Source organism: Trachypithecus francoisi, unplaced genomic scaffold (genome assembly GCF_009764315.1).
Source record: "Trachypithecus francoisi isolate TF-2019V2 unplaced genomic scaffold, Tfra_2.0 Lachesis_group15, whole genome shotgun sequence".
NCBI lineage: Eukaryota > Metazoa > Chordata > Mammalia > Primates > Cercopithecidae > Trachypithecus > Trachypithecus francoisi.
This window is the reverse complement of record NW_022681460.1, coordinates 63,820,472-64,108,829: the sequence shown is the minus strand read 5'-3', so window position 1 is coordinate 64,108,829 and position 288,358 is coordinate 63,820,472. Positions and strand designations below refer to the sequence as shown.

At 43.8% G+C, this 288,358-nt stretch overlaps 3 protein-coding genes, 2 non-coding genes and 3 pseudogenes across 11 annotated transcripts; 3 read left to right on the top strand and 5 right to left on the bottom strand.

The window, feature by feature from the left end:
* Positions 1–3,759: 3,759 nt before the first annotated feature.
* LOC117097383 lies at positions 3,760–35,262 on the bottom strand (annotated as a pseudogene). The gene is made up of 2 exons (XR_004442932.1): positions 34,934–35,262; positions 3,760–6,396 (listed from the first exon to the last, which is right to left on the bottom strand). The product of XR_004442932.1 is annotated as a eukaryotic translation initiation factor 4B-like (transcript).
* A 30,369-nt stretch (positions 35,263–65,631) lies between these two features.
* Positions 65,632–65,735, top strand: LOC117098137. The gene has a single exon (XR_004443197.1). It is a non-coding gene; the product is annotated as a U6 spliceosomal RNA (small nuclear RNA).
* Positions 65,736–97,181: 31,446 nt separating this feature from the next.
* LOC117098040 lies at positions 97,182–97,632 on the bottom strand (annotated as a pseudogene).
* Positions 97,633–112,680: 15,048 nt separating this feature from the next.
* AKAP12 (A-kinase anchoring protein 12) lies at positions 112,681–236,732 on the top strand. 4 transcript variants are annotated; one of them, XM_033235060.1, is made up of 4 exons: positions 112,681–113,181; positions 180,289–180,445; positions 226,788–231,829; positions 233,906–236,732. In XM_033235060.1, the coding sequence occupies exons 1-3, from the start codon at positions 113,020–113,022 to the stop codon at positions 231,815–231,817; spliced, it is 5,349 nt and encodes a 1,782-aa protein (XP_033090951.1). In that variant the 5' UTR covers positions 112,681–113,019; the 3' UTR covers positions 231,818–231,829; positions 233,906–236,732. The 4 variants fall into 4 exon arrangements, with proteins under 4 accessions (XP_033090951.1, XP_033090953.1, XP_033090952.1 ...); XM_033235062.1 differs by lacking the exons at positions 112,681–113,181; positions 180,289–180,445 and adding an exon at positions 200,640–202,938; XM_033235061.1 differs by lacking the exons at positions 112,681–113,181; positions 180,289–180,445 and adding an exon at positions 218,373–218,649.
* On the bottom strand, positions 154,207–154,308 carry LOC117098130. The gene has a single exon (XR_004443190.1). It is a non-coding gene; the product is annotated as a U6 spliceosomal RNA (small nuclear RNA).
* On the bottom strand, positions 225,111–225,195 carry LOC117098198 (annotated as a pseudogene).
* A 13,395-nt stretch (positions 236,733–250,127) lies between the features above and the next one.
* On the bottom strand, positions 250,128–282,136 carry ZBTB2 (zinc finger and BTB domain containing 2). 3 transcript variants are annotated; one of them, XM_033235057.1, is made up of 3 exons: positions 281,904–282,136; positions 262,775–262,959; positions 250,128–252,905 (listed from the first exon to the last, which is right to left on the bottom strand). In XM_033235057.1, the coding sequence occupies exons 2-3, from the start codon at positions 262,945–262,947 to the stop codon at positions 251,534–251,536; spliced, it is 1,545 nt and encodes a 514-aa protein (XP_033090948.1). In that variant the 5' UTR covers positions 262,948–262,959; positions 281,904–282,136; the 3' UTR covers positions 250,128–251,533. The 3 variants fall into 3 exon arrangements, with proteins under 3 accessions (XP_033090948.1, XP_033090949.1, XP_033090950.1); XM_033235058.1 differs by lacking the exon at positions 281,904–282,136 and adding an exon at positions 281,372–281,497; XM_033235059.1 differs by lacking the exon at positions 281,904–282,136 and adding an exon at positions 270,418–270,918.
* LOC117097382 (translation initiation factor IF-2-like) lies at positions 280,982–284,565 on the top strand. The gene has a single exon (XM_033235246.1). The coding sequence runs from the start codon at positions 280,982–280,984 to the stop codon at positions 282,095–282,097; it is 1,116 nt and encodes a 371-aa protein (XP_033091137.1). The 3' UTR covers positions 282,098–284,565.
* Positions 284,566–288,358: the final 3,793 nt, after the last annotated feature.

Sequence of the window (288,358 nt, the reverse complement as noted above, 5' to 3'; positions counted from 1 at the left end):
CACAAGACTTTCTCCTCTTCTCTCTGGGTCTGTGTTTTCTTCTCTTCTCTCTCTTATAAGGACTCTTGTCATTGGATTTATGACCCACCACATAACTCAGGATGATCTCAGCTTAAGATCTTTATCTTAACTACATCTGCAAAGATCGTTTTTCCAAAGAACATCACCTTAAAGGCTCCAGGGATTAAGGCAAGGCATGTCTTTGCGGGGGGCACCATGTAACCCATTGCAATGTGCTTCAGGCTAGAAAGAGTGGTCTTCAAATTGGTACACACATACATACATACGTGAGCAGGGGACATTCTTACCAAGTACAATATTATGTGACACCCCAATATATAAAGTGGATAAGTGGAGCTGTTTGGCTGAGGTGGAGGGCAGGGAGAGCAGCATCACTCAATCAAGGACACACTGGATTGCAGGGCACACAAGGACTCCAAGTCTTAGATGTCTTTCGAAGGAGGTCAGAGGGAGGGCCACATTGTACTTGCTGTCCTTGGGAGAATGCCCCATACCCTTCCTCTCTGGCTCTGCGCCTTGGCCCACACAGGCCCTGTTTGTTTGCCACCACGGGGAGAATCAGGCACCCAGAGAAGTTCTACACATGATAAGAAGGACTTGGGCGAGAATCACACGGAGGTCCTGACTTACAGTTTTTTTGAAAAGCAAATCATTCGCATATCTCAGCAAAAGTCCTCAAAGGACATTCCTGAGTTTCAGTGGGAGGAAAAATGAGTTGTTTTCTGAGCCCTCTCAGCGCCTTTCTGGACTGGTGAATGTTACAATATGCTGTGTTGCTACAACTTTATCTACAAACTGGGCCTGAGCCACCGACACAGACTGTTCCTGCACTCACAAATGACTGTGTATTCCAGAAGTTCATTTGTAGGTGAGTTGTTTGCATCTCAGAAAGCCTTTTCCCTCTGTGGGGGGCTAGAGATCTCAATGCTTATTGATTCTTACAGACAACAAGACAGAGCTCTTGTAGCTTGCTGGCCTCCACCGTGGGCCTCGCAGAGCCCCCAGACTCGGAGCCCTGGGCAACACTGGGCTTGAAAGCAGGGCTAGAAGGGAAAGGCAAAATGGGACAGAGGGTCTCCCAGGCACTCAGCAGTCATGGGCATTGCTGAGGGGGCACCAAGGACAAGAGGGTTGAGGGGCAAGACGGTCACCATGGGGGTGGCTGCAGAAGGCCAGAGCAATCTGTATGTCAGGTAACTTGGTTGGGCAGGCCTACCTGTATTGTTGGTATCTGGCTAATAAGGATTCGGAGGCTGTGAAAGGGAAAGGGTTTTGCTGTAATCGTTTCCTAGGGCTGCTAGGAAAACCAAGTACCACCAACTGAGTGGCTTAAAGCAACAGAAATGTATTCTCTTGCATTTCTGGAGGCTGCAAGTCTGAGATCAAGGTGTCAGCAGAGCTGTGAGCTCTCTCTCGCCTTCTGGTTGTTGCCAGCATTCCTTGGTGTTCCTGGCCTGTGGCTGCATGACGACTTTCTCTGCCTGCAGTGCTCCATGGCCACCTCCCCTTCTGCACGCCTGTGTCTCCACTTGGCCTTTTCCCTGTCCATGTGTCTCTTCTCATAAGGACACCGGTCTTACTGGATCCTCATGATCCCATCGTAATGTGATTACATCTGCAAAGCACCTATTTTTTTTTTTTTTTTTTTGAGACGGAGTCTCGCTCTGCCGCCCAGGCTGGAGTGCAGTGGCCGGATCTCAGCTCACTGCAAGCTCCGCCTCCCGGGTTCACGCCATTCTCCTGCCTCAGCCTCCCGAGTAGCTGGGACTACAGGCGCCCACCACGTCGCCCGGCTAGTTTTTTGTATTTTTAGTAGAGACGGGGTTTCACCATGTTAGCCAGTATGGTCTCGATCTCCTGACCTCGTGATCCGCCCGTCTCGGCCTCCCAAAGTGCTGGGATTACAGGCTTGAGCCACCGCGCCCGGCCTGCAAAGCACCTATTTTCAAATAAAGTTACATTTACAGGTACTAGGGGTTAGGACTTCAACCTATTCTTTTTGGGGGAAACAATTTAACCCATAACAGAGGCATATAATCTGTCACCCCACCTAAAATAAAAATACGATCTATAATGGCCATGATGTGTAGCCACAGAGCCTCTGCTAAATACTGCCAGTGACAGACGGGGGATCCATTCCAGTTTTAGATAGCCCCAATCACGAGCGGTAGAAAAAAATTCCTTTTTTTTTTTTTTTAAGATCAGATTTATTTGGAGAAAATAAAAAATCCACAACCCAAAGGATGGGATTTTATATCAAGACATCTCCCAGGTAATAAGTCTACAGATTACAAATCATTTTTGGAGACGGAGTCTCGCTCTGTTGCCCGGGCTGGAGTGCAGTGACCGGATCTCAGCTCATCGCAAGCTCCACCTCCCGGGTTTATATGCCATTCTCCTGCCTCAGCCTCCCGAGTAGCTGGGACTACAGGCGCCCGCCACCTCGCCCGGCTAGTTTTTTGTATTTTTTAGTAGAGACGGGGTTTCACTATGTTAGCCAGGATGGTCTCGATCTCCTGGCCTCGTGATCCACCCGTCTTGGCCTCCCAAAGTGCTGGGATTACAGGCCTGAGCCACCGCGCCCGGCTACAAATCATTTTCATACAAGATATTTTTGTACAAATTTTACATGTATTCAGGAGTGGGACATTAATCCATCCCCGTTTCCATTTTAACAGGGGGGACAAAGTAGGGGAGAGGGAAAAACAGTTTTGGATATAACTATTTGGAAGGAGAGTAGACATGAAGAGGGCAAACCCTAGCTTTTCATTATCTACAATCAATGGGTTTTTTTGTTTTAAAAAAACAAAAACAAAAACAAAAAACCTTTCAATCTTTAACACTCTTTAAAAGCCCACTTCTTAGCTACTGGCCAATCCACACCAATTATTTAAACTCACTCGGTACACACCTTTGTCCACTGGGTAAATTATATTCACTATGCCCACTGCTGCAGCACGCATAAGCCAACACCCCTGCATGGCTGAACAGGGCCTAATCTAGGACTGATGGGAGACCAAGATCTTGCGAACGAAGATCAAGGTGTGGTTTCTCTGCTAATACTGTCTACCAAGCTGATCCCTACAAAAATGCACATATAAGCAGGCAAGTTTAGCTACTGTGTTGCAAGAGAAACCAGGACCTTTTCAAATAGTTCTCTCCATTACCATTTGTTCTCTCAAGGGAAGCTTAAAAAAAAAAAGAGAAAGAAAGAAAAACAACACATTGGTCTGGTCACCTCATAAATCCAACAAGCATTGGTGTGGCATTTCAGTGGAGAAGGAAACTTGCAGGGAGAAAACCCATCAAGGTTGTAAGAAAGGCTCCCAATTGAACTGTCCCTGTCCCTACTTATCCACCTTTATCCACCATCCAAGACCATCCATTATTCTAGAGCACTCTGCTCTATAAAAGGAGTCAAAGCATCAGGAGCAGGCAAGGAGTGAGAACCAAAACACATGAAGAAACTGATTTGCTTGAGAAAAGCAGCGATTCTTCCTTTCATAGCTCTCCATGGCTGACAGAAAAAATGCCCAAAACATCATCTATGTGACTTAGAGACTGCTTTTTGGGAGGTTAAGAGTAGCATGAAGAACTTAAGATGACAGTAAGAGTCTAAATTTTTAGTTTCAAGGTTTCAACAGAACGTGGATATATTCAAACTTGCAGAAAGGACAGTGTTTAGAAAGGGTAAAACCAGGACACAGAAAACACTGAGAATTGCCACGACCCCCAAGTGCTTCCGGCTCCAGGAAATAACCATTCATGTGTTTGCTGGAGGTCACACAATGTTCCCCTATTACCTGGTGCAAAATGACTCATCACTTCCCAAAAGCTTCTTTTTCAAACCATGATTTTCCCGTTTATTTTGGTCCAATGTAGTCCTATTCTTTATGGCCTGTAGACTCACTCCCAACTACCCCTCTGCGGGGTTAAAAAAAAGGAATTCCCCCTAGGCTGACCCCCAAAACTCAGAATTAAATAAGAGGAGGGGTTGGCAGCCTCCTGGACACTAAAACAACTTGAGGCTAAATCTACCTTTCCAAGAGTGGAAAATTTATTCAGATAATGTTTGAGAATTCATATATGCCACAATAGGATAAAAACTAAAAGGTAGAAATCTCACACTTTTCCTTCTACCTCCCTCCCCTACTGCCCAACCAGATTGCAGACTTTATATCACTGTCATTACCATTTCTGCTAAATGGCCGCCCCTAGGCACTAATCACATGGCAACTGCATGGTGACATAACGCACCACAACTCTTCCTCTAAAAAGCTGTAGTCTCTTTCTCTCTGGCTATATTGGCGATTCTCCAGTTACTTCAATACTTTAAAGGCTGCAGCAGCATGCAAAAGAATTTCACTTATTGTTTTTTAAAAAAGGTAAGAAAGGTCTTAAGGAGATGGTGAGTTTTATTTTGTCTTGTCTGGATAGAGGTTTGATTTGCTCTCGAATGTTCCAGGGTGGAGAAAAACTAGGAGAAAGCACAGGATGTAGAGGTCTATTCGGTGTAATCTTCTCCCTCGTTTTCATCTTCACCATCAACAGAGACAGCAGCATACTTGCTTGCAGAACAGAACTTGGAAGCTGGATTTTCCTCAGGTTTCTTTGGCTCAGGTGCAGATCTGGAGTCTTGATCCTTTTTGCCATCTTTCCTATCTGACTCTTTCCAGCGGTTTTTGTTCCCTGCATCTCCTGGACCACAGCTAGAGTTCCCAGTTTGGCCTTTTGGGACATTCATCCCATCTACTTTATTTTCATTTTTCCTTGCTGGTCCTTCCTCAGATGGTTGAGCTGGAACTACTTTTCCCCCACCACTTGCAGGGGATTGCTGCTCTGTGTCTGAGCTCTGAGATGGAGCAGGACGGTTAGAACTTCGCTTCACCCAAGCATGCTCCTTTGGTGGAGGGACTGGCATTACCTTTAGGGGCTGATCAGGTTTGAGAGGTTTGGAAGTTGGAGAGTGACAATCTTCCTCCTTATTGAGTGTTTCATTTTCTAGAGACTTCTCACTCTCTCTCCTTCGTGCATTTCTGCCAGATGTGGCGGAGGTCCCGGTCTGCGATGACTCACTTCCTGTCCTCGACCGTTCCGTTCCTGAGTTTCTTCACTTCGCCAGCTTGGGTGTCTCTCCCGAGGCCGTCGTTCTGGTTTTGGCTCATCCAGCTGACGCTACAACTTCTCTTGTTTCTTCTGCAGCGGTTCTTCTATTTCTCTTTCTCTAGCAGCTGTGTCAACGGGCTTTGCCCCTCCAAAGATAGAAGCAGCTGGACTGCACTGGGAGGTACTAGCAGAGGAATCATCTTCCTTAGGAGTACTTGGAGGCCTTAGATTCAGTTTGGGTCTTTGGCGGGGGGACCTCTATCATCATGCCTATAATCATCCCGAGAGTAATCATCTCATCTCTGGAGCTCCACGACTCATCATCCTGTCTGTTGTATCGGTCTTCATAGCGGTCCCCGCTTCCTCTGTAGTCATCATCCCTGCAATACCCACGGCCGAATGCTCTTCCGCCACTGCCTATCCGGGAATCACAGCCTCCATCAGAGTCTCTGCTGCCTCGGTCATCACAGCGACCCCGGCCACCGTATCAATCCATATCCCGGCGTGGGCCATCCCGATCCCCATCCCGATCCCCATTGCCATACCGGTCTGAATCGTAACCATCTCGACACTTGTCTCCAAAGCTATCATCACCTCTTCTGGGCGAGTAGTCATCAAAGCTGTCTGTGGCAGAACAAGCCCTCCAGTCTGTATCTGTTTTGTCAGAATCCCGATTTCCATCACGGCCAAAAGAATGATCATCCCTGTCTTTATCCTGTGCTTGATCAGCAACGTCCACTCGAATTCTCCTGTTACCTAGAGACTCTTCACTGAGACTCAGGGCACTGAGCAGGAAATCCAGGTCCTCAAATGCAGCATAAGCCAAACCTTTCAACCTCTCTGGATTGCTGGGTTCACGTGGGAAACGCACTGCACTGATATTTAGTCCTCTAAAGAATTCCTTAACTGACTCTTCTATAACATCATAGGGAGGTTCCCCAGGAAAGCAGTGCTGGGTGGCGATTTGGGAAGACGGCTCCGGTCGATACTGGGTTCCCGAGCAGCCCGTGGAGCAGTGGGAAGGATGGAACGATCAGTTGGAGGCGCTCTGCACGCATCGTCCTCATTACTGTGCCGAGTTGTTGAAATTCTCCTTCCAGATCATCCGTTTCATCAGCCCGGCTGACTGGTTTGGAAACATAGGTGCTTCCTCCACCAGCACTCCCATCCTCAGCCAGAAAGTCTGTTAGGGAGATAGTCTTCCCCTTCTTGTTCTTCTTTTTTCTGAGGCGCCATGTTGGGAGAGGGAAAGAGAACGCTACCTCATTCCTAAAATGGCCCAAAATACTCTTTTCCAGACTTTCACCTTATTGAACTGAATTTTCCCTCATTGAACTACATAGAATAAATCCAATCACTCTTGACAAAATCTTTTCAAATGCTTGAAGCCCTCCCAGTCAGCCTCCAAATATTTTTTTATTTTCTTTTTATTTTTTTACTTTTTATTTTTTTGAGATGGAGTCTCGCTCTGTCACCCAGGCTGGAGTGCAGTGGCACAATCTCAGCTCACTGCAAGCTCCCCCTCCTGGGTTCACGCTGTTCTCCTGCCTCAGCTTCCCCAGTAGCTGGGACTACAGGTGCCCACCACCACGTCCGGCTAATGTTTTGTATTTTTAGTAGAGACGGAGTTTCACCGTGTTGGCCAGGATGGTCTTGATCTCCTGATCTCGTGATCCGCCCGCCTCAGCCTCCTGAAGTGCTAGGATTACAGGCGTAAGCCACCACACCTGGCCCAAATATTTTCTTAAAGCTAAAAATTCTCCAGATCTTTATATGATACAAGATGTTCTGCTTTGTTTTGTTTTATTGTTTTGTTTGAGACAGAGTCTCACTCTGTTGCCCAGGCTGGAGTGCAGTGGCACAATCTCAGCTCACTGCAACCTCCGCCTCCCAGGCTCAAGCGATTCTCGTGCCTCAGCCACTGGAGTAGCTGGGATTACAAGCGGGCGCCAACCCACTTAGCTAATTTTTGTATTTCTAGTAGAGAAAGGGTTTTGCTATGCTGGCCAGGCTGATCTCGAACTCCTAGCCTCAAGTGATCTGCCTGCCTTGGCCTCCCAAAGTGCTGGGATTACAGGCATGAGCCACTATGCCCCAGCATGGTTTTAAGACCTCTCAGGATCCTAGTCACTGAACTCTGGACATGGTCAATGGTCTAGGCCCATCCTAAGAAGAGGCTTCCATGACTGAAAGCCTTCAATGTAGATATGATCCCATGGATGAAGGAATCAATGGGTGTATTTATTTCTAGGATTTGAGCATTACACTGCTACAGAAACCTAACCTTGTATTGAGATTTCTGTTTTGGTTTAGTTACACTTTGGGTTTATCTGCTTGCTTGTTTTGCAGAGGGTCATAGAGTTTAGTGGCAAAGCTGGGCTATTGACTCAGATTACGTTTGCGTCAGTTAAAATCTCTGAGCTTTTTCATAATTCCTCTTAAATCACATCTTCAGCTCATTACTTGTGCTGTTTCTTTTTGAACCTCCTGCATGTTGGTTCCTATTAAATTTCATCTTACTGCTCTTTGTACGTCATTGTAACAGCACATTCCACCTCTTGCAAATGTTGGCATGTCATTCCTTCATTAGCCATCCAACCCAGTTCTGGTCATCTGCTTCCAGCAGGAAAAGACAAGGAGGAAAGAGAACCAATATTTAGAACATTTATTAAGACACCAGTAAGCTAGATAGTTGTTTCTAACTTTTTAATTGATATCAATACACATACAGAAAAGTGCACAAAAAAACATACAATTCAATAAATTCTCGCAAAGCAGATGCTTGTGTAGCCACCCATGTCAGGAAAGAGAACATTAGGCTGGGAATGTTTTAATAAGCATTTTTCTCTTTAAATCCTCAAGCCTACTTGGTAATTATTATTAAACCTGGTTTATAAGATGATAAAACAGATTCAGAAAGATTAAGTGGCTTGCCTTGCCGACTTCCACAGCTGGGAGTTGTAAAGCACAGAATGGGCCCCACGCAGTGGCTCATTCCTGCAATCCCAGCACTTTGGGAGGCCAAGGCGGGTGGAGCACTTGAGGTCAGGAGTTCGAGACCAGCCTGGCCAATATGGTGAAACCCCATCTTTATTAAAAATACAAAAAATATCTGGGCGTGGTGACACCCACCCGGTAGTCCCACGTACTTGGGAGGTTGAGGCAGGAGAATCACTTGAACCAAGGAGGCAGAGACTGCAGTGAGCTGAGATTGCACCACTGCACTCCAGCCTGGGTGATGCAGCAAGACCCTGTCTCAAAAAAAAATCTAATGTACCCCATAAAAATATACAACTATTATGTATCCACAAAAATCAAAAAAAAAAAAGAAAGAAAGAAGGAACCCAACATTTGCCTATAAGAACAGAAACTGCACTTCCACAAGTCAACAAACAAAAAAAGCCAATGTAGTCCTATTATCCCCATGCTTAGCACTATCTGAAATGTCCTCTCCCTCCCTCCCATCCTTACTTTTTTTCTGATCAACTCCTCTTCATCCCCACTTCAGCATTCCTTCCTCTGTGAAGCTTTAGGAGACTTTCTCAGGTTGAGCTAATCAGTTCCTCTTTTGTAACCTTCTGGTACTTCTTATTCTTCTAGTTAGAGCAGTGGTCTCATGAATAGACTCCACTTTCCTAGGTTATCTCCCTCATGAAAGAGTTGTCTTGAGGGGAGGAGTATGGTTTATTCATCTTTGTACTTCCACTGGTTAACAAAGTACCTGGAAAAAAAATAGGCATTCAATGTGTGTGCTGTGGTATTGTTGAACGCGGTAGAGGACGGCTGAGAGAATGCAGAGCTTGAGTGCAGAAGCGGGGCTGCAGGTGCTGGGGGCTGAACTAGGGCAGCAGTAGTGGGGATGGAGATGCTTAGGACAGCTGGTCCTAAATCCTGGTCATTATTAAATCACCTTAGGAGGCTGGGGAGGACTTTAAAATGCAGACGCTCAGGCCACTTCCAGATGTACTGACTGACTCAGTCTCTAAGGAAGGGGACTCCAAATCTGAATTCATTCAGAAGTCCTTTAGCAGGGCCGGGTGCAGTGGCTCACACCTGTAATCCCAGCATTTTGGGAGACTGCGCATGTGGATCATCTGAGGTCAAGAGTTCGAGACCAGCTTGCCCAACATGGTGAAACCCCATCTCTACAAAAAATACAAAAATTAGCCAGGCGTGGTGGCAGGTGCCTGTAATCCCAGCTGCTCGGAAGGCTGAGGCAGGAGAATTGCTTGAACCCAGGAGGTGGAGGTTGCAGTGAGCCAAGGTGACAGCACTGCACTCCAGCCATCTCCAAAAAAAAAAAAAAAAAAAAAGAAGTCCTCCTTTAGGGGATTCAGATACTCACCCAAGTTTGGGAACCACTGACGTAGGTAGTGTCCTGAGTCATACTTGGAGGACACATGGAAGGCAGGGAAAGGTGGGAAAAGAAAGAGGAGTCTGGGTCCTCGGTTTGCCCAGCGTGGATGATGATGATGGCATTGACGGAGCGAGTGCTGGAGGAGGCTCGGGGTGAAGTTGTTCTGCATGAGCTGAGCGTGCGGTGTCTGCACATTTCCAGATGAAGATGATCTTTTGGCAGCTGGGAGCCAAGCTTCGGACTCAGGAGAGCAATCTGTCACTTACGACCTTGAGAATTTGCCATTTTGCTAGGAAAAAGGTCATCTTCCCATACTCACTCTGTTCTCTAGTTTAGCAGAAAGAGGTAAAAATTACTTTTACTTTCTAACTGATTAAGCCTGACAATCGATAGTGATAATCCAGAAATAGGTACATTTAATTCACTTATGACAGTCCTAGAGTTTGCATTGTTACCTGTTTCTCATAGTTAAACAAATACTTTAAAAGAAATTAAAAGAAGGATATTTTTGATAAAATATGCAAGAAGGATATTTTTGAGAAAATATGCACTTTAAAAACGGTCATGTTTAAACTCCAGTGGATGTTAATAATTGACTTGAAAGTCTGTTTTTACAAAGAAATCCTGGACTCATAAACGGATATTTGACCCCCCATACCATAAAAGGGCAAAAACATGTCTGCAGAAACATCTGACCTAATCAATTTTCAAATTAATCTAAAATTACTATTTGAATTCAAATGTAGTAAATGTCATGGGTCCTTTCTCTGGGGCACAGACATAAACCTGATCTACTAAATGACATAAAATAGAGGACAGAGCAATTTCTTTGGTGAGTATAAATAAGCATTGGAGCCCATCTGGATAATTTACATAAAAATTGGATTTTCGCTCTTGAATTATCTTTTTATAGTGGACATCTCTCATATTGTCTTCTCAGCCTCCTGTTCCCCTTGTCTTCCCCTGTGAGGCTCCTGCAGAAACTGCCTTTTTTAAAAATTTGTTTATATTCAGGACACAGCCTCACTCTGTCGCCCAGGCTGGAGTGCAGTGACGCCATCTCAGCTCACTGCAGCCTCCACCTCCTGGGTTCAAGTGATTCTCCTGCTTCAGCCTCCCGAGTAGCTGGGATTACAGGTATGCACCACCGTGCCTGGCTATTTTTGTATTTTTAGTAGAGACACGGTTCCACAATATGTTGTCCAGGCTGGTCTCAAACTCCTGACCTCAAGTGATCCGCCCACCTCAGCCTCCCAAAGTCTTGGGATTACAAGCGTGAGCCACTGTGCCTGGTCAGAAACTGGCCTGTTTTTATGGTGCTCCATTCCTCTGGTGGAAGTTCACTGGCCCAAGATCAAGCTCACGTATCCCCATGGGCCACCAGCTCTCTCCCCCAGGGCGTCTGCCTTTGGGATCCAGCCTTGAAGGCAATCCTTTTCTAGAACTAGGAACTCCCAGGATAAAACTTGGGAACTGACGACGTTACCTACCATTGAAAGAAATCCTTTCAACAGAGAATGAAGCCCAAAGAAGAGAATGGGAAACATCCTGACCTTTGTTCTAGTAGCTTCGGAAGTCAAGCTGGAAGGAGGATCTCTTATAGTCGGATTGGTTCATTCTTCTTTATGTTCTGTGATCCAAGAACTTCTTTTAGCTTACTCTAGAGAAAAATGGGTTTCCAGTCTCCTGAAATCAAGACTGCCAAGAGTAATAATGTACCATTTCATACAGATTGACTCTCCAACTCAACCTCTGAGATCCTAACTTTCCTTAAAACCAAAAGAAAACAAATGAGCAGAACAAGGGATAGAAAGTATCTTAGAAACTATTAGTCTCTATTACAGGTTGGATTGTGTCCCCTCCCCACAAGAGATATATTAAAGTTCTGGCCCTGGCACAGTGGCTCACGCCTGTAATCCCAGCACTTTGGGAGCCCGAGGTGGGCAGATCACTTGAGTTTGGGAGTTCAAGACCACCCTGGCCAACATGGCGAAACCCTGTCTCTTCTAAAAACACAAAAATTAGCTGGGCATGGTGGTGCACACTTGTAATCTCAGCTACTCGGGAGTCTGAGGCAGGAGAATCGCTTGAACCCTGGAGGCGGAGGTTGCAGTGAGCCGTGATCATACCACTGCACTCCAGCCTGGGTGACAGAGTGAGACTCCACCTCAAAAAAAAAAAAAAAAAGAAGAACAAAAGAGACACAGAGACAGGGAAACGAGAGAAGACGGCCACATGGTGACAGGTGCAGAGTGGAGTGATACAGCTACAAGCCAAAAAACATCAAGGATTGCTAGAAAACACCAGAAACTAGAAGAGGCAAGGAAAGGTTTTTCCCTACAGGTTTCAGAGGGAACATGGGCAAAACCTTGACTTCAGTCTTCTGACCTCCAGAGCTCTGAGACAATATGTTTGTGTTATTTTAAGCCACCCAGTTTGGCATACAGTATTTGGTAGCCCTCGCAAACTAATAGTTTCTAAGATACTTTCTATCCCTACGTTGTTCTGCTTTGCTGCTCTTATGTGGTTGAGAAGGAGCCAAAGGTACCAAGTTCTTTTCCTTGTGAAGTTCAGATGGATGCCCAGATGAATGGGGCAAGAGGGATGAGGGAGGGGATTACAGACTGTGGGATTATAGACTTTTAGCATAAGGCTTTGATTCCAACAGTTGTCAAATTGAGGTTACACACTGAGTCTTGGTTAGGGGGGCACTTCAGACAGTCCCTGACATACAGCAGACCCTCAAAAAAGGTTGCTTTTCTGGATATATTACATTAATACAAAGAAGAGCTGAAGAAATACATTCAAAAGCTGTTTGATGTGAGCTCAACTGCTGACTCCATCCCCCAGCCCAGTTCCATGCTGCTTCTGTCCACTCCTTTATTTTTTTGGATTTTTGCCAAAGTTCCAGGATGTAAAGGCCCCCTCTTCAAGGAACATTTATTTGGAATGTCTTGCTACACTCGAAAACACAAATCTCTCTTGGTTTGTACCTTGTTGTCTTAACCAGAGCAAAATCCAGTTGGTAAACAAACCAAAAAAAAAACCAAAACCTATTTTGGCCTCCACAGCTGCCACCCCTTACCTCCATCTCTCACACATTTTCTAGTATGTAAACAACTTGTGACTGTGAGGACGAGTAGATTTTCACAGGGATAGAAACTGAGAGTACAGCCATTCATCGCTCTGTGGACAAATCTTCAAATCCATGCCTTTTCACTCACTGGAATGTAAGAAGTTAACGGTATTTTCACAGGATAAATCTGGATGTTTCCATAAATCTTAAGTTGTTCATGCTAACCACGAGTGTGTCCATTAGTAATACATGAGATCTCCAAAAGATTTAGGAGAGACATTGGTGAAGGTGTTTATTTTTATTTATTATTATTTTAAATTAAATTAAATTTTCATAGAGTCTTGCTGTGTTGCCCAGGCTGGTCCTGTTGTTTCCTTTTCCCTTTCTTTCCTTCCTTCCTTCCTTCCTTCCTTCCTTCCTTCCTTCCTTCCCTCCTTCCTTCCTTCCTTCTTCCCTTCCTTCTTTCCTTCCTTTTCTTTCTTTCAACAGTCTCACTATGTTGCCCAGGCTGGAGTGCAGCGACACCATCAGGGCTCACTGCAGCCTCTACCTCTGCAGGATCAGGCGATCCTCCTGCCTCAGCCTCCCAAATAGCTGGGATACGTAGATTTGGAGTGGGTATCCATTTCAGGTAGGAGGAAGAACAGTATTAGCAAAGGCAGAGACAAGAAAGCACCATGCATTTTGGAGATAATAGAATCAAGCTTTTCGGAGTGGAAGGGATTTTAACACATTGGTTAGTCCAGTGATTTTTCATATCACGTTAAATTGCAGAACTCTAAAAGATGATTTAGAGACAATGTACAAAGCAGACAAAAGTGGAGCTGATCTGAGTAGATTGGGGTGGATCTAGTGGGACCCAGCCATGATGATATGAGAGACCCATGTGTAACCTTCATAAGAGAAATGTAAACTGAAGTCAAGATAAGGTTTGGTTAACAAATACAGATAGGAGGAGAATTGAATAAATAGAGACATTCATGTCCCTGGGTGGAGAAGTGTCCATTGTTACCTAATTAATGTATACCTTTACTGCTATTCCAACTCAAACCCTCATGGAAGTTTTGTAGAACTTAATCTTTTTTTCAGAAAGAAGACTCTAGAATTAGGAGAATTACTCTAACATTTAACAGTATATTGTAAAACTGTAGTAATTTGCATTCTATATATTTATCACATAATACTATAATACTTTCTAATACATAATAAAGAACAGTGTGATAATGGGTATACAAGGCTTATCCAAAGATAAGCCTTATTATACAACAAAATTAAATACATAAGAAAAAGCCATTACAAAATCAAAGGGAAAGATAAAGAAAAATGGAGTTTTCTTTGGGAATAATATATACGTCATCTGGATAAAACTCCTATTGTTATTCACTACAAACCTATACCAAAATAAGTTCCAGATGATTTAAGGTTTTAATATATTTTAAAATATAAAAAAGAATAAAATAAATTAAATAGGTAGTAAACATCTAGATAGAAAAATGACATTCTATACTAAGAAACACTTGAAATCAAAAGATGAACAGATTTGAATAGATACAATGTTAAATTGCTCTAAGTAAAAAATAAAAATAAAATCAATAACCAAAAATAAGGCACCAATAGGCTGAAAAGTGCAAAAACAAACACTATACAAACTTAATAACCTTTTTGTATGATTTCATAAAGTAAGGAACATCACCAAGACCTTCCCCACAAAATGAGTAGACAACCCACCAAATAAAATTTGCAAACACATATATGGAAAGATGATTAAACGTATTTGCAGGCAAAGAAATGCAGACTTTGGCCGGGTGCAGTGACTCACGTCTGTAATCCCAACACTCTGGGAGGATGAGATGGGTGGATTGCTTCAGCCCAGGAGTTTGAGAATAGCCTGGCAACACGGTGAAACCCTGTCTCTACCAAAAATACAAAAAAGTTATCCAGGGATGGTGGCGCACACCTGTAGTCCCAGCTACTTGGGAGGCTGAGGCAGGAGGATCACTTGAGCCTGGGGGGTTGAGGCTGCAGTGAGCCGAGATGGCACCTGCACTCCAGCCTGGGCAACAGAACGAGAACTTGTCTCAAAAAAAAAAAAAAAAAAAGGAAAGGAAATATATAGGCTTTGATTTTTTTTGTCATTCTAGCCAATTAACCTTTTCTAAAGAAATTATTGCCGGGCGCGGTGGCTCAAGCCTGTAATCCTAGCACTTTGGGAGGCCCAGACGGGCGGATCACGAGGTCAGGAGATCGAGACCATCCTGACTAACACGGTGAAACCCCGTCTCTACTAAAAACTACAAAAAACTAGCCGGGCGAGGTGGCGGCGCCTGTAGTCCCAGCTACTCGGGAGGCTGAGGCAGGAGAATGGCGTGAACCCGGGAGGCGGAGCTTGCAGTGAGCTGAGATCCGGCCACAGCACTCCAGTCTGGGTGACAGCGCGAGACTCCGTCTCAAAAAAAAAAAAAAAAAAAAAAGAAATTATTATGAAATTCCAACTAGCCTAAAAGTAAAAGTTTTTTTTTTCTTTTTTGAGACAGTCTCATTCTGTTGCCCAGGCTGGAATGCAGTGGTGCAATCTTGGCTCAATGCAACCTCCACTTCCTGGGTTCATGATGCAATTCTCCTGCCTTAGCCTCCTGAGTAGCTGGGATTACATGCGTGTGCCACCACACCAGGCTAATTTTTGTGTTTTTAGTAGAGACAGGGTTTCACCATGTTGGCCAGGCTAGTCTTGAACTCCTGACCTCGGGCGATCCAGCTGCCTCCCCATCCCAAAGTGCCAGGATTACAGGCATGAGCCACTGTGCCCCATCTAAAATAGTATTTTTAAGCGTCTATCCTTAAAATAATTCAAAAAAGTGAGAAAAGTTAGATGTACAAAGCCATTCAGAGCAGTATTATTTATAACATCAAAAAGCTAATATGCAAACAAATGAATAAATTAAGCCACAATGGAAGATTGGTTAAGTAAAATGGAATATACTAACTTGATAGCAGATTATGCATTCATTTAAAATTTTTAATGCAAAAACTGTGCAAAATGATTTTATGTTGAGTAGAGGCAACAGCAAACCTGTGTTACCCCTACTGTATCCCCAGTGCTTAGCACAGCACCTTGTCCCCAGTAGCGAACCAATATGATTTGTTAAGTGAATGAAAACTGCACACACATGGTATGACTCTGGACCATGTAAAACCTACTTACAGAGAAAAGAATGAAAAGAAATAACAATAATGGTAGAAGTGTAGAAGCTATACTCCTACTTTACATTTCTTTTCATTTTTTGAAAAAAAAAATAAGAGGCAATGCCCAAAATATTATACAGGGAGTACTTATAATTGTTCATCAAACTTTAACTGGGTGTCCTGTATTGTTATTTGCTAAGTCTAGAAAACCTACTAAACATCAGATTTCAAATCCTTATAGTTAATGTTTGCTTGTTTTATATAGACATATGTTTTTGAGACAGGATCTGGCTCTATGACCCAGGCTGGAGGGCAGTGGCACAAACGCAGCCCACTGCAGCCTCCCCTCCTGGGCTCAAGTGATCCTTCTGCCTCAGTCTCCCAAGTAGCTGGGACTGCAGATGTATGCCACCATGCCTAATTAATTTTGAAATTTTTTGTAGAGGTAGGGAGTAGCGCTTTGTTGCCCCGGCTGGTCTTGAACTCCTCAGCTCAAGTGATCTTCTCGCCTTAGCCTCCCAAAGTGCTGGGATTACAGGTGTCAGCCACTGGGCTCAGCCCCTAACAGTTAATTTTTGAAGTTTATTGAACCAATCAGTTTCCTTGATGCATGTTATTTTTTTCTTCCTCATATATAATTGTGTGTATTTTTTCTGTATAGAAAAAGTGTAAACAAAGAGAAAAACTGCACTAAATCCCGCTACCAAAGATAACTACCATTTATATTTTAAGACATTCCCTACATATATGCATATAAGATTTATATATGTAGTTTTACACACATATGAAATCATACCATAGATGCTTTCTTATAATCGTGTTTTTTGCTATTTATGTTTTCCTTGACTGCCAATTTCACTGCCTGTTCAGAGGTCTGACTTCCATAAAAATCCCATTTACTTACCATTCCCGGGGGCCAGCAGTACATGGGCCACATATGCAGATGATTAACTGGTAGTTTGTTGTTTTTCTGGCAAATCACATAGCACAGGCTTACAGAGGGGCCTCCCTTGAGAGCACAAGCCCAGAACCTGTTATCTAAGCCCTCCAGAGTCTTGAAAAAGAGACACAATTTTGTGAGGAATATGTTCATGTGAATTGGTACTTACTAGGCTTTATTTCATCTCATACCAATTTTGTTCCAGAAACTTCCTAGAAAGCTATGAAAATATGAGACAACGACCATGGATAATACGATATCTGGGAGAGGTACTGATTACACAATGCAGTCTTTTTTTTTTTTTTTTGAGACGGAGTGTCACTCTGTCACCCAGGCTGGGGTGCAGTGGTGCAATGTTGGCTCACTGCAAGCTCCACCTGTCAGGTACAAACAATTCTCCTACCTCAGCCTCCTGAGTAGCTGGGCTTACAGGTGCACACCACCATGCCTGGGTAATTTTTGTATTTTTTGTGGAGATGGTATTTCACCACGTTGGTTAGGCTGGTCTCAAATTCCTGAGCTCAAGTGATCCACCCACCTTAGCCTCCCAAAGTGCTGGGATTACAGGCATGAGCCACCAGGTACATGAGCCACCTGGCCCATGCAATGCAATCTTAGCGGCTGAATTCAACATTTATTGAGCAGCTACTATAGGCCAGACACAGGGTTAAGCACACAAAGAATAGGAAGACCAAGAAAATGTACCCCAGCCAGAGGAAGCTTCAACTTACTCAACATAATATGAAATAGACATTCATCTATGATTCTACCATTCAGAAATACTATTATTAACATCGATCCAGATATAATAATTATAATGCCTAGCACTTACAGAGTTTTTCTTTTTTCTTTCTTTCTTTTTTTTTTTTTTTTTTAATAGAGACAGCCTCTCACTAGGTTGCCCAGGCTGGTCTCGAAGTCCTGGGCTCAAATAATCCTCCCACCTCGGCCTCTCAAAGTGCTGGGATTACAGGCGTGAGCCACCACATTCAGCCTGCAGCTCTGATTTTATACAGACTTTAAGAGTTTTAATAGTCACTTATGAAATCCTCAAAATATTATTGCAATATACAATTTGTATTTCTATTGCATGGATGGAGAAACTGAGGCAAAGAAAGAGTATTTAACTTGCCTTAAATTGCACAGCTACAATGTGGTAGGGCCTCAATTCAAAACCAATGTCTCTCCATAGATGAGACAGAGAGAGCGAGAGAGAGAGAGAAGAGAAGAGAGATGACATTGCTTTGGAAACCAGATTTTGAAACAAATTGCATACAACACTTACTATGTGTCAATTACTGTCCTGAGTATTTTAAATAGTATGATTTATTTTATCCATAAAGTTAGCATGTACTACTTATTTCATCCAGACAACTTAGTGACCACAAGTGACTTTAAGAACCTTAACAAGGGCTAGACTGCCACAACAACTGGGGTTGCCTTGCATTTCATTAGAGCTTCTCTACATTAGGGGGTTCTGCCTCACCTGAAAATCAAGATCCTTTAGGTGAAACTTTTCAAGTCTGCTTTCCCAGCCTTGACTTTCATGGTCACACCTGAAGTTGTTTATCTCTGGACCCATCTCCTGGAAGGTTTAGGCATGATTGATAAATGCCCATGCACAGGTGAGCAACAGCCCCGGATTGTTAGCTGTATAATTGCATCCATACACCTGAAAAATGTGAGCAATTTCGCTCCGAGCTCTAAGGTGGTCATATGAGCAGATTTTCAAGTGATGTGTGGGAAACTGAGAACACAATTGTCAGCCTCGGAGCAATGAGCACCACCCAAAGGGAGGTAGTCCTGGGAGGTGGCGCTGTGCAGACCTCCAGGACCCAGCGGTATCAGCTGCCTTGAGCGAGTGAAGCTCCATGGTGAGTGTGCCAGAGAACAGCTTTCATTTCCTCTCATCCATCCCTTTCTCTTGGGTAAAATGAACCGTAAGGTTTCTATTCACTTTAGTGTATACATTTTAAATATACCCTATAAAACCACAGGCGGCATGAATTCAAGATGCCCACATCATCGTAATTCTGCATACAAGCTGTGTTTTATGATTTGGATCCAGTCTTTTTAGGATTTTTCAATAGGACCAGACTCCAGACTGCAGGGAAATGAAAAGAAGGATAATGATATGAAGTTTCACGTCACTGCTCAGTTTCCAACACTGTTGTCCTGTAGTCACCAAGCGGGTGCATTCTTTGTGTGCAGTGAAGTGAGTGGATGGGTCAGGCTGAGCAACGCCCAGGTAGGAGGGATGCTTGGCCTTCCTGTGCTCCTCCTACTGGCTCTAGGTGTCCTCTGTGGGTTGTGATTGGTCATGTGAGCAAGCGAGCACATGGGCCTGTGTACATTTCTGCATTTCCGGGCTAGCCCTGCCTTGCAGTGCCAGAGAAACATGTGCTTCAGTAGGGTCAGATTGGTCATGCATCTGTGCTCAGCTTGAATGAGTGGCCTCCCTGAAGAATTCCAGCTTGCAGAGGCACTTTCAAAATGCAGTGAGCTCAGGTTCCAGGAGCTGTTACGGCAGTTTTTGTCTTGACACTCCTTTCCCCTGAACTCCACTTTGGGAAGAAGGAAAGAAGCCACCATGGGCCAGGCGGGCGACAGAGCAAGCCCTAGCCAGATCGCAGGACATCAGAGGCCTGCTCCTTCACTCCAAAGTGGGCTTCATTTACTCCTTTTCAAGCAACAGGACAGTCTGTTCAATGTAGGGGAGCCTTTAAGACGTGGGGGCGGGGAGGGGTCATATTTTTGGCCTCACTCCTGCTCTGCGGCCTTTCTCATGAATGCAGACCAATGTGCATGAATGTGGCCAGGACACAGGCTTTTCGCTCAGAACGCTCACATGAAATGTTAAGGATCTCTTGTTCCCTGTAACTTTAGACGAGGTTTCAAAACACAGAATCCATGCTGGAAGCACCAGGCCAGCAGCGGGTGGTGGGCTGTCTTCGGAGCAGATGGAACAAAGGATTGGGTTCCCAAGTTCCTATGGTAAGACAAAAGGGCAAGATGTCAACCCAGGACCACCCAAGGAAAATTAAATACAGATCCACTTTTGATGGTTTATGTTAACAGAGGGGAGATGGGGTTTTGATCTTGGGAAAAACAAACATCACAAACTCTACCATAATCACTGTTTCTCACACCCTACAGTAGAGTAGCAAGAACTGCTAGGTAGCCACAAACACACAAGTGGGGTGGGAGCTTCTGTTTCTTCTGTTGTTCAGTGTGCCTTCCATGGGCTAGAGAGCACTGGGCAATGTCAAGAAAAGGCGCCCTGGGTTTCCCAGCCAGCCACTGAGAAAGAGAAAAAAACGAGTCGTCCAGCAGTCAACTCCCCTTTCTCAACTCCATATCTGGGATCAGAGGCCCTCCTGGCTCAGCCCTGGATCGGGGGAGACCACCCACCCACACGTCCCTCTCAGCCACAGCAGTGCCCATCACACTGGAGCTCCTACGCAGCCTGGGATTACAGGTGGAATAAACATTGCCAACTCTATTCTCAACCCAAATCTTTTTCTAGCTTTTTTAAAAAATGCATTATGAGGCTGGGCACGGTGGCCCACGCCTGTAATCCCAGCACTTTGAGAGGCCGAGGCGGGCGGATCACCTGAGGTCAGGACCAGCCTGGCCAATATGGTGAAACCCCATCTCTACTAAAAATACAAAAAAATTAGCTGGGCATGGGGGTGGTCACCTGTAATCTCAGCTACTCAGGGGGCTGAGACAGGAGAATCACTTGAACCCGGGAGACAGAGGTTGCAGTGAGCCGAGATGAAATCATTGCACTCCAGCCTGGGTGACAGAGCAAAACTCGATCTCAAAAAAAAAAAAAAAAAAAAAGGAAAAGAAAAGACAAAAACCGTTAGTGAAAAATTTCAAGCATACTCAGAAGCAGAGAACATTCTACAAGGAACCCGAGATTCAGCAGTTACCAAGATTTGCCACACTTCTTCATCTATCCCAATTTTCCTCTTTCTTTACAGCAAATTTCAGATATCATGTCATTTTAGCCCCTCATCCTTCGGGATGCATCTCTAAAAATATGGACATTTTCTTACAGAATTTCAATGTCATTGTCACTCCTAAAAAATTAACAGTAATCCCTTGATATTGTCTATATCACAGTCCATATCAGATTTCCTGTATTTCATAAAATTGTCTTTATTAGTTAAGTTTCGTTAGTAGCCAAGAAAGATCTGCACATTTCATGTAGTTGTGATGCCTCTAGGTTCACCTTTCCTGCCCTACTCCTTGAATCAGCCATTTCTCTAAGAGTCCTTGGTTTCTTTTATTGGAAAATGGTGTTAGAAACTGAGTCACTGTGCCCGGCTGATTCATTTTTATAATCCCAGCACTTTGGGAGGCCGAGGGAGACGGATCACCTGAGGTCAGGAGTTCGAGACCAGCCTGGCCAATATAGCAAAACCTCGTCTCTAGTAAAAACACAAAAAATTAGACAGACGTGGTGGCAGGTGCCTGTACTTGGAAGCCTGAGGTGAGATAATTGCTTGAACCTGGGAGACAGAGGTTGCAGTGAGCCGAGATCGCGCCATTACTCTCCAACCTGGGCAACAGAGAGAGACTGTCTTTTTTTTTTTTTTTTTTTTTTTTTTTTCTGAGGCGGAGTCTCGCTCTGTCGCCCGGACTGGAGTGCAGTGGCCGGATCTCAGCTCACTGCAAGCTCCGCCTCCCGGGTTTACGCCATTCTCCTGCCTCAGCCTCCCGAGTAGCTGGGACTACAGGCGCCCGCCACCTCGCCCGGCTAGTTTTTGTATTTTTAGTAGAGACGGGGTTTCACTGTGTTAGCCAGGATGGTCTCGATCTCCTGACCTCGTGATCCGCCCGTCTCGGCCTCCCAAAGTGCTGGGATTACAGGCTTGAGCCACCGCGCCCGGCCGAGAGACTGTCTTAAAAAAAAAAAAAAAAAGAAAAAGAAAAGAAAGGGGGGCGGAGCAAGATGGCCGAATAGGAGCAGCTCCAGTCTCCAATTCCCAGCGCGAGCGACACAGAAGACCAGTGATTTCTGCGTTTTCAACTGAGGTACTGGGGTCATCTCGCTAGGGAGTGCCGGACAATCGGTGCTGGTCAGCTGCTGCAGCCTGACCAGCGTGAGCTGAAGCAGGGTGAGGCATCGCCTCACCTGGAAGCGCAAGGGGGAAAGGAATCCCTTTTTCCTAGCCAGGGGAACTGAGACACACAACACCTGGAAAATCGGGTAACTCCCACCCCAATACTGCGCTTTAAGGAAACAGGCACACCAGGAGAATATATCCCACACCTGGCCGGGAGGGTCCCACGCCCACGGAGCCTCCCTCACTGCTAACACAGCCGTCTGCGGCGATCTATCCGCAAGGCAGCAGCGAGGCTGGGGGAGGGGCGCCCGCCATTGCTGAGGCTTAAGTAGGTAAACAAAGCCGCTGGGAAGCTCGAACTGGGTGGAGCTCACAGCAGCTCAAGGAAGCCTGCCTGTCTCTGTAGACTCTACCGCTGCGGACAGCGCACAGCTGCAGTCCATTAGGGGAAAGAGCGGGGGCGGTGCAGACGCGAACGACTCTGTCTGACAGCTTTGGGGAGAGCCGTGGATCTCCTAACGCGGAGGTTGAGATCCGAGAACGGACAGACTGCCTGCTCAGGTGGTCCCTGACCCCTGAGTAGCCTAGCTGGGAGACATCCCCCACTAGGGGCAGTCTGACACCCCACACCTCACAGGGTGGCGTCACCCCTGAGAGGAAACTTCCAAAGAAAGAATCAGACAGGTACACTCACTGTTCAGCAATATTCTATCTTCGGCAACCTCTGCTGCTGATACCCAGGCAAACAGGGTCTGGAGTGGACGTCAAGCAATCTCCAACAGACCAACAGACAGTCCTTCTGACTGTCAGACGGAAAACTATCAAACAGGAAGGACACCTATACCAAAACCCCATCCGTACGTCAACATCATCAAAGTCCAGAGACAGATAAAACCACAAAGATGGGGAAGAAGCAGGGCAGAAAAGCTGGAAATTCAAAAAATAAGAGCGCATCTCCCCCTGCAAAGGAGCGCAGCCCATCACCAGCAACGGATCAAAGCTGGTCAGAGAATGACTTTGACGAGATGAGAGAAGAAGGCTTCAGTCCATCAAACCTCTCAGAGCTAAAGGAGGAATTACATACCCAGCGCAAAGAAACTAAAAATCTTGAAAAAAAAGTGGAAGAATTGACAGCTAGACTAATTAATGCAGAGAAGATCATAAACGAAATGACAGAGATGAAAACCATGACACGAGAAATACGTGACAAATGCACAAGCTTCAGTAACCGACTCGATCAACTGGAAGAAAGAGTATCAGCGATTGAGGATCAAATGAATGAAATGAAGCGAGAAGAGAAACCAAAAGAAAAAAGAAGAAAAAGAAATGAACAAAGCCTGCAAGAAGTATGGGATTATGTAAAAAGACCAAATCTACGTCTGATTGGGGTGCCGAAAGTGAGGGGGAAAATGGAACCAAGTTGGAAAACACTCTTCAGGATATCATCCAGGAGAACTTCCCCAACCTAGTAGGGCAGGCCAACATTCAAATTCAGGAAATACAGAGAACGCCACAAAGATACTCCTCCAGAAGAGCAACTCCAAGACACATAATTGCCAGATTCACCAAAGTTGAAATGAAAGAAAAAATCTTAAGGGCAGCCAGAGAGAAAGGTCGGGTTACCCACAAAGGGAAGCCCATCAGAATAACAGCAGATCTCTCGGCAGAAACTCTACAAGCCAGAAGAGAGTGGGGGCCAATATTCAACGTTCTTAAAGAAAAGAATTTTCAACCCAGAATTTCATATCCAGCCAAACTAAGCTTCATCAGTGAAGGAGAAATAAAATCCTTTACAGATAAGCAAATGCTTAGAGATTTTGTCACCACCAGGCCTGCCTTACAAGAGACCCTGAAGGAAGCCCTAAACATGGAAAGGAACAAGCGGTACCAGCCATTGCAAAAACATGCCAAAATGTAAAGACCATCGAGGCTAGGAAGAAACTGCATCAACTAACGAGCAAAATAACCGGTTAATATCATAATGACAGGATCAAGTTCACACATAACAATATTAACCTTAAATGTCAATGGACTAAATGCTCCAATTAAAAGACACAGACTGGCAAACTGGATCAAGAGTCAAGACCCATCAGTCTGCTGTATTCAGGAGACCCATCTCACATGCAGAGACATACATAGGCTCAAAATAAAGGGATGGAGGAAGATCTACCAAGCAAATGGAGAACAAAAAAAGCAGGGGTTGCAATCCTAGTCTCTGATAAAACAGACTTTAAACCATCAAAGATCAAAAGAGACAAAGAAGGCCATTACATAATGGTAAAGGGATCAATTCAACAGGAAGAGCTAACTCTCCTAAATATATATGCACCCAATACAGGAGCACCCAGATTCATAAAGCAAGTCCTTAGAGACCTACAAAGAGACTTAGACTCCCATACAATAATAATGGGAGACTTCAACACTCCACTGTCAACATTAGACAGATCAACGAGACAGAAAGTTAACAAGGATATCCAGGAATTGAACTCATCTCTGCACCAAGCGGACCTAATAGACATCTATAGAACACTCCACCCCAAATCAACAGAATATACATTCTTCTCAGCACCACATCGCACTTATTCCAAAATTGACCACATAATTGGAAGTAAAGCACTCCTCAGCAAATGTACAAGAACAGAAATTATAACAAACTGTCTCTCAGACCACAGTGCAATCAAACTAGAACTCAGGACTAAGAAACTCAATCAAAACCGCTCAACTACATGGAAACTGAACAACCTGCTCCTGAATGACTACTGGGTACATAACGAAATGAAAGCAGAAATAAAGATGTTCTTTGAAACCAATGAGAACAAAGATACAACATACCAGAATCTCTGGGACACATTTAAAGCAGTGTGTAGAGGGAAATTTATAGCACTAACTGCCCACAAGAGAAAGCAGGAGAGATCTAAAATGGACACTCTAACATCACAATTAAAAGAACTAGAGAGGCAAGAGCAAACACATTCAAAAGCTAGCAGAAGGCAAGAAATAACTAAGATCAGAGCAGAACTGAAGGAGATAGAGACACAAAAAACCCTCCAAAAAATCAATGAATCCAGGAGTTGGTTTTTTGAAAAGATCAACAAAATTGACAGACCGCTAGCTAGACTAATAAAGAAGAAAAGAGAGAGGAATCAAATAGACGCAATAAAAAATGATAAAGGGGATATCACCACCGACCCCACAGAAATACAAACAACCATCAGAGAATACTATAAATGCCTCTACGCAAATCAACTAGAAAATCTAGAAGAAATGGATAATTTCCTGGACACTTACACTCTCCCAAGACTAAACCAGGAAGAAGTTGAATCCCTGAATAGACCAATAGCAGGCTCTGAAATTGAGGCAACAATTAATAGCCTACCCACCAAAAAAAGTCCAGGACCAGATGGATTCACAGCTGAATTCTACCAGAGGTACAAGGAGGAGCTGGTACCATTCCTTCTGAAACTATTTCAATCAATAGAAAAAGAGGGAATCCTCCCTAACTCTTTTTATGAGGCCAACATCATCCTGATACCAAAGCCTGGCAGAGACACAACAAAAAGAGAGAATTTTAGACCAATATCCCTGATGAACATCGATGCAAAAATCCTCAATAAAATACTGGCAAACCGGATTCAGCAGCACATCAAAAAGCTTATCCACCATGATCAAGTGGGCTTCATCCCTGGGATGCAAGGCTGGTTCAACATTCGCAAATCAATAAACGTAATCCAGCATATAAACAGAACCAAAGACAAGAACCACATGATTATCTCAAGAGATGCAGAAAAGGCTTTTGACAAAATTCAACAGCCCTTTATGCTAAAAACGCTCAATAAATTTGGTATTAATGGAACGTACCTCAAAATAATAAGAGCTATTTATGACAAACCCACAGCTAATATCATACTGAATGGGCAAAAACTGGAAAAATTCCCTTTGAAAACTGGCACAAGACAGGGATGCCCTCTCTCACCACTCCTATTCAACATAGTGTTGGAAGTTCTGGCTAGGGCAATCAGGCAAGAGAAAGAAATCAAGGGTATCCAGTTAGGAAAAGAAGAAGTCAAATTGTCCCTGTTTGCAGATGACATGATTGTATATTTAGAAAACCCCATTGTCTCAGCCCAAAATCTCCTTAAGCTGATAAGCAACTTCAGCAAAGTCTCAGGATACAAAATTAATGTGCAAAAATCACAAGCATTCTTATACACCAGTAACAGACAAGCAGAGAGCCAAATCAGGAATCAACTTCCATTCACAATTGCTTCAAAGAGAATCAAATACCTAGGAATCCAGCTTACAAGGGATGTAAAGGACCTCTTCAAGGAGAACTACAAACCACTGCTCAGTGAAATCAAAGAGGACACAAACAAATGGAAGAACATACCATGCTCATGGATAGGAAGAATCAATATCGTGAAAATGGCCATACTGCCCAAGGTTATTTATAGATTCAATGCCATCCCCATCAAGCTACCAATGAGTTTCTTCACAGAATTGGAAAAAACGGCTTTAAAGTTCATATGGAACCAAAAAAGAGCCCGCATTGCCAAGACAATCCTAAGTCAAAAGGACAAAGCTGGAGGCGTCACGCTACCTGACTTCAAACTATACTACAAGGCTACAGTAACCAAAACAGCATGGTACTGGTACCACAACAGAGATATAGACCAATGGAACAGAACAGAGTCCTCAGAAATAATACCACACATCTACAGCCATCTGATCTTTGACAAACCTGAGAGAAACAAGAAATGGGGAAAGGATTCCCTATTTAATAAATGGTGCTGGGAAAATTGGCTAGCCATAAGTAGAAAGCTGAAACTGGATCCTTTCCTTACCCCTTATACGAAGATTAATTCAAGATGGATTAGAGACTTAAATGTTAGACCTAATACCATAAAAACCCTAGAAGAAAATCTAGGTAGTACCATTCAGGACATAGGCATGGGCAAGGACTTCATGTCTAAAACACCAAAAGCAACGGCAGCAAAAGCAAAAATTGACACATGGGATCTAATTAAACTAAAGAGCTTTTGCACAGCTAAAGAAACTACCATCAGAGTGAACAGGCAACCTACAGAATGGGAAAAAATTTTTGCAACCTACTCATCTGACAAAGGGCTAATATCCAGAATCTACCAAGAACTCAAACAAATATACAAGAAAAAAACAAACAACCCCATCAAAAAGTGGGGAAAGGATATGAACAGACATTTCTCAAAAGAAGACATCCATACAGCCAACAGACACATGAAAAAATGCTCATCATCACTGGCCATCAGAGAAATGCAAATCAAAACCACAATGAGATACCATCTCACACCAGTTAGAATGGCAATCATTAAGAAGTCAGGAAACAACAGGTGTTGGAGAGGATGTGGAGAAATAGGAACACTTTTACACTGTTGGTGGGATTGTAAACTAGTTCAACCATTATGGCAAACAGTATGGCGATTCCTCAAGGATCTAGAACTAGATGTACCATATGACCCAGCCATCCCACTACTGGGTATATACCCAAAGGATTATAAATTACTCTACTACAAAGATACATGCACACGTATGTTTATTGCGGCACTATTCACAATAGCAAAGACTTGGAATCAACCCAATGTCCATCTGTGACAGACTGGGTTAAGAAAATGTGGCACATATACACCATGGAATACTATGCAGCCATCAAAAAGGATGAGTTTGCGTCCTTTGTAGGGACATGGATGCAGCTGGAAACCATCATTCTTAGCAAACTATCACAAGAAGAGAAAACCAAACACCGCATGTTCTCACTCATAGGTGGGAACTGAACAATGAGATCACTTGGACTCGGGAAGGGGAACATCACACACTGGGGCCTATCATGGGGAGGGGGGAGGAGGGAGGGATTGCATTGGGGAGTTATACATGATATAAACGCCATGCACATGTACCCTAGAACTTAAAGTATAATAAAAAAAAAAAAAAAAGAAAGAAAGAAACTAAGATCTAGGCCTGTTGCTATTGCTCAGTTATTGGGGTGCTTGTTGCTATTGGGGTGTTATTGCCTCTAAGCCTTTCAGCTGAGAGAGCAAGGAAATATATGTCCATATATTATATTTGCCTATGTATATCTATATATCTAAAAATAGTTCTATATGTACCATCTGTATCAGTATTAAGCTAAGCATGAGTCATACTGATGTCTCCAATGCTAATTCAGTGCCATCTGGATCATTCTAACACCCTCCCTTGCTTACCTGTAACCTCCCACTCCAACAGTGAGAAAACTGGCTTCCAACATCCATATTTACCCTTGACTTCTTCTTCTTCTTCTTTTTTTTTTTTTAAGATGGAGTATCGCTCTGTCTCCCAGGCTAGAGTGCAGTGGTGTGATATATAGCTCACTATAGCCTCCAACTCCTGAGCTCAGGCGATCCTCCCACCTCAGTCTCCCAAGTAGCTGAGACTACTACTACAAACCATCAAGCCCAGCGAATTTTTATTTTTTGTAGAGATGAAGTTTTTTTTTGTTGCCCAGCCTCCTTGACATCTTTTTAACCTACGTCCACCCTCCAGAAAAAATCACTACAAAATCCATTCTAAGTTATTTAAAACAGAAAAGGAATTTATTAAGTGATTTTTTTTTGGCGGGAGGGGGGCGGTGGAGTCTCACTTTGTTGCCCAGGCTGGAGTGCAGTGGCGTGGTCTTGGCTCACTGCAATCTCCACCTCCTGAGTTCAAGAGATTCTCCTGCCTCAGACTCCCGAATAGCTGGGACTACAGGTGTCCACCACCAAGTCCGGCGAATTTTTTTTTTTTTTTTTTGAATTTTTAGTAGACATGGGTTTCACCATGTTGGTCAGGCTGGTCTCGATCTTCTGACTTCAGGTGATTCACACACCTTGGCCTCCCAAAATGCTGGGATTACAGGCATGAGCCACTGCCTGTATATTTTTAAATATACTACCAAAATTTCCATGGGAGTCCAAGAATCAGGTGTGGGGCTTTGCAGCTAGCGCCACTCCAGACCAACTGTGCACAAATGTGGCAGGCCACATGTTTTTCATTCAGAATGCTCAGATGAAATGCCATGCCAGGCCCGGGCTCTGCCAGTGTGTGGTGCCAGAATCTCCACCACTGCTGCCCCAAAGCCAGGCACCCACACCACCACCCTCTCACAGGAGCTGTTTCCTTGCACTACTTTCCTTCTAAACAATGTCTCAGTTGGGCTCTCACTGGCAGAGCCTGTGTCAAAGACTAAGCCCTAACCCCAAGGGAAAGTGAGCTTCCTGCTTCCTCCAAGGGAAGTCAAGATTCATAGGGCATGAAATTCCCCAAAGAGAGAAAAGCTGTCCAAAAGATGTTGGGTGGCTATTTTAAAAATTATGTAGCCAGAGGGTTGGGCACGGTGGCTCATGCCTATAATCCCAGCACTTTGGGAGACTGAGGTGGGCAGATCACCTGAGGTCAGGAGTTCTAGACCAGACTGGTCAACATGGTGAAACCCCGTGTCTACTGAAAATACAAAAATTTGCTGGGCATGGTAGTGCATGCCTGTAATCCCAGCTACTTGGGAGGCTGAGGTAGGAGAATCACTTGAACCCAGGAGGTGGAGGTTGCAGTGAACTGAGATTGTGCCACTGTACTCCAGCCTGTGTGACAGAGCAAGACTCCGTCTCAAAAATAAGTAAATAAATAAGTAATAAAAATAAAAATTACAGAGTAGGATTTTGTGTCAACCAAAATCATTCCTAACTAAGAATCTGCACGGGAATCACCAAGCCCAGAGGGTAGTCTTCAGGCTTTATCCTATTGGCCTCATTGTGCTATCTATGGGTGAGCCCAGGGTTCCTGCAGGTAAGTTGTTGGAAGTCTCACCCCTGACTGCTGCTACAATTCTCTCTCCTTCCCTCTTACTTTGCAGGTAATTGTTTCTCAGCCTCTCATGGGCCCTTCTTCCTATACACATTTTATGTATTTTTTTCAATTATTTATTAATTGAATAGGTAATATACACATGGTAAGAAATAAAAGGTAAAAAGGGGCGTATAGTAAAAGTTAAGACTATCTTCCTTACTATCCATGTTATTTCCCTCTCCAAAGACTGTCTGTTAGTTTCCTATATTTTCTTCCAGAGATATTCTATGTATATATAATCAAAAATATTCAGCTGGGCGCGGTGGCTTATGCCTGTAATCCCAGCACTTTGGGAGGTCGAGGCGGGCGGATCACATGGTCAGGAGATTGAGACCATCCTGGCCAACATGGTGAAACCCCGTCTCTACTAAAAATACAAAAATCAGCTGGGCATGGTGGCATGTGCCTGTAATCCCAGCTACTCAGGAGGCTGAGGTAGGAGAATCACTTGAACCAGGGAGTCAGCGGTTGCAGTGAGCCAAGACTGTACCACTGCACTCCAGCCTGGCAACAGAGCAAGACTCCATCTCAAAACAAACAAACAAACAAAATTCATAAATTTTTCCATCCAACTTCCGGGATGAAGGTGTATCATGCTTTACACCTTCAGCCTGCATTTTGCTTCTTTTATTTAATTATATATCCTGGAGATGGTTTAATAGCAAAGCATGTAGAACAGCTTAGTTTTTGTAAAGACTGCCTTGTATTCCATTGTATTATTAATTATTCATTAAACTAGTCCTATATTAATGGATGACTATTTCAAATCTTTTACTTATTACAAACAAAGCTGCAATGAAGAAACTTGTATATCTATAATCTTGTATATGTGCCAGCATATCTGCAGGAAAATTCGCAGAAATAACATTTCTGGGGCAAGGGGTATGTACATTGCAAATTTTGATGAATACCATCAATGACTTTGCATAAATGCGCTAATGTCTATTCCCACCAACAAAACATGTGAGAGTGTCTCTTCCCTAACCTCTTGCCAACACGGTCGTTACCAGATTTTTTTTTTACCTTTGCCAATCTAATAGGTAACCCATGCGACCTCATTTTAGTTTTGCGCCTTTGTATGTCTTGTGTTATAAATCAGGTAAAGCATCGTGTTAGGCCAGGCACAGTGGCTCACGCCTGTAATCCCAGCACTTTGGGAGGCCGAGGCAGGTGGATCACTTGCAGTCAGGAGTTCGAGACCAGCCTGGCCAACATGGTGAAACCCCATCTCTACTAAAAATACAAAAATTAGCTGGGTGTGGTGGCGTGTGCCTGTAACCCCAGCTACTCGGGAGGCTGAGGCAGGAGAATCACTTGAACCCAGGAGGCAGAGGTTGCAGTGAGCCAAGATCACACCACTGCACTCTAGCCTGGGCAACAGAGCAAGTCTTTGTCTCAAAAAACATAAATAAAAAGCATCATTTTACCTGACTTAAGTCACGGAAGAGGAAATACACTGGTTTTCCTCTTCTGTGGCTTGTCTCTTTGTATCCTTTGCCACCTTTTCACTGGGAAGTTAGTAATTTATATTGATTTATAAGAATTCCTTATAAATTAAGGAGATTGTGCTAGGTGAAGATCTGGAAAAAGGGCCTTCCAGGGAGGGAAACAGCCAGCACAAACCCAGGACCAAGCAAAATGTGTCCTGGGAAAAGAAAGACCCATGATGTAGCACACCGGGAGAAGCCAAATGACGTCACAGGGTGGAGGCCACGTCACACTGTATCTGATCACCCCGCGATGTTTTCCTAACTGCAATGGGAAGCCGCTAGAGAGTTTTAAGCAGAATCCGCTGAGGAGAATTTGGATCTGGCCACCTGCATGAAGGGTGGTAACATTTATCAAGATGGGGAAGATGAAGAAAAGGATGATTATGATGGTAAAGCCTAGGGAGGGATAAAAAGTTCTACTTTCGATGTTTTAACCTGGAGAGGCCTGGCTATCCGCCTTGGAGAGTCCAGCAGACTGGTGGATTTCTGAGTTTAGCGTTCAAGAGAAAGGTCAGTGCTACAGATAAAATTTGGAGTCATCAGCATCTGAATAGCATTTACAGCCTTGAGGCAGGGTGAAATTACCAAGGGCGAAAGTACTGAGACGAAGGGACTTCAACCTTTAGAACGCAGGAGGAGGCACCAGCGAAGGAGGCAATGAGATAGGAGTAAAGCCAGGAGAGAGTGGTGCCCATGGAGCCAAGAAAAGGCCGTGCTTCTAGAGGAAGGTGTCAGCCACTGAACGCCATAATGAAACCAAGTTGATGAGGATTGACCAGTGACTTAGGCAAATGGGGATCAGTGGTAACCTTGACGATGGTAATTTCAGTTCTCTGGTGGAGATGGAAGCCAAAGGGCAGTGAGTTGAGGATGGAGTTGAGTAGAAACAGCACAGATAATTGTCAAGAACTCTTGCCATGCAGAAGAGCAAGGGCAAAGGATTGGGACAGTTGCTACAGGGTAATGTGGGCTCAGGGCTTTTTGGGTTTTGTTTGGTTGGTTTCTTTTTTTCTTTCTTTCTCTTTTTTGAGACAAAGTCTCGCTCTGTTACCCAGGCTGGAATGCATTGGCACAATCTCAGCTTACTGCAACCTCTGCTGCCCAAGTTCAAGCAATTCTCCTGCCTCAGCCTCCCAAGTAGCTGGAATTACAGGCACCTGCCTCCATGCCTGGCTAACCTTTGTACTTTTAATAGAGACTGGGTTTTGCCATGTTGGCCGGGATGGTCTTGAACTCCTAACCTCGGGTGATCCGCCTGCCTTGGCCTGTTGGTTGACCCAAAGTGCTGGGATTACAGGCATGAGCCACCACACCCAGGCGGTTGGTTGTTTTTAATTATGGATACTCATGGGTCTATTGATCAGAATGACCCAGTGGAGATGGAAAAATTGATGACACCAGAGACAGGAAGGAAATTGCTGGAATGAAGTCCTCTAATCACTTTGCAACCTCTTTCAGGAATGTTAAGCGCAGCCTCCTCTGAAGTAAGAAGTGAGTGAGTAGGGTGTGGAGTGGCCTGGAGTCCTAATGGCACCCTGAAAGCTGAATGTGATGAATGTGGAGTGGTGAAGGAAGGTGGCAGGAGAAGCAGCAAGATAAAAGGAAGAGAAACTAGCATATACTGGGCAGTAACCTTGTGCCAGGCAGACATAGGAACTTTGAAGTACCTTTGGAAGAATGGTTTGAATATTTATATCCTTTGTTTTGGATTTTCATTGTGGTAAACTATACATAACCTAAAATTTCAGAGTGGGAGACAATCTTCACAATCTATACATCTGACACAGGACTTACATCCAGAATCTGCAACGAACTCAAACAAATTAGTAAGAAAAAAATGAACAATCCCATCAAAAAGTGGGTTAAGGACATGAATAGACAATTCTCAAAAGAAGATATACATGTAATCCCAGCACTTTGGGAGGCCGAGACGGGCGGATCACGAGGTCAGGAGATCGAGACCATCCTGGCTAACACTGTGAAACCCCGTCTCTACTAAAAAAATACAAAAAACTAGCCGGGCGAGGTGGCGGGCGCCTGTAGTCCCAGCTACTCGGGAGGCTGAGGCAGGAGAATGGCGTGAACCCGGGAGGCGGAGCTTGCAGTGAGCTGAGATCCGGCCACTGCACTCCAGCCCGGGCGACAGAGCGAGACTCCGTCTCAAAAAAAAAAAAAAAAAAAAAAAAAAAAAAAAAAAAGAAGATATACAAATGGCCAACAAGCGTGTGGAAAAATGCTCAACATCACTAGTGATCAGTGGAATGCAAATCAAAACCACAATGCGATACCACTTTACTCCTATAAGAATGGCCATAATCAAAAAATCAAAAAATAATAGATATTGGCGTGGATGCAGTGAAAAGGCAACACTTCTTCACTGCTGGTAGGAATGTAAACTAGTACAACCACTCTGGAAAACAGTGTGGAGATTTCTTGAAGAACTAAAAGTAGAACTACCATTTGATTCAGCAATCCCACTACTGGGTATCTACCCAGAGGAAAAGAAGTCATTACACGAAAAAGATACTTTCACACGCATGCTTATAGCAGCACAATTCACCATTGCACAAATGTGGAACCAACCCAAATCCCTGTTAATCAATGAGCGGATAAAGAAACTGTGGTATATACGTTCGATGTAATACTACTCAGCCATAAAAAGGAATGGATTAATGGCATTCACAGCAACCTGGATGAGATTGGAAACTATTATTCCAAGTGAAGTAACTCAGGAATGGAAAACCAAACATCGTATGTTCTCACTCATAAGTGGAAGCTAAGCTGTGAGGATGCAAAGGCATAAGAATGACACAGTAGACTTTGGGGACTCAGGAGGAAAGGATGGGAAGCGGGTGAGGGATAAAACACTACAAATTGGGTTCAGTGTATACTGCTCGGGTGATGGGCGCACCAGAATCTCACAAATCACCACTGAAGAACTTATTCACATAACCAAATAGACCTGTGGAATTCCCCAAAAACTTGTGGAAATAAAAAATTAAAGAAAAAACAAAATAAAGTGGAGAAGTATAAAATAAAATTTAAAATCCCTAAAATTTACCATTTTTACCATTTTTAGGTACACAACTCAGTGGCAGTAAACCACAGTGTTGTACAACCGTCACCACTATCCACCTCCAGAACTTTATCATCCCAAACTGAAACCGCATCCATTAAACAATATTCCGCTTTCCCCTCCTCCTAGCCCCGACTAAGCTCTTCTGCTTTCTGCCACTATGACTTTGCCTATTATAGGTACCTCATGTAAGTGAAGTTATATAATATTTATCCTTTTGTGCCTGGCTTCTTTCACTTAGCATAATATTTTCAAGGTTCATCCATGTTGCAGCTTATATCAGAATTTAATTCCCTTTTATTATGGCTGAATAATATCCCACTATCTGTATAGACCACACTTGGTTTATGCATTCCCCTGTTGAGGAACGCTTGGGTGTTTCTGCCTTTGGCTATTGTGAATGATGCTGCTATGAACATGGCTGTTTGAGTACCTGTTTGAGTCCTTGTTTTCAATTATTTGCAGCATGTATCTAGAAGTGGCACCCTTTTTTTTTTTTTTTTTTTTTTTTTTGGTTAATGCTCACAGCAGCCCTCAGACAGCTGCTCTTCAGGCTGGGACCCCTTCTTTATTCCTTTAGTGGGAGGCCGTATGCTGCCAGCTCCCAACACAATTCCTCAAACTGGATTCCCCTTCTTTATTCCCAACATAGTTCCTCAAACTGGATATTGTCCATTGGTTTTGCTCTCAAATAGATTGAGGTTCCTCACCAGTCTCTGGTCCTCAGCCTCTTAGTTCTATGGCTCTTTTGTTTGCAGAAGAGAGTCCCATCACAGGCTCTGGTGGGGAAGGTAGGCCACACCTCTTGGTCCCATGGCTGACTGTAGTGAGAAAGGGGTAAGCGTGAGGGGGCTGCCTTATTGGTATAAGGTGCTTGGTTATAGACGCCGCATGTATATGTCTGTAGGTAGACTTCTGCCTTGGTTTTTGGATCCTTTTGAGTTGCAAAAGAACTTTCTCTCCTGAAGTCACGCTGCTTCTGGAAAGAGCTAAAACCTGACTTTTCCAGGTAGAAAACAGTCATCTGAAAGCAAGTCATGATAACGTCATCACTTGAATATTTTGGATGTGCTAAAACATAACACTTTAAACACTAGAAGATAGATTATCATGATAGTAGATTGGGCTAGGAAAGTTACTTATAGAAAACAAGTAAAACAATAGAACTGCAACGATTTTTAACAGCTAAGATTTCCTGTAAACCACTATAGTCACTGGATAGCCTCTCCCTTAAGATATACAATTATCTTGTGATCCAAAAATAGCTGGTGTCAGCATTGTTTCAGCAAAGTTTCCCTTAAAATATAATTTTGCTTTCCTTTTATTATGTTGTGATCTGCACTATTCTATAGAACCTCCTTCTCTTTACAAAGACATTCCTGGAATAAAAACCAATTTCGTGGCCCATGGGGGAGAAAAAAAAAGTAAGTTCTTAGTGAATATTTCTGGCTCCTTTCTGGATTGCAACAAGCCAGCGAGTACCTCAACAGAAATCCTGTTGGTGGGTGGGGCAAGGGTCAGAATTGGGGACTTGAATTACACAATGATAGAGTAGCCAGGATTATAGCTTTTTTTTTTAGACAGGGTCTCGCTCTGTCACCCAGGCTGGAGTGCAATAGCACAGTCTCAGCCTACTGCAACCTCTGCCTTCTGGGTTCAAGCAAACCAGGATCATAGCTCTCGCACTGCCATGCGTAGATAACTGCGGCACACTTGTCCGTGATTTATGTACAAGTCATTATTTTTTGGATGGTGGGGTGCATTTTTCTTATTTTCTCTATCTTCTTTCTTTCTTTCCTTCTTTCTTTCTTTTTTCTTTCTCTCTTTCTTTATTTCCTTCTTTCTCTTTCTGTCTTCTTTCTCTCTTTCTTTCCTTCTTTCTCTCTCCTTCCTTCTTCCCTCCCTCCCTTCCTTTCTTTCTTTGATGGGGTCTCCCTATGCTGCCCTGGCTAGTCTTGAGCTCCTGGGCTCAAGTGATCCTCCCTCCTCAGTCTCAGCCTCCCAAGTATCTGGGATTACAGACACAAACAACCGCTCCTTGTTGTCTTTCTTCCTTCCTTTCCTTCCCTTCCCCTCCACTGCCTTCCACTCCCCTCCCCTCCCCTTCCCTTCCCTTCCCTTCCCTTCCCTTCCCTTCCCTTCCCTTCCCTTCCCTTCTTTCCTTTTTGAGATGGAGTCTTGATCTGTCGCCCAGGCTGGAGTGTAGTGGCATGATCTTGGCTCACTGCAACCTCTGCCTCCCAGGTTCAAGCGATTCTGCTGTCTCAGCCTTCCGAGTAGCTTTTCAATTTGGTCTTATCAACTTTAAACTGATCTCAAATGTGTCTTACTTCCCTAATACAGTTTTCATATCTGTTCCTTAGTCATTAATACATAAGATATTTTTGGGGAGGTTGAGGTAAGTGGATCACCTGAGGTCAGAAAGTTTGAGACTAGCCTGGCCAACATGGTGAAACCCGGTCTCTACTAAAAATACAAAAATTAGCTGGGCATGGTGGCGGGCGCCTGTAGTCTCAGCTACTCAGGAGGCTGAGGCAGGAGAATCTCTTGAACCCTGGAAGCGGAGGTTGCAGTGAGCCAAGATTGTGCCACTGCACTCCAGCCTAGGCAACAGAGCGAGACTCTGTCTAAAAAAAAAAAAAAAAAAAAGATATTTTTCCTAGAGCTTTTGGTTTGTTTTGTGCTTCTTGGCTTGGTTTCCGGTGACTCTTCTTTGACTCTGTCTAGATCTTTTTCCACTTCAGAGTTTTGTTGTTGTTTCAAGATTTCCCAATTCTCTTTCTGGAGCACATTATTGCAGCTATTTGCTTTTTTCCCCCATTCCTTTTAGATATGTATCTTCATTTTAGTTTTCAGATTATATTTTCTTGAACTTACATGAAAAAAGTATTTCTTCAAAATATAGTTAAATAAAGAATAAATCAATGTTTAGATGACTACTGACCTATTACCTATTTTCAATTTTCAATCCTCTGGAGAACCAGTGGTAAAGATTATATTTGTGAAATTCCTTATGCCACACACTTGTTTGGATCCTTTTATGTGAAAAAATCTTTTTTCTATTCCATTTAGATTCCTTATATGGTATAAATCAAAATTATGAAAGCTTTTAAAAATAATGTTTATTTAATTGTTAATTCTGGCCCAGTGCAGTGGCTCATATCTGTAATCCCAGCACTTTGGGAGGCCAAGGTGGGAGGATCATTTGAGGCCAGGAGTTCCAGACCAACTTGGACAACACAGCAAGACACTGTCTCTATTTTAAAAAATTGTTAATTCTAAAAATATGTTCTTTGCTATTTAAGTCAGGAATAAGATGAGAATATTATCTGTCACATTACTCCTGAATATCCTTCTGGAATCCTGACCAATAAAATCAGACCAGGAAAACAAAGACACGCAAGTATTAGGAAGGAAGGAACAAAAAAGCAATTTAAAGATGATATGTTTGACTACCTAGAAAATCCAAGAGAAGTATTCTATTTTAAAAAGACATGCTTAAGGGGAAAACATCAAAAACACAGAACATCAATAAGAAAAAAATACAAATCATCTATAATTCTTCTAGTTAGAGGAAACCATTGTTAAAAATGAACAATTTGGAGCCAGTCATGGTGGCATGCACTTGTAATTCTAGCAACTCAGGAGGCTGAGACAGGAGGATCTCTTGAGGCCAGGAGTTCAAGACCAGCCTGGGCAACATAGTGAGAACCCCCCCCCGCCCCATCTCTTAAAAATTTTTAAAGCAAAAAAATGACAATTTGGTCTATATCTTTTGTTATGTTTTTGCACATATGTGTATGTGTTTATGTGTTTCTACATACATTTATTCCAAACATCTTATATCTAATTATATGGCTGTTGACTGTTACATAAAATGTAAAGTGATTCTACAGAGGGACTTCCTGTATTACTGTGACAGAAATTGAGTCCCTGCTGTGAGAAAGGTGATAGAGAAAGAGCATTTCACCTGGGTCAGAGGACAGAGGACAGGGACCCAAGTCTGACCATAAAAAGTTCCAAAACACAAAAATGTTTTAAAACTTATTTGGTAGCAAACCTTAACCTAAAATGATGTAAGGCTATTCAGCCTTTATTTACCCCAATTAGGATGAATATTCATATCGTATGAAAATATGTTACTGCATTACATTACGGGGATCTTCCAGAGGACCCCTGAGTTTCGGTTTTTGTTTTTTTTTTAGACGAAGTTTCATTCACTCTTGTCACCCAGGCTGGAGTGCAATGGCGCCCTTTCAGCTCACTGCAATCTCTGCCTTCCAGGTTCAAGCAATTCTCCTGCCTCAGCCTCCCAAGTAGCTGGGATTACAGGCGCCCGCCACCATGCTGAGCTAATTTTTATATTTTTAGTAGAGACGGGGTTTCACCATGTTGGCCAGGATGGTCTCGAACTCTTGACCTCAGGTGATCCACCCACCTCGGCCTCCAAAAATGCTTGATTACAGGTGTGAGCCACCGTGCCCGGCCACCCTTCATAGTTTTATGCTCTGTGTTACCTTTCAAAAATCCAAAATATTATGAATTCTGAAGTCATCCCCAAAGCTTTGGGCAAGAGATTATGTGTCTGTAATATACTGAGCAGTAGCCAGAAATGCCAAAAATATAGAAATACGTGTGCTACAGTCCAGGAACTCACAACCAAAGTTGAAATGGCAAGATATGTACGCAGGAAAAGCTTTAAACCTTTCAAATAGACCATTAAGCAAATACGCATATAGTCTTAGTCTATGTTGACGTGAAGGGCTCTTAGAGCACTGCCTATGAATGCTTACTTAATATGTGAGTGCCCCAAATTGTACAGAATCATGTTTGATGGATAGAGTCCTGACCTAAAAAACAGAAGAGGTGTGCCTGACCAGAGGGGAGGAAAAGATTCCTTTTTTTTTTTTTTTTTTTTGAGGCGGAGTCTGGCTCTCTCGCCTAGGCTGGAGTGCAGTGGCGCTATCTCAGCTCACCGCAACCTCCGCCTCCCGGATTCAAGCGAGTTTCCTCCCTCAGCCTCCCAAGTAGCTGGGACTACAGGTGGGCGCCATCCCACCCGGCTAATTTTTGTAGTTTTAGTAGAGACAGGGTTTCACCATGTTGGCCATGATGATCACGAGGAAAAGATTATTTATCATCCCTGTGTATTAGAGTCTTCTTAGTGGCAAGCATCAGAAACCTGACTTCAAATGAACGAAGCCAAAAAGGAAACTCTTGGCTCCTGCTTGGATGAAGCCCCCGTGTTGACCACCACCACCCCCTCAGTTCCACTTTCCTCTCTGTTATTTCTTTCTCCGGCAGGCGCTTTCCACATCGTGGGAATGATGGCCACTGCTGGTGTTCAGTCTCCAGTCTCTGCAGACTGCAATCCCAGGAGGGAAAAAGAAAGATCGTCCTGTATCCATCTCAGTGTCTCAGAATGACCTAGCCTGGCCTTGCTGGCGTCTTGGCCCCTCCGCTGGTCTGATGACTGCACCTTGAGGGGGTGGGGGACGCTGACCTTGGTGGGAGGGGATGCAGGACTTTGTAACTGACAGCCATGCTCTAGTCACAGGGAAAGGAGATGGGTGATTCCAAAACCAAAGGGTGCTGGTACAAATGAAGAAAAAAAAAAGAGGGGCCTCTTTGCAGAAGTGGTCACAGGGTGAGAGCAGAGGATGACGAAAGTTGAAAGGACCTCAGTAGCTCTTTGGTCACAGTGCTGACGTTCCTGCATATGCAAGAGGCATGGCATTCACAGGAGAGCAGTGACATAAGAAAGAGCTTTGGAAGTGCCTTGTGCTAAATTAGATGAATCTTAAGAAGATGCTTAAAGGAAAGACGAGAAGTGCATTGGTAGGAGGAATGGAAGAGAGTATTATAGGTAGGAGTGTAGCATTTATCTGCTTAAATGATTTTGCTCCTGGCTGAGTCTAAATAAGAATATTCTTGTCAGTAGTTTTTTTTTTTTTTTTTTTTTTTTCTCCTATGCATGAGAAATTTCTGACTCCCTTCTGCATTGAGACAAACTTGTGAGGACAGGCTCATGTTTGATGGATGGAGCCCTGACCTAAAATACAGAAGAGGTGTGCTTGACAAGAGAAAAAAAGAGATCATTTATAATCCCTATGCGTTAGATTTTTCCAGTTGCAAGCACTGGCAACCTGACTTAATACGAATTTAACAAAATTTATGCTGGGCGCGGTGGCTCACGCCTATAATCCCAGCACTTTGGGAGGCTGAGGCTGGTGGATCACCTGAGGTCAGGAGTTCAAGACCAACCTGGCCAGCATAGTGAAACCCCATCTCAACTAAAAATACAAAAATTAGCCCAGCATGGTAGTGCAAGCCTGTAATCCTGGCTACTCACGAGGCTGACGCAGAATTATCACTGGAACCCAGGAGGCAGAGGTTGCAGTGAACTGAGATCATGCCATTGCACTCCAGCCTGGGCAACAGAGCGAGACCCTGTTGCAAATAATAATAATAATAATAAATTTGTTGGCTCTTTTGGAGAAATGTTAAGGAGCAGCAGACAACAATTTTCTGACTAGGGGCTGGTCCTACTATAATTCTGATATTATATATCGGAGCCTCCTACATTCAAGCTGCAATAACTTTCTAAACAGCTTGCTGAAAGTCACCCAGGGAATTATTTGTTGATGTTCCAGAAGAGGGAGATACAAAGGCAAAGGGACTGTTCCCGGAATTTTTCCCGAGTAATTAAGTTACAGTTGCTATTTGCAAGTCACTGCAAAGGAAATCTTCCAATAGATGCTACTTATTCAGCCATGTGTGCAAAACTAGATATTTCTTACATTAACATTGTAATTATATTTGGCATCATTTTTTGTTTTGCTCTAGATAGACAAAGATTAAGTCTTAAGTGCACAAGTCAGAGAAAGAGAAGACACATTTCTGATGCCTTGGAGTAGTTCTGATCTGCTGAATTAGACACACACAAAGCCTGCCATAGACCAACCCCCAATCCATTATCACAGACTGAAGACCAAAGAGAGGAATAAATGAAACCCATAATGTGCTGAGCATTTTCCACAAATCATCTTTGGAATTCTCACAGTGCAAGGAAGATACCATTATCCCTATCTTACAAGATAAAGAAAGTAAATCTCAGAGAGCTTTTAGTCACTTTTCCAGGACCAGCCGGCTCTTAAGATATAAAGCCAGGATTCTAGAACTGAATCGTCTGATTTCAAAGCCTGAGCAAGGAGGAAGTGGTGCAGGCCTGTAGTCCCAGCTACTAACGAGGCCGAGATGGGAGGATCCCTTAACCCCAGGAGTTTGAGTCTAGCCTGGGCAACATAGCAAGAACCAATCTCAAGAAAAAAATTAACAAAGCAAGACTGTGAGCCCAGCTTCCTATTGGGTGGTATCTTTGGGGGATAATTAAGCTGTGTAACATGTAGCTTTTGATTTCCTTTTACAACTTCTCTCCTTAACACCTGTAGATTTATTATCATCAAAATACAGTGTAGGCTGCACACAGCGGCTCATGCCTGTAATCCCAGGACTTTGGGAGGCCGAGGCGGGTGGATCACCTGAGGTCAGGAGTTCGAGACCAGCCCGACCAACATGGTGAAACCCTGTCTCTACCAAAAATACAAAAATCAGTCAGGCATGGTGGCAGGCGCCTGTAATCCCAGCTACTCAGGAGGCTGAGGCATGAGAATCACTTGAACCGGGGAGGCGGAGATTGCAGTGAGCCAAGATCATGCCATTGCACTCCAGCCTGGGTGACAGAGCAAGACTCAGTCTCAAAAAAAAAAAAAAAAAAGAAAAACATACAATGTAGGCCGGGCGCGGTGGCTCAAGCCTGTAATCCCAGCACTTTGGGAGGCCGAGACGGGCGGATCACGAGGTCAGGAGATCGAGACCATCCTGGCTAACACGGTGAAACCCCGTCTCTACTAAAAAAATACAAAAAACTAGCCGGGCGAGGTGGCGGGCGCCTGTAGTCCCAGCTACTCGGGAGGCTGAGGCGAGAGAATGGCGTAAACCCGGGAGGTGGAGCTTGCAGTGAGCTGAGATCCGGCCACTGCACTCCAGCCTGGGAGACAGAGCGAGACTCCGTCTCAAAAAAAAAAAAAAAAACATACAATGTAAAAAGCACAATCCAAGGAGCTGAAAATGCAAGAGAGAACTGCCTACAACCTTTGTTTGCCAGGAATTCACAAACTACTGGGAGAGAGAACCCAAATATGAAACAATAAACAAACTATGAGTGGAGGTGGACTGAGCAACCAGGGCCAGAAGCTGCTAGTGAAGCCCCAGTGCCCGTTTCCCTTCTTCAGTCTCCTCCTGCCTCCTGCCACTAGATAAGACTGTAGCCATGTGGAACAGAGACTATACTTATGGCAGCCTTTATGGCAGTTTCATGTAAATAAATTCTGTCTAGTGGGGTGAAAGCAGAAAGGACAAGTGCAGTTTCTGACGGCAGTCTTGAAGGAAAAGAACAATCCATTCCTCTTCCCTGCCTGTTAGAGCCTTGGCAGCCATCTTGAATCAGGAGGTGAGTTTGGAAGTGGAAGTCCCTCGTGGCGGAACTACCTATGGGGGAAGCCCGCGGATCTGACTCTGAGGGGTTCAGCCTCTACCCTGGACTGGCCACCTCCATTCTTTTATGTGAAAGAGAAGTAAACTTCAATCTAACTTAAACCATTGTTACTTTGGGTTTTTGTCATTGTAAGCAAGTTTAATCCTAATTACTAAAAAGGTACAGTTCTATAAGCACTCACCACCTCCCCCAAATCCTACTAGGTGACCTTCATTCAGCAAGTGACTTAACCTTTCCCAGGGTGGCTGAGAGAACCCAATGAGATCAACCCATGAGAGACCAGGAAAAAGTGCACGGGGCTTTGAGTTGGCCTGTGTGATGCGGTGTGACTGGGGGAAACAAAGGAAGAAACCTAATACCCAGGACTCATCAATTCACAATTTCCTGAACTGCTTTGGGGTCAGCATGTGCAGAATAATTTCTAAAACTGTGTAGCCTGTAGCCTCAGGGAGGCTGAGGTGGGAGGATCACCTGAGCCCAGGAGGTCGAGGCTGCAGTAAGCCGTGATCATGCCACTGTACTCCAGCCTGGACGACAGGGTGAGACCCTGTCTCAAAAAAATATATATATATTTATTTAATTAATTAAATAAAACCACGTAGCACAGACGTGAAGTTCTTTGTAGATTCTGAGCTGACAAAGTTCATGTGCTAGAGTAAGTGATTAAAGGTTGGATGAAAGAGATGAAGTATGAGTGGGGTGGTAAGAAATGAATCCGATTTGGTGTGCAAGTCATGACTCCTAACTACATGGAAACTCAACCCTGTTTGGAAAAAAAAAGAAAAAAAGTGGGTGGGGAGGAGGTTGGTGGTTGAATCATGTAATTAAAAAGGCAAGAAGTAAGCTCAGGGAAGGCTGGATGGAGACCAAATGATGTCATTAGGATGTGGTCTCAGCTCTGCTTTCCTGAGTTCATTGCATTTTCATAAGATAAGCAGTGGTGTCTGGCAGCTGTGGATTTACATCCTATCAGCTCAGCAACCCAGGTGGAAAATACCTTCTTCCTTAGGGCTGCAGAGAAATCCTCAACCTACCTTAGTACCTGTGCCTCTGATTCTGTAGACCTGGGTCATATTCCCACCCCTGGAGTGGATGGTGGCAGAAGAATGTAGCCTCAGCCCCATCCAAACTGCAAGGATTAAGAGTTCCAAAAGGGTGGTTTCCAAAAGGAAAAGTGAGGCGCTCTTGGCAGGAGAAGGGGAGTTGATGCTGGGAGGAGTGTTATTCGAGTGTTATGGCAGAGAAGAGAAAAGGCAAAGATAGAAAGTCTAGAATGAATGGAATAGCATGAGCTGAATGGAAGAGAAAACTCAAGTAGGCAAGACAAGTGCTGGCAAGGGACCCTCTTCCTTTATATTATTTTTTTCTCTCTGTTTTTTCTTTTTTTTTTTTGAGATGAAGTCTCACTCTGTCACCCAAGCTGGAGTGCAGTGGTGCGATCTCGGCTCACTGCAACTTCTGCCTCCCCAGTTCTAGCGATTCTCCTGCCTCAACCTCCCGAGTAGCTAGGATTACCACATGGTGGGAGTAGCCACCATGCCCGGCTAATTTTTGTATTTTTAGTAGAGACGTGGTTTCATCATGTTGGCCAGGCTGGTCTCGAACTCCTGACCTCAGATGATCCACCTGCCTCAGCCTCCCAGAGTGCTGAGATGACAAGCCTGAGCCCAACCAGGGGACCTCCTCCTTTTTTGCTGTACTAGTTTGCTTGGACTGTCATAACAAAATAAGTGGTATCAACAACAGAAATTATCCTGGAGACTGGAATTCTGGAGTTCCAAGTTTCCTCTGAGGCTCTTCTCCTCGGCTTGCAGATGATGGCCTCCCTCCTGCTGCCCTGCTCTGCTCATGTGTTCCCGGTGTCATTTCCTCTTTTTTATAAGGACACGAGTCACATTGGATTAGGGCCCACCCATAGGACCGTATTCAATCTTGATTACCTCTACAAAGGCCCTATCTCTAACTATAGTAACAGTCTGAGGCACTGGGGATTAGGACTTCAACATGTGAATTGGGTGGGGGACCCAATTCAGCCCATGCCACTCACTGTCGTCCAAAGGGCAGTAATGGGGATTTCTTATACATTCATAAAAACACAGTAGTTATAGCTGGATGGTGTGAGCAGCCAGTTCTCAGCAAATCTTCCTTATGATCCTTGTCAAAAGACACAATTACAACAAATTTCGTTTAAAGATCTCTAGTGGCTTTATTTGCAATTCGAGAATCATGCAACACTTCATTCTATAAAATAGAATGAGTGCTCTGATGAGCTGAGCAGAGAAGGGTGGATTTATAGGCATAAAAAGTGCTGAAGAAAGCAGAAACAAGGAACAAAAAGCAGATTGGTCATTTCAAAGTTATTTCCCTTGTAAGGTGGGGACAGAACAACAGAAAAATTACTGCCTGGGTATGATTGGTTTACTTCAGATTAAAGGTTAAAAGAGGGGGCATTCATTATCATGCCGATTGAAGATAGAAACTGGCCTGTTTGGGAGGGAGATTGCTGGCTCTCTCTCTCTCCTGATTTCTCAGATCAGGTTAATAGTTTTAGTTTGGTGACTGGGAACCTCAGCATTTTGATCTTTAGTCTGGTCTGGTGGAGGCTTTTGCAGGAGCTTAGTCCAAAACAATGGCCTCCGATAATTTTTGTTTTTGGAGACAGAGTCTTGCTCTGTTGCCCAAGCTGGAATGCAGTGGCAGGATCTGGACTCACTGCAACCTCCGCCTCCTGGTTTCAAGTGATTCTCCTGCCTCAGGCTCCCAAGAGCTGGGATTACAGGCGCATGCCACCACACACAGCTAACTTCTGTGTTTTTAGTAGAGACGGAGTTTCACCATGTTGGCCAGGCTGGTCTCAAACTTCCGACCTCAGGTGATCCACCCGCCTCAGCCTCCCAAAGTGCTGGGATTAGAGGAGTGAGCCACTGCGCCAGGCCTGCTAATTTTTATATAACACTCTAAATCAGTGAAACCTGCCCTCATGAAAATTGAATCTGTCCTCTAGAGAAACTAGCTTCCAGAATCCTCAGCCCACTGGAATGGCAGTGCATAGCCAAAACCAAGCAAATAAACAAAATGAAGAATTGCAACCAAGGAACCCACAAATCAAAGGTGCAGTTACACAAAGGCTCTGCAACTTGTCGGTTATCTATGGGAAGGCCAGTGACACTCCAAGTAGCCAGCATTACTGGGCAAAGCTAAGATATGTAGGGTCAGGATGGGATGGAAAGTACATTGCCTAATGCAGTATTCTGTTCATAGCAGACACACAGGAAGCAGTGGCTAGATGAATTTATCAAAAATGAGCAGAAGGAAGAATAAAGAATCTCTGTGGTATTGGTGAGTTGTTTGTTCTGACAATAGACATAGAGTAAAAAACTCCTGACATCCAGGTCAGGGAGATGAGAGTAGAGAGGCAAAGGTCACTGCCCTTTGATTCAGAAGCACTTGAAGGCCTAAGTATGAGATAAGTTACCTCCAGAATGTGTGTGTGAAAAGGAGGGGAGGTAAGAGGAGGGGCAAGCAACCTGTTACGTTCCTGGATCACCTAACCAAAAATAGAGATGCTCCCAAACCTCAGCACTAGAGACACCCCCACCCCCAGCACTGGAGACACCCCCCACCCCCAGCACTTTGGGAGGCCGAGACGGGAGGATTGTTTGAACCTAGGAGTTCAAGATCAGCCTGGGCAACATGGTGAGATCCTGTCTCTATAAAAAAAAATTTTTTTTAATGAGCCAGGCAGGGTGGCACGTACCTGTAGTCCCAACTACTTGGGAGGCTAAAGAGGACTGCTTGAGTCTTGGAATTCCAGGCAGCATTGAGCTATGATCATGCCCCTGCACTCTAGCCTGAGCAGCAAAGTGAGACTCTGTCTCTAAGAAAAAAGAGAGATTCCCTCCAGCCCCCACCAGCCTCATCGTATGTCATCTACCATCTATCCACTCTATTTCCTAGCATTTATCAATATATGAAATTATCGTATATAATTGTTTAATTACTTTAATAGCCCACCTCCAGACTATAAGCTCTACGAAGGGGCCTTCAGGTGGTTCCTCACTGTGTCTCAGTACCCAGAACAGGACCTACCTAGCACATACTCAGTGCCCAGAAACATTGTTTAATGAATAAAAGAGCAAAGGATATCAGAGATTTCTGTAATAAAATAAAGGTAACTATGTGTTGGGAACAGGCCCCCCAAAATCTGGCCATAAACTGGCCCCAAAACTGGCCATAAACAAAATCTCTGCAGCACTGTGACATGTTCCTGATGGCCATGACAGCCCACGCTGGAAGGCTGTGGGTTTACCGGAATGAGGGCAAGGAACACCTGGCCCGTCCAGGGCGGGAAGACCGCTTGAAGGCATTCTTAAGCCACAAGCGATAGCATGAATGGTCTGTGCCTTAAGGACATGCTCCTACTGCAGATAACTAGCCAAACCCATCCCTTTATTTCATTTCCCATAAGGAATACTTTTAGTTAATCTATAATCTATAGAAACAATGCTTATCAATGGCTTGCTGTCAATACATATGTGGGTCAATCTCTGTTCAAGGCTCTCAGCTCTGAAGGCTGTGAGACCACTGATTTCCCACTTCACACCTCTATATTTCTGTGTGTGTGTCTTTAATCCTCTAGCACCACTGGGTTAGGGTCTCCCTGACTGAGCTGGTCTCAGCAACCATGCCCAAGTAGTTAATCATTCTGGGGGAGCCTGGGGATCCTGAATGCTTCACTCCCTGAAAATTATGTATGGTCAGTGTATACATTTTGGTTAGAAAATCTGTGATGACATCATGAAAAATCAGCATTGCTTTCCTGTTCCTTTTGCAGTACTAATAGTAAAAACACGATCTCCTAGGTACTTTATTGAACTTTTATGAATGTATGTATGTATTTTGCTATGTTGCCCAGGCTGGCCTTGAGCTCCTAGGCTCAAGGGATTCTGCTCCCAAGTAGTTGGGACTCCCAAGTAGTTGGGACTACAGGCACACACAACTGCCCCTGGCCTAAACTTTTAGTGAATTTATCTATTAACTATGTCTTCTTTTCTGTAATCTGATGCTTTTGACATCTGGGGCCTTGCTGACCCTGGAGGGGTCAATTCCTAGAGATACTAAACAACTCAGCCGTGAGCATATTTCTCAAATGTAAACCAAAAACTCTAGAGCTCAAACCTAACCACCTCCTTTACGGAGCCCTCATACTCTAGGCCACCACCCACCTGCCTTCCTCACCCCAGGGCTGGGTACCAGACAGCTAGGGTCAGCCCATGTGCTCCATAGCTCACAGAATTTACTCACACTGGCCAATCCTAAACTGCCTACTCTGCCTCATCTGTTTCTTCCTTTGGAAACCACAATAAAGGCTCTTGCCACCCACAGTTTCTATCATCACTCCCCCACTCCCCCAGCCCCCTACCTGTAGCCTTCTGACCAACCCTGGCACTTCCCTCTGTGGCCCCCAATGGCACGGTGTGCCCATTTCTCTTGGGAACTGTGAGTATCAAACTATCTTTTCAATGGCAGTCATCTCATGATCCATTGGTCTTACTATACCTAAGATTTTCTATTACTACATTGTATTTTAACAATAATATACCAATTAAGACCAGGCTTGGTGGCTCACGCCTGTAATCCCAGCACTTTGGGAGGCTGAGGTGGGCAGATTACCTGAGGTCAGGAGTTCAAGACCAGCCTGGCCAACATGGTGAAACCCATCTCTATTAAAAATACAAAATATGAGCCAGGTGTGGTGGCCCACGCTTGTAGTCCCAGCTACTGTGGAGGCTGAGGTGGGAGAATTGCTTAAACAAGGAGGTAGAAGTTGCAGTGAGCAATCATGGCACTGCACTGCAGCCTGGGTGACAGAGTGAGACTTCATCTCAAAAACAAACAAAAAAACAAAGCACAAACAATATGCCAATCATTACATGTTCAATTGTAAATAACAGAAAACCCAATTCAAACTGCCTTAAGCCATAAAGGAGACAGGATGTGGGTTGAGAGTTGGGGCAGCCTCCAGTGTTCGTTTATTTCAGTCTCTGGTGATGTCTTCAAGGTCCTACTCTCCATCTCTCATCTGGGTTCTGGAAGAGCAGATTGATCCTTTACTCCCAGGCCCACATGCGTCTCCTTCCAAGCCTAGGGAGAGAGACCAGGGCTCCTCTGGAAGTTGTCTCAGAAGAATGGTCAGCTTCATTCCCGAGAGCTCCTGCAAGTACCTTTGCAAAATTGGAGTATGTGCTCATCCCTGGCTAAGAAAAGAATTATGTTGATGAATTTGGGCCTGAGCCAAATGACTTCCCTGGAATCACAAGGGCAGCCAGTCAAATTTCCAGGAAGCTCGCGAGCTGAGAGGGGGAGTCGTGGACACCAAGACAAGAGAAGGGAAAACTCATGCTCAGTGACACCATGATGTCCAATGCAATCATATAATAGCAGAGAAGAACAGAACATAAGAAACGGCACAAGACAATAATCTGTGTTGAGGAAGGCGGTGGTACCACATAGTTGCTCTAGGTACCATATTTGCAAGTAAAATTCTCTATTTATTTATTTATTTTATTTTATTTTTTGAGATGGAGTCTCTCTCCATTGCCTGGGCTGGAGTGCAGTGGCACGATCTCTGCTCACTGCAAGCTCTGCCTCCCAAGTTCATGCCATTCTCATGCCTCAGCCTCCCGAGTAGCTGGGACTACACATGCCCGCCACCACGCCCGGCTAATTTTTTGTATTTTTAGTAGAGACAGGATTTCACCGTGTTAGCCAGGATGGTCTCAATCTCCTGACTTCGTGATCTGCCTGCCTCGTCCTCCCAAAGTGCTGGGATTACAGGCATGAGCCACTGTGCCCGGCCAAATTCTCTATCTTTAGTGGCTTTTACTAGAATTAGAAGGAAACAGCTTCACTTCTTCTGAGATATGATTCTAATTCTGAGATGGTCATAGGAAAAAAAGTCATTAAATTTATATTTTATTTCTATCTTACATTTGCCTGTCTGGTCTTTGAGGGTTGTAAACCTGATGGGAAAGAGGTCATATATTTTAATAGCATGTTGGCATTTAAAATGCCAAGAAGTGAAAAAAAATCAGGATTCCATTTAGCCTGAGAATTTTAATGCATGTTCATTGCTTTTCTTCAATAATTCCTCTCATTTCACACATACACAAAGATATGATCTCCCCCCCCGCAACCCCTGCCACCATCAGACATACATATTTAGTCCTGGGAGAGAAATGTGGCATCAAATCAGAAGCAGTTTTTCTCTAAAGAACCAGAGTAGAGAGCTTAATTTAATTAGTGTCCAGTCTGGAAGGAATGAAAACAGCATAGCATCTGTAATGCAGAAAGGTTATTTGCGACCTGCTTCTTGAAAAGATGTCTGCTTGATTTGTATCATTCTGCTGCCCTCAACAATAGAGATTTGCTCTCCTCTCTGCAACAGACATATTTCCAATCACCAGGCTCTTGAGGATTTATGCTCTCTTCCTGATTTAAACAGCGACTCCCAAAAGGCAGTCTACATTTCAGCATCAGAGGACGTAGGCTTCCTTAGACATTCTGCAAGCATGTATTACATTTATCACCAAATTAGAGGTAATTGTGAGCACAGGAGAAAAATGATCAAATTCACAAATTATGCTGCTAATTTACCCAACTACAATTATGTTGAATATATGTATTTTGCCTTGATTTTGGCATTTGGTGGAAGTAATACATGCTATGAAAACAAGACTAGCAAACGATATTTCATTTGTTACTTCTAATAAAAACAGAATGAGAAAATGGATAGGAAAGCACTTTGTAAATCCTAAAGCACTATGTAGAAGTGAGTTACTCTCAGTGATTGCATTGTTTGCTAAGCTTTACTTAAAGGAGAAAAGGATGCCTAGAGAACTGCGTAAGTGAGCTCATTTTCTTCCTTTACTGACATTCTAAATGCATTAGAATAATCTGTTTTTTCTACATATTTTAACGTGTTCAGATGGGAAGTCTCACCCTGGTGAATATTTTCACAGTTTAAAAAGCTGTCTGTTCCCAACTCAGTTTTTTTTAATGGGCAAAAGATTTGAACAAGGACTTCACAAAAATGGTCATATAAATGGCAAATAACATTAAAAAGTGCTCATGATTAATCACCAAGGAAATGCAAATTCAATCCACATTTATTGACCATTACATGCCGAACCGAATGGCTAACATTGGCAAAAGCTGCCAATACTGGGGATCAGGCTGGGCACGGTGGCTCATGGCTGTAATCCCAGCACTTTGGGAGGTTGAGGCGGGCAGACCACTTGAGGCAGAAGTTTGAGACCAGCCTGGGTAACATGGTCAAACCCCATCTTTACTGAAAATACAAAACTTAGCTGGTCATGGTAGTGTGTGCCTCTAATCCCAGCTACTCGGGTGGGTGAGGCACAAGAATCAGTTGAACCCGGGAGGCAGAGGCTGCAGGGAGCCAAGGTCATGCCACTGCACTCTGGCAACAGAGCAAGACTGGGCAACAGAGCAAGACTCTGTCTACAAAAAGCAAAAAAAAAACAAACAAACAATACTGGGAATTGGCAAGGATGTGGATAAACTGGACTCTCCCACAGTGCCAGTGAGAGTGTAAATTGGCCCACTATAAAAACTGTTGGCAGTATCGATTACACTGCTTGAATTCATGCACGCCCTATGACCCAACCCTCCCAGGTATACACCTGTGGCAGGCACAATGCAGTGAACCCTCTGTATTCATGGCTTCTGCATCCTCAGATTCAACCAAACTCAATCGAAAATACAGTCACAGCATCACTTAATGATCATTAGGCAATTTCATCATCCCGTGAGCACTGTGGAGTTTACTTACACAAACCTGGCTGGTACAGCCTACTACACACCTAGAATATGCGGTATAGCCTGTTGCCCATAGGCAACAAATCTGCACAGCATGTGACTGCACTGAATACAGTAGGCAATTGTAACGCAATGGTATTTGTGTATCTAAAACTATCTAAACATAGAAAGGTACAGTAAAAATACATTTTATAAGCTTATAGGGTCACCATATATATGCAGTACATTGTTAACCAAAAAGATATGTTCGTCACATGACTATATTGGAAAAAAATAAATTAAAAATAACAATACAACAATAAAAGTAATATAAAATTTAAAATACAGTATAACAACTTTTTTTCTTTTTTTTTTTTTGAGATGGAGTCTCACTCTGTCACCCAGGCTGGAGTGCAGTGGCACGATCTCAGCTCACTGCAACCTCTGTCTCCCGGGTTCGAGAGATTCTTCTGCCTCAGCCTCCCCAGTAGCAGGGATTACAGGTGTGCACCACTACATCTGGCTAATTTTTTTGTATTATTAGTAGAGACGGAGTTTCACCATGTTGGCCAGGCTGGTCTCGAACGCCTGACCTCAAGTGATCCATCCACCTTGGCCCCCCAAAATGCTGGGAACACAGGTGTGAGTCACCATGGCCAGCCAAAATACAAAATAACTATTTACATAGTGTTCACATTGTATTTGATATTATAAGTAATCTAGGAATGATTTAAAGTATATGGGAGGGCCAGACACAGTGACTCATGCCTGTAATCCCAGCACTTTGAGAAACTGAGGCAGGCAGATCACTTGAGGTCAGGAGTTCATGACCAGCCTGGCCAACATGGCAAAGCCTTGTCTCTACTAAAAGTACAAAAATTAGCTGGGTGTTGTGGCAGGCACCTGTAATCGCAGTCACATCCGCCTCCCAGGCTCAAGTGATTGTCCTGCCTCAGACTCCCAAATATTTGGGATTACAGGCACACACCACCACGCCCAGTTAATTTTTTTGTATTTTTAGTAGAGACGGCGTTTCACCCTGTTGGCCAGATCAGTCTTGAACTCCTGACCTCAGGTGATCCCCCCACCTCAGCCTCCCAAGGTGCTGGGATTACAGGCACAAGCTACCACACCCGGCCTCTGTTTTCTTTTAAGTATAAAAATAATTTTAAAAATTTAAAAAGAAGCTCTCTGTTTTTATTATTAAACTTTAAAAATTTCAAACTAAAGCCACTTTATATTAATAATAGTGATTTTTTTTTTTTTTTTTTTAATGGAGTCTTGCTCTGTCGCCCAGGCTGGAGTGCAGTGGCCCAACTTGGCGCACTGCAACCTCTGCCTCCCAGGTTCCACTGCAACCTCTGCCTCCTGGGTACCACTGCGATCTCTGCCCCCCAGATTCAAGCAATTCTCCTGCCTCAGCCTCCCAAGTAGCTGGGATTACAGGCGCCTACCACCACGCACGGCTAATTTTTGTATTTTTAGTAGAGACGGGGTTTCACCATGTTGGCCAGGCTGGTCTCAGAAACTCCTTACCTCAAGTGATCCGCCCACCTTGACCTCCCAAAGTGCTGGGATTATAGACATGAGCCACCTCACCTGGCCTAATAAGTGATTTTTAAAATTTTGCTTTTACTGTTTAGCTACCCTCTGATTTTTCTTTTCTTTTCTTTCCTTTTTTCTTTTTTTTTCTTTTTTTTTTTTTGACAGGGTCTCACTTTGTCAACCAGACTGGAGTACAATGGTGCAATCTCAGCTTACTGCAGCCTTGACCGCCTGAGTTCAAGCAATTTTCCTGCCTCGGCCTCTTGAGTAGCTGGGGCTACAGGCACGCATGCCACCGTGCCCAGCTAATTTTTGTATTTTTTGTAGAGACGTGGTTTTGCCGTGTTGCCAAGGCTGGTCTCGAGCTCCTGGACTCAAGTGATCCACCTGCCTCTGCCTCCCAAAGTGCTGGGATTATGGGTGTGAGCCACTGCACCCAACCCTGATTTTTCATCACAGAATGTTCCCCCTTAGGCCAGAATAGAAACATCTAGTGAAAGACTACCAAACATCATGGTACATTTTAATAAATTTAAACGTATACCCTTTCACAGACTCTACTTTTGAATTTTATTTATTATTATTATTTATTTTGAGACAGAGTTTCGCTCTGTTGCCCAGGCTAGAGTGCAGTAATGCGATCTTGGCTCACTCTAGCCTTGACCTCCTGGACTCAGATGATCCTCCCACCTCAGCCTCCCAAGTAGCTGGGACTACAGGTGCACACCACCACACCTGGCTAATTTTTTGTATTTTTTATAAGAGATGGAGTTTCACCATGTTGCCCCAGCTGGTCTGGAACTCTTGGGCTCAAGGGTTAAATTTTATTTATTATTTACTTATTTATTTAACGACTATCAGATTCTTCTCCCCAAACGTAACTAATTGCATTTTCTTCTGTTTCCTTTTCTATAATTATAATTATAGAAAATATATTAAATATATTTTAATATATATTAAAATATATTAAATGTATTTTATATTTAATATATTAAAATATATATGTGAGATATATTAAATATATTTTAATATATTAAAATATGTATGTAAATATATTAAAAAATATATTTTATTAAAGAAACTATATTTAAAAATATATATGTAAAAAACAGGGCCGGGCGCAGTGGCCCACACCTATAATCCCAGCCCTTTGGGAGGCCAAGGCAGGCAGATCACTTGAGGTCAGGAGTTCGAGGTCAGCCTGGTCAACCTGTTAAAAACCCGTCTCTACTAAAGATACAGAAATTAGCCAGACGTGGTGGCATGTACCTGTAATACCAGCTGCTTGGGAGGCTGAGGCAGGAGAATCACTTGAACCCAAGAGGCAGAGGTTGCAGTAAGCTAAGATCACGCCACTGCACCCCAGCCTGAGTGACAGACTGAGAATCTGTCTCAAAAAAGCAATTGAGTGGATGTAAAACTGTCCCTCATTTAATTAGTTCCTCTATTGACAGACTTTTGGGTTGTTGCCAGCCCTTTGCTATTATAAACAATGCTGCAATAAATGTCCTTAAATATCCATTATTTTGCACAATCACACGTTTTCAGTAAATTTACTTCAATAAATATTGATTTAAAGGTCAACGGTAGATGCTAACATTTGTTTCCATTTTTAAGACAGACCATCTACTGAGAAGAATACACTTGTTAATGAATGTATTCCTCCAATAGATACTTCAGTGCCTAACTCCGGTTAGACAAGGCTGAATATGGGGGAAAAAAGTCATATACCTGTAAAAGATTTTTGAAATGATGTTTTCGTTTTTTAGGGCTGCCGTAACAAAGTACCACAAATGAGGTGGCTTAAAACAACAGAAATTTATGGTCTCAAAATTCTTTAAACTAGAGAGGAGAGGACAGGTAGACAGGACAAAGGGGTGTCACAGATGCTGGGGTGGGTGGTGCAGGGAGTTTCAAAGAGGAGAATAATCACATATAGTACAAAAGGTAAGTGGGATGCAAGGTTAATAGGGGCCACTGGATTTGGTAATGAGAAGGTTTTTGTTGACCTTAGCAGCCAGATTGCAGTGGATGGAGGAAAGAATGGGAAGTTAGTAAGTAGGGTGATATTATCCGAAAGGAAAATAACTCCATCTTCTAACTTAATAATACGTTTGAGGTTGATAAATCACGGTGCTGACCTCTTTTCCCTCCTCCTGTTAGGGGATGTCTGGGACCTCGTTTAGTGCTTGCTTCTGGAGGGAACTGACCTTCCAGGTCTGTCTGACATGCACATCACTGACGTTGACCTCAGCCCTTGTCCTTCCGGGGTTCACATGCTACCCATGGCTCAGATTCTACCTCAAAGGGCATCTCTTCTCGAAAGTCTTCCCCACTCTCCCCAGCTCCAAGTCATCTTTTTGTCCTCTGAATCTCTACAATATTTATTTCCACATCTCTTAAAGTATACTTAACTTTAAACATTTATTCCTTTTATTATAATTATTAGTGCTTTTCATCTTTTCTTCTCAACTAGACTAAGAGCTCCAGATAGGATTCATGGATGATTCACCTTGATATTCCCAAAGATATCACATTTCTTCACATTTGCACTGGATATTAACATCAAATGCACGCTGACTATTCCATAAATATTTATTAAGTAAATTAATAAAGGGAGATAGCTGGACCCAACAAGATAACATCAAATAGAGTCCAACAGGCCAGGCACCATGGCTGATGCCTGTAGTCCCAGCACTTTGGGAGGCTGAGATGGGTGGATCCCTTGAGGTCAGGAGTTCAAGACCAGCCTGGCCAACATGGTGAAACCTGTTTCTACTAAAAATACACCAATTAGCTGGACATGGTGGCGGACCTCTGCAATCCCAGCTACTTGGGAGGCTGAGGCAAGAGAATCACTTGACTCCAGGAGGTGGAAGTTGCAGTGAGCCGAGATCACTCCAGCCTGAGCAACAGAATGAGGCTCTGTCTCAAAAAAAAAAAAAAACAAAAAAAAACTAGAGTCCAACAACCTCACACAATGTGCATATCTTTAGGTTAAATGCTCTTTGTAGTTAAAAACAGCAATTTTTGAAGTCAGCAGAAGCAAACAATTAGATACCAAACATCTAATCCAATCTAAAGTATCCAAAATCCAGGAAGTAACACAGATATTAACCAAGGGTGAAATTGCTGTAGTAAACCACAGTAATAGGGAGCCAGGTTGCATAGGAGAGATGGGTTTGGAAGGGCACAGGCCGAGACGTAGCCTATTAACTTTCTGTGATTTTGAGGAAGTACGCTTGCCTCTCAAAGCCAGTCCTCACGTCACTACTCTGAAGACAGTAATTCCCCTATGATTGTTATGGGGTGTATATATATATATGCTATATACAGGGTACCTGAAACAGAAGAAGCCCTGAATAAAAAATAACTTTTAACTGTTATAGCAATGAGATGAAATAGTATGCAAACATTAAAATGATTACTCTGAAGACCATGTAGCAACACGTCTTGTTATATATCAGTAAATATATTTTACTGATTCATTATTGTTAGTATATAATTTAAGATATTTGGCTGGGCAAGGTGGCCTTTGGAAGGTCAAGGTGTGTGGGTTGCTTTGAGCTCAGGAGTTCAAGACCAGCCTGGGCAACATGGTGAAACCCTATCTCTACAAAAAATACAAAAAAGTAGTCAAGTGTGGTAGTGCATGCCTGTAGTCGCAGCTACTCAGGAGGCTGAGGCAGGAGAACCACTTGAGCCCAGGAGGTCAAAGCTGCAGTGAGCCGAGATCATGCCACTGCACTACAGCCTGGGTGACAAAGTGAGACCTTGTCTGCAAAAAAAAGAAAAAAGCTAACATACCAAATCTAATAAAATTATAAATGTGTTACATATTAATAATATACCATTAAATAAGAGAAAGCAGAATAAAAATTATATAAAACTGCTAGTTATACAACAATATAAGAAATTATGTGTACTTGTTAACAAGATCAAAAGGCAATCTAGCTGGGCAAGGTGGCTCAAGCCTATAATCCCAGCACTTTGGGAGACCGAGGCAGGTGGATCACTTGAGCCCAGAAGTTCAAGACTAGCCTGGCCAACATGGTGAAACTCTGTCTCTATTAAAAATATAAAAATTAGTCAGGCATGGTGGCATGTGCCTGTAATCGTAGCTACTCAGGAGGCTGAGGCACGAGAAACACTTGAACTCAGGAGGCAGAAGTTGCAGTGAGCCGTGATTGTGCCACTGCACTTCAGTCTGGGCAGCAGAGCAAGACCCTATCTTAAAAAAAAAAAAGAGAGATTGAAGGCATTATAAAAATAAGAATATAGTTATTCATTACTACAGATGCCTCAGAAAGAAAAAGGATTGATCGTAAGTTATAACGAACTAGTATGAACAAATTGGATGCCAACAAATTGGATAGTCTAGAAGAAATTGGTAAATCCTAGAAGCATGTATATGACCTATCAAAACTGAAACAGGAAAAAATAGCCTAAACTGACAATTCACAAATGAGACTAAATCAGTAATCAAAAACCTTCCAACAGGCTGGGTGCAGTGGCTCATGCCTGTATTCCCAGCAATCTGGGAGGCTGAGGCAGGCAGATTGCTTGAGTTCAGGAGTTCAAGACTAGTCTGGGTAACATAGCAAAACCCCATCCCTACTAAAAACACAAAAAAGTAGCTGGGCATGGTGTGCGCCTGTAGTCCCAGCTACTCCGGAGGCTGAGGTGGGAGAATCACCTGAGCCTGGTAGGTTGAGGCTACAATGAGCTGAGATCATGCCACTGCACTCCTGGGCATGATTAGGTGACAGAGTGAGACCCTGTGTGAAAAACAAAAAATCTTTCAACAGAGAAAAGCCCAGGACCAGATGGCTTCACAGGTGAATCCTAACATTCAAAAAAAAAATTACTATCAATCCTTCTTAAACTCTTCCAAAAAATAAAAGAGGGACAACCTCCAAACCCATTTTATGAGGTCCACATCACCTTAACATCAAAGACAAAGAATAACACTAAGAAGAAAACCACAGGCCAATATATCTGGTGAACAGAGATGCAAAACTCCTCAAAAAAATACTAGCAAACTGAATTCAACAGCACATTAAAAGTATCATACACCGCAACCAAGGGAGATTTATCCCTAGGATGCAAGGATGGTTCAACATATGCAAGTCAATGTGATATACCACATTAACAGATTGAAATATAAAAACTACATGATCAACTATAAAAATTACTGCATCATTTCAACAGATGCAGAAAAAACATTAGACAAAATTCAACATCCATTCATGATAAAAGCTCTTAAAGAAATAAGTATAGGGCCGGGCGCGGTGGCTCAAGCCTGTAATCCCAGCACTTTGGGAGGCCGAGACGGGCGGATCACGAGGTCAGGAGATCGAGACCATCCTGGCTAGCATGGTGAAACCCCGTCTCTACTAAAAATACAAAAAACTAGCCGGGCGAGGTGGCGGGCGCCTGTAGTCCCAGCTACTCGGGAGGCTGAGGCAGGAGAATGGCGTGAACCCGGGAGGCGGAGCTTGCAGTGAGCCGAGATTGCGCCACTGCACTCCAGTCTGGGCGACAGAGCGAGACTCCGCCTCAAAAAAAAAAAAAAAAAAAAAAAAGAAATAAGTATAGAGGGGACATACTTCAGCATAATAAAGATCACATATGTATTCCATGAACAGTTCACAAAAGTAAAAAAAAAAACCATATGTGAAAGGCCATAGCTAACATCATAATCAATAGGGAGAAACTGAAAGGTTTATCTCTAATATCTGATCTTAGCTACAAATGCCCACTAACATCACTTCTATTCAACATAGTACTAGAAATCCTAACCAGGCCGGGCACGGTGGCTCAAGCCTGTAATCCCAGCACTTTGGGAGGCTGAGGCGGGCAGATCACGAGGTCAGGAGATTGAGACCATCCTGGCTAACACGGTGAAACCCCGTCTCTACTAAAAAAATACAAAAAACTAGCCAGGCGCGGTGGTGGGCGCCTGTAGTCCCAGCTACTCGGGAGGCTGAGGCAGGAGAATGGCGTGAACCCGGGAGGTGGAGCTTGCAGTTAGCTGAGATCCGGCCACTGCACTCCAGCCCGGGCCACAGAGCGAGACTCCGTCTCAAAAAAAAAACAAAAAACAAAAAAAAACAAAAAACGAAATCCTAACCAGAACAATTAGACAAGAAAGAGAAATAAAAGGCACTGAAATCAGAAAAGAAGAGGTATAATTACCTCTGTCTGCAGACCAGCCTGGGCAACATAGCTCCCCCCATCTCTACAGTAAAAAAAGTTTTTAATTAACTAGGCATGGTGGTGTGTGCCTAAAGTCCTAGCTTTTGGGGAGGCTGAAGCAGGAGGATCACTTAAGCACAGGAGTTAAGATGTTGCAGTGAGCTATGGTCATGCCACTGCACTCTAGCCTGGGCAACAGAGCAAGACTCTCAAGAAAAAAAAAAGAAAATGAGGGGCGTGTGTGTATGTGCATATATATATATATATGTAATATTCAATGGACTACTATTTAGCCTTAAAAAAAGAAGGAAATTCTGCAACATGGGTGAACCTGAAGGACATTATGCTAAGTAAAATAAGCCAAACCACAGAAAGACAAATAATGCATGATCTCACATATGTAGATTTAAAAATAGTTGAACTCACAGAAGCACAGAGTAGAATGGTGGTTGACAGGAGTTGGGGGATGGGGGAATTGGGGAGATGCTGGTCAAAGGGTACAGAGTTTCCATTATGCAGGATAAATTAATTCTGTGTATCTAACATACAGCATGGTGACTATAGTTAACACTGCACTGTATGCTTGAAATTTGCTGAGAGTAGATCTTGTCTTCTCACTACACACACATATGCCTACACATACAGGGGTAACTATGTGAAGTCATGGATATGTTAACTAGCTTGATGTGATGATCATTTCACAATGTACATGCATATCAAACCATCAAGTTACACCTGTTAATTATATACAATTTCCATTTGTCAATTATACTCCACTAAGTTTTTTTTTTTTTTCCTTTAAAGTAGAGACAGGGGTTTCATTGTTTTGCCCAGGTTGGTTTCCAACTCCTAGGCTCAAGGAATTCTCCCACCTTGGCCTCCCAAAGCGCTGGGATTACAGGTGAGAGCCACCATGACTGGCTCTTTTACAAAGCTTTATTGGCAGGACGAGGTGGCTCATGCCTGTGATCCCAACTGCTCAGAAGGCTGAGGTGGGAGGATTGCTTGAGGCCAAGAGTTTGACACAAGCCTGAGCAACATCACAAGACCTGTCTCTAAAAAAATTTGTAAAAATATTTAGCTCGTTGTGGTGCATGCCTGTAGTCCCAACTACAGGAAAGATCCCTTGTAGGGAGAAGGATCCCTTGCACCCAGGAGTTCCAGCTGCAGTAAACTATGATCCCACCACTGTACTCCAGCCTGGGCAACTGAGCAAGACCCTGTCTCTAAAACAAACAAACAAACAAACAAGCTTTTAAAAAAAGAATACAGTTGTTTAATGTTGAATCAGTTAGGACTCTTTGTTACTGTTATGGTGGAAAAGAATCTGAACTTGAACTAACTTGGGCCAAAAATGGAATTTATTTGCTCCCAGATCCTAGGGAAGGATTGAGCAATACAGCTATAGAACGGCAGGAATCCAGCTGGCCCACGGAACAACTGGGACCAGGCGTTTCAACATCTTCAGGAGCCTCTTCCATCTCCAGATCTTGCTGTTGGCCTCATTCCTATTCACCACAATAAGATTTGTCTACAGGAAGAAAACAGGCCTCCCCAGTGCACAGTTTCCAACTTCTGCCCCCAAAGAGGGAATCCCTATGTTCCCTCTTCTCAAACAAGGGTGCTCCTCAGTGAATGTGCGCTGCTGCACCCATATTAATTGTTTTTCAGCCAATGTCTGTCCTCATTGGCAGGTACCCGGACCTCCCTGATTGTTGCAGACATTGATAATCACCCCTGGAATCAGGTTCAAATATCCCAGAGAAGAGGATCGTTGGTATTACTTTTCTCTAATCAGCCCTAGGCAGGGCCAGGCCGTTTCAGAGCACAGCTGCTCCCACAGGAATCGCCAGGTCAAAGGTACAGAAAGAGTGATTCCCAGAAGGAGGGTTGGTACTGGGCAGACCAAAAAAAGACATGCTGGCTGGGCACAGTGGCTCACGGCTGTCATCCCAGCATTTTGGGAGGCTGAGGTGGGAGGATCACCTGAAGCCAGGCACTTGAGACCAGCCAGAGCAACAAAGTGAGGCCTCCATCTCCACACACACACACACACACACACACACACAAATATATATATGTGTGTGTGTGTATATATATAGTCTGGGCATGGTGGTACATACCTGTAGTGCCAGCTACTTGGGAGGCTGAGATGAGAGGATTGTTTGAGCCCAGGAGGTCAAGAATGTAGTGGGCCCTGATACTGCCACTGTACTCCAGCCTGGGCCACAGAGTGGGACCCTGAAAAGAGAGAAAGAGAGAGAGAGAGAGAGAGAGAGAAGGAAAGGAAGAAAGAAAGAGGGAAAGAAAAGAAAAGAAAGAGAAGGAAGGAAGGAAGGAAGGAAGAAAGGAAGGAGAAAGAAAGAAAGAAAAAGAAAGAAAGAGAAAGAAGAAAGAAAGAAAGAAGGAAAGAAGGAAAGAAAGAAAGGAGGGAGGGAGGGAGGGAAGGAAGGAAGGAAGGAAGGGAGTCTACTATAAGTGTACTTGTAGTTTTTATTTTCCAAAATTTTAAATTTCCAAAATTTAAAAATTACTATAACTTTTAAAAGGAAAAAAATAATTTTAGGTACCAAAAGCCCCATCTTTCTTAGTTTTACTTCTACTCTGTCTTAGAATGCCATCAGCATCTCTGTCCCACCTACGAATAAACATGGTCACACTGTGTTAGAAATTCTCTAAGAAACAGGGGGCTATTGATAGCCAGCTTAGTGTTACCTTTCGCCTACCCTGGTTAAGCAACAAAATAAGTCACTCATTTGATGTTACAACAGGTTCCTGTTTGATGTATCCAGTTTCCTCTAAAATTTTCAGCATTTGGGTTAAATTTTATTCAGAGTGATAGCCACACTTAATCTCCCCAAGGCACTAACCAGAAGAAAATCAGGCCCTAACTTTGCTATCCAGGCCCATCCAGACATCCTAATCTTTTCCCTCAGCATATGTAGAGAATTCAAAAATTAACTTGCATACAAATGCAGATAATCTATTTCCAGGTTCTGTCTAAAGCCTTTTAGTAAGATCTTCCAAATTCTTACTTTTGAATATCCCCTAGCAATGAAAGATAACTTGACTGCTGAGATATCATTCACAGAAGAGATGAGAAAAATGATTAATTTCTGAGCATGTTCAATTTCATATACCCTTGAGCTCATAATTGAGTGGTTGATTTCTAGTTCTTCCAGGTACAATCACACCACAGAGAAATGGTTTTAAAGGTGAAGTTTTAGTGAGGGACTAATAAATTTTTCAGGCCAGCTCTCAAGACTTTCTCAATTTTCTACATACTATTAAAGAACAATACACGCCCAGTGATTAGAATGCATGCTAGTGCCCCTGGGCATAGAAACATCTGGATAACAAAATGGAGTCTGCCTTAAGTGTCCAAACAGCAAGCTAACAAAAATGAAAACAGCAAGCAGATAAACAGAACAATCCGGGGGTAGCAGCCATGATCCAGATTAATCCATTACCATTAGAGTACACATCACAGAAACTTCCAGAGGGTGTTCAGGGCACATGTTCCATGAGAAATGCTTGATCCCTTTGTGGCTTGCTTCTTTCCTTAGTGTTTGCAGTGGGACTGTATGCCCTGGTTATGGGCCTTTTCAAAAACGCAGCAGAAAAGCTCTCTGCCAGGCCATGTGCACAGCACAGTAGAGAAAACACCCTATTGCAGATTGCTAGTTTAAATGAAGGCTACCCAAATAAACTAGCAAACTAAGATGCAAAAGTTAGAAGTATGCCCAATCCAACCTGCTAAAGAAGTAGGACCATAAATGTCATAAAGAACTGTAGGCTGGGCGCGGTGGCTCAAGCCTGTAATCCCAGCACTTTGGGAGGCCGAGACGGGCGGATCACAAGGTCAGGAGATCGAGACCATCCTGGCTAACATGGTGAAACCCCGTCTCTACTAAAAATACAAAAAAAACTAGCTGGGCGAGGTGGCGGGCGCCTGTAGTCCCAGCTACTCGGGAGGCTGAGGCAGGAGAATGGCGTCAATCCGGGAGGCGGAGCTTGCAGTGAGCTGAGATGCGGCCACTGCACTCCAGCCCGGGCGACAGAGCGAGACTCCCGTCTCAAAAAAAAAAAAAAAAAAAAGAATTGTAGGCTAGGATCGTTTTATAAAAATTAATTTTAAAGGCTGAATGTGGTGGCTCATGCTTGTAATCTCAGCACTTCGGGAGGCCAAGGTGGGTGGATCACTTGAGGTCAGGAGTTCAAGACCAACCTGGCCAACACGGTGAAACCCCTGCTTCTACTGATAACACAAAAACTAGCCGGGTGTGATGGTGCATACCTGTAATTCCAGCAACTCAGAAGCTGAGGCAGGAGAATTGCCTGAACCCGGGAAGTGGAGGTTGCAGTGAGCCAAGATCATGCCACTGCACTCCACCCTGGGTGACAGAGTGAGACTCTGTCTCAAACACACACACGCACACACACACACACACAATTAATTTAAAATTTTGTGCACAGGTGCAGGCATGATGGCTCATGCCTATAATCCCAGCACTTTTGAGGCCAAGGCAGGAGGATCACTTGAGGCCAGAAGTTTGAGACCAGCCTGAACAACATAGTAAGATCCCATGTCTCTACAAAAACATTCATAAAAATTAGCTGGTTATAATGTCACGCATCTTTAATCTTAGCTACTCGGGTGGCTGAGGCGGGATGATTGCTTGAGCCCAGGAGTTTGTGGTTGCAGTGAGCTATGATCATGCCACTGCACTCCAGCCTGTGTGACAGAGCAAGACCCTGTCTGAAAAAAAAAAAAAAAAAAAATATATATATATATATATGCATAGGCAGCTAATTCTAGAGTTTATAACTTTCTTCAATACTGCTTTTTTTTTTTTTTTAAATATCACAATGGCATCTGTCCAATTCGCCACAGGGAAAAGTGTCATGGTCTTTCATCAGATGAAAGGCGCACTCTGGATTTCAGTCAACATGATAGAACACTGTACCCCTCCAGATTCACGCCCTAAGTGTTTGGGAATTAAAGTCTCCCAATCTTTTTCTTCTTATTAAATCACAAGGGCCCCACTGACATGGTGATTAGCAGTTCTGGCCCGGAAAAAAAATAAATAAATAAAGAATTCTAGCACAGCTGCAAGAAAACAAACAAAAAGAACAGCTGGGAAGACCTGGTCTATTTTTGCTTTGCATTTAGTTGGCAAAACAAAATTCCCTTCTGGAAGAATTCCCACCAGTTTATTCCACCACATTTATCATCTCCCTTTTTCTATTTCTTTTTATTCATTTTTTTTTCTTTCCTTAATACTACTGTCTTTTTCTTCACCGGGTATTTCCTTATTTTTTCATTCATTTAACAAATATACATTGCACGCCTAGTATAGGTGAGATACTTTGCCAGGCACTGTAGGACGTATAAAGATAAGTTAAACATGAGTTCTGACATCCAAAACTTTATTATCCTAATAGACAATGTGACTGGTACGTAAATAAGTCAAATCAAAAGTAAAAAGTGGCCGGGCGCCATGGCTCATGCCTGTAATCCCAGAACTTTGGGAGGCCGAGGCAGGCAGATCACTTGAGGTCAGAAGTTCGAGGCCAGCCTGGCCAACATGGTGAAACCTCGTCTCTTCTAAAAATACAAAAATTAGCCAGGCATGGTGGCAGGTGCCTATAATACCAGCTACTTGGGAGACTGAAGCACAAGAATCGCTGGAACCCAGAAGGCGGAGGTTGCCGTGAGCCAAGATCGCGCCACTGCATTCCAGCCTGGGTGACAGAGCAAGTCTCCGTCCCAATAAAAAATTTAAAAAAGTAAAAGGTAGATGATAAGAGATAAAATAAATATAAAGTGACATAGAAACTCAGGAGAGCGATTCATTCCAGTTTGAGGGCTCAGTGAAAGTCCGTAGAGAGGCGCCTGAATAAACAGCATTCTGGGCAGAAAACAAAACAGAACAAACAAACAAACAAAAACCAGCATGAGCAAAGGCAATAATCTCTAAAAAACACAGAGCGATTGAATTTGACTAGAGCATCAGTCCTCAAGATGTGGTCCTGGACCATTAGCTCCAGCATCATTTGATATCTTATTACATATGTAAATCCTTAAACCCCACCCCAGGTCTACTGAATCAAAGATCTGTGGTAGGACCCAGCAATTTATGATGTAACAAGCCTTCCAAGAGATTCTGGTGTGTATTCAAGTTTGAGACTCACTGAATCAAGGTATAGGATACCCAGGGTGGGAAATCTGCTTGAAAAATAAGATTGGAATAAACAAAAGAAAATCAACTTTAAAAGGATGGTTGGGTGCCACCTTTGACAGCATATACACTAAAGTTAGAATGACACAGAGATCAGCATGGCCTCTGCAAAAGGATGAGATGCAATTTTGTGAAGCATTCTAATATTTTTTAAAAGGAAGGTGGAAAAAATAGACAAATAGGACTACATAAAACTTAAAAACCTATGTGTGTCAAAGAACATAAGCAACAAAGTAAAAAGGGAACCTGCAGGATGGATTGAAATAGCAGCAAGTCATATCTGAAAAGGGGTTAATGTGCAGAATGTATAAAGAACTCCTACAACTCAACAAAAATATCCCCAATTTTTAAAAGGACAAAGGACTTGAATAGACATCATAGACATCTCTAAAGATGATATACAAGGCCAGGCATGATGGCTCACGCCTGTAATCCCAGTACTTTGGGAAGCTGAATCAGGTGGATGACTTGAGATCAGGAGTTCGAGACCAGCCTGGCCAACATGGTGAAAACCCACCTCTACTAAAAATACAAAAATTAGCCAGGCATGGTGGCACATGCCTGTAGTCCCAGCTACTTGGGAGACTGAGGTAGGAGAATTGCTTGAATCCAGGAAGTGGAGGTCGCAGTGGGCCCATATTGCACCACTGCACTCCAGCCTAGGTGACAGAGTGAGACCCTGTCTCAAAAAAAAAAAGAAAAAAAAAAAAAAAGATACACAAATAGCCAACAAGCATATAGAAAGATGCTCAATATCACTAGTCACCAGGGAAATGCAAATCAAAACCTCAATGAGATATCACCTCACACTCATTAGGACAAATACTATTAAAAACAAATTAAAAACCCCAGAAAATAACAAGGCCAGGACGTAGAGAAATCAGCATCCTTGCACACTGTTGGTGGGATTATAAAATGTTGCAACCTCTATGGAAAACAGTAGGCAGTTTCTCAAAAAATTAAAAATAGCACTATTATGATTCAGCAATTCCACTTCTGGGTATACATCCAAAAGAATGGAAAGAGGAAGAGTCTCAAAAAGATATTTGCATACCCATGTTCACAGCAGCATTTATTCATGGTAGCCAAGAGGTGAAAGCAATCCAAGCATCTACCAAAGGATGACTGGATAAACAAAATGTGGTCTATGCATACAATGGAATATTATTCAGCCTTAGAAAGGAAGAAGATCCGGCTGGGTGCGGTAGGTAACTCATGTCTATAATCTCAGCACTTTGGAGGCCAAGGTGGGTGGACCACCTGAGGTCGGGAGTTCAAGACCAGCCTGACCAACATGGAAAAACCCCATCTCTACTAAAAATACAAAATTAGCCAGGCATGGTGGCACATGCCTGTAATCCCAGCTAACTTGGGAGGCTGAGGCAGGAGAATCACTTGAACCCGGGAGGCGGAGGTTGCGGTTAGCCAAGATCGCGCCATTGCACTCTAGCCTGGGCAACAATAGCAAAACTCTGTCTCAAAAAATAAATAAATAAATAAACAAAAAATAAAAAATAAAAGGAAGGAAGGAAGGAAAAAAATCCTGTTACATGCTACAACATGATGACCTTTGAGAATATTATGCTAAGTGGAATAAGCCAATCACAAAAAGATGAATACTGTATGATTACACTAATATGAGGTAGTCGTCAAATTTATAGAAACAAAAAGTAGAATGGTGGTTACCAAAGGATGAGGCAGGGGAAAGGGGCAGTTATTATTGAATGGGTATAGAGTCTCGAATTTGCAAGATGAAAAAGACTGGGAGATCTGTTTCACAACAATGTGAATATACTTAACAATATTAAAATGCACACTTAAAAATGGCTAAGATGGTACATTTTATGTTATGTGCTTTTTTAGTATCAGTTTTTTTAAAACAGGAAGGTGGACTAATTGAGGGCTTGAAATTCTAATACCTTTTCCTTCCATCAGTCAATTAAGAGTCTATTAATCCTTTATTTTATTACATTTGATCTTGAGCTCTTATTTGTTGGAAGTATTTTTTTTTTACTTTTGCTTTTGTTTTTACTATTACTTCAATCTCTTTGTGATAGGTCTCTTCAGATTTTCTATTTCTTCTTGGATCAGTTTAGATAGTTTGCGTCTCTTTAGAAATCTGTGTATTTCATATCCGCTGTCTGATTTATTGGCATACAATTGTTCAAAATATCCCCTCACAATTTTTGTTATTTCTGTAGGGTCGGGAGTCATGTGCCCTCTTTCAGTCCTAATTTTAGTAATCAAGTCTTCTTTTTTTTCTTGGTTAGTTTAGCTAATATTTTGTCAATTTTGTTGGTCTTTCCAAAGATTAACATTTTGTTTGGTTGATTTTCTCTCTTGTTTTTCTATTCTGTATTTCACTTATTTCCATTAGAGTCCTTATTATATCCTTCCTTCTGCTTGCTTTTTGGTTTAGTTTTCCCTTCCTTTCCAGTGTCTTAAGGTGAAAGTTTAGATTATTGATTTTAGATCTTTCTTCTTCATTAATATTGGCATTTCAGCTATAAATTTCCCTCTAAGCGGTGGGTTAGCTGCATCCCGTAAGTCTGGGTATGCTGTGTTTTTATTTTCACTCATCTCAAACTATTTTCTAATTTCTCTAATTACTGAGATTCAGCCATTTTTCTTGAATACATACTTCCTGAATTCCTGCCAGCATTTGAATAATTTCCAGAGTCCTAAAAAAGTTGATTCTTCCCAATTTTGCCAGTTTTCTCGTTATTTTCATAAAGGAGAAATTTTTCAGAGGTCCTTTCTCTGATATTTTTGCTAACATCTTCCTTCTTTTTTCCTTCCTTCCTTCCTTCCTTCCTTCCTTCCTTCCCTCCCTCCCTCCCTCTCTCTCTTTCTTTCTTCCTTCCTTTCTCTCTCTGAAACAGAATCTCGCTCTGTCACCCAGGCTGGAGTGCAGCGGCGTGATCTCGGCTCACTGCAACGTCCGCCTCCAGGTTCAAGCGATTCTCCTGCCTCAACCTCCTGAGTAGCTGGGATTACAGGCGCCTGCCACAACACCTGGCTAACTTTTGTATTTTTAGTAGAGACAGGCTTTCATCATGTTGGCCAGGCTGGTCTCAAACTTCTGACCTCAAGTGAGGAGTTCACTTGGCCTCCCACCTTGGCCTCCTAAAGTGCAGGGATTACAGGTGTGAGCCACTGCAGCTGGCCAGACATCATTTTTTCTTGCATTTCAAACCTGGCTGGGAGCTTTCCTCATTCAGCTCAGTGGTATCCCCATGGCCTGGGACAAGGTCTCTGGCCTCTTTTCTCTGAACTTCACTGTCCTAGTCATCTGGGACTGCCATAACAAAATACTATAGACTGGGTGGATCATACAACAGACATTTAGTTCTCACAGTTCTGGCAGTTGGGAAGTTGACCTCACTGAGGAACTAAATAGGCAGCCACCCTGATCTTGGACTTCTTACATCATTAATTCAAATGCAAAGGGATTTACTCTGAGGGAAACTGATGAACATTTTTCTTGGCTTTATGCTGGGGGTGGTACTAGGAGATTTCACCCCATGAGGTCACTCTCAGTTCCTCTCTCCTCCTCTCTGTTACCTTTCACCCAGTCCCTGAGATAAGGCAGGTTTGGAACCCACCGAGATGATTCCATCATTCCCTGCGCTTAGTCTGAAGCAATTCAAGACCATGGTTCCTGCTGATCGAGTGGCAAGAACATTGGCTTTACAGCCAAACGTAAATTGGCCTAAACTCAGCTGTGCCACTCACTACCTAGGTCCCTGGCAAGTCCCTTACCATCCTTGAGCCTCAGTTTACTTTTCTGTAAAATGGGGGTAATACTATTCACTTTAGGGAGTTCCTAAAAAGATTAAATGAAGTAATGTATGCATTTGAAGTGCCCAAGAGACTGCCAAACTTCTAGATGGGGCTTGATAATAATTATGCCTCAGTATTAGGCAGTAAGGGTGATTTACATAACCTTGTCAATAATCTTTTCCTTTATTAAATAAATAGTTCTCTCTGAGAGTTATTTTTTTATTTTTTATTTTTTTTGAGATGGAGTTTTTATCTTGCTGCCCAGGCTAGAGGGCAATGGCACAATTTCGGCTCACTGCAACCTCCGCCTCCTGGGTTCAAGCGATTCTCCTGCCTCAGCCTCCAGAGTAGCTAGGATTACAAGCATGTGCCACCATACCCAGCTAATTTTGTATTTTTATTAGAGACAAGGTTTCTCCATGTTGGTCAAGCTGGTCTTGAACTCCCAACCTCAGGTGATCTGCCCGCCTTGGCCTCCCAAAGTGCTGGGATTACAGGCGCCAGCCACTGCGCCAGGCCCTGGAAGTTATGTCTTATATTTAATCTCAATTCCAGATTGTATTTATTTTTTATTTTATTTATTTACTTTTTGCTGAGATGGAGTCTTGCTCTGTCACCCAGGCTGGAGTGCAATGGCATGATCTCAGCTCATTGCAATCTCTGCCTCTTGGGTTCAAGTGATTCTCCTGCCTTAGCCTCCCGAGAAGCTGGGATTACAGGTGCATACCACCATGCCCAGCTAATTTTTTTTGTATTTTTAGTAGAGACAACGTTTTGTTGGCCAGGCTGGTATCAAACTCCTGACCTCAGGTGATCCGCCCACCTCGGCCTCCCAAAGTGCTGGGTTTACAGGTGTGAGCCACTGCATCCCAGATTGTATTTAACGCCTTTCCTTCAGTCTTAGCTGGAAAAATAGAAAAGAAAAAGGAAAAGAAATGGCTGCTAACGCTGCTACCAGAACCCTTCCCAGCCTGTTTTAAAGCTATCCCTTGGTTGCCTTATCATTAATCTAGATGTCTTTGCTCAGCTCACTCTGCTCTCCGTCTCTTTACTCCTCCTTTGGAAATCCTTTGCCCACTTTCGTGCTGCTCTTTCTTCCATCTCTTCCTATGTGTATTAACTGATGTATTTTGCAGGTCAGTGGACTGTAAAGGTCAAAGTCTGTGTCTCTGAGACTTGGATTCAGCTGTCAGCCCCCAGCCTCTTAGACAATTCAAGACAGGGTTAAAGTTGCACTCAGAGACAATGAGGCTGCCAGAGAAACAAAAGCTGGATTTGACAGGCAACTGAGACAGCTGGAGATGACAAAAACAATCTCCTTAGACTGATTTTTCCTGAGGTCAAAAGACAGGGGTGGGGGGTAGAGCAAGGAGTGTTCAAGAATAACTGTAAACATGAGACTTGCACACACATAACACACGGGTCAGAAAATGCTGGGCCTTTTTCATTAATTTTCACAAAAGATTCCCTCAGACTTTTCAGTCTCTTTTTTAAGTAACAGAAGCATGCCCTAAATCCCATTCATTCATTTTCCTGTATTTGTTTATTTTTCATTATCTCCCCTACCCGATTTATTAGGCACTTAATTGTCATATTCCCTTTTGTTACTGGTTCCTTTGCCATTTTTCTGACTGGTCACTCTTATCCTCATTACAGATCTTTCAAGGCCATTTATTTGATATAATGAAAAGAATGAAGTTTGGAATCTGATGGTTCAGCCACTAGGAGTTGCACAACCTTCAACAAGTGACAATTTGTCTAGGCCTATTTCACAATGAACTCCCAGAGCTGTTAGAGCTCTGAAGCACAACCAACCTTTACTTAGCAAGGCCTGCTCTTGGAGTTGGTGTTATGGTTTGAGTTTGGCCCTCCCCAAATTTATATTCCTAAAATTTCTAACCCCCAATGTGGAATGTGGTGGCATTTGGAGATGGGCATTTGTGAGGTGTTAATAATTAGGTTTAGACGCAGACGTGAAGGTGGAGCACTCATGATGGGATTAGTGCCCTTATAAGAAGAGACACAAGACAGCTCGGTCTCTCTCTCCCCCTCCTCTTCTCCATGTGAAGAAACAAAGGGATGGGGCCATCTGCAAGCCAAAAGAGAATCTTCTCCAGGAACCAAATAGGCCAGCACCTTGGTCTTGGACTTCCCAGCCCCTAGAATTGTGAGAAATAAATGACTGTAGTTTAAACCACCCAGCCTGTGGTATTTTTCCATGGGAGCCCCAGCTGACTAAGAAAACAGATTTTCAGGAATAAGGATGAGCTTGATTTTCCTCATGGCCAATGGCTGGCACTTGTGAGGATGAGAACTTGCACTCTATGTCTGTGGTGAAAATAGAGGTAGGTAGCACTGGGTGTTGTGGCTTACACCTGTAATTCCAGCTCTTCTGGAGGCCAAGTTAGGAGGATTGCTTGAGCCTGGGAGTTTGAGTTCAGCCTGGGCAACATAGCGAGACCTTGTTTCAAAAGAAGAAAAATAGAGGTAGATAAGTTTCACTGTCCCAGGATCTACCATCAAACCTCTAGACAATCTAGGGTTTTACCCCAATCAGAATCATCGGGGGAGTCGTTTTTTGTTTTGTTTTTTAGCCTTTTTTTTTTTTTTTGAGATGGAGTTTCACTCTTGTGGCCCAGGCTAGAGTGTAGTGGCGCGATCTCAGCTCACTGCAGCCTTCGCCTCTCAGGTTCAAGTGATTCTCCTGCCTCAGCCTCCTGAGTAGCTGGGATTACAGGTGCCTGCCACCAGGCCCAGCTAATTTTTTGTATTTTTTTAGTAGAGATGGGGTTTCACCGTGTTGGGGAGCCTGGTCTTGAACTGCTGACCTCAGGTGATCTACTCATCTCGGCCTCTCAAAGTGTTGGGATTACAGGCATGAGCCACCACGCCCTGATTTTTGGCTTTCATCATACTACCTCACATCCAGAGAGTCTATGATTTAGGCCTGTGGTCTCTCCATGAAGTGGGAGGAGTGAGAAGGGGGCCCTGAAATTGATTGGCTGCATGCACTCTGCCAGGTACTCTCTGTGTCAGGCATTCTTCACACACATCATTCTGTCTGTTCATTCTCACAGTAATCCCATCAAGACGATGATAACAGCTCCATTTTAGAAAGGAAGAACCAGGTTTCAGCCGTCCTGCCCAAGCTTCCACAGTCACAAGGTGGAGCTAGGATTAGAACAATAACAAAATAAGTTAGCATACTCTTGGAGGAAAAGAAAAAAAAAACGCAACAGCTAATGTTTCTCTGCTGGGCTTAACGCCTTGTATCTTTTATCTCATGGAATCCTTTCAACAATCTTTTGTAGATTGGCTTTTTTTTTTTTTGAGACAGAGCCTTGTTCTGTCACCCAGGCTGGTGTGCAGTGGCACGATCTCAGCTCACTGCAACCTCCACCTCCCGGGTTCAAGCAATCTTCCTGCCTCAGTCTATCAAGTAGCTGGAACCACAGGCACCTGCCACCATGCCTGGCTAATTTTTTTTGTATTTTTAGTGGAGACGGGGTTTTGTCATATTGGCCAGGCTGGTCTTGAACTCCTGACCTCAGGTGATCCACCTGCCTCAGCCTCCCAAAGTGCTGAGATTACAGGCCTGAGCCACCGCGCCTGGCCTAGATTGTCTTTTATATCCCCACTTCACACATGATAAAACAGAAATGAAAACGTAGAGACATTAAGCAATCCATCCAAGGTCACACAGCAGTAGAGTCGGATCTGTCTGGCAGTAAAGGCTGTGATCTTGGCCACAGTATGACACTCCCTCATCCTTCCCCTCACAAAGTCCACACCCACTGTACATATGTGCCACCCCTGTGACTCAGGTGTTCCTGTCACTTGCAATTTCTCTCTTTCCCTTTCAAGTAATCTTGTTTTGTTTGTTTATTTTTTGTTTTGAGACGAAGTCTTGCTCTGTCATCCAGACTGGAGTACAGTGGTGTGATCTCGGCTCACTGCAACCTCTGCCTCCAGGTTCAAGTCATTCTCCTGTCTCAGCCTTCCCAGTAGCTGGGACTATAGACAGTTGTCACCATGCCCCACTAATTTTTGTATTTTTTGTAGAAACGGGGTTTCGCCATGTTGGCCAAGTTGGTCTCAAACTCCTGACATCAAGTGATCGACCCACCTGGGCCTCCCAAAGTGCTGGGATTACAGGCGTGGGCCACCATGCCCAACCCTTTCAACTAATTTTATGAGACACACCCAACCTGACAAGGAAGATCCAGGCAAACCTCACTAATGCACATTGCTCATCTCTGACAACACAACCCAGCCAACGTCACTGATGGAGAGAGAATCTCTTCCATAAATTAGAGCACAAAGTTGTTGAATCATAGTTAATTTATCTAAGAATAAACATTTCTGTTGGTTTCCGAACATTTTGATTTAGAAATTACACAGATTTAAAGGAAGCATTTATAGTCACTGCAATCACGCAGTGAATGTCAGATGCAGGTCCTAGTTATGAAGTACATTTGAAAGAAAGAAAGCTTTATCCGGTTTGAATTCGAGAAGCTTTAAAAAAAAAATGCACAGCTAAGATAATCAGTAAAAAGAGGAGTTAGGATTTTTGAATACAAGGAAAGCCAGTTTCAACCTCATTTTATCCTCTGCCTGTCCCCCCATTAATTATGGTAATGTTTTGCCAAGTCACCACAAGCTTTTGCTTGAATTGACCAGCCATATTTTATTATGTCCAGAACACACACTAACAGAGACTGCAGAACAAATGGTAAAAATCAAGAGATAAAGGGAGGAAGGACAGCTCTGTATTACAGGTAGAAGGGTCTCTTCACTTCTGCAGACTGAGTTGGGAGAAACTGTGACTAGGAATAGCTACATGGCGGAGATTGGTCATATGAGCCCACAGGCACTGGCAGCTGAGGTGGCTGCTGTCTGTTTAAGTTGCTTTCCGGTGGCTGACACTTAATTGTAATTGAGACAGAGTTCAGGTTTATTTTCTGCTCTTTCCCCGCATCCTGCTCTTGTTCTCGATAAGCTTTTCCCCTGTCCTGGTGCTCACTGCACCCTCCATTTCCCAAGGAGCCCAGCTAGCCCTGACCATCTGATTAAGTGTTCTATGTAGACGCGAGTCCTTGCTTCTGCTGGGTGCCTCTCTGTGTCAGCAGCAAATCAGCTTGCAGACTAGGGGTAGTGTTTCTGGAGGATCAGGTGAGGATACCTGGACTCTGCATAGTTGGAAGCTATTCATGAGGTAATGGTACCTCTTGTTTCCATACGCAGCTTTATAGCAACAATCCCTTGGTTTCTCCCATTGGAAATCAGCTACAGATATGAGCCATGTAAGAATATAAGTACTGTAGGTCGGGTGAGGTGGCTCACACCTGTAATCCTAGCACGTTGGGAAGCCAAGGCGGGCAGATCACTTGAGGTCAGGAGATCGAGACCAGCTTGGCCAACATGATGAAATCCTGTCTCTACTAAAAATATAAAAATTAGCTGGGCATGGTGGTGTACACCTGTAGTCCCAGCTACTTGGAAGGCTGAGGCAGGAGGATCACTTGAGCTGGGGAGGCAGAGGTTGCAGTGAGCCGAGATCACGCCACTGCACTGCAGCCTGGGAGACAGAGCAAGACTCTGTCTCAAAAAAAAAAAAAAAGAAAGAAAGAAAGAAAGAAAAAGAATGTAAGCATTGGATGTCCTGGCCAGAGCAATAAGGCAAGATAAAAAAATAAAAGGTGTCCAAATTAGAAAAGAGAAAGTCAAATACGTTGTAGGATACAAAATTGATATACAAAATTGATGTACAAAATCAGTAGCATTTCTATGCACCAATAATGAACTAGCTGAGACAGACATCACGAAAGCAATCCTATTTGTAGTAGCTATAAAAAAAGAATAAAACACTCAGGAATATACATTCAACAAAGGAAGTGAAAGAGCTCTACAAAGAAAACTACAAAACACTGATGAGAGAAACCAAAGAGGACACATATAAATGGACTGACATCCCATGCTCATAAGCTGGAAGAAATAATATGATTAAAATTATCATATTGGCCAGGCATAGTGGCTCATGCCTGTAATCCCAGCACTTTGGGAGGCCAAGGCAGGTGGATCACTTGAGGTCAGGAGTTCAAGACCAGCCTAGACAAACACAGTGAAAACCCCATCTCTACTAAAAACACAAAATTTAGCTAGGCGTGGCGGCATGTGCCTGTAATCCCAGCTACTTGGGAGGCTGAGGCACAAGAATCACTTGAACCAGAGAGGCAGAGGCTGCAGTGAGCCGAGATAGCACCACTGTACCCTAGCCTGAAAAACAGAGTGAGACTATCAAAAAAAAAAAAAAAAAGACCATATTGCCCACAGCAATCTAAGATTCAATGCAATCCCTATCAAAATACCAACATCACTTTTCACAGAATTAGAAAAAAAAAATCATAAAATTCCTGTGGAACCAAAAAAGATCCTGAATAGCCAATGCAATTCTGAGAAAAAAAGAACAAAGCTGGAGGTATCACACTAGCTGACTTCAAAATATATTACAAGGCTATAGTAAACAAAACAGCATGGTATTAGTATAAAAGCAGACACATAGACTGATGGAACAGAATACAGAATACAGAAATAAATACAAGTATTTATAGCCAACTGATTTTCAATAAAAGTGCCAAGAAGATATATTGGGGAAAGGACACTGTCTTCAATAAATGGTGCTGAGGAATGAAAGTGGACCCTATCTCTCACCATATACAAAAATCAACTCAAGATGGATTGAAGACTTAAATATAAGACCCAGAACTAATAGAATAAAACATAGGGAAAATACTTTAAGACATTAGTCTAGGCAGATTTTATGGCTAAGGTCTCAAAAGAACAAAAAACGGAAACAAAAATAGACAAATACAACTATATTAAATGAAAAAGCTTCTGCACAACAAAGGAAACAATAGAGTGAAGAGACAACCTGTTGAATGGGAGAAATTATTTGCAAACACTCATCCTACAAGGGATTAACATCCTGAACACACAAGGAACTCAAATGAGTCAACAATAAAATGTTTAAAAGTCCTGGCTGGGCACGGTGGCTCATGCCTGTAATCCCAGCACTTTGGGAGTCCAAAGTGGGCAGATCATGAGGTCAGGAGTTCAAGACCAGTGTGGCCAAAGTGGCTAAACACTGTCTCTACTAAAAATACAAAAATTAGCCAGGTGTGGTGGTGGTTGCCTGTAATCCCAGCTACTCAGAAGGCTGAGGCAGGAGAATTGCTTGAACCCAGGAGGTGGAGTTGCAGTGAGCCGAGATTGTGCTATTGCACTCCAGCCTGGGCAACAAGAGCAAGACTCCATCTCAAAAAAAAGAAAAGGTCCCATTAAAAAGTGGGCAAATGGTCAGGCATGAGGGCTCATTCCTATAATCCTAGCACTTTGGGAGGCTGAGGTGAATAGATTGCTTGAGTCTAGAAGTTCAAGACCAGCCTGGGCAACATGGTGAAACTCTGTGTCTACTAAAAACACAACAAATTAACCGGGCATGGTGGCACATGCTTGTAATCCCAGCTACTCAGAGGACTGAAGTGGGAGGATCACTTGAGCTCAGGAGATCAAGACTGTAGTGAGCCCTGATAGTGCCACTGTACTCCAGCCTGGATAACAGAGTAAGACCTTGTTTAAAAAAAAAAAAAATGGGCAAATTACAAGATATTTCTCAAAAGAGAACAAAATGGCCAATAGGTACATGAAGAAATGCTCATTATCACTAATCATCAGAGAAATGTAAATCAAAGCCACAATGAGATAATCACATTACCCCAGTTAGAATGGCTATTACTGAGACCACTTTTGCAAAGATTATGACAGTGAGAGAATATAGCATGGCTGACTCTACCTTGCTTCTAGTCTTGCAGGCTGGCTGTCCTTGCTCATTCCTGGTCATAGGCCAAGCTAACCATAGGAGGAATTTAGTTTACATTTAACTTTGAAGCAAAGATGATAATAGTCCCCCCTTAAAACTAACACCCTCTTTGCTCAGGGGCCAAAAATCACCTTTGTAAAACTAATGAAAGTCCATGAGATTAGGATTAAAGGAGGGGCCTGAATTCTGCTAAAATGTAGACATAGTTTCTACAATTGCTTACTGTTGAGCAGCCATGTGGCCAGAGGTTACAAAATTTGTGAACTCCCCCAAATACTTCTACAGGTAACATAATTATTATAGAACCTAAGATTGGTCTTTTAAGATGTTTTTCAGACTTTGGTGTTCTGGCAACCGACTGACCCAACCTGGACCCGTGACTCATGACTCAATCAGTACTGCAGCCCCACCCAGAAGCAGACTCAGTACTGGACAATTTTCCACACCCCTAGGACTTCATCCTCAACCAATCAGCAGTGCCCATTCCCTAGGTCTTTGCCCACCAAATTATTCATTAAAACTCTAGCCTCTGAGTTCTCAGGGAAACCAATGTGAGTGATAACCCGAGTTCTTCCGTGTGACTGACCTTGCGTTAATTAAAGTCTTACTTTACTGTAACACCACAGTCTTGGCGAATTGGTTTTGTCTGTGCAGTGGACACAGGAAGAATCTGTCAGGGAATCACGTTATTAAAAAGACCAAAAATAACAGATGCTGATGAGGATGCTGAGAAAAAGAAACTCTGTACACAGTTGGTGGGAATGTAAAGTTGTATAACCATTATGGAAAACAGTATACAGATTTCCTCAGAAGCTAAAAACAAAACCACTATTCAATCCAGCAATCCCATTACTGAATATTTTACCCAAAGGAAAAGAAATTGATATATCAAAGGGATACCTGTGCTTGCATGTTTACTGAAGCACTATTCACAATAGCAGAGATATGAAATCAACCTAAGTCTCCATCAATGGATGAACAGATAAAGGAAATTTGGTACATATACACAATGAAATACTATTGGTTCATGAAAAAGAATAAAATCATATCATTTGTGGCTGGGCTCGGTGGCTCACGCCTGTAATCCCAGCACTTTGGGAGGCTGAGGAGGGCAGATCACTTGAGGTCAGGAGTTCGAGACTAGCCTGGGCAACACAGTGAAACCCCATCTCTACTAAAAATACAAAAAAATTAGCCAGGCATGGTGGTGTGCGCCTGTAATCCCAGCTACTTACCCAGCTATTCAGGAGGCTGAGGCAGGGGAATTGCTTGAACCTGGGAGGTGGAGGTTGCAGTGAGCGGCGACTGTGCCACTACACTCCAGCCTGGGCAACAGAGTGAGGCTTCGTCTCAAAAAAAAAAAAAAGAAATCATATCATTTGCAGTAACATGGATGGAACTGGATGTCATTATGCTAAGTAATATAAGCCAGGCATAGAAAGACACAAATTGCATGTTCTCACTCATACGTCAGCGCTAAAAACCTTGTTCTAGTGGATAAAACAGAGTAGAACGATAGATACCAGACTCTGGGAAGGGTATGTGGGTGGAAAAGGGTAGATGAAGAGAGGCTGGTTAATGGGTACAAACATACAGTTAGATAAAAGAAGTAAGTTATAATGGTCAATAGCAGACGATGGTAACTATAGTTAGCAACAATATATTGTATATTTCAAAGTACCTAGAAGAGAGAACTTAAAGTGTTACCAACATACAGAAATAATAAATTACTCTTCAGCATCCACTTCCCAAAAACAGAAAAAATAAATGATCGTCATGGGGTAATGGATACCCCAAATACCCTGACTTGATCGTTACACATTCTGTGTGTGTAACAAATACTCACATGTACCCCATAAATATGTAAAATACTATAAAAGAAAAAAAGAATATAATTATTGACTTCAAGATCCTATTTTGGGGCTGAGTAATGTGGCTCATGCCTGTAATCCCAGCACTTTGGAGGTCGAGGCAGGAGGATCGTTTGTGTCCAGGAGTTTGAGACCAGACTGGGCAACACAGTGAAACCTCATCTCTATAAAGAATTTAAAAATTAGCTAGGTGTAGTGGCACACACCTGTGGTCCCAGCTGCTCAGGAGGCTGAGGTGAGAGGATCACTTGAGCCCAGGAGGTCAAGGTTGCAGTGAGCTATGATGGTGCCACTGCATTCCAGCCTGGGCAACAGAGAGACCCTGTTTCAAAAAAAAAAAAAAAAAAAATCCTATTTGGGTCTTTCTTGCTGCTATTAACTTAAAAACCCAAAGTATAGCTTACTCATGCTTCCTGTTTTGCCTAAACTCCTAAGGAGAGCCTCAGGTTGGAGCATGCGCAAGTGAAGAATCTAGAACAAAATGCTTTTCTGCAACTACCCCAAGGAGATGCGATACTAACGTTAGCTTTGGGTGTTTCAGTGTAACCTGTCCCTGGCAAACATTTCTTATGGCTTCTGCTGTTACGTTGGGTACCCTTCCTTCTTGTCTTTTGGGGTTAGATATGTTCCTCCTGAGGAAATTGTTAGCTATTTCTTTAGGCTTTTAACTTTCTTTCTTTCTCTCTTTCTTTCTTTCTCTTTCTTTCTTTCTTTCTTTCTTTCTTTCTTTCTTTCTTTCTTTCTTTTCTTCCTTCCTTCCTTCCTTCCTTCCTTCCTTCCTTCCTCCTTCCTTCCTTCCTTCCTTTCATTCGTTCTCTCTCTCTCTCTCTTTCTTTCTTCTTCTTCTTCTTTTTTCTTTTTTTTTTTTCTGAGACAGGATCTTGCTCTGTCGCCTAGGCTGGAGTGCAGTGGCTCAATCTCAGCTCACTGCAACCTCTGCCTCCCGTTCAAGTGATTCTCCTGCCTCAGCCTCCTGAGTAGCTGGGATTACAGGTGCGTGCCACCACACCTGGCTAATTTTTTTATTTTTAGCAGAGATGGGGTTTCACCATATTTGCCTGGCTGGTCTTGAACTCTTGGTCTCAGGTGATCCACCTGCTTCGGCCTCCCAAAGTGCTGGGATTACAGGCATGAGCCACTGCTTGGCCTTTTACATTCTTTCTTGATGATCAACTGAGTGGACTTGAAAGTCAAATTACCTAATTTGACTTTAAGATACCAGATTGCTAAACCAGTTCTTCCAAAAGCAGAGAGTACAGACTGATCCAGATGGCCAGCCCTGGGAGGGTGGGGAGCAGCCACAGCTCCCCTGAGCCCACCCCCAGCAGGTCTTCCAGGGTGGCTTGGGACTGGCCTCACCACCAGGAAAGGGGTAAGTCTGCAGACCCGTATCCTGGTCAAGACTCAACAGGCTACAAAAGAGCTTCCCAACCAGCTCCCAGAACCCAAGGACGGGGGGCTCAGATGCCTCCCAGGAGGAAAGGAACCCGGGAACTGGACCAGTTTAGGAACAAAAGCAGCTGCCCCCTGGGTTTCTCTTTCCTCCTTCTGAGAAGTCATCTCTGTTTCTCTCTACTGTGTCTACTTTACTCTTCTTTCTATGCAAACTGGATGCTTTCATTGCTGCTGAAAGTATGCTGGAAAAAAAAAGGTGAAATTCCAGGCACAGATGATATCCTTCTAGGCAAGGACTTGGCGTCCCTGAATTCAGCTGTGTTTCCTGAAACCAAAGAGTGTAGGGTGAGGAAGAGCTTTGTAGGCAGAACAAATGGCATGCGCAGAGGTATGGAGGTGGGAGAGGTGTGGGCAGATTCAAGGGCTTCCACATTGGAGTGAAGAAGGGAGAGGAAGGTAGATGCAGATCCTGGAGGGCAGGAGTTGGGATTTTACTCTGAATGTAATGGGAGGGGGCAGAGGGGTCTACTGAAGAATTTGGAGTGAGAAATTGACATGACCTGATTTGCATTGTAGGAGGATGACGGGAGAAATTCAGCAGTCTCTCAGGATTAGAGGCAGCCAAGAGGTCCCTAGGGTTTTAAGCAGATACAAACGTCAGGAGCAAGCATGCACAGAAACAGTCATACATGCTGTTGTATGAGCGAGACCGGTGAAATCCTAGCTCTCTAGCCTTTTGGAGCAAAGATGGCTCACAGAAAAGACCCAATCCATGGCAAATATGACAACGCTCTGAGGACAGGATGCCAGCAAGCCTTCTCTAACAAAAGTCCTTCATGAAATATGACTGAGAGAAGGTGGGAATAGAGGGGACACACTACCGGATTTCTAGAATTTCTATATGAAGGAATCACTCTGAAGGTGTTGGGCTACTGAGTTCATCTGTGCACACATTTGTACAAGAGTGTAAGTGCTTGTGCAGCTTTCTAGCAGGCACTGTCTTTATCACTTCATCTGCCAATTGAAAATGATCTTTGCACTCCAGCCTAGGTGACAATGAGATCCCCACTCTTAAAAAATTGGGTTAGCTGTGGCAGTTCATGCCTGTAATCCTAGCAATTTGGGAGGCTGAGGCAGGGGAGGATCACTTGAAGCCAGGAGTTGAAGGCTAGCCTGGCAACAAAGTGAGACCCTATTTTTTCTTTTTTGAGACAGAGTCTCGCTCTGTAGCCCAGGCTGGAGTGCAGTGGCCGGATCTCAGCTCACTGCAAGCTCCGCCTCCCGGGTTTACGCCATTCTCCTGCCTCAGCCTCCCGAGTAGCCGGGACTACAGGCGCCCGCCACCTCACCTGGCTAGTTTTTTTTTGTATTTTTTAGTAGAGACGGGGTTTCACCGGGTTAGCCAGGATGGTCTCGATCTCCTGACCTCGTGATCCGCCCGTCTCGGCCTCCCAAAGTGCTGGGATTACAGGCTTGAGCCACCGCGCCCAGCCCCTATTTTTTCAATCAATCAATCAAATAAGAAGAAAATGATCTTTGACAGCTGAACCCAACCTCTCTCCCCCACCGCAAGGCCCCATTGCAGTGGTCCCTGTACAAAAAAACATATATATATATATATATTATATATATATATACACACATATATATATGAAAAGGATCTTTAACACCTTTCTGCTGATCAGTGAATTCTCTAGTACAGATTTTTCTTTTTTTTTTTTGGAGATAGAGTCTTGCTCTGTCCCCCAGGCTGGACTGCAGTGATGCGATCTTGGCTTAGTGCAACCTCCACCTCCTGGGTTCAAGCAATTCTCCTGTCTCAGCCCCCTGAGTAGCTGGGACTACAGGCGCATGCCACCACGCCCAGCTAATTTTTGTGTTTTCAGTAGAGACAAGGCTTCACCACATTGGTCAGACTGGTCTCAAACTCCTGACCTCAGGTGATCCACCTGCCTCAGCCTTCCAAAGTGCTGGAATTACAGGTGCAAGCCACTGTGCCCAGCCCCTCTAGTACCGATTAAATGAGGTATCTGAAGTACCTTCTGTGGGTGGAGTTTTGATTAGGGCCTGGGTTTTGTTGTTGTTGTTTTTGTTGTTATTGTTTTGTTGTTCTGTTTTTTGAGACAGAGTCTCTCTCTGTCACCCAGGCTGGAGTGCAATGGCGTGATCTCGGCTCACTGCAGCCTCTGCCTCCCGGGTTCAAGTGATTCTTGTGCCTCATCCTCCTGAATAGCTGAGACTACAGGTGCACGCCACCACACCCGGCTAATTTTTGCATTTTTAGTAGAAACAAGATTTTGCTGTGTTGCCCAGGCTGGTCTTGAACTCCTGACCTCAAGTGATCTGCCCACCTCGGCCTCCCAAAGTGCTGGAATTACAGGTGTAAGCCGCCGCACCTGGCCTTCACTCTTTTTTTTTAATTGTGGTAAATATACAAATAAAATTCACCATTTTAATCATTTTAAGTGTACAATTCAGTCATATTAAGTACATGAAGATTATTGTGTAATCATCAGCACTGCCATCCATCTTCAGAACTTTTTCATCTTTCCAAAGTAAATCTCTACCTATAAAACACAAACGCCCCGTTATCCCCTCCTCCCAAACCCTGGGAAACACCAGTCCACTTCCTGTCTCTATGAATTTGACTATTCTAAGTACCTCATATAAATAGAATCATGCAATATTGTCCTCTTGTGTCTGGCTTATTTCACTTAGCATGCTTTCAAGCTTCATCTAGGCTGTAACCTGTATCAGAATTGTATTCTTTGTAAAGGCTGAAAAACATCAGTATCAGGGTCTTGGAAATGTTAACCAACAGCTCCTAGAGTGTAGATTAAAGTTAACCTGCACAAACACATATGTGTCACATTGGGCATCTGTGCTGTAATGTAAACTAGGACAATATAATAAGGGGGAGATTGTAAGGGCCTAATGATAACAGTCTGTAGTGGTGACAATGGTGGGAGGGAAACAAGTATCAAAAGCTCTCAGGAGACAGAATGAATCAGGTTTCATTACCGGATGAGGGAGATGTGGAATTTGGCATGACTTGAAGTTTTCTGGCTTGATGAACCAGCATGATGTGAAATACAAGGAAAAAAATAGGTTTATAGGAAAAGGAGGTGAATGCATTTTGATGTTCTTGTTGATGTGCGCTGAGGCAATTGGATAGTGTGTTCTGGATCACAGAAAAGAGACTGGGCTAAGGTACACTTTGGGGCATTCTCGGCAAGTAAGTGGCTACTGGAAGTTTCCAGATTTTGCCACTGTGGCAAATAAAGATTATTTCGAACTGAAGGTATTTGAGAATAGATTTTTTTCCAAACTCCTTTACTTGCCTAAAAGCAGAGCCTCCCAAAAGAGGTCATAAATTCCCTGTGCTGGAGCAGAGAAGGGATGTCAGCACCACACCCAGACAGACATTGTTGCAAAATGATCACATCTTACATCTAGTCTTCTAAGGGCCGTTTATCTTTCCTAAGAGACATAGACTTTTCTATAAGTATCCCTAACCCTCCTCCCTCCTTCTATTAAGGGGATACATAAGCCCCCAATTCTTTTTTTTTTTTTCGAGACAGAGTCTTGCTCTGTCGCCTAGGCTGGAGTACAGTGGTGTGATCTCGGCTCACTGCAACCTCTGCCTCCTGGGTTCAAGTGATTCTCCTGCCTCAGCCTCCCGAGTAGCTGGGATTACAGGTACATGCCACCATGCCCAGTTAATTTTTTGTATTTTTAGTAGAAACAGGGTTTCACCATGTTAGGTGAAACCAGACTGGTCTCGATCTCCTGACGTCAGGTGATCCACCCGCGTCAGCCTCCCAAAGTGCTGGGATTACAGGCATGAGCCACTGCGCCCGGCCGACTCCCCCCAATTCTAGTAGCCTCCTTGAGTCACATTTTTCTGGGCACTCCCATACATACATGAATAAAAATCTGTCTTTTCTCTTGCAGATCCGTGTTTTGTTTGTTTAACTCACAGACCTCAATAAAAGTAAGGTAAATAAATAAAGGGTAAAAGAAAATTTTTTCCTTTCAAACACTGCTAAAGTTGTAAAAGGGGCTGAGTTCACTTAAGAAGGAGACAGATGGCCAGGCATGGTGGCTCACACCTGTAATCCCAGCACTTTGGGATTGGTCGAGGTGGGCAGATCACTTGAGGTCAGGAGTTCGAGACCAGCCTGGACAACATGGTGAAACCCTGTCTCTACAAAAATACAAAAAATTAACTGGGCATGGTGGTACACACCTGTAATCCCAGCTACTTGGGGGAGGCTGCAGCAGGAGAATCACTTGAGCCCGTGAGCCGAGATTGCGCCACTGCGCTCCAACCTGTGTGACAGAGCAAGACTCAAATAAATAAATAAATAAATAAATGGAGATAGAGAATGAGAGAGAGCAGAAGGCCTAGGATGGGGCTTTGAGGAAGAGCCACATTCACAAAAGATCAAAAATAAGTCTGCAAAAGAGTCCAAAGGTCAGTGGCCTAGAGAGAGACAAAACTGGGAAGCAGAGATTTCCCAAGCATCAAGTGCTGCGGGGTATGAACAAAGATAGAGGCAGAGACACGCCGTCCGTAGGTGGCAACCGGGACAAACAGACAGCAGCCTGCTGGAGTGGCAGGCACAGACACCATGTGGCAGAGCACTGGGGAATGAGGCAGAGGTGAAAACTTAGTGCTGTGTAGACTGTTCTTCCAAGGATCTGAATTGTAAAAGAAAAGCAATCTCTTTGGTCACTGAGCAAAGTCTTGCCATTAATTTTTTTTTTAAATTTTTGTTGTGGTAACAAAATGTATAATACAGAATTTATCATCTTAAACCATTTCTAAGCATATAGGTCAGTTGTGTCAAGTACATTCACATTGTTGTGCAACCAAACTCTAGAACTTTTCTTTTTTTAAATTAAAAATAAAATAAATAAATAAAGAAGGAGTTTCACCATGTTGCACAGGCTGGTCTCAAACTCCTGAGCTCAAACAATTCACCCACCTCGGCCTCCCAAAGAGCTGAGATTACAGGCATGCGCCACCGCACCTGGTCCGGAACTTTTTTATCTTGCAAAATCAAAACTCTACACCTATTAAACAACCCCTCATTTCTCTAAGCCCCTGGCAACCATCAGTCTGTTTCTATGAATTTGACTACTCTAGACACTTTATGTAAGTGGAATCACTGTACACTATATTTTGCGTGTGTTACTGTCTTACTTCACTTAACATAATGTCCTCAGGGTTGTAGCAGGTTTCAGAATTTTTTTCCATTTTAAGACTGAATAATAATTCATTGTCTGCATCTACCACATTTTGTCATTTTGTCCATCCATCCATCCACCCACCCATCCATCCATTCATCCGTCCATCCATCCATCCATTCATCCATCCATCCATCCTTCCATCCATCCATCCATCCGTCCATCTACCCATCCACCCATCAGTCCCTTCATCCATCCATCCATTCATCCATCCATTCATCCATCCATCCATCCATCCGTCCGTCTGTCCATCCGTCCATCCATCCATCCGTCCATCCATTCCTCCATCCGTGGACACTTGGGTTACTTCCATCTCTTGGCTATTGTGAATAATGCTTCTATGAACATGGGTATCCAGATCTTGCTTTCAATTCTTTCGGATATATACCCAGAAGTGAAATTGCTGCATCATATGATAATTCTATTTTTATTTTTTTGCCCTACTGTTTTCCATAGTGGATAAACCATTTTATTAGGTTGATGCAAAAGTAATTGCAGTTTTTGTGTTGTTGAAATGTGCACTTTGATATTAGAAAACATTCTTAAATAAATGCAGTTATATTATACATCATTTTAATGTGCATTTCTCACTTTGTTTTTTTGCTAATGACTTATTACTTGTTATTTATATTATATTTATTTTAGACTATGGAAATGATATTAGACAATTGGCCAGACACGGTGACTTACACCTGTAATCGCACCACTTTGGAAAGCTGAGGTGAGTGGATTACTTGAGATCAGGAGTTCAAGACCAGCCTGGCCAACACGGCAAAACTCCGTCTCTACTAAAAATACAAAAATTAGCCAGGCATGGTGGCAGGCACCTGTAGTCCCAACTACCTGGGAGGCTGAGGCAGGACAATCACTTGACCCTGGGAGGCAGAGGTTGTAGTGAGCTGAGATCACACCACTGCACTCCAGCCTGGGCAACAGAGTAAGACTCCATCTAAAAAAAAAAAAAGATGTTAGATAAAAAGCAAATTTGAGTTCAAAATAGGTCATAAACAGCAGAGGCAGCTTGCACCATCAATAATGCATTTGGCCCAGGAACTGCTAATGAACATACAGTGCAGTGACGCTTCAAGAAGTTTTTCAAAGGAGATGAGAATCTTGAAGATGAGGAGGGTAGTGGACAGCCATCAGCAGCTGACAACGACCAATTGAGAGCAATCATCAAAGCTGATCCTCTTACAACTCACGAGAAGTTGCCGAGGAACTCACCGTCGACCATTCTATGGTCGTTCTGCATTTGAAGCAAATTGGAAAGGTGAAAAAGCTCCACAAGCGGGTGCCTCATGAGCTGAGCGAAAGTTTTAAAAAAAATCGTCATTTTGAAATGTCATCTTCTTTTATTCTACACAACAACAACGAACCATTTCTCAATCAGATTGTGACGTGAGATGAAAGTGGATTTTATACAACAACCGAGAAGAAACTCCAAAACACCTTCCAAAGTCAAACTTTCACCAAAAACAAGGTCATGGTCACTGTTTGGTGATCTGCTGCTGGTCTGATCCACTACAGCTTTCTGAATCCTGACGAAACCATTACATCTGCGAAGTATGCTTAGCAAATCAATGAGATACACCAAAAACTGCAACGCCTGCAGCCAGCATTGGTCAACAGAAAGGGCCCAGTTCTTCTCCACAACAACACAGGACTTCACATCGCACAACCAATGCTTCAAAAGTGGAAAGAATTGGGCTACAAAGTTTTACCTCATCCGTCATATTCACCTGGCCTCTCACCAATTGACTACCAAGCATCTTGACAACTTGTTGCAAGGAAAACGCTTCCACAACCAGTGGGGTGCAGAAAATGCTTTCCAAGAGTTCGTTGAATCCCAAAGCACAGATTTTTATGCTACAGGAATAAACAAACTTATTTCTTGTTGGTAAAAATGTGTTGATTGTAATGGTTCCTATTTTGATTAATAAAGATATGTCTGGGCCTAGTTATAATGATTTAAAATTCATGAGCTATACTCACAATTACTTTTGTGCAATCCCACCAACAGTGCACAAGAGTTCAAATTTCTCCACATCCTCACCAATGTTTTTTTTCTGTTGTTTTGAAAGTAGCCATCCTAGTGGTTGTGAGGTAAGATGAGTCATTTGAATATCATTTATATTTATTGAAGAAATGTCTATTCAAGTCCTTTGCCCTTTTACATTGGGTCATTTGACTTTTTTGTTGTTGAGTTGTAGGCGTTCTTTATGTATTCTGGATAGTAACTCCTCTTCAGATATATGATTTGTACATATTTTCTGCTACTCCATAGGTTACCTTTTCAGTCTTTTGATTGTGCCTTTTAATGCAAAGAAATTTGTATGTTTTTTGGTTTTTTTTTTGAGACAAAGTCTCACCCTGTTGCCGAGGATGGAGTGCAGTGGTGCACTCTCGGCCCACTGCAACCTCTGCCTCCCGGGTTCAACCAATTCTCCTGCTTCAACCTCCTGTGTAGCTGGGTCCGCAGGCATGTGCCACCACACCTGGCTAATTTTTGTACTTTTAGTAGAGATGGGGTTTCGCCATGTTGCCTAGGCTGGTCTCAAACTCCTGACCTCAGGTGATCCACACGCCTCTGCGTCCCAAAGTGCTGAGGTTACAGGCGTAAGCCACCATGCCCAGCCAGTTTATAGTTTTGGTGCTGTCTGATTTACCCATTTTTACCATTGTTACCTATGCTTTTGGTATCATATCTGGGAAACACTTGCCAAATCCAATATCAGCTTTTCCCCTGTTTCCGTTTAAGAGTTTAATAGTTCTAAGTTTTATATTTAGTTCTTTGATCCATTTTAGGTTACTTTTCATGTATGGTATAAAGTAAGGACTCAATTTGATTTGTTTGCATATGGAAATACAGTTTTTCCAACACCATTTTTTGGAAGGCTGTTCTTTCTTCATTGAACGGTTTTGGCATCTTTGTCAAAAGCCATTTAGCTAGGTGAGGTGGCACACATATGTAGTCCTCACTACTCAGGAGGCAGAGGTAGGAGAATTGCTTGAGGCCAGGAATTCAAGACCATCAAGACCCCATCTCAAAAAAATAAGAAGAATTTAAACATATCATTTGGCCATACATGCATGGGTCTATTTCTGAGTTCTCTATTCTATTCTACTGTCTTTATGCATACCATATTCTTTTGATTACTGTGGTTTTATAGCAAGTTTTGAAATCAAGAAGTGTGACACCTCCAACTTTGTTCTTTTTCAAGATTATTTTAGCCATTCAGGGTCCCTTGAGAGTTTATATAAATTTGGGGATAGATTTTTCTGCCATTGGGATTTTGGTAGGGATTGCATTGAATCTATTTGTGTATTTTTTTTTTTTTTTTTGAGATGGAGTCTTGCTCTGTTGCCCAGGCTGGAGTGCAATGGCGCCATCTTGGCTCACTGCAAACTCTGCCTCCCAGGTTCAAGCGATTCTCCTGCCTCAGCCTCCCAAGTAGCTGGATTACAGGTGCCTGCCACCACATCCAGCTAATTTTTGTATTTTTAGTAGAGACAGGGTTTCACTATGTTGGCCAGACTGGTCTCGAACTCCTGACCTCAGGTGATGCGTCTACCTCAGCCTAACAAAGTGCTGGGATTACAGGTGTAAGCCACTATGCCCAGCCTATTTGTGTAGTATTGATGTTTTAACAATATTATGTCTTTCAATCCACGAACATGAGAAGTCTCTTCATTGATTTGTGTCTTCTTTCATTTATTTCAGTAATGTTTTCAATGCACAAGATTTTTGCCTCATTGGTTAAGTAAATTCTGAAATATTTAATTCTTTTTCATGATAATTTTTCTGTTAATTTCCTATTCGGATTGCTGTTAGCATATAAAAATGCAACTAATTTTTGTATGACTTTATATCCTACAACTTTGCTAAACACATTCATTCTAACTGTGTATGTGTGTTTGTGTGTGTGTAATTATTAGGGTTTGCTGCATATAAGCCCAGATGATCTGTGAACACTTCCTTTCCAATTTGGATGCCTCTGTTTATTTTTAAACCTAAAATAGAGGGGGCGGAGCAAGATGGCCGAATAGGAGCAGCTCCAGTCTCCAACTCCCAGCGCGAGCGACACAGAAGACCGGTGATTTCTGCGTTTTCAACTGAGGTACTGGGGTCATCTCGCTAGGGAGTGCCGGACAATCGGTGCTAGTCAGCTGCTGCAGCCTGACCAGCGTGAGCTGAAGCAGGGCGAGGCATCGCCTCACCTGGAAGCTCAAGGGGGAAGGAAATCCCTTTTTCCTAGCCAGGGGAACTGAGACACACAACACCTGGAAAATCGGGTAACTCCCACCCCAATACTGCGCTTTAAGGAAACAGGCACACCAGGAGAATATATCCCACACCTGGCCGGGAGGGTCCCACGCCCACGGAGCCTCCCTCACTGCTAACACAGCCGTCTGCGGCGATCTATCCGCAAGGCAGCAGCGAGGCTGGGGGAGGGGCGCCCGCCATTGCTGAGGCTTAAGTAGGTAAACAAAGCCGCTGGGAAGCTCGAACTGGGTGGAGCTCACAGCAGCTCAAGGAAGCCTGCCTGTCTCTGTAGACTCTACCTCTGCGGACAGCGCACAGCTGCAGTCCATTAGGGGAAAGAGCGGGGGCGGTGCAGACGCGAACGACTCTGTCTGACAGCTTTGGGGAGAGCCGTGGATCTCCTAACGCGGAGGTTGAGATCCGAGAACGGACAGACTGCCTGCTCAGGTGGGTCCCTGACCCCTGAGTAGCCTAGCTGGGAGACATCCCCCACTAGGGGCAGTCTGACACCCCACACCTCACAGGGAGGCGTCACCCCTGAGAGGAAACTTCCAAAGGAAGAATCAGACAGGTACACTCGCTGTTCAGCAATATTCTATCTTCGGCAACCTCTGCTGCTGATACCCAGGCAAACAGGGTCTGGAGTGGACCTCAAGCAATCTCCAACAGACCAACAGACAGTCCTTCTGACTGTCAGACGGAAAACTATCAAACAGGAAGGACACCTATACCAAAACCCCATCAGTACGTCACCATCATCAAAGTCCAGAGACAGATAAAACCACAAAGATGGGGAAGAAGCAGGGCAGAAAAGCTGGAAATTCAAAAAATAAGAGCGCATCTCCCCCTGCAAAGGAGCGCAGCCCATCGCCAGCAACGGATCAAAGCTGGTCAGAGAATGACTTTGACGAGATGAGAGAAGAAGGCTTCAGTCCATCAAACCTCTCAGAGCTAAAGGAGGAATTACGTACCCAGCGCAAAGAAACTAAAAATCTTGAAAAAAAAGTGGAAGAATTGACAGCTAGATTAATCAATGCAGAGAAGATCATAAACGAAATGACAGAGATGAAAACCATGACACGAGAAATACGTGACAAATGCACAAGCTTCAGTAACCGACTCGATCAACTGGAAGAAAGAGTATCAGCGATTGAGGATCAAATGAATGAAATGAAGCGAGAAGAGAAACCAAAAGAAAAAAGAAGAAAAAGAAATGAACAAAGCCTGCAAGAAGTATGGGATTATGTAAAAAGACCAAATCTACGTCTGATTGGGGTGCCTGAAAGTGAGGGGGAAAATGGAACCAAGTTGGAAAACACTCTTCAGGATATCATCCAGGAGAACTTCCCCAACCTAGTAGGGCAGGCCAACATTCAAATTCAGGAAATACAGAGAACGCCACAAAGATACTCCTCCAGAAGAGCAACTCCAAGACACATAATTGCCAGATTCACCAAAGTTGAAATGAAGGAAAAAATCTTAAGGGCAGCCAGAGAGAAAGGTCGGGTTACCCACAAAGGGAAGCCCATCAGAATAACAGCAGACCTCTCGGCAGAAACTCTACAAGCCAGAAGAGAGTGGGGGCCAATATTCAACGTTCTTAAAGAAAAGAATTTTCACCCAGAATTTCATATCCAGCCAAACTAAGCTTCATCAGTGAAGGAGAAATAAAATCCTTTACAGATAAGCAAATGCTTAGAGATTTTGTCACCACCAGGCCTGCCTTACAAGAGACCCTGAAGGAAGCCCTAAACATGGAAAGGAACAACGGTACCAGCCATTGCAAAAACATGCCAAAATGTAAAGACCATCGAGGCTAGGAAGAAACTGCATCAACTAACGAGCAAAATAACCAGTTAATATCATAATGACAGGATCAAGTTCACACATAACAATATTAACCTTAAATGTCAATGGACTAAATGCTCCAATTAAAAGACACAGACTGGCAAACTGGATCAAGAGTCAAGACCCATCAGTCTGCTGTATTCAGGAGACCCATCTCACATGCAGAGACATACATAGGCTCAAAATAAAGGGATGGAGGAAGATCTACCAAGCAAATGGAGAACAAAAAAAAGCAGGGGTTGCAATCCTAGTCTCTGATAAAACAGACTTTAAACCATCAAAGATCAAAAGAGACAAAGAAGGCCATTACATCATGGTAAAGGGATCAATTCAACAGGAAGAGCTAACTCTCCTAAATATATATGCACCCAATACAGGAGCACCCAGATTCATAAAGCAAGTCCTTAGAGACTTACAAAGAGACTTAGACTCCCATACAATAATAATGGGAGACTTCAACACTCCACTGTCAACATTAGACAGATCAACGAGACAGAAAGTTAACAAGGATATCCAGGAATTGAACTCATCTCTGCACCAAGCGGACCTAATAGACATCTATAGAACTCTCCACCCCAAATCAACAGAATATACATTCTTCTCAGCACCACATCGCACTTATTCCAAAATTGACCACATAATTGGAAGTAAAGCACTCCTCAGCAAATGTACAAGAACAGAAATTATAACAAACTGTCTCTCAGACCACAGTGCAATCAAACTAGAACTCAGGACTAAGAAACTCAATCAAACCGCTCAACTACATGGAAACTGAACAACCTGCTCCTGAATGACTACTGGGTACATAACGAAATGAAAGCAGAAATAAAGATGTTCTTTGAAACAATGAGAACAAAGATACAACATACCAGAATCTCTGGGACACATTTAAAGCAGTGTGTAGAGGGAAATTTATAGCACTAAATGCCCACAAGAGAAAGCAGGAGAGATCTAAAATTGACACTCTAACATCACAATTAAAAGAACTAGAGAGGCAAGAGCAAACACATTCAAAAGCTAGCAGAAGGCAAGAAATAACTAAGATCAGAGCAGAACTGAAGGAGATAGAGACATAAAAAACCCTCCAAAAAATCAATGAATCCAGGAGTTGGTTTTTTGAAAAGATCAACAAAATTGACAGACCGCTAGCTAGACTAATAAAGAAGAAAAGAGAGAGAATCAAATAGACGCAATAAAAAATGATAAAGGGGATATCACCACCGACCCCACAGAAATACAAACAACCATCAGAGAATACTATAAATGCCTCTACGCAAATCAACTAGAAAATCTAGAAGAAATGGATAATTTCCTGGACACTTACACTCTCCAAGACTCAACCAGGAAGAAGTTGAATCCCTGAATAGACCAATAGCAGGCTCTGAAATTGAGGCAACAATTAATAGCCTACCCACCAAAAAAAGTCCAGGACCAGATGGATTCACAGCTGAATTCTACCAGAGGTACAAGGAGGAGCTGGTACCATTCCTTCTGAAACTATTCCAATCAATAGAAAAAGAGGGAATCCTCCCTAACTCATTTTATGAGGCCAACATCATCCTGATACCAAAGCCTGGCAGAGACACAACAAAAAAAGAGAATTTTAGACCAATATCCCTGATGAACATCGATGCAAAAATCCTCAATAAAATACTGGCAAACCGGATTCAGCAGCACATCAAAAAGCTTATCCACCATGATCAAGTGGGCTTCATCCCTGGGATGCAAGGCTGGTTCAACATTCGCAAATCAATAAACGTAATCCAGCATATAAACAGAACCAAAGACAAGAACCACATGATTATCTCAATAGATGCAGAAAAGGCTTTTGACAAAATTCAACAGCCCTTATGCTAAAAACGCTCAATAAATTGGTATTGATGGAACGTACCTCAAAATAATAAGAGCTATTTATGACAAACCCACAGCTAATATCATACTGAATGGGCAAAAACTGGAAAAATTCCCTTTGAAAACTGGCACAAGACAGGGATGCCCTCTCTCACCACTCCTATTCAACATAGTGTTGGAAGTTCTGGCTAGGGCAATCAGGCAAGAGAAAGAAATCAAGGGTATCCAGTTAGGAAAAGAAGAAGTCAAATTGTCCCTGTTTGCAGATGACATGATTGTATATTTAGAAAACCCCATTGTCTCAGCCCAAAATCTCCTTAAGCTGATAAGCAACTTCAGCAAAGTCTCAGGATACAAAATTAATGTGCAAAAATCACAAGCATTCTTATACACCAGTAACAGACAAGCAGAGAGCCAAATCAGGAATCAACTTCCATTCACAATTGCTTCAAAGAGAATCAAATACCTAGGAATCCAGCTTACAAGGGATGTAAAGGACCTCTTCAAGGAGAACTACAAACCACTGCTCAGTGAAATCAAAGAGGACACAAACAAATGGAAGAACATACCATGCTCATGGATAGGAAGAATCAATATCGTGAAAATGGCCATACTGCCCAAGGTGATTTATAGATTCAATGCCATCCCCATCAAGCTACCAATGACTTTCTTCACAGAATTGGAAAAAACGGCTTTAAAGTTCATATGGAACCAAAAAAGAGCCCGCATTGCCAAGACAATCCTAAGTCAAAAGGACAAAGCTGGAGGCGTCACGCTACCTGACTTCAAACTATACTACAAGGCTACAGTAACCAAAACAGCATGGTACTGGTACCACAACAGAGATATAGACCAATGGAACAGAACAGAGTCCTCAGAAATAATACCACACATCTACAGCCATCTGATCTTTGACAAACCTGAGAGAAACAAGAAATGGGGAAAGGATTCCCTATTTAATAAATGGTGCTGGGAAAATTGGCTAGCCATAAGTAGAAAGCTGAAACTGGATCCTTTCCTTACCCCTTATACGAAAATTAATTCAAGATGGATTAGAGACTTAAATGTTAGACCTAATACCATAAAAACCCTAGAAGAAAATCTAGGTAGTACCATTCAGGACATAGGCATGGGCAAGGACTTCATGTCTAAAACACCAAAAGCAACGGCAGCAAAAGCAAAAATTGACACATGGGATCTAATTAAACTAAAGAGCTTTTGCACAGCTAAAGAAACTACCATCAGAGTGAACAGGCAACCTACAGAATGGGAAAAAATTTTTGCAACCTACTCATCTGACAAAGGGCTAATATCCAGAATCTACAAAGAACTCAAACAAATTTACAAGAAAAAAACAAACAACCCCATCAAAAAGTGGGGAAAGGATATGAACAGACATTTCTCAAAAGAAGACATTCATACAGCCAACAGACACATGAAAAAATGCTCATCATCACTGGCCATCAGAGAAATGCAAATCAAAACCACAATGAGATACCATCTCACACCAGTTAGAATGGCAATCATTAAGAAGTCAGGAAACAACAGGTGTTGGAGAGGATGTGGAGAAATAGGAACACTTTTACACTGTTGGTGGGATTGTAAACTAGTTCAACCATTATGGAAAACAGTATGGCGATTCCTCAGGATCTAGAACTAGATGTACCATATGACCCAGCCATCCCACTACTGGGTATATACCCAAAGGATTATAAATTACTCTACTACAAAGATACATGCACACGTATGTTTATTGCGGCACTATTCACAATAGCAAAGACTTGGAATCAACCCAAATGTCCATCTGTGACAGACTGGATTAAGAAAATGTGGCACATATACACCATGGAATACTATGCAGCCATCAAAAAGGATGAGTTTGCGTCCTTTGTAGGGACATGGATGCAGCTGGAAACCATCATTCTTAGCAAACTATCACAAGAAGAGAAAACCAAACACCGCATGTTCTCACTCATAGGTGGGAACTGAACAATGAGATCACATGGACTCGGGAAGGGGAACATCACACACTGGGGCCTATCATGGGGAGGGGGGAGGAGGGAGGGATTGCATTGGGAGTTATACATGATATAACGTCATGCACATGTACCCTAGAACTTAAAGTATAATAAAAAATAAAAATAAAAAAAATAAAAAAAAAAAAAAACAAACAAACAAAGCAAAAAAAAAACTACAATGAGATACCCCTACCTACTCTATGAGAATGGTTAAAATTTAAAAGACTGACAATGTCAGTATTTGAGATCACCAATGTATACACTGTCAAAACTCACTGAATCTTTTAAATGTATGCAATTTATACTATGCAAATTAAATCTAAAATTAATTTAAAAAAAAAAAAAAAAAAAAAAAACCTAAAATAGATTTCAATATTTCTATTTTAAAAAAGTCAATAGAGGAAGTGATTAAAGATGGGGGTGGGTGAGACTACCATGGAACCCATATACTGGCATTAGCTAGTATTCAAGTAGCAGCTTCTGTTACCTCCATCCACCAGGATGCTCCAATAAAGATACAGCAGTTACCTGTATGGTTGAGTTGGAGAATTAATGAGATCCCAATGGAACAGAAAGACAGGAAATGCTCTGTTTGGGGGTAAAAAGTTGGAAAACCCAAAGTGATTCTTTTCTAGTGTATTAACAGTTCCTACCTGCAGAGATGGTACCTGGACACACAGACAGAGGCACAAACCTCCTGGAGTGGATGAGAAATCTGCATGATGGGCATGCGTTGCACAGAAGACAACATGACCAACGACCTCTTCATCACAGCTGTCTACTGTAGAGGGCACAAAAATGAAATGGTGGACAAAAATACAAGGCCCAACATTACAAACTAAACAATGGTTTCATATGAGAGATCTACTATTTAATTATGATATGAGAAAAAAAGAGGACCACATATTATTAAAGATCAAAGTATCAGCAGAGGTCACATTCTACAGACATTGTGTCTTTGCTAAATTGGAGCTGAATATGATTAAAATCTCACATTTAAAAGTGGAAGTGTTTTAAAGCATTTCCTTCCTTCCTTCCTTCCTTCTTTTTGAGACAGAGTCTTGTTGTCACCCAGGCTAGAGTGCAGTGCCATGGTCTCAGCTCACTGCAGCTTCTGCCTCCTGGGTTCAAGCAATTATCCTGCCTCAGCCTCCAAAGTAGCTGAGACTACAGGTGTGCACCACCAAGTCTGGCTAATTTCTGTATTTTTAGTAAAGAACAGGGTTTCACCATGTTGACCAAGCTGATCTCAAGCTCCTGACCTCAGGTGATCCACCCGCCTTGGCCTCCCAAAGTGCTGGGATTACAGGCGTGAGCCACTGTGCCTGGCCAAAGCATTTACTTCAGTGAAATGATGGGGCCTCAGAAGTTCGAAAAATGTGTGGCCCCTCAAATTCATTTTTTTGTGTGTATATGAGCCAAAGATTTATTTCCTCATTTCTTGCATTTGAAGTACTCTTCGATGACATCCTTGGCCTGAGACTCCTTGCCATAGTCCTTAACTACTATACAACTGCAACCGACCACTTTACAGGGTTTGGTTTCCCTTCTCTGTCAATTTAAAGAGGCCTACCCATTCCCCTAGTTTCTTGTTGTCATTAACCTTAATTCGGTTGATTTGGTGTTCAGGGCAAAGGGCCTCCACGACTTGGCATACATAGGCTCATCACAGTTGGGTGCAAGCACACAAAGATGGGCTTGGCACTTGTCTAAGGCTTCAGCAGCTTCGCGAACTCCACGTGCGAGGCCATCGTGGATGAGGGCGGTCTTCAGCACCTCTTGTAAAGCAGTATTAATGTCCCTTACACCTCCAGCAGCAATGCCTTCCTCGGCCATGGTGGTGGGTTACAGGTGAAGCCGTATCTTGAACACACCCAAGCCTCCGCCTCCGCACAACTCGGCGGCGGCTGGGAAAGAGCCTCAAATTCCTAGCATGTTAAAAATTTCTGCCTAGATCTGAAAGACTTACTCTTACCATTGTCAAGCCAACCTATTGTGTCTTTTACAAATATTGACTTTAACAATGTTGACTTTAGTTACTGCATTGACTTTAGTTACTGCTTCGACGTTCCATCTAAGTGGAATTAACTGGAAACTTCTCTTCGGCCTCCCTTGCAAAGTCATTCTTTCCACAATTGGGTTATTTACCTTTCTCTGTTTCTGATGCAAAAGTCTCTTGGGCCTCTAGGGAAACATCTTTCAGATCCAACAACTATTCTTTTTTTTTTTTTTTTTTTTTTTTTTGACAGAGTTTTACTCTTGTCACCCCAGATTGGAGTTCAATGGTGCGGTCTTGATTCACTCCAACTCCGCCTCCCAGGTTCAAGTGATTCTCCTGCCTCAGCCTCCCAAGTAGCTGGGATTACAGGGGCCCGCCACTATGCCTGGCTAATTTTTGTAGTTTTAGTAGAGATGGGGTTTCACCATGTTGGCCAGGCTGGTCTCGAACTCCTGACCTCAGGTAATCCACCTACCTCCGCCTCCCACAGTGCTGGGATTACAGGCATCAACCACTGTGCCAAGCCAAAGACTGTCCTATATTAAACTTTGACATTTAAATGTACATATAATTTGCCACTCCAAAAAGTAACTTGACATTTTCATTCAGAACTATTAGGTCTGAAGGTAGGTAATGTTTTAGTGTCATTGTGTAAAATTCTGGAGCCTCTCAGCCCCAAGCATGAAAAAAAGGCCATTGTACCCACAGTTCAATTTCAGTTGTTTTTGGTTGAGTACCTCTTTTTTTTTTTATTTGTAGATGAGATGATTATAGCTGATTCTGCCTCTGTGGTCACTCTGTTCTCCTCGTAGCACTGTCTTCGTTGTGAAATTGTTCTGTAACTCTGCCTGCCGTTTAATGAACTCATTTCCTACTCATACACCTGCCTCTGAGAGCTCCATGCTGATCCTATTCGGAAACCTAGTGGTGCAGCAGCCTCGCAGAATAGGGCTTCAGCCAAACTGGGACATGAGAAACACCAAGGCCTCAGCTCAGATAGGAGCAGTAACCACTGAGAATTTGTATTTGCTAAAGTCAAGAAGAATCTACCACAGTCCTCTTTATAAAACATCTGAAAATCTCTAGACTTGCAAATTTACATGTAATTTATTCGTCCTTTAAACACAAACACAAAGCATTTTTTTTAAAACACCAAAACCCCCAAATACTTATTATTTCACATTTTGTGAAGATCAGGAACCCAGAAATGGCTTAGCTGGTCCTGACTCAGGGACTCTCACCAGATTGCATTTAAGCTGTTGACCAGGGGCTGTCATCTCAAGGCTCATTAGACACTGGACTTTACTTCCAAGTTCACTGTCCTAGTTGTTGCTAGGTATTGGTTCTCAACTCGCTGGGGCAGGAGGCTTCAGCCTCTTACCACACAGCCCTCTCCACTGGGTGGCTTACAAGATGGCAGCCTGCTTTCCTCAGACTGAGAGATGAGATGGAGGATCCAAGGTGGTAGCCCAAGTCTTTAACCTCAAAAGTGATACCAGGGTTGGGAACACAGTCCGACCCTGGCAAAATATGACACATGGCATTTACTTCATAGCACTAACGCTCAAAGTTGTGGATTAATAGGAAGAATATGCTATAAATGAGTAAATATAAAAATACTGGGGCCAGGTACTGTGGCTCACACCTGTAATTCCAGCACTTTAGGAGGCCAAGGCGAGTGGATCACCTGAGGTCAGGAGTTCAAGACCTGCCTGGCCAAAATGGTGATACCCCATATCTACTAAAAATACAAAAAGTGGCCGGGTGTGGTGGTAGTCACCTGTAATCCCAGGTACTTGGGAGGCTGAAGCATGAGAATCACTTGAACCCAGGAGGCAGAGGTTGCAGTGAGCCGAGATTGCGCCATTGCAGAGCGAGACTCCGCCTCAAAAAAGAAAGTATATATATGTATTTTTTTGGTAGAGATGGATTTTTGCCATGTTGCCCAGGCTGGTCTCGAACTCCTGAGCTCCTCAGCCTCCCAAAGTTCTAGGATTACAGGCATGAGCCACTGCACCCGGCCTGTACTAGACTTTTACATGACTGGCAGCACAGTAGGTGTGTTTACACCAGCATCACCGCAGACACGTGAGTAATGTGTGACAATGGCTCCTACATCACCAGGCAATAGGAATTTCTCAGCTCCATTATAATCTTATGGGACCACCATCATATATGTGGCCCTTCATTGACCTATCTTACCCAGTACAGACTGTACTCAAATTAGTAATTAAAATAGAATGAGATGAAACACATATAGATGGAAGTTACCTGTTTTCATTTCCACCTCAAGAGTTCTCTGAGAGCCTGCTGGTTGCGCATGGCCCTATGTGCAGCACCTTTGTCGTGACTTAGAATTGTTGCTTATGGAAAATTCTGGAGAATCTCAGTCTCAGAGTTCTTGCGTTCATGGGAAATCATGATAGGCTTGGAGTTCAACCAGAAGAGAGAATCTGAATTAAGGGGGTTTTAATGATCATACCCAATTATTATTTTCAAGATAAATAGTTCTCCTCATTTTCCAGGTCCTAAGGACAGATTAATGGGTTGTAATTCCTGTTTTCTTCAATTTGTCCTCTAGAAAATAGGTTCCCCAAGTGGCTAAGGCTGTCGTGTTAATTGATCTCATCTCTTGTTCATCAGCTGTTGATTTACAGACAACACTCTCACTTTGAATTGGTGGAAGCTTTTGATTCCACAGTGACCAGTGAGATAGATCACATTGTTTAATGCTGGGTTTTCATTGTTGTTGTTATTGTTTTTGTTTGTTTGTTTGTTTTTGCTGTGTTTTTTTATAAGACAGAGTCTCCTTCTGTTAACCAGGCTGGAGTGCAGTGGTGCTATCATGGCTCACTGCAGCCTCAACCTCTCAGGCTCAAGGGATCCTCCCACATCAGCCTCCCCAGTAGCTGGAACTGCAGATGTGGACCACTACTTTCGGCTTTTTTTTTTTTGTAGAGACAGGGTTTCATTGTGCTGTCAGAGGTGTTCGAATCAGAGCAACTCCAATTTAAATAGGAGCTGGGTAAAATAAGGCTGAGCTCTAATGGGCTGCATTCCCAGGAGGTTAGGCATTCTAAGTCACAGGATGAGACAGGCGGTTGGCACAAGGTACAAGTCACAAAGACCTTCCTAATAAAACAGGTTGTGGTAAAGAAGCTGGTCAAAACCAAGATGGTGATGAAAGTGACCTCTGGTCATCCTCACTGCTCATTATATGTTAATTATAATTCATTAGCATGCTAATAGACACTCCCACCAGCACCATGACAGCTTACAAATGCCAGGGCAAAGTCAGGAAGCTACCCTATACGTCTAAAAGGGGAGGGACCCTCAGTTCCTGGAATTGCCCAAATCTTTCCCAGAAAAACGCATGAATAATCCACTCCTTGTTAAGCAGATAATCAAGAAATAACGTAGCCAATGGGAGCCCATGCTGCTGCTCTGTCTGTAGAGTAGCCTTTCTTTTATTCCTTTACTTTCCTAATACACTTGCTTTCACTTTCCGATATGGACTCACCCCAAATTCTTTCTTGTGCAAGGTCCAAGAATCCTCTCTTGGAGTCTGGATCTGGACCCCTCTCAGTAACTATGCTGTTCAGGCTGGTCTTGAACTCCAGGGCTCAAGCAATCTTCCTGCCTCAGCCATGGAGTAGCTAGGACTACTACAGGCGTGTACCACCCTATTTGGCTTAAATTACATGGATTAGTTTTCCTATCTTGCCCCACCAAAACAAACAAAACAAAAAAGACAATGCACTGGTTTAAAATACGTCCAGGCCGGGGCGTGAGGCGGGCGGATCACGAGGTCAGGAGATTGAGACCATGCTGGCTAACACGGTGAAACCCTGTCTCTACTAAAAATAACAAAAAATTTGCCGGGCGTGGTTGCAGGCGCCTGTAGTCCCAGCTACTCAGGAGGATGAGGCAGGAGAATGGCCTGAACCCAGGAGGCGGAGCTTGCAGTGAGCCGATATCGCGCCACTGCACTCCAGCCTGGGTGACAGAGAGAGACTCCGTCTCAAAATAAATAAATAAAAATAAATAAAATACATCCAATTTATCAAGAGAGTAACTTCATTGTTCTTGGGACCTGTCCCAGGCAAGCCCCTCCTGCTCTCTAACACCCTCACCCCTACCCCACAAAGGGATGAATAACTGTGCCAGTTTCCCCAAGGGTCTAGGCGTTCCGGGACACAATACTTAGGTTGCTAGAGGCTCCAGGAAGACCAAGGAAGCCCTGGGGCAAGTTTCCCCACAGCAAACTGCTGGGAATCTCCATTATCCCAAGATTCCCAGCCTCCAGAGGAACGGCGGGGAATGGATGAGAAGGGAGCAGGAGCGGGTGTCTGGAAAGGGTGGGAAAATCAGCAGCTCCCATGACGAATATATGACAAATAAGTAGTATATGGGCAGTGGCTGAAACGTTTGCAGCTTTAAGAAAGAACTCAAATGAGAGCCAAGCCCAAACATTTTTACCTGCTCCAAACAATTTCCAGAATCCCAACTATGGTTTGGGTGGGAGGGAAGAGACTCCCACTTAATTATCTACATGGTTTTAAGGTTTTGGATGACAATATACTTAAAGAAACTTGCTCTAGGCCGAGCTCAGTGGCTCAGGCCTATAACCCCATCACTTTGCAAGGCCCAAGGCGGGCAGATCCCTTAAGCCCAGGAGTTCGAGACCAGCCTGGGCAACATGGCAAACTCCATCTCTACAAAAAATTAGCTGGGCATGCGGATCACGAGGTCAGGAGATTGAAACCACTGCACTCTAGCCTGGGTGACAGAGCAAGACTCTGTCTCTAAAATAAAGAAATAAAGGAAGTTGCTCTTGCAACTTGTGCTGAGAAAAACAGTGTTAGAACGGGGGGAAATTATTCTTCAACTTAATTGCTAGTTTTTTCAAATAAAGCCCATCTCATAGATCTCAAAGAAACCATGAAGCTAGGAACGAATGGTGAATCAGCTCTTTCAGCCGGTTCTTATCATTAGTGGAGAAAGTCCACAGTGTCTTCCTCCCTAGACTGGAGAATGAGATATTTAAAGCCCTTAAATCTCTGAAAGTCTGGAGGAGAAATATACAGAAACATTTTATATCCTCTTACCTCTTCTCCCTGACACCAGATTTAGGCATACCGTTACATAGGACAGGGGCCAAGATGGAATTCTCTGCATATCTCCAAAGTGTCTAGAAACCATTTTACTTGAATACAATGAAGTGTTGGAGATCGAAATTCCTCCCATATGGACATATTTGGGGCTAGGACTAGCTCCACTGCACTCGAGTCTCATTCTGCTCAACAGTCAGCTTCTGGGTCGGGTGCAGTGGCTCATGCCTGTAATCTCAGCACTTTGGGAGGCCAAGGCAGGCATGGTATGGTGGCACGGGCCTGTAGTCCCAGCTACTGGGGAGGCTGAGGCAGGAGGGTCCGTTGAGTCCGGGAGGTTGAGGCTGCAGTGAGCCATAAATGTGCCACTGCACTCTAGCCTGGGTGACAGAGCAAGACTCTGTCTCTAAGATAAAGAAGTAAAGGAAGTTGCTCTTGTAACTTGTACTGAGAAAAACAGTGTTAGAACGGGGGGAAATTATTCTTCAACTTAATTGCTATTTTTTTTCAAAGCAAGCCCATCTCATAGATCTCAAAGGATCTCATAGAGGTCAGGAGTTCGAGACCAGCCAGGCCAACATGGTAAAACCCCGTCGCTACTAAAAATACAAAAATTAGCTGGGCTTGGTGGCATGTACCTGTAATTCTAGCTGCTCAGGTGGCTGAGGCAGGAGAATTACCTGAACCTGGGAGGCAGAGGTTGCATTGAGCCAAGATCACACCACTGCACTCCAGACTGGGCTAGAGTCAGGCACCATCTCAAAAAAAAAAAAAAAAAATCAGCTTCTGGACAGATATGGTGGCTTATGCCTCTAAACCCTGAGCTTTGAGAGGCTGAGGTGGGAGGACTGCTTGAGGCCAGGAGTTTGAGACCAGCCTGGGCAACATAGGGAGACCCTGTCTCTACAAAAATGAAAAAAATTAGCTAGGTGTGATGGTGCACTCCTGTAGTCTCATCTACTCAGGAGGCTGAGTGGGGAGGATCACTTGAGCCTAGGAAGTCAAGGTTGCAATGAGCTGTGATCACACTACTGTACTCCAGCCTGGGTGAAACCCAGTGAGACCTTGCCTCTAAAAAAGAAAAAGAAGAAAAAAATAGCTTCTAATGTTGGTGAACACTATGTGCTGAGAGCTTTAATCATTATTGAAGCTTTTTAAAAATATAATTATAGAATGCTTATATTAGGAGGCTGAGGCAGGAGGATTGCTTGAGCCCAGGAGTTCAAGACCAGCCTGGGCTACATAGTGAGACCCTATCTCTAAACAGAAAAAAAGTTTACTTATGTGTTAATCTTGGAGAGTGTCTTGCTGTATTACCTTGAGTGTTGCAAATGTTTACAGGAAAGTAAATATATAATAGTTGTTATTAAATACAGTCCATAGGAATGATACGGATTTTCTAAATTCAGCAAGTATGAACCATGCTCAATTTTGTTCAAATTGAAATTAAATTTACTGTAGAAAATGAACATTTAAAACCCCAAAGTCATCCCTTTTTTCTTTTATTTTCTTTGTGTGCATGTATTTTGTTTTTTGTTTGTTTGTTTTTGTTTTTGAGATAGAGTCTCGCTCTTGTTGCCCAGGCTGAAGTGCAGTGGCATGGTGTGATCTCAGCTCACTGCAACCTCCACCTCTGGCTTCAAGTGATTCTCCTGCCCCAGTCTCCCAAGTAGCTGGAACTACAGGTGTGTGCCACCACACTCGGCTAATTTTTGTATTTTTAGTAGAAATGGGGTTTCACCATATTGGTCAGGCTGGTCTCGAACTCCTGACCTCTGGTGATCCACCCGCCTCAGCCTCCCAAAGTGCTGGGATTACAGGCGTGAGCCACGCACCTGGCCCTTTTTTCCTTTATCTGACTCTGAACACATCTTCATGATCCATTAGATCCCAACACGCACTTTACAAACTAGATCTAGGCTACACATTGGTGAGGACAGAAACAGAGAGGTGAGAGACTCTTGCAGGAGCATTTGGAAATGATATTAGCCAGGAAGATTATAGGTGTGTCCAGTACTTCTTCATTGGCAAGATGAAGCCGAGGAGTGAAAGGAGCTTTGTACAAAGCACTGCAGAGTCAGGAAGTCTATTGTTTCTGTATTTTATCAAGTCTGATTGTTTCAGAGTTAACACGCTTACAAGCAAAACAAAATACCAACCTATTAATATTGTGTTGATCTCTATCTTGGCTTATTTTAATATTAAAAGGGTATTTCAAAGATACTGGAAAGTAAAGGAGGCTGTAAGTTTAACATAAACAGGTACCTTGGACCTTTATTTTAGCCCATCTGAAAATACATATTTTATCTTTTTTAAAATTATCATTTTGAGTTAATTGTGGATTACCATGCAGTTGTGAGAAATAATACAGAGAGATCCTGTATACCCGTCACCTGGTTTTCCCCAATAGTAACATCTTGCAAAAATATAGTACAATATCACAACCAAGATATTGACATTGATACAGTGAGGGAACAGAACATTCCCACCCCATAAAAATCCCTCTCCCTCTACCCTTCTTTAACCCTTAGCTACTACTGACCTCTTCATTTCTGTAATTTTGCCATTTAAAGTCTGTCATATAAATGGGATCATTTGTATGTAACCTTTGAGGATTGGCAGGTTTCTTTCCACAGAATTCTCTGGCGATTCATGCAGGTTTTGTTGCATGTATTAATACTTTGTTTCTTTTTATTGTTGACTAGTATTTCACGGTATGGGCAGACCAGTTTGTTTAACCAACATGTTGAAGAGCATCTAGGTTTTCCATTTTGGGGCTATTTCAAGTAAAGCTGGTATAAACATTAATGTACAAGTTGTTACATGAAGCTCCAGGAGTGTACTTGTAAGGCTATATGGCATGGTAGTTGTATGTTTCTTGTCTTTTTTGTTTTTTTGGCTTGTTTAGTTTTTTAAGAAACTGCTGGCTAGGCATGGTGGCTCACGCCTGTAATCCCAGCACTTTGGGAGGCCGATGCAGGCAGATCACTTAAGGTTAGGAGTTCAAGACCAGACTGGCCAACATGGTGAAACCCTGTCTCTAGTAAAAATACAAAAATTAGCTGGGCATGATACGTGCCTGTAATCCCAGCTGCTTGGGAGGCTGAGGCACGAGAATCACTTGAACCCAGGAGGTGGAGGTTGCAGTGAGCCGAGATTGCGCCACCATACTCCAGCCTGGTCGATAGAGCGAGACTCAGGTTAAAAAAAAAAAAAAAAAGAAGCTGCTACTGTCTTCCAGAGTGACTATGCCATATTACATTCCCACCAGCAATGTATGAGTGATCCAGTTTCTCTGCAGCCTCATCAGCATTTGGCGTTGTCACTATTTCTTTCATTTTAGACACCCTAAGACATCATTGTGTAGTGATATCTCACTGTGGTTTTAATTTGCTTTTCCCAAATTGCACACAATTTCGTTTATTTGTCACCTGTGGATCCTCTTTGATAAAATGTTGCTTCGTCTTTTACCTGTGTTCTCACTGATTTTTTGTTTGTTTACTTGTTTTTTTACTGCTGAGTTTTAAGAATTCTTTCTATATTTAGATACTAGTCCCTTGTGGGATATGTGGTTTGCAAACATTTTCTCCCAATCTGTAGCTTTTCTTCTCATCTTCTCAACAGGGTCTTATGTAGGACAAAAGTTTTAAATTTTGGTGAAGCCCAATTTCTAGTTTTTCCTCTTATGGATCATGCTTTTTGTATCAAGTCTAAGAACTATCCTGCTTAGCCTTAGCTCCCTAAGATTTTCTCCTGTCTTTTCTAAAAGTTTTACAGTTTTATGTTTTACATGTAAGTCTGTGATTCATTTTTAGTTAATTATTTTGTCAGGTGTGTGACATAAGTCAAAGTTAATTTTTTGCCTATGAATGTCCAATTTCTTCAGCACCATCTGTTGAAAGGCTGTCGTCCACCATTGAATTACTTTTGCACCTTTGTCTTTTTAAAAAATACATTTACTTACTTATTTATTTATTTATTTACTAATGACATCTCCATGTGAATACTTTCGAGCCTTTGTCAAAAATCATTTGGGCATATGTACATAGGTTTATTGCTATTGTTATGATTTTAAAAGCATTTAGCAAGCTAACTTAAAGGAATACAAAATAAACATTAGATCAGGTTATCCACCTTTCCTTTGTGTATTGCTAGTTGAGATGTTTGTCAATTCACAGCCTATTTTTTTTTTTTTTTGAGACAGAGTCTTGCTCTGTCGCCCAGGCTGGAGTGCAGTGGCGCGATCTTGGCTCACTGCAACCTCCATCTCCCAGGTTCAAGTGATTCTCCCACCTCCTGCCTCAGCTTCCCGAGTAGCTGGGATTACAGGCACACGCCACCACGCTTGGCTAATTTTCATATACTTTTTAAGTAGAGATGGGGTGTCACCATGTTGGCCAGGCTGGTCTTAAACTCCAGACCTCAGGTGATCCACCTGCCTCGGCCTCCCAAAGTGCTGGGATTATAGGCGTGAGCCACCATGCCCGGCCACAAAGGGATTTAAGTTGGTAGAGGAACATAAAATCTGCAGTTCACATCGTATAATAATACATTGTATAATAGCTTTGTTTTGAGTAAGCAATGTTGACTTATTGAAGCAAAGTTTTCAACTTTGAAAAGTCCTCTACATTTTGTCTGGCACTCAACTCAGTGAAAGTTATTGAATTAATATGTGAAAATATGCATTTTTAAATGTTGGATACGTATAGGGTCCTTTGTAGAAGGGACTTGAAATTGTGAGGATTACAGCCATTTGATCTACTCTGGAAAGTAGATACCTTCCACATACCTTCTGGTATCTTCTAACAATGCATCCTGAGAAATTCTTTCTCCATATTGGACACATCATTTACTCTATCTTGGTTCCAGTCCCTCCTTTGTTACTTTAGAGTAATCCTGAATTTGAGTCAGGCGCCAATCTTAAACCTTGGTAAATGAAACTGAGATCTAAATAGCTGGCTTTATACTTAACTCCAAAGCAATAAATTGCTTAAGAGCTACAAGGATAGCGTTTGCCTATATATATATATATATATATATATATGTGATGTATAACTACAAATGACTGAGCTTTAAACTTCATCTGTAAATTGAACATTTTCTGTAGCTTCCATATGAATTTTAATTATTAAGTACTCATGAATTGAATAAAACTGATAATTCTTCTAGTTTATAATTAGCAAATTATAATTAACGCTCTAAAATAATCCATCTCAAATCCTCACATAGAAAGCAAAATTCAAATAATTTACTCACAGTTTCTTCCATAGAATTCTCAAGAGGATAATAACATTAGTATTGGTTATTTGTTTATTTTCCAGGACATGTAAATGTTAATATTTTTATCTGTAAAAAGTAAAATAATATTTTAAGAGACGTTGATATTCCAGTACTCTCTATTCTGCTTGAAACAGCTCTGTGATAAGGGAGTATTAAGAATAACAAATTCACACAAGCACAAGATAGGAGAGCGGGAATCAAGTTCTTAGATGACTGGATATCTCTGTGGGAACAATTGGTTCAGCAAGAAGTAGGCTTTTTATCCAGGGAAAACAAAGAAATCATAATTAAGAGAGAAGCAGTTTCAAAGGTGAAGGTGAGGAGTTGCCAGTGTCAGCGAAGGCTCTGTAACTAGAGAGTGAATCTTTAGGGTAGAGTTAACGGTAAATTTTAAACTGTTTTAATAATTATAATTATTTTTGCACTTTGAAGAGGATGTCTGAACTCAGTTGTAAAATGTTTGACATTTGTGAATTCTTTTAATGTTATATTTGAAAATGTTTTGGTGCATGCACAAAGTGCTCAACTATGACTCCACATTTTATTGTTAAATCTCATGTGACCCATCTTTCTGGAGAAGTATGTGTGCGAAGTACAGGTTCAGCCTGCTACACAGGCAGCGTGTATTTGTTTTTGAGAAATCTCAAACTGTTTTTATGAGAGAATTAACCCTCTCGGGGAAACAGCTCTACCAACGACTACCCCATGGGAGAGGATGTGTGGGGACACCTGCATCCTGCTATTTGGAGAAAAATTGAGCTGCTAGTGAGACAATGAACCAACAGCCTTGGACTGAGAAGTGAAAAATAGAGAGCACCTGCCTCCCCTCCACACCGATGCCAATCCAAGCAATTCTGAAGGCATCTTGGAAGCCCTAGAAAAGAAAACCTCAGTGACTCAATTTAGAACCTTGGAAAGTAGAACGGTAACTTTGTGCTTGGCATGTAATAGGCACTCGATAAGCATTTATTGAAAGAAACAAAGAAAGAATGAGAGAGAGAAAGAGAGAGAGAAAGAAAGAGAAAGACAGAGAGAGAGAAAGAAAGAAAGAGAAAGAGAGAGAGAAAGGAAGGAAGGAAGGAAGGAAAGAAAGAAAGAAAGAAAGAAAGAAAGAAAGAAAGAAAGAAAGAAAGAAAGAAAGAAAGAAAGAAAGAAGAAGAAAGAACTTTGTAACATTCGGAAGCACTAAGTGGCATACCAAAAGGTTGGGCTATTTCATTGCTAGAGACAATTAATTACATAACCACTTTTCTTTCTTTCTTTCTTTCTTTCTTTTTTTTTTTTTGAGAGAGGGTCTCATTATGTCATCCAGGCTGCAGTCTGGAACTCCTGGGCTCAAGTGATCCTCTCGCCTCAGCCTCCCAAGTAGCCGGGACTAAAGGCATGCACCACCACTCCTGGCTAAATTTTTTTATTTTTTGTAGAGATGGGAGTTTCACTGTGTTACCCAGGCTGGTCTTGAACCCCTGTTGTCAAGCAATCCTTCCACTTCAACCTCCCAAAGTACTGGGATTACAGGTGTGAGCCACCAGGCCTGACCATAATCACTTTTGTAAACAACCAAAAAAACAAAGAGTAACTCCCTAGTCTCTAAGTAAGATGGAAGGGATTTTCAGAAACCAAAGATAGTTACGTATGTGCTTGTGTGAATTTGTTATTCTTAATTCTCCCTTATCACAGAGCTGTTTCAGGCAGAATAGAGAGTACTAGAATGTGCACATCTCCTAAAATATGATTTTACTTTTTTTTTTAGATGGAGTCTCTGTTGCTAGGCCGGGGTTCAGTGGCGTGATCTTGGCTCACTGCAACCTCTGCTTCCCGGGTTTGAGTGATTCTCCTGCCTCAGCCTGCTGAGTAGCTGGGACTACAGGCACGTGCCACCACACCTGGCTAATTTTTGTACTTTTAGTAGAGATGGGATTTCACCATGTTGGCCAGGATGATCTCAATCTCTTGACCTCGGGATCTACCTGCCTCGGCCTCCCAAAGTGCTGGAATTACAGGCGTGAGCCACCACGCCTAGTCCTATGATTTTACTTTTTACAAATAAGAATATGAACATTTACATGGCCTGGAAAATAAACAAAAAGCAAGTAATTGCTAATCTAAGCAGATGCTGATGTATTCCTCAGCATGTAGGTTGTACACTGTTGGCTTGACCTTGCAATCCTTTCTGAAAATTTGAAGGCTAGTAGATGTGAAAACCTTTGCTAAGAATTTCCCAAGAACCAAGTAAATGTAATCTCACACAATGTGAAAATGTTGACAGTATTTGTGCTACTTACTGATACATTTTCAAACGTGCTGACATTAATCATTCTCAAATAGGTTTTTTTTCTTCTTCTTTTTTGGTTTTTGAGACAGAGTCTCTCTATGTCACCCAGGCTGGAGTGCAATGGCACGATCTCGGCTCACTGCAAACTCCACCTCCCGGGTTCAAGCAATTCTCATGTCTTAGCCTCCTGAGTAGCTGGGATTAAGGCGCATGCCACCATGCCTGGCTAATTTTTGTACTTTTAGTAGAGATGAGGCTTCACCATGTTGCCCAGGTTGGTTTTGAACTCCTGTCCTCAGGTGATCCACCCAACTGGGCCTCCAAAAGTGCTGGGATTACAGGCGTGAGCCACCGTGCCCATCCTCAAGTAGGTTTCAACAGTGCTTTTTGCTCTTAAAATCCTAAGTGAGGTCCAAATGCCACGTTTCACTAGCACTCCTGAGAGGAGAGAACACAGTTGATTAGAGGAGTGCCATGCGGTGGTGAAGTGTGGAACTGAAGGCAGATGCCAGTTGGACTCCCCGCTCTTCCATCTCCCGGGTGTGAAACCTCAAGCACACAATTTAATTTCTCTGGACCTACTCCTCCCCCACCTGCCAATGGTAAAATGAGAATAATACTGCCTATCCCACGGTGTTACTATGCAAAGTGCATTGAACAGTGCCTGACACAGAATAAGAATTCTAATGTTTCCTAAATAGTCAAAATGTAAGTCAAAATGGGGGGACTGTGTATAAATTCCTAAAACTCAGCATTTTGCAAATATACTGTTTCTTCAGGGATAAACTCCAGGGAAATTGGCCTTTTTTACATAAAAGTAATTAATTCAGAAAACAGGCCCAGCATGGTGATTCACGCCTATAATCCCAGTACTTTGAGAGGCCAAGGCAGGAGGATCACTTGAGCCCAGTTTTTCAAGACCAGCCTGGGCAACACAGCAAGACCTTGTCTCAAAAAAGAAAAAAAAAATTAATTCAGGAAACAAATTTGATGGTGAGTAACTAACCTATGGTTCCTAGGGTACCATTCGATTCATGCAATTTATTAGGCATGAAACATCCTAGTGCTGCACTACCGCTTACACCAACTTTCTACAAAATTGTACTAAATCTGAGTATGAGATATTTATCTGGAATTTAGTGTGAGGATTCCGAAAGTTTCTTCTTTTCCTCTTTTTTTTTTTTTTAAACAGAGTCTTGCTCTGTCGACTAGGATGGAGTGCAGTGGCACAATCATAGCTGACTGCAGCCTCGAATTCCTGGGCTGAAGTCATCCTTCCACCCCAGCCTCCTGAGTAGCTAGAACTACAGGTACACCACTGCGCCTGGCTAATTTTTTAATTTTTTTGTAGAGACAAGGTCTCGCTGTATTAACCAGGATGGTTTCTTCATTGCTAATGGAGATTCCAAGTATTTGTGAAAACTGGGGCGCTCGGTTGTCAGTTACAACTGGAATAAATTTTTTTTTCAGCCCCAAAGCCTTAATGCTTTGCTCCAAGCAATCCAGCTACAAATTTGATTTAGTTCAAATACTTATTGATTGGCTGCCATGTTCATATAATAAATATTACATTCAAGGGTCGGAAAGGAAAGGATGCAAGCCACTTGAACTGATATTATTTCAAGTCTTCATCTTTTGAGAAAGGCTGGTGGCAAAGGAACAGATCTATGCTGTCATGTCTCAGCATCGCCCAGAGGTGGCCTGGATGCGTAACCTCCAGCACAGACCCTCAAAGAAGGACAGGCACATTTCCGGTAACAGCCTCTTTTCCCCCGTTCCCCGGGGAGAGGGGGGCGGCTAGCACTGCTGATGGCATCGCCTGACATCACTTGTTCCGGAGGATAGGAGAGCGTGGGCCTGCGTGGCCCACCTCATCCGTGGCCTGACTGCGTTAACCTCTCGGTTCCCTGCTCTTGCCACGTGAGGTGCCCAAATATGGTCGGACTCAGGAGGAGTCAGGGAGCGCTTGCCTTTCTCCTGCTAATGGGGAGGAGGCTGGAACAAATGTTTGGAGTTAAACACAATCTGCAGGAAAGCAAATGGGGACTCGGGCTCGCTCCTGGGCGAGCTGAAAGTCGGCTGCAGCAGAAGCTCCTGCCTTGGGTGATCCATCATTTAATAAACCCCAGAGAATCCAGTGTCCCCGGAAGGCTTTTTGCTCCCCTGCTCTCTTGCCTTCTGAGGCCCTGGGTCGTCCCCGCAGCTCTCGTCCCCCTGTTAGAAACGGGAGGCGCCCGAAGGCCGGGTGGGCTGCTGCCTGGACCTGGGCTGGCGCGTCGCAGCGCCTCTGGTCCCGGCAGCCTGGGGGCAGATGCTGCTGCAAGGCGTGTCTGGGGCTGTGCTCATGTGATGAAGCGAGGGAAAAACCAGGGGGAGGGGGGCGGAGGCTAAGAGGTGGCCTTTTTTTTTTTTCCGCTTTTCTTTTAAGGAGTTTGCGGCGAGCGCGTCTCCTTCATTCGCAGGCTGGGCTCGTTCGTAGGAGGCTGGCGGCGAAGGAAGGCGCTCTTAGGACCTCGCTGGCGCGCGTCTTTTGGCTCTTGCCCCTGTCCCTGCGGCTTGGGGAAGGCGTAACCCGGCGGCTGGGCGCGGGAGAAGTGCGAAGGAGCCATGGGCGCCGGGAGCTCCACGGAGCAGCGCAGCCCGGAGCAGCCGCCCGAGGGGAGCTCCACGCCGGCTGAGCCAGAGCCCAGCGGCGGCGGCCCCTCGGCCGAGGCGGCGCCAGACACCACCGGGGACCCCGCCATCGCTGCCGCGGACCCCGCCACCAAGGTATGGGCGCGCCGGGCCACCTGCGCCGGGAGGCTGGGATCTTTGGGGTGGAGGTGGGAGGATTCCTCCGATTTCCGCCGAGAGAACTTCCCGGCCAGTCCAGCCCCATCTGCAAACTCGGGAGCGCGAACCCCTCTTTGGAGGCTTTTCAGGGTCTTTTGCGCCGGGGCGGGGCCAGAGCAGCGGCGAGCGCGGCGGGGGGCTTGCGTCTTTGTCGCGGGTCTCCAGGGGAGGCGACTGCGCCATCCGCAGTAATAAAATCCGCGCCCTGCCCACGGCAACTGAGCCTTTCTCCGCACTCTTCCGGTGGAAGCCATCCAGCCCGAGGCGGATGAGCTGCGCTGGGGGATCCGTGGAGAATGGACCCCGGGCCGGGCCTCCGAAGCTCGGAGATGCGGAAAGTCAGCTGTGAGGCCAGGACGCGTGGTGGAGCCCGCCGGGTAGCCCAGGCACCCTCAGGTTCCCCGCCGCGTACCGCCTTGGATGCCAGCGGTGCCTGGAGCGAGCGGGTTTGGTACCCAGTCCTGCGGCAGCGGCCCGAGCAGACACCGCCTTCCCGAGGCAGAGAAAGCCTGGTGTGTAGCTCGCTCGGAGCCAGGGAAAACCTGGGCAGGCGCTGCGTTTCCAAAAGGACTGACAGGTTTCGCAAACCAGCCAGCGCCCTCGCGTTTGCTCAGCGCTTTGCCTGCGGACTCAGTTGGCCAAACACACACTAGAGTGGCTAGAAGTTCTCGAAGGATGCGGTCAGAGTGTAGCGAGCATTCCGGGTACTCTTCCCTGGACGCAGTGCTGAAACAACTGCATTTTATCGACTTCAGTCTTAAAGGCTGTAATATTTCTTGTGGGCCAGGACAGCCGCCAAGACTGTGGCTTGTTCTGGTCGTGGTATTTTAGATCTGTTTTCCAGCACGTGTGTTCATTAGCAAGGCTTCGCTCTACTGGTTTTGTGATACCCTTGTATCACAAAGGTACCCTTGTGATACCTTGTAGAAAGATGTGGATAACCATGCTTAATAGTTAAATTTGCCATGTGTCAAATTTGAGGATAGAGTACGTGAGTTATCTCAGGAGGCGTGGATGTTTACAATATGAAAAAAAAAAAAAAAGGAACCTACAACCGTGACCTAGTTGCCTTGACCTCCTTAGCTGTCCTAGTCTCATTTGGGCTGAGAGACTGCTCTTAATAATATAGTTTTTGCCTCCAGTCTTTGATTCATAACTACTTGTGAAATCCATGGTCCCTAGATATTAAGTACTAACTGTGCCTCTGCTATGTAGATTTTCTAAGAGATGCTTAAGCTTCTGGCCTGAGGAATGTACTATCCTTTTGAGATCCAAGTCGCATTTTAATACTTACTGTATGCACATAATGTTTTGATGCCAGCTACTGTCAAAGTGGCTTGGTAACCAGTGTTGAGAGTCTAGTGATGAAAATAATTTTAAGGTATAATTGCTAAAAACTTGCAGTTGGGTGACATTCCCCCCCCCCCCCCCCCCCCCCCGCTTTTGTACTCCTTCAGATCTTACTAACTGTTCACCCTGAAATATGGGATTTAATCCCTTCCCAGTAAATTTGAATTTGTTTATTTAAAAATATTCCTTCCATTCTCTTTTTCCTTCTTCCATAACCTTATCCTTTTCCTCTTTCCAAGTTGCCAACTGTCTGGAAGCAGCCAAACAACCTCCTTTTAAAAAATCACTTAAATGACATCCAGAATATCATTGAACTTGTTGGCATACTGCCCAGTTATCAATTTGGAGACAAATCAATACACTTACATGTATCCTTGGAATGTATTTAGTTTTCATTTCAACTAGCAAAATTTATCACTCAGGCTTTGAACACAAATGTCTTTCCAAAAGGACTCCCTAATTAAGAATGACTCAGCACCATGGCCCTTGCCTCCCCTCTTCTTATTAAGCTCCAATTCCTGACCTCCAAGTAATCCCATCTCCCACTCTAGGCTCCGTGGCACCATGGACCCGTCCCAGCAGTTTTCGCATGTGTGAGTTTAGTGTTCTCCTGGCTGTTCTGAATGCTTTGCAGGGGCAGGGAACATGCCTGGTTGTGCTGACCAACAGTGTTCTTTCATGTGTGCCATGCTGCCTGGCACAGAGTCGTCTCTCAGGAATACTTGTGGAAAGAAGAAGGGGTGATACTGGCTTCTTGGTTTTGCTTGGAGAATATCAAGTTAGAGAATACCTTGACCTATCTTGACCTATCTGCTTTTACTACAGTTTAACCCTTGATCATCTCATTATCACGTGAGACTGATTATGATAGTGACTAAGGCAAGTCAGTCTGTTTGGTTATTAATAGATCAAGTGAATAGTTAGACCAAAAACCTCAGATGTAGGGGCTTTGGATTCTGTTTCTCTAGATACAGAGTGGCTTGTTAGCATTGTAATTTCAAATTGGGTTTTATCTCAAATAGACAAATATGTTAAGTGCGTATGGCTCAAATGAGACCATTTCATACACTGAGTTACTTAGGATTACGTCTTGAACTTTCTTGATGTGTCTATGGACGGTTGGGGAGGTTTAGGCAAATACATTTTCCCCTCCTTGGATAGAATGTGATCATTAATTAAAGGTTGTAGGCAGATCTTTTTCTATCTAATAGCTGACATATCACATGCGTGCTATCTATTTAGCAATTGGATTTACTTTCTTTTTTTTCTGCTAATTTTAGTTACCAGTTACTCACTAAGTGCCCTTATCTGAACAGACATTACACTGGTTGAATTATCACTTGTGTTAGGTCAAATGGAGATTTAAACAAGCTTTTCATTACCCAGGCTTAACATTTAGATGCACTAAAGCAGAAGTCTTGTTTATCTATGGTGCATTTCCATAAAATGGAAGGAGTCTTTATCTTCTATTCAATCTTTTATAATCTTTATTTTTTCCCTTAGATCCAGAGATAGACTGGAAATCTTTTACAATCTTTATATGTAAGATCCGGGCGGGGGCGGGGTGGGGGGAATGGCTTGATCTGTTATCTGCTAGGGTTTAATTTTGAGACATGGCCGTTTCGCAACTGTGGGGTGCAGGAAGATTAGACGACCTGAATGCTGGTGGTAAGTAAAGCCTCACACTTCACATTATTCCTTAATTGTCTGTTTTTAAAAATTTGTCTTAAAAAAATATTAAGGTGGCAACATATTCAGGTGACAACATATTCAAGTGGCAACAGAGGGTGGGGTGACCAGTGACAAACTGACTTCCATATCTCTGGCTAATCTTGATTTCTGGAGCCAGGCTCCAGACTAAGTCTGGACAATCATAATTAATTAGCCTTCCTATATTTATTGCTTGATCAATGATTTCAATGCTGGACATTGAACAATGGTCTGTCGCAACAGGCTGAGGCCATTGTCTATGGCAGGTGGGAAGATGGGGGCTCTTATTAGCTCCAAAAGCTGTGGTTCCATTTGGTTACAAGAGCCGTGAATCACTAAGATATAAAGATGTACTCAAATAGAAGAATCCAGTGTCTGAATGGTAAATTTAAGGATGTGTTTTGACTCTTGTGCATTAAAACAGACAATTGGCTGCGTGCGGTGGCTCACGCCTGTAATCCCAACACTTTGGGAGGTGGGCGGATCACGAGGTCAGGAGATCGAGACCATCCTGGCTAACATGGTGAAACCCGTCTCTACTAACAAAAAATTAGCCAGGCATGGTGGTGGGCGCCTGTAATCCCAGCTCCTCGGGAGGCTGAGACAGGAGAATGACGTGAACCCGGGAGGCGGAGTTTACAATGAGCTGAGGTCGCGCCACTGCACTCCAGTCTGGGCGACAGAGCTAGACTCTGTCTCAAAGAAAAAAAAAAAAACAGACAATTGAGGCGGCCAGCTGCATTTCATAATTCCTCCCATAAGCTAGGTCATATGTTTCCTCCTATTTGCCACTTTTTTAACAATAGAAATGGAGAATGAAAATGGCCTCAAAGTGACTACATCACCAGTGTTACACAAATGGGCCCTCTTAATAGAGGGATGTTTCTGCGTGTGTGGCTACCTGTATTCCTGTGGATTTTCACCAGAGTATAAGAGCTCTGCTTTCTGACTAGAACAGAGACCAGAAATTGGAGATACGGATGTGGGGATGATTCTTTTGGGTACTGATAGACTGTGGGAATCGCAGGGCTTCCCTTAAATCCATTACAGCTTATAGGCTAGTGGATGAATTAGATCAGTGGAGATTTTCACTTGAAATATTTTCTTTTATGAAGAAAAGGCCTTGAAATGTGCATCCTCTTTGGGTTGACTAATTTCTATGCCTTTACAGCTTTAAGCTGATATTATAAGATTATTCTAGTTTGGATCTTGTAAGATAGTTAACAAAATTGAAATAAAATGTTTTGTTTTAAAAAATACTAGGAAATTATTTCTTCTCCTTTGTCTTCATTAGTTTTAATACATATTCAGTGCTTAAAGAACACCAGTGCAGGAAAACTCAAACTAAATGGCATCATCCCCCGTCCCTGTAATTCTATATGCAGTAGCCATTTGTGAAGTTAGAAATGAGAATTCATAGCACTAAGCATTCTAAGAAAAATTAAGCCAGTACATTTATCTCTTGGGGGAGAAAAAAAAAAAAAAACTAAATTTCCTTGAACCAAATTCTTTTTTTTTTTTTTTTTTGAGAATTTCACTCTTGTTGCCCAGGCTATAGTGCAATGATGCAATCTTGGCTCACTGCAACCTTTGCCTCCCAGGTTCAAGCGATTCTCCTGCCTCAGCCTCCTGAGTAGCTGGGATTACAGGCGCCCACCACCACGCCCAGCTAATTTTCTGTATTTTTAGTAGAGACGGAGTTTCACCATGTTGGCCAGGCTGGTCTCAAACTCCTGACCTCAGGTGATCCACCTGCCTCAGCCTCCCAAAGTGCTGGCATTATAAGTGTGAGCCACCGAGCCCAGCCTGAACCACATTCTTAGTTCTCTTATAACCTAACAAAAATTACAATTTAAAATAAGCTTCATTTTAAAATACAATGAAAAAATATGAAAAAAGCTGGGGGAAGAAAGAAACATTATATTGAATAAACATATATGCCTACTGTCAATAAATTATTTAAAAACCTGTAATTATAATTATTTTACTTGTCTATTTAGATCTTGGGCCATTTTTCTGCAAATTAAAACCCTATCAGGGAATGTAAGAGTAGGATTTCATACCTGTAATTATCCCTTTGTTCCCTTCTCATTCATATATCTAATAGGTGAAGATATTAATAATTAGCAATAAACCTCAATTATACATACATACCTTCATATTTCTCATGAATAATTAAGTTTACTTATTTGAAACAGACTGTATATCTGACATCATCACTCTTGAGTTGTAAAGGCTTAATAAGATCAAAGGCATTTGTTTACCCTTATTAAAATGATTTTTATTTAAAGTCATTACATAGCAAAGTTCATTTAATGTTTATTTTTAAAAAGTATTAATGGTTGAGAACTTAAATTTATAAATAGGGTAAATTACTTACAAATTTAAGTAATAATTTGAAGCCAATATGATGGCTTCTTACATATTCTTTCAAAAACTTCATGCACATGAAAGTAGATAAAAATGGCACAGTCTTTTCCATTTAAGAAAAAGATCATATCACATGCAGATTCTGCAGCTTTAGGTTTTGGATGTCTTTTCATATCAGGACATAAATAAATGCTCCCATTCTTTTTTTTTTTTTTTTTTTTTTTGAGACGGAGTCTCGCTCTGTCGCCTGGGCTGGAGTGCAGTGGCCGGATCTCAGCTCACTGCAAGCTCCGCCTCCCGGGTTTACGCCATTCTCCTGCCTCAGCCTCCCGAGTAGCTGGGACTACAGGCGCCCGCCACCTCGCCCGGCTAGTTTTTTTTTCTATTTTTTAGTAGAGACGGGGTTTCACAGTGTTACCCAGGATGGTCTCGATCTCCTGACCTCGTGATCCGCCCGTCTCGGCCTCCCAAAGTGCTGGGATTACAGGCTTGAGCCACCGCGCCCGGCCAATGCTCCCATTCTTATTAATTTGGGTGCATAAATTTCCCTTTTTTGGGTTGAAGCCCTGTAATGATTTAACCAATTCCTTGAGTTTATATTTAGATTGTCCTAGTCCATAAGTGTAATTGCTGAATTGCAAGCTTTATATGCATTTAAAAATTTAACCAGGCCAGGTGCGGTGGCTCACACCTATAATCCCAGCACTTTGGGAGGCCAAGGCAGGTGAATCACGAGGTCAGGAGTTGGAGAGCAGCCTGGCCAACATGGTGAAACCTCGTGTCTACTAAAACTGCAAAAAATTAGCTGGGTGTGATGGTGGGTTCCAGTAATCCCAGCTACTTGGGAGGCTGAGACAGGAGAATCTCTTGAACCTGGGAGGGGGAGGTTGCAGTGAGCTGAGATCTCACCACTGCACTCCAGCCTGGGCAACAGTGCAAGCCTCTGTCTCAAAACAAAACAAAACAAAAAAACAAAAAAAAAAACACAAAAGATTTAACCCTTCCTAAATTGACTTTCCAAAGAGGTTCTATCACTTTGCACTCCCACCGTGGAGATCAGCACTCGTTTTCCCATGCTTTACTTCATGGGTATCAGATTCTCCAGTACTTGCCAATGTGCTAGGTGAAGAATGGCACCTAGTTTCCTTGGTGCATTTTTAACTGTGAAGTTGAATGCCTCATCATGTCTCTTTGCCGTGTGCTTGCCATCTGATCATGCACTGGCCTGGTTGTCAAAGCATGAAAGGCTGTGGTTTGTTTTACTGTTAATTAATTTTCATTTTCATTTTATTTATTTATTGCTTTTGAGATAGGCTCTCATTCTATTCCCCAGGCTGGAAAGAGGTGGTGCAATCTTGGTTTACTGCAGTCTCGACCCCCTGGGCTCAAATGACCCTCCTGCCTCAGCCTCCTGAGTAGCTGGGACTACAGGCACACAACACCAGGTAGCTGGGACTACAGGCACACACCACCAGGTAGCTGGGACTACAGGCACACACCACCAGGTATCTGGGACTACAAGTGCACACCACCATGCCTGGCTAATTTTGTTTATTTTTTGTAGAGACAAGGTCTCACTGTGTTGCCCAGGCTGGTCTGGACCTTCTGGACTCAAGTGATCCTCCCACCTCAGCCTCCCAAAGAGCTGGGATTACAGGTGTGAGCCCCCACACCCAGCCCAATTAATTTTTAAATACTTTTTTTTTCTGTGTGGGGGTTCACACCTGTAATCCAAGCACTTTGGAAGACCGAAAAGGGAGGATCACTTGAGGCTAAGAGTTCAAGAGTGGCCTGGGCAACATAGCAAGTCCCCATCTCTACAAAAAATAAAAAATTTACATGGGTGTGGTGGCGTGTACCTGTAGTCCTAGCTACTTGGAAGGCTGAGGTCAGAGGTTGCTTCCACCCAGGAGTATGAGGCTACAGTGAGCTGTGATCATGCTGCTGCACTACAGCCTGGGTGACAGAGCAAAACCCTATCTCTAAAAAAAAAAGGCCAGGCACGGTGGCTCACACCTGTAATCCCAGCACTTTGGGAGGTCGAGACAGGCAGATCATGAAGTCAGGAGATCGAGACCATCCTGGCTAACATGGTGAAACTCTGTCTCTACTAAAAATACAAAAAATTAGCTGGGCGTGGTGGTGGGCACCTGTAGTCCCAGCTACTCGGGAGGCTGAGGCAGGAGGATGGCGTGAACCCGGGAGGCGGAGCTTGCAGTGAGCCGAGATCGCGCCACTGCACTCCAGGCTGGGCAACAGAGCAAGACTGTCTCAAAAATAAATAAATAAATAAATAAATAAATAAATAAAAGACTTTCCCCCCCGAAATCACTCAAATTGGAAAAAAGCAAGTTCAGGAATAAAAACTCAGCTGGGGTAGAGCAGTCTTACTCTTCTTTGCTCCTTTTCCTTTCCAAATTAATGAACCATCTTTAAATTTATATACTTGGAGAATGACCTACTTCTTAAGCTATCATTTAAAAATTTTCTTCTCTTAGAACAATCTAAAATAATTTAGTTGCCAGAAATTACTTTATGGTCATGATCCGTGAAATGTTGAGATCAGGGGTTGGAAGCAGCAGAAATCCACCTCTTGGGAAAACAGTAGGGTGAAAGCTCACCTGGGATCCTCTCCCATTCTCACGGCAGACAGCCTGGCTCTGTTAACTGGATGGTATACACGGATTTTCTGAGAAAAACGTAGGTTTTCAAAGCACAGGCAACCATCTGGGACACTGGAACACCCTTAGGCACCTCTTAATACAAGTATTCATTTCTGGTTCAAAGCTTTTTGTCTTCCCTGTGATTTCTCTGCAATGTTTTTTAAAATGGGGGAAACCCTGTAGTTTCACTCTACCTAATCTTAATCCCAGTTATGACAACATATCAGTTTCATGTTTGATTTCAAAATGAAATAAACCAAAATTTAAGAAGGAGAGATTACTACAGTTTATTGGCTGACCATCTATTTGTTATATGCAATCTCTGCAAACTGGGAGTACTGAGGGATTAAATTTTTCCTGGTTCCCAAACCTCGTGGTGCTATTGAATCACCTAGGGAGCTTTTCAAAGACACCTACACCTTATTCTGGATTTATTGAATCAGAATCCCAGGCGGTCTCAGGGTCTGGGATTCTGTGATTTTTTTTTTCTTTTTCTTTTTTTTTTTTTTTTGAGAGACAGGGTCTCACGCTGTTACCCAGGCTAGTCTTGAACTCCTGGACTCAGGCCATCCTTTGGCCTCAGCCTCCTGAGTAACTGAGACTACCAGCTGCTGCCACTGTGTTGGGATTCTGTAATCTTAAAATGCTCGTCAGATGTTCTAATGTGTGGGGTGTGGGCTCCATTATCTTAAGGGAGGGGAAAGAGTAGGCGTAAGAGCTGAATTGAATAAGAGTCAGGGAGAAGTTCAGGTCTAGGTGACACTGGGCGATAGCGTGCGCAGATTTCACTGAGATTGGAACTCGTGTGGGTTGAGAGGGAAGGTTTCAGATGATGGGAGAGTAGGCATTTTGCTTCACACAGCTGGAGGATAAAATAAAGGAAAATATTTCTTCCACATAATTTCATTCCTTTGTTTGACTATATTAAAAAGTTGGTTGCTGGCCGGGTGCGGTGGCTCACTCCTGTAATCCTGGCACTTTGGGAGGCCGAGGTGGGTGGATCACGAGGTCAGCAGTTCGAGACCAGCCTGGCCAACATGGTGAAACCCCATCTCTACTAAAAATACAAAAATTAGCCAGGCGTGGTGGTGCGCACCTGTAATCCCAGCTACTTGGGGAGGCTGAGGCAGGAGAATTGTTTGAATCTGGGAGGAGGAGGTTGCAGTGAGCCGAGACCACACCATTGCACTCCAGCCTGGGCGACGGAGCGAGACTCCGTCTCAAAAAAAAAAAAAAAAAAAGTGGGTTGCTCACGGAGGCTTTTCTAAATAGATTGTGCCATCCAAGGTAGGTAAGTGTTCAGTGAAATGCCCCTATCCTTACCGAGCCAGAAGCTGCGGCTTTTCAGTGTTCCCCTTCCATCTTATTGCCTCTTAAGCCCTCTTCCCTTATTTATCAGTTTAGAACTTCTCTTTTGCTGGATGAGTAGACAGTAGCTAAGGGCTTAGTTTATGGCATTTGACTGGTCCAAAAATCTCTAAAGAAATCTTGAAACCCATCAAGCTGTTGAATAATAGAGTTCTGGCTTTCTCGGCCACTTACTATTCAATCTTAAGTTCATAAATATTTATTTTTTTATTTCTTTTATTTATTTTTTAATATAAGAGAGACAAAGTCTCAATGTGTTGCCAAGGCTGGTCTTGAACTCCTGAGCTCAAGTGATCCTCCTGCCTTGGCCTCCCAAAGTGCTGGGTTACAGGGGTAAGCCACCCATGCCTGGCTGTTTCATAAATACTTCTTTACTAGCTTCTGTACTCCAGGAACTGTGCTAGGAACTGGGGAAACAGAAGTTCAGTTCTAAAAAGTTAAAGTTCTCCTTTTCATATGTTTAGATCTTTATTCCACTAGATAATATTATTTTATGTCTAAAAGGAGAAATCTAAGTTCATTTTTATATGGGTTACCTATTGCTCCAGTAACATTGATTAAAAACTTACGTCTTGTTAAAACTCAAGTTTCCATATATCCATAAACCTATTTATTGATTTCCTTTTACTTGTAAATTTTTTCTGCCGTGTTATTTGTGCAATAAACTGAAAGCATTGCGGGAGTGGCTAAATATCTGATCAATTATAATAGCATGCCCATGGTTTAAAATAGTTCTATATTCTACATCTCAGGTGTTACCCTTGTCTCTTTCATGGCTATGCTGAGTTCATACATACATAAATACAGACATGTGGCTGGTGGGCATGGTGGCTCACGCCTGTAATCCCAGCACTTTAGGAGGCGAAGGTGGGAGGATCACTTGAGCCTAGGAGTTCGAGATCAGCCTAGGCAGCATAGTGAGACCCCACTGCTACAAAAATTTTAAAAATTAGCCGGGTGTGGTGGTACATGCCTGTAATCCCAGCTACTTGGGAGGCTGAGGTAGGAAGATCACTAGAGCCTGGTAAGTTGAAGCTGCAGAGAGAGACCCTGTGTCAAAAAAATAAATAAATAGGCTGGGCGTGGTGGCTCACACATGTAATCCCAGCACTTTGGGAGGCCGAGGCGAACAGGTCATTTGAGGTCAGGAGTTTGAGACCAGTCTGACCAACATGGTGAAACTCTGTCTTTACTAAAAATACAAAAAAGTTAGCCGGGTCTTGTGGCACATGCCTGTAGTCCCAGCTACTCGAGAGCCTGAGGCAAGAGAATTGCTTGAACCCGGGAGGCGGAGCTTGCAGTTACGCCGAGATTGCACCAGTGCACTCCACCCTGGGAGACAGAGTGAGACTCCATCTTAAAATAAATAAATAAATAAAATAAGAAAATAGGAATCAGGTGTCATTTTAAGCTTAACTTGTTTTCTTGGTATGTAATAACATTCATTAAAAGTGGTTAGATATTTTCTAACCACACACCATATGAGCTAGATGCTTTGGGAGATAAAGAAATAACATTACTGTCAAGCACCTCATAACTGAGATGAGGTGAGGACTTTCTAGATGAAATATTCAACAGCAAAGATTCCAATAAGGTGGCTAGATAATAGAAGAATTGCTGTTAGTACTACTGTAAAAAGAAAATAATTTTTGGGAAATTGTTCTAGGCAGATAAAAGTCCATTAGTCAGGAAGTCTTCTGGTACAAGACATTGAGTTGGTAGTTCTCAAGGAAACAATGGAAAGAGGCTAAATTGCAGTCCATCAGTGTTAAGAGCTGCGGAGGCAATAGAGAGCCACCGCCGGCTTTTGACAAAGAACAAAACAAAGTTTCAGAAATACCAGGGGAGTGCATAATGAACTCCTGGGAGACCCTCTTGTATAAGGCGGAGATAACATCCACACAGTAAAGTAGTGGGAAGTGTGACTAGAAAGGGTAACTTTAGGAAGATGATGTTGGCAAGCATTTTCACAGTGTGGTAGTGACATCTCAGATATCAGTGGGGTAGTGAGATTTGGCACAGGGTAGAGGCTTGGCATGGGGGTAAGTCACAGACAATGAGATTTTAAGATTTGTAAGATGGAGTACCTCTGTTTCTCCAATAGTCTGACAAGGACATCTACTCCGTGATGTTGGTTTCAGTTATCTACTGGTGTGTAACAAACCATGCCAAAAAATTTATTCTAAGGGTACCTTTAGAACAAAGAACATCACTTGATAATAACAGCTTGGGACTTCAAAGGAAAGCAGAGATTTGGCCGGGCACAGTGGCTCACGCCGGTAATCCGAAGACGTTGGAAGGCCGAGGCAGGCAGATCACCTGAAGTCAGGGCTAACCAAGCCAGGCCAAGACTAGCGTGGCCAACATGGTGAAACCCTGTCTTTACTAAAAATACAAAAATTAGCCAGGCATGGTGGCACGTGTTTGTAGTCCCAGCTACTTGGGAAACTGAGGCACAAGAATCCCTTGAACCCAGGAGGTGGAGGCCACCTTGAGTCAAGATTGCTCCAATGCACTCCAGCCTGGGTGACAGAGTGAGTGAGACTCTGTCTCAATAAACAAATAAATAAATAAATAGAAGTAAAGCAGAGGTTTGCAGCAGGGTCTATAGATAATAACAGAGGGCTTCTATGAGCTCAAAGCACTTCTCTGATAGTGGTCTGCGTCACAGCAGAGATCACTGGCATTGGGGGCCATCGAGGCTTTTGGAGTACTGGACCAGGGAGGCACAACTGAAGGTCAAGTTTCTTTTTTTTTTTTCTGAGATGGAGTCTCTCACTCTGTCACTCAGGCTGGAGTGCAGCGGCGCAATCTCAGCAATCTCAGCTCACTGCAACCTTCGCCTCCCGGATTCAAGATTCTCATGCCTCAACTTCTCGAGTAACTGGGACTATAGGTGCATGCCACCATGCCTGGCTAATTTTTGTATCTTTAGTAAAGAGAGTTTCACCATGTTGGCCAGGCTGGTCTCAAAATCCTGACCTCAGGTGATCCACCCACTTTGGCCTCCCAAAGTGCTGGGATTACCGGCGTGAGCCACCATGCCTGGCCAGAAAGTCAAGTTTTTTAGGAAAAAAGATGATCAACATGGAAGGACCCGATAGTGGCTATGGAGAAGTGTAGGTGGAACCAAAAGTGAGTCTTAGTAGAAGAGAGGACTAGAGGCGAGCATGGTGGCTCTTGGTTGACCTAGTATTCCCAGTACTTTGGGAGGCCAAGGTGGGAAGATCATTTGACTACAGGAGTTTGAGACCAGCCTGGGCAAGATAGCAAGACCCCATCTCTGAAAAAAGAAAAGAGAAAATGAGATAAAAGAGATGCCGCTGGATGAACAGTTGGCAGATCATGATGGCATCTTGCCACAGTGACTGTTCTATCCCAGCATGGCTGGGTCCACCTGAAAATGAAAGAACCTGGTCATTGACTGCATTCCTTCCATTTGTAGGCAAAGAGATGAGATTGTGCGGGGAATGCGTAATCTCCAGAGAAGACATTTTCGCTTTGTAATTTTTCCATCCCCAGTGGTTTGTCGTTCAGAATACAATTTATGATTTATTTTTGTTTGTGTCCGAGCCTATGATGTTTTGTTGAATTGAGCCATTACAGGCCCTGGTTTCACCTGCCACAATGATGAATTTCTATTGTCACTCCCTGATATTGGCCACTTTTCGTGAAGACAGGCTTCATTGGCTCCTAGTTTTCTTTACTCTGTAAAGTGTATTTTGTTGTGATACATAAAACAAGACTGTGGATGCATTTCACAGTGTTTAACCTCTTTATGTTTTCAGTTCTTGGTGGTAATTTTTCACAAAGTTATAGTAAATTACTCAAAGAATGCGTCTTTAGAAACTTTCATTTGAAATTGTTTTTCATTTGGATACATATGTAAAACAGTCTTTTTTTCATTTTAATTTTTTTTTCTATTAAAATAAGAAGAGGTCTTGCTGTGTTGCCCAGGCTAGTCTCTCATTCTTGGGCTGAAAGAATCCTCCCACCTGAGCCTCCTGAAGTTAAAATTACAGGTATGAGCCACTGCACCTGGTCAAAATAGTCTTATTCAGCATCAGTAATATATTGAATTCTATAGAAACTTCAACCTTGGGTGGCCTGTCTACTTTGAACTTACAATTGATATGCACTGCCGTACAAACTGGGAGGGAGAGGGGGAATAGGATTGTAGTCTACAGGAGATTGCTAAGAATTAACCAATTTTGCTATGATGATTTTTTTCACATGGCAGTTTTTTTTTTTTTCCTGCAGCGGAGTCCTGCTCTGTTACCCAGGCTGGAGAGTGCAGTGGTGCTCACTGTAACCTCTGCCTCCTGGGTTCAAGCGATTCTCTTGCCTCAGCCTCTCAAGTAGCTGGGATTACAGGTGTGAGCCACCAAACCTGGCTAATTTTTTTGTGTTTTTAGTAGAGACAGAGTTTTACCATGTTGGCCAGGCTGGTATCCAACTCCTGACCTCAGGTCATCTGCCTGCCTGCGCCTCCCAAAGTGCTGGGACTACAGGTGTGAACCACTGTGCCTGGCCAGAAATGACATATTTAACCAATATTTAGACATGAATTCCTGATTCCTATATTGTTAACCTAAATATTTAAATGGAAATTTTTGTTCTTGTTCTGCTCTATTTTCTATGAAATAAGTTATTGAAAAGCAGTGGAACATGTCACCACAAAGTTTACTAAATTAGTCCTGACCATTACAATCTTTGTATTCCACTGACAAAAGCAGCGGAATAAAATTTAAACAAAAAATAGTTGACCTTAATGTGGGCAGAAACCCAGTTGATTGGTGTTATAGCTGATTTATTTTCTTTGTAAAACTTTCAGGAACTAAAGTTTAGTTTGAACTCAGTTTGATGGCCGTTTTAGATCAGTCTTTTTTTTTTTTGAGATGGAGTTTCACTCTGTTGCCCAGGCTGGAGTGCAGTTTTGTGATGTCGGCTCACTGCCAACTCTGCCTCCCGGGTTCAAGAGATTCTCCTGCCTCAGTCTCACAAGTAGCTGGGATTACAAGCATGCACCACCACGCCCGGCTAATTTTGTGTTTTTAGTAGAGACGGAGTTTCACCAAGTTGATCAAGCTGGTGTCAAACTCTTCTTGATCTTAGGTGATCCACCCACCTCGGCCTCCCAAAGTGCTGGGATCAAAGGTGTGAGCCACTGCGCCTGGCTTTAGATCAGTCTCCATTTTGTTTATAATACGGAAAGCTCATTTAGCCTTGATTAAGACAACGATCCGGTTATTCGTTTGATATTCGTTAAAGACCCACTGAGGTTTTTGAATTTTTGTTCTACACTGAGAATCTGGTGACTGAAGAGGGCTTACAATTTTATCTTGAATTGCAACAATGACAGAGATTTCAAGTCACTTCTGGAACTATGCCTGATAAACAATCTCTGCATGACAGGGAGGAATGCAAAGAATGCTTAAGTATTCAGGGAAGTAGGTCATGGTTTAAAGTATTACATTTGTCAGAGAAAGTTTCTCAAGCAGTCCCTGTGATCTTCAGAACCCAGCCTTGTTCCTTGCCCAGAATGCTTTAGTTGCAGGCAAATTCGAGGGCTGAATTAACTTCCCAGCCTCTAGGAGGGCTGGACTGAAAGTCACAGATGCACCACATGCGCCTGCACCCTTGTCAACAAACATGAAGTTAGAGTTATAGGCATGTGACTGGAAAAACGGTAGATGGGATTGATAAATGTTGTTTCTTTACTGTGGTGCGATCCTGGAATAACAATTATTTAAAGAGCCAGGCATAGTGGCTCATGCCTGTAATCCCAGTGTTTTGGAAGCTGAGGCAGGAGGATCACTCGAGCCCAGGAGTTAAACACCAGCCTGACCAACATACTGGGACCTTGCCTCTACAAGAAATTAGCCAGGCATGGTGGCACGTGCCTGTAGTCCCAGCTACTCCGGAGGCTGAGATGGGAGGATTGCTTGAGCCAGGGAGGTCTGGGCTACAGTGAGTCGTGGTTGAACCACTGCACTACAGTCTGGATGACAGACTATCTAAAAACAAAACAAAAAAATTATTTAAAGAGCAAAAAGCAAGCAGTAATGGACAATTGATGTGTAAAGAGATTTAGGAAGAAGGGAAAACCAGAGAGTGCCTTTTAACTGAACTTGGGGTCTTTCTTTGCTGCCAGTGTTCAGCACTGCAGGTGACCCAGCTGAGCATGTACCCAGCCATTTGTGGACTTAAACATGCTCATGTACCAGGTTTTGCCCTGAATTGTAGCCAAGTGCTGGACAAGAGGCACCAATCTTTTTTTTTTTTTTTTTTTTTTTGAGACGGAGTCTCGCTCTGTCGCCCAGGCTGGAGTGCAGTGGCCGGATCTCAGCTCACTACAAGCTCCGTCTCCCGGGTTTACGCCATTCTCCTGCCTCAGCCTCCGGAGTAGCTGGGACTACAGGCGCCCGCCACCTCGCCCGGCTAGTTTTTTTGTATTTTTTAGTAGAGACGGGGTTTCACCGTGTTAGCCAGGATGGTCTCGATCTCCTGACCTCGTGATCCGCCTGTCTCGGCCTCCCAAAGTGCTGGGATTACAGGCTTGAGCCACCGCGCCCGGCCGAGGCACCAATCTTGACAGTGCTCAGAGATACTGAGTACCAGGAAAGGTGGCATAGAGAAATTTGTGCTGAGTCTTTGCAGAATGGAGATGCATGAGAGAAAGAATTGCTGAATAATGAGTCAGGAAAGAACCTCAGCCTGTTGGAAGAAATACTGATTGAAAAATAGTCTAGGAAAAGTTGAGTTAAAGCTTGGATGTTCCAGACTGCAGAACTTTCCAGAACCCTTAGTATGTTACTATTAATTATTAATCTTCAAAAGGGGAAATGGAATATGCATCTTTACCCAAATAGAGTTTGGAAAGGCCAGGCTAGAGAGGAGCGCACAATTAGAATAGCAATTGAGAAGCCTGTAGTAGTATTTTGTGGCTCTGCCGTGGAGAATTTTGAACCGTAGGGTGTGACTTCTGCATTTATTATGATCTGCAATATAAAGCCAATAAATAGTGGTTGGTATGGAGGTGAGGATGCCAAACCTCACTTTATATTCTAATCTGGGACTGAGAAAATAATTTTAAGATATTAAGCAAAATTTTATCTTCTTTAGGAAGGGGAAAGGGTGGAATTTCATTTTCTTTGTATAAAGATGATTGTATTTTATATATGTGTGTGTGTGTGTGTATACATGTATAAATTTTATTTTTTATTATTTTTTTTTTTTTTGAGACGGAGTCTCGCTCTGTCGCCCAGGCTGGAGTACAGTGGCCGGATCTCAGCTCACTGCAAGCTCCGCCTCCTGGGTTCACGCCATTCTCCTGCCTCAGCCTCCCAAGTAGCTGGGACTACAGGCGCCCGCCACCTCACCCGGCTAGTTTTTTGTATTTTTTAGTAGAGACGGGGTTTCACCGTGTTAGCCAGGATGGTCTCGATCTCCTGACCTCGTGATCCGCCCGTCTCGGCCTCCCAAAGTGCTGGGATTACAGGCTTGAGCCAAAATTTTATTTTATTTTTATTTTTTATTTCTTTTTTAGATGGAATCTCACTCTGTCACCCAGGCTGGAGTGCAGTGGCACAATCTTGGCTCACTGCAACCTCCACCTCCCAGGTTCAAGAGATTCTCCTGCCTCAGCCTCTGGAGTATCTGGGACTACAGGCATGCGCCACCATGCCTGACTACTTTTTGTATTTTTAGTAGAGATGGGTTTTACATGTTGGCCAGGCTGGTCTCAAACTCCTGACCTCAGGTGATCTGCCTGCCTCGGCCTCCCAAAGTGCTGGGATTACAGGCGTGAGCCACCACACCCAGCCTAGCTCCCACTTATAAGTGAGAACATGCAGTATTTGTTTTTCTGTTCCTGATTTAATTCGCCTAGAATAATGGCCTCCAGCTGCATCCATGTTACTGCAAAGGACATGATTTTGTTCTTTTTTATGGCTGTGTGTTGCAGCTTTTAAATGTACATTATGTGGGAGGTGCCTCAGATTATCCTGATGAAATATTTCATATTTTTAATCTCTTTATTAAGTTACATCTGTCTAGACTTGCTGATACTTTGGGGATTGGGTGGAAGAGAAAAAGGAGTAGAAAATGAGGATAAGTAAAATTTTTTTGCATTGAGCACACTTTGGATGGTTTTCATTGTTCAGATATTCCTGATAATTTGCATTAGATTTAGTTTTTATTTTTTGGTCTTCAGTAACAACTGTTTATAGAACTAATTTCTGTGGCATGTAATTGCATGTAGAGCTAACCCTCCTGGGGCAAGCCACGTTATGCCTACAAACTCTCCCTTAACCGTATTTTCTGGGGCCAGAGACAATTGGACTACTGTGGAGTGAAAAGCTGTAGATTACTGTGTCCTCAAACCCTCTGCCACTCCTGCAGTGAATACTGGAGGTATTGTAACTGTATGTGAACTTGAACGAAGATCAGGGGAAGGTCACACAGAGCCTTCTTGAATGGAGTTGCAAATTCTTCCTCTGGCACATACAAGTAAAGGGAAATGTCACGAGTTTGTTGCTTTTTATGGTCATGAAGAGGGAAAAATCCCCAAAGCTTATGATTCCTTTGCTGTGAGCTGACCAGCTGGCTTTTTTCAGCATTGGAGAAGAACTTGAGAAGGACACTGATTTATTTTTTCCTTGAATCTGATCACGGACAGTCTCATAGAAAAGCAAATAACTATATTCTGAGATTGTAACTAAACTAAACTTTTAAGAAGGTTGTTCCTTTGTAAAACCTAAAACTCAATGTAGGGCTATTCTTGTAAGATTAGTTTTGGCCACATAAAGAGGAAGAGCTCAATATACTGATTCCTGCTTCTTAATAAATATCTACTAAACTATATATATTTTATTTTATTAATTTATTTATTTGAGACAGGGTCTTGCTCTGTTGCCCAGGCTGGAGTACAGTGGTGCAATCTTGGCTCCTGGGTTCAAGTGATTCTCCTGCCTCAACCTCCTGAGTAGGTGGGATTACAGGTGTGTGCTACCACACCAGCTAATTTGTGTGTTTTTAGTAGAAACAGGGTTTCACCATGTTAATCAGGCTGGTCTTGAACTCCTGACCTCAAGTGATCTGCCCACCTCAGCCTCCCCAAATGCTGGAATTACAGGTGTGAGCCACTGTGCCCAGCCTGTGTGTGTGTGTGTGTGTGTATACACACACATTATCTATCTATATATGTGTGTGTGTATATATATACACAAAATAAATGTATGTGTGTATACATATATATATATATATATTTTTTTTTTTTTGAGACAGAGTCTTGCTCTGTCACCCAAGCTGGAGTGCAGTGGCACAATCTCGGCTCACTGCAACCTCCACCTCCTGGGTTCAAGCAATTCTTGTGCCTCAGCCTCCCGAGTAGCTGGGATTACAGGCGCCCGGCACAACGCTTGGCTAATTTTTTTGTATGTTTAGTAGAGACGGGGTTTCACCATGTTGGCTGGGCTGATCTCAAATTCCTGACCTCAGGTAATCCGCCCACCTTGGCCTCCCAAAGTGCTGGGATTACAGGCGTGAGCCGCTGTGCCCGGCCTATATTTTTAAAAATAACATATTTTCCTAGGAACTCCTTCTTTAAAAAAATAGCATATATATGTGTATGTATATATGTTTAATATGCCCACTTATTGGCCCTTTTTTTCCTTTTCTTTTCTTTCTTTTTTTTTTTTTTTTTTTGAGATGGAGTCTCACTCTGTCACCCAGGCTGGAATGCAGTGGCACTGTCAAGACTCATTGCAACCTCCACCTGCCAGGTTCAAGCTATTCTTGTGCCTCAGCCTCAAGTAGTTGGGACTACAGGTGCATGCCACCATGCCCAGCTAATTTTTGTTTTTTTAGTAGACATGGGTTTTCAGCACGTTGCCCAGGCTGGTCTTGAACTCCTGGCCTCAAGTGATCCACCTGCCTCAGCCTCTCAAAGTACTGGGATTACAAGCATGAGCCACTGCGCCTGGCTGACCCTTTTCTTCAATGAAACTTCCTTTTTTTTTCCTTGCACAAAGCATTAACAATGTGAATGAAGGAGATGGGATTGGATGGGCCAATTTGGGACATTCTACCTGTGTCTGAGGGTTCCTAACAGTTGTTTTACTGTGTATTTTTGTGTTAATTACGAGGTTGAAACTTGTAGAGAATCAACTAATAATGGGTCAGGTGCATATAGAAATATAAAACATATAATCTCTTACCGACTGTCAATTCGCTAGCGTTTACTGGATTTGAGTGCCTATTAGGTACCAAGCAGTTGTTTGGGCACTTACTTATACATGCTCTTCCCTATGTTACCAACAATTTATAACTTTTGTGAGGTGGCTGGTAGCATTCCCAGTTTTAAAATGAGCCCATGGAGTGGAAATTTAACTAGGAAGTGGAGCTTTTGATTCGATAGCTCTTGAGGTCAGTGCTAGAGGTCTCACTCCTGTTTGGCTGACTCCCAGTCTTGAAGCTCATGGGTATGAGATCACTGCAGTGTGAGAGGGGCCTTGGCTATGCTGCCGAATAGGAGATGTCTCTCATTATTAACTTCTGGGATATCAGACAGCTCCTAAGATCCCAGTGCACTCTGCCTTCCTAGGTATTTCAGGATGTGTTACTAAGATCTGCTGTCAAGTAAATGGTGAATGATGATCTTTACTGGCCAGCCCCTTGTTTCAGACCCTGTCCTCACTTCTCCCAGCCCATCATGGTTTAGAGGTGGCCAATGCCAGGCTGTAAGAGCTCTTTGGTTTTGGGTGCAGGTTGTACGTCTGAAATGACAATCAATACTGCACATTTTTCTCTTCAATTTGAATATTGGCCGGGTGTGGTGACTCATGCCTGTAATCCCAGCGCTTTGAGAGGCCCCAGGTGGGTGGATCACCTGAGGTCAGGAGTTCGGGACCAACCTGGCCAACATGTGAAACGCTGTCTCTACTAAATAAAAATACAAAAATTAGCTGAGCATGGTGATGCGCACCTGTAGTCCTAGCTACCTGGGAGGCTGAGGCAGGAGAATTGCTTGAACCGGGAGGTAGAAATTGCAGTGAGCTGAGATCGCACCACTGCACTCCAGCCTGGGCGACAGAGTGAGACTCCATCTTCAAAAAAATTAAAAAAAAAATTAAATAAATAAATACAATTTTAAAAATAATAATTTGAATATCGCTGAACACCAGGCCTGTATAAGCACCATCTTTCCATTCTTATTTTGTTCTGCCCTTGTTACCTCCCAATTCCTCATCATCTGCTGTACCCTGGTGAGCTCCATTTCATTTTAAATACATTTTCCCCCTTAGGATCATCCCCCAGGTCATTTACCAGCCCAGATCAAGGCATTGTCCGAGGGTTTTAACTCTCTCAAGTTAGAGTTTCAGTCTCACATATATATCTATGTATTGGACAAGTTTACCCCAAGAATGGCATTTCCTTCTGTCCACTTTTCCTGCCCCTTCCTCTCATAAACAAGATCTCTCTTCTTGTATCAGCACCATCTTGCAGAATGGTGTCATTGCCTTACGCTGGCCAAGTTAGAAACCTGGAACTTGCTCTTCCTTTCACTCTCCAGCCAGTCATGAAGTCCTATTGGTTCTAGTTCTGCTTCTCAGATCTTTTCCTCATTCTCCAAATTTAATTATCCTGTGCAGTATACCACATCAGAGTTCAAGCCAGTCTTCCTTTGATTACGTTTTTCTCTGTGTGTGATTGCTTTGCGGACATGATAGTTAGAAAGTGGAAGCACCCTGGAGCCCTGCGACTCGAGACCCTCCGTTTATATTCCTCCAGACTTTTCCTAAACTCTTTTTTCTTCTAGCCGTGCACCTGTGCATTCCCTTATCCTTCATTCCTCAAGTTGCATCTTTGAGGGTTGGCATCTAAAAATCAATGGTTTGGCCGGCTTCAGTGGCTCATGCCTGTAATCCTAGCACTTTGGGAGACCAAGGTGGGTGGATCACCTGAGGTCAGGAGTTCGAGACCAGCCTGGTTAACATGGCAAAACCCCATTTCTACTAAAAATACAAAAATTAACCGGACGTGGTGGCGGGCACCTGCAATCTCAGGAGGCTGAGGCAGGAGAATCGTTTGAACCCGGGAGGCAGAAGTTGCAGTGAGCCGAGATTGTGCCATTGCACTCCAGCCTGGGTGACAGAATGGGACCCTATCTCAAAATAAAATATAATAAAATAAAAACCAATGGTTTGGCTGGGCATGGTGGCTCACTTCCTGTAATCCCAGCACTTTGGGAGCCAAGATGGGTGTATCACTTGAGGTCAGGAGTTCCAGACCATACAAAAATACAACCCGTCTCTAAAAATACAAATCCCATCACTAAAAAATACAAAAATTAGCCGGGCATTATGGCGGGTGCCTGTAATCCCAACTACTTGGGAGGCTGAGGCAGGAAAATCACTTGAACCCAGGAGGCAGAGGTTGCAGTGAGCTAAGACCATGCCATTGCACTCCAGCCTGTCAACAGAGCCAGACTCCGTCTCAAAAACAAACAAACAAAAACAACAGTGGTTTTTATTTATTTATTTATTTATTTTTGAGATGGCATTTCACTCTTGTTCCCCAGGCTGGGGTGCAATGGTGTGATCTCGGCTCACTGCAACCTCCGCCACCTGGGTTCAAGCGATCTCCTTCCTCAGCCTCTTGAGTAGCTGGGATTATAGGCATGTGCCACCATGCCTGGCTAATTTTTTGTATTTTTAGTAGAGATGGCGTTTCTCCACGTTGATCACACTGGTCTCGAACTCGTGACCTCAGGTGATCTGCCCACCTTGGCCTCCCAAGGTGCTGGTATTGCAGGCGTGAACCACTGCGCCCAGCCCGAAACAATGGTTTTCAGATGTTTTCTTGCTGGTCTGCTACATGTTCTTCTTCTGTTCAGTCAGTGCATGTAGTAATAAATAAAGCTCTGCTCATTGCCTTTGTTTATGTTAAGGACTTTTTCATGAAGTGTGGTGGCATGGCCTCAGATAAGTGTCTACACAATGCAGTCAACTTTCCAACACCTTGGGCGTCCTCTAAGAAATACAGACTACAGAATCTTCATCATTATTTATATATAATTGTCCTTTGGGCTCTACATTTATCCCATTATCAGGTTGGCTTTTATTTTGGGAATTCTGTCTGCATCAGAAACATGGCTAATTGACTTCAACTTCTAGTTCAAACACTTGATTTGTTGGCATTTTCGTTTTTAGCAAGTGAATATCTGTCATGAATTAACTAAAGTTTAAAAGATCTTTGTTTTTCTTCTTCCCTCCCCAACCCCAAAAAGAATACAATTCCTAAAGGCTTTTATAATTTTTATCACAAAATAATAGACTTAGTACAGGGAGGATCTTGCTGAAGCCTTCGTCAGTCAGGACTATTTCACCAGTAAACACCATCTCACAGGCCCGCTCAGTCCCTCCTGCTGTTCTTTTTCAAAGCTAAGAGAGACATTCTGCAACTTCAAATCTAAGATTTTCTGGGTCTCAATTCCCTTATACTCCAGAGTTCAAGCACATTTTCTTTGCCTGCATATAAAAGGTAGTTGAATAGGTGAAGTTAAGTTAACCTTTAGATTTCTTTCCTTTTGGGGGATGATTTTGTTTTTTATAGATGGGTGTCACTCTTGCCCAGGCTGGAGTGCAGTGGTGCAGTCCTAGCTTACTGCAGCCTCAATCTCTTGAGCTCAAGCAGTCCTCCCACCTCAGCCTCCCGAGTAGCTGGGACTGTGGGCATATACCACCATGCCTGGCTAATTTCTACATTTTTTTAGAGACAGGGTCTCAATATGTTGCCCAGGCTGGTCTCCAACTCTTGGGCTCAGGCAATCCCCCTGCCTTGGTCTCCCAAAATGCTGGAATTACAGGCATGAGTCACCGCTTCCGGGCCTTAATTTTTGTCTTTGAATTACCACTGAACTTCCTGAAAGCTTTGCTTTTCCTCTAACTCAGAACTCTTTGTCTAACTCTGTATCCGTGTAAAACTGGTTGTTGAAACATCCATTCAACAGATAATAATAAATTCCTTCTTCAGTTCACATTCTTCATTTTTACTCACTGTACCCTTCTGAGAGACTTTTTTTTTCTTTTCTTTTTTGTTTTTATTTTTTTGAGACGGAATTTCAGTCTGTCTCCCAGGCTGGAGTGCAATGGCATGATCTCTGCTCACTGCAACTTCCGCATCCTGGGTTCAAGCGATTCTCCTGTCTCAGCCTCTTGAGTAACTGTGATTACAGGCACCTGCACCCACACCTGCCTAATTTTTGTGTTTTTAGTAGAGATAGGGTTTCACCATGTTAGCCAGGCTGGTCTCGAACTCCTGACCTCAGATGATCCTCCTGCCTCGGCCTCCCAAAATGGTGAATTATAGGCGTGAGCCACTGTGCCCAGCTCTTGAGAAATCTTACACATGTTCTTGGCTTCCCTTACATCTATGTGCTGTTGAATCCCAAACCCCTGCATCTCTCCACCTAGGACGCCTCTACTTCATTGTCTTGCCCCTTTAAGCTGAGCCCACCCAGCTCAAATCTACACTGTCTGTTCTCATCCCTGCAAGGCACTCTCCAGCTTGGGGCAGGTGGAGGGGACACTGTTTCATGAGGAAAGCTAACGGTATGCAGAAAGGATTGAATAAAAGAAAGGAAGAGAATGGAGAACATCCGCTTGGCTGGGGCCCAATATCCAAGCATGCCAAGATGAAAGCAGAGCAGGGTGCGGCCTTGGGAAGGAGATGGCAATGAACTGCTGACATTCCTTGAGGACAAGAGGCCAAAGCCTGCTGGCTCTAAAACTAGTATGTTTAAAGCAAATTATTAGTTTTGCTCAAAGTGCCACTAACATCATAAAAGAATAAGATACACCTGGCCAAGTCCCCATCTCTTAAAAAAAAAAAAAAAAAAAAGAAGTCGGGCATGGTGGCTCACACCTGTAATTCCAGCACTTTGGGAGGCCAAAGTGGGTGGATCACGAGGTCAGGAGTTTGAGACCAGCCTGACCAACATGGTGAAACCCCGTCTCTGCTAAGAATACAAAAATCAGCCAGGTGTGGTGGCAGGTGACTGTAATCCCAGATACTCAGGAGGCTGAGGCAGGAGAATAGCTTGAACTCAGGAGGCAGAGGCTGCAGTGAGTCAAGATTTTGTCACTGCACTCCAGCCTGGGCAACAGAGTGAGACTTCATCTCAAAAAAAAAAAAAAAAGAATTAAAGATAAATAGTATGATAAATAGTACAAGTTCATATTAGAGGTACATTTTAAGGTAATATACCTGTAATATTTTAGACAAAAATAAATTAATTTAGCTTCAAACATCTCATTCATTTGCAAAGGATTATTTCATTGAAAGCTTAAATCTGTGGGAAAATAATTTTTGTCCAAAATTTATGTTGGCCAGGCGCAGTGGCTCATGCCTGTAATCCCAGCACTTTGGGAGGCTGAGGTGGGCAGATCACCTGAGGTCAGGAGTTCAAGACCAGCCTGGCCAACTGGTGAAACCCTGTCTCGACAAAAATACAGAAAATTAGCTGGGCATGATGGCTGGCGTCTATAATCCCAGCTACTCTGGAAGCTGAGATGGGAGAATCGCTTGAACCCAGGAGGTGGAGGTTGCAGTGAGCTGAGATCACGCTATTGCACTCCAGCCTGGGCAACAGAGCGAGACTCCATCTCAAAAAAAAAAAAACTTTTTATTTTAGGGACAAAGTTAAATTTATACATGTAAATCAAGGCCTTTTTTTTTTTGCAATAGCCTTACTGAGATGTAACTCACATACCATATAGTTTACCCCTTTAAAGTGTATAGGTCAGTGGGTTTTACTAATCAAAGCATTCTTAGCTGAAAAGTGTTATTGAACAACTGGAAGCAGGTATTTGTTAACTGGTCTGACTTATGTTCATATGACTGCTTAAAACTTTTCCTTCACAGGAATTCAGCTAGCCCATTCTAAAAATTGTCCAAAAATCCAAATGTAGGAAGGGAACTGCTATTTGAACTTTAAATAGTCACTATAGGGATATAGTGACCCAGGAAATCAATTAGCTAAACTGACTTCAATCCAGTAGAGTTAAAACATAACAGAAGAAAACCAACCTGAAAAAAATACAGTAGAAGAAAATAAACTTAAACATATGGTATTGTACCTTTAGGGAAAAAGAACCACTTAGTTTAAATTCAAGATTTTAAAATTCAAGAATAATAATGCTTGTTAAAAATTTAACAGGACATGCAAAGGTATATAAAAGCTGCTCTTTGTCCTTTCTCATCCATCCCTCATCAGTCTCTCACCAGAGGAACCATAGTTAATGGTGATTATAATATCCTTCCTGGCCTACAGTGGATTACTCAACAACTGTGTGAGAAAAGAAATTGGTGATCATTAGGAGTCAGTGTGGGTTCACTAAGAATGAGCTCAACATCAAATTTATGTAACATTCTTTTTGTTCTTCCTTTAGTTGGTCTTTTTGTTGTTGTTTTCAGGTTCCTGGACTCTAGATTTGGGGGACTGGATTGATGATGTTGATTCTGCATTTCACCAAAGTGATTTGACAAAATTGAGTAATTCAGCAGCTCTGTCTAAATGTGGGCTGATCAAAAGTATCTGGAATAAATGTAGTTGATCATCCTGGTCAGAGCTGTCTGCTATAAAACTCTACTTGGCCTTGCCAGGGTTCTTTATCAATTTGCATGAAAAGTGAAGACAGACATCTCAAAGTGACAAATGATTTAAAAAGTTAAAAGTTAGGATAGATAGCAAATGCTAGATCACATATTTTTCTCTTCTTCTTTCTTTCTTTTTTTTATGTTTTGATCTTTAATAATATTGGTTATCTTATGTCATTGCTTATTTCTTTCACTACTCCTATTTAAATATTTTTCAAACTTAGATATGGTGCCAGCATTTTGGTATAAAGAGGAAAGACAGTGTTAGCTCTCAGTGCAGCAGAGCAGTCAGACTTGAAGACGGCATAAGAAGGAGGAAGGCACTGGATCTGTGGAAGGACGGGGAGGGAGGAGTCTAGGTAGAATAGAAGAAAAACACCCTGATGAAATGCATCAATTCCTGTGCATTTTAGAAGATCGAATTATAAAGCAATTTGGCAACATGTCTCACCATGTAAGTGTTCATATCCTTTGCTCCAGTGCTGCTAATTCTGAGAATTCAACAGATAAATAACACAGGGGAGGGAAAACTGCATTCCATAAAATATTTGTTACAAATGTTTACCAAAGCCTTGTTGAAGGTGTTGAAAGATCAGGTCAGTGAATCATGTATGGTACATATACCTGATCATTGTCATTCAAGGGCCACAGGAGAAATTTTAGCTACTTGGAGAAATGTTTATGGCTGTGAAATGGGAAAATATGCAGAACTGTATTCCACAATAGTAATTGTATTTAAAAAATGCATGTATGTGGCTAAAGGTTGAAAGGAGAACTTGAAAATCACAAGGTGTCAGAATGACAGGGTTTTAGATCGTTTCATCTTTTCAAAACTTTCATTTCTCTAAAAACCAGCAGATAGATGATGAGGGGAAGGAGTTGAGGATTATAAGTAGGGGAGAAAGTTAAAAAGCTGGGAGTTGAATTGATTTTGTATTCACTGTAATCTCAACTGTGAGAAAGTGGTTAATTAGAGCATTTTGAAGAGACTCTTCTGCCATATTAATAGAAATAACACCATACTGTTATTTGCACCAGTGAGCATCTGTTTGGACTATTGTACTTAGTTCTCATAGTCACATTTTAATGTCAGGCATTGGTGCATTGAAGTCAGCATGTAGATTTTTGACCTTAAAAGACTCATTCACGTTTTCAGCTACTTGAGAGACAGTTGTCAAAGCACCAGTAAACACATCACAGTGTGGAAGAGTCCACAGAAGGCCAAACCCTGGCTAACAGAGAGAAGGTGGGGTGTGGAGTAGGGCTATTGGGTGGTTTTCAGAGCGCCAATCCATTTCCTCTGACGATTTTTGCAAAGACAGTCATCGATGTATAGAACAAATGACAAGATTTTGTGTCTATAGTTACTATTTAGCATTTCTGATCCCTGTTTTCAGGACCTATTACATTTCTAGAACGTAGCCATAAAAAAGACACCATCACTATGTATCACTATGCTTAATGAAGGCTTTTCATAGGCAAAAAATAACAGGGATAATGGCAGGAAGTTACAGTGTGAAAGGGTCCCTGGAAGGTGGATGTGGTTTCTTCACTGGATTTTTCCATTGCCTGGAGACAGATATCATTCTTCAGGCACCCAAACCTGTCTCTCTCGGCATTTGCTGATAGAGTGAGCTGAATGGCCATCGTCCTTGTGCCCTCTTCAGTTGCTCTGAATCCTACGCATGCTCCCTGAGTGCCACCTTCCTGCCTGACAGATGCCATACCCCTCCATCCCCAACTCCCATTTTATCTTTTCCTTTCCTTCTAAGCTGGATCTAGGAACCCTCATGGGACCGACAAGTAACCATTATTAAAACAGTGTGACTGCTGGGTGGGGTGGCTCATGCCTGTAATCCCAGCACTTTGGGAAGCCAAGACAGGCGGATCACCTGAGGTCGGGAGTTCGAGACCAGCCTGACCAACATGGAGATGTATTTTTGTATTTCTACTAGAAATACAAAATTAGCTGGGCATGGTGGTGCATGCCTGTAATCCCAGCTACTTGGGAGGCTGAGGCAGGAGAATTGCTTGAACCCGGGAGGCAGAGGTCGCAGTGAGCCAAGATGGCGCCATTGTACTCCAGCCTGGGCAACAAGAGTGAAACTCCGTCTCAAAACAAACAAACAGCAACAACAAAAAACAGTGTGACTATATATTCTCAAATACTTGTATTTAAGGCAAAAATAACAGTTGGCAGCTATATAAAACTAGATTTAGCATGAATCTGTTCTTTTTGCTTACAAGGGAAGATAAGACTTCTAACGAAATACCCATATTATATGGAAACTTCCAATTCTATGTAACGTTTCCATTTTGGAAAAGACTAGTGCTTTTTGTTTGAGTTTTTTTAATTCTTTGAGACAGATTCTGACTGTGTCACCCACGCTGGAGTGTAGCAGCGTGATCTCAGTTCACTACAACCTCCGCCCCCTGGGTTCAAGTGATCCTGCCTCAGCCTCCTGAGTTAGCTGGGACTACAGGCACACGTCACCATGCCCGGCTAATTTTTGTATTTTTTGTAGAGACGGTGTTTCACCATGATGGCCAGGCTGGTCTGGAACGCCTGTCCTCAAGCGATCCACCCACCTTGGCTTCCCAAATTTCTGGGATTACCGGCATGAGCCACTGTGCCCAGCCTGTTTTGTTTGTTTGTTTGTTTTGTTTTGTTTTTATCAACATCTAAACCCTTACTTTAATATTACAGAGGGAAAATTGAAAATTGGGCTTAAACCAGGTGTGAGAAACATTTAATGTCTAATGATTAAATCTCATGGTCAAGATGAAAAATGTTCAGTCTTAGGTGAAATCTTTCTCACAAAAGTTTTCTGTGAACATTTGAACGTAGACAGTACAAGTGGCTTTTTAAAAATTTTGAGACAGGTCTTTTTGAAGACATCTGTAGCCCATTCGTAACTGTCCCGTTCAAGGATGGATGGTAATCTCAAAATGTCAGTGGCATTTTCAGTTTTTTTGTATTTCAATTTTATATTTTTTTGTAAAATTTTTATTATTCAGTGCAAAATTTTTCTCAGTAGCATTTTAGACTTGTTTGTCATCCTATTTGTCTTCTCCAAATTGAGTGGAAAAGGAACTTCTTTCTATCATAGAACTTGCCAAGACATCTGGGGAGGATTTCATAATTAAAGAATGTGTTTTATTTCCTTTAGGAATTAACAGCACTTGAATCTGATTTGTCATGACACTTCACTATTGCTCAACTCAAGAGGCATTGTAGTTCTTGTTCATGATTAATAGGAAATGGATACACTGGAGCAGATACATTTACCCCAGGAAGATATCTCTGGATCACTTTGCCTCCGAGCACTCTTCCTCTGAGATATTTTCCTAGTCTCAGTCGCTGGGAAAGTATTAATTGTTCCAGGCTTTTCAGATAACTTTGTTAAGATAATAATTCACATACCATACAATTCACCATACAATTCACCATTTAAAGGGTACAACCCAGCGGCTTTTAGCATGTTTACAGAGTTGCGTAACTGTCATGATCTTTGAACATTTTCACTCCCCAAAGAAACCCTATACCCATTAGCCGTCACTCTCCATTTCCCACTCCCCTCATTCCCAGTAACCACAGAGCTACTTTCTATCTCTCTATGGATTTACCTATTCTGGACATTTTATATAAATGGAATCATACAATATGTGGCCTTTTGTGTCTGGCTTTCATTTATTGTAGTGTTTGCAAGATTCGTCCATGTTATAGCGACATCAGTACTTCCTGTTTCTTTTGTTGTTGTTGTTGTTCTTGTTGTTGTTGTTGTTTGAGACAGAGTCTTGCTCTTGTTGCCCAGGTTGGGAGTGCAATGGCGCAATCTCGGCTCACTGCAACCTCCACTCCTGGGTTCAAGCGATTCTCCTGCTTCAGACTCCTGAGTAGCTGGGATTACAGGCATACGCCACCACGCAGGGTTAATTTTTTGTATTTTTAGTAAAGATGGAATTTCTCCATGTTGGTCAGGCTGGTCTCGAACTCCCAACCTCAGGTCGTCTGCTGGCCTCAGCCTCCCAAAGTGCTGGGATTACAGGCGTGAGCCTCTGAGCCCAACTGGTTTTTTTAACGTCTGTATAATATTCCATTGTATGGATATATCCTACATTTTATTTATCCATGCAGCAGTTGATAGCCACTGGCATTGGGGTTGTTTTCACCTTTTGGCTGTCATGAATAATATTGCTATGAACACTAATGTACAATTCTTTGCCTGAACATAAATGTTTTCATTTCTCTTGGTATTTATCTAGAAATGAAATTGCTATATGTCTAGCTTTTGTTTAACCTCTTGAGGAACTGGCAGACTTTTCCAAAGCAGCTGCACCATTTTGCATTCTAACCAGCAGTGTATGAGGGTTCCAATTTTTCCATATCCTTGATAACACTTGTTATCTGCCCTTTTGGTTAGAGACATCCTAGTGAGTGTGAAGTGACATCTCATTGTGGTTTTGATGTGCATTTCCCTGATAGCTAATCGTGTGGATCGCTTTTGTTTTTAGTGAATGAAATATCTGGTATTCTCATATGCTGAACTAAAGCTAAAAATTAAAAATGACTTCTGAAATGAATGTGTATATGACAGACATCACGATGAATCCAGGTGAGCACTATGTACTCTTAGCAATCAAAGTGTACTTCTCTGGCTTCTGAATAACAGTTTTTAGAGTCCTGATTTAGTATTTAGGTAAAGAGTTAATGCTTCTAGTTTGGGGAGTTAGTTGCTAAAATAATAAAATGTCTCCGTGGTAGGGAGGGGTGATGATGGGGAGGTTTGCTGGTGGATGGTTAATTATGATTCCCACCAAATATGTGGAAGCCGTTTCTTCTGTTAGAGTTACAGGTCAGTATCCTTTTGTCATCTTTGCTTTCTTTCTCCTGTTTGCATCCTTTTTGTTGTTGCTGAACTCTTTTAGAGTAAGTTTTAGATATCAGATACTTTACTCTCAGATAGTTCAGCATCGTCTCCTGGGAATACATTCCTACATTCTTTTATTTTTATTTTATTTTTTTTTTGAGACGGAGTCTCACTCTGTCACCCAGGCTGGAGTGCAGTGGCGCAATGTCCGCTCACTGCCATCTCCGCCTTCTGGGTTCACACCATTCTCCTGCCTCAGCCTCCCGAGTAGCCGGGACTACGGGGGACCGCCACCACGCCCGGCTAGTTTTTTTGTATTTTTAGTAGAGACGGGGTTTCACTGTGTTCACCAGGATGGTCTCGATCTCCTGACCTCGTGATCTGCCTACCTCGGGCTCCCAAAGTGCTGGGATTACAGGTGTGAGCCGCCGCGCCTGGCCTCGTACATTCTTCTGCTTACCCCCAGTGCCATTGTCACAACTAAGAAATTTTTTTTTGAGACAGATTCTCATTCTGTCGCGCAGGCCACAGTACGATGGAATGATCTCAGCTCACTGTAGCCTCTGCCTCCCAGTGTCACGTGATCTTCCCACTTCAGCCTCCAGAGTAACTGGGACTACAGGCCTGTGCCACCATGTCCAGCTAATTTTTGTATTTTTTGTAGAGATGGGGTCTCACTATATTGCCCAGGCTGGTCTTGAACTCCTGAGCTCAAGCAATTGGCCCACCTCGGCCTCCCAAAGTGCTGGGATTACATGTGCGAACCACTACACCCCCCAGCCCACAACTGAAAAACTTAACATTAATTGATTTTATTTATTTGTTTATTTTTGAGACAGAGTCTTGACTCTCTCGCCCAGGCTGGAGTGCAATGGTGTGATTTCGGCTCACTGCAACCTCTGCCTCCTGGTTCAAGTGATTCTCATGCCTCAGCCTCCTGAGTAGCTGTGACTACAGGCGCCTTCCACCACACCTGGCTAATTTTTGTGTTTTTAGTAGAGAAGGGGTTTTACCATGTTGGCCAGATTGATCTCGAACTCCTGAGTGCAAATGATCCACCCACCTCAGCCTCCCAAATTGTCAGGATTACAGGCGTGAGCCGCCACATCCCGCCCAACATTAATTTAATGATATCATCTAAGATAGAGTTCGTATTCAAACTTCCTCTGTTAGCCTTAAATATATTTTATACCTGCTTTAAAAATTGGGTCCTGGGCCGGGCGCGGTGGTTCAAACCTGTAATCCCAGCACTTTGGGAGGCCGAGAGGGGCGGATCACGAGGTCAGGAGATCGAGACCATCCTGGCTAACATGGTGAAACCCCGTCTCTACTAAAAAATACAAAAAAACTAGCCGGGCAAGGTGGCCAATGCCTGTAGTCCCAGCCACTCGGGAGCCTGAGGCAGGAAAATGGCGTGAACCCGGGAGGCGGAGCTTGCAGTGAGCCGAGATCGCACCACTGCACTCCAGCCTGGGCGACAGAGTGAGAGTCTGCCTCAAAAAAAAAAAAAAAAATTGGGTCCTGGCCAGGCACAGTGGCTCATGCTGCAATCCCTGCACTGTGGGAGGCTGAGGTGTGATGATCACTTGACGTGAGGAGTCCAAGACTAGCCTGGGCAACATCATGAGACTTCATCTCTACAAAAAAAGTACAAAAAATGAGCCGTGTGGTGGCGCGTGCCTTTAGTCCTAGCTACTTAGGAGGCCGGGGTGGAAGGATCCCTTGAGCCAAGGCATTTGAGGCTGCAGTGAACTATGATTGCATCATTGCATCCAGCCTGAGTGACAGAGAACCTGCTTCAAAAAAACAAAAGAAAAAAAAAATGGGGTCCAGCATATAACCAAATTGCATTTGGTCATGTTTCTTTTCTAGCTTCTTAAACTCGAATACTCCCTTTGCCTTCCTGTTTTTCATTAGGTGATGGATGGATGGATGGATGGATAGATAGATAGATAGATAGATAGATAGATAGATAGAGATGGAGCCTCACTCTGTCACCCAGGCTGGAGTGCAGTGGTACGATCTTGACTTACTGCAACCTCGGTTCACTGCAACCTCTACCTCCTGGGTTTGGGTGATTCTCTTGACTCAGCCAACAGCTGGGATTATAGGCATTTGCCACCATGCCCTATTCATTTTTGTATTTTTCGTAGAGACAGGGTTTTACCATGCCAGGCTGGTCTCGAACTCCTGGCCTCAAGCAATCTACCTGCCTTGGCCTCCCAAAGTGCCGGGATTACAGGTATAAGCCACCGTGCCCAGCCCATGAAATTTGTTTTTATGAAGAGCCCAGGCCAGTTGTCTTATTTAGTGGATTTGTCAGATTTATCTATGATTAGATTCAGGCTGGACATTCTTTTTTTTTTTTTTTTGAGACAGAGTCTTGCTCTGTCGCCCAGGCTGGAGTGCAGTGGTGCAATCTCGACTCACTGCAAGCTCCGCCTCCCAGGTTCATGCTATTCTCCTGCTTCAGCCTCCCGAGTAGCTGGGACTACAGGTGCTCGCCACCACGCCCGGCTGATTTTGTTTTCATATTTTTAGTAGAGACGGGGTTTCACTATGTTAGCCAGGATGGTCTGGATCTCCTGACCTTGTGATCCGCCCACCTCGGCCTCCCAAAGTGCTGAAATTATGCGCCAGCCCAGGCTGGACATTCTTAGCAAGAGTGCCACCTAGGTGATGCTGCGGTGATGGTGTGGTGATAGTGAATCCTTACTGTTGTCTCACAAACAGCAATCACAGACAATGCCTGTCCCTCCCATTGTTGGTGATGCTGAGTTGGACTGTTGGATGCTAATAGGGGCTGAGTTTCCCTGTGGGGTTCTATTGTAGTTTGATACCGGTGATTCCATTGCCAGTGTCTTCACATCCAGTGATGACTCTCGCCTAAATCATTGTGAAATGGTGACTGTCTCATCTGTTATTCTTTCTATATTTCTGCATCTGGCATTCTTCCACATAGGTGAGCTTTTCCTTTTACCCTCATCTCTCCCTTTGTTTTCCCCTTAAAGTTAAACATCTTTTTTCCAACAATGAAGTTATTGAACGTATTTCCAACTTTTATGTCAAACTTAAGGAAAGAGACCTCCAGCAGGCCAATTCAAAGACTCTTTTGGCAGACGTATTTAATAGAAAAAGAATGACTAGGTGGTTACTGTTAGACTAGTTAAAAGAATGAGGCTGTCTGGGCGTGGTGGCTCACGCCTATAATCCCAGCACTTTGGGAGGCCGAGGCGGGTGGATCACGAGGTCAGAAGTTCGAGACCAGCCTGACCAACATGGTGAAACTCCATCTCTACTAAAAATACAAAAATTAGCCAGGTATGGTGGTGTATGCCTGTAATCCCAGCTACTCGGGAGGCTGAGGCAGGAGAACTGCATGAACCCAAGAGGTGGAGGCTGCAGTGAGCCGTGTGCCACACTCCAGCCTGGATGACAGAGCAAGACTCAAAAAAAAAAAAAAAAAAGAGTGAGGACAAAATAGTTTCCTTCAGTTCTTTTGTGTGTGTGTGTGTGTGTGTGTGTGTGTGTGGTGTGAGATTGGATCTTGCCCTTTTGCCCAGGCTGGAGTGCAGTGGCACAATCTTGGCTCACTGCAACCTCTGCCCCCTGGGCTTAGGTAATCCTCTCACCTCAGCCTCTCAAGTAGCTGGGACTACAGGGGTAGGGGCATGCCACCATGCCCTGCTAATTTTTGTATTTTTTTGTAGAGATGAGTTCCACCGTGTCACCCAAGCTGGTCTGGAACTCCTGGGCTCAAGCAATCCACGTGCCTCGGTCTTCCAAAGTGCTGGGACTACAGGCATGAGCCACTGCACCTGGCCTACCTTCAGTTCACCTGGGGGTGTGTGGTGATGGTAGAGGAGGTGAGAGGGGTTGGGTGGCAGGGAAGTGGTTTAAAATTATAGATCATGATTTCGTTAAAGTGTATCAGAAACATTTTGTTAGGAATGTTTTCCTGAAGAAAGTCATGAATTAAATTATGCAGAAAAGTTCTGTCCTTGATAAGGTAGGGATCTTTAAGCATCATAAGTATGGAAATTCGAAATTATAGAAAGATATAAAAATATAACAGAAAATAGAAGTTCATATTTAACACAACCATTATCACTTTTGTGTGTTCTTAGAAAAAAGGAGTGTTTGTGAGTTGGCAGCATTTCACTATTTTATTTTATTTTATTTATTTATTTTTTGTTTTGTTTTTTTGAGACAGAGTCTCGCTCAGTTGCCCAGGCTGGAGTGCAGTGGCCAGATCTCAGCTCACTGCAAGCTCCGCCTCCTGGGTTGACGCCATTCTCCTGCCTCAGCCTCCCGAGTAGCTGGGACTATAGGCGCCCGCCACCTCGCCCGGCTAGGTTTTTTGTATTTTTTTTAGTAGAGACGGGGTTTCACCGTGTTAGCCAGGATGGTCTCGATCTCCTGACCTCGTGATCCGCCCGTCTCGGCCTCCCAAAGTGCTGGGATTACAGGCTTGAGCCACCGAGCCCGGCCCGCATTTCACAATTTTATAGGCAGTTTCTAACTTCAAAGGCATTTTTAAGAAAAACTCAAGGTCATGGAAACAACAGTATAAAAATGGAGGTAAGAATTTCTAATCGTCACTGGACTAGGTGACTCATTCCTATAATCCCAGCACTTTGGGAGGCCGAGGCAGATGGATCCCTTGAGCTGAGGAGTTGGAGATCAGCCTCAGCAACATGGGTGACACCCCACCTCTACAAAAAATATAAAAATTAACCAGGCCTGATGGCACATTACTGAAGTCCCAGCTCCTTGGGAGGCTGAGGTGGGAGGATCGATTGAGCCTGGGAGGTCGAGGCTGCAATGAGCCATGATCGCGCCACTTCACTGCAGCCTGGGTGACAGAGCAAGAACCTGTCTCAAAAAAAAATTTTTTTTTAATTTTTATTATAATTGTTCTCACAAACATGTTTGACCCATATGTGATAAAGTGGTAACACTGGTTGTACTCCCCAACCACTGTTTCTGTTCCCCAACAAGGGGATGTAAACCGTCTTTCCTCCTAGCTCTTGCTTGCTGTGTCTGGAAAACACATTTTGAAAGGCTAGAGGTTTGCATTCGAGAGAGGCTGGGGCTTGGAGGTGTCCCTGGAGTTTAAAAGGCTGAGGTTTCCAGTGCTATTCCCTTTCGAGATGTTGAGCCCTCAGAGTAACAGATGCCCTAAAATTGTAAATTTTCCATCTAGAAAAGGGAAAAAAAAATCTGGGGAAGAATGGATTATGAAAAACAAATCTACGCTCCAAGAAGGTGGTCAACAAAACAGAGTGACTGAGACCTTCACTCGGAAATTCCACGATAGCAGACGTCACCTTTCTCATGTTCGTATTTTGTTGTAGAAGACGTTTGGATGAATCATTGACAGTTTTTTTTTTTTATCAGAATACTTTAATACCTTTTACATGGATTTAGGAATTTGGATGTTAAAAATGATAAATCTTCTACGATGGCATGATCACTGGAAGGAGTAAGGTTTTTTGGGATTATTTTCCTACCATCTGTTGTCAGCAGGACCACCCACGTATCATTTTCCTTCCATCAAATGTATGACTTAGCCGCCACGTGGTGCCTTTGTATTTTCCACTCCAGTGTGGGATTGCACAAAGGCTGTTTTTATGCTTATTTTTGTTGAATGGTTTTATGCTGATTAAATCAATAGAATACCTCGTTGATCTGGAAAATTGTTCTTATCATCTATACATCCAGACTGGTTCCATTTGATTGGTTAGCATTTATCTTTACAGAAAGAAAATCGCTGGTAAATAAAATTAGCCTGAACATAATTATCAATAGATGTCACCACTAAGCATTTGTTTGCCTTGGTCTAACAGTTGTTGGTTAACAAATTGATCAAATTGGAATTTTGTGTGTAAGCATACTTTTGGTGTAGTGTTGAGCCTAAAGAGACCTTGAAATGCAATTTTCACTGTAGAACAAAAAATATTGTACTTAGATTAAAAAATCTTTCCATGTTCCTGAATGCCCTTTAAAAAAAATCTTGAATAAAATTTAAATGTAGCAAAGCTAAAATTGTGTAAAAGTTCATTTTAATAGCAAAGTGTCCTGGTGGTTATAGTCTCTAATTGCAAGTGCTTACTAATAGAGCCAAGAATAAGTGGCAAATTTTGATTCCTTCCTCCAGGAATTTGCTTCATGTTTGAAAGTGATGAAGACATTTTCATAGCTGCCAGTACATTCGGTTGCATGTTGGTGTTTTTTAATGTTTTTTTTTTTTTTTTTTTTTTTCTGCATCAACCCATCAAAACATGTCTATGGTTTTTGCTTAGGGCTGTAATGGAATTGAGAAAGGATGGCTAATTAGAGTAACTTTGCTTAGTCAGCGGTCTGGCCGTTGAAGGGATTCAGTTCCTCCAGTGCTCACCAGCCTTGCAGTCACTGCAGAGCAATCTCCCAGTGGACAGAGCCTCCCTGAGCCTCGCACAAAGAAAAGCCAGCGCAGCTGGGAGTGGCTCCAGGAGCACAAAACACCAGGGGATCCAAGACTTAACTTATGTATTTATTATTTATTTATTTGCCTGTTCCCCCTAGCAAGTCACTGATTATGCTTTATCACGATCGTATGCTTTTATGACTGCTTTAGATCGCCCATTGATGCCTCTGTCCCTTTTTCTTGATTTATCTATTTAGTAGTAAGAATACAAGGTGACTTGCCCTTTAAGTCTATCTTTTATGGAATGGTATGGAAGGATTGAGTTTTTCTTGGCAGTTTGAGGTGGAATTCTTTGTGTGCACATCTCCACGGGCACATAATCAGTTGGAGCAATTAAAGTCTAATCTTGCTCTTGGTCATTTAGTTAACAAGGAAACAAACAAACCTAAAAACAAATACAACAACCTGTGCAATCTTGAAGATACCGGAGAAAATGAATAGGAATCCGTCCTTTCCTAGGGGTAATTACTTCTGCAGCTGTTTAAAGGTGGGTTTCTACACACTGGGGCTCCAGATGTCCACCGTAGCAGACGGAGATATTGAGCAAATGTCTGAAAATGGCTATTAATTAATGAAGTTGCAAGATACTTTTATCAGTTATGAATATTACATAGATTGGGATGCTTTAGTAAGCAATACATATGCTATTGATTTAAAAGACAGCCTGGATTTTATCTTTTGGGGGAGTGAAGTACTCGTATGATAGCCACACCTATAGACAAAAATCCTGGTGTTTGTCTCTACTCCTCTTTAAGAAGTGCTTTTTAAATGCAAAATGAATGGAAAGGCATATTGTTTCTAAACATATAGATGTTTCCAATAGGAGAACTTTGTAGAACTGAAATAATTTGAAACAATGCATGCTAACTTCCTTTACCTCAAAATTTGGTGCTTGGTAAGTAATAGATGTTTAATAGATACTTATTGAATGAGTTAACTTATTAGGGCTTTACAAAATGATCAGGCTTAAACCTGCAAGCAGACTCTTGCCTCCTATTTAGCATTTTCTTTGTTAATCTTTTATTTTAACAGGAATATAAATCCTATTTTTTATTTAGCTTTTTTCTTTTGTTCTTCAACAAATATAAAAGACATTTTCAATGTGAGTAAGAATATAATCAGGAACAAATTTTAAGAGTAATACGTGGGTTTTGTAAGGATTTACCCTTTAACTGTATTGGTTCTTCTGGTGCTGATGTTTTTCCTAATGTTAAATACAGCATTAATCATTGAAATACGTAAAACATGTTATGTCTTCCATTTTCAGATCCTTAGAGAATAGCTAATAGGTTTGTGTGTGTGTGTGTGTGTGTGTGTGTGTGTCTTTTTATTTTTTTCTAGCAAGAAAGATCTCTTTTGTCTTAATATTGTGGAAGGGAAATAATAGAAATTGTTCTTTTTTATATTTTATTTAAAATCTACAGTGATGAAAATGTATCACTTAAGGTAGTATATAAAAAGTTTAGGGATTAATTTTTTGTTAACTTTCTTTGGGGTCTATAATGTATTAATGTGGATGGATTTACAATGAAGGGGAATTCAGATGTTGTGTTTTTGTTTTTTGGTTTTTCTTGAGACAGAGTCTCACTCTGTCACCCAGGCTGGAGTAAAGTGGTGTGATCTCGGCTCACTTCAGCCTTCCAAGTAGCTGGGATTACAGGCACCCACCACCATGCCCGGCTAATTTTTGTATCTTTAGTAGAGACAGGGTCTTGCCATGTTGGCCAGGCTAGTCTCGAACTCCTTACCTCAGGTGATCCTCCCTCCTTGGCCCACCAAAGGGCCAGGATTACAGGCTTGAGCCACCGCACCTGGCTGTGTCATGTATTTTTGTCAAAGAAGAATCATAGCATCGTAAATCCAGTTGGAGTCCAGTTTCTGGGAAGTTCTGTTCTTTGAACACTGTTGTGTTGGAGACCACTTTCTCTCTGCAATGATGTTATTGGTGCTGCAATTAATAAACAGCAGTGTCTAGTTCTTAACCTAGAACAATGGTTTTTAAAGTGTTCTTCATTAAAACTTACTTCATTTCTATTTTCTAAAATTCCTAGAAAAAATTGTTCAATAAGCAGTTATAGTGGATTTGAAATTGGAGTGTCATTACTGCCTACACTGTTTGAGTGGCCTCGAGGGCTCACACCCAGAACCTGAGTCGGACTTACTTAGGAAGACATTCACTGTTGTTTCCGTGTTTTAAAAGATTGTATTCCCTGGTCTCATCAAAATGTTATTTTTTTTTAAGAAAGTAGGGATAGAGAAGGAATTTCTCTGGCATGGTTTCAAATCCTAACAGGTCTGTGATGCTCGGCAAGTAACATTCTTTCAGGACTTGGTTCTCGTCAGTGTCATGGAAGGGACTGTTTTAGGTGATCTTGAAGAACAGCTCTTAGGTTTTAAATTTTTGTGTGTGTGTGATTAACTTAAGAATGGTGAGTTTATTTATATGTAACTCTCCTTGACCGAGGAAAAAATGTACAGCAGTTTTTAATATGTATGCAAGAAGAAACGAGAAATATATGATAAAGGATAAAGGTAGGAAAAATCTGACCACGGAGAAGGCATTCTATTTAAACATTTTTAAAATTTATTTTCTCTCTCTTTCCTTTAAAACTGACCCTTAACACTGCTTAATGAGGCATTTAAATAATAGAAACGGGATGGAGACAATAAGCAAGCGAAAGCCGGTGAGGTGGCATGCGCCTATAGTCTTAGCTACTGACGGGAGACTGAAGTGGGAGGATTGCTTGAGCCCAGAAGGTCGAGGCTGCAGTGAGCTAATGATTGCACCACTACACTCCATCCTGGGTGATGGAGTGAGACCTAGTCTCTTTAAAAAAGTAAATAAATAAGCAAGTGAAATCACACTTGAAAAAATTTTTTAAAAATATATTTTTTAAAGCATAAAAGTGGTATAGTGTCATTGTGCAAATGCCACTATACAAGAAAAAAAGTTCCTTCATCCCCTCTTATTTGTCTTCTGAGATTTTTCTTACATACACACACAAACATATCCTTTCTGTTGGTTTTTTAAAAAAATATGCATATAGATAATACGGTTACATCACTTGCCTTTTTCACTCAATAGGAAATCATAAGCACCTTTTGGTTCAGTGTACACAGACCTGGCTCACTGCTTACTGGCTACATGTTCAGTGACACGGATATACTCTAATTTACTTAACCAGTCTCTTTACTGATTGACATTTAAATTGATTCTCATGGTCTCCTATTACAAGTAATGCTGACATTGAACATCCTTTCATATACAGTATAACTTTCATATATAAAATGAAAATTATGTATAATATACATATTCATTTATGCTTGTGCAAATCTTTCTGTGGGCATAATTCCTGAATGAAAGGGAATGCCCTACCCTTCCACCCTTTTCTATATAATACATTTCTGACACATTTACTTGTTAACCAAGGAGTGACTTAAGTTTCAAAATATGCTTAATGCATTCAGCTTTCAATAGCTCACGGCACACACTGTATGTAAAAATATGGAACGCTTTACAAATTTGGGTCTCATCTTTGCATAGGGGCCATGCTAATCTCTGTGTCGTTTCAATTTTAGTCTCTGTGCTGCCAAACCAAACAAACGCTCTTTTCTTTCTTTCTTTCTTTCTTTTTTAAAGAAAGGATCTTCTTCCTCTTATTGCCCATACTGGAGGGACACAATCACACCTCACTGTAACCTTGAAGTCCTGGACTCAAGAGACCCTCCCACTTCAGCGCCCCCCGAGTAGCTAGGACTACAGTTGTGGGCCACCGTGCCCAGCTCTATTCAAAAATATTGTCGTATTAGATACTTTACAGAATACTCACAATGCCCCATTTTGGCAATCATATTTCACAAACCTTTGGCTTTTGACTAAGTTGCAGTTAGCTTGAAACACTCACTTTTTGCTTTCACTTAGAGAATTACCGTTCCTTCTGTGTAATTCTAAAGATATATTACATTTAACAAGGCCATGTTTTAAATTTGCCAGTGAACACATTGGCAGCTTCTTTCCATTCTGCAGGAAGTGGCTTTGTTCTGTGCTTTCCTCCTGTTATTTCCTTAGGGTAAATATCTAGGCTTCATGCAAAGTAGAAGGGGTATGTGTGTGGTGGTCAGGATGTGGATTTGAATCCCCAGCTGAGCCACTTACATTAGATAAGTCACTTAACTTGTGAGCCTCCCTCTGCAAACTGGATGAAGGTTGCTAAAGAACGTGTTTTTACAAGTTGTGCGAATTTCGATGCTACCTTGAACAAATGAGTGTTCAGATTTGGCCACGTCAGTGATATTGGTAGTGTTACTTTGACAGGTGAAGGATGGTGTTTTAAATTTGCTTTGACTTTTGCATTTCTGTAATTTCTGGGAAGAGGTAACCATAATTCTGTAAGTCTATGTATTGGTTCGCTAATTTAATTTCAGGTTACGAGTATATTTATTGCCCACTTTATCTTTTGGGGTCTTCTTATATGCTTCAGATCTCATGGTTGATACTTTCACATTTGCAAGAAGTTCTCCTACACTTAGGGAACAGCCCCCCAAATCCTAACTCAACCCATTGTATCTTGATGATGCTATATAGAATTTTAAGTCTTAGAATTGGGGCATTGTATGTGAGGTTAGGACCCAATTTCCTGTGGCTTCATTCTTTTCTCCACACACGTTTTATTTATTTATTTGTTTGTTTGTTTGTTTGTTTGTTTAATGAGACAAGGTCTTACTCTTTTGCCCAGACTGGAGTGCAGTGGTGCTCACTGCAGCCTTGACTTCCTGGACTCAGGTGATCTTCCTGCCTCAGCCTTCTGAGTAGCTAGGAATACAGACCTACACCATACCCTCCCTTCCCCAACACACAGCTAATTTTAAATTTTGTTGTAGGGATGAGGTCTCCCTGTGTTGCCCAAGCTGATCAAACACCTGGCCTCAAGAGATCCTCCCACCTTGGCCTCCCAAAGCACTGAGATTATAGGTATGATCCACCAAGCTCAGTCTGGCACGACCTCCCATGCCAGAACGTGTGATGCAGGAGCGAGCTGTCCTCTTTCCCTCCTGTTCCTGCTCTCAGCTACCCGTACATCTATTTTTATTTTTTCTGAAATGGAGTCTTGCTCTGTCGCCCAGGCTGGAATGCAGTGGTGCAATCTCAGCTCACTGCAACCTCCACCTCCTGAATTCAAGCGATTCTTCTGCTTCAGCCTCCTGAGTAGCTGGGACTACAGGCACATGCCACCATGCCCGACTAATTTTTGTATTTTTAGTAGAGATAGGGTTTTGCCATGTTGACCAGGCTGGTCTTGATTTCCTGACCTCAGGTGATCCACCCACCTTGGCCTCCCAAAGGGCTGGGATTACAGGTGTGAGCCACAGTGCCCAGCCTGCCCGTACATCTTAAGGGAACTCCAGCTCACGCATGAGGATTTTCCAGCCTACATGTCCAACCTTCACCAAAACAAATGCCCTGTAGCCCTTTGGTCTAGAGGTGCCCAGGGAAGAGACTTGCATAGGTTCTGAGAATTCCAAATCTTGGACCCCCAGGACAGGTGGGATGTTAATTTCAGGAAGATTTGCCCTTTTGGTTGCCGCGGGGGAAGGATGTAGCCAGAGGAGGGCCAGAATGGGTCTCCCCGAAGTGAGGGGCTCTGCCTGGGTCTGTTGGTATTACCGCTCACAGGGATTCTTCGAAGCAGTTGCTTATTCACTGATTTCTCTTGTCTATTGATTGAATAATGTTTTCCCTGCTGTCTACCTATCAGGTTATTAATTCCTGATCACTGTCAAGGTTCGGGCCGGTCAAACTTGAAATCATTAATTACATAAAGTGTATTATGTGTAAAGTGCTAGATTTGTAAGAAAGTTGCTATCTTCATCTTCATTTAGTTTTTAACTTGGCTTAGATCTTGCTAATTTTCCACAGTATAGCCTGCACTCATGTTATGAAAAAATTTAGATGACTGTTGAAAAACATTTAGGATTTCTTTCTTACTTCTCAGCCCAGGACTGAGCCTTTATGAAAGAGGGCAGCAGGAGATTTTAGAAAAGTGGAGACCCTTGTATAAGGAGGCTGGGCTCCATTTAATGACGGTGAGGAGGCACACTTTAGGAACTAAAGGAGACCAGCATGACAGATTGAGCGTTAACGCAGAACTAAACAAGAGGCACTCAAAGGCAGGGAGATCAGCTCTTAGGATATTGCATTAAATCAACCATGAAATGCTAAAGCTTGAACTAGGGCAGAAATCAAGCAATGCATACAGGCAGCATTGAACACAAAAGAAATGATAGGATTTGAGGGAGCATGAGGATGACCAAAATGCAGAAAATCCCAAGATGATCTCCAAGTTTCTAGGCTTTTCCAACTAGGATGCTAATTTTTTGCCTGAAAAAGAGTATTATCAAGCAAAGACATGGCCTCACTGTTGACCTAGAAAATGGAGGGACAGGGTAACAAAAGCAGTGATCCGTTTTCCATAATATTAATGGTTGACACTGACTGGGTGCTTACTGTGTCAGGTGCTGTCCTACGCACTTTGTACACTTGTGATAGACACTTGTAAATCCCCATCGTACCAAAGAGGAAGCAAGCCCCTAGAGGTGAAGGAACCTTACAGGTAGGGCCTCTTCTCAAGGCTAGGCATTCTGATCAGAGAATGCCTAAGAGAGGGAGAGACAGAGACAGAATTCAGTATAAAGACAGAAAGCCCACTGTTAAAAGCAATGTCAGGTGTTTTTCTGAGAGCTCAGAAGCTGTCACTGACATAACCAAGTTTCAAATACAGGAGTCATTCTTTTTCCATTGGCAAGTCCCATTGGCCTCATCTCCAAAGACATTTCACATCGACCCATTCTGTCCACAGGGCCTTCCCTGGCTTCATCTCTCCCCTGCATGGACACAGCAGCAGCCTTCCTGCCTCCAACTCGGTCTCCTTCAGCTCCTTCTGTCTGCAGATTGGTGGTTTGGGGATTTTTAGGGTTTGTCTGTGGTCAATTTATATCTGATAAAGCGAGCAAGTCTTAAGCGTATACCTTGGGGAGTTCTTACAAGGTGAATGCACGAGTAACCCTCTCCCAGGTCAGGTTGGAGAACCTCACCAGCGCCACAGAAGCCTCCCTTGCATCTCCTTCTGGTTATTGCTCCCCAAGAGGTAATGACATTCTGACTTCTGTCCGCACATATCAGCGTTGTACATCATTCACCACGTATGCAGTGATCTTTGAAACCTGCACGTTGAGACGTGCCGTTACCAGATCTCTCGGCATCACTCCCACATTGCACTCTTTGCCATTGCCTGACATGAGATAAATAAGAACACATGGCTGGGTGCGGTGGCTCACACCTGTAATCCTGGCACTTTGGGAAGCTGAGGTGGGAGGATCGCTTGAGCCCAGGAGTTTGAGACCAGCCTGGGCAACATGGTGAAACCCTGTCTCTACAAAAAATACAAAAAAATTAATGGGGTGTGGCAGTATGCACCTGTAGTTCCAGCTACTTGGGGGGCTGAGGCTGGAGGATTGCTTGAGCCTGAGAGGTCAAAGCTGCAGTGAGCCATAACCGAGCTACTGCACTCCAGTCTGGGCAACAGAACAAGACCCTGTCTCAAACAAAACCAAAAAAAAAAATAAAGAACGGACACATGTCGGTGTCTTATTTCTCTCTGCTGCCATTGGTATTTTTGCCTATCCAGACCCAGCTCAAAACTCAACTTTTTCTTGTACACTTTCTCTTATCGACAGAACTGAAGGGGACCCCTCCCTGTTAGTACTATGTGTCTTAGTACTCTGTCTTCGATGTGTGACACTTCCTTTTGACTTGACACATCCAGATGACATAGGAACCCATCACAGGGATTAATCAAATGTTGAATAATGCATGGGGACCCAGGGTGGAACCGAGGCTTTTCCAAAACGATGAATGTTCAGAGGCTTTGGAGAGTGAACTTGGAGGTCAACAAAGAGGATGAAATGCAAGATGCACTATGAGCATGTGGTGGTCTGGACTGCAAGATTCAGGCACTTTATTTTAGGCGTAGTTAATGTGAGGAACATGATTTATGAACGACAGAGTGGGGAGTGTATTGAGACCACGTAAGACTAATGCTCCTTTGTAAAAACTTACATATCAAAGCAAATATATTGTCCCCTCAGTCCCCAGAAGCAATAACTGGAAACAGTTTTAGAGGACATAACCTAATTGATATAAAAACTTTTCACTCTCAGAACTATTTTTCCCATTGTCCTCGGAATGGATACCAAATAATGTTTTCGTGTCTTGGCAGTGATTCACATTATTGAGTTTGCTATTGGACTATTTTTTCCTTGCTAGGAAGTACACATCAGAGAGCTGCATTTCACTGTGTGTGTGTGTGTGTGTGTGTGTGTGTGTGTGTGTGTGTGTTTCAATCTACTGATTACCAAAGAGCCTATAATTCTCAATGGAGAGTTTATGGAAAAGATGAAAAAAGGATTTTTTTTAAGAACAATAACCAGAAAGTTTGAGACAAATGAGTGTTATAGCAAAGTTCTTTTTAGCAGTAACTTCTCTGGTTGTAATGTCTTAGGTTAAAAAAAATCAATTTCATGCAAAAAAGGGGGGAAGATGATGTAAACAAAAACAAAAAAAATTTTGAAGTATTACAGTCTATCATTTTGGTGAGTTGTAGAGGGGAAAAGAAGTCATTTGTACAGGTTGATGAAGAAATAAGTATATTTTCCAGTTTCTAAGATAATCTGTGTATGCTCTGAATGTAAAGCACATCATTTCCTGTAAGTCAGTATTGGGTTCAAAAAGTGCAAAGGCTTTATTGATCATCTGCATTTATCACATGATTATCTTCTGGAGCTGATAATTTTTTTTTTTTTTTGAGACAGAGTTTTGCTCTTATCACTCAGGCTGGAGTGCAATGACGCAATCTCAGCTTTCTGCAACCTCCGCCGCCTGAGTTCAAGCGATTCTCCTGCCTCAGCCTCCCGAGTAGCTGAGATTACAGGGGCACTACCACGTCCGGGTAATTTTTTTTTATTTTCAGTAGAGATGAGGTTTCACCACGTTGGCCAGGCTGGTCTCGAACTCCTGGCCTCAGGTGATCCACCCCCTTTGGCCTCCCAAAGTGCTGGGGTTACAGCCATGAGCCACCGCACTGGGCTCTGGAGGTGATAATTTTTTTAAAAGATTAAGGCAACAGCAATTTTGAAAGTGAGTCATTGTCATTGATAGTACACGTGTTTAGGGAAAGCCCTTTTTCCTGCAGAAGCAAACTTGCTTAGGAATAGCATCAGGCTGAAAGCGTTTTGTTTGCGTTTCAAATAAAGCTGGCAGGAAGACTGGCACCTGTCTGCTCCATCTCTGTGCTCTTGCTATACAAATATGTTCTACTTTGCTTGCTGTCAAGGTTCAAGATCAGTAACAGCAGGGAGGGGGCATTTCCCAGAAGCCCACACGACCTCATGAGGAAGCGCCACCCCTGGCTGGATGGGGCGTTGGCTTGCATTCTTAGGAAACAGAAAACAAAACAAAGAAACTCTCCCTTTCTAGTCCCGCAGATGTGAATATTGGAGACTGTCTCACTAGCAGTTATAGTCTATACTTCTTGAAATCATTTAGTTTGCTTGCGGATCTTGAACCAAGTGGTTAAGGAACAAATTCTTTCCATTAAGGCGTCCATTATCCATTATTATTTATTTAAGCATGTGTGGACTAAACAAGCCACTTTGTACTCTGTCTCTCCAGGTGTCAAAGCAGCATAACTTGCCCCTCTTGACTGAGTCCCAAATGTGATCTGAGTCAGAGAAGGTTAGAGCTCAGAGCTCCAGAGAGTTCAAGTATTTTACAAAACAAAACAATCAGGTGAGAACCAAAGCTACTGCTGTTGACTTGACCAAGGTCCCACAGTTGTTGGGTGGCAGCAATGGGAGTAAGTATATTTTCTTTTTTTTTTATTTCATTTTTTTTTTGAGATGGGGTGTTGCTCTGTTTCCCAGGCTGGAGTACAGTGGCACAATCATGGCTCACTGCAGCCTCAACCTCCTTGGGCTCAGGTGATCTTCCCACCTCAGCCTCCTGAGTAGCTGGGACCACAGACACGAGTCAGCATGCCCAGCCAATTTTTGCATTTTTTGTAGAGATGGGATTTCACCACGTTGCTCAGGCTAGTCTCTAACTCCTGGACTCAAGTGATCTGCCTGCCTTGGAAAGTGCTAGGATTACAGGCATGAGCCATCAGGCCCGGCCATGTTTACTTATTAATATTTTAAAGAATTATAAGGAACGTTTTTACACTGTTGGTGGGAGTGTAAATTAGTTCAACCATTGTGGAAGACAGTGTGGCGATTCCTCAAGGATCTAGAACCAGAAATACCATTTGACCCAGCAATCCCATTACTGGGTATCTACCCAGAGGATTATAAATCATTCTACTATAAAGACACATGCACACGTATGTTTATTGCAGCACTATTCACAATAGCAAAGACTTGGAACCAACCCACATGCCCATCAATGATAGACTGGATAAAGAAAATGTGGCACATACACACCATGGAATACTATGCAGCCATAAAAAAGGATGAGTTCATGTCCTTTGCAGGGAGGTAGATGAACCTGGAAACCATCATTCTCAGCAAACTAACACAGGAACAGAAAACCAAACACCGCATGTTCTCACTCATAAGTAGGAGTTGAACAATGAGAACACATGGACACAGGAAGGGGAACATCACACACTGGAGCCTGTTGGGGGGTGGGGGCAGGTAGGGGAGGGATAGCACTAGGAGAAATACCTAATATAGGTGACGGGTTAATGGGTGCAGCAAACCACCATGGCACGTGTATACCTATGTAACAAACCTGCACGTTCTGGACATGTATCCCAGAACTTAAAGTATGTATGAAAAAAAAATTATGGCTGGGCTCAGTGGCTCACATCTGTAATCTCAGCACTTTGGAAAGCCGAGGTGGGTGGATCACTTGAGGTCAGTAGTTTGAAACCAGCCTGGACAACATGGTAAAACCCCAACTCTATGAAAAATACAAAAAAATTAACCAGGCATGGTGACGGGCACATGTAATTTCAGCTACTCAGTAGGCTGAGGCAGGTTGAACCCAGGAGGCAGAGGCTACAGTTAGCTGAGATCGCGCCACTGCACTCCAGCTTGGGGGACAGAGCAAGACATCGTCAAAAAAAAAAAACAGAAAGAGAGAGAGAGGGAGGGAGGGAGAGAGAGAGAGAAAGAAAAAGGAGTCACAAGCACTTTGTTTAAATGGGAGAGAGAGAGAGAGAAAGAGAGAGAAAGAAAAAGGAGTCACAAGCACATTGTTTAAATGGGCTTTCCAAACAATAGGTGCTAAAATAAAGTTGACAGAGTTATAACGAAGGATTACACAGAGCCTCTGAAGTATTTAATTCATATTTTGTGGGATATTTGGGGTACATCTGAACTGCCTCTCACTCTTCCCACTCCCCCCTACCCTCATTCAGAAGTCAAAACTCATGCTTTTGGAGAACAGAGAGAATTTCTCCCAAATTATTGTCTTCTGCCTCTTAAATCAGGACCACATTTTTCAAGTGTGCTTGTATGGGGAACAAGTCCTGGTCTGTGTTCCACTGTATTACTGATGAAGCTAAAAATTAAAGGATTAATGGCATCGCTAGATGCGCTCTGTAACAGCTGGCAGCTCTAAAAGCTATTTTGACAGCTATAACTTGTGATTTATACATGAGGTTAATGGATTCCTGTTAGAATGGAAAACGCACTTGTGTAAGATCACTTATTCAAGCCATAGTCAGTACATGCTGCAAGTGCTTTCTCCTGAGGCTTGTATTTTTTTTCTGGAGGATTTTTGTTTTTAGTAGACATTGCAGGACATAGGTTTTTCTTTTCATTTTAAAATTTGCAACAAATCCCAAATCACCAGAATTGCTGAAAACATGCTGTGAGAGATGAATGTCAAGTTCACAGTCACTGCCCTTCTCCAACAGAACCAACACTAGCCAGCCCTTGAATGCAGATGGGGAGATTCAAACTGATATTCTCCACCCCTAATGTTGAGAGAGGTGGTTCTGCAGCTTCAAGGTCCTCTGCAAATTCACCATACTTGGCTAGACGGTGAATGTATTTTTAATTAGGCACTGATTTTGAGAGCATTGGGTTATGTAGTAGTGAATATTTTAACCAGCCTGCATGTCTCAGAAGGAGAAGTATGAGAAAATAGATTTGGTAGCAAACACCAACCAGCCAAACAAAAAAGCAAAAAGCCAAAAATCCATCTTGTGGTTGATGCGGTTTCCATAGGGCTTTGCCTCTCATATGTAGTCACTTCTTAAGAAACGCTCTCCCTTTTTTTCTCAGTAGAGTAAGGTCTTGATAAGAAGATTGCAAGGTATGCAACATAACTGTTCTATAGAGTAATTTTGTGAAACCAGGAAATAAGAAAGAAAAGAAACTAGAGCTATTATTTGTCTTTCTTAGAATGTCTTGATCAATACATTCTATGCTGGCCCGTAAGAGAAAGGAAGCACAGGGCTTTTGAATAGAGACCCTGTCACCAGCTTAATTTTGTCAAGGAAGGGTGGTGGGCTTTTGCAGATGTCACTTTCCCTTGTGAGGTTTTAGCTTGGCTCTTAGCTCATTCAAAGCAAAGGCTGAGAGATGTTTAACTTGCAGATCCTTCCGTTATGGAACTTGGATTGTAATTCTTTCCTCCTTGGGTAACATGATGACTAGCATGGTTATGGCTGGTGTTTTGCTTTTGTTTTGTTTTGATACACTTTCGTGTTTAGAAGGTCAAACATCTGATGGGAAGAGGCATCTGAACAAGATGGTTTGGAAGCGTCCTTTTGAGACTGGAGAATTGTGTGGACGAACACAAATGTGTTCTTAGAATAGTCATCATTTCTTTATGGGAAGCATTATTCTGGCACCTGTTAATGCTTATAGGGACCAGTATTGTTGAGTTCCTTCTCCACTGAATTCAGGTAGCTTGATCAGGGGCCATTTTGGAGGATAGGAAGACTGGGCAGTGTCTGGAAAGGCCAACATCTTCGCTGCACACCCTACAGGGAGGGTGGGTGGAAGGCTCCACAGGTGCATTAGTTGGACATCATGACGGGCCCAGGCCCAGGTGACTGAGCCAGACAGAACGGAGAAGAACCACTCACTGTCATCTCATTCTCCTAGCACATCCCTCACCCAACTACAATCTTTCTCCACTTAGACATCCATGCCATTGGTTGCTCCCCAAAAAATCTGAAGCCAAGGAGATTGACCCCTGGCAGCGAGGCCCTGGAGTTCAGTTAGGACTCGTCGAAGACCTTTCACCTCTCACAGGCCAGCTTCCTCTCCCATCCCCTCACTGATGGCTCCCAGCCTTCACCAGATTCTTTATTTTATTTTATTTTTTTTTTGAGATGGAGTTTCACTCGTATTGCCCAGGCTGGAGTGCAATGGTGTGGTCTCAGCTTACTGCAACCTCTGCCTCCCAGGTTTAAGCGATTCTCCTGCCTCAGCCTCCCGAGTAGCTGGGATTACAGGAATGCACCACCACTCCCAGCTAATTTTGTATTTTTAATAGAGATGGGGTTTCTCCATGTTGTTCAGGCTGGTCTCCAACTCCCAACCTCAGGTGATCCACCCATCTCGGCCTCCAAAGTGCTGGGATTACAGGTGTGAGCCACCTCGCCCAGCCCTGATTCTTGTTTTTAACCTCTTGCCCTCTCCCCTACCAAATCCCCTCCTCTTCCTCAGAAGTTAGTCCTTCTGGCTTCTCCCTGTAACCATAACTGCATAGAAACTCCCCCTCTCTGCACGTAAACGGAGCTGCTTTCTGATTTGCTTTCCTTTTGAGAGCTGGTCTCCAGTTGCTGCAGATCGCCTCATCCAATGTCCCCTTCACCACCTGTCAGGTTCCCTTGGTCAGTATCATGCCTTTGAGACAGCGGCTGCCCATTGGAATTACCTGGGAGAGCCTTAGAAACTACTAATAAATACACGGGTCCCTTTCCCAGAGATTCTGACTTAATTGGGTTAGGATATAACCACAACAACAGCCCCAAAAAAGTATTACCCCTCCTTCTATAGGCTCAGAGGATGAGAAGTTTGCCCACATGTCTCACAGCTAATGAGTGGCTCAGCTGAGATTTCCTCTCATGGGTGGGCTTGCAAATTGTGCTCTGTCCTGGGCTATGCTGGATCCGGAGAAGCCTGGTAGGATCATTACCAGCTAACAAGGGGTCTTGCCGTTGCCTGCCCCTTAGGAATCAGTGGGCCTAGGCGAAGTCCTTGTTTTCCTCGGAGCTGACTGATAAACACTGGCTGTGCTCAAGCATCGGCAGGGCTGGATTCGCGTCACTTACTTTGGTATGCAGGAGGCTGCTTGTATGCTGTGGCGCACGGAGCTAAGCACACACGTCAGAGAAACCCATTTCAATTTATCATTTTAATTTTGCTATTAAGCATCCACAGACCCTAAATGGATTCTCCACAATGGCATCTGCAAGTCCATTATCAGAGATAAATGTTTAATGACTTTATTAAGTAACTGATGGATGCCACAGTATATAGGAAACTTTCTTGAGTTTTTTTCACATATAAGGAGGCATTTCTCAAAGTCCCTTGGGATGGCTTAACATAGCTCACCCCCAGCCAGCTGACTTGTGGCCTCTTTCCCTTCTTTCCATGTGCGGTGCCTTCTATCTTGAATGCCGCGGCCAGCAGAGGTTCTGGCAGTGGAGCCCTCTGCCTAGCAGGCTTCAGAAAGGAGCCTGTGAGGCAGAGACATTTCCATTGAAAAGCAGTTTAGAATTCAGCTCCATCTGCTGATTCCCAGAGATGCTCTTTAGCAAACACAAGACAGTTGTTTGTGGATTCAAAATTTGCTGCTTTTTCATTCTGTGTCATACATTTTGGTGATTGTGCTACAAATATTTGGAGTTGAACATAATGGGATAATAACTGTTGATTCTTGGGTAAATCACATTATCTTAGGTCATCTTTGCAAATCAAGTACCTTCTACTGAAAAGGAGACAAGCAATTTTGCTTGTTCTTTTTCTCTTTCAGTCGAATGGAGCATGGATTTAGAATTGAAGTTGCAATGGGATGGGCAATACATTCTAACTGGGTTTTTAGTTAAAAATCAGCAATCAGTTTAAGCAATCTGTTTCAAAGGCAGTATAGCCACAAATTTGCAGACAGTGTGTAATACAGTTGTCCTTCAGTATCTTAGAGGAATTGGTTCCAGGACCCACCCACCCATGTTGGTACCAAAATACAAGGATGCTCACAAGTCCCACAGTTTGCCCTCTGGACCCAAGGGTTCCCTATCCTCAGATTCAATCAACCAAGGATTGAAAAGATAATATTTACAGGATGAGGAACTGCAGATATGGAAGGCTGACTGTATTTCACTTCGACAGGGGTCTCAATTATCCTCCTCATTGAGTGGTAATATGTTGCCTGTTTTGGCAAAGTTTGGAGTAAACTTCTGTCTCCACCTCCCGTATTGCAGCTGTCAGCATGGTGAAGAGCCTGTGAGATGCTTGCGCTGATGTGTGCTGCCTAGGGCTGCCTAACACAAACCAAACAAACATCCCTTCTCAGGATGGGAGAAGGGCTTTTTATGAGACTGTCTTGTGTCTTCCTGTTGCCCATCTCTGCCTTTTTCCCCATAAGCAGGTGACAGTTGTGCAGTGTTTAGGCACTACATATTTTTCATGTCTGATTGCCTATGTCGCGGAATTTCAGGACTCCTGTCTTAGGGACACACCTATGATTAGAAGAAGTAATATTAGCCTCTAAAATTTTTGAACTTTAAAATCGAGACTTTACTTGGGATAACACTGGTTTCCTCCTCTGTCAAAATTGTTTATCTCTTGGACTCAAAAACTATTTAGCCTTTCTGTGGTACACAGTGGATTTCAAAACATTTGGTATTATCAGATTTCTAAGCAAGGATGTGATGTAATTATTTTACTACCAAATGAGGATTCCTTTGAGAGAAGCAGCCACTTAACGTGAGAGTAATTACTTGAGTATGAAGTGGTGTGTAGGAATTAAGTGAGAACTGAGATCTTGACTTCCACTTATGCTATAGATAAAACCTGAAATGAATTTGCTGGTGCGGGGTCCCAGAAAAAACTAGTCGTGAGAATTGCCAGAATTGTCAGAAATGTGTTTTGAAGTGATTTATTTTTATTATTCTAACTATTCACAATAACATTTTGCTTGTTTTGCAATTAGAATCTGTGGAGGTCCAAGAAGTCAAGATGGTAATTAATTTGCCTGGGACAGCTGGTAGATGCAACAGCTCAGAGCAGTGGGTGGTGAGGAACTTGTCTTAGACATTCACGATGCAGGTCATGACACTGGAATATAAAGCTCTAGCTCTAGGGTTCTGTATTCTGTGCTGTGTAACTTGACGTGATCTGGGACCCAAAGTCAAATAACTAATCAGGAGAAGTCAGGTGCTTTTTTGTTAAACCCAGAACTCCAGTATTCCTTTGAAGCTTAAGGGGAGAGTAAGTAACATGGTATCAGGTTTATTCCCTGCCCTTAACACAAGAATCCTTGGAATTGCTGGATTACATAGTCTTCTTCCCTGCGTGGACACCCAGTGCAACCGTGGCTCACATGCCTAAGGTCTGTGTTCGATTGTATCATGGATCCAGCATAATTAAGTAGAGATGCATTTTCTTGGTTTAAGGTACCTTAGGGGAAAAAAAGAATACAATTCTTCAGGTTCAGCCTTGGAGTTGTTCTTCTTTTTTTTGTTGTTTTTGTTTTTGTTTTTGATATGAAGTCTTGCTCTGTCACCAGGCTGGAGCACGGCGCAATCTCAACTCACTGCAACCTCCACCTCCCAGGTTCAAGCGATTCTCCTGCTTCAGCCTCCCCAGTAACTGGGACTATAGGCCAGTGCCACCACGCCCAGCTAATTTTTGTATTTTTAGTAGAGACGAGGTTTCACCATGTTGGCCAGGATGGTCTCAATCTCTTGACTTTGTGATCCACCCACCTCGGCCTCCCAAAGTGCTGGGATTACAGGTGTGAGCCACCGTGCTTGCCCTAAAGTTCTTTTCTGGTTCTATGAGGCTGTGAGTAGTGGTTCTTAACCAGGAATGTTATCACCACCGCCTCAGGGGAGGTACACATTTCTTGGTGTTGGGGGCGGGGGGGGGGCACCAGGGATGCCCCGTGTCCTGTAATTACCGTCCACAGTGTCCACAGAGGAAGATACTGGTTGTGTCAGAGACTTGGTCTAGGATTCACAGGTTTTTCTTCCAGTTGGATTTAATGAGCTTCTCTCTGTCCTAAGACCCAAATGCTGTGGGGTTTGCCAACATTACAAGGTAGGCATTTCACAGAATGGAATTCTGGCAGGCCATCTTCATGCAGTGAATTACTGTCATTGGTAGGTGGTGCTTTTTATTGCCCCCATCTCCAGCAGAGATCTTATAAATTCCCTTTGCCTGAAATCAGCATGGTTGATCTCCCACCTAACCAGATTTAGAGTGCTTTGTTTTCTTTTGCATACTTTCCCAGAGAACTTGGGAGTTTTAATACTTTTAAAAACAACTATAACATTTTATAAAGTGGAGGAATACTTGACTGAAGTGTTGTGTGTTGAAACATAACTGCATGCATCCATAGTGTCTTTAGTTATGGGGGATGTTAGTAGATGTGACTCGGAGAGGGTTCCATGAGGAACTCATTTTTAGAAAATGCAGTGATTTTCTCCTTAGAGATTCAGAATGCACATTAAGGAGTTTTAAAATTCTAAGTAGGCCGGTCGCGGTGGCTCAAGCCTGTAATCCCAGCACTTTGGGAGGCCAAGACGGGCGGATCACAAGGTCAGGAGATCGAGACCATCCTGGCTAACACAGTGAAACCCCGTCTCTACTAAAAAATACAAAAAACTAGCCAGGCGTGGTGGCAGGCGCCTGTAGTCCCAGCTACTCGGGAGGCTGAGGCAGGAGAATGGCGTAAACCCGGGAGGCGGAGCTTGCAGTGAGCTGAGATCCGGCCACTGCACTCCAGCCCGGGCGACAGAGCGAGACTCCGTCTCAAAAAAAAAAAAAAAAAATTAATAAAATAAAATAAAATTCTAAGTAAATCTGCTTAACTCTGTCTACCTCAGAGTTTCCCAGGCTAACCTGGAGCACAGAACACTTCTGAGATAATGCCTGATATGCTGGTGTCGATACACCCAGTATGCTCATGCTCTCGGATACCAGTTTGATAAACACCGAACTTCAAGAATTTAGAGGCCTAATCTGTAGACAACATTCCTAATAAAATGAGTTCACCTGTAGTGGACAGTCCTTTGGAGTTTCCATAAGCAACGTGAGATACATTATTTTCTAAGACATCCAACAATTTGAATATTAATGTTCAATGGAATTAATTTTGCATGCTAAAAGCAAGCTGATGATTTTAGTGGATCTCTCTTAGCGATCATTCTTTCTCATGTCCAAAGATGAGTTTGGGTTATTTCTCCTGAAATTATGGTTAACTAATTTTCATGAATTTTACTGAAAATGAGAAGAAACATGAAAATTTGGGATTTGTAGACAGTGGCGAGAAACTCTCTATCTGGTATTTATACCCCTCACCAAGCAGCACTCACGGGCCCACAAGTCCTTGTGCTGTGCAGAAACCGTTCCAGCCGCCTTCCTTAAATAGTAAGCACTGCATTTCAAACACAAAATAAAATTAATATTGGCTTTCTGAAAATTAGAACTTTTGCACTAGGATTAAATTAAATTAGTTCAACGAATGTGACAGCGTGACAAAGCTGGTCTAAGCCAATCAGGTATTGAAAGTGGATAGATGTTGCTGTCGGGTGAATAGCTCTTACTCAGCAGTTGGTGGGATGATGTAGTGTAGGCTCAAACCCTATCTTGGAATGAAGACCTGCAGGATAAAATGCGGTAGGACACGTGGGGTTCGGACAGCTGGGCCCTGTTGTTTTCGTCCTCTGGAGCTGGAGGGAAGGGGCCACAGGGACTGTGGGTGATGGTGAGGAGATGTTCACCCCCTTTTCTGAGTCCTTCAAATGAACTCAGTCGAGCTTACAGTGATGTCACCAAGCAGTAAGGGGATTTTTTTGGGTGGTTGGTTTTGTTTTGCTGAATATACAGGGTGGAAAGAAATATCATGAAATTTAAAACCATCAGTGGCTTTATTTAAAGATCAGAGGCTTCATGGCATCTGTAGGTTAAGACCTGGGACCTGCTGCCACCCTCAAGAAGACCCGCTGCCTCTTCCCTGAGGAAAACTGGCAGCAGGAAGAGAGCTCTGGAGGTCAATTTCTCAGAGATAAGGGCTTCTTATTTTTAGAGATCGCCGCAATCACGCCCTTCCCGGGATGCATATTCTTCTCAGTTTCATGTGGTTGGCCATGCTTTGATAATACCTCTGAAACCCGATAAGCAGTTCATTTTCTCTTTTAAAAACCTTGCTAGTTAAAAGGCCTCCTCCTATTTTTCTTTTGCAGATTGCCTTAAATCTTTTTTTAAATTCATGGAATATAAACGTATATTCCTGATTGCCTTAGCAGTGCTTATTATATATACTGAGCTAATTAAAAATCACATCGGCCAGGTGCTGTGGCTCACGCCTGAAAACCCAACACTTTAGGAGGCTGAGGTGGGCGGATCACCTGAGGTCAGGAGTTTAAGACCAGCCTGGCCAGTGTGGCAAAACTGCATCTCTACTAAAAATACAAAAATTAGCCAGGTGTGGTGGCACACACCTGTAATCCCAGTTATTCAGGAGGGCGAGGCAGGAGAATCGCTTGAACCTGGGAGGTGGAAGTTGCAGCGAGCCGAAATCATGCTACTGCACTCCAGTCTGAGAGACAGAGAGAGACTCCATCTCAAAAATAAATAAATAAAATAAAATAAAGTAACAATCATTTTCTTGCCATTCTCTACAGAATTAACAGTAATGTTTTACACTCTGAAAGAAAACCTCTTTAAAATAGCTTTAACACTGAGGTTTTAATAAGATTTATTTCTGCGTCTCAGAGAACTGAGATGCAGCATCTTCAGGCTGAACTTTTTGGAAGGCATGACTGTGTCGGGGAAGGAATGGAGAGACTAAAGAATTCGATCCGGTTCTCTCACAAAAATTAGGGCTATTGTTCATCTGAAGTTCTCATAGATCTGGATCACCAATGGAATAATCCATTTCTGCATTTAGCCTCCATCTTATTTTCAGCCTACTTCTGGAAATTTAAATATACATTGGAAAATACATTGTATGCCTAGGTTAAAATAAAAGGTTTTTTTGTTTGTTTTTTTTTTGTTTTTTGCTAGTCTGGATTGCTGTTTGAAGTATTTAATTTTAGAGTGAGTACACCAATTGGAGCTATAGCCATTGACTTGTATGAAATAAATCATCAGTCTTAATGATAGCTCTTTGAGTTACACTGATGGGTGGACTCACTGATACACACCACACAGCTGTGTGTGTGTGTGTGTGTGTGTGTGTGTGTGTTGTGGGGGCAGGATCACTTGCCCTAGCAACCTGAGGATTTGAACCAACCAGGAACCGCAGGAAAAAAAAAGCTACTATGGACCGGGCACAGTGGCTCACACCTGTAATCCCAGCACTTTGGGAGGCCGAGGCGGGTGGATCACAAGGTCAGGAGTTCAAGACCAGCCTGACCAACATGGTGAAACCATCTCTACTAAAAATAGAAAAATTAGCCAGGTGTGGTGGCGTGCACCTGTAATCCCAGCTACTCAGGGGGCTGAGGCAGGAGAATCACTTGAAACCAGGAGGTGGAGGTTGCAGTGAGCCAAGACTGTGCCATAGTCCTCCCGTCTGGGAGACAGAGTGCGACTTTGTCTCCAAAAAAAAAAAAAAAATAGGCTACTGTGTCTTCTTTTCTCTTCCTGTGAGCAAGTCTGTGATTTCAAAGCCATGGCCATGTTACCTATAGCCATACCCCGTGTCTTAATGTGCAGCCCCGTATGAATGTATGTCCTGGGATATGTGTGTGTGTGTGTATAGTGAGATGTGTTGCTTCTACCAAGCTGTGTCTAATCTTGTTGGATTCTCTTGTCATTTCACATCTCAGACTCAACCCAAATGCTGCCTCCTTTGAAACCCTCCTTAACAGAAACACAAGGACCATTTATAAAAGGTGACCATAGTGTGAGATAAGGGCTGGAAAGTACTGGGATAGCACATCGACCTTGATTTGATCAAATGGACCAAGTCTCATAAAATGGCTGCTGAGTGCTTTTCTATTTAGAAAGAGAATTTCCCCCAATATGATTTCATTTGAATTTCACACAATCCAAAAACAGAGATAGTATTAGTCTCAGTTTGTAACTGGGAAAATGAGCTCAGAGGTAAAGTTCCATAGCTGAGAGGAGCTTTTGGACTCTAACCAAGACCTTGTACGTGCTGTGCTGTCTTCTGTTTCCCCCATGCCTTCTATAGTTTAAAAAGAAAAGAAAAGAAAAAATCACAGACGGCCCTCCTCCATTTAGACCTTTATATAAACCACCTTTACCCGCTTTGTCCTGCCCAGACCTAGAAAATCAGAAAGATTAGATGCCTTTGCCATTTGCCAGGTGTTATTGTTGAGTGCAGAGCAGGAAGAACACAGGTAACAACTCCCAGAGCTTTCATTTTAGAGAGGAACAGAGGCACGGAACAAGTAATTCCCAAGACCACAATTATTGTTAACAAATAGTATAACAAAGACAGCTAAAATTTATGTTAATAGTTGACTTATTAAGAACTTAATATGTGCCTGGTGATGTTTCAAATATTCTTTGAGGTATATAAAAATGAATTCTTGGCCGGGGGAGGTGACTCACGCCTGTAATCCCAACACTTTGGGAAGCCAAAGCGGGTGGATCACTTAAGGTCAGGAGTTCGAGACCAACCTGACCAACATGGTGAAACCCCATTTCTACTAAAAATAGAAAAAAATTAGCCGGGTGTGATGGCACTTGCCTGTAATCCCAATTACTCAGGAGGCTGAGGCGGGAGAATCACTTGAACCCAGGAGGCGGAGGTTGCTGTGAGCTGAGATCACACCACTGCACTCCAGCCTGGGTGACAGAGTAAGACTCTGTCTCAAAAAAAAAAAAAAAAACAAAGAAAAATGAATTCTTTTTTTTTTTCCTCTATTTTAAAAGCCAGTCAAGTTTAGCAGTGTGGGGTTGTATACCAACTTTAGTAACACTGATGTTAATTTCTGATAACCCACTATCATCGGACCAGCCTAAAAATGAATTATTAACTCCATTTTACAGAGAACGGGGAAGATATGAGGTAGGCAAGAAATGTGCTCAAGGTCTTGAAAGTAACTTCCTTAAGGTGGAAGCAAATGTATATGAAACACCCTTGTGAAATGGGTACATAATGCATAGGACAGATGTGTTCTCTGTCAGGAGCCTGGAGTGGTCTGCTGTAGAACTGTGATATGCTTGGCTCTGTCCTGGTCAATGTTTTTGGTGAATGGCTTAGCTGAGGACGTTAATATGCTATTTACATTTGGCGATGATATAAACAGAGGAGTTAAAGCTCCAGCAGTGTGACCTGTTGGCTTAGATGATCTTAAGAGATTTATGAACCCTGGCAAGTCAGGTTATTAACATACTTCAAGCCTAAGAAGCTATGAGTTTTAGGGTTCAATGTGTTTTCACTTTTACAATGATAAAGTGAGTAAAAAGGAAACCACGTCTGTTCTCCCAATCTCCCTCTAAAAGGACAAAACCAAACAGTAACAGTGCCATAGAGGTAGCCATTATTAAAGATTTGGTACATATCATTCCAGACTTTTAAAAACTGCTTATACAAACATTGACTCCTTTTCTCTCTCCTTTTTCCTCTTCCTCTCCCTCTTTGTGAGTGGTTTATTTTTGTTTGGTTTGGTTTTAGACACATAAAATAATCAAATATTCTCAGCAACTTGCTTCTTGTCCCCCTTAAACTGGGGACATCTTCACCCATGAGTGTGTCTAAATTGATCTGCATAGCTTTTGATGCTGTCTATTGCATGGACGTCTCATAATTTAACTACTCTCCTCTACTGATAGACATTTAAGTGTTTTTTTGTTTGTTTGTTTTTGTACTTTTTGCTATTATAAAGTATTTAGTACTTTTTTATTTTTTCTTTGTAGAGACTAGGTTTCTCTTTGTTGCCCAGGCTGGTCTCAAACTCCTGGCCTAAAGCGATTCTCCTGCCTCAGACACTCAAAGTGCTGGAATTATTAGCATAAGGCACCATGGCCAACCCTATTATAAGTTATTATGTGTTGCACATCATAAATATGTAATGCCATATCTATTAGAATGGCATGGTGTAGCTAACGGGTTTGCATATTTAAAATTCTATCACTATTTCCAAATTGCCTTCCAGGGATATTGTTTACTGATTTATACTCTGGTTTTCATTTTTTTCTGTTTGACATTTTTAAAGATTTACTTTCAAAACACTTTCTATTAGAATGAAGGATAAAACACAGTGAAGAGGTTTCTTTACAAGTTTGTCATGGGATTTAAAATTCCTTCCAGATCATCTTCATTTCTGATCATGTGTGGGTGTGTCCTGGTTATGTTGGCTTCTGGTTCCTTCCCATGAAGGTCACTTACAGGTTTGCTTCTCGGTCGTACTGCCCTGGGTGGAACGAATTGCCCTGTTGCAGCCTCGTCTACGTGTGAACTGCGGGAGTGCTGGGCCACTTGCACCCGGTCATCCAATGAGCATGTAGATCCAGGAGTATCACTTCTGCAGTGAAAAGAGCTGCTTTAGTTGGCTTACATCCTCTGCCTCCGGCATCCTGACAGCTGTCAAAGGCTCATCATTTTACAACTTCATTAAAGAGCCTGGTACTCTTGTTTCTTACTCTGCAAAGGAGGGCCCCAGAAAGTTGTGGAATCCTGTGGAGAAGGAAGTGGATGGAGAAGTCTCTTAGTTTTTCTGTGGTGCCTTGGCTACCACTTGGACATTCTTGGTTGTTGTTCTTACAGAAATGAGAGGAAAACACTGTTGCTGGAAACATTTGAGGTTTTTAGGGTCTTTTTTTTTTTTTTAACAGCTTGTTTAGTTGTCATGTGGTAATACTTCATGGGAATAAACTCTGGCTGACCCACTCAAAGGATATAAGCTTGAAAACATTTAGGGTTTTGATTTGTTCAAAGGAGGCATTTGTGCTTTTTGAAGCACAAATCCAGTGGGAAAATAGGTTTTCTGGTGCTTACCATGTTTAAGTGTAAGGAGCGTGTCTTTCAAGTCTAGTTCTCATCTCGAAAGAAATAACTATTTATAAAACTAAGTTCAGGGTGGATGGATAAAGCTATGCGAGGAAGCTTCGGAGTAGAAAAAGTGAAATACACATTTCCTCCTTCTTTCTTGTTTGATAACAGTTAAGTCCCAATGTTACTTTCCTCCTTGAAATGGGTGGCCCTCGAATTCCATCTGGCTCCACCGAATCCCATCTGGCTCCACAACCTCCCATCCCATGTGCCACTATGTTGTGTCTGCATCTTTCAGGGTCTCTCTGGGCAGAGCTGTGTGTAAATCCTGTATTCTGTGGCCATTTGAGTTACAGGGAAAAGAGAGACTGATTGAAGGGAAGCAAGATGCGTGTTTATTGATGAAGAAGTGTATCCACAACATATGAAACCATCAGGTCATAAAATAACACGTCTCCCCTATTACTTTTTAAGTGAATGCTTTGCCTATATATATACACGTAGAAAACATGGAAAAGACTTAAATGAATGTGGGTTTGAAATCCTCTGATTTGAGGTGACTTTAACTTATTGATAACTCTCAGAAGTCCCTGAATTTTTAACAATGGTATGAATTATTTAGATGGTTTGGGGATGGGAGAAAAAACAAAAACACTTCTGATTTGGAGTGAAATAAAGGGAATTATCCATCTTTAACAACACGTGGGGTTTGCAAAAGTGTAGACATGTCTGAATGTGACAATCTGACTAGGAATGAAGTCCCATTTTGTGTGGAGTGTTGGTGCCTCATGGGCTCTGAAAGCTCACCTGAGACATCACCCTTCAGGTCAAAGCTTGGGTACCCTGGCGGGATGCAAGCTATTCACAGTAAAATAGACTCAAAAACTCAGGTTCAGTAACATCACTGTCATAAATTTTTTTCTACCGAAGTTAATAATGTATCTAGTGCCTTTCTCAAATAGGGACAGTTACCCTGTGGTTACTGAAAATTACTATCTCGTAATGCATTCATTATGATACTTAGGATATAAGGTGTCTAGCATTTGACCTCGTTTTCAAGGGTCCTTCTTGTTATCATCTAATGTACTTTGCTATGCATGTGTAACATCTCTTTTTTTTTAAATTTTTTTTGGAGACAGAGTCTCCCTCTGTTGCCCAGGCTGGAGCGCATGATCTCAGCTTGCTGCAACTTCCACCTCCCAGGTTCAAGCGATTCTCCTGCCTCAGCCTCCTGCGTAGCTGGGACTATAGGCACACACCACCACACCTGGCTAATTTTTTGTATTTTCAGTAGAGACGGAGTTTCACCGTGTTAGCCACAATGGTCTCGATCTCCTGCCCTCATGATCTGCCCGCCTCGGCCTCCCAAAGTGCTGGGATTACAGGCATGAGCCACTGTGCCCAGTGTAATATTTCTTTTTTAAATTATGGTTTTATTTGGAGACGAGGGTCTCTCTATGTTGTCCAAGCTGGCCTCAAACTTGTGGGCTCAAGCAGTCCTCCTGCCTCAGTCTCCCAAGTGCTGGGACTACAGCACGCATCGCAGTGCCCGGCTCGGTAACATTTCTAAAAGAGTAGACAGAAATTTGTGCCCGTGTGCTATAGAGTCTTCATGTTTAAAGAGACTCAATTTGGCTCCAACTAAAGATATCTTGGATTAGACAATTCACAAAGGATTACAATAATTTTTTCAATAATTTTAGGTAGTTTGTAGAACCCTAAACTCTATAGAACTTCAGAGTTCTGGTTCCTAAACAAGAGGCACAACTGACCAAAGTTTATTGCTTTGAAATTGAGGTATTAAGATGGCTTTTTTATGTTCCCTGTTTAGTTTGCCATATCATGAAACTGTTTATGTCAACGGTTTTTAGGTTTAAGATTCACTGGGTTACCATGTAGTCCACAACAATATGTGATTCCTGCTTTCCTCCCCCAACTTTTCTTCCTGTTATTAGTCAAATCTAAGTCCTGTGTACATACTCAATGATATTTAGTTAAAATAGTCTGACATTTGACTGGGCACAGTGGCTCATGCCTGTAATCCCAGCACTTTGGGAGGCTGAGGCAGGAGGATCACCTGAGATCAGGAGTTGGAGACCAGCCTGGCCAACATCGTGAAATCTCGTCTCTACTAAAAATACAAAAATTGGGGCCGGGTGCGGTGGCTCAAGCCTGTAATCCCAGCACTTTGGGAGGCCGAGGCGGGCGGATCACGAGGTCAGGAGATCGAGACCATCCTGGCTAATGCGGTGAAACCCTGTCTCTACTTAAAAATACAAAAAACTAGCTGGGCGACGAGGTGGGCGCCTGTAGTCCCAGCTACTCGGGAGGCTGAGGCAGGAGAATGGCGTAAACCCGGGAGGCGGAGCTTGCAGTGAGCTGAGATCCAGCCACTGCACTCCAGCCTGGGTGGCAGAGCAAGACTCCGTCTCAAACAAACAAACAAAAATACAAAAATTAGCTGGGCATGGTGGCAGGCACCTGTAATCCCAGCTACTCAGGAGGCTGAGGCAGAAGAATCGCTTAAACCCAAAAGGCGGATGTTGCAGTGAGCCAAGATCATGCCATTGGACCACAACCTGGGGGACAAGAGTGAAAATCCATCTCAAAAAAAAAAAAGAAATACTCTGACATTTTTGCTGATGGGCTTTGTGGAGACACACTACCCCCTTCTCCATTCCCTACCCCCTGCTTTTGTCTTTAGGTTTCATTTAAAATTCCCATCTTTCATATTTTGGTAAGAGAAGACTTTAAGTGGAAATGTAATCTGAGTATTCTGTTTAATAAAGGGACTCAGCATGGGCATTTTGAAGCCAACAATCCCATCTGTAGTGTAAGTATTAAGCTACAGTGGTATTATTTCAGGAGGAAGCTCATGCAGTTGAAGGACAGCCTTGCTGGGAGCCAAGAACAGCCAGGTGAAAGCAATTTAGCACAACTCACGGCTTCTGGATTGCGTGTCTTGAACTCAGTCCCTTCAGGGTTCAGGGTCTTAAGTCAGTGGTGTGGCCAGAGTCATTCATTAGCCTGGAAGCAGGATCGAATGATGTCAGACCGAGTGCGGAGCTGAGATTGCTTTGTAGCATGCAGGTCTGTACCAGACTTTTTCCAGACCTGTTCCAGACCTGGAATACCCTTTAAGTCATTTTATAGTTGTGTGTAGTAACAGGAGCTTCAAAACATGGCACCTATCTTTATGTTGAGAGCCTTAAACAGAAAAACCCTGGAAATAGTTGGTGGCAAGAGCTGTTTTCGGGCCACGAGGCTCCCATTCCTGAGCTGTGTGACCTGGGGCAAGACAACCCCACCCCACTAGAATTGCTTTGAGTCCCAGTGTCATTATTATAAAATGGAAATAGCAGTTGCCTACACCGGTTTTAAGATAAATGAGATATCTGTATATATAACATTGTTGTATATTACAATGTTGAAACATTTAGGTTCCTAATGGTCATTGTTTCTACTGGCTTAAAATTTTTTTACCTATATTCTCAGGATTAAAAATATGGCCAAGAGCAGGCCGGGCCCGGTGGTTCACGCCTGTAATCCTAGCACTTTGGGAGGCAGAGGTGGGCGGATCACTTGAGGTCAGGAGTCTGAGACTGGCCTGGCCAACATGGCGAAACCACGTCTCTACTGAAAATACAAAAATTAGCCAGGCGTGGTGGCACACGCCTTTAATCCCAGCTATGTGGGCGGCTGAGGCAGGAGGAGGATCACTTGAACCTGGGAGGTGGAGGTTGCAGTGAACCGAGACTGCACCACTGCACTTCAGTCTGGGTGACAGAGTGAGACTCCATCTCAAAAAAAAAAAAAGTATTATATGACCAAGGGCATGCCTACATGCATGCTGATTTTGTGAGGTGTTTTTGTTTTTGTTTTTTGTTTTTTGTTTTTCTCGCTCTGTCACCCAGGTTGGTGTGCTGTGGCTCGATCTCTGCTCACTGCAACCTCCACCTCCCACATCCACCTCGAGGTTCAAGTGATTCTCCTGCTTCAGCCTCCCGAGTAGCTGGGACTACAGGCATGCACCCCCATGCCTGGCTAATTTTTTTGTATTTTTAGTAGAGACGGGGTTTCACTATGCTGGCCAGGCTGGTCTTGAACTCCTCATCTCGTGATCTGCCCGCCTCAGCCTCCCAAAGTGCTGGGATTACAAACGTGAGCCACCTCGCCTGGCCATGCCTGCTGATTTTGAAACTGATGCCATCGATTGCATAGGGCATCCTGTGGGGAGGATTGCAAATGACCATTGTAGTAATATTTTTTTTTTTTTTTTTTTTTTGAGATGGAGTCTCGCTCTGCCACCCAGGCTGGAGTGCAGTGGCCGGATCTCAGCTCACTGCAAGCTCCGCCTCCCGGGTTCACGCCATTCTCCTGCCTCAGCCTCCCACGTAGCTGGGACTACAGGCGCCCGCCACATCGCCCGGCTAGTTTTTTGTATTTTTTAGTAGAGACGGGGTTTCACCACATTAGCCAGGATGGACTCGATCTCCTGACCTCGTGATCCGCCCATCTCGGCCTCCCAAAGTGCTGGGATTACAGGCTTGAGCCACCGCGCCCGGCCCATTGTAGTAATCTTTTTAAGGAAAAAGCAATGACCCAAATGCACGTGTTATATGTGTCTTGTTTGCTTGCTGGGCTCTGGGAGCACTGGCCTTCGCACCAAGGGGCCTCCCTTCTCTGCACCCCCTTTACCCTTTTCTCACGCAGCCCTTGCCTGTGGAAATGAGATCTCAGCTTTACCATTACTTCCTCAGAGAAGTCCTGGACACCGCAGCCTCGGTTAGGGCTGGTTTGTTTTTTGGTTTTTTTTTTTTTTTTAACAAAAAGGGCTCTGTTTATTATTATTTGTTCTATGTATGCCTCCTTTATGACAGTTTCCACAACTGCAGTTTAGTAATTATTTGTTTAAAAGTCTGCCTTCTGACTTGTTCAGTCAATTATGTTTAACTTACATCTAATCACAAGGAAACATTATTTATTATTTTAAAGTATAAAAGGGGTTTTTAAGTGTGCCTTCCATAGTAATTTGTAAGCTCAAAGCTTTGGGAAACACATCTGATTTATTAATGTTTGTATCTGAAATAGGTCTGGAAAGGTGAGTGTATGTGTCTGGTGTTCCAATGAATGAATTAAGGAGTGGATGAATGGCTCCTGGGCACACTTTCCCTGTCAAGGCCCTGTCTGTTTGTAAGGTAGCTGGATCTTTCAGACAAATGTAAGACTTAACTCTTCATTGTTTCTGAACTTCCTTTTCTCTGTATTTCTTCTTTGACTGCTTTATATTCTGGAAGTTAATGCCTTGTTTCTTGACTTGGTCATGAGGACCGAAATTAAGTTTCTATGGCTTTGTCTTTCCCATAGCTCCTACAGAAGAATGGTCAGCTGTCCACCATCAATGGCGTAGCTGAGCAAGACGAGCTCAGCCTCCAGGAGGGTGACCTGAATGACCAGGAAGGAGCCCGGAACGGTCAAGGAGCCCTAAATGGCCAGGAGGAAGAAGAAGTCATTGTCACAGATGGTAAGCTGCCTCTCCAGGCACTGGAAGGCACACAGCACTTGCAACAAACTGAACTCAGCAGAAAATACTCTATCATACTGCCTGGTGGTGGATTGACGTTAATAGCAGAAACGATCAATTGGTTACAAAAGGAAGTACTTATCTGACCATTTGGATACCCCCTATACTTAGACCTTGAAGTTATGTTTCCTTTTTCTTATCTGGAACTTGATGCTTTTTAAATTATTGTTGCTCTGTCCCAGCTACTTGTCTGGAGTTATATGTGAGTTCTTGTTGGAAACAGAAGTCATGGTTGCTTTAACAGTATCTCTCTCTCTAGAGAGGAGCCTGCTATACTTGCACAACTTTTTCTGCACATACCCCTCTTTGCTTAAACTATGATGTGCTGCACGTTTTATAGCTCTTGAGCCTAGAGATCCTCGAGGCATGGTTAGTGAAGAGTGATCATTTGGACACAGTATTGGGATCTGATTTTTACCCATATGGGGAGTGGGGAACCACATCTTAAGGTCAGAATTGAGCGCATATGGACCAGTAAGTCTTTTGTGAAAAGTGAAAGGCTGCATGTTGAAGAAGGACCTTTGTCTACTCTGAGTTCATTGTTTCATTTAATCATAAATAAAGGGATAACCCGTAACCGCTATCCAAGATATGTAAAATGATGATTCGGCATATGGTAAATTGATTCATGTAACATGAATAAGAGAGACAAATGAAGGGAAAAATCCTTTCACAGGAGATTCAACATCGCCTCACTTAGATGAGATTCTTCAAACATGTGGACCTGTTTTTCTTCTTGTTTGATGCCCCCACAGAGCTGCTTCAAGCAGGGAGCTGCTTTTGAAGTTGGTGGGAATACTTATCTGTATATAGCACCACAGGCACAATATAAAGTTAGAAATATACACAGCCTCACGGGCGGAGTATTTGCATGACCTAGTGTGAGAGTTTCAAATAATTTTCACCCAAATGATTGGAATGGACCCAACTCAAATTCCCAAGTCCAAAGCTTTGTCCTTCCCACGTTAACTTTTGAGTCAAGTCAAGCACCAGCAACATGTGAGCTTACTATGGCCAAGTCCGTAAGGTTAAGACAAGGCAACTTGGTGACTACCAAATGAATTGTGCAAGGGATGAGAACTGCAGGGTTCAGGTGGAGCTGTCACTTGAGGTCAGAGGGAGGAGGCTGGATTTAGATGTGTCTAAACAAGGAATGCCAGCAAACGTGAGGAGAATAATAACAGCCAACACTTTATGTGCTTTTATTATAGGGCCCAGAGAGGTGCCTTTTGTGTGTTACCACCTTTAATAGATACAGCAACCCTATGAAGTAGGTAATATTGTTCCCAAGAGGCAAATCCAGATCAGCAGATTCCAAAACCACTTAACCGCTGCGCGCTGACTGTGCAGGGCAGGTTCGGAGGCTGGTGTGTTGGAACAGCCTGGCCCCAGTTTTTATTGAAGGGTGTAGAATGAAAGCCCAGAAGGGAAACGGGGCCAGATAACAGGGCCCTGAAAGCAGAATTGAGTTTAGAAAGTATGTAGTGAACAACGTGTGATCACTGAACTGTGCCACCAAGGGGGTGCCGGAGGCTTCTTGTCTGACTTAGCTTATCTATAGGATGGATAAGAGGAGGGAGGGATGGGGCAGGGACACACGTTTTTTTCATAGAATCCCAAATAGCCTGGAAATTCTTTTTTAATCTGCGGCATGTTTACTGGAGGTCTTAAGGTTATCTTCCCTTAGTCCAGTTGTGATTTCTTTTACATTTCAGCCACGTGGGTAAACACCGATTTTCACAGTGAGTGATTCAGTCTCTCCCCTGTGAGTATTCCATCGTCTCCCTGAGGTGACCCAGGCCTCTGACCATGGCCTCAGAGGTCTGAGCAAATATCAAATCCCCCATGCAGGAAGGGTGGTGATTTTTATTTTTTATTTTTTGAGACGGAGTCTCACTCTGTCGCCCAGGCTGGAGAGCAGTGGCTCGAGCTCGGCTTACTGCAACGTCTGCCTCCCCGCACCCTCCCCCTACCCCCGGCTCAAGTGATTCTCCTGCCTCAGTCTCCTGAGCAGCTGGGACGTGCCACCACACCTGGCTAATTTTTGTACTTTTAGTAGAAACGGTGTTTCACCATGTTGGCCAATCTGGTTTTGAACTCCTGACCTCAAGTGATATGCCCGCCTCAGCCTTCCAAAGCGGTGGGATTATAGGCGTGAGCCATCATGCCCCACTGCGGAAAAGTAGTAATTAATACACATTTTTTGTTTTTGCTGTTGTTTGTTTATTTTGAGACAGGGTCTTGCTCTATCACCCAGGCTAGAGTGCAGTGGCATGATTTTGGCTCACTGCAACCTCCGCCTCCCGGGTTCAAGCGATTCTCCTGCCTTAGCCTCCCAAGTGGCTGAGATTACAGGCATGCACCACCATGCCCAGCTAATGTTTGTATTTTTATTAGAGACAGGGTTTCACCATGTTGGCCAGGCTGGTCTTGAACTCCTGACCGAAGGTGATCGCCCGCCTCAGCCTCCCAAAGTGTTGGGATTACAGGCATGAGCCACCGTGCCCGGCCACTCATGATTAGGTTTTATGGTTGCTTCCAGAAATCAGAATTCTACATGACAGTTTGCTGTAGTACAGACAAAGGCATAATTTGGCCTGTGACACCGACCTGTAGGATTTGGGACTCCTTTGTTTCTACCACCACTGTCTACTTAAGTAAGAAGAGGGCTTACTCATTTTGGTCCCTGGGAGGATTAGTCCACAGTGGAATTTGCTCCTGCTGTAGATAAAATAGCAAGATCAACCGATGGGAGAAAATAATGAACAAGGACCATTCCTGCTGGAGGGTTTTTACTTTACAGCGGCAGACAGTATTTAGACAAAGCCAGAGGTGACATTATTTTCCCCATCTTGACTCACTTGCTCTAAAACTGGAAATACTGGTAATTCAGAACCAACCCTCCTCCTATAATGAAAACAGAATTCTGCTTCTTTGTAAACTTTCTTAAATGTTAGAAAGAAGGAACTGCATACTAAATATTGTTTAAACTGTACAGCAGGGTCCAATATATGTAGGTTTTGGGAGGGGGCTTGATTATGTCATTTGGCCTTCTATGAGAGCACACACAATGCGGCATGGACACAAACATTTATTTATAATGAAAATACACACAACTAATTACTTAGTCTTGGTGAGTGGTCCCTTTCTTCTGAGCTTTGGGATTTTCAGTTTATACAAACTGCTTATATAGAAATGCAACTGGGCTTCCTCTCCCTAACTAAAAAGTGCTGTCATGCTGTGCTATTCCCAGCATTCCCAGAGACTGCACAAGTGCCATTAGTTTTGGGCAAATCTGCTTCTGCTGAAAAGATGGAAAAAAAAAAAAAAGAAAAAGTCCCTTTCCCCAACCCAAATTATCAATCGTTTTATAGTCTATGGCTTGTATGGTCTTCTCTTTGTTAAAAACCCAAACAAGAGGCTGGGCGTGGTGGCTCACGCCTGTAATCCCAGCACTTTGGGGGACCGAGGCGGGTGGGTCACCTCATGTCAGGAGGTTGAGACCAGCCTGGCCAACATGGTGAAACCCTGTCTCTACCAAAAATACAAAAAATCAGCTGGGCATGGTGGCAGATGCCTGTAATCCCAGCTACTCCGGAGGCTGAGGCAGGAGAATCGCCTGAACCCAGGAGGCGGACGGAGGGTACAGTGAGCTGAGATCACGCCACTGCACTCCAGCCTAGGCAACAAGAACAAAACAAGAGTTTTGTTTAAAAAAAAAAAAAAAACCCAAACAAGAATGATTTTTAAAGCATCGTATCTTGGGCTGAGGCCAATTTTTGATTTAAAACTTTTGCAGACTAGGTGTGGTGGCTCACGCCTGTAATCACAGCACTTTGGGAGGCCAAGGCAGGCAGATCACTTGGGTCCAGGATTTTGAGATCAGCCAGAGCAACATGGTGAAACCCTGTCTCTTTTTTCTTTTTCTTTTTTTTTTTTTTCAACTTTTGGAAATAAGAACAACTTTGAAAATTTAGACGTGAAATTCAATCTTAGTATCTGTTAGGCAGATGGTTTCTTTTCCCCCAAACAGTTGAGGAAAATCAATTACTCAAAAAAACAATTATTTATTTATTTATTTTTTTATTTATTTTATTTTTTTTTTTTTTTGAGACGGAGTCTCGCTCTGTCGCCCGGGCTGGAGTGCAGTGGCCGGATCTCAGCTCAATGCAAGCTCCGCCTCCCAGGTTTACGCCATTCTCCTGCCTCAGCCTCCCGAGTAGCTGGGACTACAGGCGCCCGCCACCTCGCCCGGCTAGTTTTTTGTATTTTTTTTAGTAGAGACGGGGTTTCACCGTGTTAGCCAGGATGGTCTCGATCTCCTGACCTCGTGATCCGCCCGCCTCGGCCTCCCAAAGTACTGGGATTACAGGCTTGAGCCACCGCGCCTGGCCACTTTATTTATTTTAATAATAGCATATTTGATTTTGAAATGAAGTGTCTGCAAAACTCATTGCCATATACAAGGAATCCAGTGATTATCTCAGGTCTTCATACGTTTGAATTAATCACTTACAACGCTGTTATTTGTTTTCTTTTTGAGATTTGCCTCTCTGCAGAGTACATACAGCAAACATTTTAAAGCATGTGAAAACCACCTTTTCTCCAACCTTCACAGGTCACATTTGTTTCTGTGAGCAAACAAACAATGGCAGTCTCTTCCTTAGCTTTAGGATTTTTTTTTTTAAGAGGGCCTTGCTCTGTCGCCCAGGTTGGAGTGCAGTAGGGCAATCATGGTTTAATGCAGCCTCAAACTTCTGGACACATGTGGTCCTTCTGCCTCAGCCTTCCCAGTAGCTAAGACTACAGGCATGTGCCACTGCACCAGACAATTTTTTAAAATGCTTTTGTAGAAACAGGTTCTTGCCATGTTACCCAAGCTGGTCTCAAATTCTTGACTTCAAGCTTCCTCCTATGTCGGCCTCCCAAAGTCTTGGGATTACAGACATGAGCCACCACAGCTGGCCTTAAATAATTTTTGTTCACAGGGGCTTCACACCCTTTGCGTACCCAGAGTTGAGGATATTTACACCAGCAGCAACGGAGCAGGAAGCAGCTGGGTGCTCTGACCTTGGCATTTGCCACTCTGGGGCCAGCTGCTTTAAAACTGTCAGCCAGTGACCAGCTGAACCAGGCCTTGTTACGCTAATCAGAGAATGGTATAGAGGCGGCTCCTGGTGTCTGCACGTGGACCACCACTGTGACACCAGCTGTGATCACACCCCCCACCCCCCGGGGAAAAATAAAAAACAAAAAGCCTCAAAATGCTGTCGCTTAAAGCAGAAGCCTTTGAGAGGGTATTTCTTAATGTTTTACAGGATTCCACTTTTCTACATCTGAGTATTTTCCCCCAGATATAGTAACAAATACAACACTATAGAGAATTTCATTTTTCTAATGGCGCTTAATGTCATGGTCTGCTTTTATTAAATTTGCCATTTGAATCCACCAGCTCCTGGTGTACAGTTCCTCTGGGAAACAGAAAGACTGAAAGGTTACCGCTAGATAATCCCAGCCCTCCCTACAGATCTTGTTACCTTACAGAAAATCCATTCTGAGTTAAAAGTCGTTCTTCTTTGCTTTGAACATTTAATAACTTTATCTGTATAGTAGGCACCCTAAGAGCTGCTCTGAGCCTCTTCAAAGATGACCCCCCCACCCCATACCTGTTTCTCTGCAAGAGGCTGCTTTCTGTGCCCAAAAGGATTATTTTTATGATTTGATTCCTTTTCTATTTCAGTTTTCAAATTGTGACATCATTGGTATCTTGCTAGATGTGCCTGTCACCCACATTACAGCCCTCCACTCCTCCTTTCCTTGTCTCCACACCAGTTGTTAACATCTGGCATTTGACATCTGTCTCTCACCTTCACTTGGTCTAAAATATAAGAATCAAGCCCAGGTGTGGTGGCTTACAACTGTAATCCCAGCACTTTGGGAGGCCGAGGAGGGTGGATCACTTGAGTCCAGGAGTTCGAGACCAGCCTGGGAAGCATAGTAAGACCCTTGTCTCTACAAACATTTAAAAAAATTAGCTGGACGTGGTGGTGCACGCCTGTATTCCCAGCTACTTGGGAGGCTAAGGTGGGAGGATCGCTTGACTTGAGCCCAGGAGTTTGAGGCTGCAGTGAGTCGTGATTGCACCACTGTATCAGCCTGGGCAACAGATTGAGACCCTGTCTCAAAAAATAAAATAAAATATAAGAATCATAAGGATGGCCGGGCGTGGTGGCTCACACTTCTAATCCCAGCACTTTGGGAGGCCAAGGCGGGTGGATCATGAGGTCAGGAGATCGAGACTATCCTGACTAACACAGTGAAACCCCATCTCTACTAAAAATACAAAAAAAATTAGCCGGGCATGGTGGCGGACGCCTGTAGTCCCAGCTACTCAGGAGGCTGAAGCAGGAGAATCGCTTCAACCTGGGAGGTGGAGGTTTCTGTGAGCTGAGATCGTGCCACTGCACTCCTGCCTGGCCAACAAGAGGGAGACTCCATCTCAAAAAAAAAAAAGAATCATGAGAGCAGAGATTTCTTGGGATGGGGATTCGGAGGGTGGTCCACGGCAGGAGATGGGATGAGGGGGCCTGTTTTGTTTAGTGCTGAATCCTCTGAGCCTGAACCAGTAGCTGGAATAGAGGAAGTGCTCAGCAAGTATTTGAATAAATGAAGACACAGTTTTCAGATGGAGTTCACGGTATTACATTTATAATCATCTAGGTGAGGAGGATTTGTTGGCTTTAACTCTGTATCAATTCATTTCCTGCTTAAAGACTGCGGCTTTGTATGTTTTATCCAAGGCTCTTTCCTTTGTTGCATCCGCACTTACAAAGCCAGACCCTTTTCAGGACTGCATCATGCTGGGTTCTCACAGGTGCTTGCTGTTGGTTAGCCAGGTGTTGCCTGGAAACATGAAATCAGACCCTGACCTGCACGTGATGAGATGCAGGTTCCTAGTAACACTATCAAACACAAGTGCCCAATAGACAAAGAGAGGGGTCCCCTCGCACATACTTTGGTAATTCAAATACAACATTATTCATGACATTTTCTCAAGCTGTATCCTGTTTTGTAATGTTTTGAAGACTGGAGGGAACACACACAAAATAGGCCTTGAACTTAGGTAAAAGTACTATGCTATGCGATTTCTGGGAACTGGTTTTAATTCATTCTCCTGCTCTGCAGCAATTATTTTTAGTGTGGCTGCACTGAAATTATTTATGTCATTGACAGATTTCTGGTACAAATATTTCACTGCCTTCATCCTTAAAGAAACACACTTATTTTTCCGTAATCAGCAGTCAAGATGTTTTTCTCTGAACTGTATTCAAGTCTGACGGTGCAGTGAACTTTTCTTTTTCCTTCTGACTTAACAAAAGGAGTGAGGAAGAAGGACAGCACGACTTCTGTTCACCCTTTCTCCCCTTCATAAATCAACTAATTCCAGGGGGCTAGACACGGCTAGGACTGCTTTAATTACTATTTTTTGCGTGATCTTGGTTTGAGTACGTTTCTTTATCTCATTGCAAGTCAGTTTTCATCTATGAAATGAGCATCCCCACTCGTCTCCCAGATTCTGTGGCTAATATCAATATTACTAGTTATCTGGGCATGAAAAAGAAAATAGTGGATTAGTTAATGAAGACACCCAAGTGACCTTAGGCAGGCAGCAATCCACTTGGTAATTCCATTATGCCTTTTTATAAAAATACTTTTATGGCTTTTCTAATATTTTTTTTTGAAGACAGAGTCTCCCTCTGTCACCCAGGCTGAAGTACAGCGGTGCAATCTCAGTTCACTGCAACCTCTGCCTCCTGGGTTCAAGCAATTCTCATGCCTCAGGCTCCTGAGTAGCTGGAATTACAGGCACACACCACCATACCTGGCTAATTTTTGTATTTTAGTAGAGATGGGGTTTTGCCATGTTGACCATGGCTGGTCTCAAACTCCTAACCTCAAGTGATTCACCCACTTCAGCCTCCCAAGTGCTGGGATTACAGGCATGAGCCACCGCGCCTGGTCTCTAATCTGATCTTAAAAACCATTTTCTAGATTTGAAGTTTTAATTTAATTAAAAAGTTCAAGAAGGGAATTTTATTCAAGAATATCTTGAAACATAATCCTTTTGGTGTCAAAGAATAAGATAAATACCTTCACAAATGTAGCCACCAAACGCCATCCTCTCATCTTCCTGTATGTGTTCTGCTGAATGACTGGCGGTCAGGACTGTGTAATAAGGATTGGTAATAGCCAGGAGTTGGGGGAAGAAGTTGGTAAATGCTATAGCTGCTTGCCCTAAAGATTTTCAGTCAGCTTTGGAGATGTTACCTATAAATCTCTATTTTTTTTTTTTTTTTGAGACGGAGTCTCGCTCTGTCACCCAGGCTGGAGTGCTGTGGCCGGATCTCAGCTCACTGCAAGCTCCGCCTCCCGGGTTCACGCCATTCTCCTGCCTCAGCCTCCCGGGTAGCTGGGACTACAGGCGCCGCCACGTCGCCCGGCTAGTTTTTTGTAGTTTTTAGTAGAGACGGGGTTTCACCGTGTTAGCCAGGATGGTCTCGATCTCCTGACCTCGTGATCCGCCCGTCTCGGCCTCCCAAAGTGCTGGGATTACAGGCTTGAGCCACCGCGCCCGGCCTATAAATCTCTATTATTCAGAGGCCACTCAAGTCCACTTTCAAATTGGGTCCATGTTCTGTCCCATTTGAGAAGGAGCCAGGCAAGTCAGCCTGTAGGCTTGCCCAAGTCGCAGTCTAAGAATTAGGCCCTTTTCTGCCGGGCACGGTGGCTCACACCTGTAATCCCAGCACTTTGGGAGGCTGAGGCGGGTGGCTCACAAGGTCAGGAGTTTGAGACCAGCCTGGGCAACGTAGTGAAACCCCGTCTCTACTAAAAATACAAAAATTAGCCCAGCATGGTGGCACGCAGCTGTAGTCCCAGCTATTCGGGAGGCTGAGGCAGGAGAATCACTGGAACCCGGTATGCGAGGGTTGCAGTGAACCAAGATCACATCATTGCACTCCAGCCTGGGCAACAGAGTGAGACTCTGTCTCAAAAAAAGAAAAAAAGGATTTAGGCCCTTTTTCTTGAAGGGACTGAGGTAGTCCACAAGGAGTGGCTCTCTGTAATTAAGCCACTAATGGAAATATGCAATTATTTTAGCTATTGTCTTAGTCTGTTCAGGCTGCTATAACAAAATACCTTAGACCAGGTAATTTGTAAGCAACAGAAATTTATTTCTTACAGTTCTGGAGGCTGGGAAGTCCCAGATCAAGGCACCAGTAGAATCAGAGTCTTGTGAGGTCCCACTTTCTCTAGATGGTGCCACCTATGTGTCCTCATGTGGCAGAAGGGCAGAGGGAACAAACTCCCTTAAGCCTGGCACTATGAAGGCACTAATCCCATTCATGAGTGCTCCACCCCAAGGCTGATTCCCTCCCAAAGGCTCCACCCTCTAATACCATCACCTTGGTGATTAGGTTTCAACATATGAAATTTTTTTGTAGGGAGGGACACAAACATTCAGACTGGAGTGGCTGTTTTATTTATGGAATGAAAATCTTTTAGACATTTTCTCAAGGACTGATTCACCCTGAGAGTAAAACAGTTTCAGTGTCACCTAATTTATAGTAACTTCTATATGGTTAAGGCAATGATGCAGTCTAGAGCACAGCGTCCCTATATTATAGTGTATTGGTCCATTCTCACACTGCTGTGAAGAACTGCCCAAGGCTGGGTAGTTTAAAAAGGAAAGAGGTTTAATTAACTCACAGTTCTGCAGGGCAAGGGAGGCCTCAGGAAACTTAAGAATAATGGTGGAAGGGGAAGCAAACACATCCTTCTTCACATGGCAGCAGGAAGGAGAAGTGGAGAGCAAAAGGGGGAAGAACCCCTTATAAAACCATCAGATCTCATGAGAACTCACTCACTGTCAAGAGAAAAGCATGAGGGTCACTTTTAATTAAATTTCCTCCCTCTGAGTTCCTCCCATTAAACATGGGGATTATGGGATTATGAGAACTACAGGTCAAGGTGAGATCTGGGTGGGGACACAGACAAACTGTATCATAGAGAAAAGGATGCTTTGATAACGTCTAAAGATATATTCTCTGGGCTTAAAATTCAACAACTGTTTAGTCTGTTAATCAAGATTTATTCCTGCATATCATGCTTTGAATTGTTTTCAAACTGCTCTGTAGTTCAAGTGTCAGTAGAGCCCAATATCAGGTAGTTTTCCTCCGACCTCTAGTGTTAACCAGTGCATGCATTAGTCATTCAGGTGAAAAGTGCTATGTGCTAGATTTAATCAGTCAAATGAACTGGTTGCTTTCATGTGTCTTAACATGGACATGCAATATTTAGACCATCCGCAAGCACAAGGTCATTATCCTCCTGTATTAATTTGCTAAGGTTGTCATGATAAAATACTCGACTGGTGGTTCAAACAACAGAAATTTATTTTCTCACAGTTCTGGAGGCTGGAGGTCTGAGATCTTGGTGTTGCAGGTTTGGTTCCTCCTGAGGCCTCTCTTTTGCTTGCAGACAGCCACCTTCTCACTGTATCCTCACATGGTCTTTCCTCTGTGCATGTGCACATTCCTGGTCTCTTGGTGTGTCCAAGTTTCCTCTTATAAGGACATCTATTCCTTTTTTTTGAGACACAGTCTTGCTCTGTCACCCAGGCTGTAGTGCAGTGGCATGATCTCGGCTCACTGCAACCTCCACCTCCTGGTTTCAAGTGATTCTCCTGTCTCTGCCTCCCGAGTAGCTGGAATTACAGGTGTGCACCACCACACCTGGCTAATTTTTGTATTTTTAGTAGAGACGGGATTCTACTCTTCACCATGTTGGCCAGGATGGTCTCGAACTCCTGACCTCAAGTGACCAGCCCGCCTCGGCCTCTCAAAGTGCTGGGATTACAGGCGTGAGCCACTGCACCCGGCCAGGACTCCTGCTCTTATTAGGGCCAGGCTAATGGCCTCATTTTAACTTAATCACTTCATGAAAGACCCTGTCTCCAAATGCAGTGACTTTCTGAAGTACTGGGAGTTAGGACTTCAAATGTGAATTTGAGGGGGACACAGTTCAGCTCATAACACCACCTCCATGATTGACCCACTTTGAAAGTCAGATTTGGGACCAGAGAAGTGTTAGTAGAAGGGAGCTTTGAGGCTCTCTGAACCAGGAGCCTACCCCTGTGCAGGAGGCTCTTCTGCTTAACCACTTGAAGGTTTGCAGAGTTTTCTCCATAAAAGGAAGCCATTTATTCCCCTGGAGCTAAAATATGCCTCCCTCCAACTGCTCTTCTCTGTTCCCAGGGCTGCCTTCTGGAACTACACAGAATAAACTCACCTCCTTTTTCCACATGGCAGTCCTCTAAGTATTTGAAAACATTTATCATGTCTTTTCTTTAATCTTTTCTCTAGGCAAAACATCTTCCGAGAAAATAACCTGTCTCACATTAAAAGAAAAACGCCAGGGCTTATATATATTTCAGATAGGAATGTGCTCAATGGAAGCCTGCCAAACATCACTGGGTTTCAATTGCAGTATCCCCAGTTTTAAGAACAGTTTCTTTCTCAGACTCTTTAAAACATGAGAACAACTTAGTTTGCTTTAAGCCAAATATTATGTACTGAAAGAATTGACTGGAGGACATGAGTTATTGATACTGAAGTATGCGACTGCTGGTATAAGAGAGTCCCTTCCCTCAAGGATGTTGCAAAATGAGCTAAAGTCAAATAAAGTGAAGAAAGCATCAATATATGTTGACACGGATTTCTAACTCTGGAGTGATCAGTCACCCTTCTGGTACTTCACTCCACAAGATAATTAGCATACACCCTTACACAATGCGGTAGCTAGAGATTCGAGCAAGAGAATTCCTGCTTTCCAGATAACTGTTAGCTGTAAATCAAGTGGCAGATTCATAGTGTCCAACCAAATAGTCAGGGAGCAGAGCCAGGGTCTGCTCCCAAGCAGCCTCCTGCTGAGCTCTGAGCTGCAAGCCCTGTGGCCTCACTGTGTAAGCTTAGCATTATGGACTGAAGGTTTGTGTCCACCCAGACGTACATGTCGAAATCCTAACTCTAAGGTGATGTGGTATTTGGAGGGAGAGCCTTTGCGAGGTACTTATGTCATGAGGGTGGGACCCTTATGAATGGGATTAGTGTCCTTATAAAAGGGGCCACTTCCCTTTCACCATGTGAGGTTACAGGGAGCAGTCTGCAGTCCAGAAGAATCTGGGATTACCAGATCCCAACCACACTGGCCTCCTGATCTCTGACTTTCAGCCTGCAGGATTGTGGGAAATAAAAGTGTTCGTTGTTTATGAGCCACCTGGTTTATATGGTGCTTTTACAGCAGCCCAAATGAACTAGGACAATGAACAAAAAGTGTGATGTCTTCCGCATGCTTGTCAAAGTCTTGGTCCCAAATATTCCCCTAATCAAGTCCATATCCGTTGAGTATGTTCAAATACCTTTGGATTCTGTGTCAGTGTCACCTTGATAGATGTCTGGCCATTGGAATCTGAGGCTGTTTTGAGTCTTCATCCCTTGTGTAGCTCAAGGACTCCTTTTGGTCCTCAGTCTTCTGAATATCTTGTAATGAGGACTCTCCACGTGAATCCGTTTCCATTCAATGTGCTGGGTTCTTTTTTTTTTTTTTTTTTTTTGAGGCGGAGTCTCGCTCTGTCGCCCGGACTGGAGTGCAGTGGCCGGATCTCAGCTCACTGCAAGCTCCGCCTCCCGGGTTTACGCCATTCTCCTGCCTCAGCCTCCCAAGTAGCTGGGACTACAGGCGCCCGCCACCTCGCCCGGCTAGTTTTTGTATTTTTTTTTTTTAGTAGAGACGGGGTTTCACTGTGTTAGCCAGGATGGTCTCGATCTCCTGACCTCGTGATCCGCCCGTCTCGGCCTCCCAAAGTGCTGGGAGTGCTGGGTTCTTTAAGCTCTTTCAATCTAGAAACTCATGCACTTGGCTGGACGCAGTGACTCATGCCTGTAATTCCAGTGCTTTGGGAGGCCAAGGTGGGAGGATCACTTGAGCCCAGGAGTTTGAGACTAGCCTGGGCAACACAGCAAGACCCCGTCTCTATAAAAAAATAAAAATAAAAAAATTATCTAGGTGTGGTGGTGCATGGCTGTAGTTCCAGCTATCCAGACGCTCAGGCAGGAGAATCGCTTGAGTCCAGGAGGTTGAGGTTGCAATGAGTCTCACCATTTACGCTCCAGCCTCGGTGACAGAGTGAGACCCTGTCTCTTAAGAAAAGAAAAGGAAAACTCATGTACCTCATTTCTGGGAAATTTTTTTCCCCCATTTCCCTCTTTGTTCTCTTTTTGGGATTACAATCGGTGCTTCCTATCTGTGGGTTCCTCATTCATGGATTCTACCAACCCTCGATGGAAAATACAGGTTGATACTATATCACTTATTGTTTAGGGAAAAAAATAAAAATAAAATGAAAAGTAAAAAAAAAAAAAAAATTTTAAGAAAAACCAGATTGAGTATCCCTAGTCTGAAAATCGAAAATCCCAAATGCTCCAAAAATCTGAAACATTTTAAGTGCCACCATGATACTTAAAGGAAATGCTCTTGGCAGCATTTTGGATTTTCAGATTGAGGATGCTCAGCCAGTGTGTATAATGCAAATATTCCAAAATCTGAAAAAATCTAAAATCCCAAACACTTCTGGTCCCAAGCAGGGGATACTCAACCTGTATCTGGGGGGAACATCCACAAAATTCCGAAAGGCAGAATTTGAATTTGCCAGTCTCCCAGTACTATGTTGAATCCACTTGAATGAAGTGATGTATAGGTGTTGCATTAGGCTTATTAATTCCAGCCAACAAGATGCTTATTTTATTACAATGCACTCCTGAGAAATTTACAATAAAGGGACTTTCTTATTTTTTATAGAATGTGTAAGATTGTTTTTAGCCACGCTCCCCATGAACCAATTTTCACCCCATTGAGGGCAATATCACCCTCATTTGAGAATACATGATTTAAGGTAAGCATAATAGCCAATATTCTTCTTCTAGAATATACTCAGAAGTGTTTACCTTTATTTGCACCTCAGAATAACACGACTACAGGTGTAATTTTTATTCTCCCATCAATTGAAGCCCAGAGGTTTAAATACTTCACACCTGGTCCTATAGCTAGCAGAAGGCCCAGAACTAGAAACTTTTCAGACCTTGAATCGTCTTTTAACTATACCAGAGACGGGTGTACAGAATTTTAAGATGAATAGAAGGTACGGACCACACAGCACTCAGGAAAGAATCTGATTCCTATTCCTATGTATCTGAACAAATTTGGTAGTAGGGCAAGTTTTTTCTTATTTTGTTATTTTTATTATTAACTAATTGATTAATTTTGAAATAGGGTCTCACTCTGTCGCTCAGGCTGGTCTTGAACTCCTGGCCTCAAGCGATCCTCCTGCCTTGCCCTCTCAAATAGCTGGGACCACAGGTGCACACCACCATACCCAGTTATTTCATTATATTAAAGAATCACACTTTGATTTTCATCTGCTTTAAATTTGCTAATTGAGCTGTTTCAGTGATTGGAGAGTTTACGTTCATGATTTAGATCATCTGAATTTTTCATAGAAAACCAAAGGTATTGCCCTGTTTCACCCTTCTGAGTTCGGGGCTTCCTGGGCAGTGCTGGGCCAGCGTGTACAGTCCATGACTCTGTGGGTAATGTGTTTGACTTCCAGTCATAAAAGTAGCAAGGCTTTATTGTCGATTTGTAAAATATAAAAAAAATGGAGACAGAAATTGTCCCGAATTCCAACATGGTTTCTTTGTTACTTTTATTTCTGAGCCTTACTTACTTACTTTTATCATCGGCCTTAAATGTACAGGTATATATGCATTTTACTTATTTATTTATTTTATTATTTGTTGAGACAGGGTCTTCTTGCTCTGTCACCCAGGCTGGAGTACAGTGGCATGATCTCGGCTCATTGCATTCTCCCCCTCCTGGGTTCAAGAGATTCTCCCGTCTCAGCCTCCTGAGTAGCTGGGATCACAGGTGCCTGCCACTACACCTGGCTAATTTTTATATTTTTAGTAGAGACGGGAGTTCCCCATGTTGGCCAGGCTGGTCTTGAACTCCTGACCTCAGGTGATCCACCCGCCTTGGCCTCCCAAAGTGCTGGGATTACAGGCATGAGCCACCACACCCCACTGTATATGCATTTTAAAAAGCAAAATTGGGTTTATATTGAATAGTTTATTTTCTGCTTTTTTCCTGAACAAGGAGGTGTATAGATCAATATAGGCATTTTTCAGGCCAGGTATGGTGGCTCACGCTTGTACTCCAAAAACTTTGGGAGTTCGAGGTAGGAAGATTGAGGCCAGGAGTTCAAGACCAGACTGGACAATGTAGCGAGACCCAATCTTTCTTTAAAAAAAAATTTAAAAATCTATATATATAGGCATTTTTCTCATAATTAACTGCTTCAAACATGTTGTTTTTGCCATAAATTCTTCTGAAAAGATAAGTATACTGTTTCCTTACTGTTAGAACACTTACTCAAAATGTTATACATTCTAAGCTGTAAACATACTCACACATAAATCTATACCTTTTCATTTGGTCTATTTCATAGCATTGCCTAGATAAAGAAATAAATAAATGTGGACTCAATAAGGAGAGAAATAATATTTATTCTACATCACTTTTATTATTTGAGTTTTTAATGTTTATTTTCCCCTTGCTTTTTAAAGTGATTTTAAAATTCTCCTTTAGTGTTTCTGTTGTATCATAACAATTTCTTTGAGGAACTATTCTTCGGAGTATTTATCTTGGATTTGGAATAGCAATAACCATGTCTATACAAATATGTCCAGTTCAACTGGACCATAACACTCAATTAGCTGATATTTATCTATGTGCATAGCATGCAACAGAGACCTGAAAATACGCTGAGTCCAGGAGAGACTGCCCATCCTGTAGATAACCTGACAGTGTCATTCAGATTCAGGGTGTGTATAGATAGATAGATACAGACAGATATCTATCTATCTGTCTATCTAGTCATCTGTCTACACCTATCTAGATATAGATAGATATCTAGATAGATAAATATATCTCCTCTTTTACAGTTATCCAATTTGGAGCTGTATTTCACTCAACTTTAAATTATCTTGGAGCATTTCAAAGGAATAACAGGAAGTGAGGGCGATCTGGCTGCGACATTTGTCACCCCACTGATGGCCAGGGTTGACTCGGCTGATCTGGCTGGCTAGGCAGGTGTCCCCTTCCTCCCTCACTGCTCCATGTGTGTGCCTTCCGAAGCTGCGCATTTGGTCGAAGAGGACGACCATCCCCGATAGAGGAGGACCAGTCTTCGGTCAAGGGTATATAGGTAGCTGCGCTCCCCTGCTAGAACCTCCAGACATGCGCTAAAGGTCCATTTAAAGGAATAACAATGGCATCGATTCTCCCTTCTATTTCATCTGTCCTTTTCCAGCAAGAAGAAAAGAGACCCTACTGGTTTTTGGCTTCTTTTCCCCCAAGGGTGATGCCAGGTTAAAGAGAAAATGAGAGGAGAGGAGGCCAGGGAGGGAGGGTTGAATTTGGTGTGCAAGTCCTTTCTTCCACTCCATGACACTTATATTTGGGTTAAATACCTAAGCATCCTTCAAGGAAGTTGGAGAGCCTAATATTGGTTTTAATTCTGGGTGTAGTGGTCCCAGTCCCCTCCTTTTCAGGAAAAAAGAGGAAAGTAGCCTGCTTTATTGCAGCCATCTGTCTGCTGGTCCTGCCTCCAGACTGCCCACTCTGAGGCCTCTCGCGTTCTCTTCCTGTGTCACTGCTTTGATTTTTGTTTTTGTTTTTTATAGAGATGGGGTCTTGCTGTGTTGCCCAGGCTGGTCTCGAACTCCTGGCCTCAAGTGATCCTCCCATCTCGGCCTCCCGAAGTGCTGGGATTACAGGCATGAGCCACCTCGCCCGGCCTGTGTCACTACTTTGTGCTGCCACACTGGACCGCTGCTTCCATGTTTTAATCCTCTCCACATGTGGCTTCTGCTGCCCCTTTCCCCCTCATTGCCTCTAATCCCTGTCCATTCTCAGCATCCTTTTTTCATATCCTCTTCCTCAGGGTTCCAGGCCATTCTTATTTCATGGACATCACTCCGTTCGGGTGATCCCACAGATTCACATTCATCTTGTGGGCACTGTAACTTTGGACTCCTCCCTCACCTTCATCACTACTGCATCCATCTGTTTTGTTCCTTCAGTCTCTTCCTCCTGTCATCACAGCCCGGTTGCCTTTTCTAAATTGCAGTAAATTCAGTGCCACCATCCCCTGCCTCAAGCCTCCAGTGGTTCCCTATAGTATTTAGAACCAGCAGCACAAAGTTATTTTTTAAAGAAACAAACCAGCTTTCGTGAGCTATAATTCACATACTATGCAGTTGACCCCTTTAAAGTACACAGTTCAGTGGTTTTTGCTCTATTCACAGAGCTGTATAACCATCCCCACAGTCAGCTGTGGAACATGATCTTCTCTTCTCTTCTCTTCTCTTCTCTTCTCTTCTTCTCTTCTCTTCTCTTCTCTCTCTCTCTTTCTTTTTGGGGAGTCTTGCTCTGTTGCCCAGACTGGAGTGCAATGGCGCGATCTCGGCTTACTGCAGCCTCCGCCTCCTGGGTTCCAGCGATTCTCATGCCTCAGCCTCCTGAGTAGCTGGGATTACAGGCGTGTGCCACCATGCCTGGCTAATTTTTTTGTGTTTTTAGTAGAGATAGGGTTTCACTCTGTTAGCCAGGATTGTCTCGATCTCCTGACCTCATGATCCACCTGTCTCAGCCTCCCAAAGTGTTGGGATTATAGGCATGAGCCCAGCCGGGACATTTTCATTACCTCATAAAGAAACCCCATCCTGGTTAGCTGTCACTCCCTCTCCCGCCAAAACCCCCAGTCCTCGGTAACCACTAGCTACTTTATGTCTATAGATTTGCCTCTTGTAGATATTTCAAGTAAATGGAATTAAACAATGTGTGCTCTTTGGTGACTAGCTTCTTTCACTTAAAAGTTTTTTCAATGTTCATCTATGTTATGGCATGTTTCAGTACTTCATTTATTTTTATTATTAACCCATTTCCATTAGATAAGCTAAATTTTATTTATCTCTGCATGAGTTGATATTTAGGTAGCTTCCACTTTTTGTTACTAGGAATATTATACTGTAATGAACATTGATGGACAAGTTTTTGTGTGGGTTTATATTTTCATTGCTCTTGGGTATATGTCTAGGAGAATTGCTGGGTCATATAATAAATCTGTGTTTAACATTTTGAGGAACTACCAACCTATTTTCCAAAGCAGCTGTACCGTTTCCAGTTTCTCCATTCCTTGTTATTGTGGTCTTCCTTGCCCCCTGCCACCTGCCCCTGTTTTGTAAACCAGGCACATCAGCTTTATGTTGTTGTCTTTTTTTTTTTTTTTGAGACAGTCTTACTTTGTCGCCCAGGCTGGAATGCAGTGGTTCGATATCATCTTACTGCAACTTCCGCCCCTCTGGGTTCAAGCAGTTCTTGTGCCTCAGCCTCCTGAGTAGCTGAGATTACAGGCTCCTGCCACCACGCCCAGCTAATTTTTATATTTTTAGTAGAGATGGGGTTTCACCATGTTGGCCAGGCAGGTCTCGAACTCCTGACCTCAGGTGATCCACCCACTGCGGCCTCCCAAAGTGCTAAGATTATAGGCGTGAACCACCACACCCAACCTGTTGTCTTTTTTCTTTTTTATTAAGGTCATCCTAGTGGGTGTGAGGTGGTTTTGATTTGCATTTTTCTAAGGGCTGATAACGTTGGACATATTTTCATGTGCTCATTGGTTGTTTGCATATTTTGTTTAGAGAAATGGCTACTCAGATTCTTTGCTCACTTTTAATGGATAATTTGTTGCAAAGTCCTTAACATGTCAGTCAAAACCCTTTATAGATATTTTTAGTTTAATCTCCAGTATTGTCTTCCCCCCAACCCCAGACCTTCCCAAGTAAACTTCGAACCTCAAAGCTGTAAGGAACCCACTCATGATTGCCCAAAGGTCCAGCTCTTGGTATCTCTGCCCATGCTTGTCTCTCCCTATGGACCACCTTCCTTTGTGCCCCAGGTGGGGAGTGTCCCCTCATCCCTTCAGAGACCCAAGGCTACCTCAGAGGTGAGCCAAACTGGAGCTGCCCACTCCCACCACTAACTGGGCGTGTCCACTACCCCCTCCTGCCACTGGGTGTGTCCACCACCCACTTCCGCCACTGGGCGTGTCCACCACCCACGACCGAGCTCCCCGAGGCCAGGGACAGTATCTAATGAGATCTCTGGGTGTTTCACTTAATAAATACAGAGCAACAACTTGGTAAATATTTGTTGAATTAACCGTTCAGATTTGGGAAAACATGCTTTCTATCATCCACCTATGTATTACACAGCAAAACTATATAATTCTTATTATAATTCTTCTTATAATTCCTGTAATTCTTACTTTGGTTGGTGATGTCTTCCTCTAAAAATCCTGATTTAACAAAAACAGAGAGTGGAAATGATAAAAGAAAGTCTCCTGCATTGGACAGTGACCTTAGGTGTCATCTTTACTCCTGCTTTTATCCTGATTGATGACTTTTCTGTAAATGCAGACACACAGAGGCTTGATTGGCAGCTGTGCCATGCACCCTGTCCTTAATCATTCTTAGAGGTAGAGATCAAAGGAGACCCATTGGCTGAGAGAGTCTACAACATGATCTATTGCTCTGCCTTGTGATTTTAATTGCCTCTTTAAGAATATCAAATCAGGCCAGACGCAGTGGCTCATGCCTGTAATCCCAGCACTTTGGGAGGCTGAGGTGGGTGGATCACCTGAAGTCAGGAGTTCAAGACCAGCCTGGCCAACACAGTGAAACCCCATCTCTACTAAAAATATAAAAATTAGCAGGGCGCGGTGGCAGGCACCTGTAATCCCAGCTACTCAGGAGGCTGAGGCAGGAGAATTGCTTGAAGCCAGGAGGCAGAGGTTGCAGTGAACCGAGATTATGTCATTGCACTCCAGCCTGGGCGACAAGAGCAAGACACCATCTCAAAAAAAGAAGAAGAAGAAAAAAAAAGAATATCAAATCAGATGCGTTAGCATCTTCATGAATGTCAAAAAAAGAAATGTTTCAGTGCCAAAACTGAACAGCAGGACAGTGACCTTTGGAAATGTTGTTTAGGGTATTAAATATGTAACTAGTGACATTTTGTGTGTTTTTATTTTTCTTCCTACCCAGCTCAGTGGAATATCTACTGCTTGCCCTATTGTTAGAATTTGGACTGATAGAAAGGAGAGGAGCTGGAGAGATTCATTCTGCTCTGCAAGGGCAGACTCGATTTCAGAAGTGGCACCAGATGATAGCCCTGTGTTGTCTCCAACCACTGGTGCTGAGAAATGATGCAGAACCAAACCCTGAGATCCCAGATCGCCCACGGCTCCTGGGACATCTCTGGGGAAGGGACTTACTATGTAGACCCCTGATACAACATCCCAAGACGTCTTTATCCATGATTTGCACAGCCAGGACATTCCGGGGCTGGGATTGGGAGGAGAGGAATGGCCAAGCTTCCCTGCCCCCTTGGTTCTGTGGACTCCAGAGGGACGTTCAGTACTAGCAGCATTTCACGTACACCAGACTCATTATTAAAATTGGAGCAATTTGTGAACTAGAGTTGAGACTTCTCTGAGAAGATAAAAGGTTGGGAAGCTGCTCAGTAGCTTGGTCTGGGAGTCAGCTTCCAGGCAATATCTTACTGAGTCAGGACAAGGCCCATCACTCCCTGTTCCCGCCAGGCCGGGTATTTGTCAGCATATGAAACGGAAGCCAGGTTTTTGGAGAGGCTGAAGCTGATTTTTTAAACAAGGTCCAGTTACCAGCAAGGAAGCGGCCTTCACGCTGCTTACTCTGGGCCTGAGTGTGGTGCATCGCGCCCCCTGGTGCCCAAAAGGCGCAACTACGTGCCATGCCAGCCAGCTCTCCTGGACTTCCATTTTTCCTCGCCCACCTTCCTCTTTGCTGTGCCCACTGTGGTCCACGCCGAGGCTCCCCTCCCTCCTCCCTGCCCCAAGCAGTAATGAACAAGATCTTCATTCTCTGAAGAGAAGTGCAATAGTAAAACTTTCCTTTTTGTTTGCGTAGGGGAAGAGCTGGTGTTAATGGGGTCAGGCAGGCAAGGCATGAAATAAGGAAAGGATGAAAGAAGGGAACAAACCCAGGGGACCTAAAGGACCTACCCTAACAAAAAATTGGCGTACAAAAAAAGTGTATTAAAATTGTGAGACTACACCAACTCATTCGTCACTTATGTCTTTACAAAGAACAAACCTGAAGCTTCAATGAGAAAGAATTGAAGTGTTCTAGGGCTGCCTGAAATCTTCGGAACTTTTAACATAGGCTTTGAATTCCGAGGTGTGTGCTTGCATGTTAGAGATGTGATCGTGTCTAAAAATTGGAACATGGCATAGTTTGATCTAAAAGATGAGCTAACTTCTGCCATTTAGAAAAAGACCTCATGCTCAAGTCTGCTTTTGAAACGTTGCCTTGGTCAAGTGTTGAAGATAGCACTTGTTAGAAGGAACAAGTTCACTTCTAACAGCCCTTCTCAAAGAAAGAGTTCAGGAAACAGCCCTGCTGAGAGTTGCCAATCCTCAGATCAGTGCAACGTGTGTGTATGTGTAAGACACAGATGGTGAAAATATAAAATGCTACAGATGCCAAGAAGGGAGGTGTTTTGCACCACACCAATCTTTAAACAAACAGAAGGATGCAGAATGCAGTCTTTAAAATGGAGGGAGAATTTAATGTCTGTGTGGCTATTTCCTTGAAATGATTTAAAAAGCTGAGATACAGAAGTATTAGTAAATCGGTGCCAGGAATGAGGTAACCGTTTAGATCCAATGCGGCCGCTCCAGGATCGTACTCATGTCCAGCACCCTTTAAACCCTCCCGGGACTCTGCAGAGCCCGCTGACTACTCACAGAGCCCAGCTCGGGGGAGGGCTTTAAGGTGAAGCATGTGACCCGCTGCTTGCGCAGCCCGGGCCGGGAAGTTTGCTCTCCCGAAGTCATGGAGCGCAGCAAGGGAGGGGCCAGCGCCAGCCCGCGTGTGGGTGGCTGGGTGGGGGCGTGGGTGGGGGTCCGCCTATAATTATCTGGGGAAATGCATCCGCGCTCCGCTTTTCGCTGCGGCAGCTCCGAGGGCACCTCCTGTTCTCCCTGATCCTCCGGGAGTGGCTGGGCGCTCAGTCCGCTCTGATCCCACCGAGACCACCCGGGGTTGGCAGGAAGGAGACGAGGCGTCTGCTGGGGAGGGCAGGGACCCGCTAAGCTGATCTCCTGTACAGTAGTGCTACTTAAAATATGCTGGGGACCATCACCATCACAGGTAAGGCACAGGTCAGGTCGCTTTTGTCCTTCCCGGACGGCAGGCACCGGGCAAGAAAAGGGCTTTCTTGCGTCGAATGAGCGTTTGGTGGGGAGCCCGGGAGGTCAGTGGCTGGACCGTTATTGGCATTTATTTCTTTCCGTGTGCTGAGTTTTTCATCAGAAGAACATTCTCTCTTGGGCTCAGCAAGAATCAAACAACCTCAGCTTTTCGTTTTTGGCTGAGCTGACTTCTTGGCTGTGCCTATGGGAGACTTTTAGTATATTTTGTTCGGGGTTGTACCTTTCCCTTAAGGAGACAGGGATGTGGAGAGGAACAGCAGCAGCCGACTGAATAGAAATATGTCAGATGTATGTGAATTTGAAAATAAGTTGTGAAAGCTTAATCTCTTGCCGTAGTCGTAGACCAAATACATTCCTCTTCTGGGCAAATTACAAGTGTTTGCATTTTGGCTTGTTTATTAGGAACTTTGAATAAAGGTACACTTGGTGGTTTAGGGGACTAACATTTAAGCTCTGCTTTAAGTGGTGGTTTTAATAAAGCCATAGGTATTATAAAATTGGTGGCTAGGAAGCAACACTATTTAAGCAACAAAGAGTATTGGAAAAGTATGTTTCTTTAGCTTACTTTCTAGGAATCGGGTCGTATGAATTACAATATTGAATGCCTACTTCTAGCAAATAACTTATATGCATGAAACTTTTAGAATGCCCTTACGGCTCCTCTAACTTGACTTTTGATAGTCTTATGCCATTGTACTGTGGCCTCACTTGCTTATTTTCTCTTCCTCTCATCAAGAAAATTAAACTTCATTTGCGAATTTAACTTTATAGGAACAGCACTTCTTTAAATATTTGAGATCATTGCTGCCAAATCTACTTTTGTTTTTATTTTTGTTTTTGTTTTGAGATGGAGTCTTGCTCTTTCGCCATAATGGAGTGCAGTGGCTCGATCTCGGCTCACTGCAACCTCTGCCTCCCAGGTTCAAGCGATTCTCCTGCCTCAGCCTCCCGAGTAGCTGGGGTTACGGGCCCAGCTCAGCCACCAAGTCACCAAGCCCAGCTAATTTTGTGTTTTTAGTAGAACCAGGGTTTCACCAAGTTGGCCGGGATGGTCTCGATCTCTTGACCTCGTGATCTGCCTGCCTCAGTCTCCCAAAGTGCTGGGATTATAGGTGTGAGCCACTGCACCTGGCCTACATGTTTTTTTTTTTTAAAGCAACTATAGAATTTCTAGGACTTAAAATTTTCTCAGTGCAACTGCTCCTGCAAAGCCATGCGCTCCTGTGTAATTTAAAAGAATGTGAAAGTTCAGCAATACTAAAATTATCTCTCACTTCCTATAGATTAGCTTGTTTACTTTGAGATTTCCTGAAAATTCACCCCCCAAGTTGACTTGGCTAACCTTTCTACCATTTACCCGACTTGAAAGTTTATGCCGTATCTCGAAACTATTAGTAAATAGACTGTACAAAATGAAAAAATTTAAAACACGAAAATCTCCATTTTTTTCCCCGATCATTAATTTTTGTATGAATGGAATATGCAAATGTGTATTGTAGGGAGTCACAGCTCGGGGTGGTGCTTCTGAGATCATGACTTTTTTCTGAGTATTTTTTGGGTACAATGTGATTTTTATTATATTCACCATTCAGCTAGTCGCATACTGAGATTCATATGGTAAAAGAAGGTGGTCTAAAGTTTGAGCAGTCATTAAAGGTTAATAAACTTGGAACACTTGAGGGGGCCTTTAATAGTTGGCTCAGATAACCCCAATGGAATGTTAAATGAATGGAAATAGTGGGAAGGACTAATTTTTAAGACAAAATCAGGTAATTGACTCTATTGCTTTCTGAATTTACTTTTCTTACAATGTGGGTGTGGAGGATGTGGCAAAATTTTGCACTTTTTCCTGGTAATAAGACAGTGCAGAGAAAATCTTCACTCCAAAAATTTAACAGCAAGAAATCTTATGTAGTGGAAGAAGTAAAAATGAAAGGGAGTTTCAGCTGTCATTTGTTTTTTCCTCCGCAAGTTATTCTGATGGAGAAGATTCATAATCATCGTCTTTAAATAGTTGTTCAGAATCTTGAAAAGCCATGAGGGCTTTAAAAATTGACAGTAAGGTGGCCAGGCGTGGTGGCTCACGCCTGTAATCCCAGCACTTTGGGAGGCTGAGGCGGGAGGATCATGAGGTCAGGAGTACGAGACTAGCCTGACCATCATGGTGAAACCTTGTCTCTACTAAAAATACAAAAATTAACCTGGCATGGTGGTGTGCACCTGTGATCCCAGCTGCTCAGGAGGCTGAGGCAGAGAGAATTGCTTGAACCCGGGAGGCAGAGGTTGCAGTGAGCTGAGATTGTGCCACTGCCCTGCAGCCAGGTTAACAGAGCGAGACTCCGCCTCAAAAAAAAAAAAAAAATTGACACTATGGTTTACTGCAATCTTAAAAGTCTCTTGCATCTTTGGGATTACTCACTTAAATACGATAGAAGGTTATTGTAGTTCTCTTTAGTACTATGTTATTTTAGGAGGTGTGTGTTTAAATTTTACAATTTATTAACAGGACTGATGGCATTTTGTAGGAACTACTTAGGAATGAGTTTGCATTTCTGAAAGTAAGGAAAAGCTATCACTTAATACTATTATCCCCCCCCCCCAACACACACACAACCCAGTTTACACAAACCACTAAAATGAATGCAGTGGAAATTGAATTATGAAATGATTGCTTATTCACATTAGATACTGTTGCCATTCTTGGGGTCTCTTTCTCTCACATCTCATTTTCAATAAGTTAGCTTAGAAACAAGGGATAAGTGATGTGACACGATGATCATCCCCTTCCCCACTCAACTGTAAATGGCATGCCAGCAAAAAAATGCTTTTTTTTTTTTTTTTTTTTTTTGAGATGAAGTCTCACTCTGTCACCCAGGCTGGAGTGCAGTGGCGCGATCTCAGCTCACTGCAACCTCCACCTCCCAGGTTCAAGCAATTCTGCCTGCCGCAGCCTGCCGAGTAGCTGGGATTACAGGCGCACACCACCACGCCCCACTAATGTTTGTATTTTTAGTGGAGACGAGGTTTCGCCATGTTGGCCAGGCTGGTCTTGAACTCCTGACTTCAGGTGATCCACCCTACCTCAGCCTCCCAAAATGCTGGGATTGCAAGCGTGAGCCACCACGCCCGGCCAAAAAAAAAAATGCTTTTTAAATTAAGCAAGTACCTTTTCTATTTTCTCTAAGTCACCCACATTACTGACACTGATAATACTGATATATTGCAAACTGTCAAGTATCATGAGAAATAGGGACATTATTCTTTAAAGTAGAAACTGGGGAAGAATCAACATTCATGTTAGTTCTAGATTATTTATAATGCACTTCCCGATACAAATAATTTTTACGAGAGAAAAAAATACCTTGCACATGGGTGTTTCCCATCTGCTATGGAGACAGATTCCTTGTCAAGAGACTTTGGAGACACAAAATTGATACTTTCACAACTGCTAGATTAATAACTACCACTTCCTGAGCGCCTAGTCTGGCAGGTGTTGTTCAGCACTTTGTGGACATTATCATGTATTCCTCACAATAATCCTGCAAAAAGTGGTTCTGTAACCCCGTTTCTATCGTGAAAGCAAGTTTCTCATGATTTGATAATTACCCAGGGTTTCACAGCTAGTAAGAGCATAACTGTAGAGTACCTTGCAAAAGACCTCGTTCTCGCTGTGAAGATGCTAATACTTGTGTTAGTGACGTCCACATTCTTACATGCCCGCTCAGATGTTTAAGGGATCGTGAAACATCAATATAAAAACCAGGGATTGGGGCTGAACACTGTGGTTTATGCCTGTAATCCTAGCACTTTGGGAGGCCAAGGCAGGAGGATCGCTTGAGTCCAGGAGTTCGAGACCAGCATGGTCAACATAGGGGAGACCTCCTCTCTAAAAAAAATCAAAAATTTAGCTGGGCAATGTGGCCCGTGCCTGTAGTCCCAGTTACTTAGGAAGCTGAGGTAGGAGGATCACTTGTGCCACTGTATTCCAGCCTGAGCAACAGAGCAAGACCCTGTCCCCACCCCAACCCCCAAAAAAACACCAGGTCCAATGATGATGTCACCTATATACTTCTGTATGGGATTTTTGCTTCTATGAATTTGAATGTGTCTCCACTTGGAGGTTTTCTGGTTAATGAGCTTTAGAACAAGGGAAGTTGGGTGTGTAGCATATAAGGGATGGACTTAGAATGCAGAGAATTCCTGGAAAAATTCCAGGACAATGCTACGAATCTTGGGGGAAAGATAACTCGTTCCAGATGTCACTGTGAGCCGTCCTGATGTGCCTGGGGATGGGGAGCGCTGGTGAGACTAAGCCTGAAAAATGAACATGTCGTTTCTGCAATATAGTACTTCTTTTTCTCAACAAAAAATGATGGTGGTGGTGTCACTGAAAGCTGATAGCTAAGGTTTGGATAAAAACAGTAACATTTTGTAATATATAATCAACATATTCCTTTATGTTTTTTTCTTCTTTTAACCCTCTAAAGTAAAAGAAAACAATGTATAATTTCTCTCTTAGTCGCTAAGTATTTGGAAAAGCGAGAAAAGAAAGACGATGCTCCAGGTTTTGAACACATGGGCCGTCTCTACATTATATGGAGCTTGGGGACAGGGAGCGCATAGTCAGCAGGGACCACTGTAGCTTAGCCCTTCTTGGGATCATGGAGCCTTTGCAGCTTTGGGGACGGGGAGATTATGGATATTTTCTAAAGGAAAATGTGTATTTGCACATATACATTATAGACCTGGTCATTGATTTGATAAACTGGGATTCACAGACCATTTATCTGGAGACAAACCTAGGTTAATAGCAGGTAACACCTCAGTGTAAAACACTTCAGTAATTCTTGGCCAAAGTGAGATTTTTGTACATGAAATGATTTCAAGTTTTGGTTTCTTACTACATCACTAAAGATGCAACTTTTCATATATTTTCACATTTATTTGACTCCATTAATATTCCATAGACCTTTCTTTTTTTAACCTCGAAGGGGTTTGTTATGACAAAGCTGTTTAAAATTTAAAAATTTTAAATTTTAAAATGAGCTGTTTGTTATTATTAAACATGTGTTATAATTTTTTTATAATATAGTAATTGAGGATATTTTATACTCTTAAAAATAGGGTGAAAGCTGTTCACTCCAGGAGGTATCTTTTCTTCTCTATTTCACTTTCCACACTTATTATTATTATTATTTTATTATTTTTTTTTTTTTTGAGACGGAGTCTCGCTCTGTCACCCAGGCTGGAGTGCAGTGGCCAGATCTCAGCTCACTACAAGCTCCGCCTCCCGGGTTTACGCCATTCTCCTGCCTCAGCCTCCGGAGTAGCTGGGACTACAGGCGCCCGCCACCTCGCCCGGCTAGGTTTTGTATTTTTTTAGTAGAGACGGGGTTTCACCATTTTGGCCAGGATGGCCTCGATCTCCTGACCTCATGATCCGCCCGTCTCGGCCTCCCAAAGTGCTGGGATTACAGGCTTGAGCCACCGCGCCCGGCCCACACTTATTATTAAGAATAACTTTCATTTATCTTAGAAAAACATAAAGCAAAAAGCCTACCCAAGGTCTTGGCAGTGGTAACTTCAAGTTATTTTTCCTTCTGGAATGTTGTAGCATGAAGTAGCTTCATCCATATCCAGTCTTGATTTCTACTTCATCTTTTTAAAAGTTTTGTTTTGGAGTACAGTAGCATAATCATAGATCACTGCAGCCTGGAACTCCTGGGCTCAACGATCCTCCTGCCTCAGCCTCCCAAGCAGCTGGGACCCTACTGAGTAGCATGTCCAGCTCCACATCTTTTTTTTTTTTTTTTTTTTTGAGACAGAGTCTCGCTCTTTCGCCAGGCTGGAGTGCAGTGGCATGATCTTAGCTCAGTGCAACCTCCACCTCCCAGGATCAAATGATTCTCCTGCCTCAGTCTCCTGAGTAGCTGAGGTTACAGGTGCCCGCCACCACACCCGGCTAAATTTTTGTGTTTTTAGTAGAGATGGGGTTTCACCATGTTAGCCAGGATGGTCTCGATCTCCTGACCTCGTGATCCACCCGCCTTGGCCTCCCAAAGTGCTGGGATTACAGAGGTGAGCCACCGCACCCGGCCCAGCCCTGTGTCTTATATGCACTATATCCATGCAGAGATCCCTCCTTCTTGGGTATATTCAGAAAATTAAGTGAATGAAAGCTCTTTCTACATCTTCTTTAAAATTATCTTATCTCTTATCTTTTCCAAGTAATGTTTTCAGCATGTTGACCCTGTCTCACACAAGCATGTGATTAGGTGTCTCCACCCAGAAGAAGGGCATAGAAATATCTGGTTTCTGTAGTAATACTCTCTTGAGAAACAAGGCATGGATGATGTTGTTTCACTAATGATTGATGTCGAAAGACCGGTCAATCAAGACATGTATCACACATGGGTGTGTGGCCTGTTGGAAGGATTAGTCTTTTTCCTGCCCTTTGAAGTGTCTACAGGGTGGGAAAAGACCAGTGACTAACAGGACAGTACGAAGACGGAGGTGCCTATGAATTCGGGCTCCAGAGGCTTCTACAGGGGACACACCGACCAATCCCTTTAACATTTTGGCCATCTTTGTGACCTAGTGGGATGCTGGAGTTGTTTCTAACTGAGCCTCAGCACCAGTGAGTACATGAGCACCACGATTGGGCTTTCTGGGCATCGGAGAGACTTGGGTGGATAGCCGTGTGTTTAAAAACGGCGGGATCATTCAGTCACACATGAGTTAAAAAACTACATTGTGTGGAAAAGGCCACTCCAAAATCAAAGGAGGTTTTAGGGGCACCAAAAAGTACATCCCCATATCAGTGATCCCAAATCAAAGATGGAGCTTTTTGATCTTCCTCTTTGTAGCCAGTCGGACAAATCTAAGGCAGATGAAAATTCCGTAGGAGTTTTGAATTAAAAGAAGCGCCCTAACGGAAGGCTGTGATGAAGTGTGGCTGTGAATGGATTCCACTGTGCCAGGCCTGCATAGGTGAGCACTGGCTGCCAGTCCTGGAAGCCCCCTCCATTATTTTTAGAGGCCTCTTATCAATCACTTACTCCCTTCACTCCCAGCAGTGGGAGTGGGTTGAGCCTCTGGTCTGAGCCTCTCCTGCCTGCTGCCCCCACATCTTTTAGACTGTTTTATAATGCATTTAACAGCCTCCCACTGTGCTCACTAAGCTGCAATCTTTAACTCATTCACAACCAGCATGCAGGGAGCATGTAAAAATACTTTCTCAGGCCGGGTGCAGTGGCTCACGCCTGTAATCCCAGCACTTTGGGAGGCCGAGGCTAGCGGATCACCTGAGGTCAGGAGTTTGAGACCATCCTGGCCAACATGGTGAAACTCTGTCTCTACTAAAAATAAAAAATCAGCTGGGCATGGTGGCGAGTGCCTGTGGTCCCAGCTACTCGGGAGGCTGAGGCAGGAAAATTGCTTGAACCCGGGAGGTGGAGACTGCAGTGATTCAACATTGCACCACTACACTCAAGCCTGGGCAACAGAGCAAGACTGTGTCTCAAAAAAAAAAAAAAATTTTTTTTTTCAAAGGTTTCTGCTAACCACAAACTAGAAGGGAATGATGATGGTCTTGTTTGGCAATCTTTACCTGCAGCAAGAACCTGGGAAACATGGGGGTGATTTTGGTGTATCGTGTACAGTTGGGCTGGGGAAAGCAAAAAAAGTGAAGGAGATGAGGAGGGGGAGGCCAGCACAGGAAGAAGGGTCCCGGCCACCTTTGACCCATACTTGAGGTAAAGGACCTGCATCTGGCCAGGCTCTGTGGCTTATGTCTGTAATCCCAGCACTTTGGGAGGCTGAGGTGGGAGGATCGCTTGAGGCCGGGAGTTTAAGACCAGCCTGGGCAACATAGCGAGATCCTCCATCTCTACAGAAACAAAAACAGAAAAGGGATCTGCATCTTTACATGGTGCAAATAAAGAAAACTAGAAGATAGGGAGTTAACTCGAGACATTTTATGTGCCTCTTTTCTCCCCTTGAAATGTTGATGTTGGAAGTCAAGGTGGTAAAAATAGGCGCAATGTCACATTCAACTTTACAGGATTTGAAAGTGCATCTCGGCTGGGCGCAGTGGCTCATGCCTGTAATCCCAACACTTTAGGAGGCCGAGGCAGGTGGATCACCTGAGGCAGTAGTTCGAGACCAGCCTGACCAACATGGCGAAACCCTGTCTCTACTAAAAATACAAAGATTAGCCGGGTGTGATGGCGGGCACCTGTAGTCCCAGCTTCGCAGGAGGCTGAGGCAGGAGAATCGCTGGATCGCTGGAACACTGGAGGCAGAGGCTGCAGAAAGCTGAGATCACGCCACTATACTCCAGCCTGGGCAACAGAGCAAGACTCCGTCTCAAAAAATAAAAAATAAAAAAGAGTGCATCTCAACTTTTTTTTTTTTTTTTTTTTTTGAGACGGAATAGTTGTCGCACAGGCTGGAGTGCAGTGGCAGGATCTCCACTGCAAGCTCCACCTCCCTGGTTCACGCCATTCTCCTGCCTCAGCCTCCTGGAACTAAAGGCGTCCGCCACCATGTTTGGCTAATTTTTACTGAGAGACGGAGTTTCTCCGTGTTAGCCAGGATGGTCTCGATCTCCTGACCTCATGATCCACCTGCCTCGGCCTCCCAGAGTGCTGGGGTTACAGACGTGAGCACCCGGTCTTCAACTTTTTGTATGTGATTTTCAGTGACTTCTGGTCGTAAAAATCAAGAGCTTTCTGGTTCAGCAGAGCTGAAAGCTGTTCAATACTGCCCTCTTCTGTCCAAAACTCATTCAGGCATTTGGACAATGATTCTATACTCGGGAATGTTTGTGACAAAGCGTGATGGTGAAGCTTTGACATTATCTAACCATGGGGACAGAAAAACAAATTTTGCAGCCATTAGGTCTTAGTTTTGAAGACTCTATTCAGAAAACAAAACAAATAGTGATTATCTGGATGTTGTCCTTATGAAAAGTTTTCCCTATTCTCTGTGTTTTTAAAGTCTTCTACAATTTATACTGATTATGTTTGGAATTGGCAAAAAGTAATGAAAATTAAAGTTTTGTTTTTATAGAAAGCCAACTGATATGCCATCCTCATAACCAGCCTTAGTGTCCTCACCTATAATGTAAGTGATTTATGTTATAGGTGAGGACACTAAGAACAGAGATTTTCATTTTATTTTTATTTCACTTTTTGTTTTTTTTGCGAGATGGAGACTCACTCTGTCACCCAGGCTAGAGTGCAGTGGCACGATCTCCACTCATTGCAACCTCCACCTCACGGATTCAAGCTATCCTCCTGCCTCAGCCTCCTAAGTAGCTGGGATTATAAGCGTGTACCACCACGCCCAGCTAGCTTTTGTATTTTTAGTAGAGACAGAGTTTGACCGTGTTGCCCAAAGCTGGTCTCAGACTCCTGACCCCAAAGTGATCCTCCTGCCTCGGCCTCTCAAAGTGCTGGGATTACCGCCCTGTGAGCTGCTGTACCTGGCCTTATTTTTAGTTTAGCTTCAGGGATACATGTATAGGTTTGTTACATGGATATATTGCATAATGGTGAAGTTTGGGCTCTGGTGTACCCATCATGGGAGTGGTGAACATTGTACTCAATAGTATATTTCAACTCTGACTTCCCTCCCACCTTCCCTCCCTTTTAGAGTCCCCAGTGTCTATTATTTCCATCTTTATGTTCCTGTGTACTCATTGGTTAACTACCATTTATGAGAATATGCAGCATTTTACTTTCTGAGTTATTTTACTTAGGTTTATGGCCTCCAGATCCTTCCATGTTGCTGCAGAGGACATGATTTCATTCTTTTTTATGGCTGCATATATTCCATGGTGTATGTGGACCACATTTCCTTTATCCAGTCAAACTTTGGACACTTGGGTTGGTTCTATGACTTTGCTAGTGTGAATAGTGCTGCAAGAAACATGTATGTTTTTGATAAATTGATTTTATCTCTCTTGGGTAGGTGCCAAATAATGGGATTGCTGTGTGGAATGGTAGTTCTGTTTTTTGTTCCTTGAGAAATCTCCATAGTGTTTTCTATAGCTCTCTTACTAATTTACATTCCCACTGGCAATGTATACACGTTCCCTTTTCTCCACATCTGTGCCAACATCTGTTGTTTTTTGACTTTTTAATAATAGCTATTCTGGCTAGGCGCAGTGGCTCACATCTATAATCCCAGCACTTTGGGAGGCTGAGGCAGGTGGATCACCTGAGGTCAGGAGTTCGAGACCAGCCTGGTCAACATGGTGAAACCCCGTCTCTACTAAAAATATAAAAATTAGCCAGGCGTGGTGGCGTGCAGCTGTAGTCCCAGCTACTTGGGAGGCTGAGACAGAATTGCGTGAACCCAGGAGGCGGAGGTTGCAGTGAGCTGAGATTGCGCCATTGCACTCCAGCCTGGGCGACAGAGCGAGACTCCGTCTCAAAATAAATAAATAATAAAAAACAGCCATTCTGACTGGTGCAAGATTGTGGTTTTAAATTGCATTTCTCTGATAGTGCTGCTGAGAATGTTTTCATATGTTTCTTTGCTGTTTGTATGTCTTCTTTTGAGAAATGTCTAAGAACAGAGATTTTTAGGAAACTTGCCCAAGGGCCCGGTGCTAGTAAGTGCTACAACTCAAATTTAAACACCAGTCTGTCCCCAGAACTTCTGCTCTTTCATTTTCTTCCCCTCTGCCTGAATTCTTTTCCTCTCTTTGGTGGGAGAAAGTTAAGTCATTTTCCTGTTATTTAATACAAGATAAAATTTATATTATGGTATGTAATGTGAAGGAAATATCTGATATCCTCCTGTAAAATCAGGTCGGGTAAATCATCACTCTACATTTTGTTGTTTTCTATAATTTTTAGTAGTTATCTGCAATTCCGAGTGCATTCTTCCAAGTGATTTAAAAAAAAAAATAACTTCGGGCCAGTTCCGGTGGCTCACGCCTGTAATCTCAGCACTTTGAGAGGCCAAGGCGGGTAGATCACCCGAGGTCAGGAGTTCAAGAGCAGCCTGGCCAACATGGTGAAACCCCATCTCTACTAAAAATACAAAAAATTAGCTGGGCTCGGGGGTGGGCGCCTGTAATCCCAGCTACTTGGGAGGCTGGGACAGAAGAATCGCTTGAACCCGGGAGGTGGAGGTTGCAGTGAGCTGAGATCGTGCCATTGCACTCCAGCCTGGGCAACAAGAGTGAGTTTCTGTATTAAACAAAAAACAAAAGGATAACTGTAAACATTCAGAAAATTGGAAAACTAAAATGAATACATAGAACACCCATACCCTTTACTCAGGTTCACCGTTTTAACCCAAATAGTGGAATATTGTCAACATTTTCCCTCACTTGCTATATTTACTCTCTTTTTGTTGGAAAACAAAACAAACCTCAGTCCACAGGTTTCTGTTATAACTCACATAGGCATGAGATATATTAATAAATTCACTGAAGAAGGCCAGGCACAGTGGCTCACACTTGTAATCCCAGCACTTTGGGAGGCTGAGGAGGATTGCTTTGAGCTCAGGAGTTCAAGGCCAGCCATGGTGAAACCCCTGTGTCTACTAAAAATACAAAAATTAGCCAGGCATTGGTGACTCACGCCTATATTCCCAGCTACTTGGGAGGCTGAGGCTGGAGAATCGCTTGAGCCCTGGAAACGGAGGCTGCAATGAGCCAAGATGACACCATGGTACTCCTGCCTGGGCGATAGAGGGACACATTGTCTCAAAAAAATTAGGGAAGCATTTGAAAGTAAGTTATATACATCATGGTCTTTTACCCCTAAATATTTCAGTGTGTATTTTTCAAGAATAGGGATATTCCCTTTCATAACCGTAGTACAGTTATTGACAGTTATCAATATCATACATTTAAGTTATTACAGAACTTTTCTACAATCTGCTTCTAATTTTGTCAGTTAATCTAATTATGTCCATTTTAAAGCATTCCTCTTTGCATTCCAAGATCCACCCTAGGGTCAGAGATTTTGTGTTGTCATGTCTTTTTAGCTTCTTTTAATCTGGAAGACTTCTATAGCTTTTGTCTTTTAGATTTGATATGTTCAAAGCATAAGTTCTCTCCTCATTTCTACTCATTCTTTATTTGATATTTCTTTTGCCTAAATCAATTTAGGTTACTCATTCTTTGTTTTTTTTTTTCTCCCTGAGACGGAGTCTTGCTCTCTCGCCCAGGCTGAAGTGCAGTGGTGTGATCTCGGTTTACTGCAACCTCTGCCTCCCGGGTTTAAGCGATTCTCCCACCTCAGCCTCCTGAGTAGCTGGGACTCCAGGCACCCACCACCATGCCTGGCTAATTTTTGTGTTTTTAGTAGAGACTGAGTTTCGCCATGTTGGCCAGGCTGGTCTCGAACTCCTGACTTGAGGTGATCCGCCTACCTCGCACCCCCAAAGTGCTGGGATTACAGGCATGAGCCACTGCACCTGGCCGTAGGTTACTCATTCTAAGCCGGAATCCTGCAGAGGTGATGTTGTGTCCTTCTCAGGGTGCTGCACACAGTGTCCATCTGTCCCTTGTAGACTGATGTTAAGGTGTTGTCCGATTTCTCCACTGTACAATTGGGCTTTTCTCCCTCCTTTTCAACAATAAGCATGTAAACATCCTGCCCCTCTCCTCCATTTAGCACTTTGGCATCCATTGATTCTTGCTTTATCCAGCTTTCACTTTGATGGTTGTAAAGTGATGATCGGGTAATCTTTTGAATCACTATCTGTGAGTGGGTGGGTAGGATGTATGCACTGTTTCCTTTTCAAAAAGATGTATGACTGTAACTATGAATAAACTCTGCCTTTCACACTGAAATAGAATTCAAATTGCTGTCCACATTAGACATAAAGCAGTTTTTCCATCTAAGTGTAGGAGTTGACATATCGAAATACTTGTTCTTGCCATAAGTGGCGCTTGTGAACTATAAAAAGTTACAATGATTTATGGAAAATAAGTATGTTTATGCTTTGAAAGGGTATGAAATTGACTTTTCTTTCAAAAAGACAAACTGTATTTTGCTCCTTTAGTGCCTTCACTCTAAGTACTCCCCAGCCAGCCTTTGGCCCTCCTGAGATACCACACACCTATATGATGTTGGTCAAGTCATATGACCGTTTTTAAAAACAGACTATTTTTAAGAGTAGTTTCAGGTTCACAGCAAAATTGAGTGGAGAGTTCGAAGAATTCCTATGTGTCCCTTGCCCCATCACCTACACAGCCTCCCCCAGCCCTTATGAACATTCCCCACCAGAATGGGTTGTTTGTTACAATCAGTGAACCTACACTGATACATGGTTATCACCCAGAGTCCAAAGTTTACATTAGGGCTCACTCTTGGTGGCATACTTTCTGTGGGTTTGGACCAATACATAATGATGTGTACCCGCCATGACAGCGTCATGCAGAATGGCTTCACTGCCATAAAAATCATCTGTGCTTCATATATTCATCCCTTCCTCCCCCCAGCCCCTGGCAACTACTGCTCTTTTTACTGTCTCCATAGTTTTGCCTTTTTCAGAATGTCATATAGTTGGAATCATACATTGTGTATCTTCCTCAGAGTGTCTCCTTTTGCTTAGCTATCTACATTTAAGTTCCCTCCATGTCTTTTCATGGCCTGATAACTAATTTTTCTTTCTTTCTTTCTTTCTTTTTTTTTTTTTTTGAGACGGAGTCTTGCTCTGTCGCCCGGGCTGGAGTGCAGTGGACGGATCTCAGCTCACTGCAAGCTCCGCCTCCCGGGTTCACGCCATTCTCCTGCCTCAGCCTCCGGAGTAGCTGGGACTACAGGCGCCCGCCACCTCACCTGGCTAGTTTTTTTGTATTTTTAGTAGAGACGGGGTTTCACCGTGTTAGCCAGGATGGTCTTGATCTCCTGACCTCGTGATCCACCCGTCTCGGCCTCCCAAAGTGCTGGGATTACAGGCTTGAGCCACCGCGCCCGGCCCTTTCTTTCTTTTTTTTTCTTTTTTGAGATGGAGTCTCGCTCTGTTACCCAGGCTGGAGTGCAGTGGCACGATCTCAGCTCACTGCAAACCCCGCCTCCCAGGTTCAAGCAATTCTCTGCCTCAGCCTTCCGAGTAGCTGGGATTACAGGTGCCCACCATTATGCCCGGCTAATTTTTGTACTTTTTTTAGTAGAGACGGGGTTTCACCATCTTGGCCAGGCTGGTCTTGAACTCATGACCTCGTGATCCACCCACCTCGGCCTCCCAAAGTGCTGGGATTACAGGCATGAGCCACCGCGCCCAGCCAACTCATTTCTTTTTAGTGCTGAATAATATTCCGTTGTCTGGATGTACCATACTTTATCCACTCATCTATTGAAGGACATCTGATTGCTTCCAAGTTTTGGCACTTATGCATAAAGCTGCTGTAAACATCTGTGTGCAGATGTTTTGTGTGGACATAAATTTTCAGCTCATTTGGGTGAATACCAAGGAGCGTGATTGCCAGATCATATAGTAAGAGTATGTTCAGTATGAAAAGAAGCCGTAGACTGTCCTCCCAAGTGGCTGTCCATCTGCATTCTCACAGATGACTATTTTTGAAGTCCCAGTTGGAAGGAGCAGGTGGAGCTCCACCTTCTATCCCGCAAGGCTCTGTAAGTGATGGCTTTGTAATGGAAACTTGACTGATACCCTCAATCTTGTGCTAATAGTCAAGAAGTTATAACCCAGCCAAACCCACAAGCAGGTTCCGCCATGCCTTGGCCATTGCCAGACAAAACCCCTTTGTGTTTCTGCTTGATTTTCATCCTTCTGTGACATTGATATTTCAGGCCAGGCTAGTTGTTTTGCAGAACGTCCTTCATTGCGGATTTGTCTGATTATTTCCTCGTGATTAGATGCCATTAAACATTTTGATCAGCAGTGTTACAAAGATGAATTCTTGTCCTTCTGAGTGCCTCACATCAGGAAGCACGATGACATCTGTTCCATTATTCAGGATAAGTCTGATCTCTTGGTTAAAGTGGTGCCTGCCAGATTTCTCCATTGTGGAGGTCCTTTTTGTTTGTTTGTTTGTTTGTTTGAGACAGTCTTGCCCTGTCTCCCAGGCTGGAATGCAGTGGCGCGATCTTGGCTCACTGCAACCTCCGCCTCCCCGGTGCAACCGATTCTCCTGCCTCAGCCTTTCGAGTAGCTGGGATTACAGACATGTGCCACCACGCCCGGCTAATTTGTTTGTATTTTTAGTAGAGATGGGGGTTCACCATGTTGGCCAGGCTGGTCTCGAACTCCTGACCTCAGGTGATCCGCCCGCTTTGGCCTCCCAAAGTGCTGGGATTACAGTCGTGAGCCACCGCGCCAGGCCTCGAGGCCCTTTTTTTTGAAATTAAGTGTCAGGGATGTTCAGCGGCGGCTTGGCAGTTGGTTAGCAGGATGGTTTTCGGCCTCAGCGGGCTTGGGTTTGAAGAGACCTCACTGGGGCGGTCCGCAGGATCCCCAGGTGTTTCCTGGGAGGCCGACGGCTGGCGCCGGGCGCGGGGAGGCTGCGTCCTTGTGACGTTCGCTGCAGGCTCCGGGGCCCAGGCTTTCTCGAGCTACGGCAGCCGGCAGGGGCGCGCTGGGCCTCGCAGGCCGCTGTTGGGCTGCCCCTGCCGGCAGGCTGCGCGCGCCATGCCCTGGTGGAGTAAACTCTGCAGTGAGTAGCACGTGCCCCCCAGCGGCCGTTCGCCCCGCGGCGATGGCGGACACGGAATCCCGAGGTCCACCAACTGTCCCTTAGGACCGGCCTGAGATGGGTGTGTGGGTTTTCCAGCCTCCTTCCTTCCCGTCCCAGGCTTGGGAAAGCCTCTCTACTGGCCAAGGCGCGCAGGGACAGGTCGAGAAAGGCCTGCACCCGTGGCATCCCAGCCCAGGCTGCAGAGCCTCCTGCTGCCCTTGATCTTGCCCCAGGCCCCCAGGCCCAGAAAGGCAAGGCCTTTCCGGGTCCCGTGGCGCAGGTGCCAAAACGCTCTGCGATAGCAGCCTACAGGGAGATGTGAGGGAAACACTTTTAACACAGGCGCAACCCCAGGGATGCCCCAGGGTGGGCCCCACTTCCTGCCACCCAGAGGACACCCCCTGGAAGATTCTGGCTTGAAAGGGGAGTCAGGGGGTTGGAGTGGACATGGCTGTGGCTGCGGTCACCTGGGGAGGTGGGCGGCAGGGCAGGTCGAGGATGACCCAGGCCTCAAAAAGTCACCAGGATTTAGCAAAGTTGCCCTCACTGTGAGGCCTGAAGGCCAGCAGAGTGTGGGGGCGCAGAACAGAATGGAACAGGCCTCAGCACTTGGGCTGCACCATGGGGAGTGTGGAGCCGAGTGATGGGGCAGGCTGGGAAGTGCGGTCTATGATTCAATTCCGGTTCCGAGCCCGATCGCATGTGTTTTGGGGTCAGGATCTCAACAGCACGGGTACACATATAGGTACCTGCCAGGCTAGGTAGGTTAGAAGACTATTCTCTAGGCCCTGGAGCCATTAGGAGTCGACAGCCTGGTGATGGGATAGAAGCGGTATTTTAGGAGGCCCTGCTTAGCAGGTACCTTGTATGGAGTGTGTAGATTGCCCCAGCACAGAGGGTACGTGGAAGCCGAAATGAGGGTGAAGCACAAAGCACGGAGGCATCAGAAGATTGTTCTGACAATTGTAGCTCTTAGGATTACTTAGGTCAAAAGAGACTGCAGACTAGTTGAGCAGTTACAACTTAACATTTTTATTTTCTTTTTGAGATGGAGTCTCGCTCTGTCACCCAGGCTTGAGTGCAGTGGTGTGATCTCGGCTTACTGCAAGCTCCGCCTCCTAGGTTCACACCATTCTCCTGCCTCAGCCTCCCGAGTAACTGGGGCTACAGGCGCCCACCACCATGCCTGGCTAATTTTTTTTTTTTTTTTTGTACTTTTAGTAGAGTTGGGGTTTCACCATGTTAGCCAGGATGTTCTCGATCTCCTGACCTCGTGATCCACCCACCTCAGCCTCTCAAAGTGCTGGGATTACAGGCGTGAGCCACCGTGCCCTGCCTACAACTTAAAATTTTTCTATATGCGTTTTATTATGTGTTCATCTCATAACTCACTTACTCTATATAAAGAAAACATCTGATTATTGTTAAGCTATACTGAACTATCAGTAGCTGTTCAGTAACAACTACCTTAGATACTGATGGCAGTCACCCAGGCTGGAGTGCGGTAGTGTGATCTCGGCTCACTGCAACCTCCACCTCCCAGGTTCAAGTGATTCTCCTGCCTCAGTCTCCCAAGTAGCTGAGACTACAGGCATGTGCCACCACGCACAGCTAATTTTTGTATTTTTAGTAGAGATGGGGTTTCACCACTTTGACCAGCATGGTCTCGAATTCCTGACCTCAAGTGAACCACCTGCTTCGGCCTCCCAAAATGCTGGGATTACAGGTGTGAGCCATAGCACCCGGCCCAATAGCTGTTTTGTTCTGCCTGCTGGCAGCTGGTTCATGAACCTTTTTTTTTTTTTTTTTTTTGAGACAGAGTCTCGCTCTGTCGCCCAGGCTGGAGTGCAGTGGCTGGATCTCAGCTCACTGCAAGCTCCGCCTCCCGGGTTCACGCCATTCTCCTGCCTCAGCCTCCCGAGTAGCTGGGACTACAGGCGCCCGCCATGTCGCCCGGCTAGTTTTTTGTATTTTTAGTAGAGACGGGGTTTCACCGTGTTAGCCAGGATGGTCTCGATCTCCTGACCTCGTGATCCGCCCGTCTCGGCCTCCCAAAGTGCTGGGATTACAGGCTTGAGCCACCGCGCCCGGCCGGTTCATGAACCTTTATCTCCCTAGTTTTGACTGTAAACATTTCGGCCCTTTCAGAATGAAACAGAAGTGTTTACAATGGAAACACAGATTTAAGAGTGGAGGGAAAATAATGAGGGGGAAATGGTTGTGTGACACCAGCTTTCTACTCCTATATTAGCAACATGTCTCTGCATTTTCTGATTCCAGGGAGGTTGATGAGTATTTGTTTTTAATGACATGCTTGCTGGCAGGACATGTAATTTCTGTTTGTATTCTGTACTAGTGAAATCATACTAGAATAGCGTTTGTTTTTGGAATTTTTCTTTTCTCTCTAGTATATTTCCAATTATTTTATCCAACTTTTTCAAAAGGAAAGTCGCATCTTTTAAATTGCATTAGAAGTGTTTGCAAAAAGTTCTTTTGTGACTGCCAGGCGCAGTGGCTCACGCCTATAATCACGGCACTTTGGGAGGCTAAGGCAGGCGGATCACCTGAAGTCAGGAGTCTGAAACCAGCCTGGCCAGCATGGTGAAACCTCGTCTGTACTAAAAATACAAAAATTAGCCGAGTGTGGTGGCAGCGCCTGTAATCCCAGCTACTTGGGAGGCTGAGGCAGGAGAATCGCTTGAACCCAGGAGGCGGAGGTTGCAGTGAACTGAGATCGTGCCACTGCACTCCAGTGTGGGCGACAGAGCGAAGACTCTGGCTCAAAAAAAGAAAAAAAAAAAAAAAGAAAGAAATAGTTCATGGAAATACTGTTAAAGAAACTTTTGGATTTAACTATAAACACGTTCATCACAATGTCGGTTTATAATAGGAACAAATAGAAACTTAAAGCATTTTCTTATTTCAGAATACATGCTTTAAAAAATAATGGGAAGAGTATATATATATCTAAAATGTAGACGAAGTTTAAATCGTAGATGTCTGGACTTTTCTTTCTCTTTGAGTATTTGCTTCAAAGTTTAGTATCAGTGTTTAATTTTTCCTTATTGTTTGTTAAGTCTAACGTTGGTCACAAATGTGTATTTTATAAAGGGAAAAGGGAAATCCTTTAGGAACTGTGCTTTGGATCAAAATAATGAGATTCTTGGGTTTTTCGTGAAACCTTCTTCACTATCTGAAATGTTTAGTTCTCAGGGGTAAAACTAAAAGTTTTTGTTTTTAATGCTACCTTGGATACTGATGACAGAAAAAATGAGCCTTGCTGATTATCGAAGCTATTACATAGTGAGTCTGTGTATTAGATAGTGAGTCTGTGTATTAGATAGTGAGTCTGTGGCATCACCACTGAAGCAAAGGCCCTGATTGAGTATCTGAAGAATAAGAGGCCCAGATAACCTATTCAACTATGAATATCCAAAAATCTAGCAATGTTTGAAAAGAAAAAAAGAACTTTAGCTTAACTTAGAGAATAACAAGGTACAAGGACAAAAAAAAACCTCTATGTTACACTCTTGCCCTGACTTGGTTGGGTACCTTAGGCAGTTTTGTCATTGTTGCTGTTGTTTCTGTTTGTTTTTTTAGTGAGTCTGGCTCTGTGACCCAGGCTGGAGTGCAATGGCGCAATCTTGGCTCACTGCAACCTCCACCTCTTGGGTTCAAGCAATTCTCCTGCCTCAGCCTCCCGAGTAGCTAGGACTACAGGCGCCCGCCACTACGCCTGGCTAGTTTTTGTATTTTTAGTAGAGATGGGGTTTCACCATGTTGGCCAGCCTGCTCTCAACCTCCTGACCTCAAATGATCTACCTGCCTCGACCTCCCAAAGTGCTGGCATTACAGGCATGAGCCACTGCGCCTGGCCTAGCTTTTCACTTAACTTTCTGGGATTTGGTTTCAAAATAAAACCAAATAAGTAGTACAATGGAAATTTGTTGACATAGATTTGTAGTATTTCATAAATATGAAAATAAATTGTTTTCAGAGTAATCAGATTATATAAGTGGAATGAATGTATGGATTTTGGGAAGCATTCTATATTTCTACATATTTCTGCATTTCAAGTATTTATTGCTGTGTTCTAAGTCCTGGTGTATGTACTAGTTATAATTTTTTTTTTGGAGGCGGGGACAGAATCTTGCTCTGTTGCCCAGGCTGGAGTGCAGTGGCGTGCAACTTCCGCCTCCCAGGTTCACACCATTCTCCTGCCTCAGCCTCCTGAGTAGCTGGGACTACAGGTGCCCGCTACCACGCCCGGCTAATTTTTTGTATTTTTAGTAGAGATGGGGTTTCACCATGTTAGCCAGGATGGTCTCAATCTCCTGACCTCCTGACCCGCCTGCCTCGGCCTCCCAAAGTGCTGGGATTACAGGCGTGAACCACCATGCCCGGCTCGTTATAATTATTAACCTTCAATCTGTGCTTAAAACATTAAGTATATTTTTGCAGTTGTTAAGATCTTTTTGGTGTCCATTTTAATTGACCTTTTTGTTTAGTACAAAAAATCGATATATGTCCTATGTAGAAAATTAGAAGCTGGGCACAGTGGCTCACACCTGTAATCCTAGCACTTTGGGAGGCTGAAGCGGGTGGATCACCTGAGGCCAGGAGTTTGAGACCAAACATAGTGAAACCCCATCTCTACTAAAAATACAAACATTAGTCAGGTGTGGTGGTACATGCCAGTAGTCCCAGGTACTTGGTGGCTGAAGCAGGAGAATTGTGTGAACCCGGGAGGCAGAGGTTGCAGTGAGCCCAGATCACATCGCTGCAGTCTGGGCGACAGAGTGAGACTCTGTCTAAAAAAAAAATGAAAGAGGCCAGGCGCGGTGGCTCAAGCCTGTATTCCCAGCACTTTGGGAGGCCGAGACGGGCGAATCACGAGGTCAGGAGATCCAGACCATCCTGGCTAACACGGTGAAACCCCGTCTCTACTAAAAAATACAAAAAACCGGCCGGACGCGGTGGCTCAAGCCTGTAATCCCAGCACTTTGGGAGGCCGAGACGGGCGGATCACAAGGTCAGGAGATCGAGACCATCCTGGCTAATATGGTGAAACCCCGTCTCTACTAAAGAATACAAAAAACTAGTCGGGCGACGAGGCGGGCGCCTGTAGTCCCAGCTACTTGGGAGGCGGAGGCAGGAGAATGGCGTGAACCTGGGAGGCGGAGCTTGCAGTGAGCTGAGATCCGGCCACTGCACTCCAGCCTGGGCGACAGAGTGAGACTCCATCTCAGAAAAAAAGAAGAAAAAGAAAGAAAGAAAAAAGAAAATTCAGACAAGCAAAACTAAAATAAATGACATTCGCAGCCCCCAGAGATCATATGTGAAAGATGTGTGTTTATGTGTGTGTGTGTGTGTGTGTGTGTGAGACAGAGAGAAAGGAGAGACAGTTGTTTTTAAGCCAGAATGAGGTAATTGTATATACTGTTTGGTAACCTGCTTTCTGCAGTCAAATCTCTCTACCCTTTTATTTCAATGAAAATTCATCTGATCTAATCCCAAATCTCATACTCGGTATTTCCCAAGAAGACCCAAAAATGTCCTTTAGCTGTTTTTCCCTAACAAATATCCAATTCAGGATCATGCCAGGCACCTCTGGTTATTGTGTTCCTTAAATCTCTTAATTTAACACAATATACCTCCCCCCTACTTCCCCCAATTAAATTACATTGACTTGACTTTTCCCCTCAATGATTTTAAAATTACAAACCCAGAAAAATATAGTAAATACTTATGTACATTTGACCTAATTCACCATTTATGGAAAGCTACATTGTCCGCCCCACCCCCCACCAACCTATTTGAAAGTTACTTGCAGACAATCCTTTTGTGTTTCTGCTGGATTTTCATTTTTCTGTGACATTGACATTTCAGGCCAGGCTAGTTGTTTTGCAGAACGTCCTTCATTGTGGATTTGTCTGGTTGTGTCGTTGTGATTAGATGCCGTTCACCTTTTGGTCAGGATGCCACATAGAGAAATTCTTGGCCTTCTTAGTGCCTCACACCAGGAAGCACAACGACATCTGTCCCGTTACTGAGGATGTTAAATGTGATCACTTGGTTAAGGTGGTGCCTGCAGATTTCTCCATTGTCAAGGTCATTTTTTTGAAATTAATCTGTATGTTGGTACTCTGAATGTGTGTTTCCTGACCCGATGGTTTTAGCAGTTCATGATCCTCGACTGAATGAGTTATTAAAATGGTGTCTGTAAATTATAATTTTCTAAATCTAAAATTCTAACAATAATGACTTGGAGGATCAAAGTGAAAGTTATATCTATATTTATTGACTTTTTTTTTTCGTTAAAGAAGTGCTCCCTTTTCCTCATTTACCTTTTTTAGTATCACTCTTGATTCATGGATTCTTTTTTTATTCAATGTGTTGTAACCCATCAGTGTCATTATTCTCTTTCTTTTTATTTTTCACTTCAGACAAGTAATGTGCCATCGTGGTAACAATGCACACATTGCAATGAACACCCAATCGTCACTCTCGTAAACTACAAAGGATCCATTATTCTTTTCTATGCTTCAAAGTTTGGACATTGGGAGCCCCGTCAAGCCAGTTCTTGTGTCCTTTCGACACCTCCATCAGCTTTTGAGCACAACAAAATATTCTTCATACGTCCTCTGACCCAGCCTGTAATTTCTCCAAAGAGCTCTGCTCCCTTTTGGGGACCTGTTGAGGTCGAACTTAGTTACCACATAGAATGTCCCCTTCTTTAGATTGGTATAGATACTTGTTTGTTCTTTAGCTTGTTCTTGAAACCCTATATTTCCTATTAAGTGGGAAGTTATATCTAAAACTTGATGGAGTCTTCTTTAAAATATGGGTGTGATGTGGGATTTCATCTTACGTTTCTACAGAAGATACAGTATCTGGTTGACTCACTCTTGGGGTACCGTGGCTACTTATGTGGAACTAATTTTTTGATAGTTAAGTTTGTCAACTTTCTCTTTAACAGGCAACAGAAAGAGCCGATAATTCTCTTTGAACCTGAATTTTTCTTTTTTTTTTTTGAGGCGGAGTCTCGCTCTGTCGCCCGGACTGGAGTGTAGTGGCCGGATCTCAGCTCACTGCAAGCTCCGCCTCCTGGGTTTACGCCATTCTCCTGCCTCAGCCTCCCGAGTAGCTGGGACTACAGGCGCCCGCCACCTCACCCGGCTAGTTTTTGTATTTTTAGTAGAGACGGAGTTTCACCGTGTTAGCCAGGATGGTCTCGATCTCCTGACCTCGTGATCTGCCCGTCTCGGCCTCCCAAAGTGCTGGGATTACAGGCTTGAGCCACCGCGCCCGGCCTGAACCTGAATTTTTAAAGGTCACTGGAAAGAAGTAGACATTAATCTATTAAGATTTACAAATCTCTGTAAGATCTCACTTTATCCTTGAATTACCTGGCATTAAAGAAAGTATTAATTGGTCATGTATTAAAAATATTTAATTTTCGCAGGGCACTGTGGCTCACGCCTGTAATCCCAGCACTTTGGGAGGCCAAGGTGGCTGGATCACTTGAAGTCAGGAGCTCGAGACCAGCCTGGTCAACATGGTGAAACCCTGCCTCTACTAAAAATACAAAAATCAGCCAGGCATGGTGAAAGACGCCTGTATCCCAGCTACTCGGGAGGCTGAGGCAGGAGAATCACTTGAACCTGGGGCGGAGGTTGCAGTGAGCCGAGATCACACCACTGCACTCCAGCCTGGGCGACAGAGCGAGATTCTGTCTCAAAAAAAAAAAAAAAATTAATTTTCTTGGGCTGGGTACTGTAGCTCATACCTGTAATCTCAACGCTTTGAGAAGCTGAGGCAGGAGGATCACTCAAGCCCAGCAGTTGGAGACCAGCCTGGACGACATAGTGAGATATCCTCTGTACAGAAAATAAAAAACTTAGCTGGACGTGGTGGCATGTGCCTGTAGTCGTAGCTACTCGGGGACACTGAGGTGGGAGGATTCCTTGAGCCTAGGGGGTTGAGGCTGCAGTGAGCCAAGACCACAGCACTGCACTCCAGCTGGGGCAAGAGAGTGAGGCCCTGTCTGAGAAAAACAATTTTCTCGAATTGTAATCACCTTTTCTCTCCTCCCCACCCCCCCCTTTTGTTAATAGTTGGACAGAGAGACTCTGAAGATGTGAGCGAAAGAGACTCCGATAAGGAGATGGCTACTAAATCAGCGGTTGTTCAAGACATCACAGAAGATGGGCAGGAGGAGACACCTGAAATAATCGAACAGATTCCTTCTTCAGAAAGCAATTTAGAAGAGCTCACACAACCCACTGAGTCCCAGGCTAATGATATTGGATTTAAGAAGGTGTTTAAGTTTGTTGGCTTTAAATTCACTGTGAAAAAGGATAAAACAGAGAAGCCTGACACTGTCCAGCTACTCACTGTGAAAAAAGATGAAGGGGAAGGAGCAGCAGGGGCTGGCGACCACCAGGACCCCAGCCTTGGGGCTGGAGAAGCAGCATCCAAAGAAAGCGAACTCAAACAATCTACAGAGAAACCCGAAGAGACCCTGAAGCACGAGCAAAGCCACGCGGAAATTTCTCCTCCAGCCGAATCTAGCCAAGCAATGGTGGAGGAATGCAAAGAGGAAGGAGAAGAGAAACAAGAAAAAGAACCCAGCAAGTCTGCAGAATCTCCAGCTAGTCCCGTGACCAGTGACACGGGATCGACCTTCAAAAAATTCTTCACTCAAGGTTGGGCTGGCTGGCGAAAAAAGACCAGTTTCAGGAAGCCAAAGGAGGATGAAGTGGAAGCTTCAGAGAAGAAAAAGGAACAAGAGCCAGAAAAAGTTGACACAGAAGAAAACGGAAAGGCAGAGGCCGACTCCGAGAAACTGACCGCCTCCGAGCAAGCCCACCCACAGGAGCCGGCGGAAAGTGCCCACGAGCCCCGGTTATCAGCTGAATATGAGAAAGTCGAGCTGCCCTCGGAGGAGCAAGTCAGTGGCTCGCAGGGACCTTCTGAAGAGAAACCCGCTCCATTGGCGACAGAAGTGTTTGATGAGAAAATAGAAGTCCACCAAGAAGAGGTTGTAGCCGAAGTGCACGTCAGCACCGTGGAGGAGAGAACTGAGCAGAAAATGGAGGTGGAAGAAACAGCAGGGTCTGTGCCAGCTGAAGAATTGGTTGAAATGAATGCAGAACCTCAGGAAGCCGAACCTGCCAAGGAGCTGGTGAAGCTCAAAGAAACGTGTGTTTCCGGAGAGGACCCTACACAGGGAGCTGACCTCAGTCCTGATGAGAAGGTGCTGTCAAAACCCGCCGAAGGCGTTGTGAGTGAGGTGGAAATGCTGTCATCACAGGAGAGAACGAAGGTGCAGGGAAGTCCACTAAAGAAGCTTTTTACCAGCACTGGCTTAAAAAAGCTTTCTGGAAAGAAACAGAAAGGGAAAAGAGGAGGAGGAGATGAGGAATCAGGGGAGCACACTCAGGTTCCAGCCGATTCTCCGGACAGCCACGAGGAGCAAAAAGGCGAGAGCTCTGCCTCCTCCCCAGAGGAGCCCGAGGAGATCACGTGTCTGGAGAAGGGCTTAGCTGAGGTGCAGCAGGATGGGGAAGCTGAAGAAGGAGCTACTTCCGATGGAGAGAAAAAAAGAGAAGGTGTCACTCCCTGGGCATCGTTCAAAAAGATGGTGACGCCCAAGAAGCGTGTTAGACGGCCTTCGGAAAGTGATAAAGAAGATGAGCTGGACAAGGTCAAGAGCGCTACCTTGTCTTCCACCGAGAGCGCAGCCTCTGAAATGCAAGAAGAAATGAAAGGGAGCGTGGAAGAGCCAAAGCCGGAAGAACCGAAGCGCAAGGTGGATACCTCAGTATCTTGGGAAGCTTTAATTTGTGTGGGATCATCCAAGAAAAGAGCAAGGAAAGGCTCCTCTTCTGATGAGGAAGGGGGACCGAAAACAATGGGAGGAGACAACCAGAAAGCCGATGAGGCCGGAAAAGACAAAGAGACGGAAACAGACGGGATCCTTGCTGGTTCCCAAGAACATGATCCAGGGCAGGGAAGTTCCTCCCCTGAGCAAGCTGGAAGCCCTACCGAAGGGGAAGGCGTTTCCACCTGGGAGTCATTTAAAAGGTTAGTCACACCAAGAAAAAAATCGAAGTCCAAGCTGGAAGAGAAGAGCGAAGACTCCATAGCTGGGTCTGGTGTAGAACATTCCACTCCAGATGCTGAACCCGGGAAAGAAGAATCTTGGGTCTCAATCAAGAAGTTTATTCCTGGACGAAGGAAGAAAAGGCCAGATGGAAAACAAGAACAAGCCCCTGTTGAAGACGCAGGGCCAGCAGGGGCCAACGAAGATGACTCTGATGTCCCGGCTGTGGTCCCTCTTTCTGAGTATGATGCTGTAGAAAGGGAGAAAATGGAGGCGCAGCAAGCCCAAAAGAGCGCAGAGCAGCCTGAGCAGAAGGCAGCCGCTGAGGTGTCCAAGGAGCTCAGCGAGAGTAAGGGTCATACAATGGCGGCGGCTGTCGTTGACGGGATAAGGGCAGCTACCATTATTGAAGAAAGGTCTCCTTCTTGGATATCTGCTTCAGTGACGGAACCTCTTGAACAAGGAGAAGCTGAAGCCACACCGTTAACTGGGGAGGTATTGGAAAGAGAAGTAATTGCAGAAGAAGAAATCCCCATGGTTACCGAACCTCTGCCAGAGAACAGAGAGACCCGGGGCGACTCGGTCATTAGCGAGGCTGAATTGACCCCCGAAGCTGTGACAGCTGCAGAAACTGCAGGGCCACTGGGTGCTGAAGAAGGAACCGAAGCATCTGCTGCTGAAGAGACCACAGAAATGGTGTCAGCCGTCTCCCAGTTAACAGACTCCCCAGACACCACGGAGGAGGCCACTCCGGTGCAGGAGGTGGAAGGTGGCGTACCTGACATAGAAGAGCAAGAGAGGAGGACTCAAGAGGTCCTCCTGGCAGTGGCAGAAAAAGTGAAAGAGGAATCCCTGCTGCCTGGCACCAGTGGGTCAGAAGATGCACTTCAGCCTGTGCAGAGAGCAGAGGCAGAAAGACCAGAAGAGGATGCTGAAGCACCAGGTCTGAAGAAAGAGACGGATGTAGTGTTGAAAGTAGATGCTCAGGAGGCAAAAACTGAGCCTTTTACACAAGGGAAGGTGATGGGGCAGACCACCCCAGAAAGCTTTGAAAAAGCTCCTCAAGTCACAGAGAGCACAGAGTCCAGTGAGCTTGTAACCACTTGTCAAGCCGAAACCTTAGCTGGGGTAAAATCACAGGAGATGGTGATGGAACAGGCTATCCCCCCTGACTCAGCGGAAGCCCCTACAGACAGTGAGACCGATGGAAGCACCCCCGTAGCAGACTTTGACATGCCAGGCACAACCCAGAAATACAAGACTGTGGAAATCCATGAGGAAAATGAGGTCGCATCTGGTACCCAGTCAGGGGGCACAGAAGCAGAGGCAGTTCCTGCACAGAAAGAGGGGCCTCCAGCACCTTCCAGTTTTGTGTTCCAGGAAGAAACTAAAGAACAATCAAAGATGGAAGACACTCTACAGCATACAGATAAAGGGGTGTCGGTGGAAACTCTACCCATTCTGTCAAAAACTGAGGGGACTCAAGAGGCTGGCCAGTTTGCTGATGAGAAAACCGAAGACGTACCATTTGTCGAAGGACTTGAGGGGTCTGTAGACACAGCCATAACAGTCAGTCAGGAAAAGGTCACTGAAGTTGCCCTTAAAGCTGAAGGGACAGAAGAAGCTGAATGTAAAAAGGATGATGCCCTTGAACTGCAGAGTCACGCTCAGTCCGCTCCATCCCCCGTGGAGAAAGAGATGGTAATTCAAGTCGAAAGGGAGAAAACGGAAGCAGAGTCAACCCATGTGAATGAAGAGAAACTTGAGCACGAAACAGCTGTTACTGTATCTGAAGAGGTCAGTAAGCAACTCCTCCAGACAGTGAATGTGCCCATCATAGATGGGGCAAAGGAAGTCAGCAGTTTGGAAGGAAGCCCTCCTCCCTGCCGAGGTCAAGAGGAGGCAGCATGCGCCAAAATTCAAGTTCAGAGCTCTGAGGCATCATTCACTCTAACAGCTGCTGCAGAGGAGGAAAAGGTCTTAGGAGAAACTGTCAACATTTTAGAAACAGGTGAAATGTTGGAGCCTACAGGTGCACATTTAGTTCTGGAAGAAAAATGCTCTGAAAAAAATGAAGATTTTGCCGCTCATCCAGGGGAAGATGCTGTGCCCACAGGGCCCAAGTGTCAGGCAAAATTGACACCAGTGATAGTATCTGCCACTACTGAAAAAGGCTTAAGTTCTGACCTGGAAGGAGAGAAAACCACATCACTGGAGTGGAAGTCAGATGAAGCCGATGAGCAGGTTGCTTGTCAGGAGGTCAAAGTGAGTGTAGCAATTGAGGAGGATTTAGAGCCTGAAAATGGGATTTTGGAACTTGAGACCAAAAGCAGTAAACTTGTCCAAAACATCATTCAGACAGCCGTTGACCAGTTTGTACGTACAGAAGAAACAGCCACCGAAATGTTGATGTCTGAGTTACAGACACAAGCTCACGTGATAAAAGCTGACAACCAGGACGCTGGGCAGGAAACAGAGAAAGAAGGAGAGGAACCTCAGGCCTCTGCACAGGAGGAAACACAAATTTTTTCAGCCAAAGAGGAGTCAGAGTCAACCGCAGTGGGACAAGCATATTCTGATATTTCCAAAGATATGAGTGAAGCCTCAGAGAAGACCATGACTGTTGAGGTAGAAGGTTCCACTGTAAATGATCAGCAGCTGGAAGAGGTCGTCCTCCCATCTGAGGAAGAGGGAGATGGAGCTGGAGCAAAGTCAATGCCAGAAGATGATGGTCATGCCTTGTTAGTGGAAAGAATAGGGAAGTCACTAGTTGAACCAAAAGATGAAAAAGGTGATGATGTCGATGACCCTGAAAACCAGAACTCAGCCCTGGTTGATACTGATGCCTCAGAAGGCTTAACCAAAGAGTCCCCAGATACAAATGGACCAAAACAAAAAGAGAAGGAAGATGCCCAGGAAGTAGAATTTCAGGAAGGAAAAGTGCACAGTGAATCAGATAAAGCGATCACAACCCAAGCACAGGAGGAGTTACAGAAACAAGAGAGAGAATCTGCAAAGTCAGAACTTACAGAATCTTAAAACATCATGCAGGTAAGCTTCCTTTTCTTCTAAGATAAGTTTTCTCTTTTATGCCAATAGATGGCAAATTTGTTATATAAGGAATCGGGAGCAAATAATTATGCCTTCATGTAGAACCTTCAGTTGAGGAAAATAACTATCAACTAGATTCAAAGATATAGGATAGTTTCATGGTTTTTGGTCATTGAAATGCCATTTAGTCTTATCAATATTATGAAAAGAATGGCCTCGTTTTAAAACCCTAATGTGACTGCTTTAGAAGAAAGTAAAAGGGCACGTGTGTGTGCCCATGTGCGTGTTTGACCCAAAGGCATGAGAAATACATTGTGTTCACTCAACTAACTTGTTGAATTTTTAAAAAAATAACTAATGCCCCAATAACTGGGCGTGGTGGCTCATGCCTGTAATCCCAGCACTTTGGGAGGCCGAGGCGGGTGGATCACCTGAGGTCAGGAGTTCGAGACCAGCCTGGCCAACATGGTGAAAACTCATCTCTACTAAAAATATAAAAATTAGCTGGGCGTGGTGGCTGGCGCCTGTAATCCCAGCTACTTGGGAGGCTGAGGCAGGAGGATTGCTTGAACTTGGGAGGCAGAGGTTGTGATGAGCCGAGATAGGACCACTGCACTCCAGCCTGGGCAACAGAGTGAGACCCCATCTAAAAACAAAAACAAAAACAAAAAAACTAGTGCCCCAAGATGGGTTAATATTAAACTGCCAAAAAAATGGATTTTTTCCCCTAGTGGTGGTAACAAGTATTTTAAAAAATTTTCCGGTGCATATAATGACCAACCCTCACTGTGTTCGTTACTTGTAGCCACTAGTTTTGTGGCAGTGTAACATAATATAATACTCTCCCCAGCTTTGTTTTTTGTTGTTGTTTTTGTTGTTTTGTATTGTTTTGTTTTATTTTGGAGACAGAGCCTCACTCTGTCACCCAGGCTGGAGTGCAGTGGCGTGATCTCGGCTCACTGCAAGCCCCGCCTCCTCTTCACGCCATTCTCCTGCTTCAGCCTCCGGAGTACCTGGGACTACAGGCGCCCGCCACCACACCCGGCTAATTTTTTTGTATTTTTAGTAGAGACAGGTTTTCACCATGTTAGCCAGGAGGTCTCAATCTCCTGACCTCGTGATCCGCCCGCCTCGGCCTCCCAAAGTGCTGGGATTACAGGCATGAGCCACCGCGCCGGGCCCTATCTTTGTTTTGTTTTTTGAGAGAGCCTTGCTGTGTCACCCAGGCTGGAATGCAGTGGTGCAATCACGAAATGCTGCAGCCTTGACCTCCTGTGCTAAAGCAAATCACCTGCCTCTGCCTCTGTCTCCTGAGTAGCTGCTAGGACCACAGGTGCATGCCACTACTCCCAGCTAATTGTTAATTTTTTTGTAGAGACAGGGATCTTGCTATGTTGCCCAGGCTGGTCTCAAACTCCTGGCCTCAAGAAATCCTTCTGCCTCCGCCTCCCAAAGTGCTAGGATTACAGTCGTGAGTCACTGTGCCCAACCCATCTTCGTTTTGTTTTTTGTTTTGTTTTTGAGACAGAGTCTCACTCTGTCGCCCGGGCCGGAGTGCAGTGGCGCAGTCTCGGCTCACTGCAACCTCAGTCTCCCAGGTTCAAGCAATCCTCCTGCCTCAGTCTCCCGAGTAGGTGGGATTACAGACACGCGCCACCATGCCCAACTTATTTTTGTATTTTTAGTAGAGATGAGCTTCCCTCAGGATGGTCTCGAACTCCTGACCTCAAGTGATCTGCCCGCCTCAGCCTTCCAAAGTGCTGGGATTACAGGCATGAGTCACCACACCCAGCCCTATCTTTGTTTATTGTTTGTTTGTTTGTTTTTGTATTTTAGTAGGGATGGGGTTTCACCATGTTGGCCAGGATGGTCTCAATCTCTTCACCTCATGATCCACCCACCTCGCCTCCCAAAGTGCTGGGATTACAGGCATGAGCCACCGCGCCTGGCCCCATCTTTGTTTCTTTAATGTAGTTAAACTATGGTATTATTAGGTCACTTTGACAACTATCCTGTTGTTAATAAATGAGAGAGAAAAAGGAGATTTTATTCACGCTGATTCTCCTCCTCCTACAGTTAAACTCATTTTCTATTTGGAAGACCAGAATGTGAAGACAAGTAGTAGAAGAAAATGAATGCTGCTGCTGAGACTGAAGACCAGTATTTCAGAACTTTGAGAATTGGAGAGCAGACACATCAACTGATGTCATTTCTAGAGAGCCCCTGACAATCCTGAGGCTTCATCAGGAGCTAGAGCCATTTAACATTTTCCTCTTCCCAAGGCCAGCCTACTATTTTCCCTTGATAACCATATAAATTCTGATTTACGGTCCTAAATTCTTAACCTGGAACTGGAGTTGGCAATACCTAGTTCTACTTCTCAAACTGGAGTATCATTCTTTATGTATTTATATGTATGTTTTAAGTAATCCTCCTCCTGTATCTATTGTATATTTTTTTCTTAATGTTTAAGGAAATGTGCAGGATACTACATGCTTTTTGTATCACACAGTATATGACGGGGCATGTGCCATAGTGCAGCCTTGGGGAGCTTTAAGCCTCAGTTATAACCCGCGAAAAACAGAGCTTCCTAGAAGTAACATTCCTGATCAAGGTACAATTCTTTAAAATTCACTAATGATTGAGGTCCATATTTAGTGACACTCTGAAATTGGTCACTTTCCTATTACGCACGGTGTGCTAAAACTAAAAAGCATTTTGAAACATACAGAATGTTCTATTGCCATTGGGAACTTTTTCTTTCTAACCCAGTGGAGGTTAGAAAGAAGTTATATTCTGGTAGCAAATTAACTTTACATCCTTTTTCCTACTTGTTATGGTTGTTTGGACCGATAAGTATACTTAATCCTGAGGCAAAGTAGTGAAATGTTTTATATGTTATGAAGAAAAGAATTGTTGTAAGTTTTTGATTCTGCTCTTATATGCTGGACTGCATTCACACACAGCATGAAATAAGTCAGGTTCTTTACAAATGGTATTTTGATAGATACTGGATTGTGTTTGTGCCATATTTGTGCCATTCTTTTAAGAACAATGTTGCAACACATTGATTTGGATAAGTTGTGATTTGACGACTGATTTAAATAAAATATTTGCTTCACTTAGATTTGCTGGTTTTATTAGATACCAGGAAGCCTGGGATGTGTACCAAATTAGAATGATGAAGATAATGATTGATAAGCTAGAACTTTCTGATGTAGTCATTACATGAAACCCCTTTTCACTGGTTTGAGTTGTGTGTTCAGAGGAAGCAATGGCAGAGATGCTTTTCCTGAAATAAACCAGTAGCTTAGTAGCTTTTCAGATTGACATTCTTGCTACAATTCTACCATCTGGTAGTTCCTGAAAATGTCAAATTTTTTGTGTTAATATTTTTGGTTTCAAACAATAACAAATGTCTCTAGAAAGAAATTTTAAGAAGGCTTAATAGGAAAAATGCCTTTCCTGAAATAATCTTGGAAAATTTTTTAAACGTCAAGATGATGAGTCATGCTCATACATTAAGGGTTTGTTTTTTGTTTGTTTGTTTGTTTGTTTTTGAGACGGAGTTTCGCTTTTGTTGCCCAGGCTGGAGTGCAATGCACAATCTCAGCTCACCGCAACCTCCACTTCCCGGGTTCCAGTGATTCTCCTGCCTCAGCCTGCATTAAGGGTTTTGTCAGACAATTTGTCACACAAAGAACAGTGTCACTTATCTACTCTTGACATGTAGAACTGGCCTGGCATATAGCTTTCTAGATTTTACTCAAACTTGGTACTGCAGTTTGAGAATTTGAATTTTGACTGCCGATTAGCTGGAAAGCCTAGTTTTAATGGAAAGAAAGTTTGCTTTTAAAACTGAAAGTAGTTTCTTTTATGCTAACAAATCTAACTTCATACGTAATTGGCCATATTAGTAAAACACCTCATGATAGCAGTGTATAGTCTTGTTTGTAGTTGGAAGTCATCTTTTAGGAGTTATTCTCATATATAACAGCTACCCATGCATCATTATTAAAATCCCCAAATTCAAAGAACCTCTGAGATATATATAGCCTCCTGGAGATATATATATATATATACATTTTTTGGGAGGGGGGCAACTGAGATTTAAATTCAAGTGCTGGTGTCTAGTTCTGAACATCAACTAAAGAGTTTTGGAAATGACAGCAATTTATAACAAATTCATACTGCCTTCCTCTCTGGCAGGAAGACATTCTGTGCTGTTTTGAACAGATGAAAGATTTGTGTAGTTTGTGGGAAATTGATGTTTTTGTTTAAATTCCACCCGTGTTTGTCTTTTCCTACCACCTGTGGCCAGGTGCTCGCTAGCTGTCACAGTTGAGATTCCATGAGTAGCTGCTTCATGACTGCTTTTTGTACTATCTGGATGTGCCCAGAGTTACTTCTGTACAAGCTCTATATCTATGTCCATTGAGAACATTATTTTAACAAGAGGAACACCAACAGTAGCATGAAATACAATACTGTTTTATAATTCTAAAGCTGCTGTTAATTTATGAAGTACATAATCTAATGTAAACTGCAGAAGTCAGAGCAAGTGCCTACATTTTGTTATTTTTGGCATTACTACAGAGCCATGTACAATAGAAAGCAATGCAAGACTTGTAAACTCTCGCCACTTCTTGTAATATCAAATGTTCCCCCTCAGGTTATTTTGCTTGTGGTACCCATGAGTTGCCTCTCTCTGTACATAGATAAATTGTTCCAATATTTTCCTTTGATGTTTGGAACTACAGATAATCAACGGCTGGAAATATTAGTTTTCAACATAAGCTTCCAGCTTAGCAATTACCTCTAGTCCAAGACAATATTTGATTCCTAGTTCTGTTTGGGGCAAATTTTCATTTATCTAAATAAAATGCAATCTAATTAAATGCCATGGATTTTCTTTCTGTAATTTCACTGTGACTCAGTTTTGATTGCTTTTCTCTTATCTGTTGTGATATTCATCATACATTTAAGCTCTGCTTTGAACTACTTAGCACCCTTTGTTCATAGAGCATCGTGAGAGTTTGGAATGAATGTATCTAGGATAGGCGGGAATCCACAAAGATCTCTATTCATGATCAAAGGTCCTGGGCTCCTTTAATTAGAATCTCATTAATCTTCTAGCTGACCTCTGACTCCCCAATATAAAGTTCTATGTCCAGTTTTGGGATAGTCACACAAACCTTCTCTGAAATGCCAACCAATAACCAGAACCAGAGTTAGAACCTCTTTCTCCAACTCTCTAAGAAAGGAAATGGATGCAGTTCAGGGATTCCCAGATAGTAGTAGAGCTTGGAACCCGAACACAAAATCAGTGACATATAAATTCAAATCTACATGACTATTTCTTTTTTTCTTTAACTTTTAAACATTTATTTTTATTTTGATTTCATACTTTGCAGAAATGGAGTCTGGCTCTGTCACCCAGGCTGGAATGCAGTGATGCCATCAGAGCTCAGTGTAACCTTGAACTCCTGGACTCAAGGGATCCTCCCATCTCCTGAGTAGCTGGGACTACAGGCATGTGCCACCATGAGATGGGTCCTTGTCATGTTGCCCAGGCTGGTCTCAAGCTCCTGACCTAAAACAGTCCTCCTGTCTTGGCCCCTCAAAGTGTATTCTATTTTTTTATTTTGAAATCCTAGTAGGCCGGGCGCGGTGGCTCAAGCCTGTAATCCCAGCACTTTGGGAGGCCGAGACGGGCGGATCACAAGGTCAGGAGATCGAGACCATCCTGGCAAACACAGTGAAACCCCGTCTCTACTAAAAATACAAAAAAAAACTAGCCGAGCGAGGTGGCGGGCGCCTGTAGTCCCAGCTACTCGGGAGGCTGAGGCAGGAGAATGGCGGGAACCCGGGAGGCGGAGGTTGCAGTGAGCTGAGATCCGGCCACTGCACTCCAGCCTAGGCGACAGGAAGACTCCGCCTCAAAAAAAAAAAAAAAAAAGAAAGAAATCCTAGTCAAGAATAGAGAATTATATACAGACATGTTTGTTTATTTATTTATTTATTTTTTGAGATGGAGTCTCACTCTGTCGCCCGGGCTGGAGTGCAGTGGCCGGATCTCAGCTCACTGCAAGCTCCGCCTCCCGGGTTTACGCCATTCTCCTGCCTCAGCCTCCCGAGTAGCTGGGACTACAGGCGCCCGCCACCTCGCCCGGCTAGTTTTTTGTATTTTTTAGTAGAGACGGGGTTTCGCCGTGTTAGCCAGGATGGTCTCGATCTCCTGACCTCGTGATTCGCCTGTCTCGGCCTCCCAAAGTGCTGGGATTACAGGCTTGAGCCACCGCGCCCGGCCATACATGTTTAATAGAGATGGGGTTTTGGTATGTTGCTCAGGCTGGTCTCAAACTCCTGGACTCAAGTGATCCGCCCACCTCAGCCTCCCAGAGTGCTTGGATTACAGGCATGCGCCACCACACCTGGCCCTATTCTTTTTTAAATCAAAGTCATACAAACTGTATTAATGTGTACCAAGGAGCCTTCAGAATGAGGACCCAAAAATGCAGGATAAATTGTTCATTTTAATGCATAGGTTCAACAAAGTATGGACGTGGAGAAATATGATTGGACAAAAAGGATATGATCTAATGCTAACAGACTTTGTGGGGAAACCCAGCAAGGCCTGTCTGTCTAGATTCTTCTTGGCCTCTCTGAGCACGAATTCCTTCCTTCCGGCATGGGGCGGGACGCTCTCTGGAATTGGAGACTTATGACTTCAGTCATACAACATGACTGCTCGTTTTTTTTTCTTTTCTTTTTTTTTTTGAGACAGAGTCTCACTCCGTCACCCAGGTTGGAGTGCAGTAGTGCAACTGAGGCTCACTGCAACCTCTGCCTCCCAGGTCCAAACAATTCTCATGCCTCAGCCTCCTGAGTAGCTGGGACTATAGGCGACCACTACTATGCCCAGCTAATTTTTGCATTTTTAGTAGAGATGGAGTTATGCCGTGTTAGCCAAGCTAGTTTTGAACTCCTGGCGTCAACTGATCCACCCGCCACAGCCTCCCAAAGTGCTGGGATTAGAGGCATGAGCCACTGCACCTGGCCATGACTATGCATTTCTTTTTTTTTTTTTTTTTTTTTTTTTTTTTTTGAGACGGAGTCTCGCTCTGTCGCCCGGGCTGGAGTGCAGTGGCCAGATCTCAGCTCACTGCAAGCTCCGCCTCCCGGGTTCACGCCATTCTCCTGCCTCAGTCTCCCAAGTAGCTGGGACTACAGGCGCCCGCCACCTCGCCCGGCTAATTTTTTGTATTTTTAGTAGAGACGGGGTTTCACCATGTTAGCCAGGATGGTCTCGATCTCCTGACCTCGTGATCCGCCCGTCTCGGCCTCCCAAAGTGCTGGGATTACAGGCTTGAGCCACCGCGCCCGGCCGACTATGCATTTCTAATGAGATTCTGGAAATGGATTTGCTGGTCACAGACGACCTGGTACAACTTTGACACACATGCAAGCTTCTCCTAACAGATTGCTTATTGTCTCCAACCTATATAATTGGAATTAGGAAAATAAGCTGAGCCCTTCATTTAATATGAGAAAGCTGAGACTTTGAAGTGATAACACAGGTTTGGCTGAGCTAACGAGGGTTTGAAGATAGCATGGCGGTGAAAATAATCATGATTTGTTTATTTGAGAAAGGGTCTCACTCTGTTACCCAGGCTGGAGTGCAGTGATGTGATCATGGCTCACTGCAGCCTCCACCTCCTTGGCTCAAGCAGTCCTCCCACCTCAGCCTCTACAACACCCACAGGCGTGCCCCACCATGCCTGGAAAATTTTTTATATTTTGTAAAGACGGGGTCTCCCTATGTTGCCTAGGCTAGTGGTCTCCAACTCCTAGAGTCAAGCCATCCTCCTGCCTTAGCCTCCCAAAGTGTTGGGATTACATGTGTGAGACATCTTTACTGTAGTATTACAGTTATGAGTGAGGTCATCTTGCAACTGTGCATATTCTTCTTCTATCACTTGTTGACATTAAAAGGTTTTTTTGTGTGTTTTTTTGTTCTTTTTTTTTTTTTTTTTGAGATGGAGTCTCACTCTGTCTCCCAGGCTGGAGTGCAGTGGCACAATCTCTGCTCACTGCAAGCTCCGCCTCCCGGGTTCACACCATTCTCCTGCCTCAGCCTCCTGAGTAGCGAGTAGCTGGGACTACAGGTGCCCGCCACCACGCCCAGCTAATTTTTTGTAGTTTTAGTTAGAGTGGGGTTTCACCATGTTAGCCAGGATGGTCTCGATCTCCTGATCTCGTGATCTGCCCACTTCGGCCTCCCAAAATGCTGGGATTACAGGTGTCAGCCACCCTGCCCGGTCGACATTAAAAGTTTTAACAGGAGAAGTGTAGTTTAACATGTAACCTTCAAGAGAGGCTTCACTAAGTGTAACCCCTATGTTTAGAGACCAGAGGTAGAGTAACAATTCCTAAATGATGAAATGAGGACCTCAGTGTAATGTGCCCACAAAAAAATATTGAGTACTAAAGCCCAGTGCTAATTCTTAACCTTGTGCTTTCTTTTTCTATTTGTTTCAATAATCTCAAATAACTAGGTATAAGTAATGAACAGAGAGGCAATACTCTATATAAGGCTAATTTTAAAACCACATTGTGCTTGATCCTACTTATCCCTGTGAGCCTCGGAGGCTTACCTAATTCCCGGAAAAGCAGATGAGATTGCCTCTAGTATTTGAAATCTAAACATAGCTAGGGTCCTTCTTAAAGACTGTAGAAATGATACTGCAGAGATGGCCAGGGGGGCATTTCAAGATGTGATGTGAGATTTATCCTACAAAGTCATTGAAATAATTTAGCAGGGAAAAGACGCAATCCTCCTACCTAGTGATCCTCAGTGTTGGGCTAGTGAAACATCCCAGTCTCCACCCCGATGTGCTGCCACATGTCTGGTTACCACAATGGCTAGGGTGTTATAGTATGTAATGAGTTACGGCCACAGATGGTTGACATCCTGCATGGCACAGAACAGCCCTGCGTGAGACAGATGTTTCTCCCTAAAATGTCAGTGGCATCTAGCTTGCAGAGAATTGAGGCCTGGAGGTTGAGCAGAGGTTAACTTACATACTGTTAGAATAATCCAGGCAACCTGGGTGTGGTGGGATGCACCTGTAGTCCCAGCTACGCAGGAGGCTGAGGTGGGAGGATCACTTGAGCCTAGGAGTTCGAGATCAGCCTAACCAACATAGGGAGACCTCGTCTCTAAAATAATAATAATAATAATACAATTAATAAAAGTTTTAAAAAAGAGAATAATCCAGACAAGAACTGACAATGGCCTATATTAAAGTAGGAGCAGTTTGGTTGGAGATCCGTGGGTGAGATCAACAGCTGTTACGAGACACACTGACAGGGCGTGATACCTGATTATCTGCTGTGGGAACTGTGGGGTGAAGAATGAAGTTTCCGGATTGCCAGCCTGGATATGGAGGCACATACTGACATGAGCGTGGGGCAATTTGAGAAGCCTAAGAGATAGAGATATCCAAGTGTCAGTGGAGTTGGCAGCTCAGTATACGGGTCTCACAAACAGTTCGGGCCAGAGAGACATCAACAACTCTTTTGCCTTCTCTGTGTCCTTAGAAACACATAGAAGACAATCTACAAGATGCTTGCATCATTTCTTTTTTTTTTTTTCTGAGACGGAGTCTCGCTCTGTCGCCCAGGCTGGAGTGCAGTGGCCGGATCTCAGCTCACTGCAAGCTCCGCCTCCCGGGTTTTACGCCATTCTCCTGCCTCAGCCTCCCGAGTAGCTGGGACTACAGGCGGCCGCCTCGACGCCCGGCTAGTTTTTTGTATTTTTTAGTAGAGACGGGGTTTCACCGTGTTAGCCAGGATGGTCTCGATCTCCTGACCTGGTGATCCGCCCGTCTCGGCCTCCCAAAGTGCTGGGATTACAGGCTTGAGCCACCAAGCCCGGCCTGCATCATTTCTTAATATCTCATGTGCAAACTTCAACTTGGTGACTGAGAAAGAGCTCACCTGCCCTGTCTCAGCCATTCCTCATTTCAGAATGTGTAACTAAAGACTGTACTTCACAAGATTTTCCCATTGTAAAAGTGCTTTATAAATGAAGAAGCAAAATGTACCGTAAAGCATTAATATTGGTAACTGCAAGAGAAAGACAGATTTTGATAAAACTTTCCTCCAGAAGCAGCTTAGTGACTCCTGATGACTGCTACTGTCTCCCTGAATATTTTGGTAGATTCAGAATGATGGGACTGATCTTCCTTAAAATTGCACAAGACAGCCGGGTGCGGTGGCTCACGCCAGTAATCCCAGCACTTTGGGAGGCCAAGGCGGGCGGATCACCTGAGGTCAGGAGTTCGAGGCCAGCCTGGCCAACATGGCAAAACCCTGTCTCTACGAAAAGTACAAAATTAGACAGGCGTGGTGGCGCATGCCTGTAATCCCAGCTCCTCGGGAGGCTGAGGCAGGAGAATCGCTAGAACCCGGGAGGCAGAGGTTGCAGTGAGCTGAGATCGCAGTAAGCCGAGATCGCAGCATTGCACTCCAGCCTGGGCAAGAAGAGCAAAACTCTGTTTCAAAAAAAAATTGCCCAATTTTACGTTGTATTCAGACATGCTCTTATTTAGAAGCTGAAGTCCACTTTGTGTGTAAGGCACATTTCTTTCCTCTCCCTGTTGCCTTTTGGGCATTTGTTGCCTGCTAGCACATCTCCAGAGGGAAGGAGGGACAAGTTGGGAGGAGGGACTGGAGTTGGGAGGGCGTCAAACCTGCATTCTCTTCCAGATCACTCCTGTCTCCCCAGGTTGTGTATGTTTCCGTATCTTGGCTCTCTCTGGCTGGCTGCCTTCAGACCTTTGCTTGTGGGTATCTCTTATCTAACTGGAAAGAGAAAAAAATTCTTTAGTCCATTTTTATTTGTTAAAAAAAAAAGACAGAAAAAAATAGAAACGGCAAAACGCTAGGAAAAGTTTCTTACACACAGAGTGATGGTAGCAGAAAGGGCCCTGGAATTGGGAAGCCTGAACTCTGTAATTACTACTAAGAAGCTGTGTGAAGGTCAGGCACTGTGGCTCAGCCTGTAATCCCAGCACTGTGCCAAGGCGGGAGGATCACCTGAGCTCAGGAGTTCCAGGCCAACCTAGGAATATAGTGAGACCCTGTCTCTACAAAAAATGGAAAAAAGAAAAAAAAAAAAAAGCCGAGTGTGGTGGGGTGTACCTGTAGTCCCAGCCACTCTGGAGGCTGAGGCAGGAGGATCATTTGAGCCTAAGGGGGTCAAGGCTGCAGTGAACCCATGTTCACACTACTGCACAGAGTGAGACCCTGTCTGAAAAAAATAAAGTTGTATGATTTTGGCAAATTACCTAATATCATTTCATCTTTTTCATCAGGATCCTTGTCTTCCTTATAATAAGGAAGAGCCTACAGGTGACCTCTTTAAAAATAATTTAGGGTATTTGTTACTTTCCACTACATTTTATTCTGTATTGACAGATTACGAAGGCATTGAAAATGAAGACAGGGAGGTTTAGAATAAATCCCAGAGCTTCCCACACACACACTTCTTCTAAGGGTCCACACACAGATCTGCACCTTGCCCACATCTTATTAAGGAGCACCTTGCTACAAAAGAAGAATCATGCCACAATCGGCACAAATCCCCTCATAGCCCTTCATGAGCTCCTTTGCTTATTAGAATTCTGAGAAGCAAGTAGAGCCGAGAGGGGAGTTGCATCATAGTAGAAGCGATCTAGTCACACTGTGCTGTTCAAAGTATGGCTTCCGGCATCAGCACCACCCAGGAATCTGTAGGAAATTCTTGGCCCTACACTACACCCACTGAATGAGACATTGTAGGGGCAGGGCTGGCTATCTGTTTCATCAAGCCCTCTGGGAGATTCTGTTGCACTGAAGTTTGAGGACCATTGTGGTAATATAAAGCTATAAAAAGGCTATAATAAGTGAATTTCCTTAATGACAAAATAAAGAGGTTAACAGGTAAAAACGTTTTTCCGTTCCCTTTTCCTCTGCCACCATTGCTTCTAGCTCATAGAAATGCTTGCATATTTGGGAAAATATTTTTTCCTTTTTAGTGTAATTTGGACAAAACTAGATCTAAAGCCAAACACAAGAAAGTAGGCCAGATGAACAAGAAAAGCCATGCCTTACACTTTTTGCCCAGAGCTTCCTTTTTTTTTGCAAAATGAAAGTCTTGTCAATTGCACAAGGCAATTGCCTTTTTTTCTTTTTATTTCTCTTTTTTTTTTTTTTTTGAAACAGGGTCTCACTCTGTTGCCCAGGCTGGAGTGCAGTGGTTCGATCATGGCACACTGCAGCCTTGAGACCTCCCAGCCTCAAGCAATCCTCCCACCTCAGCCTCCTGAATAACTGGGACCACAGGCACGCACCACCACACACAGCTAATTGTGTTTATTTTTTATAGGGACAGGGTCTCACTATGTTGCCCAGGCTAGTCTCAAATTCCTGGGCTCAAGTGATCTGTCCCCCTTGGCCTCCCAAAGTGCTAGGATAACAGACATGAGCCACCGCGCCTGGCCACGGGATCTGTTAATTTCCTAGTACTGCTCAAACCTTATATATTAGGTGTTAATAACATTGGGAAGTAATAGAAAGAGCATTGCTTTTCGAGTGAGTCACATGGGGAATTGAATCCTGGCTGTTTCTATTTGTCTGAGTAACCTCAGAAAAGTTATTTAGCCTCTCTGGGCCTCAGTTTTCTCATCTAAAAAAACAGGAGACATGTTTGACAGGACTCTTAGGAGTCAATGAGGCCGGGTGCGTGCGGTGGCTCATTCCTGTAATCACAGCAATTTGGGAGGCTGAGGCGGGTAAATCACTTGAGGCCAGAAGTTTGAGACCAGCCTGGTCAACATGGCGAAACCCTTCCTCTACTGAAAATACAAAAATTAGCCGGGCATTGCGGTACACACCTGTAATCCTAGCTACCCCAGAGGCTGAGGCATGAGAATCGCTTAAAACCAGAAGGTGGAGTTTGCAGTGAGCTGAGATTGCACCACTGCACTCTAGTCTGGGCAACAAAGCAAGATTCTGCCTTAAAAAAAAAAAAAAAAAATGGGCCGGGTGCGGTGGCTCAAGCCTGTAATCCCAGCACTTTGGGAGGCCGAGACGGGTGGATCACGAGGTCAGGAGATCGAGACCATCCTGGCTAATATGGTGAAACCCTGTCTCTACTTAAAAATACAAAAAACTAGCCGGGCGACGAGGCGGGCGCCTGTAGTCCCAGCTACTCGGGAGGCTGAGGCAGGAGAATGGCATAAACCCGGGAGGCGGAGCTTGCAGTGAGCTGAGATCCGGCCACTGCACTCCAGCCTGGGTGGCAGAGCAAGACTCCGTCTCAAAAAAAAAAAAAAAAAAAAAAAATGGAGTAAATGAGAGCACATAGCAGGCATAGCAGGCAGACACCCAATACGGTCTTTGCCTTCTCTCCCATTCAGCCTTTCAGTTGACAGTGCATTCTTCACAAGGATCCATCTTCCCAACAGCAAGGGAATTTCAGCAGGGTGGGTATTGCACATTTTCCAGAAAATATCATAAGCTTGATTCATACATTGAATAACTTTTTTATGTTCAGAAATATTTTGATCTGCCTGAGAACAAAACCAAATAATATAACTTCATCCTGGTCCATTTTTTTTTCACACTAAAAATTGTCACAGCCTAGTTTTTATCTTATTTAGAGATCTGTTAATAGTTCAGTCAATATTCTTACTGTTATGTTAAAGGAGCTAGTTCTAGAAAAGGCAGATTAATTAATCTGTATCTTTAGATAATCAACTTTTTATTTGTTTAAAGACTTCTAACCTTAAATCTTGCTTTCCTGCAAATGCTGTAGAGCAATTCATTGCTCTAGATCAAAATGGAGGAATAAAACGAAGGAAAAATCAATTTAAATATTTGGAGTGTTCTGAAATTTGTCATGAAGAAGGAAATGTCAACTTGAGAACAAGTTGCATTCTATTACAATAAACTACATTCTACCTACAAATAATTTTTTTTATTTTAGACAGGGTCTTGCTCTGTCACCCAGGCTGGAGCATAGTGGCACAGTCTCAGCTCCCTGCAACCTCTGCCTCCTGGGTTCAAGCGATTCTCATGAATCAGCCTCCTGAGTAGCTGGGATTCCAGGTGCATGCCACCACATCTGGCTAATTTTTGTATTTTCAGTAGAGATGGAATTTCACCATGTTGGCCAGGCTGGTCTTGAACTCCTGACTTCAAGTGATCCGCCAGACTTGGCCTCCCAAAGTCTTGGCATTACAGGCATGAGCCACCATGCACAGCCTACAAATAATTTTGTCTTAGAATTCACTCCTAGTGAACAGTGAAAACAGGGCTTCCCCTTTCCCATCATAATCCCCAGCCAAATTGCAGGAGGAGGTACCCCATATGTATCACCCCCTCCAACCATTTTCCTTCTTAAGAGCCTATATCTTTTTTTTTTTTTTTTTTGAGACGAAGTCTTGCTCTGTTGCCCAGGCTGGAGTGCAGTGGTGTAATCTCGGCTCACCGCAACCTCCACCTCCCAGGTTCAAGCAATTCTCCTGCCTCAGCCTCCTGAGTAGCTGGGATTACAGGTGCGCACCACCACGCATGGCTAATTTTTGTATTTTTAGTAGAGACGGGGTTTTACTGTGTTGGCCAGGCTGGGTCTTGAACTCCAAACCTCGTGATTCACCCACCCCAGCCTCCCAAAGTGCTGCGATTACAGGCATGGGTCACTGTGCCCGGCCAGTTGCCTATATCTTTTTTTTTTTTTTTTTTTTTTTTGAGACGGAGTCTCGCTCTGTCGCCCGAGCTGGAGTGCAGTGGCCGGATCTCAGCTCACTGCAACCTCCGCCTCCCGGGTTCACGCTATTCTCCTGCCTCAGCCTCCGGAGTAGCTGGGACTACAGGCGCCCACCACCTCGCCCGGCTAGTTTTTTTTGTATTGTTTTGGTAGAGACCGGGTTTCACCGTGTTAGCCAGGATGGTCTTGATCTCCTGACCTCGTGATCCGCCCGTCTCAGCCTCCCAAAGTGCTGGGATTACAGGCTTGAGCCACCGTGCCTGGCCGCCTATATCTTCTTAAACATAGCAATGTTGTCTTTTGCCTGAAATGTGTGACTGGGACCTGAAATTTTGAACTGAAGGATTCATTTGGATGCTTCAGGTCTTCCTTTTCTTGCAGGGTGAAATTTCAAAACCATCAATGGCTAGCACCTATAACAAGGAGAAGGTTGAGGTCCACTTTACTCTCCATTCTTAAATTATTATCCAAAGCTACTTTTTATGGCAGTGCTTTCTTCCCACTAAAACCATATTTCCTATGGTAAAAACTCTACAGTACTTTACACAATCTATTTTTTATCAACATCTGTTGAATGAGTGAGCCAGTTTTGATTGTTTTCTTTATGGGAGGAAAGGTAATAGTGGTGTTAATAAGAAGTAGAACCAGAAGAAGGACAGCTCATTTTAATTTTGCTTATGTCATCAAATGACATTTCCAAAGCTTGTTTAAATTAGTACCATCCAAAACTCAGAATAGGTTGCTAAATTTATCCCCTCTTGGGACTGGAATAGGCACTGGGCATTCCAGGGTGGGGTGGGTGGGCTTCAGTATCTACAGCCAGCTCTTAGGGAGGAACCCGGAGTTTTGCAGGACTGCCTTGGTGGAGGAGGTGGTCACAAGCTGTTTCCAGAAGACCCTGCATTCTACAGATGATTAGTAGACGAACACAATGCTCCCCCTCCCCCTCCATCAACTTGTGGAGCTGAACTGGGGCTGGCTGGTATCTTACCCTCACCCACCACTGTCCCTTGTGATCCCTGTGACTTTCTGGTCTCCAAGACCCTGCACTTTGGCTGCACCTTGTGTCCTTTCATGGTTGCATGGGGGTGTCATGGAGGGCTGCAGAGGTACACCCTCATTTACCCTCTGACAGATATTCAGAAAAGTCAGCTTGGCACAAGGCTGTCATTTCAGAGATGTGTCTTTTATTAAAAAAGACGTAAGGCTGGGCGCAGTGGCTCATGCACTTTCGGAGGCCGAGGCTGATGGATCACGAGGTCAGGAGATCCAGACCATCCTGGCTAAGCCGGTGAAATCCCATCTCTACTAAAAATACAAAAAATTAGCCAGGCGTGGTGGTGGTGGTGGCCTGTAGTCCCAGCTACTCGGGAGGCTGAGGCAGGAGAATGGCGTGAACTCGGGAGGCGCAGCTTGCAGTGAGCTGAGATCGCGCCACTGCACTCCACCCTGGGCAACAGAGCGAGACTCCGTCTCAAAAAAAAAAAAAAAAAACCCCGTCTCTACTAAAGAATACAAAAAACTAGCCGGGCGAGGTGGCGGGCGCCTGTAGTCCCAGCTACTCGGGAGGCTGAGGCAGGAGAATGGCGTAAACCCAGGAGGCGGAGCTTGCAGTGAGCTGAGATCCGGCCATTGCACTCCAGCCCGGGCGACAGAGCGAGACTCCGTCTCAAAAAAAAAAAAAAAAAAAAGAGATTAGTTTTAGGCCAGGCACGGTGGCTCACGCTTGTAATCCCAGCACTTTGGGAGACCGAGGTGGGCGGATCACGAGATCAGGAGATCGAGATCACGGTGAAACCCCGTCTCTACTAAAAGTACAAAAAATTAGCCGAGCGTGGCGGCAGGCGCCTGTAGTCCCAGAGTCCCAGCTGCTGAGGAGGCTGAGGCAGGAGAATGGCGTGAACCCGGGAGGCAGAGCTTGCAGTGAGCTGAGATTGCGCCACTGCACTCCAGCCTGGACGACAGAGTGAGACTCTGTCTCAAAAAAAAAAAAAAAAAAGACGTAATGAGTGGAAACCATTATATGTGTGTATATCTATAATATATATATTATAGATGTGTATATCTGTCCCTTGTGATCCCTGTGACTTTCTGGTCTCCAAGACCCTGCACTTTGTGTGTGTGTGTGTGTATATTATATACAGTATATATATTATAGATGTGTATATCTATAATATATATATTTTATATATATGTATTTTTTTTTAGACAAAGCCTCGCTCTGTCGCCCAGGTTGGAGTGCAGTGGCATGATCTTGGCTCACTGCAACTTCTGCCTCCTCGGTTCAAGCGGTTCTCTTGCCTCAGCCTACCAAGTAGCTGGGACTACAGGTGCGCACCACCACGGCCGACTAATCTTGTATTTTTAGTAGAGGTGGGGGTTTCACCGTGTTACCCAGGATGGTCTCGATCTCCTGACCTCGTGATCTGCCCACCTCAGCCTCCCAAAGTGCTGGGATTACAGAAGTGAACCACCGTGCCTAGCCACCATTTAATATTTAATAATCAAAGTTTATATTGCTATTCAAATTGTGTCATCTTTAGGTAAACATCTCCTGACCTCCTTTCACCCTGTAAAAGAAAATTGGGGTGGCCGGGCATGGTGCCTCACACCTGTAACCCTCACACCTGTAACTTTGGGAGGCTGAGGCGGGCAGATCACCTGAGGTTAGGAGTTCAAGACTAGCCTGGCCAACATGGTGAAACCCTGTCTCTACTAAAAATACAAAAATGAGCTCGGCGTGGTGGCGCACGCCAGTAATCCCAGCTACTCAGGAGGCTGAAGTACAAGAATCACTTGAATCTTGGGAGGCAGACGTTGCAGTGAGCCAAGATTGTGCCACTGCACTCCAATCTGGGTGACAGAGCAAGACTGTCCCAAATTAAAATAAAATAAAATATAATAAAATAAAATTAAAAAATAAAGTAAAATAGATAAAAAGTTGGGGCAAGATGATCACAGCATCTTCACAGAGTTCACTCATTTGATTCTCACAATCTTATGACACAAAGCAATTATCAACATCTTCATTTTACAAGTGTGGAAAATGCCACTGAGGTTAGAGCAATTGCCCAAAGTTCTGCAGAAAACGACTCCTTGCCGGGCGTGGTGGCTCACGCCTGTAATCCCAGCACTTTGGGAGGCTGAGGCGGGTGGATCAGCCGAGGTCAGAAGTTCGAGACTAGCCTGACCAACACAGTGAAACCCTGTCTCTACTAAAAAATACAAAGATTAGCTGGGTATGGTGGTAGGCGCCTGTAATCCCAGCTCCTTGGGAGGCTTAGGCAGGAGAATCTCTCGAATTCAGGAAGTGGAGGTTGCAGTGAGCTGAGATCATGCCATTGCACTCCAGCCTGGGCAACAGAGCAAGACTCCATCTCAAAAAAAAAGAAAGAAAATGACTCCTCAAGCACTGCTACACTACACATTCCCTTCCTGTATCTCTTCGGGTAGCCGAAGACGCAGAGATGACATCATATGCTCATTTAATTAAACGTTTATTCAATGAAAGGATGTATAAAAACTTACAAATTTGAGAACTCAACTATACATGAAATAGGATGATGGGATATTCAGTTTTTAACATGTACATATAGTATATCTATTAGCTATTCTCCCCTTCCCCTTCAGTCCTTACTTCTGGCTCCTGTTTTGTCCTGTGAGGCCCTTCTTTTATTGGCCTAAGGGAAGATTAATGAACAATTTTTACTGCTTTTGGGCCAATGGAGAAAATTTCAGGCATTAAAAAAGAAAGAAAGAAAAAAAACAACCAAAAACCTGAACAATAAACACCAAAATCAAGTTTTTTCCCAAACAGCAATTAGATTTTTTGTCCTGATTTCTCTTTGCCATTTATTTTTGACGCTTCAATTAATGTTGCCAGTAAACCATCAGCATTGACTTTTTCAGTCATTAAAGTTACTATATCTTCTGGTCACAAATTCCCCTGTAAGATGAATATTCCTATATCCTTTCCCCTGCCGTATACACACTGATTTAAAAGTTAGTGTAAAACAAATTATCACTGGCAGCTGCTAGAAAATGGCATGTCATATTCTGTTCAGAAAGACAATTTATAGAATAGTACATTCAAATTTGATTTTTAAAACACATTTGTCAGAAACTCAAATACAGCATTTTGTTGTTGCTCAACTTGGAAAGAAGCCAGCAATGAGATAAGGATGTGCATTAATTCACCTGTTTATAGCAAGTACCCACACATTTTTCTCTTACAAACACACAAACTCACAGCTTGTCATGTTGTACCCAAAAATTAAGATTGCCATCACATTATTACTTTTTCTGCTTTGTGTTTTGTTAAAGTAGATTTCTTAACTGATGATTTTTCTTAAGTGGACATAATCTCAAAGGATGCATTCTGAAGTAAGACACCTGGAGGATGAATACTAAGAACATTTTCTTGGGTTTAAAGTTTCCCCACACCTTCTAGATTTTGCATAGTACAGAGCCCAGCTGTATCTCTAAGAAGCATGCTGTATTTTCTGACATTGTTTTTCTGAGAAGACTTTTTACCCAGGGAAAGTCATAATTTTATCTTACCAAATTGGATTCCAGTTGTTTTATTTAATACCCTTCATTAGTTCCAAGTATGCTTTTAAATAATCTAAAACCTCTCAAAATTTGAGTTTATAAGTATAATGACCATTATCTTTCCAATATCCCCTGAATGAAAGTCGATACATTCCAGGTTTATAATGCACAAAGCCTTTACAGAGATGGGGCTGGGATGTGGGGAAAAAGGGAAAAGGAGAAGGGAACAAGGACCTGTTTGTATCATGCCATGGAGAACTACAGTTCTGAATTCAGGGAAGGGAGGGAAGATAGTCTTTGTAAAAATGAGAGTTTTTTAAAAAGGTAAGTGACATTCAGTCTAGTAAGACAGTTTCCTGTTCCTTTTTGATGGAAGCTAACACTGGGTGGTCAGGCTCCGTTACTTCCGAGTCCCCACTGCCCAGGAGAATGGATCGCCCTTCGTCTAGGGCAAAAACGTCTGAGTTCTGGTTTTGGCATGAATGTTTAACAACCTCATTGGGAGTGGAGAATGTTTTGTCACACAAGTTGCATTTGTAAGGTTTGTTTGTTTGCACCAGCATGTTGTCCATCTGACTCCCTTCCTCAAATGTGCAGAGTTCCAGAGTCTGTTTGTCCACCATGGTGTAAGTGTCGATGCTCTGGTTGAGGCACACGTGGCGGGCAGCCTGATTGGCCCTGCAAAAGCTTTTGTCACAAGTGCTGCACTTGAAAGGCTTCCCGGTGTGTATGTACATGTGTTCCCTCCAGTGGCTTTTCTGGATAAATTTGCGTCCACATATTGTGCACTCGTACTTCCGCCTCTTCACCTCCCTCTCCTGGTCGGCCTGCTCCAGGTTGTCAATGTCAGCAATGTCTGAGGGGGGTGGGGTTTCCGACTGCTGCTGCCCATCGATGATGGGAGAATCGGAGATGTGCTGCAGCTCACTGTCACTTATCATCCCGGCTTCAGGCACTTCCATGGCATCTTTCCCGAGGTCAGCTGCATTGCTACAGAGAGTCAGGGGGACACGGCTTTCTCCCTGGTGGCCGGATGTGAAAGGTACTCCTGTGTGGATCTGGAGGTGTTCACGTAAGCTGCTCCGGAGAGTGAAGCGCCGTCCACACAGGTGGCAGGCATAGTACTTTGGAAAGCTCCCATTCCTCTTCATGATGCTCGGCTTGACGTGGGCTATTGTGAGGGGCGCAGGCTGCTCATCAGAGGAAGATGCTTCCAGATTGGTCTCCTCCCCGGGAGGAGGGGGAGGAACAGGAGTGGAAACAAGTTCTGGAGACAGCGAGGCCTGCAGGGGGTCTGAGGGAGTCCTATTTGTCCCATTCACCTGGGCCAGATTTGAAGTCAGCTGGGAGAGCTGTGAGGTCTCCGGGACCTGCTCCTGGCTTATCCTGGAGGTCTGTGGCCGTGGATCTCGCCCGAGTTTTTCAGGTGCTGAAGCAATCTTGGTGGCTTGTCTCAACTGATGATCTGCAATCTGAATGCCATACAATGAAGAAGCCAGCGGGAAAACTTGGTCAGGGTGAGAAAAGGCTCCCTGGCTGGCGAGGCTGGCTTCCTGGATGAGCGGGTAAGCGTGCAGAAACTTGATGCCCTGTTCTAATCGAACCGGGTCGATGAGCTGAGGCGCCATCTTCCCAGTGTACATCAAGTGTAAGAGATAGCTGAAGATGTCAGGCTGTATATCAGTTGGTTTCAAGCGGACACACTCACTGAAAGAAACAAGTAAAAAAATCTGTGAGTAAATGCCAGTCCAGGTGTTAACATAAAGCCTGAAGAAAAAAATGAACGCTTAAAAACAAAGGAAACAAGAACACTTCCTATCCTTGATTGTTAGTAAGTTTCATGAAAATGGGATGAAATAATCAAGAGACAAAGTTCATGTTAAAGAAATGTGACATCTTAATTCACAGACTCTTAGAGCAGTTTTTCTCCTAGTAAGCTAAATTATTATTATTATTATTATTTTGAGACGGAGTCTCGCTCTATCACCCAGGCTGGAGTGCAATGGTGCAATCTCGGCTCACTGCAACCTCTGCCTCCTGGGTTTAAGTGATTCTCCTGTCTCAGCCTCCCAAGTAGCTGGACTACAGGCGCCCCCTACCACGCCTAGTTAATTTTTGTATTTTTAGTAGAGACGGGGATTCACCATGTTGGCCAGGGTGGTCTCCAATTCCTGACTTCAAGTGATCAGCCCTCCTTGGCCTCCTAAAGTGCTGGGATTACAGGCATGAGCCACTGCGCCTGGCCAAGTTAAATTAAATATTATGTATTCTATTTTTATACACAACTCCAGGAGTTTCTTATCAAATGCCACCATCAACATCAGCACTGCTCCTGGGCTTTACAGGGATTCTTTCTCACTTGATTGTCATTCATTCTCATTTTACAGGAAAGGATTGAGGATTAGAGGGGTTAATAACCTGCTCAATATCATGTAGTTGGTAAGTGGTGGAGCTGGTAATTGAAACAATGTTTGTCTAATGCCAAAGCCACCATAGCAAGATCCTTTAGAGAATCAAAACAATCCTGTATGGTAGATAAAGTGGATTTATTTAGTCCCATTTGACAGATATGGAAACTGAGGTCCCAAAAGTTAAGTGATTTATCTAAGGCACCTAAAGCAGTTGACGATGATATTAATAACTTTAGACTCTACTCCTTTTATCATTTCCGAAACATCATCCCTGATCAAGCAGCAGTAATGAAGAGGTTCCCAAGAACTCTTCTCAGTAGTAACAAATTCTAAAGCATCATTAGAAATCAATGAGATCTACATCCACATATCACAAGGTATATGTTATCTTCCACTGAGTAGATATTCTATAGACAATGCATTTCAAATTTAAAGACAGCTTCCTTGAATGCTTTTAGAATTTATAATTTTCTTTTACTATACTACTTTTTGTATTGTAACTTTCTTTGGCCCTTTTAGCAATCATGTTCATTTTATTTTATTTTTATTTTTTATTTTTTGAGACAGAGTTTCGCTCTGTCGCCCAAGCTGGAGTGCAGTGGCCGGATCTCAGCTCACTGCAAGCTCCGCCTCCCGGGTTTACGCCATTCTCCTGCCTCAGCCTCCCGAGTAGCTGGGACTACAGGCGCCCGCCACCTCGCCCGGCTAGTTTTCTGTATTTTTTAGTGGAGATGGGGTTTCACCGTGTTAGCCAGGATGGTCTCAATCTCCTGACCTCGTGAGCCGCCCGTCTCGGCCTCCCAAAGTGCTGGGATTACAGGCTTGAGCCACCGCGCCCAGCCTCATGTTCATTTTATTAGCAAATATTTTCTTTTTTTTTTTTTTGAGATGGAGCCTCTTGTCACCCAGGCTGAAGTGAAATGGTGCGATCTCGGCTCACTGCAACCTCCGTCTCCCGGGTTCAAGTGATTCTCCTGCCTCAGTCTCCCGAGTAGCTGGGATTACAGGCATGTGCCACCACACCTGGCTAATTTTTGTAGTTTTCGTAGAGACAGGGTTTTGCCATGTTGGCCAGGCTGGCCTCGAACTCCTGACCTCAGGTGATCCACCCACTTTGGCCTCCCAAAGTGCTGGGATTACAGGTGTGAGCCATTGCACCTGGCCAATATTTTCTTTTTTTTTTTTTTTTTTTTTTGAGGCGGTGTCTCGCTCTGTCGCCCGGACTGGAGTGCAGTGGCCGGATCTCAGCTCACTGCAAGCTCCGCCTCCCGGGTTTATGCCATTCTCCTGCCTCAGCCTCCCGAGTAGCTGGGACTACAGGCACCCGCCACCTCGCCCGGCTAGTTTTTGTATTTTTAGTAGAGACGGGGTTTCACCGTGTTAGCCAGGATGGTCTCGATCTCCTGACCTCGTGATCCGCCCGTCTCGGCCTCCCAAAGTGCTGGGATTACAGGCTTGAGCCACCGCGCCCGGCCAATATTTTCAATATACTGAAATATTAACAGCATACCATGCTCTTCTAAATTTAACATTTTCATTCCATTAAAAAATAGAAAAACCGGACGCAGTGGCTCACGCCTGTAATCCCAGCACTTTGGGAAGCCAAGGAGGGCGGATCACCTGAGGTCAGGCGTTCAAGACCAGCCTGGCCAACATGGCGAAACTGTGTCTCTACTAAAAAATACAAAAATTAGCTGGGCATGGTGGTGGGCGCCTGTAATCCCAGCTACTCGGGAGGCTGAGGCAGGAGAATTACTTGAAACCGGGAGGCGGAGGTAGCAGTGAGCCGAGATCCCATCACTGCACTCCAGTCTGGGTGACAGAAGGAGACTCTGTCTCAAAAAAAAAAAAAAGAAAAAAAAAAAAAAGCGATTTAAGCAGAAATCTGTAGCAAAACAGATTTTACTAATTACTGTGCTGCTATCAATACTGTGACATCTTAATCAATACTTGAAATACTGTGTATTTCAAGAAGGCTACGTAGAAATAATCATGTGAAAAATATCTGATTACAAAATACGAAAGTAAAAAAATCAAGCATAAAAACTAGCATCCCTTTGATAGCATAAAGGGAAGAGTAGATGTGACTCTGTTTTTCTTTTCTTTAAAAAAGATACACAGGGTCGGGCATGATGGCTCACGCATGTAATCCCAGCACTTTGGAAGGCCCAGGCAGGCGGATCACTTGAGATCAGGAGTTCGAGACCAGCCTGGCTAATACGATGAAACCCTGTTTCTACTAAAAATACAAAAAAACTTAGCAGGGCATGGTGGTGCACACTTGTAATCCCAGCTACTCAGGAGACTGAGGCAGGAGAATCGCTTGAACATGGGAGGCAGAGGTTGTAGTGAGCCGAGATCAAGCCATTGCATTCCCGCTTGGGCAACAAGAGTGAAACTCCGTCTCAGAAAAAACAAAACAAGTGGTTGGGCGTGGTAGCTCATGCCTGTAATCCCAGCATTTTGGGAGGCCAAGACGGGTGGACCATGAGGTCAGGAGTTTGAGACCAGCCTGGTCAATATGGTGAGACCCCCCCTCTCTACTAAAAATACAAAAAAAATTAGCCAGGTGTGGTGGCGCAGGCCTGTAATCCCAGCTACTCAGGAGATTGAGCCAGGAGAATTGCTTGAAGCTGGGAGATGGAGGCTGCAGTGAGCCAAGATCGTGCCACTGCATTCCAGCCTGGGTGACATAGCGAGACCCCGTCTCAAAAAACAAAAACAGGGCTGGGCGCGGTGGCTCAAGCCTGTGATCCCAGCACTTTGGGAGGCCGAGACGGGCGGATCACGAGGTCAGGAGATCGAGACCATCCTGGCTAACACGGTGAAACCCCGTCTCTACTAAAAATACAAAAAATTAGCCGGGCGAGGTGGCGGGCGCCTGTAGTCCCAGCTACTCGGGAGGCTGAGGCAGGAGAATGGCGTGAACCCGGGAGGCGGAGGTTGCAGTGAGCTGAGATCCAGCCACTGCACTCCAGCCTGGGCGACAGAGCAAGACTCCGTCTCAAAACAAAAACAAAAACAAAAACAAAACAAAACAAAAATGAAAAAGATACACAGATCATTCATATTTTTATTTAGAGTCCTTTCATATTCCTTTAAATAGGAATGCAAATACAGGTAGTCTTTGGATGGCTTCCAACAATACCATGTGTATACTGCAAAACATTTAGACGCCCTAGGGAAGTTCAATATTCAAAACAGAGCTTTAGGCGTTATGTGTGCTGAAGAATTTACTAATGTAAACAATCAATTCCCAAGTGAAGAAATGACTAGGGGAAACTTTTCCAGGATCAGGCAGAGGAATTGGGAAACCAAAGGCCTTAGAGATGTAAGTTACACCCTCTCCTCTGCTGAGACGAAACATTCCTCAAGGGAGAAAGGGGGGTAGACTAGGGAGCCTGTAGTTGACTCTCTCCCCCCTCAGAAAAGGAAGGATGGGGCCAGGAACCTTGGCTCATGCCTGTATTCGCAGTGTTTTGGGAGGATTATCTGAGCTCAGTAGCTCAAGACCAGCCCCGGGCAACATGGCAACACCATCTCTACAAATAAATGGGGAGGAAAAAAAAAAAAAGGCCAGCCTGGGCAACATGGTGAAACCCTGTCTCTAAAAAAAAAAAAAATACGGCCGGGCGCGGTGGCTCAAGCCTGTAATCCCAGCACTTTGGGAGGCCGAGACGGGCGGATCACGAGATCAGGAGATCAAGACCATCCTAGCTAACCCGGTGAAACCCCGTCTCTACTAAAAAAATACAAAAAACTAGCCGGGCGAGGTGGCGGGCGCCTATAGTCCCAGCTACTCGGGAGGCTGAGGCAGGAGAACGGCGTCAACCCGGGAGGCGGAGCTTGCAGTGAGCTGAGATCTGGCCACTGCACTCCAGCCTGGGCGACAAAGCGAGACTCCAGCTCAAAAAAAAAAAAAAAAAACCAAAAAACAAAAATTAGCTGGGTGTAATGGCATGTGCCTGTAGTTTCAGCTACTTGCACTGAGGCAGGAGGATGGCTTGAGCCCAGGAAGTCAAGGCTGAGGTTTCAGTGACCTGTGGCCATGACTGTGCCACTGCACTCCAGCTGGGGTGACAGAGTGAGACCCTCTTTCAGGAAAAAAAAAAAAAAAAAGGAAAGGTAGAAATCCAAAGAAGGCTTTGATTTTAGCATTCATGAAAGGTCCTACCCAGCAGAGTCCCTTTCCAGAACTACTTTGGTGTTTTTTTTGTTTGTTTGTTTTTTTTTTTTGAGACAGAGTCTCGTTCTATCGCCCAGGCTGCAGTGCAGTGGCGCGATCTCAGCTCACTGCAAGCTCTGCCTTCCGGTTCACACCACTCTCCTGCCTCAGCCTCCAGAGTAGCTGGGACTACAGGTGCCTGCCACCATACCTGGCTAATTTATTTGATCTGCTGGCCTTGGCCTCCCAAAGTGTTGGGATTACAGGCGTGAGCCACCGTGCCTGGCAACTTTGGTATTTTTTGTTTTGTTTTGAAAGAGTCTCACTCTGTTGCCAGGCTGGAGTGCAGTGGCACGATCTCGGCTCGCTGCACCCTCTGCCCCCAGGTTCAAGCGATTCTCCTTCCTCAGCCTCCCGAGTAGCTGGGATTACAGGTGCGTGCCACCAGGCCTGGCTCGTTTTTGTATATTTAGTAGAGATGGGGTTTTGCCATGTTGGCCAGGCTGGTCTCAAACTCCTGACCTCAGGTGATCCACCCTCCTCGGCCTCCCAAAGTGATGAGATTATAGGTGTGAGCCGCTGCGCCCGGCCATTTTTCTTTTTTTTTTTAATTTTTATTTTGAGTCGAAATCTTGCTCTGCTGCCTAGGCTGGAGTGCAGTGGCACGATTTTGGTTCACTATAACCTCTGCCTCCCAGGTTCAAGTGATTCTCCTGCCTTAGCCTCCCAAGTAGCTGGGATTACAGGTGCCCGCCACCAGGCCCAGCTAATTTTTGTATTCTTTTAGTAGAAACGGGGTTTCACTGTGTTGGCCAGGCTGGTCTTGAACTCCTGACCTCAAGTGATCTGCCCGGCTCGGCCTCCCAAAGTGCTAGGATTACAGGCGAGAGCCACCATGCCTGGCTGACTTTGGTGTAAATTTTGTAATTCTTTTCTCATTCATTGTTGGATAGGCTGTCTTGTCTATCACTTATGAATTGTGACTCAACAGTAAGTCTCTCAAATTTGAAAGAACTATGTACAGTCTCAGACGGCAAAAAAAAGGACACAGCTGGGGAAACCTTGGCCCACACTTTAGGCAGGCCTGGAGGAAGGACTCCAAGGGGCCAGGGAAACAAAGTGGCAAGTCCCTGGGGTTTACAGCCAGGGATGTAAGGGCCCAAGGAGGTCTCCAAACATCAATTTATTTTGATTAAAAAAAATTTTTTTTTAAGAGAGGATGTCTTGCTCTGTAGGCCCAGGCTGGAGTGCAGTGGCACGATCATAGCTGACTGCAGCCTCAGCCTCCTGAGTAGCTTGGACTGTAGGCACATGCCGCTACACCCAGCTAATTTTTAAACTTCTGTAGAGACAGGATCTCACCATCTTGCCCAGATTGGTCTTGAACTCCTGGACTCAAAAAATCCTCCTGCCTCAGTCTCCCAAAGAGTTGTGATTACAGGTGTGAGCCACTGCATGCAGGCTTAAAAAAAAATTTTTTTTTAAAAAAGCAGAAGCACATGTGCACACATACACTTAAAAAACAGGTGGAGGCCGGGCGTGGTGGCTCATGCCTATAATCTCAGCACTTTGGGAGGTCGAGGGGGTGGATCACCTGAGGTCAGGTGTTTAAGACCAGCCTGGCCAACATGGCAAAACCCTGTCTCTACTAAAAATACAAAAATTAGCCGGGCATGGGCGCGGGCAGCTGTAATCCCAGCTACTGGGATTGCACTCCAGCCTGGGCGACAAGAGCGAGACTCCGTCTCAAAACAAACAAACAAAAACAGGTGGGATTTTTCAAAGCTCCTTAACGCACATTTCAGCCATCTGCATCCCTGACTGCTTTTATTCCCGGGCAGCTTGACCTCTGCCAATCACTCAGCTCACTATGCACCAGACTCTGGTCTTTTCCCAGTCCTTTGGAAAGGATATATAGCCCTCTATAATATACTTACATCTAAGTAGTTTCCAGATATGTTTGACATAACATTTTTTTTGTTTGTTTTGAGATGGAGTTTCACTCTTGTTGCCCAGTCTGGAGTGCAGTGGCACGATCTCGGCTCACTGCAACCTCCGCCTCCCGGGTTCAAGCGATTCTCCTGCCTCAGTCTCCCGAGTAGCTGGGATTACAGGTGCACACCATGATGCCCGGCTAATTTTTGTATTTTTAGTAGGGATAGATTTTCACCATGTTGGCCAGGCTGGTTGACATGCTTTTATGTAGGATAAAGATGAATATAGTTTTACCACAGCTATAAGCCCTTTGGTATAAACTTCCATAGTAATTTCCGTTTTCAATTATTCCTTCACTAGAATTTTAAAAGCAATGATAGGCTTAAACAACTTTAAAAATAAGGATTTTTGAATAGCATTAGCATCGTCAGAAGGTTGTACTTAGAAAGGCCTCTCCCTCAGTGGTTTTATTTTTGATAGTTGAAAATCTGTAGTTGTCTGTGATTTAAACATACCACTCAGAGTTGCAGACATAAGACAGGGACATCTAGTGGTAACTACAGCCAGAAATCTCCCTTGGAGTCAAACTTGAAAAAATTGACTCAGTCTATTCTCAGTCTATGACTGAGTAGCCGGGCGGCAGTGCTGTGCCCCACAGAGGAGGTGCTGGTTGAAAATTACGCCCTTGGCCTTCATCCTGAGTTTGCCTTGCCTCAAGGAGCTTGAATTCTGTACTAGGAGGCGGCAAAGCTGGCCACTAGGCATGTGTCACCTCTGGTGCAGTAATACACACTGATGCTTTACACTGTTGTATTACACAAATATCACAACGCCTTATTAGAAAGGCATTTATTTACTGCCCTATACTTAAAGATGGGTTTGTTGCATTGAATTAAAACTCATTATGTAGCATTCTTGCACTCCTCAAGATTAAAACTGCCTCCTTTTCAATACCATTGAATTCACTGTGTTGAGACTGTCCAGTACAAAACCCACACTAGGCCTGAAGTCTCTGACACATGAGTTAAAGGGAGCATCCTTAGTGTTGCCAGATGAGCCACCCCTCCTGGGTTATTCTGCAGTTGTCCCATCTGCTCCTCCAGACACTGATCAAGTAGCCATTCTATTGTGTGCAAATACCTCAGCCATACTGGGTGGTGTTTGCAAAGATTTGTAAAACCCAGTCCCTGCCCTCGAGAAACTTACAAGTGAAGAAGGGGGTAAGTATACAAATAACAACATAGGGGAAAGGTGCATATCTGTACTCTTGTACATGTGCACTCTTATAAAGGAGCACAATTAAAGTGTTATGAGCCATGAGCGAGGACATGGTCCCTGTCATTTGTTTTGTTTCACTTGACTGGGAGGGGTCATACAAGAGGTGCTGCATGAGCTGGGACTCAGGGAGTGGGCAGGATACCAGCAAAATGTGGTCCAGGTGAGCTGAAGCCATGAAAGTAGATCTGGTTAAGGTGAAGATGAGGGGTGGGGTGTCCCAGAGGGCCCAGTTGCAGATGAGGCTAGAAGGAGGTTGGGTTCCAAGCCTGTGGGGCCTTGGATGACAGAATAAGGAGCCTGTGTGTTATTTTAATATCACCGGGCATCCCTGAGGTTTCTGATCCAAGGAATAACGCAGTATAGCAGGTTTCTCATCAAACACTACAGTCAAAGCAGTGTTTGGAAATACGAATCTGACAGTAATGTGGAAAATGGGTGATGAGGTAATGGAAGTGAGAAAGGAAAAGAAGTGACAAATGTGAAAGGTAATTTGAAGAAAACATGATTTGGGGACTGATAAGATGTGATTCAAAAGAGTTAAGCTTGGGATACATGAAGATAAGAAAATAGGCAGGAGGAACTTCAGAGAGGACCTAATTCAGTACATCCTCAAAGACGCAAAAGGAGATACTCAACTCGAAATGCCCAGCATACAGCCTGAGGCCTTGGGAATAGAGTTCTGGAGACAGAACAGTCAAGGCCAGAGCTATAAACTGAAGTTTCCAGCAGAAGCGAGATCTAGGAAAAAGACACACACCCATAGGAAGAGTGCAAAAGACAAAATTCACCAAAGGCCCAGGTTTAGAGGGCAGAAAAACAAGAGATATTCAGCTATAAAAATGCAGACGACAACCACTTAAGAAGGAAGCAAACAAGAGCAGATGCTGGAGGACAGGATGCTAGAAGGCTGAGAGAAGGGCAGTGGTTTTGATGAGGGGTGACCTTAGAGAAAAGACTGCAGTAGAGTGAAGGAGGGGAGGAAACCACAGCGCACACTGATAGGAAGACTGTGGGATAAGGAGAGTGCAGGCGAGGACCTCGATTACCCTTTTAAGGGCTTTCATAGTAAAGTGAAGGAGAAGCGGCACCGTAACTCAGGCAGACAGCAGTGTCAAGGATGTGCTGATCCCACATGGGCTGGGGGCAGGGTAGGGGGCGTATGAAAACAGATAAAATAAAAAGAACAGAATAAAAATTGAGGAGTGGGATCTTGCAGCATGAGGGAGGGAGGGAGATCATTTTCCAGAGAGACACCGAGAGGCCCTTTTCTCAAGATCGGAGAGATGAAAAGAAAGAAACTAAGCAAAGATAGAGATGTTTTCAGATAGAAAAGAGGGGAACTGGAGAAATTCATGCCCTCAAGCTTCTTGTTAGAGGAGGAGACAAGAATAAATGCTGAAAGTCAGGGGGATACTCAGAGGACTGGGGCTGGAGGAATGAGAGGCAGGGCTTAGATAATGAGTCCAGAAAAGATTACTGCTGGAAGGCTTCACTGAGGTTGGGGAGCTGGCTTTATAATGGACCTGATCTTGCATGTCCTGGTCATGCAGGTGATACCCAGCGAGGGCATCTGGAGGTGGAGGGACTGCGTAGAGCTGGCAGGTCCAGTGATTCTCAAGTGCTACTGAAAGCACACATAAAAGAAGGTAGGGGGCGAGTGAGGCCACAAGGCAGCAGGTCAGCTAGGAGCTAGGAGAGGTAGAGAGACCCATGGTCTTGATGAGGGCCAGGGATAGGGAGGTTAAGAAGTCTACAGTCATTAGGTTATTAGCAACCACTTTAGTTACCTGGTCTGATGGACAAACAACATCTTAAAGTAATTGGAGAATGAAGCAAGAACTGATTTGTGTGCCTTGAAGTATACATCGCCGATTGCAACCGTGCAGTCACACAGGAAACCAAACTCTCGCTGAGCGTTTAACTGTTGCAGGAGAATAAGTCCATGGTTGGCCAAATCCATTTTTTAAAAAATCTGCAAAGCAAACAATTTTATTTTTAAGAAGGTGATTCACAAATAAGAATGTGTCCTTTATAGTCACCAACAGTCATATCATAGCTAACATGTCATCATAGCTAATGTGTCAGGCACTGCTAAAAACGTTACATAGATTAACTCATTTAGTCTTCCTAACAGTCCTCTGAAGTAATTATGTCATTCCGCTTTTTTTGTTTTTAAACAAATGATGTCATTTAAAGTAAATCAGGGAATTACATGATTTGCCCAAGCTCACACAGATGGTAATGGAGAAGCCAGGAAATGAACTCAGGTGGTCTGCCTTTAAGCATCAAGTCCTGGAGACAGACAGCAAATATCTTGGACCATCGAGTCTTTTAGTTTAAAATTCCAAATGCAAATGAAGTCTTTTAGTGTAAGATTCCAAATGGAAATTCTAATAATGCATCAGAGTTTGTCAATTCTTCCGCAGAGATAGATAAATTAAGGTGTTGGGGTGGGGTCCCAGCAGGGCAGGGTGAGAATCAATAAGTTTGAGGGTCAATAGTCCAGCTCCTGCTGTGTGCGCCTGCTGGTGATGTAACAGCCCCATCACCCCTGACCCTTAACACTTACGGAGGAAGTGGGGTTGGGGCTGTGCATCCTTCCTTGTGGAGGAGGAAATGGGTTTTGAGACATCTAAGTAATTTGCCCCAGGCCTTCTAGCCAAAAGGTGGGAGGATCAAAATTTAAATGTGAATGTTCTGATTCCAAATTCTGTGATTTTCATTATTCACACGTGACCCTAGCAAACCCCGCTGGTCTGAGTCTATTTATAATAAAGAGGCTGCCTGACATTGCCTGGTTCATCAAATCTCTAGACTGCTCCTTTTCTACAAAGGGCATTTATAAAAGCCCATTACACACACACCAACATTATATTTAACGTTATACTTAATGGTAAGGAAGGCGGAATGTCTTCTTCATAAGATTGGGAACAAAGCAAAGATGTCCCCTCTCGATATTCAACATAGCACTGGAAGTACTAGCTCATGCAACAAAGCAAGACAGGAAATAAAAAGCATACAGAAGAAAAAGGAAAAAATAAAATTGTCACTATTTGCAGATGACACGATTGTAACACAGAAAGTCCCAAGGCATCTATTAAAAAACAAAACAAGGCCGGGCGCGGTGGCTCAAGCCTGTAATCCCAGCACTTTGGGAGGCCGAGACGGGCGGATCACGAGGTCAGGAGATCGAGACCATCCTGGCTAACACGGTGAAACCCCGTCTCTACTAAAAATACAAAAACTAGCCGGGCGAGGTGGCGGGCGCCTGTAGTCCCAGCTACTCGGGAGGCTGAGGCAGGAGAATGGCGTACACCCGGGAGGCGGAGCTTGCAGTGAGCTGAGATCTGGCCACTGCACTCCGGTCCGGGCGACAGAGTGAGACTCCGCCTCAAAAAAAAAAAAAAAAAAGAAATAAAAGATCTAAATAAACAGATATGCCATGATTATGGATAGGAAGACTCAACATGGTAAATATATCAATTTCCCCAAATTGACATATAGGTTTGATGCAATTCCTATAAAAATCCCAGCAAGATTTTTTTGTAGATATACACAAAATTATTCTAAAATGTACATGTAAAAGCAAAGGAACTAGAATAGCTAAAATTATATATATGTATGTATGTGTGTGCATATATATATATATATATATATAGACAAACTTCTCACTCTTGTTGCAGGCAGGAGTGCAGTGTCACAATCTCAGCTCACTGCAACCTCCATCTCCTGGGTTCAAGCAATTCTCCTCCCTCAGCCTCCCTGGGGTAGCTGGGATTACAGGCACGCACCACCAATCCCGGCTAAGTTTTTTGTATTTTTAGTAGAGACGGAGTTTCACCATGTTGGCTAGGCTGGCCTCGAATTCCTGACCTCAGGTGATCCACCCGCCTCGGCCTCCCAAAGTGCTGGGATTACAGGTGTGAGCAACCACGCCTGGCCTAAAATAATTTTTAAAAAAGAACCATAAAGTGGGAGAAACCAGTCCACCCAATTTCAAAATGCAGTATATTGCTATAGCATTCAAGACTGTGTGGTATTGGCAGAGGGACAGGCAAGGGAATCAATGGAACAAAATTGTGAACCCAGAAGTAGACACACATAAATATGTACGACTGATTATTGACAAAGGCACAGAAGCAACTCAGTGGAGGAAGAATAAGCTTCTCAACAAATGGTGCAGGATCAACTGGACTTCCACAGGCAAAAAAGAAAAAAGAAAAAGAACCTGGACACTTAAGTCTCATATTTTATATAATAAAAATCAACTCAAAATGGATAATGAACTTAAATGTAAAACACAAAACTATAAAACTTTTGGAAAAAACATGTAAGAAAATCTAAAATCTAGGGCTAGTCAAAGAGCTTTTACGCTTGACATCAAAAGCAGAATCCTTAAAATGAGAACTTGATAAACTGGACTTCATTAAAATTAAAAACTTTTGCTCTCTGAAAGACCTTACTGAGAGGATGAAAACACAAGCTCAAAGACTAGGAGTCAGTATTTGAAAACTTTTGCAAACTAGTCCTTTGACAAAGGATTAGTATCTGGAATATATAAAGAATTTTGAAAACTCAACAGTAAAAAAAAATCAAATCAGAAAATATGTAATAGACTTGAAGAGACATTTCACCAAAGAGGATATACAGATGGCAAGGCAAATAAACACACGAAAAGATGTTCGAAACCACTAGCCACTAGCGAAAAGCAAATTAAAACCACAGTATCACTACGCACCTATCAGGATGGCTAAAATAAGAAACAGTCACAACACATGGTGGCAAGAGTGTGGAGAAGCTGGATCATTCATATGCTGCTGGTAGGAATGTAAAATGGTACAGTCACTCTGGAAAAGAGTTAGCAGCTTCTTAAAAAAACTAAACATGCAACTACCACATGACCCAGTAACTGTACTCCTGGATGTTTATCCCAGAGGAATGAAAACTTATGTTCACACAAAAACCTGTACGGGAATGTCCATAGCGGCTTAATTTCTAATAGTCAAAAACTAGAAACAATTCAGATGTCCTTCAATAACTGAATAAACACACTATGGTATGCTCACACACAGGGAAACTACTCAGCCATAAGAAAAAATGACCTCCTGATAACATACAACAACTTGGTGAATTACACTCAGCGAAAAAAAGCCAGTCCCCAAAGATTATATACTGTATGATTACACTGATACAATATGTATGAAAATTATGGAAATGGAGAACAGATTGGTGCTGTGGGGTGTATGGTAGCAGGTGGGCATGGCAATGGAAGGGCAACATGAGGGATCCTTGTGGTGATGGGAATGTTCTGCATGTCAAAATCCTGGCTCTGATACTATATTATAGTTTTGCAAGATGTTTCCATTAGGGGAAACTGGGTAAAGGGTATATGGGATCTCTGTACTATTTCTTGCAGCTGCATCTGAATCTGTAATGATCTCAAAATAAAGTTCAATTTTTTTTTTTTTGAGACAGAGTTTCGCTCTTGTTGCCCAGCCTGGAGTGCAATGGCGCCATCTTGGCTCACTGTAACCTCTGCCTCCCAGGTTCAAGCAATTCTCCTGCCTCAGCCTCCCAGGTAGCTGGGATTACAGGTGCCTGCCACCACGCTCGGCTAATTTTTTTTTTTTTTTTAAGATGGAGTCTTGCTCTGTTGCCCAGGCTGGAGTGCAGTGGCGTGATCTCAGCTCACTGACACCTCTGCCTCCTGGGTTCAAGCGATTCTCCTGCCTCAGCCTCCCAAGTAGCTGGGACTACAGGCGTCCGCCACCTTGTCCAGCTAATTTTTTGAGGATACTCTTGATCTCCTGACTTCGTGATCCACCCACTTTGGCTTCCCAAAGTGCTGGGATTACAGACGTGAGCCACCATGCCCGGCCAAATTCAATTTTTAAAAGCCTACTACACATTAATTAATTGACTAAATTTTTAAAATGTGAGGATGCTTAACTTCAGAGTTAAGAATGTACTGGAGAGAATGCACTATCAGTAAGCTTAAAAAAATTCAAAGCAGACCCACAGCAATTTTTTAAAATATTTATTTATTTATTTATTTATTTATTTTTAGACTAGTCAAATGCAGTAGTGAGAAGAGGGAATAAAGTAGAACAAGGCATTTGATCTGTAACCGAACAATCAATTGAGATAACTCACTACCTTTGCACCAGCCATCCACAGCAATTCTTTTTTTTTTTTTTTTTTTTTTTGAGACGGAGTCTCGCTCTAGCCCGGGCTGGAGTGCAGTGGCCGGACCTCAGCTCACTGCAAGCTCCGCCTCCCGGGTTTACGCCATTCTCCTGCCTCAGCCTCCGGAGTAGCTGGGACTACAGGCGCCCACCACCTCGCCCGGCTAGTGTTTTTTGTATTTTTTAGTAGAGACGGGGTTTCACTGTGTTAGCCAGGATGGTCTCGATCTCCTGACCTCGTGATCCGCCCGTCTCGGCCTCCCAAAGTACTGGGATTACACGCTTGAGCCACCGCGCCCGGCCCCACAGCAATTCTTAATCAGCAGAGGTGCTGGAATCCCTACTCTCCCTTCCTGCTCTAGGGATGTTCAGGCAGATTCAGAAATTAACAAGTATGCCCTAAAATGGACAAACGTAATGGAATAATTCTTTAAGAGACTGATCAGGTCACAAATCAAGAATCCAGAATGTCAAATTTCATATTTTCTACCATGAGTCATATTCAAGCACAAGATAGGAGAGTCATCCAATTTTGCAAATCATTTGGGTATAAAGACCTAGACTGTTGTCTCATGCAAACAGATGGTATGGATCAGTTTCCCCACTACTTTCTGTGTATATCAGAGAAGGTGAGAGCACTCAGGTTAGGAAGCAGAGGCACAGGAAAGGCCCGAGGTTCATGATGAAAGCCAGGGAACTGCTGGGTTGCGAAAGTGACCTTACAGAGGTTACAGAGAAACATCACTCTAACCTGACCTCCACCAAGATATAACTCAGAAGCTTGTCTTCAAGGTTATTCTCTGTAAAGTGCCAGAATACTTCCTTTTCCAGCTTACTATCCTGCTTTTCTCATTAAAAAAGTATCCTCTGAGCCCCAACTGTGACATGCTTCCTGCCATGTCCTCTGACTCGGATCATGCTGATCAAATTTAGGCAGCTTGAGGTCCCACAGCTTCAGGTGTCACGCTCATCAACAGTAGCTTCAAGTACAGGAAAACGTTACTATTTATCCCTTAATGACAATGATGAGAATTTTTTTTTTAGGGACTGCTACTATGGGCCATCATTTACATATGCTATTAATTTAATTTCACATTAATTTATTTGAGCTATTTGAAGTATTGCTACCCACATTTATAAATGAGGAAATAGGGTTAGAGAGGGTAGGTGGCTTGCCCAAGCTTATAGAACCAGTACATTTAATAAGTAGGCTTTAAACTGGGATTCACTTGGTTAGTTGGAACGTGCTACACGAAAGTGTGTGTGTTTAAATTAATATGATTATTTGCTGCTGCTTTTAAGTACATATACTTATTATAAAAGATTCAAATATTATGGACAGACAAAATGTGAGATTTTTCTATCCAGCTCCACCCTAACTCTTTTCTCCATACTCTAGTTAATACTTGGTATTCTTTGCCAATATGGTTTTTTTTACTTTGTAGGCCTTTAATGATGAAGTAAAGCTTATTTTTATATTTATTGACCATTTGTATTTCCTTTAGTACCTCTTCATGAGCTCTGCCCATTTTCCTATTCAATTCTCTTTTTCTTATCGATTTAATAAAACCCAGCCAGGTGTGGTGGCTTATGCCTCTAATCCTAACACTTGGGGAGGCCAAGGTGGGAGGACTGCCCAAGCCCAGGAGTTCAAGACTAGCCTGCGCAACATGGAGCGACCCCCATCTCTACAAAAAATTTTTTAAAAAGCCAGGGATGGTGGCACACACCTGTGGTCCCAGCTAGAAGCTCCCACTCCAGAAGCTTAAGTGGGAGGATCACCTGAGCCCAGGGGATTGAGGCTGCACGCAGTGAGCTGTGTTAGCGCCACTGCACACTAGCCTGGGAAACAGAGTGAGACCCTGTCTTAAAAAAATAAAAACACGGCCGGGCGCGGTGGCTCAAGCCTGTAATCCCAGCACTTTGGGAGGCCGAGACGGGCGGATCACAAGGTCAGGAGATCGAGACCATCCTGGCTAACACGGTGAAACCCCGTCTCTACTAAAAAATACAAAAAAATTAGCCGGGCGAGGTGGCAGGCGCCTGTAGTCCCAGCTACTCGGGAGGCTGAGGCAGGAGAATGGCGTGAACCTGGGAGGCGGAGCTTGCAGTGAGCTGAGATCCGGCCACAGCACTCCAGCCTGGGCGGCAGAGCGAGACTCCGTCTCAAAACAAAAACAAAAACCTTTTAAACTCTTTGTATATAAGGAAAATACGCCCTGTGTCACATATGTTGCTAATAATTTTCTCACTTCCTTTGCATCTGTTTATAGAGATTTTGACAAATACAATTTTATGTTTTAATGCCATGAAATTTGTTAATGTTTTATAGGAGGATTTTGAGGTTTTGGTTTTTACATGAATGGGTATATATTATTTCCTTCGATATAGCAAACTATATGGCTCCCTCTCTTTCCATAAACAGACTAACATAAGCATTCTATTCAGACCATAAGAATGAAGCCATGATAGAACGCTCAATGTTTTTTAAGGGAGTCTACCAGTTATTTTATAATCTCAATTTAGGAATTTAAGGGAGTCTACTAATTATTTTAGAATGTCAATTTAGGAACATCTCCTAGATCAGGAAATACACTGAACATAAGTATTCAAATACAGTGGAAAGAATACATGTGCATGACTCAGAGAAATGAAAAAGAAAAAAAAAAGAAAAAGCAGAAAAACGGAACAAGTTGCATGTTCAGAATTCACAAGGGGGAATATTCACACAGATTAACTTGAAAAAAATTTTATTTTGGAGACCAAAAAACCTTTCTCAAAAAGAAAACCAAAACCAAAACCCCTAGACTGTTCCATTTGTGAACTGCCTGAGGAAATGGGGCAAAAGGGTAGAGAAGGTACTATAGGCTACACTCTGGCCCCTGCCCAGCGACAGTACTGGCTTTTCTTAAATCTTTCTTTCCTCTTTTCTCATCACGGCCTCCCTTCATACTCATTTCCATGAGGCTTAACTGGCCCAAAATACACCAGCTAGGGCCCTGGTATCCTCGTGGATGGCTTGGCTGAGGCCGCCCCTCTTTTGTGGGAATGGCTGCCTGCTCTTCCCACCTCCAAGCCAGCTCCCGCCCCACTCTGCTCACCAAGGTCACCAAGGACCTTGTTCCCCAGCCTCAGGGACTCAGTGGCTTACTCAGCCTTTTGGCGGCATTTTGTATTCTTCCTCCCGCTTTGATAAATCTTTGGTCTCTGGTTTTCAGGCTACTGCTCTCTGGTTTTTGACTCACCACAGGCTGTTCTATTTTAATCTCCATCCAGGGTTCCCCTTGCTGGTCTCCTCTGTGCCTGGTCCCCAGCCCACTCCTCATTCTGCAGCCTCTCTTTGGTGATCTCTTTCACTTCCCCTTGGCTGTTCCCCAGGAACCTTAAACTTGATTTAGGTAAAACTCAACTCACTTCCTCCCTGTCCTCTCACTGCCATTTACCCAAAAAGACAATAAAAACCAGGTACACAAATCTGCTCCTTCTGTATTCCCTGGCTCAGTGCAGGGTCCCATTTCCACCCTCTGACCAAGCCAGAAATCTCAATTCATCCTCAGGCCTCCCCATTGTCTTACTCCTCACATCAGCCCCCAACTGCCATTAATTGAAACTCTTTACCTTCCTGTCACACCTTAGCCTCACCTCCCAACTCATCTGTCCATCTCCAGTTCTGGCCTCCTTCATGCATCCACCACACAATAGCCAGAATGACCTTTCGAAAGGGCAAATCTGATGTCACCTGCTTAAAATCCTTCTGTGGGTTGGGCACAGTGGCTTATGCCTGTAATCCCAGCACTTTGGGAGGCTGAGGCGGGCAGATCACCTGAGGTCAGGAGTTTGAGACCAGCCTGGCCAACATGGTGAAACTCCTTCTCTACAAAACATACAAAAATTAGCCTGGCATGGTGGCGAGTGCCTGTAATCCCAGCTACTCGAGAGGCTGAGGCAGGAGAATCGCTTAAACCTGGGAAGTGGAGGTTGCAGTGAGCTGAGATCATGCCACTGCCCTCTAGTGTGGGTGACAGAGTGAGACTCCATCTTAAAAATAAATAAATAATAAATAAATAAATAAAATCCTCCTGTGGTTCCTTACTGCCATTAGGATAAAATCCCAGTGCTGCTGCACCTCTTCCAGACTGCTGCACCATCTAACAGTTGCTTACTCTGCATCCCATACTCTGGTGCTAATGTAAACTAATGCTTTCCAGGCTTTCTGATTTCACAGACCTACTAAAAACAACAAACCTTCAAACTAAGGTCCAACATTGCTCCCTCTATTTTGCCAGCAAAGACATGAAACATTCACAAACCTGGTAGGCTTTTACACATAAATACATAGAAATGACACAATGTCAGTATTATCCTCCCAGAGGAAGGACAGGTGGCACTATATTCAAACCTTGCTTAACAAGAGATATGTTCTGAGAAATGCATCATCAGGCAATTTTGTTATTGTGCGAACATCATAAAGGTACTTCCACAAACCTAGTTGGTATAGCCCACTACACAGGCCTAGGCTATATGGCAATCTATTGCTCCTAGGTTACAAACCTGGACAGCATGTTACCGTATTGTAGGCAATTGTAATACAATGGTAAGTATTTGTGTATCGAAACAGTTAAACACAAAAAACGTACATAAATATATGGTGTTATAGTCTTTTTTTTTTTTTTTTTGTTGAGACGGAGTCTCGCTCTGTCGCCCAGGCTGGAGTGCAGTGGCCAGATCTCAGCTCACTGCAAGCTCCGCCTCCCGGGTTTACGCCATTCTCTCGCCTCAGCCTCCCGAGTAGCTGGGACTACAGGCGCCCCCCATCTCGCCCGGCTAATTTTTTGTATTTTTTTAGTAGAGATGGGGTTTCACCGTGTTAGCCAGGATGGTCTCGATCTCCTGACCTCGTGATCCGCCCATCTCGGCCTCCCAAAGTGCTGGGATTACAGGCTTGAGCCACCGCGCCCGGCCGGTGTTATAGTCTTATGGGACCATTGTTGTATATATGGTCTTTCATTGATTGAATTTATTATGGGTACATGACTATGTATGAAAATATATTTTTCTTATCTTTTTTTTTTGAGATGGAGTTTCGCTCTTGTTGCCCAGGCTGGCGTGCAATGGTGCAATCTTGGCTCACTATAACCTCTGCCTCCCAGGTTCAAGCAATTCTCCTGCCTCAGCCTCTAGAGTAGCTGGGATTATGGGCATGCGCCACGATCCACCTGCCTCGGCCTGTTTTTTTTTTTTTGAGACAGAGTTTCGCTCTTGTTGCCCAGGCTAGAGTGAAATGGCGTGCATTCTCGGCTCACTGCAACCTCCACCTACCGGCTTAATATTTTTCTAATGCAAACAAATTACAACATAAAATGTTACTTTAATATATTACATTGTATCTAATTTTTTTTTTTTAAGACGGAGTCTTGCTCTGTTGCCCAGGCTGTTGGAGTGCAGTGCTGTGATATTGGCTCACTTCAACTTCCGCCTCCTGGGTTCAAGCAATTCTCGGCCTCGGTCTCTCGATTATAGGCGCCGACCACCACGCCTGGCTAATTTTTGTACTTTCAGTAGAGACGGGGTTTCATCATGTTGGCCAGGCTGGTCTTGAACTCCTGACTTCGTGATCCACCTGCCTTGGCCTCCCAAAGTGCTGGGATTACAGGTATAAGCCACCACACTGAGCCTGTATCTAATTTTTTATATGGGGTCTTGCTATGTCGCTCAGGCTGGTCTTGAACTCCTGGGTTCAAGTGATCCTCCTGCCTCAGCCTCCTGAGTAGCTGGGACTAGAAATGCATGTCACATTGCCCAGCTAATTATTTTCTTGATACGCGACTGTCAGTTTGGTGATCTCTATGAATGGATCATCAAGGGTCCAGCTTGTTTTGAAATACAAACATTACTAAAAATTCAGTTTCATTTGAATATATTGATAATGGAGACAAAATGAGGTTATTTCACTTACTTTCGGACTTCTGGATAAGCTAAGCTAAGCTAAGGAATGGCAGTTTCGTTTCCCAGAAGGTCCTGAACACCCTGGTGATGATTTGGCTCCTGACAGCGTACAATACTTACTGCTCAAAGGCTTCACTCTCAAGGCTGGGCAGCTTGGCAGCCTGAGCTCTAAAGGGTTAGGGGAGAGGGGTCGCATCTGTACACAGGCTTCGAACCTCTACTCTTAGGATTTTGAATATGCTGCTTTCAGAGGAACATGAGACGAACAGACAGACACACTCACTCACACACATACACACACCCCTGCCCCTCATGTTCTCCTTGCCCTGGTGCATCTGTGAACGAGCCAGTTTATACACATTGCCTGATGCTTCTGGAAAGCTGGCAACAAATCTTCCTTATCATTTACTATTTTATCCCAGTGCCTTGCATACGGCCTAGGGTTTAGCATTTGTTAAGTAAATTAATAAGCAGATGCTCCAGGAGGAGAAGAGTGCTGAGTTCCAGTCAAGGCTCTGCCTCTCACCAGCTGGGTGACTGGGGGTAGAAGTTGAGTTTCTAGTTATCCTAGATTGACCTAAAAAATTCTCATTAATTTAACACCTGCTATGTTTTGGAATAATTTTTCAATTTAAAAATACTACCTTGTGTTTCTTCATGCTAATAATTAATTTCTGAATAGTGCTTTATAATTCACAATAACCCTGAAGGGTAAAGAGCCAGAGAAAAGGAGGATGGAGACAGACGTCATATTAATGATTTTGGTCCAAATCTTAAAAACAATGGGAAGCCACCCAAGGGGATTTTAAGCACGATGACTTGATAAGATCTCTACAACATACAGACTGCAGAACTAATCAAACGGGGGAGGAGGGGGTAACAAGCGGGTAAGTGAAGACCTGCTGGACAATGGTCTAAAGGGGACAACTGCTAGTGGTCTACAAAAGAGATAATGGACTCAGGTGGTACTGAGGAAGATGGAGGAAATTGGCAGGAGTCAAAAGATATTTAGAAGACAAAAAAAACCAACAGACCTGGTTGATGAGTCAGATGAAGGAGAATGGAGCAGATCAAAATGTCCAGGAAGACTTCCTAGACTTCTTATTTGTATAACTGGATAGATCTTGGTGCTCTCCAACAGGAGGGAACACAGGGCAAATACCCAGTTTGGTGGGAAGGGCAAGAAGTTAGGTTCACACATGTTGGGTTTGAGATACTTTTGAGATAACCAAGTGGAGATGCAGAGTATATGTTGGTTACACTGGTCTGGAGCTTGGAAGTCCTGACTGTGATTTGTCTGAGTCTTCAGAAAAGCCATGTCCTTAAATCACTACACTGTAGTTGAGAGAGGTTAAAATTGTCAACAAATAGAGTCAGGATTGAACTCTGGTCTTCTGGGCATACAGTTCACGTTGTCTCCACTCTACTACCTTGCTCTACAGAGCATTCCTAAAAGTTCTTCCTGATCCCAGTCACAAAGGGCCGAAAATCAAGACATGAAACTGAAGACCTATGTAAAATCCCCAACCATTTAACACTGTAAATGAACTTAAAAAAAAAACTCCAACTAAATAAAAAACAAGTCATTTGTCTTTTCTAAATTAGAATAGTAAGCTGAAAGGAACTGAAGAAAAGTAGCACTGGAGAGAGGAGGCAGTGCCTATAAATGGGTTTTCATGGAATGCCTTCTTTCTGTATGTGTACAAAGTTTTTACTTTTCTTAACTAAATTCAGCGACTATCAGACATACTCATGTTGAAAAAATAAAAAACATTTTCTAAAGCCAAATACAAATGACCTTTTAGATTATTTAATGCTTTGGTTTTCATTGTCACCACTGTTTCCTACTTGATAATGGGACACTGACCACCTAGCTGTCACTTGCTTTCAGCTTCCATCACAGAGCACATGTGGGCTGATCCGTAAGCAAGTCACTCATCCTTTTGGAGGTGCAGAAGAATGGGGCACATACAATTATGTTATATTTTGACAACCTAAGTTCCTCCTTCATTTTCAGTATAAGTATAGGACACCAAAACAGCTTTCGGAAATTGTTGATTCCGTTTTTAAAGATAATAGCTGTTCTAAGACACTAAACACCACTTACACTATCGGTTTCAAGGGCACAAAAAGGGTCCTCTGAAGTCCTCGATTTTATTTAAGTGAAGCATAAATGAATATTGTAATGCAAAGGACAATCAGTAAGAGTAGAAGTATTACCCACAAGCAAGTAGTTTTGACCATTTACCAGGATGAAAAGCTGCTTTTTCAATTACTATTATTAATAATTAATATTGGAGGGCCCATGAAGCAAACCTGAATGAGGCTGGTCATTCAAATTTTAATATATTTTAAAACTGTATTTTGAAAATAGCAAATGCATCTTATTTAGTTGTGATAATGGATTGGCATTTTTTTCTTAACATTTCCTTAGTCAACCTTCTTCCATAGTAATTAGAAAAGAGAGGGGCAAAAACTAACAGCATTTATTTTCATGTTAAAAAGCATTGGATTTGTAAAATACTACTGTTTTCAATTATATTTTCCCTATGTTTACACTTAGTTTTTAGTTTCCAAATGTAAGTTGGGGTCATAAGGAGGCAATTCAGGGACATCTTAGGTGTCAAACAGAAGTAGATCAGAGATTTATGGCTAATAAAGAGTTCGTATTAAAGTAATAATTCTAAAGGCATTATGCTACAATCAACCTGAAGGAAACTTACAAATGATTACACACAGCAAAATTAAAAAACTAATCTGGGCTGAGGACAGTGGCTCACCCCTGTAATCTTAGCACTTTGAGAGGCCAAGGTGGGCAGATCACTTGAGCCCTGGAGACCAGCCTGCACAACATGATGAGACCCTGTCTCTATAAAAAGAAAATTAGCTGAATGTGGTGGCATGTACCCATGGTCCCAGCTACTAGGGGGCTGAAGTGGGAAGACTGCTTGAGCCAGGAAGGTTGAGGCTGCTGTGAGCCATGGTCGTGCCACTGCACTCTAACCTGGATGAAGGAGTAAGACCCTGTCTCAAAACAACAACAACAAAAAACTAATCTGCTTCTAGTAATCCACCAGAATAGAGATTGCCTTCGTTTTTCATATGCCATAAGATGATTTGTAAAATTAATCTGAAGAAAATATAATCACCTAATTGTGTAGTTCAGGGTATATAACACAGTTTCAAATGTGTTTAACTCAAAGTCTTAATAACATATTTCAATATTTTAGAGCAGGGCTTCTCAAACTTTTTGGTGTTGGGATCCCTTAATGGTCTTAAAAATTATTAAGAAAACGAATTATATGTTTATATGGATTTTAACTATTGACATTTACCATATTAGAAATTAAAATGGTGAAATTTTAGAAATATTTAATTCAATTAAAAACAACCCATTACATGTTAAAGTACAGAACATTTTTATGAAAAAATAATTATATTTTCTAAAACAACAAAGTGGTGTCTTTTTATATTTTTGCAATTTCTCTTTAACAGAAGACAACCGGATTTTGCTTTTACTCCTCAATTAACTCTGTTTTGGTTGAGTAGTGAAGAAAATCCAGCCTCACCCACCTATGTAGTTGGAAAAAGGAGTATTTTAATAGCCTTTTCAGGTAATAGTCTTCTTTTCTATTATACCAAAACTTGACAAGTGGTACTTTCTTAAAAGTTGGTTGTGTAATGTAAAACTACATAACTGAATTAACTTTTCCTACTCTATTATAGTAATATTCATTGGTCTATCCACTTTCAATGGATCATTTACTCATTCATGATTTTTAACATCATCCGTTGATCATTTGGAAAACATTGGCTCACTGAATTAAGCAGATCTTCTCAGTGTCAACGCTGAGAAGTCTGCAGACCACACTTAGACAAGTGCCGTTCAGAATCACTTTGGGACTCAGAGAACCTAATGACTCTCCCGGTGCCGGAGAACATGCACACTTTAAAATCATTCCAGAGTAGAGGATTCTGACGCTTACTCTGCTTGGTGCAGAACTTAGCGAGTGCGCCCTATTTAAGAGAATAGTATGGCCGGGCACGGTGGCTCACGCCTGTAATCCCAGCGCTTTGGGAGGCCGAGGCGGGTGGGTCACGAGGTCAGAAGATAGAGACCATCCTGGCTAACACAGTGAAACCCTGGCTAACACAGTGAAACCCGTCTCTACTAAAAATACAAAAAAATTAGCCAGGCATGGTGGCAGGCGCCTGTAGTCCCAGCTACTTGGGAGGCTGAGGCTGGAGAATGGTGTGAATCTGGAAGGCGGAGCTTGCAGTGAGCCAGTGAGCCGAGATCGCGCCACTGCACTCCAGCCTGGGGACAGAGTGACACTCCGTCTCAAAAAAAAAAAAAAAAGTACACTAAAATATCTTACAAAAGTAAAAATGTAGTTTCCCTTAGTACTTGGCCAGATACATAAAAGCGTTTTTCAAATTCCTATCTTTGAACACTGAACTTTCTTAAAGTGACACTCAAAGGCATGTGATGCATACCTCAAGCATGTGAACTGGGGGTTATGAGTTTGAGCATAAATAGGAGCCACCAAGTTGGCTTCTAAAACGGATCTATATGTCTTGTGCTGCCAACTCCTTGTAAGGTTCTGGGACTACTGATTCCATATCTTTTTATTTTTATTAATTTTTTTTTTTTTGAGGCGGAGTCTCGCTCTGTCGCCAGGGCTGGAGTGCAGTGGCCAGATCTCAGCTCACTGCAAGCTCCGCCTCCCGGGTTTATGCCATTCTCCTGCCTCAGCCTCCCGAGTAGCCGGGACTACAGGTGCCCGCCACCTCGCCCGGCTAGTTTTTTTTGTATTTTTAGTAGAGACGGGGTTTCACCGTGTTAGCCAGGATGGTCTCGATCTCCTGACCTCGTGATCCGCCCGTCTCGGCCTCCCAAAGTGCTGGGATTACAGGCTTGAGCCACCGCGCCCGGCCCTGATTCCATATCTTAATGGCTCTATCAGCATTGTAAAAATACTGAATCTTATTTACTATCAATTCAAAGTAATATTTTAATTGTCTAACAGTTTAATTTGCTAGTTCAAATTATAACCTACTTCAGCATAAAGAAGATTTTAGAAATATTCTTGGTCTAATGCTTAGCATGCTTACATTTTTTTTTCTTCAGGGAAATAAAAACGTTCAATTCCCTTTTAGGTTTTCAGGTCATGTTCAGAGAGCCAAAGAGCATTCGAAAATAGGAAAAGTGATGATAAATGACCTTTGTCAGGTGCATTTGGCATTTTATGGTAAAAAAAATTACCAGTAAACCAGTTGTTTCAATCTTTCTTTCCTGTGCAGGCTGGTGCCACGGGGCTTGCCCAGCTTTTCCAAGTTCCTGCAGGGAAAGGTGAGTGGGGCTACGGATGAAGCACCAAGAAACAGTAAGAGCTGGCAGGACAGTCCCCACCTCTAAAGCTGCTGATCCCAGGCCGATGATACAGATGAGCTTTAGGTATTTCCTTCTCTATTTTGGTAAGTCTCAAATTGAGGAAAGCACATCCACTTACTCAGGGGCATGCTGTGGGTACTTGAAATCACAAGATTACAAGGTATATCTCTTTATAGGGTTGGGGTGAATACATTTTCTTTTCTAATACAGATGGGGGGTCTATGTTACCCAGGTTGGTCTTGAACTCTTGGCTTCAAGCAATCCTCCAGCCTTGGCCTCCCAAAGTGCTGGGATTACAGGCGTGAGTGAGCCACTTTGCTTGGCCATGAACACATTTTTGTATTATTTTATATTGTCTTACAAAAGTGCAGAGTTTGGAGGTTACTATAAAGTTCATACAAAAGTTTAAGACAAAAAAGCAGGTGTTACTGTGGCAGCTTTTATTCTATAACTTAAAACATGATTAGTGTTTATTCTCTGCTGCTACGTTGCTGAGCATCAACGTATTTACATCCCCTTTGAAGAGAAGCTTTAAAACTGGCAAGTATGCACTTGGACTGTATGACACAGTTTTAGGGGTGTAGACTACACTCCACTGTAGACTACTCCACTGTTGACTCTCAGTGGCACTGGCATATCACTTCTTGCACTTATGATTGCTTCAATAACTGGCCAATTCTTTGTCTAGCAAATAAACTACAAGTTTATTAAATGAGAAATGCCCAGTTTAAAAGGATGTCCTATTAGTGGTAAATTACTATGCTCTTAAATATTGCCTTCTTGTCCAGGAGCGGTGGCTCACCCCTGTAATCCCAGCACTTTGGGAGGCCGAGGCGGGAGGACTGCTTGAGCCCAGGATTTCAAGACCGCCTTGGGCAACATGGCAAGACCCCTGTCTCTTATTAAAAAGAAAAAATAAAGAAAAGAATGACCTTTTTTTTTTTTTTTTTTTGAGACGGAGTCTCGCTCTGTCGCCCAGGCTGGGGTACAGTGGCCGGATCTCCGCTCACTGCAAGCTCCGCCTCCCGGGTTCACGTCATTCTCCTGCCTCAGCCTCCCGAGTAGCTGGGACTACAGGCGCCCGCCACCTCGCCCGGCTAGTTTTTTGTATTTTTTAGTAGAGACGGGGTTTCACCGGTTAGCCAGGATGGTCTTGATCTCCTGACCTCGTGATCCGCCCGTCTCGGCCTCCCAAAGTGCTGGGATTACAGGCTTGAGCCTCCGCGCCCGGCCAAGAATGACCTTTTAACAGTTTGAAAACATCCTGGATACACACCAAGATCATTCAGAATGCAGTGGAATTTACCTTACCAATTTGTAATTTTGGTTTGTGATAAATCAGACAAATGAGAATTAAAATGGCATAGTCCCAATTCTGTATTAAACTTTCAGGGTACTCCCACACTAAAACGCTAGTGGTGTGTACAACTAGCACTGGCGCTCCAGCGGAGCTCGGCATAGATTTACATTAGCAAGGCCACGGCAGCACGTTTAAGTAATCCCAGAGCCCTCCCCCACCCCCGGAGTTTTGATAATTCTGACCTTCTCTATGCTTTTATGCTTTATTTTACTAAAACAATACCCTGAGAAAATGAATAGAATCGATGCTCACAAACTCAGTGGGCCCATTGTATGATGAAAGAGCTAATGAACAATGCAGCTGGGGGAGGCGGGGAGCGAGAGCCGGGTTATATCCCCAAGGCATAATTAGGAGTTCACGTATTCGGGTGGAAGTTCCTGCAGTAAAAGGCGTAGCTGCAGCTTCTCCTGGCCCAGGCCCTCGCCTACTCTGCTAACCTCGCTTCTTTATTGCCTCTTTTACTACCAGCTAAAAGCGGCAAAACCCAGCTTCCTTTGCAGCTTCTGGCTAAACAGTTCTCTCTTGCGGCTTTGTTTAAACAAGAACGGTTTAGGGGTTTCGCTACACCGAGAAAACGACGCCGGCACCGGGAAGCAGCCTCCTCGCCTCGGGGTCCGGTCGGGGCGTGAGGGCCGCGAGGGTCCCACGCCCCGAGGCTAAGCAGCCGAAACCACAGCGCGCTCGGGGCCAACCCGGGCTGTATCGCAGGCGCAGATCGCACGTCGGGCGGAAGCTCGAAGCCGCCGGCTCAACGCGCTCAGCACCCGGGACTGGGCCCGGCCTGCAGCCGCAGGGAGCGGGCGACAGGGGCGGCGCCACAGAAGCCGACGCGTCCCCAGCCCGCCTGAGCGCGCAGCAAGAGCCACCTCACCCCACCCGCCCCGCGGGGCAGGGGCCTGGCCAGGGGCGGGGCCGGGGGCGCGGCGCCGGGGCCCTCTGGCCCCCTCCGGTCTCGCCGGCCCCGCCCCCGTCCCCGTCCCTGTCCCCGTCCCCGAGGGGCTGAGGGGGAGGGAGGGGCGACGCACTCCGGCCGCGTTGCACGCTCGCCGCTTCTCTCAGTCCCGCGTGCGCGCGCGCGCTCGCCGCAAGTCCCGCGGAGTTTAACACAATGCCGACGCCTACGCCGTGCGCAACGCCCCGGCCGGCGAAACAGCCCCAACGCCGGGGGCGGGGGTGGCCCAGCCAGGGAGAGGGGATGAGCGCGCGCGAGAGCCGGAGACAGCGCGAGACCCGAGGAGGCCGGAAGCGCGCGTGCGCGCCCCCGCCCGTGAGCGGGAGGCGGAGCCGCAGCAGTAGCGGCAGCAGCTGTAGGAGCCGCTGCAGCTGGGAGAAGCGCCAGAGAGGCCGGGCCTGCTCCGGTCGGACCGGATCCCTCCCTTCCCCCTCCCTCCTCCCTCCCCTCCCCCAAACCCACTTCCGCAGCTTGCGGCCTTGCCGCCGAAGCAGCAGCGGCGGCAGCAGCAGGAGGCGGCGGCGAGGCGTCGAAAGGATTACGCACCTGACGGGCCCGCCTCCGAGGGCTCCAGCGCGGGACGCTCACCGGTCGCCGCCGCCCAGGGCGCACTTCGCGGTGGCGGTGGGAAGGGAGGGACCGGCCACGGGGAACGGAACGCGAATCGCCCCCCTCCCCTTCCTCCCTCCCTCCGATCCGCCGCCCGCCCTCTCGGCTTCCGTCCCCTCCCCCTCCCGCAAAACCCCGGATGGAGCCGCTGCCGACTCGCCGCCGCCTGGCTCCGGGGGATGGTTTTGTCAAGCGGCCAGAGCCCCGGCGCCAGGCGCAGCCGCCACCGCCCCCGCGAGGCGCCCCTGCCCTCGCTTCCCAGAACCGGTCCCCGAGTGGCCTGGGCCCTCCGCCTGCCTGCACCCGGAGCCCTGGGACGAGGGTCATTCGTCGTCTTTGTTGCCACTGCCGCTGCCGGAACCGTTTGCGAGCTCCGGTGGCCCCCGCCCCCCCCCCCGCCTTCCCGGACCCTGGGCTAGGGGTGGCACGTGGGCACCGGCCCCGGGAGGCGGAGGCGGTGCGCGCTTACCTGTCGCCGGTGCTGCTGCGGCGGGGGGTGTGGAGGAGGCGCTGCTGGGCAGCCTCGGCCGTGCTGTCCTCCCCGCCGCCGCCGCCGCCTCTGCCTCTCTCTGCTGCTGCTGCTGCTGCTGCTGCCGCCGCGGTCGGTGTCTCCGGCGCGGCGGCGGCGGCGGCGGCGGGGCTTTTCCTGTCCGGTTACGTTAAGGTCACATGACCGAGAGAGCGGAGAGACTTGTGCAAAGAGGCTGCGAGCGGCTCCCGCCGGGGGGGAGAGGCGGCGAGAGAGCAGTGGCGGCAAGAGCCCCCTCCGCCCCCCCCAGCCGCTCCCCTCCCCCCGCCCGCCTCCGCCTCCTGCTGCTCTGCCGCCGCCGCCGCCGCCTGCAGCACTCCACTGCCGCTCCCACCCAGGCTCCGCGCTCTGCTCCAGCCAAACTTCTGCAGACCATGTGCAGCCGAGGCGAGGAAACTTCTCTCCACCTATTGGGGCTGGAGGCCTGAGTCACAAGCCCCTTGTTTACATAAAGTGTTTAGGTAGGACCAGTCCTTGAGATGCTCCGGGTAGAGATGGAGAGCCACTGCTCGTATCCTTCTGCCGGCTTCTGCTTGAGATCTTTTGGCCTTTACGCTTGTCCCTTGACTTTCCGTGTTTGTTTTAAACCGGGGAGATACTGTAAACCAGTATCTTTCTGTCACCAATGGTAACTGAAAGTCATGCTGAAGTAGATGCCTGTACTGTGCACAGAGGTAGAGGTGCTTCCTTTTCCTTGCAGATTAGTTGAGCGACGTCAGATGTTTCTGTTAGGGTTGAATTTGATGGTTGTTTCAGCAACTGGATTTTCCTTTTTGAAGTTTTGGCCCCCCAAAAATGAAAGTCTGCAACGCATGTTTGTTAACAATTTATTCTCCTGTTAGGTTTTGGTCTTTGAGGTATGGATTCCGGTGTTGGCTATTCTGTTAGATTTAGAGGTGTGGAAAATCTTTTAACGGGGAGATCCTGAAACATGGCAGAGAAGTTAGAATTTCCTGGTCATTTTTAACATTTTAAAATTTACTTTTGGTTGTTGCCATTTTTCTAGAATTCGTGTGTTTTTGGGGGAAATGCAGTTTAGTTCTTTAAGGATTGGAATTTAATGATATCTTTACACATCTAGGATTTTTTGAGATTTAGAAAGGATATGGCTGTATTCTTAAGGAAGTGGAGGCAGCAGTTTCTCGGATACTCTGGTTTCAAGTCATGTTAACCTGATTATGATGTCTAACCCATGTTGGTTTACACAGTCTGACCACCAACACAATGCCTGGCACATAGTTTAAATCACTTAAGGCAAGCTTACCATCTTAAGACAATTTAATACATAGAAGTGTCCCTCCTAAAAATCTTTTATTTAGCAATCTAGTTATACCTGCAGGTACTGATGACTAATTCCTTCTTTGAAGACAAAATAAGCAGCTGTGTAGCTTCAGTGGCTCTCAGATGGATAATAGATTCAGTGTACACTTGCCTTGAACTTTACTGTTTTTTGATCAGCTAGATAAGTGACTTTAGTGAGTAAATGTCTGCCTCCAAAACCAAATTCTGATCTAAGTATTCTACTGCACCTCTGTCACTGGAACATCAAAGTTGGCCTTCAGACTGGCATGTTCCTTGGATTGGCTTGAGTATTGAGGTCCGTCTCATCTTATTAGGAAACTAAAATGATGTTGATTATTTTGTAGAGAATCATAGAGATCTGTAGGTTCTTAATTCTTTTGGACTTTCATTCTGAAATTTTTCAACCTTATGGTGTTGGTGGAGTGCTCATGTGAAAAGTGATACTGATTTAAGAAAAAATAAAAGAAAAAGTGGGCAAAACTAATGCTAAACTTGATACCATTGGGCAGAAATTTGCCTGTGTGTGTAGAGTAATTGGTCTTGAGTCAAAGTAACTATGCTTATTTTTGAGATCACTGAATATTTCCTAGCGCTACACTCTATATAGGCTTATAGAAAGAAACCCAGGGGTAAGCCCAGGAACTGAATATCAGTCCTAAAGAAAGCCTATCAAGTGCATCCTATTCTCTTCAAGAGCTGCTACTCGAATTTAGGACTGGACTGGTTTGCTGCTCGTTCTCTTGAGGCATAGGCAGCCACACTTGAATTTTGCCAAGTATGCAGATAATTCCAACTTGTAGTCAGGATCATCAAGTAATAGCGTTATAAAGAGAGCTATACAGACTATATTTTCTACAACTTGTTGAAATAGTTGGATATATTTATATGGATACATATATTTGCAAGGGTTGAGGAGAAAACAGCCCTGGCACGTAAGAGCTAGTTAGTGTATTTCAGGATAGGGCCAAGGGAAGCTTTCAGTTCTCTACTAAGTCTCATTGTGGGAAAGTCACAAATGTCCCTAGTACAGCAATAAGAAAAATAAAAAGGCTGAGCGTGGTGGCTCACACCTGTAATCCCAGTACTTTCAGAAAAATGTCTTGAGCCCAGGAGTTGCAGGTCGGCCAGGACAATATAAGGAAATCCCATGTATTAGAAAAAATGAATTAGCCACGCATGGTGGTGTGGGCCTGTAATCTCAGCTTGGGAGGCTGAGGTGGCAGGATCGCATTCAGTCCAGGAGTTCGAGGCTGCAGTGAGCCATGATCGCATCACTGCACCCTAGTCTGGGCAACAGAGTGCGATCCTATCTCTAAAAAGGAAAAAAAGTTAAATCACTGTTTGATTATGTGCCAATTTATTTTGGTATTTTGAGAATCTGGTAAATTAGGAATTCAGAAATAGTTTTTTAACACTTTTTACTTCAATGAAAATCACAGTGCAAGCAATCTGAGTGGATTCATCAAAAGATTGCATGAATATTCTGCAGAGTCTGGTGTTGCTGAAAGTTTTGATTTGTGTTCTGCTGAGACACAACCATAAAAATATGCACTTGCTTGTATTCTGAAGAGAATAGTTCCAATGAGACTTGGACAATGAGCAGAAAACTTTTTTTTTTTTTTGAGATAGAGTCTCATTCTGTCGCCCAAACTGGAGTACAGTGGCTCGATATCGACTCACTGCAACGTCTGCCTCCTGGTTTCAAGCGATTCTCATGCCTCAGCCTCCCGAGTAGCTGGGACTACAGGTGCCCGCCACTATGCCCGTCCAATGTTTTGTTTTGTTTTTTTTTTTAAGTAAAGACGGGGTTTCGCAATGTTGGCCAGGTTGGTCTTGATCTCCTGACCTTGTGATCCACCCTCCTCAGCCTCCCAAAGTACTGGGATTACAGGTGTGAGCCATTGTGCCCAGCCCAGAAAACAATTTAATAGTAGTAGATCTCTTGTGTTTGTGAGTGTGTGTGTGCTTAGGTTGAAGATGGAATTTCCTTTAACATTGATTTAAAAAAAAAAATAATAGTAGGAAAAAATAAATGCGGTTTTGAGTCCAAAGCAGCATTTTTCACTAATTTTGTGAAGGAAGTCCTGTTGAGTAATTTCTTAAATTAGGAGAATGACATACTTTTACATGTTAGACATTAAACTCTAGGGCAGATAGCCATGCCCTGTGTGTTGTGTATCAAGCTTAGTGTATACATCAGAAAAGATGTATTGTGAGAGTGTCTTACATTTCGTTGGTTTGGTCATAAAGTTTATAGAAAATGCTTGTTTATAGTTGGTTGTTATTGAGACCAGAGTCCCTGAAGGAACTCCCTATGCTTTAGGGAGCTTTTTGTTTTAAACCTACTGATTAGACTTGTGGGTTTTAATGTTTTCAGCTGTAGTTGTAAGAAACACATTTTAAATTGTACCTAGTATACACATACATGTAAAACAAAAAATTTTAAGGAAATAGTATTTGTATTAAGAGTGATATACTCTACTATCTTCTATTTCATTTTTTTAAAGTTGATATTGCTGCCTTAAATTGATTTTTTTCAACCACTAACGAGTCAGGACCCACTATTTAAAAAATACTGGTATATTCTCTTACTGTTACAAATTAACCCAAAACTTAGTGGTTTAAAACAATAAACTTGTGTTTATCTCATGTAGTTTCTGTGGGTCAGGAATCTGGGAGTAGCTTAGTTAGGTGGTTCTGGGTCAGAGTTTTTCATGAGGTTCCAAGGTGGCTCTCGCTTGGCAAGTCAGCTATGGCTGACCATGGAAGTTCTTCATTGGACTGCTTGAGTGTCCTCACATGGCGGAGGCTAGCTACCCCCAGAGTAGGTGACTCAAGCAAGAACAGAGAGGAGGCCACACACTATCACTTCTGCCATGTTCTATTTTTTTTTTTTTTTTTTTTGAGACGGAGTCTGGCTCTGTCGCCCAGGCTGGAGTGCAGTGGCCGGATCTCAGCTCACTGCAAGCTCCGCCTCCCGGGTTTACGCCATTCTCCTGCCTTCGCCTCCTAAGTAGCTGGGACTACAGGCGCCCGCCTCCTCGCCCGGCTAGTTTTTTGTATTCTTCAGTAGAGACGGGGTTTCACCGTATTAGCCAGGATGGTCTGGATCTTCTGACCTTGTGATCCGCCCGTCTCGGCCTCCCAAAGTGCTGGGATTACAGGCTTGAGCCACCGCGCCCGGCCGCCATGTTCTGTTAAAAACAAGTCACTAAGTCCAGCCCAAACTCAAGGGACAAGTATCAAAGAATTATGGACATATTTTAATAGGTGCCACATTTATATGTTTTTCCACTTTATATTTTATGTATTTATTTAGAGATGGAGTCTTGCTGTGTCGCCCAGGCCGGAGTGCAGTGGCGTGATCGCAGCTCACTGCAGCCTTGCCTCTGCCTTCCGAGCTCAGGTGATTGTCCTGCCTCAGCCTCCCTAGTAGCTGGGATTACAGGCGCCCACCATCACGTCCGGCTAGTTTTGTTTTGTTTTGTTTTGTTTTGAGACGGGGTCTCGCTCTGTCGCCCAGGCTGGAGTGCTGTGGGCGGATCTCAGCTCACTGCAAGCTCCGCCTCCCGGCTTATGCCATTCTCCTGCCTCAGCCTCCCGAGTGGCTGGGACTACAGGCGCCCGCCACCTCGCCCGGCTAGTTTTTTGTATTTTTAGTAGAGACGGGGTTTCACCGTGTTAGCCAGGATGGTCTCGATCTCCTGACCTCGTGATCCGCCCGTCTCGGCCTCCCAAAGTGCTGGGATTACAGGCTTGAGCCACCGCGCCCGGCTAGTTTTGTATTTTTAGTAGAGATGGGGTATCACTATGTTGGCCAGCCTGGTCTCAAACTCTCGACCTCAGGTGATCCACCTGCCTCGGCCTCCCAAAGTGCTAGGATCTCAGGCATGAGCCACCGCCCTGGCCTGTTTTTCCATTGTAAAGATGAGTTAGGATTGAACCAAAAGCCATGCTGAAGTCAACCTGTAAGTAATTACCTTAGTTCAGTTTTTCTCTCTAAGGGCATCTAGTCACACTTCCTTCTCAATCTTCAATTTGAGGAAGCAGGCTCAAAGAATTTAATTAAGCAGCCCAAGGTCATTCACTCTAGGAAAATCTCACAAATTTCTCTGACCTTTGTCATGAATAACGTGAGCTGATAAGATGAGAAAATTAAGAAATTACGCTGTAGAACTGTTTGCCAGTCTTCCAGTTTGCAGACCTCCATATTATAATATACTTTAAAATACAGATAATGCTCGGTGTCTAGATTCTTCATACTAGCACCCCTCCTGTTCATTTTTAAGAGGAAATAGAAAATGTACTTATTAAATGATTTCAAACTATTTTGTACAGACTGTTCCGGATGCTGCCTGTATACTCACCATGAGATGTACTGTGCAAACTAATTCCAATTAGCCCATTTTGAGAACCCAGAAAGGATGTTGTGACTTGATGAGAATTTAAGTGTAAAAGTGTAGGCCGGGCGCGGTGGCTCAAGCCTGTAATCCCAGCACTTTGGGAGGCCGAGACGGGTGGATCACGAGGTCAGGAGATCGAGACCATCCTGGCTAACACGGTGAATCCCCGTCTCTACTAAAAAAAACTACAAAAAACTAGCCAGGCGAGGTAGCGGCGCCTGTAGTCCCAGCTACCCGGGAGGCTGAGGCAGGAGAATGGCGTGAACCTGGGAGGCGGAGCTTGCAGTGAGCTGAGATCCGGCCACAGCACTCCAGCCTGGGTGACAGAGCGAGACTCCGTCTCAAAAAAAAAAAAAAAAAAGTGTAAAGAATACTACACTTATTTATGCTGTGAAATTTTCATAGAATTTTTGATCTGGAAGGATTTTGTTCTAAGACTAGTTTTAGCTTAGTGATATAAGGAATAGGATGATGTTGGTAGTGAGCGAAGGCAGGATACATTTCTAAAGACTTCCTTAAAATTATTTTTTAATCCATCAGGCTTTTCTAAATAATAGGTTGGGATATAATAAGTTATCTTACACCTTTGCTTCACAGAATGGGATAATGGCTACTTTATTTTTTTTGAGATGGAGTCTTAACTCCTGTGTGCAGGCTGGAGTGTAGTGGCATGATCTTGGCTCACTGCAA

Coding starts and splice junctions, on each gene's coding strand:
- AKAP12 (XM_033235060.1), top strand. CDS start 113,020: ATGGGCGCCGGGAGCTCCACGGAGCAGCGCAGCCCGGAGCAGCCGCCC. Junction 113,182..180,288: donor CCGCGGACCCCGCCACCAAG/GTATGGGCGCGC, acceptor TCTTTCCCATAG/CTCCTACAGAAGAATGGTCA. Junction 180,446..226,787: donor AGAAGTCATTGTCACAGATG/GTAAGCTGCCTC, acceptor TTTTGTTAATAG/TTGGACAGAGAGACTCTGAA.
- ZBTB2 (XM_033235057.1), bottom strand. CDS start 262,947: ATGGATTTGGCCAACCATGGACTTATTCTCCTGCAACAGTTAAACGCT. Junction 252,906..262,774: donor TTGTTTGTCCATCAGACCAG/GTAACTAAAGTG, acceptor TGTTTCTTTCAG/TGAGTGTGTCCGCTTGAAAC.
- LOC117097382 (XM_033235246.1), top strand. CDS start 280,982: ATGCCGACGCCTACGCCGTGCGCAACGCCCCGGCCGGCGAAACAGCCC.